The following is a 284,178-nucleotide window of genomic DNA, read 5'->3' as shown; positions in this document are numbered from 1 at the left end:
TGACTCCACGGACAAGGCGGTTTTCTTTTTCGCACTTAAGTCCAAGCATTACATACTCTCGTATAGTGTAGCCTTACACGGGATTACTTGAGGCCACAATTGTTTAGTATGAATCAATGTATTTCTAACTACTGTCGTCCCTCTATTACTTAAGGAAAGAATGTCGTTCTTTCAGTATAATATCCTTATCTACAAATCTTCATTTTCGTCTTCCGACATATGGGAAATCTTTTTTTCTTTCTTAAACAAATCTCCTGTCCTGATAATAAAATATTTGTGGACATTCATCAGTGGTTCCTAGCCAATTCTCTGTCACTAAACTTCGAAAAAACACACTACATGCAGTTCAGAACTTGTAAGGGGTGTCCCACGAGTATATGCCTAACATACGATGACAAGTAGATAGAAGAAGTGGACAGTGTTAAATTCTTGGGATTACAGCTTGACAATAAATTCAACTGGGAGGAGCACACCACAGAACTGCTGAAGCGTCCAAACAAATCTCTATTTGCAATGCGAATTGTGTCATACATAGGGGATATAAAAATAAAAAAGCTGGCATACTATGCTTACTTTCATTCCATAATGTCATATGGGATTATTTCTGGGGTAATTCATCAAGTCAAGCTGAAGTTTTCCAGGCACAAAAACGTGCAATACGAGTTATATGTGGTGTGAACTGAAGAACATCCTGCAGAAGCCTGTTTAGGGAACTTGAGATACTAACTACTGCTTCCCAATATATTTATTCCTTAATGAAATTTGTCATTAAAAATATATCACTTTTTCAAACCAACAGCTCAATTCATGGAATCAATACTAGAAATAAGAATAATCTTCACAAGGATTTAAAGTCACTTCTGTACAAAAAGGTGTGCAGTATTCAGGAACACACATTTTCAATCACTTGCCTGCCGCCATAAAAAGTTTAACAACCAATGAAATTCAGTTTAAGACAAGCCTAAAGGATTTATTGGTGGCCAACTCTCTCTACTCCATTGATGTATTTCTCAGTAGAACCAAAACCAACTGCTTTGTGTGTGTGTGTAAATACAATCTAACTTCTGCACCATTTCAGTGCAGTAATGTATTCGTTGTAATTAAGTATTATAGTAGTTCTATTACATGTTTATTACCTTATAAATAAATTTAAAAAATTATTTTAAATTCAGTGCATTAGTGTTTGTAAAATGATTCTTTCATATCATGTTCATTAAAGAAAATGACAATCATTCCACATGAGACCTGTGGAAGGTACATTAGCTTATTTGTTTCAGTTGTAAATATTTGTCATGTATTATTATTTTTCTGACATGTTCTACATCCTGGGGGACCTCCTCACTACGTATCAATTGGAATGAAAGTAAATCTAATCTAATCTAAAGGTGCTTCCTACCATTACGTTACGTGAATTTCTAGGAATTTTGCTAGTGTGCTTCGTTCTCTAATTCCATTCTTCCCGCTTCTTGCATTGAAAACCTCGTTCTTATCACTGTTTTCGTAAACTGCATAGCGTTTTTAACTTCTGTGGAATTCAGTTATGCATACCGCATGATCACTGTCATTACTTGTGCGTATCAAGTTACATGCGGCAGTTTACTAAGATTACAGGGGATACGTAGAATAATGTGAACAGTGGTAGCACTGGGATGGTTGTGTTTGACGGTCGACAACGCAGGTAAGGCATGTGTCGCGCTGGACTGTGCGCGATCAGTACGGACTACGCATCAGTGCAGGTTGTTTACGAGTAGTGCGCACTTCGTATCTACATGTAGAGGCCGAGGTCGACGTGCAATGGAAGACCTAATGGAGTTCCAAAGAGGGCAGATTATGGGAGCACGATTAGCTACAGCATCACTAACCAAGACAGCCAACTTACCGAATGTTTGAAGCGCAACTGTTTCAACAGTCACGACAACGTACACAAAAAAGGAAAGACATCATCGTGTAAACATAATAGTGGGCGCAAATCAAAACTACACTCCTGCAAATTGAAATAAGAACACCGTGAATTCATTGTCCCAGGAAGGGGAAACTTTATTGACACATTCCTGGGGTCAGATACATCACATGATCACACTGACAGAACCACAGGCACATAGACAGAGGCAACAGAGCACGCACAATGTCGGCACTAGTACAGTGTATATCCACCTTTCGCAGCAATGCAGGCTGCTATTCTCCCATGGAAACTATCGTAGAGATGCTGGATGTAGTCCTGTGGAACGACTTGCCATGCCATTTCCACCTGGCGCCTCAGTTGGACCAGCGTTCGTGCTGGACGTGCAGACCGCGTGAGACGACGCTTCATCCAGTCCCAAACATGCTCAATGGGGGACACATCCGGAGATCTTGCTGGCCAGGGTAGTTGACTTACACCTTCTAGAGCACGTTGGGTGGCACGGGATACATGCGGACGTGCATTGTCCTGTTGGAACAGCAAGTTCCCTTGCCGGTCTAGGAATGGTAGAACGATGGGTTCGATGACGGTTTCGATGTACTGTGCACTATTCAGTGTCCCCTCGACGATCACCAGAGGTGTACGGCCAGTGTAGGAGATCGCTCCCCACACCATGATGCCGGGTGTTGGCCCTGTGTGCCTCGGTCGTATGCAGTCCTGATTGTGGCGCTCACCTGCACGGCGCCAAACACGCATACGACCATCATTGGCACCAAGGCAGAAGCGACTCTCATCGCTGAAGACGACACGTCTCCATTCGTCCCTCCATTCACGCCTGTCGCGACACCACTGGAGGCGGGCTGCACGATGTTGGGGCGTGAGCGGAAGACGGCCTAACGGTGTGCGGGACCGTAGCCCAGCTTCATGGAGACGGTTGCGAATGGTCCTCGCCGATACCCCAGGAGCAACAGTGTCCCTAATTTGCTGGGAAGTGGCGGTGCGGTCCCCTACGGCACTGCGTAGGATCCTACGGTCTTGGCGTGCATCCGTGCGTCGCTGCGGTCCGGTCCCAGGTCGACGGGCACGTGCACCTTTCGCCGACCACTGGCGACAACATCGATGTACTGTGGAGACCTCACGCCCCACGTGTTGAGCAATTCGGCGGTACGTCCACCCGGCCTCCCACATGCCCACTATACGCCCTCGCTCAAAGTCCGTCAACTGCACATACGGTTCACGTCCACGCTGTCGCGTCATGCTACCAGTGTTAAAGACTGCGATGGAGCTCCGTATGCCACGGCAAACTGGCTGACACTGACGGCGGCGGTGCACAAATGCTGCGCAGCTAGCGCCATTCGACGGCCAACACCGCGGTTCCTGGTGTGTCCGCTGTGCCGTGCGTGTGATCATTGCTTGTACAGCCCTCTCGCAGTGTCCGGAGCAAGTATGGTGGGTCTGACACACCGGTGTCAATATGTGCTTTTTTCCACTTCCAGGAGTGTACATGTAGAGGCCGAGGTCGACGTGCAATGGAAGACCTAATAGAGTTCCAAAGAGGGCAGATTATGGGAGCCCGATTAGCTAGAGCATCAGTAACCAAGACAACCAACTTACCGAATGTTTCAAGCGCAACTGTTTCAACAGTCACGACAACATACACAAAAAAAGGAAAGACTTCATCGTGTAAACATAATAGTGGGCGCAAATCAAAACTAAATGATTGTCGTACGCTAACACGAATTGTGCCAAAACGACACAAAACTATGGCCGCTAAAGTCTCTGCAGAGCTCAATAGCCATCTTCGAGACCCCGTATCTATCGTCGCTGACCGCCGAGATATCCATGAAGCGAATATTCACGGACGAGCTGCTATACCGAAGCCATTAGTGGCAACAATCAACGCGAAGATGCGTAAAACGTGGTGTCAGGAGCATAAATCCTGGACGGCTGATCAGTGGAAACACCTCATATGGCCCGACAAGTCTACGTTTTCGATATTTCCAACATCGGGCCCGGTTTACCTCTGCAGAACACCAAAAGAGGCCTACAATCCTGATTACTTGATTCCAATGGTTAAGCATGGAGCTGGAAGTGAGATGGTAAGGGCAGCCATATCATGGTATTCTGCTGGTCCCATCATTCCTCTCAAAGGCCGTGTTACAGCCAACGACTATGTGAATATTTTAGGTGATCAGGTGTATCTCATGATTAAAATGTTGTTCCCCAACAGTGATGCCATATTTCAGGACGATAATGCACCCATCCACACAACCAGGACAGAACAAGCGCGGTATGAGGAGCATGCAACTGGACTGCAGCGCCTTCCCTGGCCAGCACAGTCTCCGCACTTCAGCATTATCGAACCCTTGTGGCTGGTATTGCAGCACAGGCTCCAGAGCAGATTTCCGCCTCCCCGCACTCTACAGAAGTTCAGGGTGTTTCAAAAATGACCGGTATATTTGGAACGGCAATAAAAACTAAACGAGCAGCGATAGAAATACACCGTTTGTTGCAATATGCTTGGGACAACAGTACATTTTCAGGCGGACAAACGTTTGAAATTACAGTAGTTACAATTTTCAACAACAGATGGCGCTGCAAGTGATGTGAAAGATATAGAAGACAACGCAGTCTGTGGGTGCGCCATTCTGTACGTCGTCTTTCTGCTGTAAGCGTGTGCTGTTCACAACGTGCAAGTGTGCTGTGGACAACATGGTTTATTCCTTAGAACAGAGGATTTTTCTGGTGTTGGAATTCCACCGCCTAGAACACAGTGTTGTTGCAACAAGACGAAGTTTTCAACGGAGGTTTAATGTAACCAAAGGACAGAAAAGCGATACAATAAAGGATCTGTTTGAAAAATTTCAACGGACTGGGAACGTGACGGATGAACGTGCTGGAAAGGTAGGGCGACCGCGTACGGCAACCAGAGAGGGCAACGCGCAGCTAGTGTAGCAGGTGATCCAACAGCGGCCTCGGGTTTCCGCCGTTCGCCGTGTTACAGCTGCGGTCCAAATGACGCCAACGTCCACGTATCGTCTCATGCGCCAGAGTTTACACCTCTATCCAAACAAAATTCAAACGCGGCAACCCCTCTGCGCCGCTACCATTGCTGCACGAGAGACATTCGCTAACGATATAGTGCACAGGATTGATGACGGCGATATACATGTGGGCAGCATTTGGTTTACTGACGAAGCTTATTTTTACCTGGACGGCTTCGTCAATAAACAGAACTGGCGCATATGGGGAACCGACAAGCCCTATGTTGCAGTCCCATCGTCCCTGCATCCTCAAAAAGTACTGGTCTGGGCCGCCATTTCTTCCAAAGGAATCATTGGCCCATTTTTCAGATCCGAAACGATTACTGCATCACGCTATCTGGACATTCTTCGTGAATTTGTGGCGGTACAAACTGTCTTAGACGACACTGCGAACACCTCGTGGTTTATGCAAGATGGTGCCCGGCCACATCGCACGGCCTACGTCTTTAATTTCCTGAATGAATATTTCGATGACCGTGTGATTGCTTTGGGCTATCCGAAACATACAGGAGGCGGCGTGGATTGGCCTCCCTATTCGCCAGACATGAACCCCTGTGCCTTCTTTCTGTGGGGACACTTGAAAGACCAGGTGTACCGCCAGAATCCAGAAACAATTGAACAGCTGAAGCAGTACGTCTCATCTGCATGTGAAGCCATTCCGCCAGACACGTTGTCAAAGGTTTCGGGTAATTTCATTCAGAGACTACGCCATATTATTGCTACGCATGGTCGATATGTTGAAAATATCGTACTATAGAGTTTCCCAGACCGCAGCGCCATCTGTTGTTGACAATTGTAACTACTGTAATTTCCAAAGTTTGTCTGCCTGAAAATGTACTGTTGTCCCAAGCATATGTATATTCGACGACATTCCATTATCCTCGTTTTGCTTTTATTGATGTTCATCTTATATTCTCCTTTCAAGACACTGTCCATTCCGTTCAACTGCTCTTCCAAGTCCTTTGCTAGCTGTGATAGAATTACAATGTCATCGGCGAACCTCAAAGTTTTTAATTCTTCTCCATGGATTTTAATACCTGCTCCGAATTTTTCTTTTGTTTCCTTTACTCCTTGCTCAATACACAGATTGAAGAACATCGGGGAGAGGCTACAACCCTGTCTAACTACCTTCCCAACCACTGATTCCCTTTCATACTCCTCGACTCTTATAACTGCCATCTGGTTTCTGTGCAAATTGTAAATAGCCTTTCGCTCCCTGTATTTTAACCCTGCCACCTTTAGAATTTGAAAGAGAGTATTCCAGTCAACATTGTCAAAAGCATTCTCTAAGTGTACAAATGCTAGAAACTTAGGTTTGCCTTTCCTTAGTCTTTCTTCTAAGATGAGTCGTAACGTCAGTATTGCCTCACGTCTTCCAATATTTCTAAGGAATCCAAACTGATCTTCCCCGAGGTCGGCTTTTACCAGTTTTTCCATTCGTCTGTAAAGAATTCGCGTTAGTATTTTGCAGCTGTGACTTATTAAACTGATAGTTCGGTAATTTTCACATGTGTCAACACCTGCTTTGTTTGGGATTGGAATTATTATATTCTTCTTGAAGTTTGAGGGTATTTCGCCTGTCTCATACATCTTGCTCACCAGATGGTAGGGTTTTGTCAGGACTGGCTCTCCCAAGGCCATCAGTAGTTCCAATGGAATGTTGTCTACTCCGGGGGCCTTGTTTCGACTCAGGTCTTTCAGTGCTCTGTCAAACTCTTCACGCAGTATAGTACCTCCCATTTCATCTCCATCTACATCCTCTTCCAATTCCATAATATAGTCCTCAAGTACATCGCACTTGTATAGACCATTTATATACTCCTTCCACCTTTCTGCTTTCCCTTCTTTGCTTAGAACTGGGTTTCCATCTGAGCTCTTGATGTTCATACAAGTTGTTCTCTTTTCTCCAAGGGTCTCTTTAATTTTCCTGTAGGCAGCATCTATCTTACCCCTGGTGAGACAAGCCTCTACATCCTTACATTTGTCCTCTAGCCAACCCTGCTTAACCACTTTGTACTTCCTCTCAATCTCATTTTTGAGACATCTGTATTCCTTTTTGCCTGCTTCGTTTACTGCATTTTTACATTTTCTCATTTCATCAATTAAGTACAATATTTCTTCTGTTACCCAAGGATTTCTACTAGCCCTCGTCTTTTTACCTACTTTATCCTCTGCTGCCTTCACTACTTCATCCCTCAAAGGTACCCATTCTTCTTCTACTGTGCCTCTTTCCCCATTCCTGTCAATTGTTCCCGTCTGCTCTCCCTGAAACTCAGTACAACCTCTGGTTCTTTCAGTTTATGCAGGTCTCATGTTCTTAAATTCCCACCTTTTTGCAGTTTCTTCAGTTTTCATCTACAGGTCATAACCAATAGATTATGGTCAGAGTCCACATCTGCCCCTGGAAATGTCTTACAATTTAAAACCTGGATCCTAAATGTCTGTCTTACAATTATTTATTCTATCTGATACCTTTTAGTATCTCCAGGGTTCTTCCATGTATACAACCTTCTTTCATGATTCTTAAACCAAGTGTTAGCTATGATTAAGTTATGCTCTGTGCAAAATTCTACCAGGCTGCTTCCTCTTTCATTTCTTAGCCCCAATCCATATTCATCTACTACGTTTCCTTCTCTCCTTTTTCCTACACTCGAATTCCAGTCACCCATGACTATTAAATTTTCGTCTCCCTTCACTATCTGAATAATTTCTTTTATTTCATCATACATTTCTTCAATTTCTTCGTCATCTGCAGAGCTAGTTGGCATATAAACTTGTACTACTGTAGTAGGTGTGGGCTTCGTATCTATCTTGGCCATAATAATGCGTTCACCCTGCTGTTTGTAGTAGCTTACCCGCATTCCTATTTTCCTATTCATTATTAAACCTACTCCTGCATTACCCCTATTTGATTTTGTGTTTATAACCGTGTAGTCACCTGAACAGAAGTCTTGTTGCTCCTACCACCGAACTTCACTAATTCCCACTATATCTAACTTTAACCTATCCATTTCCCTTTTTAAGTTTTCTGACCTACCTGCCCGATTAAGGGATCTGATATTCCACGTTCCGATCCGTAGAATGCCAGTTTTCTTTCTCCTGATAACGACATCCTCTTGAGTAGTCCCCGCCCGGAGATCCGAATTGGGGACTATTTTACCTCCGGAATATTTTACCCAAGAGGACGCCATCATCATTTAATCGTACAGTAAAGCTGCATGCCTTCGGGAAAAATTATGGCCGTAGTTTCCCCTTGCTTTCAGGTGTGGATATAAGATGAACATCAACAAAAGCAAAACGAGGATAATGGAATGCAGTCGAATTAAGTCGGGTGATGGTGCCAGAATAAGATTAGGAAATGGGACACTTAAAGTAGTAAAGGAGTTTTGATATTTGGGGAACAAAGTAACTGATGATGGTTTAAGTAGAGAGGATATAAAATGTAGACTGGCAATGGCAAGGAAAGCGTGTCTGAAGAAGAGAAATTTGTTAACATCGAGTATAGATTTAAGTGTCAGGAAGCCGTTTCTGAAAGGATTCGTATGGAGTGTAGCCATGTATGGAAGTGAAACATGGACGATAAATAGTTTGGACAAGAAGAGAATAGAAGCTTTCGAAATGTGGTACTACAGAAGAATGCTGAAGATTAGAGGGGTAGATCACATAACTAATGAGGAGGTATTGAATAGAATTGGGGAGAAGTTTGTGGTGCAACTTTACTAGAAGAAGGGATCGGTTGGTAGGGCATATTCTGAGACATCAAGGGATTACCACTTTAGTACTGGAGGGCAGCGTGGAGGGTAAAAATCGTAGATGGAGACCATGAGATGAATACATTAAACAGATTCAGAGGGATGTACTCTGCAATAGGTACTGGGATATGAAGAAACTTGCACAGGATAGAGTAGCATGGAGAGCTGCATCAAACCAGTCTCTGGACTGAAGACCACAACAACAACAACATCCCTAGGAGACCTTCATACACTCCCACAGTGCAACGATTTTGTCGAGCGATATCGTAATACTCACAATGTTATTCCTTGGAAATCTTAAGTGCAAGGTAAACAGCAAATTCTGTCACCTTTATTGTTCACTAAAAGGCAGAATGCGAACATCAAATGTACGTTCGTGGTTTGAAATCCAGGTTTGTAGCCGGAGAACAAATCCACATAACAGCTCATGTGACATCAAACGTAAAGTTGCTCTCCAAAATAAACGTTCGACGACGAAACTTCGTTGTTGATTATTGATTGAAACATCAGCAGACATGGAAAATATTTTGCAGCACAATAGCATACATGCATGCCGCAGTATGATGCCCTGTTAGAATCAGAATTTTAATTATTTGTTCCGCACCACTCCTGCTTTTTTCGTAAAAGAAAACAGTCCTTTCTGTCTTGGTTGTGCAGTTTAACTTTCTCAGACTGTTCGTGCTCTTCCTTAATGTATGTTTTTTTTATTATCCTAATGGTTTGGTATGGCTTTTCTGTACGGTGAGTTTGTGACTCGTTGTTTCGAACACTTATTACCGGAGCTGACAGGGCCACCTAGTGTGCGGCCCTGGTTTCCCAGACTCGAAATTAGCCTGCTTTCTTATTGTTGCGACGTCTCGTAGAACTGTCGGAGAGTCTGTTTTATACGGAGCTAATCATGAGGATGTCCGTTTCTTCATGGAAGGTCGTAGTCTCGTGGAAGGTGCAAGGTTAATTGCAGGGGCTCCACCTTTCATGTCATGGAGCAAACGTATTCTACAGCGTGTACAGAAAGGGTTCATAGCAAATGATGTATTTGGTAAAGAGAATGAAATGACCAAAACTAGTAATGGTAAAAACTCTATAATAATATATTTTTTAAAAAAACTATCTTGTATGAATTTCAACAATTTGATGTACAGTAAAAGAAATCATCTAAAGGGAATATATTAATAAAATCTCAGTGAGCTTTAGAACGTGTAGAATGTGCGTTTGTATCTAGGCTACGTACGCAGCAATCTTATTAACCTCCTATGCGTACTATGATATACAACTATATTCGGAGTATTCTTATATGAATGACAATTTTACGATTTTCTAATTGTTACTCTTTTACCCAAGATTTTTTATGTAATATTTAAAAAACAAAACAAAAAACAGTTATTCGAAACAAAATGTACGTCTTTAATCAATTCTTTTACCTTTCATGTCTTTGCTCTCGGTAAACTTCGTCTATTACAAATGCAGTGTCACAGTGGTCTTGGTGTTAATCAGTGTTTATTTTCAACTTTCAAGCTGAGAATTCTGTGTGACAGAAGCCTCCTGCATCCCAAAGATCTGAAGATGTTCATAAAATTGGAACTGTAACTGCCTGAGCATATACTGGTACCACAGATAGCAGAACAATGAAATGCTGCGCGTGTAGGAATACACGTCCATGGTGTTACGGATATGAAGTAATTAGACTATCAGCATACCGGTACGAGAAGATATTGTTGACTGCAAAATATCAGTTGTTGTAGCTTGTTTATTAAGCTCCCGAAAGATATGTAAGCGAAAGAAAAAAAAATGGTTCTTCGAGAAGCATAATATGTCTTCAGAATATTTGATAAGCAAGTTTGTTACCAGATGTTGCAATTTCGTTGTCAAACTGCTACAGGCATTAAAGAACCAACTGTTCTTACAAATTTTAGGTAATCGCTGGGTATACATTTGAAGCGTCATATCCTTCAAATAATCGATTCTGTTCCATAAGACATGAATAATTAAGTGTCCTTTCAAGACGGTTATCGAGGGAAGATATGTTAAGCCAAAACTTCGAATATTCGGAAAACTTAAGCCCTCGTTCAGATATTTAGATAAGTTGAAAGTAAACACGCACTTCTGCCATCTAAATGTAGTTTAATATACATTACTTAGATTAACATAGGAAACCATAGGAAATATTTACTTACCGCTGGTCATAGAGAAAAGAGGAACCGATTTTTAAATGTGACAGTGTCTATACCACGTGCCTCGTTTTTTTAAATTCAGTGATTCACGTCACGTATAGTCACATTAGCAATCAGAGGAGAGTTGTGGCAGTTGGTCGACATCATCTGACTTTTCAGACACTTTTAGCAGCGTTTTCGGTAAGTTCTCCATTTTCTCATCAGCCGCAAACGTTAACATCAAACTGAATCACACAGACGGAAATATCACGTTTCACACTATGGCAGGGATACAGTGTAATTTAAACTAGGAGAATCTAACGGCAGGTACTCGCCTGTCAGAGCTAGAAATGGCACTCTTCTACTGCTAACGATCATGAAAGAATGTCTGCATTACATAAGCAGACGGGTGAATGTGCAGTAGCCTACCATCGGTTTGCTGTGTACTGGCAAATCATCGTTGCTTGCTGTAGTGGAAAGTTACTCCCAAAGACGATAAAATGCAGCTCACCTCACCAGACTAAAGGTAGCAAAACAAGGTCGCAAACTTCCTGCCCGAGTCGACGACCCTCACGCCTTGGAGAAACTCGCTGTATAGAACGCGCAATTCGTATAGAGCCGGGAGTGCTTTGCTGGGAATATATTACGAGAAAAAATATTTTACACAATATTTAATTAATTTTCTCTGCCTCTCGCTATCTTATTGCTTACGCTCCACACAAATAGCACCATTCATCATTATAAAAATAGTTACAACAGGAATGACGAAATGGACAGCCATAATGCTTGACTCAGCTATATGACGCAGTGTTTAGCACAAGGGACTCGCAGTTGGAAGGACAACGATTCAGATCTGTGTCCGATCATGCAGATTTGAAGACCTCAGCTGTAAACAGCGCAGAGCAATACTCGATGGGTTCAAAAAATGGTACAAATGGCTCGGAGCACTATGGGACTCAACTTCTGTGATCATCAGGCCCCTAGAACTTAGAACTGCTTAAACCTAACTAACCTAAGGACATCACACACACCCATGCCCGAGGCAGGATTCGAACCTGCGACCGTAGTGGTCTCGAGGTTCCAGATTGTAGCGCCTAGAACCGCACGCGGCCACTGCGACCGGCTACTAGATGGGAAACTGAGTTATTGCATCCAAAACATAGAAAGTGATGTGTTGTAGTACTTGAAGTTCCACAATAATTCGAGGGACAGCAGTTTCATCTCTAAATTCAAATTTTAGCTAGTGGAGATTTTGGAAGGGTGTAAGCAGTGGTAAGTGCAACAAAAATGACTGTCTGTAGTCGTAACGAGTGCAATGGTCGTGCGAATAAATGCTTTCCAAGAAAGAGCTGTACGAATCGCAGGATGATGTAGATACATATAACTCCGGTTAAGATCCTGCATATGTTCCTGAACGGAAATGCGCATCAACAAGTGTTACGGATCAGATAAATGCGCATAATTCGTAAAGCAAGCAATGGTAAGCTGCGTCGCTTACCACAGTTAACGTGCATTTAGGTGACAATGCGATGGCAGGCATATTAAGCGCCACCCGTAACATTGTTGACGTGGTGTGGTAAGGTGCTTGCATTGGTTTATTATAAAGCATTTTCTACAATTGCGCCAGTTCATTGAAAACCGTTCAGTCAAAATCGGTTATGTATTTACCTGCTGACGAACATTATGACTGCATTTATATATTCTATAAGGCCTGTGTTGCGTGCATATTTATGTTTGGCGTATACTACAAATCATCTATGGATGTATTTTACTTTTAAGCATGAAATTATTCTGAGATATATGTATGGTGTTAAGCTTATAGCTCTGAATTTTTATGGATTTGGAAATTTATACTTCCGAAGATGCACCAGGTCCTGACACACTGCAAATAGATAACTTGATGTGAATGATCAGCGGAGGCGACAGACAGGTTGAAAGAGGATAAAACATGGAGGTATCCACGAACAAATGAAGAAATTGAGGAAAGGAGTGTGGAACATACAGGGGCAAGGGGCGTGTTGTATGAAAACACATACCCCTCCATATGAATGCTGTAAAAATTGTTTGGAGCGCGTTAGTTAAGACGACAAGCAACGCGCATTCAGGACTTTCTGGCAGCTGTACTGTTATGATACGGAAAATGCATACCTACAAGGTTCTTTACGGTCAAAACGTGTTATCTATAAACGGACCTTTAAATTCACGTTTTGGAGAGGTTTCACAATAATGTTCTGTTAACTCGCCTCGCAGGTAAACAGTGGTAGTTCTATGGTAACTGATGTTAAATGCACCCAATGACAAAATTTGAAGAAGTGCGGGTAGAATTTACCATTTAAAAATATGTCGTTAAGGTAGGTATATGTGAAAACAAAGGCGTAATTGGATTTAAAAAATCACATTGGATGTGCATGAAATTTGTTTATAGCCGAGGTCTTCATTCAGGTTTTCCGTGATTTCCCTGAATCGCTACTGGCAAATGTCGCTATATCTCTCTTGAAAGGGCAAGACCGATTCCCTTTCGCATCCTTGAAACAATCCGAGCTTGGCTCCGTCTTTAATGACCTCGAAGTCAACAGAACGTTAAAAACTAATCATCCTTCCTTCATAATACTGTATACACAGGTAAACGGCACCACGTACAAGAAATGGATGTAATTTGACGTTTGTATGAACTTTAGTTATTGCCTAACATAGATAAATTATAGTGTGTTAGATACGCACAACAACACAGATTGTTTGTTATAATATTATATTATATTATAATATCTTTGAATCGTTCGCCTCGGTAGCTGCGGTGTCAGCGCGACAGATTACTAACCGAAGGCACGCGCGTTTGATTCCCGGTCGGGTCGAGGATGTTCCTTGCTCGGGAAGCGGGTGTTGTGTTGTCCTCACAATCGTATCGTTACTACTGACAGGAAAGTCGCCTCAAACACAGTGTTGTATCGTGTTTTCACTGCCTGGACATGAACCGAAATCCAATAAACTGAAATAAAAAAGTTTTAAAATTCTCTAATGGGGAATTGCGAGAAAATAGCCCATGTAATTTGAAGCTTCTCGCGTAGTTCCCACAGATTTCTAGAATGGCACGGACGTTGATGGCAATCTACGACAATGGGCATTCGTATGGATGGTAAGAGTAAACGGGAGGGGGCATTTGCCACCCTACATCCCCTGTAATCTGTAGTGCAGACTTCTTGTTCATTACAGAATTCTCATACACTTTTACAATTGATTGCCTTTGACTGCGCTGAAGTGCAGATTCATGGCATTCTAGAGTAATGCGAGTAGTAAGGAGATGGGGTCATCAGTGCAATTTTGATGTCAGATTGATACGCAAATTAATTAAATTGATCGATTAATCCCCACCCACCCCCGACCACGTCCATCCCCGCCCCCGTGCACGCCAGCCTCCCACCACCGGATGATGTCACATGTTTTTCTCAGCCTGCACCAGGGCCCCAGCCCCCTCCCTCCTCTCCACCCTTTGGGCTGAACAGTGAAACATTTACTTGCAAACAGAGATGTCTAGAAGACAAAGGTATTTATTATATTATTTTAATTAGTGCGCTTTATCTCGGAGCGATACAATGAGTTCGTCCGATTCCAACGAAAGTAATAACAGTCTTTCATTATTGAGCGATGAATCGTTTCCTCCGAGACAGTACATTAATAACCAAGCTGTACGTCGTTTAATTTATGAAAGTGATAGTGATGGCGACGAAAAACTATCTCAAATTCGTGGTAGAGAATCTGATGACCAATTTAATCGTCGTTGTGCAGACTGGGCCGCATGTATTGACGAAAAAGTTTCTGTATCTACAAGAGACTTGCAGTACGGGGGACAAACAATAGTATTAAAAGGTTTGGGATGGCTAAGCTGCTTATATGACAACGCAGTTATGAAAACTGTACCAAATACAACTTATAAATTACTTACTAGAAATGAAGAATTTGAAAGACATTTTAATTGGAGTGCTATCGCTTTTAGAAGATATGATCATTTTACGCGAATTTGTTCATTAAAAGATAAAGATTTGTGGGCACCTTTGAGCCACTTTTTAGACTCACACGCCGCAATAGGAAATAATTATGGGGTTTCAAAAAAATGAACCTTTAATTGTGTTGCGCAGAGCAGGTCGCGCGACACCATCAACTCTACTGAAAGTTGAACGTTAATATTTGTTTGGAATGTTGGCCACTGATTGTGGTTTGGTATGCATACGCAAACTCTGGGTCTGAGATATTGTTGTCGTAAGTGGTAGCGAGCGAACAGTTAATTGAGAGTAGTCGGACGCAGCCTGCGGTGGAGAGAAAGAGAGCGACAGATCAGGTCGCTAGTAGAGCTAGAGGAGAGTTTTGTATTAAGTGTGAATTTTTGGTAATCCTTATTGCTGCACGCAGTTGTTGCTTTCTTGTTCAGTGGAGGGATTTGGTCAGATTTGTGTATGCATACGTCGCAGAGTAACAATCCTATCTTTGTTGTGACCAGATACGTGATTATTGACTATAAATGTGGAATAATTAAAGTTGTTGCTACTAAATCTGTCGAAGAAAAGGAAAAGATCGAGTAAAGTTTGTCAATGTATAAATTGTCAATTTTCAGAATAAAGTACATTAAAAGTCCTTATTGCTTTCTTTCATTTTTAGACAGCTTAAGCCTTGTTGATCAAACCTCTGCTCATCATTCAATTTCTAAAAGGTTCTGCATCAGTTGCTGGATGCAGAATATCCCCGCAGTTGCAGCGGCAAGACGAGGTAAGTTGTCCCTTGCGTGCAGGAGTGTTACTGAATTAATTGTTAGGAGATGTTACAAAATGTTTTTCTAATCGCAGGCAAATGCAAGAGAATTTGATTTTTCATGATTTATAGGAAACGTAATAGATTTCTGTTTTTTTATTCTCAATAAGAATACTAGATAATATTGTCAGATACTGAGCTTCACACATCTCCGTATGACTTTCACAAGATTATATATATATATATATATATATATATATATATATATATATATACTTGTTGTGGTCTTCAGTCCTGAGACTGGTTTGATGCAGCTCTCCATGCTATTCTATTCTGTGCAAGCTTCTTCATCTCCCAGTACCTACTGCAACCTACATCCTTCTGAATCTGCTTAGTGTATTAATCTATTGGTCTCCCTCTACGATTTTTACCCTCCACGCTGCCCCCCAATACTAAATTGGTGATCCCTTGATGCCTCAGAACATGTCCTAATAACCGATCCCTGCTTCTGGCCAAGTTGTGCCACAAACTTCTCTTCCCCCCAATCCTATTCAATATTTCATCATTAGTTATGTGATCTACCCATCTAATCTTCAGCATTCTTCTGTAGCACCACATTTCGAAAGCTTCTATTCTATTCTTGTCCAAACTATTTATCGTCCATGTTTCAATTCCATACATGGCTACACTCCATACAACTACTTTCAGAAATGACTTCCTGACACTTAAACCTATACTCGATGTTAACAAATTTCTCTTCTTCAGAAACACTTTCTTTGCCATTGCCAGTCTACATTTTACATCCTCTCTACTTTGATCTTCATCGGTTATTTTGCTCCCCAAATATCAAAACTCCTTTACTACTTTAGGTGTCTCATATCCTAATCTAATTCCCACAGCATCACCCGATTTAATTCGACTACATTCCATTATCCTCGTTTTGATTTTGTTGATGTTCATCTTATATCCTCCTTTAAAGACACTGTCCATTCCATTCAACTGCTCTTCCAAGTCCTTTGCTGTCTCTGACAGAATTACAATGACATCGGCGAACCTCAAAGTTTTTAACTCTTCTCCATGGATTTTAATACCTACTCCGAATTTTTCTTTTGTTTCCTTTACTGCTTGCTCAATATACAGATTGAATAACATCGAGGACAGGCTAAAACCCTGTCTTACTCCCTTCCCAACCACTGCTTCCCATTCATGTCCCTCGACTCTTATAAATGCCATCTGGTTTCTGTACAAATTGTAAATAGCCTTTCGCTCCCTGTATTTTACCCCTGCCACCTTTAGAATTTGAAAGAGAGTATTCCAGTCAACATTGTCAAAAGCATTCTCTAACTCTATAAATGCTAGGAACGTAGATTTGCTTTTCCTTAATCTTTCTACTAAGATAAGTTGTAAGGTCAGTATTGCCTCACGTGTTCCAGTATTTCTACGGAATCTAAACTGATCTTCCCCGAGGTCGGCATCTACTAGTTTTTCCATTCGTCTGTAAAGAATTTGCGTTAGTATTTTGCAGCTATGGCTTATTAAACTTATTGTTCGGTAGTTTTCACATCTGTCAACACCTGCTTTCTGTATCGTATCTCCCATTTCATCTTCATCTACATCCTCTTCCATTTCCATAATATTGTCCTCAAGTACATCGCCCTTGTATAGACCCTTATATACTCCTTCCACCTTTCTGCTTTCCCTTCTTTGGTTAGAACTGGGTTTCCATCTGAGCTCTTGATGTACATACAAGTGGTTCTCTTATCTCCAAAGGTCTCTTTAATTTTCCTGTAGGCAGTATCTATCTTACCCCTAGTGAGATATGCTTCTACATCCTTACATTTGTCCTCTATCCATGCTTGCTTAGCCATTTTCACTTCCTGTCGATCTCATTTTTGAGACGTTTGTATTCCTTTTTGCCTGCTTCATTTACTGCATTTTCATGTTTTCTCCTTTCATCAATTAAATTCAATATTTCTTCTGTTACCCAAGGATTTCTACTAGTCCTCGTCTTTTGACCTACTTGATCCTCTACTGCCTTCACTGCTTCATCCCTCAGAGCTACCCATTCTGCTTCTATTGTATTTCTTTCCCCCATTGCTGTCAGTTGTTCCCTTATGTTCTCCCTGAAACTCTGTTCAGCCTCTGGTTCTTTCAGTTTATCCACGTTCCATCTCCGTAAATTCACACCTTTTTGCAGTTTCTTCAGTTTTAATCTACAGGTCATAACCAATAGATTATGGTCAGAGTCCACATCTGCCCCTGGAAATGTCTTACAATTTAAAACCTGGTTCCTAAATCTCTGTCTTATCATTATATTGTCTATCTGATAGCTTTTAGTATCTCCAGGGTTCTTGCATGTATACAACCTTCTTTCATGATTCTTAAACCAAGTGTTAACTACGGGTAAGTTGTGCTCTGTGCAAAATTCTACCATGCGGCTTCCTCTTTCATTTCTTAGCCCCAATCCACATTCACCTACTACGTTTCCTTCTCTCCTTTTTCCTACACTCGAATTCCAGTCACCCATGACTATTAAATTTTCGTCACTCTTCACTATCTGAATAATTTCTTTTATTTGATCATACATTTCTTCAATTTATTCGTCATCTGCAGAGCTAGTTGGCATATAAACCAGTAGTACATACTGTGGTAGGCATGGGCTTCGTGTCTATCTTGGCCACAATAATGCGTTCACCCTGCTGTTTGTAGTCGCTTACCCGCATTCCTATTTTCCCATTCATTATTAAACTTACTCCTGCCTTACCCCTATTTGATTTTGTGTTTATAACCCTGTAGTCACCTGAACAGAAGTCTTGTTGCTCCTACCACCGAACTTCACTAATTCCCACTATATCTAACTTTAACCTATCCATTTCCCTTTTTAAGTTTTCTGACCTACCTGCCCGATTAAGGGATCTGACATTCCACGTTCCGATCCGTAGAATGCCAGTTTTCTTTCTCCTGATAACGACATCCTCTTGAGTAGTCCCCGCCCGGAGATCCGAATGGCGGACTATTTTAACTCCGGAATATTTTACCCATGAGGACGCCATCATCATTTAATCGTACAGTAAAGTTGCATGCCTTCGGGAAAAATTATGGCCGTAGTTTCCCCTTGCTTTCAGGTGTGGATATAAGATGAACATCAACAAAAGCAAATATATATATATATATATATATATATATATATATATATATATATATATATGTGTGTGTGTGTGTGTGTGTGTGTGTGTGTGAACTAAGAAGCTTTCAACACTTATTGCTTGTCCACAAATTATATTCTTCATACTTAGAGCCAATAGTGAACAAACACCATTATACTGACATGGAGCTCCACTCAATCTACAGGTACGCCAACACTGGTCTGCTAGCCAAGTTTCAAAAGCAGAGAGAAAGCACTGGCGAATTCAGTAAGAGAAGTAAGGGACTTGACTTAGATATAGAAATCGCAAAATTGGCTGGAAGGCAGACACACAGATGCAATGTGAACGTCCGGTGCTCATAGCCCGAAGACTATTTCAAAGTGGTGTGATTTTATAATCATGTAACGTACCACAACCCGTGAAAAAGATAATGTTATTCCTTTCAAAGGTGGATTTGTTAACCCACATTCAATGAAAATGTTTGCAAAAGTTTTATCAAACCGATAACTTGGTAGCAGAAACCAGATTATGTTACGACGTCTGGACACATAAGGAGTGTTTGGAAAAAACATAGCTCTATGATACATTTGCAGAAACTATATTTTACCTAGCTGTAAGGAAACTACTTACATTCAGCCAAACCATGCCGCCGCCCCCCCCCCCCCCCCCGCATACACACACAATTTACATTTACAGTTTTCATTTTTCAGGTAAATGTTACTGTCCAAATCCATAAACTACCCTACGCATACTCATTTACCTTTTCAGTTTCCTTTTTATATTACTACCAGTGTAAGATCTTACGGGGGGCGCATTTTCATTTTGTTTTCTGTATTAAAGGAGAAAGACTTGCCTCCTGCATTTGAGTAGCTAAATATTCAGTGACTTCAAAAAAGACGTTAAAATAACATGTTATCCTTTGTGTAGAGTAAGAGTACTGTCGACTAGTACTTTAGTAACAGGATAAAATTTTTAACAAGGTTGGAACTGAAACTTTTTTCGGCTGCTTACAAGTCGCCATTCGTCTCCCAAAATACTAAAACTATTGACGACCCCAGTTCTGCCCCCTCCCCCTCCCTCCAATTTACAAATAAATCATAACATTGGCGGCGAACATTGTGTTGTCAGTAGAGTAGCTCGATCTAAGCTCAGTGACTTCGAATGTAGACTAATGATCAAGGATGTGTCATGAGTAATAAATCGATCAGGAAAATTTCAACCAGTCTAAAGCTTCCTAAGTCGGCTGTTGGTGATGTGATTGTGAAGTCAAAACACGAAGGAAAAGCCACAGCTATATCAAGACCGAGCAGATAAGACCAAGCAATGCTCACGTGCTGACAGATCCGGGCACATAGAGCACTGTGAAGAGTGATTGTAAAAAACTGCATGAAATCAGCGAATGGATTGGCTCGTGTGTTCCTAACTACACTACTGGCCAATAAAATTCATACACCACGAAGATGACGTGCTACAGACGCGAAATTTAACCAACAAGAACAAGATGCTGTGATATGCAAATGATTAGCTTTCCAGAGTATTCACACAAGGTTGGTGCCGGTGGCGACACCTACAACGTGCTGACATAAGGAATGTATCCAACCGAGTTCTCATACACAAAGAACAGTTGACCGGCGTTGCCTGGTGAAACGTTGTTGTGATGCCTCGTCTAAGGAGGAGAAATGCGTACCATCACGTTTCCGACTTTGATAAAGGCCGGATTGTAGCCTATCGCTATTGCGGTTTATCGTATCCCGACATTGCAACTCGCGTTCGTCGAGATCCAATGACTGTTAGCACACTATGGAATCGGTGGGTTCAGGAGGGTATTACGGAACGCCGTGCTGGATCCCAACGGCCTCGTATCACTAGCAGTCGAGACATCTTATCCGCATGGCTGTAACGGATCGTGCAGCCACCTCTCGATCCCTGAGTCAACAGATGGGGACGTTTGCAACACAACAACCATCTGCACGAACAGTTCGACGACGTTTTCAGCAGAATGTACTACCAGCTCGGAGACCATAGTTGCGGTTACCCCTGACGCTGCATCACAGACAGACGTCTGCGATGGTGTACTCAGCTACGAACCTGGGTGCACGAATGGCAAAACGTCATTTTTTCGGATGAATCCAGGTTCTGTACAGCATCATAATGGCCCCATCCGTGTTCGGCGACATTGCGGTGAACGCACATTGGAAGAGTGTATTCGTCATCGGCATACTGCCGTATCACCCAGCGTGATGGTATGGGGTGCCATTGGTTACACGTCTCGGTCACCTCTTGTTCGCATTGACGGCAGATGTGTTACGTCCCCTGGCTCTGCCCTTCATTCGATCCCTGCGAAACCCTACATTTCAGCAGGATAATGCACGACCGCATGTTGCAGGTCCTGTACGGGCCTTTCTGGATACAGAAAATGTTCGACTGCTGTCCTGGCCAGCACATTCTCCAAATCTCTCACCAATTGAAAACGTCTGGTCAATAGTGGCCGAGCAACTGGCTCGTCACAATACGCCAGTCACTACTCTTGATGAACTGAGGCATCGTGTAGAAGCTGGATAGGCAGCTGTAACTGTACACGCCATCCAAGCTCTGTTTGGCTCAATGCCCAGGCGTATAAAGGCCGTTATTACGACCTGAGGTGGTTGTTCTGGGTGCTGGTTTCTCAGGATCTATGCACCCAAATTGCGTGAAAATGTAATCACATGTCAGTTATAGTATAATATATTTGTCCAATGAATACCCGTTTATCATCTGCATTTCTTCTTGGTGTAGCAATTTTTCAGTGTATTACCAGAGGTCCAGCTAGCAGAATAACTGTGCTTAAGAAACTAAACATAATCTGGTGATATGTTCGAGCAGCTCCTCATATACGACGCTTTTGTCTGTTGTGGTTTATGTTAAGAGACGCTCCAGTGGTGTAAAGAGTGACGTCACTGGACGCTGGATACTGGAAATAAGGAACTTGCAGTGTTGTATCAGGCCACACCATTTGGTATGCCGATGGAAGGGCCTGGGTGTGGCGAATGTCTGGAGACCGTAACCTGACATCATGTCTAGCGTCAGCAGTGAAGAATGGAGGAGGTGGGGTTATTGTATGGGAGTGTTTTCCGAGGTTGGGGTGTAGTTCCCTTATTCCGTTTCAGAAAACTCTAAATCCGGAGTGACAGGAACACATTTTACAGCATTGTTTGTTGCGTACAGTAAATAGCTCGAAAACAGTGATAGCCGTAAAGCAGTATATATGAGCCAATGGTTTCTTGCAATGGATTGGCCGGCCCGGGGTCCCGATCTGAGCACAATGGCACGCCTTTTGGATGGGTTAGAAGGTTGACTTCTCTCCAGACCCCGGCGTCCAACGCAACTACCTTCTCTGGGGTCGACTCTTGGGGAAGAATGGACTGCTGTTCTTCCACAGACATTCGGACACCTCACTGAAAGCGTCCCAGCTGTCATAAAGACGAAGGGTGGACATACTCCACATCAACTTCCACTAACAGTTGTCCGGATATTTTATAATGTACATCATCAACTGCCATTTCACATCCACATCATCAACTGCCATTTCACATCCACTGCCGAATATAGGCCTTCTCTAGACTTTCCCGTATATTATGTTCAGTACTATCATTATTACTCCTCCTGCGTGTTTTCTAATGTCATCTCTCCACGTTGAAGTCGGGCATCGCATTGGTCTTACAATGGTCCTCGGCCCACCTACTATGAAATCAACTATCTCCCACGTTCCCCTTTGTCATTTTCATAACAGCCATAATTACGTCTTTACTTAACTCTCTTATCAGTTTAATGTATTTATTATCGTGCCTCCCTTAATAATTTCAAACAAAAAGTCCATGTCTCAGTGCCATAAGACAAAACTGGTAACGCAGTATATAAAGGCACATTTGCATGCCGTGCGTGAGTTTCCTCGGAAACGCGAAATCTTAGTTAAATAATTAATCTCTGACAAATAAATAAAGCCTATGGCACAGAACTGCAGCGCTATGCCACTGGTAAAACAAAATAGAATTACGACTCTCTTATGTTTCTTCAAGAAGAAGGGGGTCGAGCAGAAGAACTAGTGCGGGAAGAACGTATATTTTATTAACTGGCACACCGCCATATTTGATGTTATATAAGGACACTGCGAGTTGCAATCTTACTAGGCACTCGATTCTGTAAAGAATTTATATTTATGAAAGTAAGTTGAATTATGTAACTGTAGTCTTATTCGCTGAATATATCTGATTTAACTAACTGTGTAAACTTTTTTATGTTTAGTAGGCAGTCACCTCTGTACGACGTATTGACATGGCTGGCAAATTATTATAATATTAAGATTTAGATTTTGAGTCCGCACCTACCGCAGCAGTCTTTGGAAACGATTTAAATACGAAGTCCGATTATTTGAGTCTTATTTCACGGTCAACTACGAATAACCTTGCATTTACGAAAAAGCCATTGTCAAGCGTCTGATGCCAAATAATTAAACGTCCACGTTCCAGATAAGCAAATATTAATTACAACCAATCACTATAATACATAAGTAATAATTAATATTTTATTTTATTTATTTTATAAGTACTTATAGTGAACTTTCTCTGTCACACACAACAGCCTATTTCTGTAAAGCACGCTTGGCTTACTAAAAGCACTCCAATCTATTTTTATTTTCTATTTATGTCTCTCCCCGTCCATCCACTTATTGTGTCCAATTGACCTTCATTCAAAAAGTAATCAGCTGTTCCTATATCTCCATTGTTGATAAGTACTACATTTTTTTTTAGATATTTTAATTTCGGAAACGTTGAGAGTTGCATCAATTTAGTCTTCACACTGAATGTCACAACAACAACAAGTTAATTAAACAGTGAATGATGAATTCTTCTCGGGTTATCAGCCGAGTGGTGGCGTCGTCTTCCTACGCCGTTTCAGAGGCATACATGACAGCATCAAATTCACCGTGCAGGTATAAGAGAATGGCTGCCTTCTCTTCTTGGATATTTCGATCAAGAAAATTCCGGACGGTACGTTGGGACACACTGTCTACAGGAAGAAGACGAACACGGACTTATATCTCAGTGCTCGGAGCTGCCACCATCCAGCACAACGTAGCTCAGTACTGAACACCTTAGTACAAAGTACCAGGTCGATCTATGACAGCGAGAGTTTGCTGCCTGAGTTAGCAAATGGTTAAAATGGCTCTGAGCACTATGGGACTTAACTTCTGAGGTCATCAGTCCCCTAGAAGTTAGAACTACTTAAACCTAACTAACCTAAGGACATCACACACCTCCATGCCCGAGGCAGGATTCGAACCTGCGACCACAGCGGTCGTGCGATTCCAGACCGAAGCGCCTAGAACCGCTCGGCCTTACGGGCAGAGTGGCAGCCAGGGTGAGTTGGCGCGAGGAGACGGCTGGTTGCTCTTGAGTACGGTGAGTGCGGATTGCGTGTGAATTGGTCTTGCTGAAGGCACTCAGTGGACCTTGGGAGAGCTCAGTATTTATCCAGATTTCACGGTCGGGTATGGAGGTGTCGTGCAGCTGTGACCTGAGGCTGAGATCGCTGGATTTTGTACGACAATAGCTTGCTGCAGGATTAAGAGCATACTTGCAGAGAATTAAGAAGATACACTACTGACCATTAAAATTGCTACACCACGAAGATGACGTGCTACAGACGTGAAATGTAACCGACACAAAGAAGATGCTGTGATATGAAAATGATTAGCTTTTCAGAGCATTCACACAAGGTAGGCGCCGGTGGCGACACCTACAACGTGCTGACGTGATGGAAGTTTCCAACCGAGTTCTCATACACAAACAGCAGTTGACCGGCGTTGCCTAGTGAAACGTTGTTGTGATGCCTCGTGTAAGGAGGAGAAATGCGTACGATCACGTTTCCGACTTTGATAAAGGTCGGATTGTAGCCTATCGCGATTGCGATTTATCGTATCGCGACATTGCTGCTCGCGCTGGTCAAGATCCAATGACTGTTAGCAGAATATGGAATTGGTGGGTTCAGGAGGGTAACACGGAACGCTGTGCTGGATCCCAACGGCCCCGTATCACTAGCAGTCGAGATTGCAGGCATCTTATCCGCATGGCTGTAACGGATCGTGCAGCCACCTCTCGATCCCTGAGCCAACAGATGGGGACGTTTGCAAGACAAAAATCATCTCCACCGACAGTTCGACGACGTTTGCAGCAGCATGGACTATCAGCTCGGAGACCATGGCTGCGGTTACCCTTGACGCTGCATCACAGACAGGAGCGCCTGCAATAGTGTACTCAAAGACGACCCTGGGTACACGAATGGCAAAACGTCATTTTTTCGGATGAATTCACGTTCTGTTTACAGCATCATGATGGTCGCATCCGTGTTTGGCGACATCGCGGTGAACGCACATTGGAAGCGTGTCTGGCGTATCATCCGCCGTGATGGCATGGAGTGTCGTCGGTTACACTTCTCGGTCACCTCTTGTTCGTATTGACAGCGCTTTGAACAGTGGACTTTACATTTCAGATGTGTTACGACCTGTGGCTCTACCCTTCATTCGATCCCTGCGAAACCCTACATTTCAGCAGGATAATGCACGACCGCATGTTGCAGGTCCTGTACGGGCCTTTCTGTTCATATGGGCAGGTCGCGAGATGTAAGTTAACGATATTGCTAAATGCCACAAATTATAAACAACTAAAGCAGCATAAATTTCGTAGTAAAGTAAGTAAGTAGAGAGCTGTTCAGAATACGGATCGTGCTACCACAATTGTGAAACATTTTTCCAAAGTCAGCAAGCCATGCATCAAATGGCGACCGGGAGATGAGCGACCCTCACGGCATGTGGTGATTAGATGTCCACGAAATATAGATCTCTCTCCACAACTCTCTACCTTCAAAGAAACCCTGTATGGAGGGGATGGCCTAATGCTGTTGTCAATGTGATGGATGAGAGTTCTCTTATGGCATGAAAAAAAGGGGAAATGCTGCAGAAATTTTCCACTCTTGGCACACAAAATGCTCCTAAACAATTAGAGGCTCGTAGACAGATAGAGCATTGTCCCATCGATTAGTCAGCTACTTCATGCCAAGCACGGTGGAAGGACGACTCAATTCGATTCGATACACCAAATCTCGAGTGAAAACACAGACTTTTCCATGTTGGCCGTGCGGCGTCTCGTCCTTTAATGTCCAAACAGAATAGGCAAAAATGTCATGCTCAGTTATTGTCTGGGAATGGTAGTGCCGGCACGTCGCCTTTCACCTGGGGTTAGGAAAGGCGCCGGCTCTGCCAACAAAAGCAGGAAGCAAGCCGCACCCACTTCCACGAAAGCTGCCCAGCTTCCAGCGGACTTTCACCCTTCCTAATGATACTGACTGATCACCTCCTGTCAACAAACAGTATCCAGAGAACACACAGGGAGAACACCTTCCCAGTGAGGAAAATGCAAACCTTGCCTTCTAGCAAATATGCCCAGTACACTCTACATAAAATTAAACCTTAAATGGTGGCAAAAATAAACCAATATCGCATAGCGATTTGTGAGTGTAATGTCACACTTCCTCAGAATCTGTACATCTTAGATGCAGTGATAATTCATACTCATGGCTCTTTCGTGTAATTTCATTTAAGATTTTCAAATGGTTCATTGCGTTACATCGACTTCTGAAGGTCTGTAGTTTTTTGTCTCTCTTCTTTTTTTGTGAACTATAAGAACTACAACACTGCTCAAGTTTTGAGCAATTGCCATCCTCTATACAAAGACCTATTCTGCAAAAAGATTGCAGAGACTGTCAGGCTGCCCTTCCGAATAAACAAATAAACTCGCCCAGCACTGTGGACAAAAATTGGCCAGTGTGCATTGGCCACCGTATCCTGTGCAGGTTGTACCACTCTACTTGTCGACTTCGGAGCCAACGTCTTCCTAAATCAACAAGTTACCAACCATCCACGTACTCCCTCCCGTTGACTGCAGCCTTCATTGGGCCAGTCAGGTGGGAGTCCGGAGTTCCGAGATTCAGGCTGTAGGGTAAATGAGGACGAACAGTCCATTAAAGGTTTGTGAGCTCTTCCCGAGTGCACAGACGTGTATTAGGCCTTGCGTTCTCACGGAGAATGAGAAGTTCGTCTGCATATTTGCGTCGACAGACACACTGAAATGGTTTTTTCAATTTCCTGACGGTAGCACAATACACTTCAGAGTTTATCGTGCACCGTGAGGAAGGACATCAGAAAGGCTAGCCCCTTCAGTTGCCCAGGAGACTGTCGCCATGACTTGATCGGCTGAGGGTGGAGCTTTGAACTTTTTCTTTGGAGGAGCGGTGGAGGTGAGCCACTCCATGCATTGCCTTTTTGTTTCCGGTTCGCAGTGATGAACACACGTTTCATTGCCTGTGACGATGTTCGACAACAAATTGTCGGTATCAGCCTCGCTAACGTGCAAAGGAATTCCGCAAAGATGGTCCTTTATTGCTTGAAATGGTCTTCCGTTAGGTGGTGAGGAACTTAGAGGGCTCACTTTTTTGAATAACCCAGCTGGTGGACGAGTGTATCGGCACTACCAACAGAGAGGTCCAATTGACCAGCGAGGCGTTTAGTTACTGTCCGCACGTTCTAACATTACAGGAGTCGCAACTGTGTGCGTCCTGCCGGCACGCGGGAGATCTGACATGGTGACAGATGCCTCGCGCAGCGACTCGACGCCCTTTTGTTCACTCCCACGACTCCGTGGACATTCCGCAGGCACCTATGGATATCTGTGATGCTGTAGATTTCCGCCAAAAGAAACTTAATTACAGCTCTCTGTTTGAACGCACCTTCGTTACGGATGCGAATGCTGCGTATACTGCCGGCACCTATGGGAACTTTATGAAACTGTAAGAGCTGAAGCGTAAAAATTCCACGATAGTATCTGAAAGTACATTGTTAGTGAGTAATTCGTATTGTGTCCTATGTAAGAAAAGAGAAGCATCACTTGTGCTTTGTACAGGTGGAAATTAAGACATTGCTAACGTTTAAGGTGGGTAGTAATGCCCATATTCGAGGTCCAGGTGACCCAACCCTTCAACAAGGAAACACAAGATCGCTTGTTGCCCAAATCATTTCGATAAGGATTTAAAAATAAAAATAAATTAATGAACCTTCAACATTCTGCATGTGTAGCTATTCTATTCTATCGCTTGCGCCTTGTCCCGTGGTGATGCAGGGTCGGCCATGGTTACCGGATTTGGCATGTTAATTTTAAGGGGTGGCCGGATGCCCTTCCTGCCGCCACCCCGTACCACCCCCCCCCCCCCCCCCCCACCCACCCAGTACAGAATTAGTGTACCCCAGCTGTTTGCGTCGAGTGTAAATCGTGAAATAGTGTGAATGTGCTTCAGATGTCTGTGAGACGTGTAACCGAGGCGGAACATGGGGAACAGCACAGTATTCACCTAGTAGGATGTGGAAAACCGCCTAAAAACCACATGCAGGCTGGCTGGCACACCAGCTGTCGTCGTTAATCTGCCGGGCGGATTCGATACGGGGCCGGCACACCTGCCCCACGCCAGGAAGCAGTGCGTTAGCGCTCTCGGCTAACCTGGCGGGTCATGGGTAGCTATTATCCAATCCATTATATCACGTAACCACAGCATGTCAAGCAAATTTTTTAACCGCATTGTCATACAAAATTCAGAAAATTTTCTTTCGTCGGTTTCTCTCAAATGAGGGCTCACCAGGGACAACAGCTGATACTGGGATCTAAGTCTACATAATCGTACAACTGGCTTCAAAAAGTCGATCCCACTGCTGGCGACCTCTACTTGCAAGCTCATTAAACCATGGGTGCTGCCAGAGGTGGCAGCTGTGTATGCAAAATTTCGCACCCTTTATATCCCCATACCACCTACAAATTTAATTTAAAACGTGTGTTCTTCACACTAGACCTACATCCGTAGATGCACAATAAGTAACATTTAATTATTTTCTGTTCTCCATTGTGTTTCATTTTTAACGGCCAGCACCGCATCTCATTAAGTAGACTAATAATTTCCAGATGTAAAAGTATAACTTTCTATTTTTAGAATGGAAATGAAGTCCCATACTCTTGGACAGAGCGTAGAGGAGCGATACGGAAGACCTGCACCGCCGTACTAGGCAAGGTCCTAGTGGAGGTGATTTGCCATTGCCTTCCTCCTACCGTAATGGTGATGAATGATGATGATGATAAAGACGACACAACAACACCCAGTCATCTCGAGGCAGGAAAAATCCCTGACCCCGCCGTGAATCGAACCCGGGACACCGTGCTTGTGAAGCGAGAACGCTAGCGCGAGACCACGAGCTGCGGACATTTTTAGAATACAATACGTAATTAAGTTCTAGAATACAATAATTAATTACGTTCTTTAATTTTAGTCGAGTATGATCCTAGTTTTACTCTTATAGATTTTTTTAAAACTGCTTCTACAGGATGTATACGCGGACAAGCTAAAGAAAATTCCCAGATTTCTCGGTTAAAAATACAGTTTCCTGGGTGAAAATACACTTTTGCCGTGTTAAGTGACAGTACTTTCCCTCGGAACTGTAAACTTACCAATTAACTTCCCAGCACTTTTTAAGCAAAAGGAGGGGGGGGGGGGGGGGAGAGAGAGAGAGAGAGAGAGAGAAGCGCGGTTTGGAAAGGTTTTTGTTGTACAGCAACATGTACGCTGTATATTTTTGTATTACGGTACGCTGCATATTTTCTTATTACGAAAGCATATATTCTAATCCCACCAAACACAGCACGTTAACTTCCGAGGCACTGAAATCAAGTTTGCGATGCGCTTTTGTAAGCAGATATTCACAGCATGCGACACGTGATGTAGTCCGCCAACAGCAATATGGCTGTTAAGTACAGCGAACACACAAATAGGAAAAGTTAATAGTTTAAATTAATATACATAGTGTAGCTACAAGAAAAGCTAAGCTTCCACATGTAATAATGGTTTTTTTTTTTTTTGCCTGTGTTACACTTTAAGATAAATCACACAAAAATGCCAGGAATATTTTAAATAAAGACATAATTATCTGGTAATTGTGTGGTCTTCTGGACTCGAAATTCTTCTAAGTGGCTGGCCCTCAAAGTTTTAAGCTTCAAATGAGAGCAAAACACTTTGTGATTAAAAAAATTCTAAACACCTTCTCACACGTGACATAATTCACCTTGCGTAAATAGAAATTTACTTTGTAAGTAATGTTTTCAAACGACCATCCGCAATATTTTCCAGTGACCTGTTAGAATTCGTTTCAGCAGTTCTCAGAGTGCACCAGAAAACAGAAGTTCTTGAGCGTGCACAGCTACGATGGACGCAGGAAACCCGTATGCTCGTCGTACCTATACAGCAGTAGATCTTACATTACGTCATAAGCGAAACAGAATATCAGAGGATACTAAAATAGCACAGGAATTTCGCAAACAGTACTAAAATGCACAATTCCCTTAAAGCGCACATTTGTATCTCCAGATTCACAAAGAAGTAGGCACCAACCTGATATTAAGCTTTTCAGTGTGGTTTTCGGGATGCAAATTTTCTTGGAGTACCAGTACTGTAGTATCTTATGGTATGTTATAGCATAAAACCATACTTGCTAAATGATGAAACCGTGCACCTGAAATACAACAAACTGTTGACTAGCTAATAGTCTGGCATGAAACTCTTCGTTACAAACAAATTGACTGCCTCCGCGGAAAAGATAATAAAAGGCACATTTATTCAATGTTCTGCAAGGCGATTAATGATGGACTACCAGAAAAGTGGAAATAAAATCAGAAAACTGAAACTAGTAACATGTTTTAGCCTCCCGTAACTGTGTGACTGTATTTTAATTACTTGATGGTTCCTAGCCACAGAAATCAGTTTTGTTTTCATTTGACGTTTGAGCTGTAAACGACAACACGGTGCACGTGGAGGCTACCGTCCTCCCCACTGCAACTCAGACTGCACTGCGCATGCGAGAATCTGGCAGCTTGGGCGATCCAGAAAAATCTTTCCTGTACTATCCGGCTACCTGTTGCCACTGTTGACAGATAACAGCCACATTTCAAGTACAGTAGAACCCCTCTAATCCATCACCTTCAGGACCGGGACCATGGTCGGAACGAGAAAAAGGTCGGATTATCCGAAAAATTTAATATTTATTGCAAAAAATATAAAAAGACATTTAGTACAAAAAATTAAACTATTTAAGAACTAAAAGATGTCTACAGTGATATAAAAAGATGCTTTTTACTCAGTGTTAAACAGTATATTACCTAATAAACGTCTACACACACGCTAAAATGGTAGATATCGAAATAGACGACAGAGGGATAGAGAAACAATTAAAATCGCTCAAAAGAGGAAAGGCCGCTGTCCTGATGGGATCCCAGTCCGATTTTACACAGAGTACGCGAAGGAACTTGCCCCCCTTCTTGCAGCGGTGTACCGTAGGTCTCTAGAAGAGCGAAGCGTTCCAAAGGATTGGAAAAGGGCACAGGTCATCCCCGTTTTCAAGAAGGGACGTCGAACAGATGTGCAGAACTATAGACCTATATCTCTAACGTCGATCAGTTGTAGAATTTTGGAACACGTACTATGTTCGAGTATAATGTCTTTTCTGGAGACTAGAAATCTACTCTGTAGGAATCAGCATGGGTTTCGAAAAAGACGGTCGTGTGAAACCCAGCTCTCGCTATTCGTCCACGAGACTCAGAGGGCCTTAGACACGGGTTCACAGGTAGATGCCGTGTTTCTTGACTTCCGCAAGGCGTTTGACACAGTTCCCCACAGTCGTTTAATGAACAAAGTAAGAGCATACGGACTATCAGATCAATTGTGTGATTGGATTGAGGAGTTCCTAGATAACAGAACGCAGCATGTCATTCTCAATGGAGAGAAGTCTTCCGAAGTAAGAGTGATTTCAGGTGTGCCGCAGGGGAGTGTCATAGGACCGTTGCTATTCACAATATACATAAATGACCTGGTGGATGACATCGGAAGTTCACTGAGGCTTTTTGCACATGATGATGTGGTGTATCGAGAGGTTGCAACAATGGAAAATTGTACAGGAGGATCTGCAGCGAATTGACACAGGGTGCAGGGAATGGCAATTGAATCTCAATGCAACTGGAAGCAGTTAATTCCATAAATTATCTGGGAGTACACATTAGGAGTGATTTAAAATGGAATGATCATATAAAGTTGATCGTCGGTAAAGCAGATGCCAGACTGAGATTCATTGGAAGAATCCTAAGGAAATGCAATCCGACAACAAAGGAAGTAGGTTACAGTACGCTTGTTCGCCCACTGCTTGAATACTGCTCAGCAGTGTGGGATCCGCACCAGATAGGGTTGATAGAAGAGATAAAGAAGATCCAACGGAGAGCAGCGCGCTTCGTTACAGGATCATTTAGTAATCGCGAAAGCATTACGGAGATGATAGATAAACTCCAGTGGAAGATTCTGCAGGAGAGACGCTCAGAAGCCCGGTACGGGCTTTCGTTAAAAGTTTCGAGAACATACCTTCACCGAATAGCCAAGCAGTATATTGCTCCCTCCTACGTATATCGCGCGAAGAGACCATGAGGATAAAGTCAGAGAGATTAGAGCCCACACAGAAGCATACCGACAATCCTTCTTTCCACGTACAATACGAGACTGGAATAGAAGGGAGAACCGATAGAAGTTCTCAGGGTACCCTCCGCCACACACCGTCAGGTGGCTTGCGGAGTATGGATGTAGATGCAGATGTAGAATATGTATTGGTTTTAAAAAGAAAAACGACTAACAAATTACAGTACTGTACTGTACATAATAACGTATAAACGAAATATACTGTAAACTAAAAAATGTTTATAGCACTGTATATAAAAAAGAATTTTTTTTACAAAGAAATAAACTACTGTATGTATAAACTAAGATATGATTATACTGTATGCATTGTTTTTACAGTAAGAACGAAAACAAATTACTTGGAAAAAAAGTCAGGGATACATTTTTGACGAGTTTTGCAAGGATCAATCGAGCCATCACTGGCAGCAAAATTCACTTTCGGCTTCCAGTTTTTTGTGCAAAACTATTGATTTTTCTTTGAGAATTGGCCCGGATATTGAAGTTCCTTTCCTTCTTTCTTGTCAAAACCACATCCACAATGCGTTATCAAGAAGTTCAAGTTTAGGCTTTTTTAATGGCCTGCGATTCTTCAGAGTGTTGTCACCATCAATCGTAACTGTAGAGGAGTCAATGTCTTTCCGATTCTTCCTCCAATCCTTAATTGTTGTAACGCCTACATTCAGTTTCTTTGGAATTTTTTTGCAGCGAATCTCCTTCGTCCAGTCTTTGTTTTGTAGCACTGCTAATTTTTCATTTAGTGAAAGAGTTACGTGTTAACGTTCGAATCCAGACACGTTGAAAAATAGACAACTGTACACGTAGTGGATCTACAGTAATAGGTACTGTAGATAACACGGAATAAAGCAAACAACGCCGTTTTTTTAATAATCCCAACAAAGGATAAAACTGCACAATAACGTACAGTATAACAATATGCACAACGATAGACACTGCAACAATGGCCCGACACGCGTCGAGCCAGTGACAAGTCGGCACAGGCTCCCGAACCTCAGCATGGTCGGGCTAACCGGAGTGACGGACCATCCAAGGTCGCATTAGAGGGGTTATGCTGTAGCCAGAACTGCGAGAAGGTGCTGATCACATGCGACCCAACTGCGCCTGCGCATGAGCCCGCTGCCAAGCGCTCAAACGAACCTAATGCAACAGTTGTGACGTCACGCGCACAGTCTTCGTCCTAAAACCTTTGACACATTTTGCTGTTGGCGGAACTTGTGTGTACACTGTGTTTTGCAACTTAAGTTTTATTTTGTTTATTTTTTTCTTTCGTTTACGTTTTATTGCTGCAGTTTTATTCTGTAGTAGCGGATAGAGTGAAATTCTTTGCTAGAGAATCAGTTTTTATAAATAATAGATTTCAACTATCAGTCGTCCTTTTTCAATTTTATTGGAAGATCTAGTTTTCAGCTAGAAACTAGCCATTCTCAATGCATTATCATTTTCGATCAATTCATGTAACGTCTGTGGGTCGGGCTTTATCCACAGTTCATTGAATACTACTGTTTTTACTACAGTGAAATGGAAAGGGCATACGTCATGGATGTAGTCTTTCACCCCAACTGCTCAATCTGTACATCGAAGAAGCAGTGATGGAAATAAAAGAAAGATTCAGACAGGGATTAAAATCCATGGTGAAAGAATACCAGTGATATGATTCACTGATGCTGATGACATTGCTATACTGAGTGAAAGTGAAGAAGAATAATTACATGATCTGCTGAATGGAATGAATAGACTGATAAGTACATAATATGGATTGAGAGTAAACTAAAGGAAGACAAAAGTAATGAGAAGTAGCAGAAATGAGAACAGTGAGAAACTTAACATCAAGATTGATTGATGATCACGAAGTAGATGAAGAAGTTTAAGGAATTCTTCTACCTAGGCAGCAAAATAACCAATGATGGACAAAGCCAGAAACACATCAAAAACAGACTAGCAATGGGAAAAAGGGCATTCGTGGCCAAGAGAAATCTACTAGAATCAAACATAGGCCTTAATTTGAGGAAGAAATTTCTGAGGAAGTGTGTTTGGAGCAGAGCATTGTAAGGCAGTGAAACATAGACAGTGGGAAAACCATGAAGATATTCAAAACATTTGAGATGTGATGCTACAGACGAATGTTGAAAATTGTGGGGACCAGAAGATATTCGAAGCATTTTAGATATGGTGCTACAGACGAATGTTGAAAATTAGGTGGACTGGTAAGGCAAGGAATGAGGAGGTTCTGGGCAGAATCAGAGGAAAGGAATGAGTGCAAAACGCTGACAAGGAGAAGGGACAGTATGACAGGACATCTGCTAAGACATCAGGGAATGACTTCTATAGTACTAGAGGGAGCAGAAAGGGCAAAAACTGTAAAGGAAGAGAGATTGGAATACATCTAGCAAATAATTGAGGACTTAGGGTGAAAGTGCTAGTCTGAGGAGAAGAGGTTGCCACAGGGGATGAACTCGTGGTGGGCCACATCAAACCATTGGAGGTCAGTTGGTGGTTGGTTTCCTTCATATGAATGGACTTATTTATGAAGCCAAGAAGAAAAGGTGAAGCAGATTTGGTAGTGAATGTTGAGGTTACGGAGAAAAGCGCCAAGGTTGTACTTGCCACAAGTCCAGATCATGAAAATGCTGTTGTGTTGGCAGAAGAGCCAACACCATGTTACTAGAGGAGGCCAAAATGCACACGTTTTAGCTCACACAGGCTGGCGTGAGGAAGGAAGGACTATACTGACGTGACGTCTGGAACATGACAAGGAATGTAATTAGTTTCATACTTAACTTTAATCCATTAATGATGATCATTGCTCTTGACGGTACATGATTCACAATATTATCTGTTCAGAATTCATTCTAATTACTGAATATAGCGCCTTTCTAGGTCGTAGCAAATCACGTAGCTGAAGGCTATGCTAAACTGCCGTCTCGGCAAATGAGAGCGTATGTAGTCAGTGAACCAACGCTAGCAAAGTCGGCTGTACAACTGGGGCGAGTGCTAGGAAATCTCTCTAGACCTACCGTGTGGCAGCGCTCGGTCTGCAATCACTGGTAGTGGCGACACGCGGGTCCGACATTTACTACCGGACCGCGGTCGATTTAAAGGCTACCACCTAGCAAGTGTGGGGCCTGGCGGTGACACCACAAATGCCATCAATGAATCTGACCCAGACAAGGGGTTCTAGATGTTTAGTGGATAGTATACATTCTTCCAGGAGGCTCAAAATAAGTTGACATGGTATGGTGCCATGTGAATACCCATGGAAGGAGGATTTGTTTATAGATTTGGCCTTCAAAAGTGAAATAATTGTGGGTCAGGATATGATTGGCTAGGAGAAAGTGGTGAGTTTGATATCAGGATGACAGTGTGAAATGTAGTGTTCTATGGCCACAAGATGATGGGAATGGGGAATGTCAGTGTATGTGGACATCACTTCTAAAGTGACCAAAAACGAGTCCGGAGGTAATGGGACAGTAACTGAAAAAGAGTGGCAAAGGAAGTGAGCAATGCCTTCCACGTAGAATGGGAAGTTATGAACAATAGTTTGGATGTGTTGTCAACAAAGGCAGAGGGTGGGATAGCTGCGCAATCCATAGCAGTGATGATGGACTCACTGGTAGGGTATTTACGAAAGGTAGGGAGAGACCAGGTTAGAAGTGAGGAATTCCTTAAACATTATCAATTGATTGCTATGTGGGAGGGGGAGGAGGATCACAGTTGGAGGGAGGTTGGAATCTTTCTAACAAGGTTCTATGAGAATTCGGCTAGCTGTTGTCATTGGGGTGTGCAGCAAGGAAAGGCTTCCACTGTAGAGAAAAAGGTCCGTTTCAAGTCCAGCGTGATTTAACTTGGGTTTTGGGCTAAAGATGAGGCCAATGCTCCCACAGTATGAACCTCTGCCATTGTTTAACAACACCTCCAAACTATTGTCCAGAAATCCCATCCCATTAGTTGACCACAATATTATTGTACCTGGGAGTTAGGCTTCTTTGGATGTCTTATTGAGACACAGTGTATAATCGAGTTGACAGCTTATTCACAACTGACCTGGAAACATTGACATAGTGTTGTGTTTTTCTTAGTCACCACTGTACTTGTTTACTGCAGTGCCACTGTGCATTTCCAACAATGGCCACATGGAATAATATCATGGTTGACTAGTACGTTTACGACACTGCTCCCTTTTTACACCTCCTTTCCACAGTAACCGTGGAAGCAATGTCCATGTACACTAGCATCCCCCAATTCCCATCATCCTTCTGATATGAAAAGCACACCACCTCTTTCCTCATTCTTCAAGCCACTCAAGCCTGACCCACAATTATTTCACTTCCAAAGGCCAAATCTACAAACAAATCCATGGTACTGCCATGTTGTACTTGCCTGGCATCATCTCATGCCAACTCATTTATGTACTACCTGGAGGAATCCTTCCTATCTAACACCATCTAAATCCCATTGTCTGGTTCGGATTCACTGATGACATTTTCATGATCTGGACTCATGCATGGCATCATCCCACGCTCTTTCCTCCATAAACTCAACATTTGCTTCCAGATCTACTGGTCGTCCTTGAGTCAATGAGCCACTTGCTAAATATTAACCTCCACCTCTCAGATGGCTCCATAAATACGTCCATTCATATCAAGCACAACGAATCACCTGTACCTCCACTTCGCAGCTGTTACCCGTTCCAAGCAACCTTACAGCATTGCCACTCATGGACACTGCATCTACAGTGGGAAGCAGGAATTGTCAAAATATACAGATAACCCTAAAATAGCCTTTATTGACAGACAGTATCCTGTTCGGCTCATCCATAACCAGATCCCAGTATCATATCTTTCTCCAACACAAATAAACCCATTAACCAATTGTCTCTGATAACCCAGTATCACACTGGCCTTGAAAGACTCGCTGCATCATTCAGTAGGTCTCTGGTTACCTTTTGCTGTGCCCTTAGATACAGGTATATACCACCACAAATCTTACCCACTTTATCCAAAGTTGAGAGTCACTGCCCACCCACCCTACAGAATATCCTTGTCCATCCCCATTTCATTTTTGCTCCCAATCATACCTCCCATGGGTCATTCCCCTGTGGTTGATGCAGGTGCAAGTCCTGTCCCATACATCCACTCGCCATCTCCTAGCACAATACAGTCACAGGCATTTCCTACCCTAGAAAAGGCTTTCTTGTGGGCATGACAAGTAACCAACTGTCTACTCCCATGAACGGCCACTGTCAAACAGTTGCAAACTGCAAACTTGACCATCCAGTTGCCGAATATACTTCACACGACACAAATAACTTTAATAGCAGCTGCGTTATGTGTCCATGTGGATACTCCCTTCTGTTTTCTCCGGACTAAGCAGGTGGGAATTCTCTCTCTCCAGCATATCCTACTCTCTTGCAGTTCTCCTCCTAAACCGCAGTCTGGTACCAAGCACCATGGGTTTCGAATCTGTTTCAGACAGCAGGGACCTTTATTAGCACTACAGCTCCCTCCAGCTATCGCGCCATAAACTGTGGCTGCGCGTGCGTGCTCCTTGCCCGCGTATAATGTGAGGGCGCCACAGTGGAGCACATGGTCCCAGTGGCCAATAGCAACGTTCTCTATCAGGTATTTAAGCGCCTGCCTCTCACTCAGCAGACAGTCTGATATTCACGTAAGTCTATCGACATCTCGCCTACAGGCAGTGTGTTTACTTGATTTCCGTGTATGAGTGAACGTTGTGGATTAGTGAGGTTTTGCTTGTGACCCAGTTGCTATTTGCGTGTTGTTGTTTGTTAGGTCTTGCTTGGTCGTCTGTTGTTGTTCATGTCTGTCTTTCCCTGTTGTTTGATCGCGGGCCGTTCCTGTTTGGTACCACCATGCTTTCGTTCTCAGCAACCCCGCGACTGTTACGGTCATGGTTACAACACATAGCTAACCTGTTTCTCACTGCCTCTCCCAACCTTTCCCATTCTCTCTTCTCTCCATGTCACCTCTTCCCTGTCCAGATCATGCCCTGACTTCTCTTGCCTCTCTTCATGCCCCTCCCCTCTCATGTGGACATTCTCTCTCTCTCTCTCTCTCTCTCTCTCTCTCTCTCTCTCTCTCTCCACCCCCTCCCCCACGTTTTAGTCCCCCCACCCCCCTCATTCCTCCCTGTCTGCTCCTTCATACCTTCCTCCCTTTGCCCCTCCCACTCTATGTCACTGATATGTTCTGCCCTCTGAACTCTCGTCTTGTTGTGCAACTAATGAGACATCTGTTAAATACTTGCCTCATATTATCCTGCTACCCCCTCCTTTCCTTCTGAGTCCTTCTGTACCGTCTCCTCACATCCATTACCTTCTCCCCAACTCTATTACTCCTCCTCCACCTCCACCTAGCCAGGCAATTGCAATTATAGACAATCAACAGTCTCGTTATAGCTGTGGCTGTGTATGTTTGAGTGTCTATGTGGTTCTGTGTGTGTGAATGTGTGTGCATTTGTTAGGCAAAGCACAAGAAATTGAAAGGTAGTGTGAATACTCTTTTCCATTGCACGTTTCAATGTAACTCGTATCAATCAGTCGTAGGTGAGGGCCTCTCCTTTGTTTTACCTATTATTCCACCCTGGTAATTCCATTGTTGCTAAACATGTGGTCAAATATTCTGCCTTATATTTATCTATCAGACACCATTTGCACCACCAGCACACATTAAAGGGGAAGGAAAAGAGATTATAAAAACTGTAGAGATACAGTTTACAGGTTTTCTAGTACGAAATGGAATCTTGAGTTAGTCTGACAGGACTATCCTGGAGTTACCTTTGTAATCCACAGAAAGGCAGGATATGTACCCCAGCAAACTTAAATATTCCATAGTAATATTGAAGTATAAAAATATAGATAAGAAAAATCATTATAGACATTTTTGGCTCATGTTGGTCCTTTCAAGAATGTGGCTTATGTTTGAATGTGCACGAATTTTAATGAGCAGAGCTTGTCAGTTATGTTTTGATTTTGTAATCATATATGACATTTTGAATTAAATCAATGTAAAAGAAGATAAATTACACTGACTGTAATTCTGTGGCCTTGTTAAGGCTTTTAATTAAATGGGCAATAGAATTCTGTGTGGATAACCTACATGAACTGAGTCTTATCTTTATGAGAAAAAACACAGTGCCATCTTGACAAATCTTGTTCCTAAGAACAAAACTAAATTCAGAGCAAAGACTTGTGGTGCTTGCCTACTTTATTTCTTTATTTGTTGTCCTCGGTGTCAACGTACTGCATTGTTATACTGGCTGAAAAATGGGAGGTGAAAGTTCAACACTGACTACTTTAAATGATGTAGCTGACAGGTGCACAGCTGCATTTCACAGTTCTTCACTTTCACTGTTCACAACCCCCCAATAATACATAGCTATATGTCCAGAGGACTATTGTTTAACTTTCGATAAGCCTCATTAATAGGCTGCAGGCAAACATCCACGTCCTGTTACAGTAGTTTCCTGTTGAATATCTATGAGAAGTAAAATCCTAACCCCACATTTCGCAGTTCTTGTAGAATAAGAAGGTATGTATAATCGTGTTACACTTATTTGACAGTTAAGTTTAGGCATTGTTGTTGTTCTAACCAACGCAGGTTTCTTGTCTGAAAATTGGCCATAGACTGACTGTCACGGAGTCAAAAATTGAGTTGCTGAAACTACATATTATTCGATGTTTAATTTACAGATATTACAATTAAAACTTAACTCATTAAATTAACTGAATACATGGAAAACTTCCTTCATTTTAAGTTTCTCCTACTATAACGGTTAAGCCGAATTATTTGTTTAAATAATGAAATTAACATACACAGTTACGCAAACAATAATTTTGACAAAACTTTTAGTTACTTTGGAATTAATGAAGGGCTGGCTTTGCTAACTTGTTACTGATTAGAGCCAAATAGATACTTTAAGAATACTATTAGTTGTTCTTCCAAATGTTTATAATTTGTACAGAATTTATGTTTGTTTATAAGTCAACAATAGAATTTAAGTTACGAAACAATTACTGATTTCACCCCATAATGAAAGATACTAACTAGCAATAGTCAAAATAAATTAGAAAATCAATTACAAACATGAAACTAAGCACAAAATTAGAACTGGAGATATATTCTTTAAAACTGAGGGCCAATCTTTCTCTTTTGTGAAAATGCAGATTATACTCACTTATATTAATTGTAATAAGTTAAAAGTGAAAAGGTGAATTTTAAGGAGGCAGGTGGCAAAACAAGAGGGGAAGTAAAAATATACCACATTGCTTTGTCACAGACTGCCTCATATGAAGAGCATGTGTAAACAAATTAAAAAACAGCCTAATTGTTAGTACTACCTACAGAATTGGTTATCTATTTTAATATGTAGTTTGGCTTACTTTGAAATTAATTCACTACCTGTGAATTATTTTACATCTAGTGTATTAGGTACAAATTTACTACCCAGCAGTGATATGAAAATTTATGCCATACCGAAACTTTAATCCAGATTTCCTGCTTATTGTGAGTGCTCCCCATAACCGCTTTAGCTATTCATGCACACTCCTTGGACCAGCCCAAACTTCCATGCCTAATACAGCTGATGTCAAGCAATTCACAGTCAGTGAATTAGTTCGAAGTATTTCACACAGCTGTGGATAATCAACAGTGTCTTTCAGACGTGAATTTAGGTATTACAAGCCTAGGCCGGCATGTGATGATAACAACATTGGTCTCTATTTCTCAGTGTCTCATTCTCCCTGCTGTGGAAATCCAAGTAATGTTGCATGCCTTAGGCGATGAATTTAGAGGACTATGATATAAGGATGTAGATGGTGTGATATATGGAAGTTTGGATCTGTCCAGGAAGCATGCATGGATAGCCAGAGTCATTAAGATGACTTTTCACAATAAGCGGGAGTCCCAATCCGGCACATTTTTCATGTTTCACTATTGGGTAGTAAATATGTACCTTATATAGCTGATGTCAAACAATTTGCAGTCATTGAATTAATTTTGAACCATTTTGTACAGCTATGGACCGCAAAAGATGTGCATGTTAGTTTGGCTTGTTTCTCATCCTGTATATTTTCCATCCTTTTGGGACCTATGGGGCTTGATGAATGGATGACAATGTTGTCATTTAAATTATCTTACACCTTGCAGTTTTTCTTTCTTATTCACCATTAACTAAATGCCTCCAAACTAAAACCAGTCACTAGTTGAGGAATTGGTTAGTATAACTACACACATGTCCCTCCCTGTCTGTTGTGGTCTGAGAGAAGTATTTGATGTTAAATGAGGTGCCTGGACAAATATATTATCCTATGTGTTTTTTATCTGCAGCTGTAAGATAAGTGCATGAACACCACTGCCCTGAATGAAGTAATTTCTTTCAGAGCAATTGAAGAAGAAGTAGAAATGAATTCACCCATTCAAAACTTTTGATCTCTAAACATTTAAAAACAGTGAATGTTGGCCACAAAAATATTTTAAATAAGTCACAGAGTTTTAACAGATGTTTAAACCTTTTTATTTGAAATTTGCATTCTCCACTGCAAAAAAAGAAGATTCTAGTTATTGTACATAACAGGCATCCTAATTATTTAGCATTTTTAAAACGACATGTACAGTAGGCTTTTTGTAATACAGAAAGTGTTAATCACTTATTTTAAGTACAGTACAGTAGCAAAACATGCTTCCTTAATAAAATGACACTGTCCTCAAAGTTAATACTACAGGAAGTAATTAACTGTCAGTACTAGCCGCACCAACAGCATTATTATTTTTAGTCTGTGTGATTGTATTTGAACCAACAAAATGGAAGAACATTGCAATTTATATTTTATATACGCCACTGCTTTGAGGCACACCAACTGGACGTGAAAAAATGTTCTATTTTGATAACTGCATTAAACTACAAACATGCATCACAAATGATCATTCTCAGATCATCTCTCATTTTATAATGCTCACTGTCATTTATTACTTCTCTAAAGTAACTTCTTTCTGCAGTGAAGCAACTACTGTCATCAGCCCTCTATATCCACAACAAGTACAAAATAATGAATTTAAATACACAAATTGTTAAACTTACAAAAGCAAAAGGCACAAAGTACAAATAAAAAATTAAAATCTGTATAAAACATCCTTTGTTAAGTCACTCTAAAGCCGTTCTTCAGCATCACAGAAAATTTGTAAGTACATCTGAAGCTTAGACTGGCACTTTTTCAAATGACTGCACTACATGACTGTGCAGTGTAAATTATGTTACATAATTACCACAAGACATACAGTTGAATTCAAAATAAAATGCTTAAAATATGTAGATAACACTGGAACACTGTCCAAAAACACTTAGAATATTGACAAACATACTCTTGTACTGTATCCTGATTGTTGATCTGTTTTTAATCATTTACTTTCACGACACCTGAAACATTCACTTTATGAAGACCCTTTAGCTCCTACAATAATCCGTAGGGGTAATAATGTATAACATTGACACTTTTAATTAGTACAACTCAATAATCATGCCACAGAAAAATATTTTGTGTCATTATACAAAATATCAGTCTTTTAGATAACAGTTGTAATTCCCTCTGCCTTACTGTCTTGTTATTTTACACAACAATAAATATTACACTCTGATATTCCCATCTCAAAATAATGGAAATAATTTTCAGTAGCAAATGACGTGCACTTTTAACAATTCAAATACTATTACTTTTATTACAGCCTTTGTACAATTCCACAAAATACAAAATAAGTGTAGAAATAATCAAGTTATATACACAAGAAACATTTCAGTATTACATAACTTGAATAAAAGTCTCATGTCCCTTGCTTGCACTGCAAGCATTAATGTAAGCGAGATGCAATTTGATCAATAAGTGCATCAATTCTCTCTGAAGTGCCACGGAATTTTGTTGGCTCAGGACCAATCATTTGGATGAGCTGTGGCACATCTTGGCTTGCAATGTGACAGAAACGGGCAAGAGCTTTCATGCAACGGAATAAATGCTCTTCTGGAGGGCTGCTGTTGAAGAACTGCAGGAGTGCCATTGTCAACTCGACAGCTACATCATCAAACACCTAAAAAATTAACACAATGATGTTTTCATCAGTAAATACTTCAATAGGTTTTTAGGCTATCAATCAACAGTCATAGCGTCGTTTTGAATCATAGTCCAGTAACTCATACTGATGTTTAGGCAAGTTTAACTGACTGAACTAAGAAAACACTCCATTACCACACTTCATTTCCACTATAGGCTCATTCAGATAGGAAATGTAGGAAAAACACTTCTGTTGAGTAATATTAATTTGTAACAAATCTTTCAGGCTGGTGTCCATTTAGGTAAAATTCTTCAGCATATGTGACCATACATTTATCATTTGACTTTGTCACATACACAGAAGAATTTTATTGAAACTAACACCAATAGATTTTTAGCCAATACAAACACACACCCCGACACCCATATTGAGAAAGAGAGATAGATCGATAGATGGATTGTCCACATGCACATGGATGTGATGGAAGAGAGTATAAGGGAAAGAAAGAGACTTTCTTTAATTAGAATTTAAAGTCCCACTTACATCAGAACTTAGATGGAGCAATATGTAAAATGTGCAAGAATATAGGAAGAACTGCCAACAGTCTTCTTGAAGGAAATAACATTTTAATATTCAGCTTATGCACTCCATGGAAAGGTTACAAGTGTATAGCAGGAGTAAGTTTCAAACCTGATTTCTATTGCAAAGTTTGTCACACTTTAAGACTGGTTGACTAGCTTGGAATATTCGCAGTTCAGAATTTCAAACAAAGTAACTCATATTTCGAAAGACAGGTAAACTTCTCGGAAAATCTGGTGGACAAAGCTTGATCCTCAAAAGATACATTGTTATTTTGACACTTTCCTTGTTTTTGTGGAACACATAGGAATGAAGTATCTACAGCTCACTAATAATGCTACTGATGTACGGATCACAGAAGAAATGATTCCTATATACTTTTACATGCATTTGAACTAATTTAATTTCTTCTCCATAATCCTACTCGACTGGTATGCAGGAGGACACAAAACAGTTTAAATTCACTGAGTACTGTTTTCTGATTTTTGTACAGTAATTTCACAGCTAATTAAGATTTCACAAGGTGCAAGGTAAGTGACACCCAGTAATAGTATTATTTCACCCTCTTCCACTCCCCACAAAAATACCGAGTGAAGAACTCACTTCTTGCAACACTCCTAGCACCACATGTATCAAACTTATGTTAATACAGGTACCCAAGATTTTAATAGAAACCCTTTACATGTTGTTGTTAAAGGTTTTTTCCTTGGTGGTAGCACTGGAAAGGGGTACATTTAGCCAGTTGAGGAGCTAACTAAATAAGAAGTAGTGGCTCCAAGGTCTGGTATGTTGGCAACATGGCCGGGAGAGTGGTGTACATGGCGCACGGCGAAGGACGACACAGCATCTGGTCAACAACCCTTTTGCTTTCAGACCCTGAAAGAGGTGCTTTTTTTATGACATTAAGGACCTTCTTGAAGATTTCACTGGATATTGTTTAACATTCAGCCTCTAAAGTCAACAGGATAGAGGTCTTATGAATCATAAGTTCTTAGAGCTTTTTCTGTTTTTGCATTCAATCAGTAAGCGACTCAAATGCACAAGCAAACAAGCAAAATAAATGCTGAACTACAGAAAGTCCTGTAAGCTGTTTCCTTTGTATAAAATTGGTAGTTCTACACAATCGTTGCAGTGCATTCCACATCACTGTAATACATTCCGTACTAAAATTTCATTACAGTACTATTTCAATAGATCCACACAATACAAAACAATATGTTGAAAAACCTTTTTTTTTTTTCGTTCACATCCTTCTAAGAAACATAGAATTTCTAGTTTTCTGATGCACATTTGTTTTCATCTCATGACTCATATGTATGTATCACTCCCAATTTATTTCTTAAAGTGTGGTACCTTACTCTATGTAGGCCTTTGGCCCTACTATGTTATATGTTTCACCTCCTTTGTCTCAAGAGGCAGTGAATTTCTTCATTAATATTTTTAGAAATTTACAAGCTTATGTAATTTTTCACCATTGTCATAGAGTTACCAAAAATAATCGAGTGACGAGTTGCAACAGAACTCTCCATGACATCACCTTGAAACAAGTGGATGTGACGCTCATACTTGGGACCACATAAATAAAAGTTGATTTAAATTGAAAATAGTTTCGTCTTAACATTAATTAATTTGGACCACTGCTGTGAACAAATGAGAAACTTCAATACCAGCCCACCTAGTGCACAAGTTGTAAAAGTGGTATTTGACTGCAGGTCACTGATCTGCTAATATCCTATTCTGAAAATTGATTATAATAAACTGAGAAGAAAGCAGTGCTTTTATCATTTTGTAATCAATACCTCATCATACTAAAGCACAGAAAATAATTTCTTTTATCTACTGATGATGTCAAACTTTTACTACACAAAGGACGGAAAGACTTCACTAAAGGAAGTCTACCACAAGAGAGACATATTTATGTCTACCCTTAATGGCACTGAAACTCATCGGAGTATCTTTTTTAGGCTAAGATCAGTGTTCAGTGATCTGACATTGAATGAAATTAAGCTTAATGAGAAGTTCAGACAGGCAGGTACTAGAAATGCTAAAATATAGCAAGATTCTCATAAAAGTACAGTGAAAAATACTGTTAGTAAGTCAAAAGATTCTCATAAAAACACAGTAAAAATAGTGTTAGTATACTGCATCAGAATATCAGAGGGTTTAAAAAACAAAGTAGATGAGATTCTTGTTTGTGTAGAAGATTTAGGAACTGTGTGTGCAAGAGATGTGCTATGCTTGTCTGAACATCGTACAGTCACACATATGGAAAAGGTAAATGCAGGTGGATATAAGTTTCAGCAGTAAGTAGGGACACTACAGAGAGAGAGAAGGACTTGCCATATATATAAAAATTTATCTTGGTGTGGAAAAATTTAGGAACTGAAAAATTTTGAGAAGCATATGTATGTGAGCTCAAACTAAATGATGGTACGTTTATAATAGCATCTGTGTATAGGTCCCCACTGGGAAATTTTCAGCTTTTTTGAAAAACTTGCATTCTTTGTTGTGCTGTCAGTCAGACAGAGGGAAGCAAATTATTGTTTGTTGGGATTTCAATGTAGATTTTCTGAAAGAGTCCGATAGAAAGCTTGGCCTTGATGTTTTACTTGGTTCTTTCAATTTGATGTCAGTTACAGATACTCGGGTAGTGCAGGAAAGTAGCACACTGATAGATAATGTTTTTATAGATCAAGATAAATTTTATCAAATAAAAACTTTTCCTGTTAAGTATATGACATGGTTAGCTACAGTATAAGACTTATCTCCATACAGTAATGCAAAAAAGTCCTAAAAAGTAGTGTGTTCAGTTAACAATTTAAGAATTGCAAATTTCTGGAAAGCTTACAACAATTAGACTGGGATAAAGTGTACAGGGAACCTGATGCTAATTTAAAATTTAATCCATTACATGATATCTTTGTGAGTATATATGAAGACAGTTTCCCCTAAGAAAACAGCGATAAACAACTGTTAGCAACCATCTAAAAATTCATGGCTTACTGAAGGTATAAAAGTACCTCACAAAAAGGGAAATGTATCTTATAGCTAGAAGGAGTAATGATCCAGAAACAGTCCAAAATTACAAAAACTACTGCACCATTTTAACAAAAGTTATTAAGTCCAGAAGTATGTGCATTATGTTTGGGATTAGCACCTCTGATAATAAAATTAAAACAATTTGGAATTAACAATTATTTGTATATAACAATCATTTGTATCAAATATTCCACAAAAGTGTGTTATCAGCATAATAGCTGCAGTCCACCCTACTGGAATATTATAAAAAGGAAACAGGGCAACCGAGAGCACAAAAATATGGTATTGTTATCAAGCTCAATTAAAAGTTTGTCAACAAAAAGAAGTGGAAATATTTTTAATAATGATTTTTAAGTGTTGTAGAGAAAACAGAATCCACCTACTTATTAGAAAATGCAAGGCTGTAGATGGAAGAGGCAATACCTATGCAATTTGGTAAAACTGAAATTCAAACTACCTTTCCTACTGAAATTACGAAAATAATAAATTCACTCCAAAGTAAAAGCTTGCATGGAACTGATGGCATTTCCAACAGAAGACTGAAAGCTTGTTCAGAACAGATAAGTAGGACCCTCAGTCACATGTGTAGCAGCTCACTAAAACAGGGCACTTTTCCAGGTAGATTGAAATATGCTACTGTTAAAACATTGCTTAAAAAGGATGATCGGTCTGATGCTAACAACTACCACCAAATCTTATTTCTGACAGCTATATCCGCAATTCTTGAGAAAGTGATGTATTCAAGAGTAGCTTCACATATTTGTAAAAAAGAAGTACTAAAAAAATGTCAGTTTAGTTTTCAGAAAGGCTTGTCAACAGAAAATATTGTATCTGATTTCACTGATCAAATATGAAATGTATTGAATAACCGAACATCCCCCACTGGGATATTTTGTGATCTCTCACAGGCTTTTGACTCTGTGAATAATGAAATTCTTCTACATAATTTTAAGTATTGTGGTATGAGTGGGACAGTGCACAAATGGTTTAATTCATATTTAACTGGAAGAATGCAGACGGTTGAAATTAACAGTGCAGATGGCCTGGAAAAATCAGCAGAATCCTCTAACTGGGTATCAAGAATGGTGTCCCACAGGGTTCACTCTTATTGTTCTTAATATATATTAATTACTTGCCATTCTATATTCATGAAGATGCAAAGCTAGTTCTTTTTGGTGATAATACAAGTACAGTAATCACACCCAACAAACAAGAATCAGCTGAGGAAATTGTACATAATGTCTTTCAGAAAATTGTCACGTGGTTATCTGCAAATGGACTTTCACTAAATTTTGAGAAAACACAGAGTATACAGTTCTGCGCAGTACATGGTATAACACCATCAATACATAGCATTGAAAGTCTGACAGATAACCAACCAGCATTTAAAAACAAACTAAAAGAATTTCTGGATGACAACTCCTTCTGCTCAATAGATGAAGTTTTGGGTATGAAGTGTGTAAAGGAAACTTATGTTGAAGTGACACATTCCACATCATTAAAAACATATTCATGACCTAGGAATAAGTATTAATGTAATGTAATGTGACAATCAGAGAGTTTGCCATTCAAATCTTTTCATTAACACATATTTCCTATTCCTTGATTCTTGGCAAGAAAATTCATCAAACCTATCTGGAAATCAAAGAACCAAGGGTATCTGATGTTTTGGATATTTGTAACTTTCTTTTGTCGTTGACAGTGATAATGATACAGATTATTCACATCTGTTACACCAATAAAAAATATGTTGGGGTTATTTGTTCTAGTTGGGGTAGGTAACTGCACCAATCTCACTGCTTTAAAAGCAAATAGATATTTAAAAAATAGATATTTAAAAAATCCACTCAAAATGCAAGTAAAATTTGCAGTGTAGGGTAAGATAAATGCTTTGCTTCTCCTGGATGTCCCCCAACTTTTTATTTTATAGGACATCCATGTCAATAACAATTATTTGTATCTAGTATTTGCATTTGTTGTCTACACAGAGAGTTTTGCATTGGCCTTTCAAACACAATCTTTATAAAACATTTACATTACTACAGACGAGAAAAGCACATTGTATAATAGTCAAGTATTAAGTGTCATACCAAAGCTGAATTTTAAAGTTATGCAAAAAACAGCATTTCATTATCTAATCATGCACCTAAATGTTAATTAATGTCTTCATTACAATAATTTCAGATAGAACTACATTACTCCTACTGGTTATTTTGTATATTTATTAAAAAATACACTGCCTCAGAGTATTCACAAAATTCTCGCTTAAGCATCACTACTGCATAGATACATACACACATTCCAGGTTATGTTCATATTCGAAACAGGCAAGCAATGCTTAATGTTTCATAACAAAAACAGAAAACTGTCATTTCCCCCAATGAGGCCAACAAAATTACAGCAGAATGTAATTTATACTATTACAGTTTATTGGTAAATAAAATTTAAGCTCACCACATTAAAAACTAACATCTCATATTAGCTTTGAACACAGGTATCAAAGAATCGCCATCTTAAATCAAGAATTTAAAGTGATGCAATTGACCATTTACTAAAACCAGGACACTTATGGAACAATTATTAAATTACTGCCAGAATTGACAGTTTTACAGACACTGAAAACTTAAATACTTGATTGAAGTATTAAAGTGGTGGTATTTTGATGAAACTCAGAAAACCAAAAACAGAGATGTAAATGATTGGGCATTAAGAAAAATGTAATTGCTATTAATTCACACTGTTGACTATTTACAATTTCTTAACTGGTAATGCATTTCAAGGTGATAATAAACAGAAACATGTACTCACTGAGTGTTACTTGTGTAAAAAGACAAAAGAAGAAACCATGAGCTTTTCAAGCATTGTTCAGTATGTACTTTTTCCAAATTAAAAGATAATCTCATGATACTACGTGGTAGCTGTCACATGTTTTGAACATTACTTGCTGACCTTCTTGTTATGGGATAATGTTCCAATTTAAATGTTAAAGTAGTATCTAGTAAAATATTAAAACACATTCATTGCGTCCTCAGCTGACTGACTTCTCTTCCTCGGCAGAAATGATGGAAACCTTTCTACAAGAAATTCTACAGAAGAAAACTTGCCATTCTCAATTCTGGAAACTTCTGCTTTGCATGCTTCAGTACTTCATTACTGAGGGGAAGCTTGTTTACGATATAATCACACGCTGAGCATTCATGGAGCTGATGATGTTCCTAAATACGATAAATTATCCACGCTAATACTTTCTGTTTTGACTCTGATGCACAGCGGTGCTGAGTGTGAGCATGTGTTCAGCTTGGCAAAGAAGAATCGGAATCAGTTTAGGACCCCCATGTCGAATGAAACTCTAGGATCAATTTCTGTTTTGAAAACAAGAAGCAGTGGTTCATGTTACGTGATTACTTTTCCCTCAGAATATCTGAAGAAAGTGAAGAAAGCTATTCATCTTCATCTTTCCTCTGCAACTTGAGTTGGAATATAGGCAGTGTTCTGTGAACTGAGAAAATTTTGTAAATAAGCGTAAATAAATGTTCACTTAAGTAGCTTTGACAGTGTCATTCATATTGTGGTTTGCAAGATCAAGTGCAAAAAAGCTCATTTTTGTGTAGTGTGTGAACTGTTCCCACTGTTAAGTGACAACAAATGAACACTCATCAGCAAGTAACTTGTGTAAGTACCTAACTTCAGAGGTCGAAAATAGTTGTCTTAAAATGCTGTCAACATTACATGTGTTAACATTATTTGTAATCTCTTTCTGTGTCATCTTTACTTGGTATGTCCGCCCCATTAGCTGAACGGTCAGCGCGCTGGATTGCCACGCACAGGGGCCTGAGTTCGATTGCCAGCTGGAAAGGGATATTTTCTCCCCTCATGGATGTGTTGTCATCATCATCATTTCATCCCCATTGTCAACATGCAGGTTGCCCAAAGTGGTGTCATATTCAATAAGGCCTGCACTTGGAAGCCCAACTTCCCAACTGGGAACTCTCGGCCACTGACACCTTACGCTCATTTCCATTTTCTCGCTATGTTTGAACACCCTGCGATGCATGCATGCATTAAGTTTTTGTGATTTGGGATCATCTGGATTTATGTTTTTGAAAGTTGGCAGGTATGGCCACGTGTTGGAGAGATATACTGAAGCATGTGCACTTGCACCAATGATGATCCAGCAGCTATCAGCCACACTGGTAGAGGAATGGAACACCTTACCAACTTTTTGGTCAGCATGGTACATCACTGTAGAGCAACCAATGCAGTCCTTGGTGATCACACCTTTTGTAATGTCCACAGGACCATCAAGAATCACAGTGATTTCAGTGTAATACCTGTCTTTGAAGAAAAGTGTCAATTCTGTTAATCTTATTGCATATTTCTTTCAGTTACTTTCTGTACTAGACTGAAAAGCTCTTCCTATAAATAGAAGTGTCATCAAGCTATTTTGCTTGGCTGCAATACATCATGTGAAATTTAGTTTCATCCCTGAGTTTTGCATACTAGTGTAGAAACAATGTAAAGCCACAGTCCTATACACCTTAACCACTGCATGCCATAGAGACTTAGTATGTATTCTAGTGGTTGTATTTATACCTTCTCAATGCAAATATGTTTCATAAATTTAACCAGACAAGAAACATAAGATATGTCTTGATTTTTGTATGCATTGAGTTAATGCTTTGAGGAAGCAATAGTGATAATTCACCAAGTAACTCAAGAAACCAAAAATAAAACTTAAGGGATAAAAATGCTTACTATTAGTGTAATTTTCATATAATAAGCAAGTCCGAAGAGAATGATTGAAGTTATGCAAAAACTAAGAGAACTTTTATTATTTGCAGGGAAAGTACGCCAAACAGTAAAAGCGGCTAGATAAACGAATTGTGTTAGAAAGTTTTGTTACTGATGTGATAATGACATCCAGCTGAATACCTTTGACTTGCATCCACGGGGTAAAAGTCTTCTAAGATTTTTGTTTATGCTCATTCTCTGAAAAATGGAATTGAAATAATCCTAAGAATGTCAATCCCAGGTTTACCTCAAATAATATAGAATCACACCACAAAAGTTAAATCTGTTTTAATTACAATTTATTTTCAGTGATAATGTTGGTTAGACCTTGTGTACCTTGAATGACTTTCCTGTCAACAGAGAAAGCGTGTTGACTGATATACATACAGCAATTATTAACAGGTGCAACATTCCACTTGCATCAGATCCAGCATAAAGCTACAGGTATGATTCAGAACACTACTTAGTCAATGCATAAGTGGAAGCAATGGAGCAAAACTGAGATGTTAAGTGGTGGCATGCCTACATGTGGGGCAGATACCGACCACAGTCTTTACCTCCTTGCAGGCCAAGTTGTGGATTATGGCAGAGCCCCGTTCTTGCAGCAATGGAATATCTGAGAGGAGAGAATGAACAGCCACCTTCGTTGTAACACGTATGTTACTAATAGTTCGCCCACAGTATTCCCACTCTGAGATGTACAAAAGCCACTCTGAACTGCTCAAGTTTTCAAACATGTTACAAATCTGAAAAAAAAGGGAAAAAAATCACATACATTTAAAATCTAATGGTTCAAGAAGACATTTTCACAACATTAAGAGGAAACATATTTATGGATACTTTCTTCATTCACTCATTTTTGAGATATAATGTGCATGAGAATTAATTACAATATTAGTATGTAACAAACAGTTGCAAAATGATTACAGATATAGTAAAATCTCTGAATGTGGAATCAAACTGGACTTATCTTTTACAAGGGAGCCTTTCTGGCACTTGTCTTAAGCAATTTAGCGAAAGGACAAAAACCTAAATCTGGATGGAGATTGCATTCCCAATCATTTCCAAATGTTGGTCCAGTGTCTTAAACACTGCGCCCACCCCAGTTGATATCAGAGTTGGCAGTAATTATGACACCTTATATTTGACAATCATAAATTGTTTGTTGATAATAAATCCTTTTCTTTTTGTTAAACACTTATTTTGTGTGTCATTCAAACAACACTTCAGTTTGTAGAAGAGAATTAAATCAGTGCATGTGCGAACGTAAAACAGAATAGCATATTTCTAGCTTTGCATGGAATCAGCCATTAAGTAATGAAAATTTAATAGTTAGCAGTACACAGCAATTGAACGTAAATCAAGATACTCACAAAGAGTGCAAGGGATTCCTGTTCTGCCTGTGTTAGTCTGTCCACGTCATGTGCATAATTCATTAGAACATGCTCTCGGCGGTCTTGGTGCAAGAGAAGTATGACGTCATCTTTGAGTGCAGCTGCTGCTAGTAAGTTTAACAAATGTACTCGTACTTCTGGATTGAGAGATGTATCATGAAGTACACGACCTGAAACAATAAATGAATGCACTTTATTAATAGTATACACTAATCAATAAAAATTATTCTGTGACTTTAGATAGAAACCATTAAATAATATGTAATTTTAGTTACATTCTTATGATTCAGTGTTAATGTTGCACTAGCACTGCATGAAACTCAAAGATACCATGATTTAAAGAGTCCAGGTAACAAAACACTGATTAAATGAATGGCAAAGTTATTGTCAGGCTTGTAGAAAAGACTGATAATGTTCCAAGCTCTTGGACAAACCCTTTTCAAGAGCTACAGAGTATACACACACAGACATATAGATGTGTGGCTACAGTGCCCCATTTATTGCACTGTGCTGACATTGCATTTAGACTGGGGTGAAGGAACGAATACAGAAGATTCAGGTTTAACGTTCCATCGACATCAAGGTCATTAGAGATGAACTTGTGCCATCTTGGACCTTCTCCCATCAACATCAGTTTCTCTGTATTACACAATGAGGGTTTTCTTTGTGGTACATCCTTCTATCCTATAACCCTCCTGGCTTCAGTCTCCATTAGCCACTGCGCCACACACACCTCCCTCTACCCTATCCCACTCTCCCAATCCACTCCTACACATCATTGCATGCTGCACAGAACTCCCTTGTCAGTGACTGGAACAAGGTCACCAGTACCACATTTCTCTCCTGTGCATTTGCTGTCTCCCCATCCTACGTGCCGATCTCCCTTCCTCAACCATCCTTCCCACTTTCCATCTCACTTCTACCCTCACTCTCTCCACTCAACATAACCCCCCTTCCCAGTCAAGCTTTTCTGCTCACAAAGTCAGCTGGGAAAACATAGTTCTACAAATGTGTGTCTGATGTACACTATAGCTCTGAAGAAGGAGTCATCTCCTCAAAGCTAGCAATGTTCTCAGTCTGTCAGTGATTCAGCACATGAACTATTTGGCAAGTTGTTGCATCTACTCCATATATGTATATATAACTTTAAATTACACCAGTCATATTCCATACAGCCCACAGTGTTATCTCTGAGATGGGGAATTAAAGCACTGTAATAAAATAGCTTGGCAATGAATTATTACTGTGGTAGTACAACTCCTATTTTAATAATTATTTAAGAATAAAAGAGATGACTCACCAAAAGGCAGAAGCACTATATTGTTGGCAGGCAAACAAACAAAAGGTACAGAGCTTGGCTAGCTTTCGGAATGTACTTCCTTTTACTAGCTGTAGGAACTCTCTCTCTCTCTCTCTCTCTCTCTCTCTCTCTCTCTCTCTCTCTGCATATTGTGCCACTGGGTGATCCATCTTATTTTTGGCAACAGTTTGGTGCTGACCATTCATTCTAGTTGACTGCTGGTTGGTTGTCAAACCAATGTGAAACGCTATGCAGTGGTCGTAGCAGAGCTAGTATATAACATGGCTGCTTTCAAAGGTGGCCCGGCCTCTGATGAGGTAGGATTAGCCTGTGATGGAACTGGGGTACAACATATGAGATTTCAGTGTCTGCTTCACAACCCATGCCATTTGGATCCTTCCCACCACCACCTTTTCTGAGCTGCACTATTTTTTTTTTTTTTTTTTGTGTGTGTGTGTGTGTGTGTGTGTGTGTGTGTGTGTGTGTGTGTGTGTGTGTGTGTGTGTGTGTGTGGGCGGGGGAGTGCACTCACTTGTGTGTGTTTTTCCTACAGCTATAAAAATGAAATGCATTCCAAAAGCTAGCCTAGCTCCGTACCTTTTGTCTGTTTGCCTGTTGACGACACAGCACTTCTGCCTTTCAGTGAGTTGTCTCCTTTATTCCTAAATAATTCATAATTTTCAACCAGAACTTTCTGTACATTATCATATTAGTGTGTGTGTGGGGGGGGGGGGGGGGGGGGGGGGAGCTTATGGGCGCTCAACGTTGAGGTCATCAGCGCCCTGACACACATTAAAGGGAACGAATGTGGGCAGACCGAATAAAACTGAAGCACACACACAAAGAAAGCAGAAGAAAGCAGGAAAATGCTACATAAGAAAGTAAAACGTAAGGAAAGGGAAAACGTAGCAACAAGAATGACACAGTAAATTGTCATTGGCTGGCCACTTACATAAAATATGGGAGAGCTTGTCACACAGTGAGCAAATTAAGATCCTCTCCCCAAAATCTTCGTAAAAACATTTGACATGGCACAGAACTTTAAAACTTTAACCACATTCGTCCGAGTGTTGCCTAAAAGTGATGGCAGGTCTGCTGGCAAGTCAGCCGCGGCCCGCTGGTCAGAAAATAAAATGCAATCCAATAAAACGTGGCACACAGTGACCTGGACACCACAAGCACCACACATTGGAGAGTCCTCTTGCCGGAGCAGGAAGCCATGCACCATAGGGCTATGGCCTATCCAAAGCCGAATGAGGAGAACCTCGTCCTGTCAACGGGGCTGAAAGGAAGTACACCACACACGCGTCGTGGGCTTGACTATACGGAGCTTACTGTCAGTCACTTCCAGCCAGTCATCCTCCCACCGACGCATGACTCGTGAGCTCAACAGCGAGGTGAGTGCGTGCAGGGGGATAGCACACTGAGATACTTGTGGATCGAGACACGCCTCCTTGGCTGTGAGATCTGCCCTTTCATTCCCAGCAATGCCGACATGCCCCGGAACCCAGCAGAAAACCACCACTTCCCCAGTCCCTGTAGTTGGAGGAGGGCATCCTGGATGGTCTGGACTATTTTATCTGCTGGATACAAACGTTGCAATGAGTGAAGGGCACTTAGTGAATCGGAACAGACATATGAGATTCCATCGGACTGTCAATACGCACTAGCAGATGGCTGAGTCTAAATATACTTTGTATGTGATGCATACCTGTTCTAATAATAAACTCTTCAATTCTTCTTAGAGATTGTTTCTTGACCAAGCAATAGTTCTGTGTACTCTTCCTAAGGCAAGTGAATACTGGTAATGGCAGTGGACATTAATAATGTAATTATGCATTTTGAATGACTATGAAGTATTATAAGAAAAATAATGATACATGAAGCTGATAGATTTCAGGAAGGTCACAGTACGCAACAAGAAAGCAAAAAAATACAATAAGGACCAGAGGATTAAGAGATGGCACTGCCCCATTACACATGGAATATGAATTGACAAAAAAAGAAGCCCTTATTACAAAAAAAGTTTAAAATTTTTAGTGATGGTAGATCTCAAATTTGATGCCTTCTTCTTCCCATGCATCACTGACAGGATTACAACTCTATTTATTTTTATTTCATTTTACACATCCAGTTCCATAGGACTAAATTGAGGAGCAAATCTCCATGGTTATGGAATTAGTCAGCATATGAATCATAAAGGAATAACAGAAGAAATCCTTTTGCAACTCTAATCATCCATGTAATAACCAATCACACTCTTTATTTCAAATTAATCATTTATTTCCTGGCTGGAGGTTTTTTATCTTACTGCTCTGTTTAATACCTTTCTTTCAACTAAGAAAGAATACACCTTGCTTAACTCAAATAAAATTCAGTACCCACTATCAATTATTCAACTGTACAGGTTAAAAGCTAATCTGGTTTAAAACATATACAGTCTTCTGCTTAAATACATGAAGATATTTATGTTAATTACTTTGAAGTAACCATACCAACAAAGTTAAGGAATCCATCGCCGAGCGCCCATGATCCTTCATCTTCTAACATATACTGGTGAAGTTCCTCCAAGGATTGCCGCTCTTCAGCATTTAAAATGTTTTCCACTTTGTCCACAAGAGAATCAAACTCTGCAGGTACCTATAACATTTAGCTCAATTAGAAACTGCACCAAAGCAAGTTAAGTGAACCATTTATGTTGCTCGTACCGGTAACTGCAATTCAGTTGGGTTGACCTATTACAAAAAGTTTATTCTGCATCTTATCAATGAAAGATATTACAATTAAATTACATTTATTTTTCACTACCTGTCTTTCAAATATGTTCTATAATAATTATTATTACACACTTCAGCTCCATACTTCAAGCCATCAGAAACAATGATATTAAATGATATTAGCACCACGCAAATACTGTCATCTCCCCTTATATACAGTAACTGCTGCAGTTGAGACAGTGCCACAGAAAAATCAGCAAAAGTCTTATGTAAAAAAGCAATGTTCTGAACTCTTACCACATTATTTTTTAAGTCCACTTTTTCAGCCTATGGGTCTGATACATGTAGGACTGGTAACTATACCAAATCTGCTAACTTACAGTGGAAACTCCCCATTGCACCCCCCTCAGATTTTGTGGTAAGAGGGCCCAGTGGATAGCCCAACAAAAACAGGGCAAAGGTAAAGCATGAAAACACGAAGAATATGTGGTAGACTGTGGAAAAAAAAAGTAATGAGAAATAGAAACAGTGAATGGTCCAAGAGCAAGAAGTGCACAGTAGAGCACGCGATAAGACAAATGGTGCCACGGTTACGTGGTTATGGTGTTGGACTGTTAAGCAGGTGAGCCATGATCAATCCCCCCTTGTGCCGTTCTTTTTTTCAGCTGTTCACTTTATTCAAATTTGTATCTGTGTTGTGGTGTAAAGTCAGCTTGCAACAGCGAGGTGTAAGGTAGGGTTCTATAATAACAGTTGATTCTGCACAGCTGCTCTATTAGCAGTTGAAAAGAAGTGGCTTTCAAACGGGAACCACAAACGTTTGATGAAAAGGTGACAACTCAACCAAATCCTCCACTGGAAAACATGTCTGGCGTGTCATACTTAGTACTAGTAACATAATTTGTGTCATATAATAGGAATCTCTTATCAATGCACCTAATTTGTATGCACGGTAACTGAGTGAGATAAGCCTCCTTGCCTGATATATGTGTTTGTATTAATGTGATCACTCCTAAGGTAATTATGAAAACATAATAGTTTGTCACAGAAGCTACAACAAATGAACACATCAGTTTCATGATCACACAGTTTCTCTGTGCTCTGTCAAAATATATGTTTTTAATGTTTTTGAAGCTGTGTCCCGTTTTAGAAGTCTTGACTCTTGAATTCCTTTGTTGTGTCATAGTTCGCACCCATTTATTTGTTGTTTTCATTTCTGTGAGACATCTACATGGTATCTCACCTGCTCTTCTTCACATTTACTTGTGATGGTAACGTACTCTTACCACAAGAATCATATTCTATAACCAACATATAGTATGACAACTGCCAAGTCTACAGAAAGAGAAAAACTGATGGCTGGACAGACAGTTCATAATGGTGTGAGCAATAAAAAAGGAAAAGAAAGAAAAAGTGGCATAAAGAAGATATGAACCCGATTCGCCTGCATGGCTGTCCAACACCATGATCACTTACTCACAACACAATTGCTTGCAGATTGCTCTTTATTGAATGTCTTGTCTATGGACAATTCACTGTTTCTATTTTGCTTTTTTTTCACCTACTTCTTATTTTAAGGCTTGATCTGTGTTCAGTTTTTGTCGGGCTATCCACTAGGCCATCTTACCACTAAAGCTGAGGGAGTTCAGTGGGGAGTTTCCCTTGTGTGACTATTTCAAATTGGGGCATGAAAACTAAACATTATCAAATTCTTACTAGCTAAAATATGTTTTTTCAGTACTAGGATTTTGCAGAATCATCTGTCTGATATGTAAAACATCACTTCCAAAACTATGACACATAGCATCACCCCACATATAATTATTAGAAGTAAATATTATAGTGTGTAAAATGTTATTGGTGAATTTGTTTTGTACATTTGAGAAAACACTTTAAGCTTTTGATAGTTTTCTCCATATTTATTTACTCCTCTTAGGGGCCGAAAGTCTGAGAAAACTCCTGCTTTCACAGCTACTGAAGGACTGCAAAAACTCCTCTTTACAAGGCAGTTTTGAAATTTAATATTTACTTGCATGCATTCAAATATATTGGCCAACTTCTCAAACTGTTAGAAATATCGATTATGCAGCCAACTTACGAGTCACAACAAAAAGCCAACATACAAGCACTGATTCAGCCCAGGACGCCTCAATGAGAGACAAATTCAATATCAAGAACCTGCTCAATGTGAATTACTGACCTAATTAACAGTGTCCCATCAACTTGAGAAACATGCACACAAAGTTAATGTATGTAGAAAAAAAAAAGGCTCAATACAGAAAACATTTTCTTAAAACACACTATCTAAGACAATAATAAAAAAATATTTTTCGTAAGTGATTACAAATAAGAACTAACAGTTTCTAATGCATTTGTGTCTCCATCAGATGCTTAATAAAAAAATTCATATTATCTTTGACCATTGATCTACATACCATTTCTTAAATATTTTTAATTGTTAATATGACCGGCTTTAGCAATATGAAATTAGTTGTACCTTCTACAATGCTTTACACAGTATCACATATTTATGATCTTGAAAAAAGTGATCAAAAGAACTGTATTTTTAAATTTAAACTATCTAGGATGTAGTTTTGTTTTACTCACCACTTTATTTTATAAATAACAATAAATGTAATATTATTTGTTCTATGTTTCAAAACTCTTGAAAACATTAACAGACAAAAAACTGATGTTACTATTAAAAATTAAATTTAAAACATCTATATATTTTATTTATGTTCTCCCTGCCTGACCCCCTTTGTCTTCTTTCTTCTTTATTTTTGGCATTTGGCTGTCAAAACATAATTAGGCATTGTTTAAAACAGTTTATGGATGTACTAACTCTGGTGGGCAACCTCAGTAGCTAAGTGGTCATTATGTTTGCATACCAGTCACAAGCTCCAGTTCAATTTCTGAAACTGATAAGGATTTAACTTAATGGAAAGCTAAGAAGAGGACACCTGAGTAGCCCCCTGAATGAAAATGAAGCTACACACCCAAAGTCGCCAAAGAAACAATGCTATAACTACCTCTTTCCACAATTTTATAACCACCAACACTTTCACGCAGAGTATGATACAGCCATCAAGTATAACATACATCAGAATTAAATCTAATGAAACTGTATGTACATGACTGCAGTGCAACTTACACTGACAACATCTTTAAACACAATGGGTGGCTCACGTTGCTTCTTTCTCTCTTCACGCTCCTTCCTCTCCTCGGCCTCTATTTCAGCCACCACATCTGCAGCAGACTGCTGTGGCCTTTTCTCTTCCTCATCTTGCTGCTGCTGCTGCTGCTCCTCAGGTGCTTCAATGACACTGTCAGCCATGTTTGTTCGACTTGGACTTGAACTAGCACTGTCGGGAGTGAACTCGGCTGAACTACTTCCACACTCCTGATCTATCCTCTTCTTTTCACGCTTCTTTTTCTTCTTCTTTTTGCGGTCTTTCTTTGCTAGTTTCTCATTAATAACATTTCGTCGTTCTTCAAGTGCTACAGAATTACGTCTACGAAAATAAAACAAAAAGCTTTTAATAATCATAGTGAACATTATCAGGCACCAGGTCTACACAGCAACAGTAATATGAACCCATCAATAGCAAGGACCAGTTTATGATACTGTGATAGACATGTACTACATTACAGATTTTTCCAGCAGAACAGTTGCATTTATGTCTGACATACAATACAAATTCACACATTTAGTCCATTATTTAAACTATCTTTTATGTTTAAGACAAAGATACATCAATTTAAAAATCATTTTTAATTACCTGACTTCTTCGATAGCTGAATTTAATTCGGCAAATTCTGGTGATTCCTGACGGCTTCGGCGTGAATCTTGTGGTGTGTAATTTCTGAGATCACTACCAGTGTTTATTCCAACACCTCTTGAAACTTGATTCAGGCTATCAATAACAGGACGAAGACTCTGCCCTAGGGGCCTGCAAAATATTTTCCATACATTTTTATTTTCATATGACATATACATATACACAAATTTGTTGTTAAGTATCTAAAATAGATCACTTTATAACAATGTGAAGTGTTCTGGACAATTAGCAAAACAGTACTATTATAAAGTGCTCAGAATAATTCCATAACAGGTGTTACTTACGTGGAAAGAATTTCTTCTGGCAGATCAAGTATGTATTTGGGAATCCCCTTTCCACAGAGGAATTGTCCTACTTCATGAGAGAAGTTATTACAGTTGTGTGAGAATATGTCATATGATATTGGACTGAATGTTGATTCACCTAATCCAAGAATATATTCCAGAAAGACAGGGTATGGTATGTATGTCTCACCAAGATCTATTACTCTGTCAGGATCTCCCAAAACAGTGCCACCCTGTAAACACAGACAGAAAAATGATGTACTCTTTTGATGAAAAGCTAAACTCATCAGTCAAAAAAGACTGCGTATTGGAGACAAACATTGCTAATGTAATGTTGTTACATAAACATTAGCTACCTGTGAATAATTGAAACTTATATTAATAAACAATGCCTGAGAAGTCAGAAGTGAAGAAACCACAAAGTAATTAACACTTCTGACTTTATTATTTCTTTTTTCACAGACTGTTTCTACACTATTGTAGCTTTCGCATATAAGTGCTGTAAGATTGATTGGTGCTACACATATGAACAAAAAGAACTTTGATCAATACTGATCTCCTAGTACATACATCCAGGAAGTAAGAACAATCACATTAGGGATACTATTATATTTCTAAATGGTTATGGATTATTAGAATCATAATGTTTTCTTTAGTGAGTAACATCTGAAAATTGCATGTCTTTTATCTACAAAATATTACAAGTACTTATGAAAAAAATCCTCCCTTATTTAGTTTCTATCTCAGTTTTGCTGCAGATTAATGCAGTGAGTACTAGCACACTTAGTGTGTAGGTGAGAAGTCTCTCACAGATTCTGATATTATTCGTATTGAGAAACTGTTGAGTAATAGCTGCTGGTGAGTCTTCTGGGTTGAATAGGCTTTGTCCATAACGCTTTTCTGTTCCTAACATTCTGCATCTACATCCAACATATTGTCCAGATCTGTGCTGGGTGTATTCAGAAATGCTGCTGGTTCTGGTAAGTCTTGCTGTCTGAGTAGGCAAGAATCAGTGAACAGGAGCATCTCTGGAGATGTCCAGTGCAGATCTGGACAATATGTTAGAAACAGGAAAGTTTTACAGATCAATGCCATACAACCCAAAACACTCACCAGTAGCTAAGACATCCAGTTGTGAAAACCTTCACTGTATGCTGAATAATATACTTCCATTATCATTTCTCCAGTTTTTCGCAGATATGTTCCAGACTATAAGAGAATAATGACACAGCAGTAATTTCTTTGTTGCTTTCTAGAAAATATCATATCTACTTTCCTCCCAAGAGAAATCTTACTTGTTTGCTATTTTGATTTATTAGCATTCAACGTGTTTGATATTTAAATTAGCAATGTTTCACATCAGAAAGATGAAAACATAAATAATAATATGTGCACATAGGCACACATCGTACAGTTTTAGTTTCGGAGTAATTTAGAGGACAGTGTGGAATGTTATTCAGAGTTCCATTGAACATATTGTAGATTTCAGATTACATATATTCCATTAGAACTATAAATATAACTGTTTTACCATATTTGGTATGTATGCAATAATTACAATTGCAAGCAAAAATTACTGGTAGTGTGATACTGTGTAGAGCAAACATGTTATTCAGTTTGAGGGACATAAGGGTTGAAATGTAAAGTCACCATAAATAAATCAGTATTTCCTGCAACAAATGTCAATCATATTTAGTTATATGGAACCAGAGAAACGTAATATAACTGCCGTGAGCATAGCGACACAATAATTATTGATGGCCTGCAACTAGAAGTAGGACTATTTAATGAAGTGATAGAAGCTATGGTTAGCAATGGCACAAACATATATGGCTGTTTTATTATTATTACTATTATTATTTGAAATAGGGTTTATCACATTCAGAAGCACTGGTTGAGAGTTTCTTGTTGCTGATTGCTACAAGTATGCTTGTATCTGTTTCAAAGGCTGTCAACGAATTTCAATAACTATAGGGCTTCCGCATTGAATTGGACTTTTGCCAACTTCCTAGTACTGAATGCCAACAAGTATACTGGATCACACAAGGCTTGACAACAGCAGTCACACAATATTTTATCGGTTCAGTATTATAATTAGAGCTAATATAAAGAATTAATTTAATTTTTGTCTACTGAAGTAATACTGAGACTATTGCCTGTTTCTCACAGGCAGTTACCATGTGTAAAACCTACATTGCAACTGACATGGAGTCCAACAGACCTGGTAAAGTTCACTATCAGTAAAAATTCCACTGTTAAAACCTGATTCTTTCATCCAATGTTGTTATAATTACCTATATATTGCCTCTACAGTTCATGGTAAATGTTGTACCTGAAGGTCGGAGAACGCTCCCTGTCTCTAATGCCAGCGACAAAATCGAGAAAAAAAAATGCGGTGAAATATCAGTATAATGCTTGTCAATAGCTTTCGTAGCTTGTCGGAATAGGTCGTTATAACGTAAAAACGGCGCGTAGTCGCGTGTACCAGAGGACAAAGCGTGCGTAACGTCGTATCGGAAGCAGGCTTTTAACATCGAGCGTCTAGAGCGAGGAGGCGCCCAGAGAAAAGCGACCGGAAACGAGCGCCCGCGCTGGCCGGCGAGCCGGGAGTGCGGGGTCAGCGATGCTCCTCTCACCTGTGCCCGGCGGTCCGCACCCGCGCCACGCTGGAACAGCCACTGCGGCCGGCGCGCCCGCAGCCACCGCCGCCGGCCGCCGCCCCGGACACTAATCTTAGACGCGGCCGACGCCAAATTTAGCAGCGCGTCTCACGCTCCCCGACCGCCGCGCGTACCCTCACCCCGGCCCACGGCTGCTGCCCGCCAACACGGCGCGGCAGAGCTGCCGCGGCCACCAATTTTCCAATAACCGCCAAACATCGCTGCGACTGTGAGGCTCTTCGACGCGTCCCTCTCTGCGTTACTATCGTTTACTGTACCGCCAACAAGGCAGTGCACACTCGTGGGGCTGTTACCGAACAGGTGGCGATGGGAAACATCTGATACTGTTATGAACTGTAGATTAAAACTGAAGAAACTGCAAAAAGGTGCGACTTTAAGGAGATGGGACCTGGATAAACTGACAAATCCAGAGGTTGTACAGAGTTTCAGGGAGAGCATAAGGGAACAATTGACAGGAATGTGGGAAAGAAATACAGTAGAAGAAGAATGGGTAGCTTCGAGGAATGAAGTAATGAAGGCGAGGGATCAAGTAGGTAAAACGACGAGGGCTAATAGAAATTCTTGGGTAACAAAAGAAATATTGAATTTAATTGATGAAAGGAGAAAATATAAAAATGCAGTAAATGAAGCAGGCAAAGAGGAATACAAACGTCTCAAAAATGAGATCGACAGTAAGTGCAAAATGGCTAAGCATGGATGGATAGAAGACAAATGTAAGGATGTAGAAGCTTATCTCACTAGGGGTAAGATAGATACTGCCTACAGGAAAATTAAACAGACCTTTGGAGAGAAGAGAACCACGTGTATGAATATCAAGAGCTCAGATGGCAACCCAGTTCTAAGCAAAGAAGGGAAGGCAGAAAGGTGGAAGGAGTATATAAAAGGTTTATACAAGGGCGATGTACTTGAGGACAATATTATGGAAATGGAAGAGGATGTAGATGAAGACGAAATGGGAGATACGATACTGCGTGAAGAGTTTGACAGAGCACTGAAAGACCTGAGTCGAAACAAGGCCCCCGGAGTAGACAACATTCCATTAGAACTACTGACGGCTTTGAGAGAGCCAGTCATGACAAAAACTCTACCATCTGGTGAGCAAGATGTATGAGAGGGGCGAAATACCCTCAGACTTCAAGAGGAATACAATAATTCCAATCCCAAAGAAAGCAGGTGTTGAGAGATGTGAAAATTACCGAACTATCAGTTTAATAAGTCACAGCTGCAAAATGCTAACACTAATTCTTTACAGACGAATGGAAAAACTGGTAAAAGCCGACCTCGGGGAAGATCAGTTTGGATTCCGTAGAAATATTGGAACACGTGACGCAATACTGACCTTACGACTTACCTTGGAAGAAAGATTAAGGTAAGGCAAACCTACGTTTCTAGCATTTGTAGACTTAGAGAACGCTTTTGACAATGTTGACTGGAATACTCTCTTTCAAATTCTGAAGGTGGCAGAGGTAAAATACATGCAGCGAAAGGTTATTTACAATTTCTACAGAAACCACATGGCAGTTATAAGAGTCGAGGGACATGAAAGGGAAGCAGTGGTTGGGAAGGGAGTGAGAAAGGGTTGTAGCCTCTCCCCGATGTTATTCAATCTGCATATTGAGCAAGCAGTAAAGGAAATAAAAGAAAAATTCGGAGTAGGTATTAAAATACATGGAGAAGAAATAAAAATGAGCCTCGCCGATGACATTGTAATTCTGTCACAGACAACAAAGGACCTGCAAGAGCAGCTTAATGGAATGGACAGTGACTTGAAAGGAGGATATAAGATGAACAACAACAAAAGCAAAACGAGGATAATGGAATGTAGTCGAATTAAGTCTTGTGATGCTGAGGGAATTAGATTAGGAAATGAGACACTTAAAGTAGTAAGGGAGTTTTGTTATTTGGGGAGCAAAATAACTGATGATGGTCGAAAGCACCGAGGATATAAAATGTAGACTGGCAATGGCAAGGAAAGCGTTTATGAAGAAGAGAACTTTGTTGACATCGAGTATACGTTTAAATGTGAGGAAGTCGTTTCTGAAAGTATTTGAATGCAGTGTAGCCATTTATGGAAGTGAAACATGGACGATGAACAGTTTAGACAAGAAGAGAATAGAAGCTTTCGAGATGTAGTGCTAGAGAAGAAAGCTGAAGATTAGATGGGTAGATCACATTACTAATGAGGCGGTATTGAATAGAATTGAGGAGACGAGGAGTTTGTGGCACAACTTGACTAGAAGAAGGGGTCGGTTGGTAGGGCATGTTCTAAGGCATCAAGGGATCACCAATTTAGTATTCGAGGGCAGCGTGGAGGGTAAAAATCGTAGGGGGAGACCAAGAGATGAATACACTAAGCAGATTCAGAAGGATGTAGGCTGCAGTACGTACTTGGAGATGATGAAGCTTGCACAGGATAGAGTAGCATGGAGAGCTGCATCAAACCAGTCTCAGGACTGAAGACCACAACAACAACAACAACAACAACAACATACAGCAGATCCCTTAAACAAGAAAGAGTTCAGCCTCACGACTGGAAGAAACCACATTCCCAACAGTCCACAAAGAGGGTAACAGAAGAAATCCACGCAACTATCTGCCAGTCTCACTGACGCCCATCTTTTGCACAACCCTAGAATATTCTGAACTCAAACATAATGATCTGTGTCGAACAGAATGATCAATAAAGGCGATCAGGTTCACGCAGTATTGGTTGATTTTGGAAAAGAATTTGGCTCCGGAACCACACCAACGATTGTAAAACAAAATTACGATTATATGCGGTATCAAACAAAATATGCGACGGAATTGAGGGTATATTTAGTGGGACGATGTAGGTATTATTTTGCATGGAGAGCCATCGACGATGTAGGAGTAACTTAAGCCGTATCCCAGGAAAGTGTATTGGGACCATTCTTGTTCATATTCTGTACCAGCTGTGTGAACCTGGGATATTGACGGCTGCAGAATATCGAATACACGATCCGTACGTGGGGTACGTGCACGGAACACCCGTACAAGATCAGAGCTCAGCGCTTAGCGAATAGTCAGCACGAGAGAGAGATAGAGAGAGATAGAGAGAGAGAGAGAGAGAGAGAGAGAGAGAGAGAGAGAGAGAGAGAGAGAGGGGGGGGGGGAGTCACCAGTCGCTCTCACTGGTCAGTGATGCTGTCGTTGTGGTCTACAGTCACTACACAACCTCCCTTCCCCTCTCCTCCGGCAGTGCGGAACACAGCAGAGGAAATGAAGGAGCAGCACCGAGGTCAATGGGGCGACCTGGCGATCGGGCGGCGTCGGGTGTGGTAAGTTTGCCTGATCAGCCGCATCGTGGCTGGCCCGGAAAGTGGGCGGACTACACCGTCTACCATTTGTAGAGTAATACCACTTCACTGTAGACAATGTACGCGGGACATCCACACAAGAGCAGAGCACGGCTCTTACTAAGCAGTCAAGAGTCCACCGGCCGCCGCCCTCGCTGGTCAGTGATGCTGTTGTGGTCTATAGCCTCCGGTAATGCTTCGAAGTTCCCAAAGATGTACGGGAATTGGATGTACGTCCTAATCTCCTTCTTTCCCCCTATCTGTCCATCCCCTCCTCAGCGCTCCCCTCGTCCAGTGACACTATTTCGTTTAGTTTTAATCTGTAACCGGGGAGGGTTGCAAAGTTTTGGAAGATTCGGATTCCCGAGTACTGTTACATTCACAAGCACAAGTTTCTCAATATACAGGTTTCCTGTTATACTCGTCTGCGAGGAAGAACACAAAACATCACATAGTCTTGTTTGTAATTTTTGTTTAAAAATACACATACAGAGAAGCGACATATTTTGGAGAAACAATTTGTCTTCTGGTTTAAATGCTCTCCTATGGCAGTTATAACTAACTGCTACAAACAAAAATAAATCGCATATTTCAGGACAGCACAGCATTTTCTCTCTCGCAGTCAGTTTTAATACAAAACCTGTAAACTGTTGTTTAAAAAATATATATAGCCTACGGCCCTCTGAATGTTTATTAGCGTATCGTATACTAGCGTATCGTATACTAACTTTAAGTAAATCTGTAGAGAACTTATCGAGATATTTTTTTTTCTAACAATGCTTCCATACGACGCATTTATCATCCATGAAGAAAAATGCTACACCAATGGTAGTCAACCTGGTCCCTACCCTAAATACATTTTCATTAGGTTTTAAAAATTATTACAAAAATTTGGTAAGTATTATTATATGCTTCAACGTGCTGGTACGCTGGTTTATACATTTTATGAAGTCATTACTGTATAATCGGTGAGCGGTCAGAAAATTTTACTACTAATGGAGATACGACAATGGGCAATAAGTAGAGGAAAAAAAAAAGGTTGAGTACCCATGATCCACACTAGTACCCTGTCAGATCTTGATAACATTTCACTGTTGTGTAAAGAGTGGTATGTTGTTTTAAATATTCAGAGATAAACTGTGCACTTCACAAAGCGTAGAAAAGTATTATCCTATGACTGCAACATCATGAAGTCACAACTGGTCGATTCGTAAAAATATCTGGGTTTATCAACCTGTGAGGATATAATGCTGAATGATCACGAAGCATCAGTCGTACATAAGAGAGGGTGTAGCTCTCAGTTAACTGAAAGGACACTGGGCAAATGCAGTCAGTTTACAAAGTATATTGCCTACAAATCACTTCTGTGTCCCTTCTTAGAATATTGCGCAATTATGTAGGACCCACACCAAGCAGAAAGAAAAGAGGATATTAAAAGCTTATAAAGGAGGTCACCACCAATGGTCACATTTTGTTTGACTAAAGAGACCATCACGTAAAAACCTGAAATGGCTTTAAAACACTTTATTATCCCGCGAAAGTCAACTTACAAAGTTTCAAGAACGAGCAGTACATGGGTTGCACGTGTTCATCGGGAGTGATTTGTCATTGGTGAACTGAGTTCCTCCTGTGACGTGCTTGGCCCATGACTGCCATTTTTATTTGTCCACCACCATTCATGGGCACGCAGTTGGTGTAATAGATGTTTTATATGTTCTTTCAACTGTTCGACGAGCCAGCGTGACACCTTTTCTTATGAGTGGAAAGTGTTCTTATTGTATTGGTGGCATGTATGTATGTTAATACAAATTTTCCGAAGATCTGATGTTGACAGCAAGTTTCTGTCAAAACTGGGCATTGTGAAATTCAGTGAGGTGACAAAAGTCATGCGATACTTCGCAATATCGTGTCAGATCTCTTTTTGCCTGCCGTAGTGCAGAAATTGGGCACGTCATGGTCTCAACAAGTTGTTGGAAGCCCCTGCAGAAATATTGAGGTATGCTGCCTTTACAGCCGTCCTTAGTAGCGAAAGTGTTGTCGGTGCAGGATTTTGTGCATTAACTGACGTCTCGATTACGTCCCATAAATGTTCGACGGAATCATGTCGGGCGGTCTGGGTGGCCAAATCATTCGCTCGGATTGTCCAGAAAGATCTTCAAACCATTCGCGAACAACTGTGGCCTGGTGACATGGCACATTATCATCCATGAAAATAAAGTCCATGAACGGCTGCAAATGGTCTCCAACTACCCGAACACAACCATTTCCGGTCAAAGATCGGTTCAGTTGGAAGAGAGTATCCAGTCCATTCTATGTGAACAGCCCCCCACCATTATGGAGCCACCAGCAGCTTGCACAGTGCATTGTTGACAACTTGGGTCCATGGCTTCGTGGGATCTGCAACACATTCGAACCTTAGCATCAGCTCTTACCAACTGAAATCGGGACACTCATACCCGGCCACGGTTTTCCAGTCGTTTAGCGTCCAGCCGATATGGTCACGAGCCCGGGAGAGGTGCTGCAGGCGACGTCGTGCAGTTAGCAAAGGCACCCACATGGGTCGTCTGCTGCCATAGATCATTAACGCCAAATTTCGCCGCACTTTCCAAGCGGATACTGATTTCTGTGGTTATTTCACGCAGTGTTGCTTGTCTGTTATCACTAACATTTCCACGCACTTGGCGCTATGCTCGGTCGTTAAGTGAAGGCCGCTGGCCACCGCGCCGTTCGTGGTGAGAGGTAATGCCTGACATTTGGTGTTTTAGGCACACTCTTGACACTGTGGAGCTCAGAATAATGAATTCCCTAACGATTTCCGAATTGGAATGTCCCATGCGTCTAGCTCTATCATTCTGCGTTTAAAATCTGCCTTGGCGGCCATGATCACGTCGGAAAGCTTTTTACATGATTCACCTAAGTACAAGTGACAGCTCCGCAAATGCATTGCCCTATTATACCGTCAGTACGTGATAGTACACGCCATCCGTATATGTGCATATCATTATGCCATGAATTCAAATCAAATGTTCAAATGTGTGTGAAATCTTATGGGACTTAACTGCTAAGATCATTAGTCCCTAAGCTTACACACTACTTAACCTACATTATCCTAAGGACAAACACACACCCATGCCCGAGGGAGGACTCGAACCTCCGCCGGAACCAGCCGCACAGTCCATGACTGCAGCACCATGAATCTGGTCACCTCAGTGAAAAATGAAAATACCAAGCGATCTTGGCAGCAGAAAATTTTCCTGTTAACCAGTATTGAGTGAAAGAACTTCGCCTCCTACGTGTCGGTCAGCTAGGAACAGTGAAGACAAAATTAGAGAACGGAATATTTAAGCAGACATTCTTTCCGCTATCCATACGCCTTTGGAGTAGGAAGAAACCTTACGTACCTCTGCCATGTACTTCACAGTAACTTTCATTATATGTAAGTATGAATGTATGTAAATGCAGTTGTAGATACCTAGTAAGGCCGGTATTACACTAACAAATTTATTTGTCCAATATCTCTGTCGAATATCTTTGATAGTGTAATAGGGAACTTTGTCAAATGTCGTCAAATATTTGATCAAATATAGCGCCTCGCTGTAGATTTGATCAAAGAAGTCGCTTGTCTTCTGTTCACGGCAATGTGAGATGTTACCACGTGGAGTGTTGGCATCGCTGCAGCGTTCTGTCATCTGTAGTGTTTTTATAAAAGTTGCCGGTAAATACAATTGGTGTGTACCGATGTAAATTAATAGACATGTATGAAGCTGATGAGGCGAAGCTGATGAGGCGCTTTACAGCGTGAGGCACTCTGAATACAAAACTAGATTAAGAAGGTTGGAGACCTAACCTAACCCTCTCCTGTAACAAGGAATCGGAATGATACCGTGAGCCTGTCTTCTGCAGATATAGCTGTACTTAAGTGAGTATTGTGCTTTGTGATACGAGGATACACTTCACTGAGCACATACAGAAATGTGTGCTCATCCATTCTTAAGTAATTGATGTACGACTTGACGTCCTCCACTATAAGCTCGCGTAACAAGTTTTTTGATTGCTTTTATCGTGTCGTCGTAAAACACACGGCTTCGCCCTGGTACGTTTCCTTCTTTCCCCCGCTTCTCTTCCGCATGTGCACACAGTGCAATTGTGGTACATCCAACTGATGCGGTTAATAACAAGTTGTTGTTGTCAGCCATCTTGAACTTTGACAAAAAATATGATGACAGTGTAATACCCCTTCTTAGCACCACGTCAAAGATCTTTGTCAAATATATTTGACGAATATTTTATCAAATCTTTGATCAACTCTTTGACAAACAAATTTGATAGTGTAATACCGGCCTAAGGAAAAAGTTTTGCTCAAAAGTAGAACAACAGATATTTAGCTACACATTCAAGAAATCACACACAAGATACACCCTCGTACACTGATGGTGAAAAAAACCAAAGCTTAATTATTGTAGAGTAATGAAATTTCAGAAATACATTAGTTGAGGTAACATATTTAAGTTATTAACGTTGCAAGGCAACGGGCTAGTGTAAGCGTGACATAAGAAATTGCAAATGCGAAATACTGGTACATTAATAACCTGTTTAACAGGCTAAATGTTGAATGCAAGCATGCAAAAGCGCATGCATTGTGTTGAGGACGTGAGTTATGGGACTGCCTATTGCACTTGGTCGGTCAATACAGGGGCGGTTCATGCTGTTTGTGGATGACGCTGGAGTTGTCGTCCGACGATGTTACAAATGTGCTCGACTGGGGACAGATATTGTAAGCGAGCAGGCCAAGGCGACATGTCGAACATGTAGACCATGTTGCCTTCGAACAGCGGTATGTGGGTGAGCGTATCCCTGGAACACCGTTCACAAATGTCGGCTCAACAGGTCGAATCGCCAGACTGACGTACAAATCTGCAGTCAGGTTGCGTGGGATAACCTTGAGAGTGCTCCTGCTATCATACGAAATCACAACCCAGATAATAACTCCGGGTGTAGGTCCTGTGTGCCTAGCAAGTAGACAGGTTGGTTGCGGGCCCTCAACTGACCTCCTCCTAACCAACAAACGACCATCACTGGCACCGGGACAGAACCATCTTTCATCAACAGACCTTCACCCTGCCCTCCAATGAGTTCTCGCTTGACACCAGTGACGTAACAAATGGTGGTGATTTGGAGTCAGTGGAATGCGCGCTACAGGGTGTCTGGCTCGTAACTGTTCTTGAAGTAACAGATTTGAACAAGTTCGTTGTGTCACTGTGGTGCCAACTGCTGCTCAAATTGTTTTTGTCGTCTTAAATGCATTCTTTACTAAGATCGAAGGTAACGAACGCTCACGACCGTTACAGCATTCATTTACAGCAAACCGAATTTCCATCCTCAAAATAGCGCTACCGCACTTATGCGGCTGGCGCTAAATCTGAATACGTATCATATTCTGGATGTAGAAACATACCTACCAACTTTCGTTTATGCTGCAGAACTACTCCTTGGTGTTGCGATTTTTTTCGTCAGTGTTTACTAGAAAATGCAACATTGAAGTAGTAGATGTATTTTCGTATTTAGACAGCAAAGTAACTGACGAAGCCCGAAGCAGAAAGATATAAAATGCAGACTAACTATAGCAAGGAAAGTATTTCTGAACATGAGAAATTTGTTAGCATCGAAAATAAATTTAAATGTAAGAAGTCTAATGTGTAGGTACATGTTTGTGGTGTAGCCACGTACGAAAAAAAACGTGGACCAACAACACTTCCGACAGAAGACAGAAGCTTTTGAAATTCTGTGTGACAGAAGAACGCTAAAGATTAAATGAGTAGAACGAATAACTAATGAGGAGGTATTGAACACAATCGAAGAAAAAAGAAACATCTGGCACACCTTGACTAGAAAACGGATCGGTTGATAAGACACATTCTGAGACATCATTATCAACAACAACACGGTATTCAAGTGGGATGGTAAATAATTTAGGAGACAAGTGCATGGGTAATTGTGCGATATCTATTGACGACACGCTAAAAACTTCTCGAACCTACAGTGAAACACATTTTTAGGTAAAAGATACACATTTTTCTGTGTCCCTTTTAGCTTAATGCAATTTGTCCAATATTTCTCAGTGAGTAGGTTTCGTATCTGAAGAGTGTATCTCTAAGAATTGCAAAATACTCAAGCATAGCTGCTACAACCTGTCGAAGGTCTCTAAATATTTTCCAGCCCCATGTGGTAAGAAGTGGAATCCAGAAGCTTCAAATTCTGGCGAATGAGGGTGATGTTCCAACGATTTATATTACAAATCCTGTAGTTTTCCCACCGTCAAAGCACCTTCACAAACAGGTATTCTTTCCAGAAGAAAGATGATTTATTTTGTTTTTCAGTCCATACACCTTTCCAATTTTTTTTCGCAGTTCGTCCACGAGACTTTCATAGTACTCATACAATATTACCTTATTTGTCAACGTTTCATGTTTCATTTGATTTAAAAGCACCTATGCCTAGAATTCAGGCAGGACAGCCCCCCCCCCCCCCCCCCCCCCCACATTTCGTTCGATGCTAAAATGCTATTCCAACACAGTTGGAGCAGCTCTGCAATGTTGTCCGAGTTTAGGGGGAATATGTAGTGTGACGAGGCGTGAACGGGGAGTTTGGTCTGAGGATAGGCGTAATAGTGTAATCCGGCAGTTGTGCAAAGCCACTGTGCGAGAGTAACATAGTGGTTAGCGCATCTGACTAATGAGCAGGAGACCTGGGTTCGAATCCGGGCCTTCGTACACATTTTCATTCGTTGCTTCAGTCTGGATTATACATCATAGATGTTTGAGAACTGAGAAGGCCTCTGGTATCATACAGTTTCATATTATTAATTCTCTAACTAAAGTGTAACGTAGTCTTTCTTCGGATACGCTTGTGCCGATATCTCATCTTTCAGTACCATATCGTGCAAATTTCTTTCATGCTGAGTGGCAGCCAGAACAATATGTCAAATGGGCAATCATTGGACATCACCACATGTACACCGGATATCATTTTCCTGGTTGAAGTTAACCTCCATTTCAGTAAACTATCCTTGCAACGATCTAATCCTCCAATAAGCGTCTTTTCAGATGGATCAAAGCTCTTAGTTGCCAAGAGGTACAGTCTCTTCTCGAATTATAAATTTTTGCCAAGCAACCCGGTTTTTTTCGCATTGCAACACATATTTGCCTCAAAACTGTAGATCAGAGGTGTTTCTTACTGCACTTCAGGCACGCATCAGTTTGTAAGACTGCCGCGGTACGGCTAACGTTGATCATACTGGTTATGAAAATTCCTGGCAGATTAAAAAGGTAAGCCGATCCGGGACTCTAACATCGAACCTTTACCTTTCGCGGGCAAGTGCTCTTACCGACTGATCTATACAGGCACGACTCACGACTCACCGTCATAGCTCTGCTTCCGACATTACCTTCTCTCCGCTTACCAATGACAGCTTCTGTGAAGTTTGGAAGTTACGAGGGGATGTAATTGCGGAAGTATAGCTGTGAGTGCGAGTCGTGCTTCTGTAGCTGTGTTGCGTGATCTATGCATAGACATCTGGTACCACACGCCACTGCAAACCTTGCACGGCTTGTCAAATCCATGACATGTATGATGACTGTTATTTTGCGTGCTGAAGGAGGACGAACACGGTACTAAAATGGTGAACGTAATGTTTTGGCTCCTAGGTGTAAATGCAGGGTGTAAGAATGGAACGTACCCTACTACAGTGTAATCTGTGTGTTGTTGAGAATTATAATTGAACTGAGAGGGAGGGAGTGAGGGAGGGGGAGGGAGGGAGGGGAGGGAGAGAGAGAGAGAGAGAGAGAGAGAGAGAGAGAGAGAGAGAGAGAGAGAGAGAGTTGGAACAGCGCCAATGGAGATCAACGTCCCCGTCTGATGGACGGAACATCAACAGCCCACGCAGCGTCAGGCACTTTGGAGAGCTTTGGCATTTGTGTGCAGTGTCTTGATTATGAAATGCATGTCATCACTTCCTCTTCGTCGTTGGTCAGAAACTGGTAGTGAACATTTCCTCCTCCCCCAGAAAACGAAGTAGCTCCTATCTTAGGGTTTAACGTCACGACACTACTTGAAGTAGACAACATATGAACATTTGTTCACCTAATGTCACTCATGGGTATTATCCACATGTTTAGCTCACAAGTAGACCTAGTGATAATACTTGCGTATGGTACAATACCCATCGACGCAAGCCTGCGAAGTTCAAAAGATCAGTAGGTTATAAAACCAAAGCAACTGTCGCAGACCGTGTCCAGAAATGCTATCGAATAAAGGGAAAAACAGCAGTGCCTTACAGATGTGTCACATTACTAGAACAACAAAAGAGACATCAGTAACATATCCTTTATAACATTTCATTCAATCCTGTAACTATTGCTATTTAAATAAAGGAATGTATTAAGTGAATACAGCTGTCAGTACACTTTTTCCTTTCGTCAACACATTCAACAAGTTAACAGAGTTAACAAGTTAAGTACCTGTTCAGCAGAAGTGTCATGTTTCGAGTATTTCCCCGTGACCGCTATGAAAATTTTGCTTCTAGTTGGATCTGGAAAAACTTAAAGTGACCTACATTTACATCAAAGCTACCTGACGGTGTGTGGTGCAGGGTACTTCTGGTCCCACTAACTGATTCCTCTTCATTGGTAAGTCTCTGTATTTCTGTATTAGCTCTAATTTCTCGAATTTTCTCGTCGTGGTCATTTATCGACACGCATGTGGGAGGAAGTAATTGTTTCCGCCTCTTCCGGGGAATACTCTGAAATGTCATTTCACACATTTCTGAACAACAAAAAGGGATTTTATTACAAGGAAGGAATAAACCGAGTCATAAAAACGAAACAAGCGACTTTGAAAGTCGTCTTTCGAAAGACACTATTCTAATTGGCATCCTAAAGTGCAAACTGATAATCTGATTCATGGGAGCTTGCACCAATATAGCAACTTAAAAGGAATTGGTGAGAGTGAAAAACTGTGTTACTGGAGAAATTTTACTTTGCGAGTTCGGACGTAATCTCATTGCTCAAATTGCGTGAACACTAGGATAATGGACGCGCGTAGTATAAACGTTCTAGCACTGTAAGAAACGCGATATCTGGGTTTTAGTATAACTGACATCTGTCAAGGAATGAAACCAGTGAAAATAGATACAAAATATTGGTATATTTAGCACGGACATCGTTGTTATGAAGAAGATTATCAATGAGTGATAATTTTCTCTAGCTCTTCAGAGAGACATTCGCCTCTGACTTTCCGTTGAGGTAACAGAAGCTACAACTTATTATGCTACTGCTTCCACTAGACACCCAACTGTTTCTAATTCCTTTTATCTAGGGATAATAAACAGCAGAAACAGAGACTCCAAAGATAGACAAGAGTTAGAAAAGGAGTTAATAAAGATCAAGTGGGACTTTGTAGTGTAATAGACCGAACAGAATTTAAATCAGATCATGCGTTTTATTTCATGAGCATGGAGAAAATGCAGGTATATGCTTTACTGGAAACCAATAAATTAAAAACAGTATTACAAACACTGAAAGAATCTCAGAAGTAATAGCAACACTGGTTTTAACAATAAACAAACAACGTTCAATGACAATCGTTCATGTCTATGCACCAACTTGCTCAAATTCTGATGACGTGGTAGAAAACCTCCACGAAGAGACAGAGAAGCTAAGAAATCAAATCCCAGCAGAAAAAAGTAATGGAAGACTATGACGAGAAATTAAGACTAAAATTAATAAACGATTCTTCGGCGGGGAACTTTGGTTATAGCACCAGAATGACAGAGCTCATAAAATTATTATAATCTGCTGAGAAGAACAAGTTCCTGCTTAACACATTTTTCCACAGGGAAATATATAGAAACTGGAACTAGAAACGAAAATCACAATTTAGCAAATGATAAATTGTATAGGAAGTGACACTTCTAACAGTTTTCCAATTGCAAGTATCATAGATAGGTAATATGCAGAGTAAAAATACTGCAGGTACAAAGCTACGAAGAAATATACTTATTAGGCAGGAAGTCAGACGTCAGAAATTTAGATTGAGAGTTTACAGGGAAGTGTACCACAATAAATTATGCAGCACGTTCAGCATTTTTGAAAACGAAGGCTGTACAGGTATTGACAGAAGAGGCGAAAATGTGTAATAAATGCATTCATGCACACAGCAAAGGGTGTGAAGATATGACGACAGCAAAAAAAATTCGAATGGATCAAGGAGGATACTAAAAAGGTAAGAATTTTAAGCAAAAGGAAATACATCACGCCGGCCAGGATATGCTGAATGAAGTTAATGTTCGGAAATGTAAGAACATACAATGAAAATCACGTAAAAGAAGCAATTGAAAATAACAAATATGTGAGAAAAACAGCTATAATAAAATAATCTACTGCAATAAAAGCAAAATTATGTGCAATGAAGACATCGCAAAGAAAATTGTACCAGTTGACAAGGTAGTCAAAAAACACGTTGATGAGTTTTTACATTTACCATACAGAGTTGATGATGACTGGATGGAAATCAAAAGAAGTAAGCAAAAAATAAAAATGGTCTAGATCACTTTAGTTAACAGCGTTTATAAACTACGAAATAGATATGTTTAAAAATGCAAGTTTATAATCTGTGTGTATTACCAATTTTGAGTTCCAGCAGTGAGAGAAACTTTTAACATGAAAATAAAAATACTGAAGGTTGGTGAGCGAGCGAAGGAAAGATGCATGTTGTAAATCACTAGGAGGGATACGAAAACGAATGGACCAGGGAACAGAATCGGCTGGAAGTCGTAATTCTTACCACAGTGATAACAAACTGAATACTGACAGACATGCGGCCAGACGAATGTATGATAGATGGATCAAGGAAGTTTTTTTTTTTTTTTTTTTTTTTTGCAGAATTTCAAGAGATGAAAAAAGAACGAGTCGACGACCTAATGGAGGTGCATAAGTTATATCTGACTTGCACGAGCAACACGAATGCTTAAAACTGTCAACCATAGCGCGTGGGAAAATATAACGGATGCTGAAACTCTAATGAAATTAATGGGGGGTCCATTAATGGAACAACAGACGAAACCAAAAGAAGAGAGATCAAATATGGTATCTTCTGGAAGAAAAGATGGAGAATATAGCATACGAACATCAATATACAGTAGTGGAAATCATGTACGGGCATGGACATTTGCAGGAAAATTAACATTGTCGGTTGGAATAGTTGGGCACAATGTATAGACAATACTATGAAATCCAGTACATCAACAGATGCAGTCAAATGGTATTGCATTTGACGTCAGTTGTACATCATATAACAAGACATCACAGATTGGGGTGGCACAGCGTGGAACTAGGTATAAAGGCGGCTCTGTGCGATGTTGGTGTTTACGGGGACTGCCAAGAAGTTGAAGTACAGTGATTGATAATTTCGTTGGACTGGGCGCACGATATGGACAGAACGGAAAATATGGGCAAAGTTGAAGATTATCTGACGCGTAGAAAGGGGTACTTTTGCGCAAAGTTGCCAGTACCTGCCAGACGAGTTCGACAAAATTTGTCATAAGACGAAGGTCTTGCATTCACGAAACGACTACAGAAACCAGCTCTAACACCCAAAAATAAACAGGCTACATTGGGGTTTGCTGAGAAACGTTATGCCATGGACTTCAGAATGGGATGATTTGACCCTCAGCGATGCGAAGAAGTTTAATTTAGATAGGCAGGATGGATATCAATATTATTAGCATGATCTGAGATAGAGCAACAGGTAAGAATGAGCAGGTTTGGGCATCCTTCTGCGCTAAAAGTAAATCACACACCGTTTGGATGAACACTAGAATGAACAACATATACATTCACATGCTAGAAACTGAGTTGATTAGAATGTACGAGGACCTAGGGGACGAAAGTACTCGTGTACTGTTTCAACAACATTACGCATCTGTACAAGTTTCTGCTGCAATTCAAATAAACATACTGTTAAAATATTCTGATATAATTCAACGTCAAGTTAAACATTCGCGTGCTAATACTCAGATTGCGTCAGTATTTATACAAAGACCTAACTCCAGCACAGGGCACTTTAGCCAGAGTACATAGTAAACCAGTGTCGCAAATATAAAGATTAAAAAGCGGTATGCATTGTCTTCAGTTAAAAAAAAAATTCCCCCTTGGCTAAACGAGCGTCTGTCATTAAAAACATATACTGATATACTGTATGTCAAATTAAGACACATACTTCAAATCCATAAAAAGTACAAATAATACACCATACAGCCCTTAGTCTGGTTAGGTAACATACAACTTTTATGAACCCCAGTATAAAAAGTGTAAAATATAAAATAAAAATAAAAAATCACAAAATCTTCTATCTTAAGATCAGTTAACAGTGAACGAAATCTTAAAACAATTAATAAATTAGTGACCCTTAATTAAAAATAGAAAATTGATAATCTATATTATATTATAATATTTATATTTTATATTTCATGCATCACTAAGATTTGCATAGATTTAATCTTAACTAATCAAACCTGGTCGCTTACACAATATTTATATTTACGGCAGATCTGAAGATGGCGATAAACCGAATCCGGTCCTAAAATGCAATAAAATCTATGTGATCAAGATGGACTTGTGAAAATAAAAGTATCTTTACAATTCTCAATTCTTGTTCTAAACAGACCTGTTTGGCTTCGTTTGATTTCAACAGCCTTAGATGGGTTGGGAGCGAAGTTTCGTCAAATAAGTATTTTATTGAAACACCACAGTTTGATAACAACATAATATCTGAATGATACTTTTTACATATAAGAATTTTAAGAACTGTACTTCACTTCACCTCATTTTCTAGTTACATAACTTCCTCACTGATACCGTTTGTCATCCAACGCGAATTTTTTTCTCGACAAATAACTGTAAGATCTGGTAATTTGCATGACCTTACATAACGCTCTTGGTGTGACATCCCAGTTGTACAATGGAACTGACGAAAAATTACAGTTTCCAGGTCCATGTAAGTTTTGTGAGGGAAAAACTCTTATCTTTGTGAACACGGGGAAATTATCCACATAACGGCTTCACTGTATATTCTTAAACCATAGGAGCTCTGTAGAATAAGCGAAACAGAGTTTGGCAAAGATTCTCGAAAATCGCGCCAGGTGTATGGAAGATCTAATTTTGTACGCTTGAGACACTAAATTATTGCGTGCAGATGCAGCGTCATTCAAGATTAACCCGTTCCGTGAACGTTAAAGGTCTCTTTCACGTGTGGTAAACAACTGCAGCAGATATACGGGCGCGTTAGATGCCTGTTCTCTCCTTTTGATTAATTGAGGCAAACAACGGAAAACAATTGCGGAAACGAAAACAGAAATAGAGTCTACGACCTACGTGAGGCAGGAAATAACTTCTATTCTGATGTTCAGTGGTTACTCTGACTGTAAAAGAGAGGCCGAAATCATCACGAACACACACGATTAGAATTGCATCCTTGCATTAAACGTTGTTGTAGAATAATAGATGGACAACGTAGCTCCGTTGCTAATACCATAAACCTATTTAGATGCAGATCATCTTTCTTGGTGCTGTCATTCCTATTTCTGTTTCTCTGTGGCGGTCCAGGTGATTGGTAGAAGGGCTCTTTCAATACATCTGTATAAAATGCACTTTTATTGATTTATTGGAACACTGGAGAAGACTTCTTGTATTTTATACTTAAGTACATAAGAGTACGAGACAATACAAAAAGGGATTTCTAATGACTCAGAAGTAAAGACTGAAGTACCGTTGTTTCCATGTGTGATCCATCAGTTATTTTTTAAGGTAAGGAAATATGTTACTTCTGTAATATTGCAAAAAAGTTTATTCCACAGCCCTGTGCTTGGAGCACACTAAATTGGTGAAAGATGCTTAGGGTGTAAGTGAATAGTGAAAGTAATTCGGTAGGTACTGATGAAGTGTCTCATTGTTGTTTGTCATCTAGAAATACTATATTTTACGGCATATAGGGTATTGTTATTACTGGGGAGAATGTGGAGTGAAATGTATTGTGTGGTAATCAGGGTTCGAAATGTACACAGTCGAGATATTCTCCACTGAACAGTAATAAAAGGTAATCATGGATAGGTGTGTTGGTTATGCATCAGACACACAACTTCGGAGCATGGTACAACCGCTTCGTAATTAATGACTTACATGTTGAAGAAATATGTGACCAAAGGAAAAGGAGAGTAATTCATTTCAAACAGTGGATTATTAAATCGACGAAATTTTGCCATCCAGAAAAATGTTTACTTTTAGTACTCGAGGAATTCGTCTTGGCGTCGGTAACAGTAACAAACTTTATGACGGTGTCATGATACACGCGGAAAAAGTGAAAATAGCAACTGTTTTAGTGGAAGCATGGAACGATAACCTATGTATATATGTTTCTGAAAATACTCAAAAGTTTAAAACAACTTCTAGCGACTGTAAGAGAGTTCAAAGCTGAATTAAAATGTATATTCTTCTAGACAATCGCAGATATTCATTACAACGACAACACATTTTCGGAATCAAACGGTTCATTAGGATGAGGTTTAATAGCTCGTTCGAAAATTAGAAAATGCTACTCTAGCATATATTTCCAAACCAGTAAGGGCAAGTTGTCAGGAGATACCGAACCGTGTGGAAGATGACGCACTCCCAACGTTCGCAAACTTGGATATACGGGATGGATTTTTCTCGAGTTCGAACTAAGTGAGATCTGGGGAAAAGCCCTCAAAAAAACTGAATACTTTGAGTTTTGTGGCTATCCTTTGATTCAACTGAAACTTTCCTGGTCATTAGCTTGTCAACGTAGGTTACAAAGAGGTTCTGCCAGGTGGCAGCACCAAACATATTTTAGATGTATAGGAGGCTGAACCAATAATGTTGCCAGTGTGGGAGAAACAAGCCAATCATTCTGCTACCACAGTAATGAACGGCTCAAATGAATCGAACTTTCATACTCAGAAAGTTTCTCTGAACTCGGAAAAAAAACGAATTGTTTGTCGTGGACACTCGTGGAGGGAAGAGAGCAGGTGTAGAGGTATAACGTGCGGAGTATCACCGTCAGTTCTGAGTTCCCCATACGAATGTTGTGATTTTAACTCAGGTCTGAATTATTTTACGGCTACTGTTTTAGTCTTGTGGTGAACGATCCATCTTTGTGACTCCAAAATCGAGATTTGGCACAAGCGGGTATTCTTATTTGCCGGCAGCCTAGTATTAAATTGGGGAATTAAGAGTTAACTGCAGAGGTATTGGTAGAAAACTAGTTTGATACAGTTTGTTAAGGCTGGAAATGAACTTATTGTTTGGGAACTGAAGTGTTTAATTTTCATGTGGCTTTCTGAAGTTAATATCTTTGGACTGTTATTCAGGGACTTTCCAAATAACAGTTCAAAGATATGAAGTTCAGAATGCCACTTGAGAACTAAAGAATTTTGCTTAGATTGACGAGGACACTATTCGCATTGTGTTCTTTCAGCTTAGTGGTAGGACCTAAGAATTTTTTGAGTGCAGATAGCTTGTGACAGACGATAATCAGTAGTGACCGAGTTGCAGTAGTTTATCTTTGTCTCGTTGACAGCGAGGATGGCGAGACTTACCAAAAACTGTTGCATAATACTGTAGTGGAGCGAGTTGATCCGGTTCGTCAATTAAGTTTTTTTTCACGACAGGATCGCAATTGCGTTGCGTAGTAGGATAGCGTACCCCGCTGAAACCTGGGGCATGTTGACAGTGGCAGGATGTGCATCTTCAGCCAGCACGAGAAGACGTGCTTTGCTGGAGACCTGGGGGTTGAGAGAATCGGTGCGACGCGTACCGGTTGTCACTGTCAGAGCTGATGTTCGTTGCCTCTCCAGAAGATCTCCACCGATCGGTTACAATCTCTGATATTCTGTTGTTAATATTGTAACAACTAACATGCGACATCAAACCAATCAGGAGAGTGTAAGTTCAGGGACGAGAAGTAAAATCTTGGCAGTTTGCCAATAATGTTGTAATTCTGCCAGAGACAGCAAAGAACTTGGAAGAGCAGTTGAACGGAATTGTCACTGTCTTGAAAGGAGGACAGAAGATGCACATGAATGAAAGCAAAGCATAGGTACTGTAATGTAGTCAAATTAAATCAGGCGATGCTGAAGGAAATTGTACACTAAAAGTAACAGACGAGTTTTGCTATATGGGCAGTAAAATAAATGATGATGCCGAAGTAAAGGGGATATAAAGTATAGACAAGCAAATGCAAGAAAAGCATTTATGAAGAAGAGAAATTTGTTAATACAGAATATAAATTTAAGTGTTAGGAAGTCTTTTCTGAAGGTATGGTCTATGGTGAAAAGTAGACTTTATGCAATTCAAACAAGAGGAGAGTAGAAGCCTTTGAAACGTGCCGCAGAAGGATGCTGAAGATTAGATGGATAGATCACGTAACTAATGAGAAGATACTGAATAGAGCTGGCGAGAAAAGAAATTTGTGGCACAATCTGACTAGAAATTTGTGGCACAATCTGACTACAAGAAGGGATCGGCTGATAGGACAAACTAATTAAATTTTGGAAGGAAATATGGGAGAGGGGAGGGGGGTAAATATTGTAGAGGGAGACCAAAAGGTGAACACAGTAAGCAGGCCCTAATGGGTGTGGGTTGCAATAGTCGCCTTTCGCTTATTTTGGTGTAATTTCGTATTTAACGCATTTCTACATTGCAGATTTACATAGTGATTAACTGCTAATTTGCATTTTGACCTTGCTTTCATCATGTCGAGGAAATTTTTTTTGTAACCTATAGCTTGTACGGAACCCTGATTCCCTTCATAAAATTATATTTTCAATGCCTTGAGCGCTCCATTTTAAACATAACTTATTTTTCCTGTATGCCATTTCCATCCTTACATCTGTGTGCGAGTTCATGTCACATTTCGGATTGAGATAAATCCCGCATTATTCTTCATTTTCGTTAAATTCCACCTCTTAGCAATAGTATGAATCTGTTTTTTTATGTCCATCACTATGTAGATGCAATCTGAATTTGTGTCAGGTCTAACTCATTTTTTAACATTTTGTGTTTGTTCATTGTATCTGTTTCTCAGTTACATGTTATACAGCTGGTAACAGCTACCATCGCCTGGCATATACTGTAGTCCGAAAGTATCGTGTTTAAGGATTCTTGAAAAATGTGTTAATTACAACAAAATTACAGGCTCAACGAAACTATAGAAGTATGTGTTCTCGAAAACGTAACATTACTTATAACGGTCTCTACACAATGAGTATCCCATGTACTGAGCAGGAATATATTAGGAATTTCGCCCATCATGATACAATAATTGAAGTAACTTTATAGGAAGCGTGATTCATATGGGCAGACAATTCGTTTCCTTTGTTTCTCATCAGTTCACAATGTTTCTGTATCCTTTAGGGTACTCTACTATTCGGCACCAACGAATTACGAGATCTGACTGAAAGAAGAAGACTTACATAAAACGGCTCTCCAACTTTATGGTACAAATAAAGTAGTTTTTGTTTCAGTTTAAATGGAGCAAACCATACCAATATAGTACCAGTGCTGTAATTCTATTTATCTGACTCAGTGACTGTCTTATCTGCTTGCTTAATTTCGGAACGTGGTGAAAGTAGACCTCTCTGGTGAGTCCTCATTAGTGTTGCAATTTATGCGAACATCTCGGCTCAAATGGCTCTGAACACTATGGGACTTAACATCTGTGGTCATGAGTCCGCTAGAACTTAGAACTACTTAAACCTAACCAACATAAGGACAACACACACATCGATGCCCGAGGCAGGATTCGAACCTGTGACCATAGTGGTCGCGCGGTTCCAGACTAGCGCCTAGAAGCGCTCGGCCACCCCGGCCGGCTCTGCACAAATGATCCAGAATAATGATTTGTATCAATGTCATCTGCATTTACGCACCCATTAAGTACGAAGACGCGACATGCTTGAATTTATTATGAATCTGGATGACACCAAGTAGAGGCGGACGAAACATCCCATGGGTAGCGTATACGTTCTAGTCGCGAACCATGTCCAAAATAATGAACGACATAAATGAATATACGCAATGAATAACTAATTTATTGTATAGATTGTTAATTAATTTTTGCCACATAAATGTAAATAAAGGAAACAGTATAACTCCTAAATCTGGAAAGTAAACAGATGGGGGATGAATGTGACTCATAGTTGACGGAAACATAACCCACAGTACATCCAAGCACAAGACCTACCCTATCATAAAATTACAACTCCATACGTCTTTGCGGCTATACCGTACTGGGAAACAATTATGCTCTTTCCATAGTTAGTCGCTCTTGATCGTCCTTGTCCAGGTTATACATTTCCATCCTGCACAAACTGCTGCTACAATAGGATCACAACCGAACGACTTACATCCAACCACTTGACAACATGTGATTCACAGTTCCATGACTCAATATAATATTTTCGTTATCACAGAGAGGCGCTGAAATGTCACTGTAGTTGTAAAACAGTTTCGTATACACAACTCGAGAGCTGTAGTAAAAGAGATGACAGTAAGTACGATTTGGCACACCGTCCGATATAGGTGACGCAATCACCGTCAAATTTTGGTGGAATATCCGATCCAATATTCCCGTCTTCCTCAAACTCACAATCTGCTAATATTTAGAAAAAGTAAAAACAAATACAATTATAAGAATTAGACAACATTATACAGCGTGACTCAAAAGTCGGTTAACATTTGAAAATTCAATATAGAGGGGTAAAAATTAGCACACATGCTTGAAATGATATGAGGTTTTATTGGAACCAAGAAAGTGCACACAATGATCAACAGATGGCGCTTCATATGATACAAAAGCAATAATTATCATAATTGATTATTAGCAAAGATGGTGTTCTTTATGATAAATGCGCAGCACATCGGCCGCCATTTATCAACAATACCTGTAGTCTAGAGACAATGTTGCGAATAGAGATAGGTCGAACTCGTTCACTCCCGTGAACTACTTCATCCATTTCACTCTTTGCCGTGAAGCGTTCAAATTAAGTAGTTCATTCTTGAAGTACGGAAGCCTGGCGAAGTTGTCCAGTTCGCCGTTCTGCTGCGGTTACGCTCGCTTCGCCTCGTTCTTACAATAAAGCTTCGTAGTACTTCATAATTTTACCAACAGTTGGCCGAACTATGCAGTAACGTGCACGCAACGTTTTACGCTCTTACAGCGTCTGCGTTAACTTAAATAGAGCATGGTCGAAGGGGAGAAAGGAAAGATAAACAGAGAATCCTTTCACATATAAAGAAGGTATTACATTTAATCTTGCTCGGCATTTTCTCATGAAGCGCCCAAAAAAGTCTTTATCTGCCAAATGAAACATTATTTATTGTATTCACGGACTGAAAACTAGGGCTACCAACGAAATGCAGTCCAATTTTATGTTCCTTTTAAGATTTAATCCAAAATAGAATGAGTATGATTACCACTGTCACAAAGTCTATATACCTACATTAAGTAATTATTCAGAAATTTTCCTGTAGATTTTATTTGTGTTGAGAATAATAACCCTCCAGATTCAAAACGTAAACTGTCAACTGTAGTCACTGGTACGATTTCAGGTAAAATCCCTCTTTCAGTGTTGTTAACAAACCTTTTATTTTCATGTTGGCTGTGCGTGTTCACACAGCCAGCCACTTCGTTTGTATGTTTAATATTCATTTGTCTGCAAGCGCTGCCAACGGTAGGCTACCCGTAGACGCAAAGTTCAACTGCACAATTAGTCACGGGTAATGATGTCAGCACCGCAGGAAACAGCTGACGCTGCCTTCCCCTCGCCCCTCACCACTACACCCCTCGTAAACCTATCGTTCCCCACAAACACTGCGCGATTCGTCGACAGGCAGTAGAGGGAGGACTGAAGTGACGGGAGGATGAGTGACGTAGCGCCGATGAAGTGAGAGAGTGAGTGGAAGAGAATGAGTGAACTAGAAAATAGTGTGGAGTGTGCTATCTGTGAAGAGTCTGAAGCATCAGTTCATTGAAACTGAGTGGTTAGTTCACACTTCACTAGAGTGAAGCGTTCATTTGAACGACTCATTCACGAGCTCCCCATCACTAGTTGCGAACGGCACTGCACAGCATATCATTTGGTATTGTGAGAAATTACCGTCGGATGCTGCCGTTTAGAATCCCTAATGAGGTCGGACGATCGCGGTAGTCTTTCGACCTCAGGTAACCCCACAACAAATAATCACATGACCTGGGAGGCCAAGCGTAACGGACATGGCAGCTCAGCACGCTACCCTCACCATACGATGTGCACAAGAGATCAGTCACACGTGTAGCAATATGGGGGTGGAGCGCCTTCCTGCAGGAGTCATCTGTCACCCTCTTCAACTACAGTTCATTTTATACACGATGATCACGGGGCGTCACAGATGTGTCGCTGTCCAGTGCCATCTTCTCACCAGTTTTTCCACTTGTTTTTTGGTGTCAATAAAACCCCGTATCATTTCAGGCATATGTGACAATTTTTACCTGTCTACCTAAGTTATTCACTGAATTATGTTAACGGACTTTCGAGTCACCCTGTACACTAAGCTGGACCCGCATAAGGCCAGCAGTCTTTGCGGGATGTTGTCACGCAGAAGGCACCAGAGCGGTTACTGGCGCCAAGCTGACGACACAGGGACGCGTGGGTCTCTACGGCGGGGCTGACGACACATGTGATCGCGTGGGACACCACGACGACGCTGACTCAGTCGCTTCCCTGACTCAAAGCTTGGCCGGAGCGCCGACTGCGACGCTCGAACGTCGCATCTAAAATAAACTGTCGCTTGCGGTCTCCAGAACAAAGAACACGTCGTCCCGGCGACTAGTGCGTTTCGTAGTATTCTCGAAACGAATGTACTAACTCTGACTGCATGTCCGGGGCGCACCGAAGCGGAATAGTGCCGGTACGTGGCATAAAATGCCAGTATTATTACAAACAAATGCAAGCCACAAATGTGACCATAAAACTTCAAGCAAAGATAATAACAGCAAGCTGTTGGTGCATACCACAGTCTAACATAACAGACGCGACACTTCGCCTCGATTTTGTTGCATACAGCCCTAGCAGCGCCCCAAGCGGCCGGTAGGTTAAACTGTGAGTTCGGCGCGACCGTGAAAGCGAATAGTGATTGTTTATTTTGATTTATACAATGGTTTTTACCATCGGGAGCGTTTGTAGCGCAATAAATTTCAGCAACAACAGGAAGAAGACACCACAGCTGTCTTTTTTAGGTTTCCTAAGGATCCTGAAGGAGGCCGGCCGCGGTGGACTCGCGGTTCTAGCCGCGCAGTCCAGAACCGTGCGAGTTAGTTAGGTTTAAGTAGTTCTAAGTTCTAGAGGACTAATGACCACAGCAGTTGAGTCCCATAGTGCTCAGAGCCATTTTTTGATCATGAAGGGTATATACTATGATGTTACTAATAAATAAATAAATAAATAAAACTGTACCATCAGGATTCACTTGCAAACTGTATGTGTATAAATGATGAATGTTTCGTTTTAGGAGAAGAAATTGGCTAGTTAATAGCAGACGAGAAGTCCTTATGAAGAAAGACCCAGTTTCCGTGTATAATAATATTAGATTTTGTTCGCTACATTTCGAACAAAACCAGTTCATGAACGCAGATAATTCAGTTTTCGATGAACATTCTCACAAGAAAAACTGCGGTGAATTATATGTGGACTTATTGGCTATCCCAAGTTTTCCTCCTGCATGTTGTGAAGAAACAAAGCTGCTGTTGATCAAGATATTTGTTAAAGTGAGACTCGTTTACTGGCTCAAATTTTGGAATCAAGACTTAGTTTCTAACAACAAGAAAGCAAGTAAGAAACTGAAGAAGTTGGCTCATTTGGGCTGCTGATTTCTTTGATATGTATTTCATTCACTTCTGTTGTTAGTCACTTAATTTTCCTCGCTTCTTTGTGTGATGACATTATTTTGTTAGCACCTTGTTCACTGACAGATTGTTTTAAAATTATTCAAATACTTGGTTTTTCGTGAAATGTGATGTAATCAGCTTATTACAATGTTTTCAGCATATTTCTCCCACTATTTGGCAGTTGCTTGGCCCCCTTTAGAATAATATAAAGATGAAGGTACTTGTGGCAACATGCGACAATGACAAACACAGTAGGCCTACAGAACGATAAACGAGCTCCCGATCGCTTTTGCATGTAGAGGTACATGTCTGCGCTTCGTACAGGTGAATCTGTGCGTTTATATTCTTTCGATATCAACGTGGTAAGCTGCAATTCTGTCCAATGTCACAAATGTTTCTTCACGAATGTGTTGCAGCTTGCCACTGTATTCATGGTTTTTATCCATACTTGTGCTTATTTAAGAATCATTTTTAGAAACATGTATGCCTTCTGATACTACGCAAACCCTTGGAGGCAAGAAAATAACTCAAATAATTCAGAACTTCCGTAGGAAATTGATGCAAACAAACATTATGCTTCCGACGCGTCTGACGTTCACCTCACCTGCCGCTTAGAGCGCTAGTGTCGCTCCATCTGTCAAACGGCAACAACTTTTACAGCAGTGAGTGTCGCGACTGTTATGTTAGATCCCGGGTTCGATTCCCGGCGGGGTCAGGGATTTTCTCTGCCTCATGATGGCTGGGTGTTGTGTGCTGTCCTTAGGTTAGTTAGGTTTAAGTAGTTCTAAGTTCTAGGGGACTGGTGACCATAGATGGTAAGTCCCATAGTGCTCAGAGCCATTTGAACCACTTTTGTTATGTTAGACGATGGTGCATACAAAGTCATTTCGAAGAGAAGAGATGCTAGATAGAGCAACAGGTTAAAAATAAAAGAAATGATATGACTTCCACTTGGACTCTCTCTCTCTCTCTCTCTCTCTCTCTCTCTCTCTCTCTCACACACACACACACACACACACACACACACACACACACCATTCTCCTCCCTCAACCTATGGGTCATGAGAAAGTGCGTACGTGTTCGTGTGGTGCGGCTTAACATTGTGAATTATGGCTTTTCTGTGCCTACATCTATTAAACACAAATACTGGTTTGCAGCAGACATGTGATCAACATCAGACATACTCGAATACTTGTGCAATTATAGGCGTGAGATGTGCGTCGCAGCTTTCTAACACGTAGTAGCACCGGATGATGATACAACAGGCGACAAGTCAACAACCTACGTTGAAAATTACAGACGGTAGCTCACCTTAAACCTGTTCGATTCAAAGCAATTAAGCTCGCACATCATTACAATCTGATGTACAGGTGACTCCAGGTAAGATGTATCTCCATTTACTCCAAATTCTGAAAAAAAAACTCACACCTCGAGTTGAAATAACAGGTGGCAGATGTACAATACGCTGGAAACTTAGATACAACTAAATGTTGCATTCCAAATGTTGCGAGATACGAACTTTTCCACTTAACGAGAAGCAAAATCAAGAGAATCAGGCAGCTCTGTAGATAAAAATCCACGTAGCTACCAGAGAGTGCATAAACGAATGTTGAAATACACTGTATTTTTCGTTTAGCTTCGACATTTAAGATTGATTGCTTTTTGCAAATATGACTCATTATTACAGCTATGGCTTACGCTGGGGATTTCTGCAGTCTATCTTTAAGGGTTTTCTGTCTCTTCCTCGTCCACAATAGTTAATGGGATCATGGAGAAGACACAGTTTGTATAAATAGTACCGTGGACATGTTTAGGATAGTTACTATAATCGTATTGAGCTCTAATGACCTTTTGTAAGAGTTTATATCTTTGTGATCAGTGGCAGATGCTCTTGTTATAAACTCAACAGTTAAGTAACTGTCTATTTACTCCTACTTACATACAAGATGATCCTTGATATGGGAAACACACGTTACCACAGGGTGTAAGGGGTTTAGTACACATGATTGTGAGTCATATTTTGCTGAGTTTCTATTTATTCTACACCAGTCTTCATACTTCAAGGTATCCTCGCGACGCAAGCCACACGATGAGCAACAGTACTCGTGTGTGTAGTAACAGGAGCGTTAACAACTGTGTTATATGTATTTGTGACTCAGGGATATAAATACTAGACGACTGGGAAAGCATCTAGGATGGCACCTTCCATGTGTGGTGCCCCCTTGCCTATGCAGACTACAATACTGTGCTTGAGGGTCACGCATCGAGAAACATAAAACCATGTGGCTCAGGCCATGATTAATTGTTCATGGTAAAGTATGCCATTAGTGGACAAGCGCCCTCTAAAGGACATCAGTAATCCACATTGGCCATGTTACGGCTCCTGTCCTTCGGCCCCATGTATGTTATTTCAGTTCTAAGTCCAAAGAACAGCTTGATAACTATAGTCGCATGACGCTCTTGTGCTACAGGGACACCTCTCCCCAGGTCATAAGAGTGTGGTGTGCCGTTGGTATAAATCAGATGGAACACCGGTGCCGATATAACACAAGGTTTCATTCCTAAATATAGCAGTTCTCACAACAACTTAGGAGATACATTTACTGTGCAACATGGTCCTCTCAGTGCTGCTCTAGACAAGAATCCTGGCGGCTGCCACACTGGTTCGTTTCCACAGTATTAGGAGGGTTATAATAAGGCCCGTGGCTGCGTCCGTGAACAAACAGAAATTACTCTCTAAGTCACATGCGACTGAATGGTGAATACGACACTTCTTCACCCTTCCTAAGCCCACTTAACGGTAAGACAGCACATTGGCTAAGCAAGGCAAAGATTCTGTTTGACGGCATTGCATATGACGGGTCTCCGAACAGACGATATATCTTGAAATCTGACGTGACTTTTTTTTTCTTTTCTAGCATCTGGTGTACAGACCATAGAGCCAAATATATATTACAAGTTTTCGTTACAAGTACGTTTGTTTACCATTCAGACAAATGTAGCTAATATTTCTATAACCTCATTTGGTTCGCGGGTGACAAATAGTTGGCAACAGTTAGTAGCAGTTACCTAGATTTTACTAGAAAGTATACTAGTTGTTTTCGGTGGCTGTCGAGCCACCTGTAAGAGTGACTCGGTTACCATGAGGTCTCCAGCCAGGAGCTGTTCGTCGTGTTCGGATACTTAAATAAAGACACCCATTCTTGCGGTGGGTTGCAGCAAGCATTCGAACTTGCCTGCAGCACAGCTGAATGTTTTTTTCCCCTTCCCCGGAATCTTCTCTACAGCCATGAAATTACAGTTTGGGCGATATTCAATCCTAGCCCCATCACACGCTAACTGTAGCTGTAGCCTCTCATCTGTCAATGATCTGACCACAACCAATGTCATCCAGATGTGTTTTTATATTGCCCTGTTACTAGAAACTGTGTTCAAATGCATAAACACTCAGATAGAACCACTATGCCCAAGAACACTGCTCAAATTGTTGTATGCACACTCACGAGGTCTTCTAATGACTAAGTATTACACATCAATTCTTCCACGCGGCCACAGTTTAGTCTGCACGTTTCGTCATGCCGCAACGAGTTTTCTAATACACCTTAACTTTTGGAGTTGGTTATAGCTGTGTGATAGTTCTTCTACCATGACGTCCAAAAGGTAGCAGCAGACATTTATACATGTTAAGCAAATGTTCGGTTCAGAGAGTTCTTGCTTGAGCATATGATACGAAATTATGCAAGAAATGATGACGCGGAAGTAGACGGAAGCTCGCAAACAATGTAAGAAACTACCAATGTTTAAACAGTCTTTCTGTTTTTAGCGGTCCGATCGGATTATGTGGGTCTCACATATTAGTACTTGCGGAACATACGAAACAACATTGACTCGTTGTCGAACGTATGGTCAGTCGTGCAGGAAGGAAAATAACTGAGAAATGTATGCGTCCTTAGCGGCTTCTACGACAAGTTCCGCAAGCCGCGCGGTATTTTTACACTTACATTTTTACATTCTCAATGGCGTGTCCACGCCATCTGGGAATCCACGGTCGAACACACTAGTACAGCGACTCTCCGGCAGATGGCAGTAGCATACAGGAGTCTAACGTAGATATAAAAAAAACGAACGTGGAGCCTTCTGCTACAGTTTCTTCCGAAAATTATTTATGAAGGACTGAAAGGATGCTACGCATATTTTAAAGTAAAAAGATAAAGAGCCACACACCAACACAACATACGACGTATGACATAACAAAAATGGCTTCAGATTTCGTGACGAACACTGCAATTTTATTTAAGAATGTATATCCCTTGCAATGTTTGTCACGTTTGTACTATGTTAAAAACTAGAGACGACACCGCTCAAATTGTTTAAACGTTGAGTATGTTCATAGGGAAGCATTCGAGGTGTTTATGAACAATGCACTTAATGAAATGTGGAAGAGTCGTCTCTCGACAGGTATGAGGCTGAAACGTCATATCTGCGCCCATCCCGGTTCATAAGTAGAAATAAATGTGAGAACTATCAAAAACGGAAGAAATATTCCAATATGAGTAATTCTATTTTTTTTTCCTTTTTTTCATTTGTTGACTTATTAAAGTTTCCGTGAATATTAAGTACAGCAACAGACGAAAGTTTAACGTTTCTAATAAAATACGATCATATAGTATTACTTATACATAAACCAGTATGAAGTTCCACGTATAATGCTTATGTTGTCTTGTTCCTTATCGGTTCCCTTTATTGAAAGCAATAAAAAAGTTACTTCACTCTGAATATCGTTCAAGTGGGAGCAGGAACTGCATGAATGCCACAGTGGTATTACAGGTTCTGAGAAAACTATTGCTGACCTACGAGTACAAGGCGAGAAAGCTTTGTACTTTAGATTTTATCATAAGACTTCACGCAACATTTGACTAAAACTCGCATACGCATTCATTTGTGGGGAACAAGCACTCAGAACAATCAGTAGTAAGTGCAACAACTAACTCCGTCGACTATGTGCTTCTACTCGGACATATCTGATTTCATTATTCATTGTTTCTACTCCACTCCGTGAATGAGGGTTTTTTTTTCCCCTCTGCTCTGAAGTAAGAACGCAGGTCGCTGGTGACAAAGTTAAATGATTGATATAAACCTCTGACAAGCACATATCTAACTTGCATGTTGTTACCGACTGTTATTATTATTATTATTATTATTATTATTATTATTATTATTATTATTATTACTGCTGTTGTCATCTTCAGTCCGAAGACTGGTTTTATGCAGCTCTCCATACTACTATATCCTGTGCAAGCCTCTTCATCTCTGAGTGACTAATGCAACTTACATCCTCCTAAGCCTCCCCACTCTTGGTCTCCCTCTGCGACTTTTATCCCCCACCCTTCCCTCCAATACTAAACTAGTAATCCCTTGATGTCTCAGATTGTGTCCTATCAATCGATCCCTTCTTCTAGCTAGGTTATGTCACAAATTTCTTGTCTCCCTTCTTACTACTTACATGATCTACCCACCTAATCTTCAGAATTCTTCTGTAACATCACATTTGAAAAGCTTCGGTTCTCTCCTTGTCTAAACTGATTGTCATCCATGTTCCACTTCCATACATGGCTAGTATCCATACACATACTTTCAGAAAAGACTTTCTAACACTTAAATCTGTATTCCATGTTATCAGACTTCTCTTCTTTGGGAAAGCTTTCCTTGCCATTGCTGGTCTACATTTTACATCCCCTCTAATTCAACCATCATCAGTTATTTTTGGGCCAAAATAGCAAACCTCATCCACTACTTGAAGTGTCTCGTTTCCTAATCAATTCCCTCAGCCTCATCATTTAATTCGACTACATTCCATTATTTTTGTTTCGCTTTTATCCTCCTTTCAAGACACTGTCCATTTCGTCCAATTGCTCTTCCAAATCCTTTGCTGTCTCTGACAGAATCACAATGTCATCGAACCTGAAAGTTTTTATTTCTTCTTTATGCATTTTAACTCCTACTCCAAATCTGTCTTTGGTTTCCTTTACTACTTGCTCAATGTGCAGACTGTATAACATAGGAGATAGACAACAACTCCCTTTACAGCCCCTGCTTTCCTTTCTTGCCGCTCGACTCTTACGCCTGCCTTCTCTGTATAATTTGTAAACAGCATTTCGCTCTCTGTATTTTACCCCTGTACCTTCAAGATTTCAAGGAGAGTATTCCAGGCAACATTGCCAAAAGCTTCCTCTAATTCTGCAATTGCTATAAACAAAGATTCGCCTTTCATTAACCTTTCTTCTAAGGTAAGTCGTACGGCCAGTATTGTCTCGCGTGTTCCTACATTTCTCCGGATGCAAAACTGATTTTTCCAGAGTTCGGCTTCCAACAAATTTTCCATTCTTCTGTAAAGAACTCGTGCTAGTATTTTGCAAACATGCTTTATTAAACTGATAGTTCGGTAATGTTCACACCCGTCATCAACCGATTTCTTTGGAACTGTAATCATTACATTCCTTTTGAAGTCTGTGGATATTTCATCTGTCTCATACATCTTGCACACTAGAGAGATCTAACATGACTGGCTCTCCGAAGACTGTTGGTTGTTCAGACGGGATGCCGTCTTTTCTAAGAGTCTTGTTTCGACTTGCGCCTTCTACTGCTCTCTGAAACTCTTCTCTCAGTATTATATTTCCCATCTCATAAGTATCTACGTCCTCTTCCATTTCTACATTATTGACTTCCAGTTGATCTCCCTTGTACAGATCCTCTGCATACTCCTTCCACCTTTCCCTTCTTTTCTCGGGACTGGATTTCCATCTGATTCACACAACTGCTTCTCTTTTCTTAAAAGCCCTCTTTAATCTTGCTGTAGCCGGTATCTATCTTTCCCGTAGTGAAATATTGTTCTAAGTCCTTACATTTGTCCTCTACCTATTTCTGCTTAGCCATTTTGCACTTCTTTTCGATCTCATTTTTATACGTTTGTATTCCCTTTCGCCTGCTTCATTTGCTGTTTTTTATATCTTCTCCTTTCATCAGTTAAAAGCAATATATCGTGTGTTATCCAAACCTGTTTGATCGTCTGCCGCTTTCACTATTTCATCTCTCAAAGCAACCCATTCGTCTTTTACTGCACTCATTTCCCCTGTTCTAGTCAACCCTTGCCTAATGCTCCCTCTGAAACGCTCAACAGCCTCAGGTTCTTGCAACCCATCCAGGTCCCATCTCCTCAACATGCTACGTTTTTGCATTTTTCTTTTTTCAGTATTAATCTACGTTTCATAACCAATAAATCGCGGTCAGAGTCCACAACCGCCTCTGGAAATTTACTAAAATTTAAAATCACCTCTTAAATCTCTGTATTACCATTATGTAATCAATATGAAACCTTTCGGTGTCTCTAGGTCTCTTCCACGTATACAACCTTCTCTCATGATACTTAAACTGTTAGCGATGGTTAAATTATGTTTAGTCTGAAATTCTACCAGGCGGCTTCCTCTTTCATTCCTTTCCCCCAGCCATATTCACCTACTATTTTTCCTTCTCTTCCTTTTCCTACAATCGAATTCCAGTCCCCCGTCATAATTAAATGTTCATCTCCCTTAACTATCTGAATAATTTCTTTTATCTCATCATACATTTCTTCAATCTCCTCATCATCTGCGGGACCAGTTGGCATATAAACTTGTACTACTGTGGTGGATGTGGGCTTCGTGTCTTGGGTACGATAATGCGTTCATTATGTTGTTCACAGCAGCTTACTCGCATTCGTACTTTCTTATTCATTATTAACCCCACTCCTGGAAGACCCCTATTTGACTTTGTATTTACAACACTGTATTCTGTATTCACCTGACCAGATGTCCTGCTCCTCATATAATTCCCATTATATCTAACTTCAACCTATCCATTACCCTTTTTAAATTTTCAAATCAAACTGTCCGATTTAGGGATCTAACATTACGCGCTTCGATACGTACGAAGCCAGTTTTGTTCCTTGGGATAACGACATTCTTCTGAGCAGTCCCCGCCCAGAGATCCAAATGGGGGCTATTGTGCCTCCTGAATATTTTACCCAAGAGGATGCGATCACCATTTAACGAAACAGTAGAGTTGCAAGCCCTCGGGAAAATTACGGCTGTAATTTTTCCTTACTTTTAGCCGTTCGCAGTATCAGCACAGCAAGGCCGTTTTGGTTAATGTTACAAGGCCAGGTCAGTCGATCATCTAGACTGTTGCCCTCGCAACTACTGAAAAGGCTGCTGCCCCTCTTCGGGAACCACAAGCTTGTCTAGCCTCTCAACAGATACCCCTCCATTGTGGTTGCACCTGCGGTACGGCTATGTGTATCGCTGAGGCATGCAAGTCTCCCCACGAACGGATCAAGTCCATGGATCATGTGGTGGGTTATTGACAACAGTTGTAAATTTCAATATCTTGTGGCAATATTATACTACGTTTGTCATATTGTAAAATTAAAGTGTTGACTTTAAAAGACAGAAGGGAGCATTGGATGTTAAAACAAAATGTTGCATCAAAATTTCAAATGTGGTTCACCTGGAAGATGCGGGCGGCATCAACCTTAAGATTTCTGATCAAGACTATGAGATTCAAGAAGGTAGTGTACAGACTTCAAGCTCCATGGTTTCAAGCAGTTAGATATCTAACGACTGACTAAAGGTGAAAGAAAGGAAGTATGGATACTCTTACATCAATCGCGGATTTGTCGATTCTAACAGCTCACCTCTCTGCATGTTATATAGCAAGCTACTTCCGAATAGTTCCACGGTACCTGCTAAGATGTGCCGACTTTTAGAAACTATACACCCTGATTGCAAAAACAAGACCGAAGAACTTTTATGCGTAAGAAAGAACAATTATTAAGAAGTCAAAAAACTATGAAGTATGCGATCCAAAAAATGTGAAGGAAAAAGCCAAGGAGGCATCGTATCTGGTCAGCTATTACACTGCACAAGAGGGTGAAGCGCACACTATCGCTTAGAATTTAATAAAACCACGTGTGACAGATTTGACACAATGTATGCTCCATGAATAATCTGAAAACCAGCTTTCTAAAGTGCCGCTTTCAAACGAGACTGTTTCGCGTCGAATTAACGATCTCGCAGGCTTCAAAAAAAGAAACTGGCAGGTCTCCTTCAAAACAACAATTCGTCTTGCAAATAGATGAGTCGACTGATGCTGCTGGACTGACTATCTTGCTGATAACTGTACGATATCCATACCAACATTCACTCAAAGAAGACTTGTTTACGTGCACGTCGATGCCAACTAACACTAACGGGAAAGAAATTTTAACAGGATTAACAACTTTTTGAAGTCAACCATCTTGACTAGAATGATTACATCCATATTTGTACAAATAGGAACAACGCAATAACTGGTAAAATTGCAAGGGCGGTATCATTAATAAAAAAGTAAAGAACCAAAATGTAGTTCCAGCCATCGTATTCTGCAAAGACGATGCCGCCAAATCCAAAATGGCTTCTTGATGTAGCAGTAAAAATAATCACGCACGTCAAATCATGCCTGTTTAGTGCCGACTGCTTTCAGCTTTCAGTATTGCGTGAAGATTATGAGAGCAGACATAAACCACTTCTGCTCCGCACTGAGGCTATATGGATATCTTTGAGTAAGTCCTTAATGAGACCATCTGAACTAAGAGTTGAGTGACAACCTTTTGTGACTTATATTTCTTTTAAATTAAAAGACTGTTTGAACGACGTGTCTTGAATGTGCAGACAAGATTTTTTTTGGCAGACAACAACGAATTAAATCTACTTTTACAAGGAAAACACAAAAGTTTTCAATACAAATAAGAAACTAACTGCCTTAAAATATATATTAGATTTTTGGGTTTGTTAGCAATGGAGAATTAGAAAGATTTTTAACACTGAATATGTTCGTTCGCGAGACAGTAGAATTATCAAATGAAATATCTGAAGAATTGGTCCAATGTCTTCGTGATATACGTGCATCTTTAGAGTCGTATTTTCCCGAAGAGCAGAACACAGAACTGAAATTAATTTCATGGGTTCAGAATCCTCTTGTACCGAATTGGCAGGAGCCAGAAAATATGTAAGACTAAACCTACAAATTCCATTTAGAAATGACATCAGATTCAAGTATGGTATCACTGTTTCCTTGTATCCTGCAGTTCAACCGGAGCTTGACCTATACCCGAGCCTAAGTGATCAATTCCACTTCCCCTCTCTACACAGAGTTGCTCGCCGAATGACATTACTGACTCTATTGGTGACTCATTAATGCTGTTGTCCCGGGATACCACGCTGTATTTTACATTTCGTGACACAATTCTGCATTTCTTTACATTACGAGCTAGTTGACAGTCATTGCACTACACTGATATTTTTTCAGGATCTAACTTATAATTACTTCAGTTTTTACCGGACACATTTCATCACAGATAACTGCCTAATCGATAAGATTCTATTATTGTAAATAACATTATCCGTTTCGTTATTAATGCGAACAGAAACGATCGTACTACATACCCAAGAGACACACCGGATATTACTTCAATGTCTGTAGATGATTCTCCACGCAGAATAACATGCTGCATGCTGGCCGTCGAGAAACTTTCAGTTCAGTCGCAAAAATGTTAGAAATGGAATAGGAACGTATTCTCATTAGAATACGTGGTACTGAGCCAAAAACTTTTCAGAAGCCTAAAAAACCGAATCTGGTTTCCTCTATCCGTGGCACTGAGGTCACGGCGTGTAAAGAGCGAAAAGTGAGTTTCATATATGGTCGATGTTTTCAAAACCCATAGAAATTTTCATGGAGATTATTTTGTTGCAGGCAAGCCCCAATGTTTGAACTCAAACATGTTATAGGATTCCGCTACAAACAGCTACGAGTGATTAGAATCGTATTTCTGTGGATGAGTTCGATTTCCCTCTTTTGTAGTCTTTTCTAGCTACAGGCAATATATTTTCCCGTCCAGGGATCAGAGATAAACTGTGGTCAGGAGCGGAGCTAACTCAGTCGCAAATCCTGTATAAAACTTGACTGGCACTCACTCCAACGTGCCGTAGCTTTTGCGATTTAAGCTGCCTTCCAACGCCAATAGTACCATTTATGTCATTTTAGGAACGGTACAGTCACTGACTGACTGATGGCCTCATTCGTTGTTTTTCTCATTGTGAAAGAACATTTGAGACAGAATTCAACACATCGGGTTTGGTTATGCTATTTTCTACACAGTTTCCTCTCTCGTCCGGACGTAATTTTTGTGCCACTAACAGTCTTAATATTCCAGAATGAGATTTTCACTCTGCAGCGGAGTGTGCGCTGATATGAAACTTCCTGGCAGATTAAAACTGTGTGCCCGACCGAGACTCGAACTCGGGACCTTTGCCTTTCGCGGGCAAGTGCTCTACCAACTGAGCTACCGAAGCACGACTCCCGCCCGGTACTCACAGCTTTGGAAGGTAGGAGACGGATACTGGCAGAAGTAAAGCTGTGAGTACCGGGCGGGAGTCGTGCTTCGGTAGCTCAGTTGGTAGAGCACTTGCCCGCGAAAGGCAAAGGTCCCGAGTTCGAGTCTCGGTCGGGCACACAGTTTTAATCTGCCAGGAAGTTTCAGTCTTAATATTATTGTGTTTTGAGACATGTGTTGTGATAATATTTTCCTACGGCTGAAATTTAAAGCTTCACGTACTGTTCTGGTAGGCGAACGGTTTTAAATCATTATCTGCATGTTTGAGGCTTTTTCTCTGTATTTTGTATTCTGTATTTTGTATTTATGTGCAATAGCGGCTGATTCTTAGTTAGCTTCATGATGATGTGCGTATACCAAACGAGTTCCTAGTGTCTTTATCTTGCTTTGTACATATTTTTCTAGAGCTTGATGATGCATGTCTTTGAACCCGAGTCACGGTTCCTCTACATGTTCACTAAAACAACCGAAAATTTTAACTCCAGCCCCAGAAATGAAATAACACTCTCTTTGCATATTTTACTGAACATGTACACTCTCCTTCTTATTTTTGTAGTTCTTAGAACATTGTTGACCATCGGTGCTACAACTGAACCATGCTTACCGATCAAAAATGTTCAAATGTGTGTAAATCTTATGGGACTTAACTGCTAAGGTCATCAGTCCCTAAGCTTACACACTAAGTAACTTGAATTATCCTAACGACAAACACACACACACACACCCACACACACACACACACACACACACACACACACACACACACACACACACACACACACACACACACACACCTATGCCCGAGGGAGGATTCGAACCTCCGCCGGGACCAGCCTCACAGTCCATGACTGCAACGCCTTAGACCGCTCGGGTTACCGATCCCAGTGTCTGTGTGACAATCCTGAAAGATTGGGTCTGTCTGTTCCAACAAGTGTCGTATATTTCTACCACTGGTGGGTGGCGAGCAATTTGTTATAGGTAGTTTCCATATGAAGCCTTTAAAGCTGTTGCACACTAAGTTATCTCTCGACCGTCACTTATTAAGTTGGAGTTAAACGTTTCAAAGCCATGTATATTTTCAGTTCTCTCCATAAACGACTTTTAGGAAACATATCAGGTGTGGAACCAAATACAACAACCAAAAATTGTCTAATATCACTGAGAGGCAGCTGTCTATTGTGTGACCTGCCTGATAATGGAAGGAGAACGCCTGACCACGACAGAGATTTCCTAGTAGCACATTTTCCGAGCACGCTGGCTGTGGCAGTATCATTATTAACAGAATAACGAGTTTCAGTCATCTTCATCTGCTATAACCGGAACTACGAGTGTGTAGTATATATTTGCGTCTTGGAAGATGTCGCTGATACGACTAATATCTGGAGCTTTCTGCCACAAAAAATGGTATTAGCTATGTATCTTTCTAGAAAATGGTGACTGTTAAACGTTTACAGTAGTGGAATACTCTTCCGCATAGATACGACTATTGGCTAAAAATATACGCGCTGCAAGTACGGCGACCTTGAAACGACGTCTGAACGCTGTAGATTACCGCCCTCAAAACTCATAATCCGTTCAGAATGACGCAAATTGTTACATCACGTTTGCACAGGCAGGAATCCGTGCCTAGTGCCGGCTGTTTCAACGCACAGGTAAGATAAACACCAGACGTGAGAACCCTCATCAAGTTAGTCAACACAAATACTTCACGTTCGTCCTCTTGACGTCGAGAATTATTCCTAGAAGACCGAAACCGGATATCTTCAAGCCACGCGTTATTAAATTACGCCCATCACCATCACGGGGCGCTTAAATAAAACAATAGCTCCCACTTAAGAGGTAGCTCTGAGGCAAGTTTGTCTTCTTAAATCCGCGCAAACATCAATATAATAAGAAGTTGCTACGCTACGACGGAATTGGATTCAACACTGAAATTACTGGATTACATCCTTAGGCGTGAAGCGTACAACAACTACCGCCGTCACACCTTTGCAAAAGATCTGGGTGAGAACCTGAGAAAACTCTGGTCCTGTGTAAAATCGCTAAGCGGGTCTAAGGCTTCTATTCAATCACGCGTTGACCAGACTGGTGTGGTAGTTGAAGACAGCCCTATGCCAGTGATGCTAGACGAGACCAAAGCTCGGACTGCGCAAGTGTGGGACTTAACAAGTATTATACACTTTTCAAAGGAACACGTTAGGTATTCACCTAGAACGATTTACGGAAACTGCAGAAAAACTAAATCCGGATCGCCGAAGAAACTTCGAACTCGCCAATCACAAATGAGAGCTCACTGACGTAGTTCCTTTGTTTAGATTACTAAAGTCTACAAATGTCGTACTGTTATACAGGAGCGACAGATATGCGATTCCCTATATCCGCTTTCCTGTGATTGTTCCCATTCTTCCGAGGAATCGGAAAAACTAGAGACACTTAATGTTCAATGGAACAACAGCGTTCGAAGAGCAGTTGTGGACATTTTTACAGTAAGTTGTTTGGCGTTGTTCGAAGCACCATTTTAAATTAAGAGAGAAAGCTGTTTAGCTTTTATTATTGCGATAATTTATAAAGCTTCCTCAGCGAAGTTTGTGGGACAGTAATTTACGAAGGAAGAAGAACAACTGTGGAAGTAGCAGAATGCAAGGACCATAGGCAGCACACGTCTGTTTTTCCCCGCACTCTTGAGTCTATTAATGGACCTTCCACGAACCGAGAGCAAAGAACTGCTCTCCCGTAGAAGAATGTCGTTGCGCTGGACACATCTTGGCGAGTTTCCAGAAACGTTCGGAAAAATACGTGCAGCTTTAGATTTCGTTTGCGATGAGTAATGCGTACATTCCAAGCTAAAGAACAACCGCCTTCAGATACAAATCGTGATCTTATTCAAATGAACGACGCATTTCGAGCCCTAGAGGCTCATTTTCACGTGCTTTGACCATCTTTATCAACTTCATATTTCGTTTAACTCTGGGCCGTTTCTAGTAGGTTTATGGCGTTCCAAAAGGTGCTGTGTCAAAATATTTTGCAAATGCGCTGTTTAACAGAAAGTGTGTATTTGTAGATAAGCATTCTCCAGAGCCCTACACCTACTACTAGAAACAGCCCAGAATTAAATGAAATGTAAAGTTGATGTAGAATGTCAAAACCACCAGAAGATGAGTCCCAGGACTAGATGAGCATCGTGCATTTTAATCAAATCAGGATTTATGGCTGAAGGCGGCTGTTCTTTATTATAACGAAAGTAACACAGTCACGGAAGAAACATTGCAAATAATGGATAAAATTAAGGCTTTCCACACTATTTTGAGCGCGAAGCCTTTAGAATGCAAAATACTCTTCAGAGAATACGATAATTTTCCGCCCTAATCCTGTAACTACTCCGCATGGGAAGCTGTAACTGGAATTTGTCGAACATCATAACAAAGAAATTTTGTCTGTATCAATTAGAGAGAGAACGCGACAGAAAATGAAAGCACGTGTGTTACACAAACGATTCGTGAGGAGAAAAGAGGCAGAGAGGTTTTGCATTCATTCCATTAAAAGAAAAATACGACAGGTGGAACACGAAAACTTTTACATCTACATCTATGTCCTTGCTCTGCAATTCACAATTATGTGCCTGGCAGACGGTTCATCGAACCATCTTCAAGCTATTTCTCTACGTTCCATTCACGAACGGCGCGCGGGAAAAACAAACACTTAAATCTTTCCGTGCGAGCTGTGATTTATTTTGCTACTGGTGATCATTTCTCCCCATGTAGATAGGAGCCAACAAAATATTTTCACACACTAAGGAGAAGGTTGGCGACTGGTATTTCATGAGAAGACCCTGCCGCAATGAAAAACGTCTTTGTTGTAATGTTTGCCACCACAGTTCGCGTATCATATTCAACACTGTCTCTCCCTTATTTCGCGACAATACAAAACGAGCTGCGTTTCTTTGAACTTTTTCGAAGTCCTCCATCAACCATATATCATAAGACCCTATACCGTGCAGCAGTACTTCAGAAGATGACCGAAAAGCGTAGTGTAAGCTGTCTCTTTACTTTCTAAGTATTCCGCCAAAACATCGCAGCCTTACCCCACAATTTAAGTTATTCGTGATCGTAATTCCAAAATACTAAGATGAGTTTATAACCTTTAGATTTGCGTCAATTTAATGTAACTCAAATTCAGCAGTTTCTTTTTTAGTGCTCATGTGGGTGACTTCACATTTTGAATTATTTAGAGTCAACTGCAACTTTAACCAAAAGACTTAAAACTGAAGAGCGCATACAAAGATGATGTTATGCAAGCACCCCCCCCCCCCCCCCTAACTTTCAGGAGAAAACCCATGTAACTTGAGAGGAGGTAGTATGGACTATTCTGAAGGGAAAACGGTATCCCCAGTTTGCTCTTCTTCCGACAATTTCCGAGAAACAAATATTTCAAAGCCAGTTTCCATGCTGGTAAATTGAATGCGCACGCTGATAGATAGAAATGGACTGGCGCGTCTTACCATTCTGGCTTGCCAGAGTTACAAAGGCCGCAGGAATACACCAATGCAGCTTTTATTATGTGCCTTAATGCAGGTAACATTTATATATGCGGAGACGCCAGCATTTTCTAAATTTCCGGTCACTGAGGGCTTCTGCTGAAGAATATCAACGGCGGTGATAAAGTGTCAGGGACGTTCGACATGCTTCGAGAACGGAGCTCTCTTCTTGGATCGAACGGGTTAAATGAAGTGCATGTCATCCGAACATTTGAGTCCTCCCCTACGAAAAGTTGTAGAAAATATGCACAGCTGTAGTTTCCACAAACCACTCATGAACAAGTGGCAGAATTTTCGAGAATGGACAATAGCTAATGAGGAACTGACTACACTTGTTCCGTTAAATGATGAATTAACATTAACCCATAGGTCTCATTCATGAATAGACGTAAATTTCTTATATTACTGTGAGAAAATTTTCAGGATTATTTCTCAAGCATCGTGTGGTGCGACGTCACTGATAAGTAACCCATAGGTCCATTTACCGAAGAAAACAGTCATAACAGGATTTTGCGCAGTATCTGCAGAATCTTCTGACGGGAGTGTTACAGCGGGTGTGTATACACTTGCTAGTACGCAGACCGCAAATCCCTTACTGTGACTACGTACAAGGTGCAAGTTCAAAAATACTGTGCCGCAAGACAAGTTACTATTCCGAATTGGGATCCCCTTGCCCCAACTAGACTGGTCTCAAAAGAATTAAGATTTGCGAGGTCCCGCTATCACCATTTCTGGAGGGAATGAAAGATGCGTACCTCAACGAAAAAATTACAAGAAAGAACGATGAGTGGCGAGCCTCGTCTGTGCATCCCTGTGTTAGAGGATGCTCCTTTAGCATCAAAGAGTACAGCCTAATTTCAACATTCGCTGCGACGAAGAAGGGTGATTGATGTGCCTTTGACGTCAACGTCGTTAGAAATATGGCATAAACTGAGATTTGAGGATGATCGAAACCGTTAGTGAATAACATCTCGTCGACGACATGAAACAATGACAGCCATAGCATAAGATCGAATTCACCAACGGCGTGAAACATTGGCAGTGGGCCTCTTCAAGGGAACCATACAGTGTAGGCCTTATGGAGGGACAAATTCATTACAATCGTTTGTTCCAAAAACAAATTCTGACGAACATGACGCAGTACCATTTACAAACCTGTCAGAGTATTGGGTAGGTCGCAGCGGCGTTGTTACTTGGCAACCACGGCACCCAACCTTACTCCTTCCTGCATTTGGTTAAATACCTAAGTGTCAAAGCAGAAGGTGAAGACACAGAGAGAGCTGCCTGCTCGTATTTTAAATGGTTGTGAACATTATACTACATCGTTATGACACAGTATCAAAAACTTAATTGTAGTGTAGAAAGTTTATCTCGTCTGCCTCTTCAGTTACCTCACGGAATTTTCGTTTTTCTGTTGTTTTAAAATGCGAAGAACGATATACACCTGACTCTCGTTCTGCTTCCTGTTAGAGCTTCCAGATGAGAAAGCTCTGTATATTTGTTATTATAATTCTAATTTAACAATAACTAAATGCTTTAACGTGCATTGTATTTTATTTAAAGTAGAGTACTGAGCACCAATCTTTACTAATCCAAAAACGTTTATGTATTTTCAGCACGTTGATTAACTGAAAGGGGTCGGTTTGGCGACGGAACGATCGGGCGCAGTCGTTTTCTAATCATTCGACCCAGCAGTTTATCATGTTATTGAAGACAGATTATTATTATTATTATTATTATACAAATCTTTTTTTGTGTTGAAACCTAACATCAAAAGCGTTTCTGAGTTACCAAACTCTTCCGCTTTCCATCAACACCTTATGAGCCTTATGATTCTCTTTCATAAAGGTAATAGGTACTTAATCAATTCCATATACACTCCTGGAAATGGAAAAAAGAACACATTGACACCGATGTGTCATACCCACCATACTTGCTCCGGACACTGCGAGAGGGCTGTACAAGCAATGATCACACGCACGGCACAGCGGACACACCAGGAACCGCGGTGTTGGCCGTCGAATGGCGCTAGCTGCGCAGCATTTGTGCACCGCCGCCGTCAGTGTTAGCCAGTTTGCCGTGGCATACGGAGCTCCATCGCAGTCTTTAACACTGGTAGCATGCCGCGACAGCGTGGACGTGAACCGTATGTGCAGTTGACGGACTTTGAGCGAGGGCGTATAGTGGGCATGCGGGAGGCCGGGTGGACGTACCGCCGAATTGCTCAACACGTGGGGCGTGAGGTCTCCACAGTACATCGATGTTGTCGCCAGTGGTCGGCGGAAGGTGCACGTGCCCGTCGACCTGGGACAGGACCGCAGCGACGCACAGATGCACGCCAAGACCGTAGGATCCTACGCAGTGCCGTAGGGGACCGCACCGCCACTTCCCAGCAAATTAGGGACACTGTTGCTCCTGGGGTATCGGCGAGGACCATTCGCAACCGTCTCCATGAAGCTGGGCTACGGTCCCGCACACAGTTAGGCCGTCTTCCGCTCACGCCCCAACATCGTGCAGCCCGCCTCCAGTGGTGTCGCGACAGGCGTGAATGGAGGGACGAATGGAGACGTGTCGTCTTCAGCGATGAGAGTCGCTTCTGCCTTGGTGCCAGTGATGGTCGTATGCGTGTTTGGCGTCGTGCAGGTGAGCGCCACAATCAGGACTGCATACGACCGAGGCACACAGGGCCAACACCCGGCATCATGGTGTCTGGAGCGATCTCCTACACTGGCCGTACACTTCTGGTGATCGTCGAGGGGACACCGAATAGTGCACGGTACATCCAAACCGTCATCGAACCCATCGTTCTACCATTCCTAGACCGGCAAGGGAACTTGCTGTTCCAACAGGACAATGCACGTCCGCATGTATCCCGTGCCACCCAACGTGCTGTAGAAGGTGTAAGTCAACTACCCTGGCCAGCAAGATCTCCGGATCTGTCCCCCATTGAGCATGTTTGGGACTGGATGAAGCGTCGTCTCACGCGGTCTGCACGTCCAGCACGAACGCTGGTCCAACTGAGGCGCCAGGTGGAAATGGCATGGCAAGCCGTTCCACAGGACTACATCCAGCATCTCTACGATCGTCTCCAAGGGAGAATAGCAGCCTGCATTGCTGCGAAAGGTGGATATACACTGTACTAGTGCCGACATTGTGCATGCTCTGTTGCCTGTGTCTATGTGCCTGTGGTTCTGTCAGTGTGATCATGTGATGTATCTGACCCCAGGAATGTGTCAATAAAGTTTCCCCTTCCTGGGACAATGAATTCACGGTGTTCTTATTTCAATTTCCAGGAGTGTACATGACAAAGCACGAAATTTTTACTTCAACCCATCAATCCTAACGCTTCCATTTTCGTGATTTCATATTCTCTCGCTGTCGTCAGTGTGATGCGATTTTGTTTCGTGAACGTTTTACTTATTATTCTCAAACATTTGAGAAACCCACAATGGTCGCAACCAGGCAGCATTGCACGCGGCCTCCTAAATGCACTGAAACACACGGGGGCATTTTTAATTTAATCTGAAAACGGGAATTAACACCAACGTTTCCCTACCTGAGAGCCAAGATGGTTATGTTCTGGAATTTTTTGAAAATATAGCATAATATCAATTTTATACTAGAAGTAACTGACATAGAACCTGGGGAGTGCGAGTGTTACGGTCGCACTTGCAGTACACCTTTCTATAGCTTCTACTGATATCGAATAAGTCACACTCAGATATCTCGATTCTCACATGCACATCTAGTTGCAGTATATGATACAGCTCCATACAGTAATGCAGAGCAGCAGTCCTCCAAAATAGTGCGTTCCATTAACGATTTAACAGTTCAAAATTTTGGGGAAAGCTTGCAACAGTTAAACTGGGATGAGGTGTACAGGGAACATGATGCTAATTAAAAATTTAACCTATTTCATGATACCTTTGTGAGTATATTTGAAAACAGCTTCCCTAAGAAAACAGTGAAATATAAGAAAGGGATAAAAATATCTTGTAAACAGAAAATGGAAACGTATCTTAGAGCTAGGAGGAGTAATGATCCCAAAATAGTGAAACATTATAAAAAGTACTGCACTCTACCAAGAAAAGTTATTAAGAAGTCCAGACGTATGTGCATTATGTCTGAGATTAGCACATCTGACAATGAAATTCAAACAATTTGGAATATTGTGGAAAGGGAAATAGGGCAACTGAGAGTGCAGAAAGACAGTATTTCTAACACAATGGAATGTTTGTTCACAAGAAGTCAGAGGTAGCATTTTTAATAATAATTTTTAAGTGGATTAGGGAAAATAGGATCCAGCTATTCATTAGAAAATGCAAGGCAGTATATGGAAGAGGCAGTACCTATGCAATTTGATAACACTGAAATTCAACCCACCTCTCCTACTGAAATTAGGAAAATAAATTCACTCAGAAGTAAAAGCTCACTTGGAATTGATGGCATTTCCAACAGAGTTCTGAAAGCTTGTTTCCAACAAATAAGTAGGATTCTCAGCCATATAAGTAGTAGCAACTGAAACTGCGCATTTTTCCAGATAGACTGAAATGCGCTATTGTTAAACCATTGCATAAAAAGGGGATACGTTTGATGCTAACAACTCCCACCCAATTTAACTTTTGACAGCTTTATCTAACATTCTTGAAAAAGTAATATATTCAAAAGTACTATCACAATTTGTAAAAATGAAGTACTAACAAAATGTCAGTTTGGTCTTCAGAAATTATTTTTAACAGAAAATGCTATATATGCTTTCACTGATCAAATACGAAATGCATTGAATAACCGAACATCACCCATTGGGATATTTTGTGACCTGTCACTGGCTTTTGATTGTCTGAATCATGAAATTCTTCTAGATAAGCTTAAGTATTGTGTTTTGAGTGGTACAGTGCACAAATTATTTAATTCATACTGGAAGAATGCAGAAGGCTGAAATTAACAGTACAGTTAGTCTGCAAAAATCAGCAGAGTCCTCTAACTGGGAAGGTATCATGAATGGTGTCCCATAGGGTTCAGTCTTGGGTCACTTATTCTCAATATATATTAACAACTTGCCACTCTATATTCATGAGGATGCAAAGCTAGTTCTTTTTACTGATGATGCAAGTATAGTAATCACACCCAAGAAGCAAGAATTAGCTGAGGAAATCTCAAAAAATGTCTTTCAGAAAATTAATAAGTGGTTCTCTGCAAATGGACTCTCAATAAAGTTTGAGAAAACACCGTTTTTAAAATTCTGTACAGTAAATGGCAAAACACCATTGATAAATATAGACCGCGAACAGAGGTCTGTTGCTAAGGCAGAATACTAAAAATTTCTGGGTGTGTGCATTGATGAGAAATTAAATAGGAAGAAACACATCAATGATCTGCTGAAAGAGTTAGGTTCAGCTACTTATGCTATCAGGGTTATTGCAAACTTTGGTGATAAACATATCAGTAAATTAGCCTACTAAGCCCATTTTCATTCACTGCTTTCATATGGTAGCATGTTGGGACAATTCATCGTTAAGAGAGACAGTATTCATAAAGCATGTAATCAGAATAATAGCTGAAGCCCACCCAAGATCACCTTGCATACATTTATTTAAGGAACTCGGGATATTTACAGTGCCTTTGCAATTCATATATTTACTTACGAAAGTTATTATTAATAATCCATCCCAATTCAAAAATAACAGCGAAGTGCATAGCCACAACACTAGAAGAAAGGATTATATTAACTATTCTGGATTAAATCTCACTTTTTACACAGAAAAGGGTGACTTATGCTGCCACAAAAATCTTTGGTCATTTGCCAAATTGTATTAAAAGTCTGACAGATAGCCAACCAACATTTACAAGCGAATTAAAAGAATTTCTGAATGATAGCTCCTTCTGCTCAATAGATGAATTCTTATATAAGAAGTAGAAACTGTTTAATTAATTAATTAATTAGAGTGAAGAAAACTTGGGTTAAAGTGACACATTCCACATCATTATGAAATGTCGTCTTCATGATCTATGGAACAGGGATTTATTTATTTATTTATTTATTTATTTATTTATGGCTACAAAATGAACATTTTGGAATATTTTGAAATATGTGAACATTCTTACACAAAATCCAACTATTTGTTGGATGATTAGCTTGCATTGAAAGCATAGCGCCTCTTACAAAATAAAGAAAATAAGACAATTCTTTTTATATATTAGTGTCAGGAATAGCTTATGTGGAACTATGTGAAATGTCTTTCAAACGTATTATATGTAAATTCCTTTCTATACCTCAATTACAATTTTTATATGCTTTTATACATATATGTTTCGTACTTCACTGTGTACATAAACGTGATACATTTACTGTAAATTATCAATCTGTGGTTATAATTATAAGAAACAATATGTTCATTTTTGAACAAGTATTGCATTATGCTTCTGTGACGAATATATTGACATTTGCTAAAACAATATTAACTATATTTGAACACCTATTGTTTAGGGTTTTCCCCAGTATTCCCTCAACCTGATCACTACCCAGCAATTTACAAAATGAACTTCGAAGTACAGAGCCAGACTGCCCTGAGATTGGACTCTTATCATCTTAATTTCCCATTTTCTAACACGCCATTGGAACCTGTAAATCCACTTATATCTACCAACTATGTATAGCAAAAACCTGCAAATGTTATTTATAAAGCAGTAATTCAGTCTGTAAAACTCCTTATATCTACGAAGTGGACATGAACTCTAACAAACTTTCAGAGACTGTTCACGGATAAATGTTCAATGTTTAGCAATAAACAAACCATGATCTTCAAAGGACTCTTACCGAGTAAATTCTATCTCATTCGGTAACCTGTCGATTTCTTTAAAGGCGGGTACACACTAGACCAACGAAGGCGACCGAGCGATAACCAACTGCTTCGTCGACAAAAAATTTGCTTAGTGTGTACGGGCGGCAAATCGGGGCCAATGAAGCGGTTGGCCTAGGTTGCAGTTCGGAAGCCGGCGGTGACGTCAGAACGTTGTCGGTCAGTCGAGCTTGGGATCCACGTCCTAGGGTGGATGCCGGGTCGAATGCTCGTAGGTTCAGTAGCGATTTGCTGTGTCTGTTAAACGGGTATGTATTTATTGTGTCTAATAATACCGGAGTAATAAGTGGACTACGGAGACAAGCTTAAAGCTGATAGTTTTATCGCGAAAGGCAGTGTTTAAGGGACCTTCTGAACTGCTCTGTAAAAACAATTTGAAAAGATTAGGTACTTAAAGGGAAATAAGTGATCTTTTATAACATAAAGTGCACGATGTGAAAAATGAAATGGAATGTGTATGGGTGTCTTTTTACTGCACAACAGCACTCCTCAAAGAGGTACCATCTTTGGAATTTTAGGGCCTACTCAATTCAATAGCAATTCGAAATCTGTAGTTTTCATTCGCAAAAATTACGAAATAGACCATTTTCCAAATCAGCCTTAATGTCTGACAATTATGTCACATCCCAATGCTCGTCTACCAGTGTTGTTTCTTCTTTTATCTCTCTTTCTGACGATTAGCTTCTTGTAGTAAAATGCGGCGACTGCTAGATCCTTTTCTTCCCTGATAATATCGGCAGGTTAACCTATTAAAACGCTATATTATATCAATAACAAAGGAGACCAACATTCAGCCGAATCCATTAGCTGTTGTTCGTTTGCCTTCGTTGGGGCCATTGTGAAGGCGCCTTCAAATGAAGGTGTTTCAAGTTTCCAAAGTAAACGATCAATTCAGACGTGATCCCCGCTACCTACAATAGTGCCGAAACCGATATTGTTCGACTTTTCGTTCGGGGGTCACGTGACTAGGGCCAGTTTAGTTTACGTTCACCCAGTCTACACTGCCACCAACGTGGTTGCCAGAACAGTAGTAGCCCCTCGATTCCCCAATCACCTGAGATGCTACGGCGTATCGCTTTACACTCACTCATAATCAATGCGGTTGGCATTTTAAATTGATTTAAAGCAACAGTTTTGTAGAGCAACGCTTTGCCTTACGTTTCCTGCCAAACTTAAGTGATTTGATGTGAACTACAGTCGACTGGCCGACCACAAAAAGGAGTGGACTGGCGAATTTCTAATATAAAAAGTTCACATGGAGCGATCCCTTAGACCATTTGTGACCATACGTTCCTTACATTAAACCAACATTTGTGAACTACCTCTTAATAGTTATCCGGTAAAATTATCCAACAGTGCTTTTGTCATACTCCATGGATTCTTAATTGTGGTCTTAAGCGGAAGAAAATAGTTACCGTTAATAGATTAATTGTCTATCAACAAAACGAAACATCTGTTTAATAGTGTAGTGTACAGCAGATGATGACACCGTGCATTTTTAATGGAGTATGTAAAATATAAAAAACAGTCATTGAGAACATCATACGAAAAACTCAAAACTGTCGATATTCCACACTCCGATTACTTCTAAGTTACTTGGACCAAAAAATTCTATTCATAAATTCATTAGGCTGTGTAAAAGGGTATTTTAACAATACCCTAAATTATCGCCTAATGGATTCTTTAATTTGTTAGTCTGAGAAAAGCTGAACTTTGGATGTTACAACGTTCAGTGTCTTTATATTTATTTAAAGAAACTGTACAATACTGTTAATTTAAAACTTCCACTATAATCATGTCCTGTGTGTACAATACCCAAAACTTAATTTTGCCCCATGTTTCTGAATCTTGCCTTTGGCTGTATGGGGCATTACCCGAAGCCATTTAAAATGAAATATGCAAGAAATAGTAGATAAAGCCCAAAGTCCACCCTGTACTGTACCTAAGTCAATGGCACTCATGAACTTTAGCGGTGCGGGCAACACAAACTGCTCAGCGTGGTTTGCAGAAAATGCTTGGCTGTGCTGGAGAACAGAGACCGGTATTTTGTAAAATATACAATTTTCACTGTGTCTTTTTGTAATCGTTGCGATACTGCGAGTCAACAAATGAAATGTTAAGTTCCCGTATCTCGACCGTGGACTAACTACCTCCTCACATCAATGGCGTGAAAGAACACTCTTGCTCTGGCACAGGGAGAATGGCCTAATACCGTAACTTTCTGTTTGGAGGACGCTCAAGAATGCTAAATGTCGTAACAGTGGCGACTCAGCCTGCTTATAAAGCCAGCCTTACTATGGAACGGCAGCTATTCATAGCAGCTTCCTCACGTGGAACGCGTCACTGGCAGGAATTCTTTGGTGGGCCTGCTAATGTCATCCAGATATCGAGTCCATTCGCCACAAAGTTACTCTATTCGCGCGAGACGGCCTTGTTAGTGGGGAGCCCCTGGAATCGCGCCGCTGTAGAAATAGCCACGCCTCCGGCTGGCAGGGTCGCTGACCCTCGGAACTATCGGCGCCGCCCAACATCTGCTTCGCGTCTCCACCTCTGGCACGCACGATGACGAAACCTGCCGCGGAAGACGCTCCTGGCGCATCTTACCGCTCGCAGCGACGTCGGTGGATCTCTCTCCCCTTGCCAGTAGGGGAATTCTACACTACTGTCCATTAAAACTGTTACAACCAGAAGAAATGCAGATGATAAACGGGTATTTATTAGACAAATATATTATACTAGGAATGACATGTGATTACATTTTCACGCAATTTGGGTCCATAGATCCTTAGAAATCAGTACCCAGAACAACCACCTCTGGCCGTTAATAACGGCCTTGATACGCCTGGGCATTGAGTCAAACAGAGCTTGGATGGCGTGTACAGGTACAGCTGCCCATGCACCTTTAACACGATGCCACAGGTAATCAAGAGTAGTGACTGGCGTATTCTGAAGAGCCAGTTGATCGTCCACCATTGGCCAGACTTTTTCAGTTCGTGAGAGATCTGGAGAAGGCGCTGGCCAGGGCAGCAGTCGGAACATTTTCTGTATCCAGAAAGGCCCGTACAGGACCTGCAACATGCGGTCGTGCATTATCCTGCTGAAACGTAGGGTTTCACAGGGATCGAATGAAGGGTAGAGCCACGGGTCGTAACACATCTGAAATGTAACGTCCACTGTTCAGAGTGCGGTTAATGCGAACTAGAGGTGACCGAGATGTGTAACCAATGGCACCCCATACCATCACGCCAGGTGATACGCCAGCATGGCGATGACGAATACACGCTTCCAACGTGCGTTCACCGCGATGTCGCCAAACACGGATGCGACCATCATGAAGCTGTAAACAGAACCTGGATTCATCCGAAAAAATGACGTTTTGCCATTCGTGCAGCCAGGCTCGTCGTTGAGTAAACCATCGCAGGCGCTGCTGTCTGTGATGAAGCGTCAAGGGTAACCGCAGCCATGGTCTCCGAGCTGATAGTCCATGCTGCTGGAAACGTCGTCGAACTGATGGTGCAGATGGTTGTTGTCTTGCATACGTCCCCATCTGTTGACTCAGGGATCGAGACGTGGCTGCACTATCCGTTACAGCCATGCGGATAAGATGCCTGTCATCTCGACTGCTAGTGATACGAGGCCGTTGGGATCCAGCACGGCGTTCCATATTACCCTCCTGAACCCAACGATTCCATGTTTTGCTAACAGTCATAAAGTCCGAAACGAGATGGTACGCATTTCTCCTCCTTAGATGAGGCATCACAACAACGTTTCACCAGGCAACGCCGGCAAACTGCTGTTTGTGTATAAGAAATCGGTTGGAAACTATCCTCATGTGAGCACGTTCTAGGTGTCGCCACCGGCGCCAACGTTGTGTGAACGCTCTGAAAAGCTAATCATTTGCATATCACAGCATCTTCTTCCTGTCGGTTAAATTTCACGTCTGTATCACGTCATCTTCGTGGTGCAGCAATTTTAATGGGCAGTAGTGTATTTAACAAAACTGCAACAGGCAATCCCATGTCGTTACGGTGCCAGTACGATTTCGCAGGTCATCACTTCGCCGCCATCGCGCCCTATCACCCAGAAATATTCCAGAACAATCTGCAGTGGATATCGGCACCTTTGTGCTTTCCTCTTGCAACACGCTCTGATATTTGTATTGGTTCGTTCAGGTATTTCTGTCATCGGACGCTGAGTCTGACCCCAGATACGCTTCTGCAAGTTTTACATTGGTTTGGTAGCCGAGGCACGAAAAATACTTAACGGATAAACAAACTTTTTAATAATCCAGTACCGAGTTTTCACTCTGCAGCAGAGGGGTCGCTGATATGAAAGTTTCTGAGAGGTTAAAAGTATGCGTCGAACCGAGACTCGAACTCGGGACCTTCGCCTTTCGCGCGGAAGTGCTCTACCGACTAACCGACTAAGCTTGGCAAGCACGTCTCACGTCCCGTACCTACAGGTTTACTTCTGTCAGTATCTCATCTCCTACCCACCAAACTTCACACACGTTCTCCTGCAAAAGGAGGTAGGATACGAGGTACTGGCGGAAGTAAAGCTGTAAGGACGGAACGTGAGACGGCTTAGTCGCCAGAGCACTTACCCACGAAAGGCAAAGATCCCGAGATTTGGTCCGACAGACGGTTTTTATCTGCGAAGAATTTCATATCAGCGCACAGAGCGTTGCAAAGTGAAAGAGGCTGTAGCCGAGCCATGTCTCCGCAATCTCGTTTGTTCCAAGAGTGCTAGTCTTCCAAGGTTCGCAAAAGGATTTCCGGAAAGATTTTGACACCGTTCCTCACAAGCGACTTCTAATCAAGTTGCGGAGCTATGGGGTATCGTCTCAGTTGTGCGACTGGATTCGTGATTTCCTGTCAGGAAGGTCGCAGTTCGTAGTAATAGACGGCAAATCATCGACTAAAACTGAAGTGATATCAGGTGTTCCCCAGGGAAGCGTCCTGGGACCTCTACTGTTCCTGATCTATATAAATGACCTGGGTGACAATCTGAGCAGTTCTCTTAGACTGTTCGCAGATGATGCTGTAATTTACCGTCTAGTAAGGTCATCCGAAGACCAGTATCAGCTGCAAAGCGATTTAGAAAAGATTGCTGTATGGTGTGTCAGGTGGCAGTTGACGCTAAATAACGAAAAGTGTGAGATGATCCACATGAGTTCCAAAAGAACTCCGTTGGAATTCGATTACTCGATAAATAGTACAATTCTCAAGGCTGTCAATTCAACCTGGGTGTTAAAATTACGAACAACTTCAGTTGGAAGGACCACATAGATAATATTGTCGGGAAGGCGAGCCAAAGGTTGCGTTTCATTGGCAGGACACTTAGAAGATGCAACAAGTCCACTAAAGAGACAGCTTACACTACACTCGTTCGTCCTCTGTTAGAATATTGCTGCGCGGTGTGGGATCCTTACCAGGTGGGATTGACGGAGGACATCGAAAGGGTGCAAAAAAGGGCAGGTCGTTTTGTATTATCGCGTTATAGGGGAGAGAGTGTGGCAGATATGATACACGAGTTGGGATGGAAGTCATTACAGCATAGACGTTTTTTGTCGCGGCGAGACCTTTTTACGAAATTTCAGTCACCAACTTTCTCTTCCGAATGCGAAAATATTTTGTTGAGCCCAACCTACATAGGTAGGAATGATCATCAAAATAAAATAAGAGAAATCAGAGCTCGAACAGAAAGGTTTAGGTGTTCGTTTTTCCCGCTCGCTGTTCGGGAGTGGAATAGTAGAGAGATAGTATGATTGTGGTTCGATGAACCCTCTGCCAAGCACTTAAATGTGAATTGCAGAGTAGTGATGTAGATGTAGATGTAGGGCTTCTGTGAAGTTTGCAAATAGACTGGCGGAAGTAAAACTGTGAGGACGGGTCTTGAGTGTCACTGGGTAGCTCAGTCGGTGGAGCACCTGCCCGCGGAAGGCAAAGGTCTGCAGTTCGAATTTTAGTCGAGCTTTTAATTTGCAGGGATGTTTTATTTTAATAAAGTGATTAGTTACATTTTTATCTCTATCTCGAGGCAGTACCACTTTTTTCATCTCGTATGTGACACTGTAAAGTCAGTCTCTAGTGAACTTTCTGTGTGGAATTCTCGTGATATACCTAGTTTTTAATGCAACATCCCTTGCAGTAACCTTGAAGTAACTTTCGCCTAGATTATAATATGATCGCCATAAGGAAAGGGCAGAGATACTCTACAGAATCTCTGCTATAGACACACTTTTGTCACCAGTAAGGACAAGGAGGGCAGTAAGAGTGTCAGCTCTAAACAGATGGAACGTGGTAAGAAATACGTGTCTGCGGATCGTTAATTGAGATGGGACTTGGAGACCAGCCGGTATTCAAAAAGCGGAATGTGGGAAACCGCCTGAAAATCACATCCTGGCTGGTCGGGACACCGACCCTCGCCATTAGCCCGCCGGACGGATTCTATCTGGGGCCGGCGCATCTCCTCGTCAGGGAAGTGGCGCTTTAACACGCACGGCTGTCCGGGCGAGTTCACTTCATAATCATATTAATCACTGGAAAAACAGAAACGGAACGTACCTGCGTTACACGAAATGTTCAAAATATGTTCGGTTAGGGCGTACCGTACGTTTTAATTATTAGGTTCACCGTATGTGTTTGTTGTTCCAATTGTGGGAAGGTATCGTTGACATGCTTCTAACTTCATTGCTCTACCAGCATCAGACTTGTAGCATCAGCCATGTAGAGTAACTCACGGACTTGGTTTACAGCAACGTGCAGCGGAAGAGTACTCAATTGCGGAATTGGCAGATGCCTGTTTGTGGTAAGGAGTAGCAGATGGCAACGGCCGTGGCGCTCAACGTTTGTATCGGGAGGGATTTTCAGAACGAATGTGCCCCGACAGAGGACGTTGAATCAATTGACCCTCGGTCTTACGGAGAAAAGCACTTTCAAGCCTACTGGTCGCGACTGAGGGAGGGCTAGATCAAAGATAACACCTCATTGGAGAAGAAACTACTACTTGCAGTTGACTGCAAGCGTAATGTCAGCGAAAGACAACTAGCTGCTACAAGTAAGACTAATCGTATGACTGACTGGAGAGCGCTACAAGAGAACCTGCTGTGCCCGTATCATGTACACAGTACGTTGTATGACGGGTGCAGCACTGTCAGCAGCTGGTTTTCCTGCGCGGGTACACTTCTGCGACTAGTTTATTTAATATTGTGTCATCCCCCACGTTAGTGCGCCGCCTGCGTATCATGCAGAACAAGGTGCTACGAATCATTAGCAACGCTCCACGATACACACTCACCGTGGAGCTTCACGATGAATACCATTTTGAAACCCTCAAGGAAGTATTCAAAAAACACGCCACACGACTGTACAGGAACTCGAGACACTGGAAGAATCCTTTCATCCTTACTCTGGGAAACTACGATCACAACCATAGGTGGAAGCATCGGCGGCCAAAGACACTGCTAGCTAGGGCATAACCACCTATGGCAAGATAATTCACACCAACAAGCGACAAACGTCGGCAAGCCCCTGCATATCAGCAACGTTGACTAGAAATAAGAGCTGCTATTAAAGCCGACAAACAGGCTACATACAGCAGGGTAACCGTTGAGCTCACCCACTGACGCACAAACAAATCACCAACATCGCACTACACTGTGCATCTGATAAGTGACACAAAATGATGATGAAACTAACTGTTACAGATTTGTTGATGCTGACCGAGAGATCAACACCAGCACCCAGCGGCAGCCGCCGAATAACAGCACCGCACAACGTCAAAAGTATCGACATGCATGATACCTACTACCAACAAAGCCCACCCTTTCATGACCTGTCACAGACAACAAGACATCCGCTGCTGCTCTTACCACCTGACCCAACTACCGCAGAGGTTTTTTTCCCTTGGCTCTTGCCTTGGCACTTTCTTTCCTCTGCCCTTCTAACCGCTATCCTTCGTTCGACTTTCGACCCAATCTACCTCCAAATGAGCGCGTATTAATGGTTAACCATAACCAGACGTACGCAAACATCGCAGTACCCACATGCTGCGACACCTCACTATAGTGAAAACTAGCCCTTATCCAGAGATGGCAGTAGACCTTTTGAGTTGGCCATGATGCCGGTGTAGGCGTGGACGGGCTCCACCTCTTGTGGAAAAAAACCAGGTTAGTGCGAACGTGCCGTTCACAGATGAGGATTCATTTCAAAGTATATGATTAATGTGCTGAATGGAAATAAATCGTTTCACGACCTTGTCCATGTAACGTACTAGAGGACCCACCAATGCTTCGCAACTGCTACATGTCTATTGCAGTTGGATGTACGATCTAATCTCCTCCCCTCTCATCTGTTCATCCTTCGTTGGGACAGACACATGGAGGGCGGAATGTGCGAGGTCCAGGCTATAGAGTGGGTGAGGAAGAAAAGTCCCATGAAGTTTTGTGACCAACTCGCGGGTGCGCAGACTAGTTTGAGGCCTTAAGTTCTCATGGTGAAGGAGAAGTTTGTTTGCATTTTTTGGGGGACGAATGCACTGAAGTCGTTTCCTGAGAGTAGCACAATACACTTCAGGGTTGATCGTTGCACCATGAGGGACGACATCAAACAGAATAACCCCTTCAGAGTCCCAGAAGACCGTCGCTGTGAATTTAGAGTCTGAGGGTGCGGCTTTGAACATTTTCCTCGAAGAAGAGGTGATGTGGCGCCACTACATGGATTGCCGTTTTGTTTCGGTTCGAAGTGGCGAACCCATGTTTCGTAGCCTGTGACATTGTTCGACAAAAAATTGTCACGATCAACCTCGTAACGCGCAAGCAGTTCCGCACATATAGTCCTTCGTTGCTCTTCGCGGTCTTCTGTTAGCTAGAGAGGAACCCAGAGGCAACACGTGTTTGAGTAGCCCAATTGGTGGACGAGTGTGTCAGCACTACCAATAGAGACATCCAGCTGACCAGCGAGGTGTTTAACTCTGATCTGTGGATCACCTAGAATGAGAGTGTCCGCACGGTGCTACGAGTACACTGCAGGCGTCCCAGCTGTGTCCAGGCGGACGGGACAGGGGAGGTCGGACAGGTTTGATGATGACAGACGACTCACCGTGCTTTTGTTTACTGCCAGCTCTCCGTAGACATTCTGCAAATGCCTTTGAATATCTGCGATGTTCTGTTTTTCCGCCAAAAGAAACTCAATGATAGCTCTCTGCTTGGAACGCACCTGGGTTACAGTCACCATTTTGAAGGCTACGTATAGCGTCGCCTCTACCGGATTTAATGAAACTATAGGGGCTGAAGCGGAATTATTCCACGATGTTCCACAATAAATTCCGCATTTTTTTCAAACGAAACAGGCCGAAAAAAACGTGTTGCATTACTTATTAATCGCCCTTCGTAGTATTACCTAGTAATTGGGGTCTCTATTGGAAGAATGACTATGGGCCCATAATACACTTGCAGAAGCACTCAAAAACTGATATAAAATCCCATTGATCACCCTTCGTAATATTATATGCGACTATCTCCGGTAGGTTTTGGCCTGTTATGTTGCTGGTATTAAAAAACAATGAGGATTAACTGAAGCGAACAAAGCACTAGACCATGACGGAATAGATTTTACACTGAATACGCCGCGGAGTAAGCACAGCCGATGTCACGTGATTGACAGCGGCGCCCTCTGGATGGCTTATATATAGGCGCTCACTCGCGCTCTCGTTGCAGTTCGCCGATTGCCCTCTGAGGATGCCTTACGCAGTCGAAGACGAAACGTCAGGGAAGAGATCTATGTATGGACCATGACATCTCAGCCCGGAAGTGTTAAGTGATGGTAAACCTTACGGATAGCCATTCATTACTCCAAACCACTCGTTTCCAGCCATTTACTGTCTACTGGTGTCGCTCTTTGAACCTCAAGCGTCGTTAAAGTGTGGTTTATCAAGAGCTTCTCGACTGTTGTTCTCTCTCCCTCCCCTTTTTTTACTCCCTAAGCACAGTCATTTTGCTAGCTGGACTGCTACTGCTGGTAGCACTTTGGGAACTCACACGTGATTCCTTCCGCTGATTTCATGCGATTTTCTGCAGCCAGCATCCAAAATGCACGACGCTTCTTGCCCATCAGTACATCAGATCTCCCTGGTCTTGGTTTACCTGTGGTTGTTCCCTCGCGTTTTCACGTGACGATCATACCACCAGCAGTGGACTTAGGCAGCTTTTGAAGGGTTGAAATGTCACTGACGCATTTAATATCCAAGTGACTTCCAATGACAACGTCACTCCTGACATCAATGCCTCTTTTTTATACTGGCGAATCCGCTTCTCTGGGCATCGAGTGGTCAGCTCACATTCACTGTGAGGTGTTCTGATACCTTTGACCAGGTAGTCTGCGGAAGGGAAGTACCAGAGAAGTGTGCGGAAGTGCTGTACAACACGTGCTTTACATCGATGTCGACACATGCGTCGGAGACCTGTACAGCGACAAGAAAAAAGGAGGGTAGAATCCGAGACAGTGAAAGAAGTATGATAGGGAAAACGAGGAGCCACATAGTGGACAACGTAGACGTTAGGAAGGAAACTGGAGTAGAAAAGCTGAGTGAGAATTGAGAGGAGTAAGTAAAAATGGTTTGGCCATGTAAGGTGAATGGAATATGGAAGAATACCAAAACGAATGATGGAGGCCTAGTTTGAGGGCTAGAACGAGGTGGACTGTCTCGATCAAGACCAGTTTAAAGAGAAGGGATCTGGATTGGAACAAAACAGTTCTCGAAAAAGAATGGTGAAAATACGTGGGTAAATGGAGAAGTACCATAAATGTCCGAAGCCAGTCTCATGTTGGAATAAGGAGAAATAATGAAGACGATGACGACGACGACGACGACGACGACGACGACGACGACGACGACGACGACGAGTGTATGTCTAGTGTAGGGACCATGAGAATGAGATAAGGAAGATGACGGCACGTACAAAAGCAAACATTCATTTTTCCTTCGCTCAATAAGCGAATGGAAAACGAAAGTAAATCGGTAACACTGATAGACGTAACCTCCGCATCTACATCTACATCTACATTTATATTCCGCAAGCCACCCAACGGTGCTACTGTCATTACCTCCCTTTCCTGTTCCAGTCGCGTATGGTTCGCGGGAAGAACGACTGCTGGAAAGCCTCCGTGCGCGTTCGAATCTCTCTAATTTATATTAGTGATCTCCTCGGGAGGTGTAAGTAGGGGGAAGCAATATATTCGATACCTCATCCAGAAACGCGCCCTCTCGAAACCTGGACAGCAAGCTACACCACGATGCAGAGCGCCTCTCTTGCAGAGTCTGCCACTGGAGTTTGCTAAACGAAACGCGCCGCTCTTCTTTGGATCTTCTCTATCTCCTCCGTCAACCCGATCTGGTACGGATCCCACACTGATGAGCAATACTCAAGTATAGGTCGAACGAGTGTTTTGTAAGCCACCTCCTTTGTTGATGTACTACATTTTCTAAGGACTCTCCCAGTGAATCTCAACCTGGTACCCGCCTTACCAACAATTAATTTTATACGATCATTCCACTTCAAATCGCTCCGCACGCGTACTTCCAGATATTTTACAGAAGTAACTGCTACCAGTGTTTGTTCCGCTATCATATAATCATACAATAAAGGATCCTCCTATGTATTCGCAATACATTACATTTGCTTATGTGAAGGGTCAGTTGCCGCTCCCTGCACCAAGTGCCTGCAGATCTTCCTGCATTTCGCTGCAATTTCGTAATGCTGCAACTTCTCTGTATACTACAGCATCATCCGCGAAAATCCGCATGGAACTTCCGACACTATCTACTACGTCATTTGTATATATTGTGAAAAGCAATGGTCCCATAACACTCCCCTGTGACACGCTTTAACGTCTGTAGACGTCTCTCCATTGAGAACAACATGCTGTGTTCTGTTTGCTAAAAACTCTTCCATCCAGCCACACAGCTTGTCTGATATTCCGTAGGCTCTTACTTTGTTTATCAAGCGACAGTGCGGAACTGTGTCGAACGCCTTCCGGAAGTCAAGGAAAATGGCATCTACCTGGGAGCCTGTATCTAACATTTTCTGGGTCTCATGAACAAATAAAGCGAGTTGGGTCTCACACGATCGCTGTTTCCGGAATCCATGTAGATTCCTACAGAGTAGATTCTGGGTTTCCAGAAATGACATGGTGTTGTTGTTGTGGTCTTCAGTCCTGAGACTGGTTTGATGCAGTTCTCCACGCTACTCTATCCTGTGCAAGCTTCTTCATCTCATAGTACTTACTGAAACCTACATCCTTCTGAATCTGATTATTGTATTCAACTCTTGGTCTCCCTCTTCGATTTTTACCCTCCATGCTGCCCTCCAATACTAAATTCGTGATCCCTTAATGCCTCAGAACATGTCCTACCAACCGATCCCTTCTTCTGGTCAAGTTGTGCCACAAACTTCTCTTCTCCCCAATCCTATTCAATACTTCCTCATTAGCTAGGCGATCTACCCATCTAATCTTCAGCATTCTTCTGTAGAACCACATTTCGAAAGCTTCTATTCTCTTCTTGTCCAAACTATTTATCGTCCATGTTTCACTTGCATACATGGCTACACTCCATACAAATACTTTGAGAAAAGACTTCCTCACACTTAAATCAATACTCGATGCTAACAAATTTCTCTTCTTCAGAAACGCTTTCCTTGCCATTGCCAGTCTACATTTTATATCCTCTCTACTTTGACCATCATCAGTTATTTTGCTCCCCACATAGCAAAACTCCTTTACTACTTTAAGTGTCTCATTTCCTAATCTAATTCTCTCAGCATCACCCGACTTAATTCGACTACATTCCATTATCCTCGTTTTGCTTTTGTTGATGTTCATCTTATATACTGCTTTCAAGGCACTGTCCATTCCATTCAACTGCTCTTCGAAGTCCTTCGCTGTCTCTGACATAATTACAATGTCATCGGCGAACCTCATAGTTTTTATTTCTTCTCCATGGACTTTAATACCTACTCCGAAATTTTCTTATGTTTCCTTTACTGCTTGCTCAATATACAGATTGAATAACATCGGGGAAAGGCTACAACCCTGTCTCACTCCCTTCCAAACCATTGCTTCCCTTTCATGTCCTTCGACTCTTATAACTGCCATATGGTTTCTATACAAATTGTAAATAGCCTTTCGCTCCCTGTATTTTACCCCTGCCACCTTTAGAATTTGAAAGAGAGTATTTCAGTCAACATTGTCAAAAGCTTTGGTTGGTTGGTTGGTTTTGGGGAAGGAGACCAGACAGCGAGGTCACCGGTCTCATCAGATGGGGAAGGAAGTCGGCCGTGCCCTTTGAAAGGAACCATCCCGGCATTTGCCTGGAGCGATTTAGGGAAATCACGGAAAACCTAAATCACGATGGCCGGACGCGGGATTGAACCGTCGTCCTCCCGAATGCGAGTCCAGTGTCTAACCACTGCGCCACCTCGCTCGGTGTGTCAAAAGCTTTCTCTAAGTCTATAAATGCTAGAAACGTCGGTTTGCCTTTCCTTAATCTTTCTTCTAAGATAAGTCGTAAGGTCAGTATTGCCTCACGTGTTCCAGTATTTCTACGGAATCCAAACTGATCTTCCCCGAGGTCGGCTTCTACTAGTTTTTCCATTCTTCTGTAAAGAATTCGTGTTAGTATTTTGCAGCTGTGGCTTATTAAACTGATGATTCGGTAATTTTCACATCTGTCAACATCTGCTTTCTTTGGGATTGGAATTATTATACTCTTCTTGAAGTCTGAGGGTATTTCACCTGTTTCATACATCTTGCTCACCAGATGGTAGAGTTTTGTCAGGACTGGCTCTCCCAAGGCCGTCAGTAGTTCCAATGGAATGTTGTCTACTCCGGGGGCCTTGTTCCGACTCAGTTCTTTCAGTGCTCTGTCAAATTCTTCACGCAGTATCTTATCTCCCATTTCATCTTCATCTACATCCGCTTCCATTTCCATAATATTGTCCTCAAGTAGTGACATGATACTCGAGCAAAAAACATGTTCTAAAATTCTACAACAGATCGACGTCAGAGATATAGGTCTATAGTTTTGCGCATCTGCTCGACGACCCTTCTTGAAGACTGGGACTACCTGTGCTCTTTTCCAATCATTTGGAAGCTTCCGTGCCTCTAGAGACTTGCGGTACACGACTGTTAGAAGGGGGGGGGGGGGGGGCAAAGCTCTGTACAGTAGACTGCGGAATGTACGTGTAGATATACACGTTTCGTGTGAACCACGCTGTAGCACGCAGTGAGCGGCGGCGACTTACGACCAGAGGGCAGCAGGTACTGCGGAAATGTACGAAGTGGTGAGGTGCGCAACGCGCACGTGTGCTCTGCCAGCAGTCGCACGTCACGCGCTGGAGGGCCGCCCGTGTCGCAGAACGCTTTGGCAACTACCCTGTCCCAGTCGCGTCTGTCCAACCCACTCACACTAATCGTGGGATCTCCCGCTGCCAACCACCATACACGTTGTGTCTGAGGGTCTCATACTCACGAGGCTACACTGTCTGCCTCAATCAGTAGAGAACAGGCGTTCCTTCCCCACAAAAGGATTTTTAATTTTAAAGGGATCGGTTAGACGACCCGACAATATTACACCCTGCGTGTATATTTCTGTACGCTTGACAATCCACTGGTTCGCGGCCCTGGTAATTCTTGGGCTTGTGATGTGCAATTAGCATGGGACAGAAAGCAAGAAGGTAGCGAGACACGGAATAAGGCGGTGTTCCTTGGCTTTCGGAAACGATTCCATATGGTTACGCATTCCCACCTAGCTAATTTGATGTGAGGTTACGTAACATCTGGCCAACGGTGTTGGTTAATTACACACTTCCTATCAATTATAAATCACTACGTCGTTTTCAATGGCCCAACGTGGAACGAATTTCGAGTGCACATCAAAGGAATGCTATAAGACGATTACTCTAGAATTAAATTTTCACTCTACAGCGGAGTGTGCGCTGATATGAAACTTCCTGGCAGATTAAAACTGTGTGCCGGACCGAGACTGGAACTCGGGAACTTTGCCATTGGCGGGCAAGTGCTCTACCAACTGTGCTACCTAAGCACGACTCACGTCCCGTCCCCACAGCTTTAATTCCGCCAGTACCTGCGGAGAGTTTTTGTGAAGTTTGGTATGTAGGAGAAGAGGTAGTGGCGGAATAAAAGCTGTGGGGACGGGGCATGAGTCGTGCTTAGGTAGCTTAGTTCCAGTCTCGGTTCGGCACACAGTTTTAATTTGCCAGGAAGTTTCAGGACGATTACTGTTAACGACATACATAAATTACTTAACAGATTATAAACGAAAGTTCTATGATGCACCCACTGCTCAATGCTGTTGTATATAGGCAAGTCGTAACGACAAAATTGTAGCTAAATTACTTAGAATCTACACTTAGTGTAGGGATGACGCCTGATACTCAACACATGTAAAAACCTCGCGTAAACAGGTAGAAAGACAAACGGTTCAAATGGCTCTGAGCACTATGGGACTTAACATCTGAGGTCATAACTCCCCTAGAACTTAGAACTACTTAAATCTAACTAACTAAAGGACACCACACACATCCATGCCTGAGATTCCAACCGGTAGTGCGGTTCCAGACTGTAGCGCCTAGAACCATTCGGCCACCCCGGCAGACAGATTACAGTTCATAACACTATTCAGAACAATGACTGGAAACATTCAGTGTCTTCAGAGCGATTTAAGATAAAACAGGCACTTAAAACTACTTGCGAGAAAGGCAGATGTAAACTGGGATTCAGTGGGATAATGCTAAGGAGACGTATGTCATCCACGTAACTTACAAAACCCCCGTTCAACCGATTTTTGACAATTATTCACCAATTTGAAGACTTCACCAATTACGATTAATAGAAGAGGAGAACCTCGTTTCTAGTCCCAATTTCTCGAGAGAGTCAAGGGGATGCTTAAAAAAAAAAAAAAAAGGTGGCAAACGTGAAGAAACGTTGTGCATAACAGATATCCTTACTGTTAAAATTCTGAAAAAGTACGATCCGAGAAGATTGATTCACCAAATTACTTTCCTGCACAATTATTTCACGAAATAGCCATGTTGGTAACATCAGAGAAAATTGACCCTATACAGATCCAAGTGACAATCGTCCTTTCACCTTCTTACGTACCATTTGATTCGCGAAAGGGACAAAGAAATCTACGGGACGGTGCGAAAGATAAGGGTGGTACAGGTGAGCATTCAGCCCCACGATCAGCTGGCTTGTGGAGTATAAACGTACGGTAACCTCATATGCGATGCTGGCATCCGTAACCTATAGCAGCGAAACAGGATGTCAATTCCGGGCGGTACCGATGCTCGCTTGCTGTGCGTCTTCGATCAATGCTGAGACGACCCATGATCTGTTATAATGGGGGCTATCTATCACTTTGTTACAATCCTAACTACAGTGACTCCTGTCATCCATACGAAGGTGCAACAACTTCTGACTCTAGTGGTTTTAGTTTCAAATGGTTCAAGTGGCTCTGAGTACTATGGGGCTTAACATCTGAGGTCATCAGTCCCCTAGAACTTAGAACTACCTAAACCTAACTAACCTATGGACATCAAACAACACCCAGTCATCACGAGTCAGAGAAAAATACCTGACCCCGACGGGAATCGAACCCGGGAGCGGGAAGCGAGAACGCTACCGGACGACCACGAGCTGCGGACTTTCACTAACTCTGAGAAACTACATTAGATTTGTTGTAAATATTTACAGGTCGGTGAAACTCCAAATTTATACTCCCCTTTGTCATCTGAAATTACTTAATTGGTCTTTTCTTTGCAGCGCAGTGTATACGTCCAGCTGATATGTTTTTATCTGTAGAAAGAGAATTTGAGGTATTAGAAACCTGGTTCTCAGGGGTCATATGACGATGTATTAAGAAAACACCGCTGGAAGTTCAGCGGCCAGTGTTTCTCAAAGTTCCGGATGCAACGGGAGCCAGCGGGTGATGGGTGCCTGGATTAACGAATCTCTAAACCGCTTTGCAAGGACCCACAATTTGGGAGTAGGCCGTACATTGGGGCCACACGAAAGACGAAGGTCTACAAACGCGAAGTGCGGCGTGTATTTATACCTGACCTACTGAATCTCAAACACCTGCGTGCATTCGTTGCCACGCAGTCACCGTCTACCTGGCCTTCTGCCACAGCTCTCTGTAGTTACAGGTGCTGGCCTCTGCACTTTCCGCCTGCCTGTTAAATAATTAAAAATAAACAACGTCTTGTCGGAAAAATATCTGTTTTTGGCTTTTTCTGTACGTTGAAGGGAAATGGAGGCAATATTAACATTTCTGTTTTGAAGCAGTATATAAGACGTTGGACCGTAATGTGCTCTAATCTTCAGCTACGATACGATGGCAAGATTCCTTAATTCGGAGGGTGTTTCATTAGTCCACGATATCTTGCGCCCCGGGTTGAATATTTTCGTCACCGTACGTTGTTCCATGGACATCAGTAATTCTGAGGGACTGTCATGTACATCAGGTGCCGTATTTTGACTTAGGTCTTTCAGCGCTCTGTCAAATTCTTGTCATAATATCACATCTCCCATCTCGTCTTCAAACTTCCTCTTCACTTTCCGTGATTTTGGCTTCAATTTTTGTTTCCTTTGTGTAATGGTTCATACGCTCAAATGGTTCAAATGGCTCTGAGCACTAGGGGGCTTATCATCTGAGATCATCACTCCCCTAGAACTTAGAACTACTTAAACCTAACTAACCTGAGGACATCAAACACATCCATGCCCGAGGCAGGATTCGAACCTGCGACCGTAGCGATCGCGCGGTTCCAGACTGAAGCGCCTAGAACCGCTCGGCCACACGGGTCGGTGTCCATACACTCTTTCCATCTTCTAGTCTTCCCTTCTCTGCTTAATACTGGCTTTCCACCTGACATTGAGCTCTTGGTATACATACAACTGCTTCGCTTTTCTCCAATGGTTTCTTGAACTTTTTATAACAGCTGTCTTTTTTCCCTATACTCATGCACCCTTCCAAAGCCTTCCTCTAGCCATACCTGCCTAGCCATTTTGCACTTTTCATCAATCTTATATTTTAGACGACTAATGAGTAGTTACCTCACACATTTATTCCACAGGAAGTGTTACCTTTCTGACGTATGCATCCCTAAGCTGTCAAACTTCCTTACGACAAACTCAGCTGAAGCTATATATATCATCACGTCTAATTATGGAATTACCTGTTAAGCTTTGCGTTGTCCTCTAGCTATTCCTGCTTTGCCATTTTGCACTTCCATTTTTCAGAGTTCCTTATTTTCCAACGACAACCTCCACCTGAACAGTCCACGCCCGGAGATTCGAATGGTAGAATGGAGGCCTATTATACTTCCAGAATATCTTAGCCGAGATGATGTCTTTATCATTAAAAGATGTAGCAGAGATACATGTCCTTGGGAAATATTACAGGCCGCCCGTTGTGAACGATTGGTTCTAGCCGCTTCAGTCTGGAACCACGCGAGCGCTACGGTCGCAGGTTCGACTTCTGCCTCGGGCATGGATGTGTGTGATGTCCTTAGGTTAGTTAGGTTTAAGTAGTTCTAAGTTCTAGGGGACTGATGACCTCATATGTTAAGTCCCATAGTGCTCAGAGCCATTTGAACCATTTTTTTTAAATATTAGAGCTTTCATCCTTCTCGCAGTATTAGCATCGCAAGACCATATTGGCAGATGTTGTAAGGCCAGATCCGTCAATTATCCACTAAGTGACTTTATGGGTGGCGGCGGGGGGGGGGGGGGGGGGGTGGAGGCGAGGGGGGGGGGGGGAAATGGAGGGAGAAGCTTTTAGTCTTATCTCAATAAAATAAATTCGTTTAGCTTATTTGCTACTTTATGATATACTACATTTACGTGAATTGAGTAAATCTTGGTGACTGTGTTCGTGAATTTTTTTGTGTGATCACTTAAGGAACTTGCAATGTACACTGACCGGGTTACAGCTCTGCACACCGTTAGATCCGAAGAAGTATTCGCGGCCGTACGTAACGACCCCTGAATGCCAGATGCCTTCCACGTGGCGACCTGCAACAAAGTGAAACTGAATTAATTTCTGAACTTCGTCCTCTTACTCACGTACATCTACATCTACGTAAATACTCCGCGAGCCACTGTACGGTGCATGGGGGATGGGACGCTGTATTACTACTTGCCATTTCCTTTCCTGTTCCATTCGCAAATAGAGCGAGGGAAAAACGACTATTTATACGCTTCCGTTTGAGCGTTTGAGTCCTGATTTCTCGTATCTTCAGAATGAGATTTTCACTCTGCAGCGGAGTGTGCGCTGATATGAATCTTCCTGGCAGATTGAAACTGCGTGCCCGACCGGGACTCGAACTCGGGACCTTTGCCTTTCGCGGGCAAGCGCTCTACCCCCAGGCTGTGGCTAAGCCATGTCTCCGCAATATCCTTTCTTTCAGGAGTGCTAGTTCTGCAAGGTTCGCAGGAGAGCTTCTGTAAAGTTTGGAAGGTAGGAGACGAGATACTGGCAGAAGTAAAGCTGCCAGGACTGGGCGTGAGTCGTGCTTCGGTGGCTCTGTTGGTAAAGCACTTGCCCGCGAAAGGCAAAGGTCCCGAGTTCGAGTCTCGGTCGGGCACACAGTTTTAATCTGCCAGGAAGTTTCTCGTATCTCATCTTCGTGGTCCTTAAGCGCAATGTGTGTTGGCGGCAGTAGAATCGCTCGGCACTCAGCTTCAAATGCCGGTTCTCTAAGTTTTCTCGACGGTGTTTCTCGAAAAGTATATCGCCTTCCCTACAGGGATTCCCTTTGAGTTCCCGAAGCATGCCCGTAACACTTACGTTTCGTTCGTACCAACCGGTAACAAATCTAGCATCCAGCCTCTGAATTGCTTCGATGTCTTCCTTCAATCAGATCTAATACGTATGCGGCAAGTAGCGAAACTTGGGAATAAAGTTGCATGAGACCTGTGTTAGAGGCAACAAATATTTCCAGAATCTATTCTGATGTAGCTGAACGTGATGCAACGTCTCAGATAAAATGTATATTTTCTGGCTTTTGAGTTCTGGGAGGCTGCAAGCATCCTACTAGCATCATTATGCTAAGTATCTTGATACGACAATAATACGATTAATATGGGACTTTAGTCGAAAAAGAACCGTCTTCCGTTAGTAGCTGCACAGTGGAGGCACAGTAACTGTAACGCAGGTCTTGATAATCAGATTAGTTGTGCAATACGTACTGAACACCTTCCAATAAGTTCTGATGCCGCACTATTCGTGAAAAAAAAAACTGCGGTTAATAACTGACGACAGTATAAAACGCGATTAAACGAAGAAAACTCTGCTCTCTTGGTTGTGTATAATAGCAGTTCCCTTGCCACTGGCTTTCAGTGTACATCGCTAATACCACCATGAACACCCTCAAAAACTGACAGTGTTATTTACTACAGTATATTTGTAAACTGTTCCTTGCGTGTGCCCTGACTTCACATTTCCTTTCACAAACTAAAAATCTTGAACACACAGTCCATGAAGAACCACGGTCTGACAGCACAACGCTGATGCATTTTCCACCATAAAGTCGACAGTGTCAATAGGCTTTCGAAATCGGAGAGTCCGCTTCCCCCGCGAGTGGCTCGTCAGCTTTCCTGACATAGCTCTGCGGGTCCTGTTTTCCGTCCTCTCAGCAAAGAAACGCTTTTGATATTGTAACAGATCAAAGTCTTGTCTAGATGCATTTTAATTCCACACACCGAGCGCATATTTTTGGTATGCTCTTTGGCTACACTTTGTTTTATAAACGTATTTTCCCACGTTTACCGGCAAGCTTCTGTGCGGTGTTTTGTTGCTCTTATCAGTGGCTGCACTCCTATTATCACCTTAAAGCAACCGTTTTCAGTCGAATGCAGTTCTTTTACTTCGCCTGTGTTCAAGCTATTCGGGAATTTCACGTCCCGAAACCGTATCAAAACACAAATTTCAGTGTATAATTTTATCCACTTTTTTAATTTTAAATGTATGATTAATTACAATGCGTTTGCTGTGCATAATACCAGAGCTAATGTTCGACTGGTCTACAGTGTAATTTTTGCCAAGTATATTTTTCTACTTTAATAATATTGCATTATTTCTAATTTCCTCTCATTGGGCTAAGGCGCTTATGAAGTGAGATGCTCCCTGCTTTTCGCTTTTGAAGTACGGAGCTAGTTACAAATAAAACAGTTTGTGAGTCGGTTACCTGTTGCCACTCTGCGTTTCGATAGTTTACACCATCATCTTCAGGTGGAGAATTGTTTATTTACATAGCTGGTGTTTGTGAAGAATACAGACGTCTTTCCACAGTAGGGGACCAAGGGAAGCGTACGTTATTTTGCCTCCTTAGCTGATGATAAAAACTGTTGATTTACAAAAGGCACTTTGAGGTTAAAAAGCATGAACTTTTGACAGTGGTTTTTACTTACAGGGACGATAGTGTTGTAAAATGTCTGCATAGCGCTGCCCGCTATATGTCCTCTCCACTGCACATTACGTTTACACTATCGCTTCAAAGATGTTGTACATGTCAGAGATATATTTGTTTACACTGAATTCATGTTGAAGATTTGATAAGCAGATGCCGGACGTGTAAGTGAAGGTACAATAATTCATCCTTTCTATGAGTATTGTCTCGCGGGCAGCGGATACTGCCACCATCACAACCAGTTGTGCTAAACTGCGTTTAGCTAAGTTTCTCTTCCTTGAACTCAACGGTCAGCAAAGTTTTTAATTAATCACTTGCCCAATATCGTGTAAGGCTCCTGCGGGCACGCAGAAGTGCCGCAACACGGCGTAGCATGGATTTTCACCGACTAAGACGGCCGCTGTGGCCGAGTGGTTCTAGGTGCTTCAGTACGGAACCGCGCTGCTGCTACGGTCGCAGGTTCGAATCCTGCCTCGGGCATGAATGTGTGTGACGTCCTTAGGTTAGTTAGGTTTAAGTAGTTCTAAGTCTAGGGGACTGATGGCCTCAGATGTTAAGTCCTATAGAGCTCAGAGCCATCTGAACCATTTTTACCGACTAAGGTACGAAATCCTAAACATTGCCTCACCAGTGGGGAAGAAATTACCGAGTACCACAAATATGGGTGGGGATGATGTAGTACATCTACCAAAACACACTACAACAGGGCAATGTCAGTAGGTCTGCATTCGCAAAAGCAGCAGTTATCCGTTCTGCGTTTGTGCTTCTTCACTGTCTGATTATTTGCAGACCTGCTGAAACAGATTATTGTTGTTTACTGCGAAACGCCTAACCCCCTCTCTCGCTGCACAACACGCGCCGGCGCCCAAACACACACACACACACACACACACACACACACACACACACCTATATGTATTTGTGTATGCACGTTTTGGCCTCTACTTTTACGACAGTGACACCCAACGTTTCCCAATAGAGTGGGAAATGTGCCAGCTGCGTTGTTAGAGCGCACACCTGTTTTCCTTCCTGCCAGCCACATGCGTCTACTATTTTTCCTAGATACTCTGGGGCGAAGAGCCAACATCAGCGGCTGTGCTAATTGTGGACCAATGGATCGGACACGTGGTATGTGCATTTTATCTCCATTCTGGGAAACTCAAGCTGTTCTGAAGCATTTTGATTAAGCAGCAAACGATCACGCTTCCACGATCCTTAATCGACTTTTGGAATCACAGCCATTTGTCTGTATTTTTTTCCCCTCATCTTTCATTCCCTATTCCGAGAAGTTGGACTGGGTGTTGTAGAACATACTTTGTTCTTTTCAATCAAGTACCCCAGTAGGCTGCAATGGGGCAGGTGGAATCCCAACTGGGAATCTCTGTGAGTGAATTTGCAGTGTCGGCCTTCTTCTGAGACCCAAAAACTTGGTCAGACTGGGAGTTGGAACTATTCTAATTTATTTTTGTCCCAGGCAAAAATTAAATGTCCTCTCTCTCTCTCTCTCTCTCTCTCTCTCTCTCTCTCTCTGTCTCTGTGTGTGTGTGTGTGTGTGTGTGTGTGTGTGTGTGTGTGTGTGTGTGTGTGTGTTGAAGTACGACACGGCACAATAAAACTCGTTTATATTCTTTTTTATGTGATGAAATACCTACAAGTTTACCAGTGCCAGCCGTAAAGGAAATAAGCAGCACGTGGAATTACACAGAATTCCACTCGCGTTTCAATTTATTTTAAAAGTACCTCGTCGCACAGGAGTTGCTACGGCTCTCTTTCACAAATCGTTGTTTCTTGAAGGCAGTGTGGTGATGGGGATTGAAGAACAACAAGAATACATACAGGAGTTGGAGAAAAATATGGAAACACAGCGAGGGATGCATGCTTGAACATAAATGGAGTTGCTACGCAAGCCTGAGCTGCTTTACACTCTAGGGGAAGGGAGAGGAGGGGGTGGGGTGGGGGGCGGACCACGAAGGAATTATCCGAATGGGACGGAAATTATTAAAATTTCAGAAAAATTGGATGATTTATTCTACAAAAAGAGCTTCACAAACTGAGAAAGTCAATAACGCGTTGGTCCACCTCTGGCCCTTATGCAAGTTGTTATTGGACTTGACATTGATTGACAGAGTTATTGGATCTCCTTCACAGTGATATCGTGCCAACGTTTGTCCAACTGGCGCACCAGATCGTTAAAATCCAGAGATGGTTGGAGGCTCCTGTCCACAATTCCCCAGACGTTTTCAATTGGGGAGAGATCCGGCGACCTTCCTTGCCAAGTTGGGTTTTGGCAAGCACGAAGACAAACAACTGAAACTCTCGCCGTGCATAATCTCATGCACTCTCGTTTACAACATTTTTCATACTTTCCCTCATCATCTTCATCATCCTCATAATAATGTACAGCTTTTCACCACTACGAGGTTCTGCTTGGAACGTAACTCTCTCCTTGTCCTACAGTCTTTCCAGTAGATCTCTGTTGACACTCTGGCCCAGACTGCTACTCCCTTCCAAACTCTTTCTTCCATTCGTTTTACCCACTTGGCCTTCCCTTGGTCTCTTGACCTCCGCCTTCATCTTATACCTCTTCCCAGTTATCATCTTATCATATATTCTCTTTACACAACCGTACCACTTTAATCTTTTTTTGCTCACTCTTCTCTTGTTATCTCCCGAACACTTCCATACCTCATATCATCCATTGTTGTTATAACTATCCTAAATTTCAATAACTTCATTTCATTTGCTCCCACTTTACTTTTTTCTCTTTCTTTCATGACCTAGGTTTCTACAGCGTACAACAAAATTGATCAGTGTTTCGTATAGTACATACCTTTTCGGCGGTTTCTTTGTTCGTTATCATCCCTCTGACACTTCTCATAAAGCTGTTAGCTTGCTTTGCACGTTCTCTTACAACTTGATTATTTCTGCCATTTCCTTGTATTATACTCCTCAGACACTCGAAACTTTACGACGTTTTAAGCTGCACTCCACCCAGCGCAATACTTAGCATAGGTCTATCCTGTTCTCTTGGCCACCAGCTCACTTTTCTTTGCATTCAACTTCGGGCCATAATATTGCAAATCTTCAACCCAGACATCTAACTGTGTGTTTACTCCCTTTTCGTTGTTCCCTCACACTATCAAATTATGAGAGCTTGTACCGTGTCTCGTTGTTGCCATAATAACGAAGTATGACATTTGAATTATAAACACTCTTTGTATTATTTACTTCTGACGTCAGAGTGGGAGCCATCGCATATGATGTCAGGTAACGGTTCAAATGGCTCTGAGCACTATGGGACTTAACATCTACGGTCATCAGTCCCCTAGAACTTAGAACTAATTAAACCTAACTAACCTTAGGACATCACACAACACCTAGTCATCACGAGGCAGAGAAACTCCCTAGCCCCGCCGGGAATCGAACCCGGGAACCCAGTGTCAGGTAACGGCTGGTAGTAACTGAGGGAACTCTGACGGTACAACGGTACATCATGGACATCCTGCGTCCTCACATGTTACCTCTCATCCGACTGTATCGTGGTGCCATTTTTCAACAGTACAATGCTCATACACACATGGCAAGTGTGTTTATGTACTGTCTCACGTGATGCTGAATTACTCCCGTGGCGAGCAAGATCCCCCAGATCTGTCCCCGACAGAACAGCTGTAGGACCAGCTCAGACCTCAATTCTGTCGCAGAGCCAGTTTCTAGGAAGCACTTACAAAAGTTGTGGCCCAGCTTGACTTCTTTGCAACAATCAGATTGTATTACATTTTCATACAAGCAAACAGCGACCAACAGAAGGTGTAACGCGTTTCTCTGTTTGCCTTGTGGCTTGTCGCAATGCGAAACGGCGAGAGAGACGATGTAATATTCCGGAGGGAGGTAGTAATAGTAACCGCGGGCAGTAAAGGAACCGGTGGCCGATCCAACGATCGCGGAGCTGGGCGCGAAAGCAGGAGACGGTCTGCGTAAATCTCTGCCCACGCGCGACCTTCAGCAGTGTTATTCGTATTTCACACCGAAATAGCTCTGTGCATTCTGGAGACCTGCCCCGCGCCACCGCCATCGCCCCACATTGTGCCTCGCGGCCACCTCAGATACAGGCACAGGTGCGAGTGTCTTGGAAACCCCGAGAGCGACCTATCCATCCAGCAACGAGTAAGTGGGTGAAATCACAAGCAAGTCTATGTATCACAACACTTGCACTAAACGTGGAACTGTAGATGATATGCATCGTGGGTGCAACGAAACTTCACATATGCAGTATGACTAGTATGTGGCAAGAAAAGCAGGTGGCCTGCGTGCTTAGAGCTGTTTCTATTAGGTTAGTGCATAGATTTGTATCGTTTTGTTTTGCATTCCTCTTCCTATGGTATATTTATCGATTGTCATTTGTGGTTCACTGTTGCTATTTGAGTTCACATACTGTCATTTTGTCATTTGGAGATAGTGTGTGGAGCTGTGGATGCAACAAAATGCACTGCCAAGCCGAGAAATCGGAACATTTCCGACAGATTTTTCTCTTTGAGTTCAGTAGTGAGGTCACAGCAGCGGAGGCGGCCAGAAACATTTGCGCAGTGTACGACGATAATGCCACTGAACAGAGCATAGCAAGAAAATGGTTTTCTTATTTTAAGGATAATCGTTTTGACATTAGTGACTCTACTTGTTCAGGAAGGCTTGCTGGGTTTGATGAAGATCTTTGAAACGCTTTAATGCACAATGATCCACGTGAGAGTACTCGAGAACTGGCATATGTGGTAAACTGTGATTATTCCACCATCGTACGATATTTGCATGCATTGGACAAGATTCAAAATCCGGGTATTTGGATGGGTACCGCACGCTCTAAGCCAAAATCACACAAATCAGCGGGTGGCAGCATGTGCATTTCTGCTTGCTCGTCATCAATTGCCTCGTGAACAGCATCGACCATTCTTAGCCCGTATCGTTACTGGCGACGAGAACTGGCATCTTTACGACGACATAAGGAAAAGACAGGAATGGTTAAAGCCCAAAAAAAAGGAACTACTTCCAGTTCAAAGACTGCATCCACAAAAAGTAACGTTAGGCAATTGGTGAAACAGCGATTGTGTGGGGTATTACGAGTTCCTTCCCCGTGCCCCAACCGTCGCTGCTGACAATATTGTCAACAAGTGAGACACCTACCAGACGCAATACAAGAACAACGACCAAGAAGACTGCGTGAAGTGACGCTACTCAACGGTAACGCCCGCCCGCATTCTGCTACACTAACAAAAAATTCTATACAGGAGTTTGCTTGGGATGTTATTCCGCACCCTCATTACACACATGATCTTGCGCCCTCAGAATTTCACCTTTTCTGCTAACTACAGAACATCCCGTCAAGGAACTTTCATTCCGGATGAAAACGCGCTCCGAACATGGCTTCACGAGTTCTTCGCCACAAAGCCTCGTAAATTTATACAGTCGCGGAGTAGAAAAGTTACTCCAGCGTTGGCAGACTGTTGTAAATATTGAAGGAGAATATATTATTAATGACTGAAGTCTCTTTTATGTGTATCTGTTGTGTTTATTAAACTTACGGAAAAACGCCACGGACTTATGCACCAACCCAATATATCCACTGATTATAACAAATTACGAAAAATAACGGATACGGCAGTAACATGCAAAACCTTGGCGACGGACAGCAGAGCTGCACGCAACTACCAAATACAAATTCACAGTGCTGGAATCCACTTGGGCCATCTTGCAACGTTTCCAATCACGTCAGTTATTTGTTCAAAATTTATTTACGTTTATTCAGTCAATAAAATACGAGCCATATGTGCCTCTCGTCCGCAGCTCGTGGTCTTGCGGCAGCGTTCTCGCTTCCCGCGAACGGGGTCCCGGGTTCGACTCCCGGCGGGGTCAGGGATTTTTCCTGACTCGATATGACTGGATGTTCTTGTGTCGTCTTCTTCATCATCATCATCATCATCCACCCCCATTACGGTCGGAGGAAGGCAATGCCAAACCACCTCCACTAGGACCTTGCCTAGTACGGCGGTGAGGGCTCCCGCATCGTCCCCTACGTTCCTCGAAGTATCGGACCTCATCATCATCATTATGTGCTTCTATTACACTACCGCCGAGTAGGACGGAGTACTGCACTAAAGCCGCGCCCGTTTCCGCAATATCAGAGCGACCACCTTACGCTGCTGATTTAAACACCTCTGCTAAAGCTGGTTCGTGAGCTAGGTTGTAATAAGGGCGAGGATGGGGGGATGTGTTGACAGCGAGTAATTTAAGTGCGATGTCAAGGACGTTTTTGTTTACATCTCACTTTTGTTTACATCTCAGTTCGAGTGCAAAATCAGAATGACCAGAAACGAAAATATATCTACATCTACATCCATACTCCGCAAGCCACCTGACGGTGTGTGGCGGAGGGTACCTTGAGTACCTCTATCGGTTCTCCCTTCTATTCCAGTCTCGTATTGTTCGTGGAAAGAAGGATTGTCGGTATGCCTCTGTGTGGGCTCTAATCTCTCTGACTTTATCCTCATGGTCTCTTGGCGATATATACATAGGAGGGAGCAATATACTGCCTGACTCCTCGGTGAAGGTATGTTCTCGAAACTTCAACAAAAGCTACTGAGCGTCTCTACTGCAAAGTCTTCCACTGGAGTTTATCTATCATCTCCGTAACGTTTCCGCGATTACTAAATGATACTGTAACGAAGCGCGCAGCTCTCCGTTGGATCTTGTCTATCTCTTCTATCAACCCTATCCGGTACGGATCCCACACTGGTGAGCAGTATTCAAGAAATTAAACATATAACAAGGTGTTTTGCATCAAGGCGGACGCAACTTCTGATATTGTTGTTTTAGTATTCAAGCAGTGGGCGAACAGGCGTACTGTAACCTACTTCCTTTGTTTTCGGATTGCATTTCCTTAGGATTCTTCCAATGAATCTCAGTCTGGCATCTGCTTTACCGACGATCAACTTTATATGATCATTCCATTTTAAATCACTCCTAATGCGTACTCCGAGATAATTTATGGAATTAACTGCTTCCAGTTGCTGACCTGCTATATTGTAGCTAAATGATAAGGGATCTTTCTTTCTATGTATTCACAGCACATTACACTTGTCTACATTGAGAATCAATGTATGGGAGAGTCTCTGAATGCCAGGGCGGTCTACGACCTATAGTTTTAGAACAGTTAATCAAATAAATTTATGCTATCCGAGGGTTGCAGAGCACAGTCGAGGAAGCATGACTGAATCAAACGGTATCTCGCACGCTAAAGCAACTCTGTTAGCACTCGGATGCACGGAAAGCCACTCCTCCGTGGCATTGTTCCTCACGATATTACCGAAATTGGTACTGCGTTTAAATTTCACGTTGACAGGCACTTATTGAAAAGTTATTGAAAAGGCTGTGTATGTAAGGACAATTGATCATTTTATATCTCATGACCTATCAAATGTACAGTTCGGCTTTAGAAGTTGTTTAACAACTGGAAGTGCTATTTTCTCTTTGAGGTACTAGACGGGTTAAACAAATGGTTTCGACGCATGGCATATTTTTGTATTTATTTAGCTAAGGCGTTTGATTGTGTTGATAAAAAAATATTGCTGCTCCAGAAGTTGGACAATTATGGAATACGGGGAGTAGCCCACAATTGATTCACCTCTTACTATAACAACAGACTGCAAAAGATCATTATTCACAATGTTGAGGATGACTGTGATGTAGGGTCAGCGTGGGGTACGGTGAAGTAGGGGTGGGGGGGTGGGGGTGGGGGGGGGGGGGAGGGCGGCTCAGGAATCAGTGTTGGAGCCACTCATGTTCCTTATTTTATGTAAATGATATGTCCTCTAGTATTACGGGTAGCTCTAAAATATTTCTGTTGGCTGATGACACGAGCCTGGTGGTAAAGATGGTTGTGTGCAACAATGGCTCGATTTCAAATAGTGCGGTTCATGACTTAAGTTCATGGCTTGTAGAAAATATACTAACGCTAAATCACAGTACGACTCAGTTTTTTTTTTCAGTTTCTTAGACACAATTCAACAAAACTTAGCGTTTTAATTTCACAGAACGGGCATATGATTAGTGAAACTGAACATTTCAAATGTCTAGGTGTGCACATAGATAGTAAATTGTCGTGGAAAGCCTACGTTCAAGATCTTGTTCAAAGACTTAATGCTGCCATTTTTACTGTTCGAACGGTTTCAGAAGTTCGACACGTAAATTAGTCTACTTTGCTTATTTTCATTCGCTTATGTCGTATGGTGGTATATTTCGGGGCAAATCTTCCTATTCTAAAAGTATATATTTGGCTCACAAACGGGCGGTTCGGGCAGTAAGTGGTGTAAGTTCATGAACCTCTTGTCGACCCCTGTTCACGAGTCTGGGGATTTTGACGTTGGAGTTTTCACTCAGTTAATACTCGGACTTCCTTAACTCCTGTGCAGAAAGGTGTGTAGTATACTGATGCATCCATTTTCAATAAGCTACCACTAGAATTCAAAAATCTTAGCAGTAAGCCACCCCCTTTTAAATCGAATCTGAAGAGTTTCCTCATGGGTCACTCCTCCTATTCTGTCGAGGAGTTCATTGAAAAATTAAGCTGATTCTTGTTTTATTCTTGATTACCTTTACCTAGACTTATGGCTTCACTTTTTTCGGGTTTATAAACAATTTATTTTTATCCTTTGTTACTTTTATATGGTAATTTCACGCACTGACATGTTCCATGACCTTGGAGATTTGCTCCTCAATTTGATCCTACGGAACTGGACGTGTAAATAATTTAAAAAAAGTACGCCTAACTACTTGAACATTACACTTTCCTAATAAACTGTTAAAAGAGTCCAAAGTTTGAAGTAAATCCGTGATCCGAACGTCATGGCCTCCCATTCCTTTCTTTTTTCTTTTGAGAGAGAGAGAGAGAGAGAGAGAGAGAGAGAGAGAGAGAGAGAGAGAGAGAGAGAGAGAGAGATGATAATAGGTTTACTTACGTCATCTCGAACTTGGTCCCCCATTTTTCTATGGAATAAGCGAACTGTTTTCGCACAGTTGTAGTTCCGCTATTTTATCGAAAGTAGTGTCATCAAATGACTGCAGTCCCGTCCAAAGAGACGTTATTTGTGTAGGAAATCGAACTACGACCCACAGCATGCACAGCACTACTGTTCAAGTCCATATATTTCTAACGTGCAAATAGAATCACCATGCAAACTCTAGTCACCAGCTGATAGCAGATGAAAAACTACGTGAGGGAACTCAGTAGTACAACAGCTGCAGCATATTCATGAACCCAAGACAGGTGTGATGTGCTTATTTCAAAATCTTTATTTCTATAATTCTCCCTGGTTTTCAAAGATAGACCACAATCGATTACCTTCGGCACCCTTGCTTAAGGCGACTTTGTGATCCGTCTCTTAATGTTTTCGTCTGCAGCAGGAGGTTAAATTCCGAAAAAAAAGGTCAAATGGCTCTGAGCACTATGGGACTTAACATCTGAGATCATCGGTCCCCTAGAACTTAGAACTACTTAAACCTAACTAACCTAAGGACATCAGACACATCCATGCCCGAGGCAGGATTCGAACCTGCGACCGTAGCAGTCGCGCGCTTCCGGACTGGTGCGCCTAGAACCGCTCGGCCACCACGGCCAGACGGTTAAATTCCGATTTTCTAATCTTTCCGAAGCAATGAAGTCTAAAACTCTGTGCCTCCAAACGAAAGTATTACTTTGTCGGGTGCTTTTGTCGACTGCAATCACAAAAATGTATGCAGAACACAAAAACTACATAAGAATTATTAGTGAACGCTGTGCGTTTATAATATACTTAGCTTGCCAGTCTTGTGGATATATTTCGGTCCCTGATTTATGCTATTTTTTATGGAACTAAAAAATATTTTCTTGTGGCAGAGATCTGTATAAACCACACTAGACTTTAGTTCCTCTTTATAAACAGTTGACTGCACCGCTTCAGATGTTCGAGGAAGGCAGGTCACACAAGCTCCATCGAGAACCTTAATTACGAACCTACGAAATTTTCTTTCTTAGTACAGACAGAGAGCAGCTCCTGCCACCTAGTGGCGCTGAAAAGAAGGAAAGACACTAGCTACTTGGCAACTCAAAAGATTAGCTCGTCTGTTTCCCAGCTGCTGAAGTGTAACGTTCTTATCTGATACTGTGGGCTAAAGGGAGAACTGTTCTCACATTGCTCACATTTTGTGCTCCAAAAAAGCTAGACCCAGAGCTAATTTAAGCTGGTGGTCCTACGCGTATTAGTAAAATACGGTTTATTTAAAAATTGTAGGGTAAGGGTGAATTCCCGAGGGTCGTTAAATATCCGGAGTTCAATATCAGGTGCTATTTTATTCTTCGTTCAACTGTGTTGACACTGAAAGCGGAAAATAAGCTCACATGGAGACGTTTTGGTAGAAAATGTACCGCAGGGTAATATGGGAACATTCTGTAATCCTCCTGAAGAAATTTATGATGTGCCGATACAGAAATTTATGATGTGCCGATACCAATACCAGGTTCACCGTTAGTAGTATTACGGAATCAAACTACTACCAACGTCTACTAAAATCACAGCGGTCCCTCCACCTCTGCCCGGCTCGCAAAAAATACCAAGAAAAAATCCCGTGGCATACTTAAAATTAAATAGTAACTGCCAATATTTCTGAATGACTATGTTAAACACTTTCCGAAATTAATGCTAACTCCAAACGCAAAAAGAGCATAAAAGATAAGCGTTTGAAATCCCACCGATAAAGATGCAAGACGAGAACAAGCACGAATTCGATTGCACAATGATATAAATGCAAACTGAGCATCGGCTGTTCGAAGGCACATCTCAGCATTCGACTTGAGTGATTTACTTTTTTTTATTTAGCGATTGGCTCACAGTATTATAGTTTACACATACCCAAATTAAATTATTAAATGAGACAAGATAATAAGTAAAAGTGTATGTGAAACCTGAGCTGCTTCTGGCATGTACAATGCTGAAATAACTTAAAGGGAATGCAGCCGAGTGACGTCTTCGACATACACCAATATCGATGATCGTTTAAGACGTCACTTGCTGCATTCCCGAACGTTATCTAAATAGTAAAAAAAGTAAATACAAAGGTAATAATGACAGCTGGAGTACTGTTGGCAGCTAAAAGACGTTCACGTAGTCATTTCCCATCATAGTTGGACATCCAAAGATTCCAGCCACCCGACTGCTGCAGGTGTTGCGTCTGCAAAGTCTTCGCAGAAAGTCACGAATTTTCTTATTGGGCAATAGCGCAAAATGTGGTCCAGTGTTTGTTCCAATGTTCCGCAGGTGCCCTCCGTCATAGTCGGCCGTTCCTCACGATTCAGTCTTGCTTTGACTCCAAGGCATGGCCACTTCTCACACGGTCGAGGAAGCGCGGTATGTATCCTAGTCGGTTCGCTTCGGGTGGCTGAATGGTCGGATCTGTTTTACCTATTTTCTCATGAGCATGGAAGGACATCCACTGATGCCTTCATTCTTCTCTTAGACCATAGTTTTCTGTGGCTAGTTGGTCACTGTTCACCCACTACGGCTGTAGATTTAGTCGGGTAAACAGTGAACTGTACATGGATCATGAATTTGTGTGAAGTGTAGACAACCGCACCCTGGGCGATGTTCTGTTTACTCAAAGCGACAAATGTTCTATACACATGGCAGCTCAATGAAACGTAATCATGGCCGTAAGAATCAGAAATATACAACTTTGCTTCCGCTATTTGCCGATAGGTGGCGACAATGGTAAGTAGCGGTCGAAAGAAACAGATCGCAGACGTCAGGCAATTAGCTGGGACTTCGGTCAGCATAACCTCATTCAAGCATAAGTCAATCTGTGTCTGCATTATACAGTTGTTCTTCATTGAAAATGTCAGTTTACGAGCCTAATTCTCGTCATTTGCGGGAGGTGTTACTGTTTTGTTTAAATATGAACAAAACAGCGGCTGAGTCTCATCGAATGCTCTCAAGTACGTATGGTAAGGAAGCTATTAGTGGAAGAAGGTGTCATGAGTGGTTTCAACGCTTCAAGAACGATGATTTTAACGTCGTAGACCGGCATAGTGGTGGAAGAGAGAATGTTTTCGAAGATGCAGAATTGGAGACATTGCTAAGTGAACACTCGCGTCCAACTCAAGAAGAATTGGCACAATTAGTTGGGGTGACACAGCAAGCTATTTCAAAACGTCTCAAGCCTATGGACATGATTCAGAAAGAAGAAACTTGGGTCCCGTGTTAGCTGAAACCAAGAGACGCTGAACGGCGTTTGTGTGTTTGTGAAAAGTTGCTTCAGAGGCAAAAACGGAAGAGATCTCTGCATCGCACTGTGACCAGGGACTAAAAATGGGTTCAGTACGATAACCCTAAAAGAATAAAATCATTGGGATATCCCGACCATGCTTCCACTTCGACGGCCAAAACGAATATTCACGTCTCCAAGATCATGCTCTGCATTTGGTGGGACCAACTCGGCGCCGTGTACTATGAGGTGTTAAAACCAAGTGAAACAATCACAGGTGCTCGTTATCGAACGCAATTAATGCGTTTGAGCAGAGTATTAAAAGACAAACGGCCGCAATACAGCGAAAGGCACGATAAAGTGATTTTGAAGCACGACAACGCTCGACCCCACGTTGCAAAAAGAGGTCAAAACATACTTGGAAACGTTAAAAAGGGAAGTCCTACCCCACCCGCCGTATTCTCCAGACATTGCTCCCTCTGACCAACACCTGTTTAGATCAGTGGCACAAGGCCAGGCTGAGCAATACTTCCGATCTCATGAAGAGTCACAAATTGGATCGATTCGTGGATCGCTTCAAAAGATGAACAATTCGACGTGGGATTCGTACACTGTCCAAAAGATGAGAGAAAGTAGTGGCCAGCGACGGAAAATACTTTGAATGATATATATGTAACGAATTGGTTTCATTGAAGCCTCAAATTTTGGGGAAAAAAAGGCGGTAGCCAAGTTGAACACCTTGACAAAACAATTTAATTAGGTCTTAGAACACCAAGTCGCTGTGACACCCGCGTACAAGTCCACCAACACCGTACCACCTCGCTCGGTGTCGTTCAACGGCACTCGAAAGGACGACAGTAGCATTAGAACAAAAATGAGAATGTAGTGTTGAGACCAGGCTGCGAACAAACCGACAGCGAAACACAAAGTTTAAGTAATGCGTAATAGGTAAATGTAGAATCTTTATACACTTCTGGCCATTAAAATTGCTACACCACGAAGATGGTGCTACAGACGCTAAATTTATTCGACAGGAAGAAGATGCTGTGATATGCAAATGATTAGCTTTTCAGAGCATTCACACAAGGTTGGCGCCGGTGGAGACACCTATAACGTGTTGACGTGAGGAAAGTTTTCAACAGATTTCTCATACACAAACAGCAGTTGACCGGCGTTGCCTGGTGAAACGTTGTTGTGATGCCTCGTGTAAGGAGGAGAAATGCGTACCATCACGTTTCTGACTTTCATAAAGGTCGGATTGTAGCTTATCGCATGTGCGGTTTATTATCGCAACATTGCTGCTCGCGTTGGTCGAGATCCAATGACAGAATATCGAATCGGTGGGTTCAAGAGAGTAATACGGGACGCTGTGCTGGATCGCAACGGCCTCGTATCACTAGCAGTCGAGATGACAGGCATCTTATCCTGCATGGCTGTTACGGATCTTGCAGCCACGTCTGGATCCCTGAGTCAACAGATGGGGACGTTTCCAAGACAACAACCATCTCCACGAACAGTTCGACGATTTTTGCAGCAGCATGGACTATCAGCTTGGAGAACATGGTTGCGGTTACCCTTGACGCTGCATCACCGACAGGAGCGCCTGCGATGGTGTACTCAACGACGAACCTGGGTGCACGAATGGCAAAACGTCATTTTTTCGGGTGAATCCAGGTTCTGTTTACAGCATCATGATGGTCGCATCCGTGTTTGGCGACATCGCGGTGAACGCATAATGGAAGCGTGTATTCGTCATTACCATACTGGCGTATCACCCGGCGTGATGGTATGGGGTGCCATTGGTTACACGTCTCGGTCAGCTCTTGCTCGCATTGATGGCACTTTGAACAGTGGACGTTACATTTCATCTCAGATGTGTTACGACCCGTGGCTCTATCCTTCATTCGATCCTTGCGAAACCCTACATTTCAGCAGGATAATGCACGACCGCATGTTGCAAGTCCTGTACGGGCCTTTCTGGATACAGAAAATGTTCGACTGCTGCCCTGGCCAGCACATTCTCTAGATCTCTCACCAACTGAAAACGTCTAGTCAATGGTGGCCGAGTAACTGGCCCGTCGCAAGACTCTTGATGAACTGTGGTATCGCGTTGAAGCTGCGTGGGCACCGGTACCTGTACATGCTATCCAAGCTCTGCTTGACTCAATGCTCAGGCGTATCAAGGCCTTTATTACGGCCAGAGGTGGTTGTCTTGGGAACTGATTTCTCAGGATCTATGCACCCAAATTGCGTGAAAATGTAATCACATGTCAGTTCTAGTATAATATATTTGTCCAATGAATACCCGTTTATCATCTCCATTTCTTCTTGGTGTAGCAATTTTAATGGCCAGTAGTGTATGGTGTCTTGTGTACTCTGAGTGTCACACGAAATGATTATGCCAGACTCATTGCAGATTTAGCAGGAGTACGACCACAGACTTTGCGATTACGTGAGAAAAGTCTTCATATCAGGCCAGATGCAGACTGGAAGCGTGTATTCGTCAGCGCCATACTGGCGTATCAGCTCATTCCTGGGAAAATAATATCCGCAAGGACTTTGTACAGAGGCATCAGGGTGTAATATGACACATACTCAGGGGTTGCAGTGTTGGTGATTCACTTGTTACCGTCATCGGCGATCAGACGGCGCTCAAGAGGCCTGTGTGTGCGCTCTCTGTTGCGTCGCTGCAGGCACTAACTGCGCTGAGTTTAGAGGTGAACAGTGTTAGTGACATTCATTATAGGGTTCAACAATGCCCCCCAACGAGAGCGTATTATTGTTGAGCAATTTCAGCTATTTGAACGAGGTCGCCCTGTGGGCCTGCCGCAAGCTGGATGGAAGTGTCGACGGATTGCTCGACAGATTGGGTACAGCGTATCGCTGGTGCGTATTTGCTTTCAGCAATGACCTGTGGAACATTCCGACACTTGCGGACCACTTTCTGGATGTCCGTATAGAGCAGGCGCGCGCCATGATCGAAAATGGTGCGAGGAAAGAAATCCAGGCACATGTTTCAACTGCACTTTCATCAAGGACCATTGGTAACTGTCTGCTTGCACCAGGACTAAGTTCACATGTGTCAGGCTATCACTGCCACTACGACATCGCCAAGCATGGCTACTCTGATGCCGTGAATGAGTCAGCTGGAGAGTGGAACGGTGCTCTGTTTTCAGAGATGAGATTAGGTTCTGTGTCTATACGAGTGATGAGCATACTGACCGGTGTACGGCGCAGACGCGGTGAGCGGCCTATTCCGGAGTGCATTCGCCTGCGACACACAGGTCTCAACCCAGACCTCGTGGTGTGAAAGGGGCGGGGGGCACCAGTTGCAACTCGCAGTCATATTTGGTGTTTCGGCAGGGTAAAGTACTCAGTACATTGCACAGGTTGTTATCCCTGTGCTACTACTAATAATGATCTTATCGCTTTTCCAACAGGACAGTTTACGCCCACAAACAGCTGCTGCGATGCAATAGGCTCCTCGTGGTGTACAACAACTGCCCTGACCAGCAAGGTGATCAGACCTCTCACCAACTGAACACGTATGGGACATGAGGAAGCCATTGCCCAACTTTACAAAAAGATTGGGACATCTATCACAGGATCCCATTCGGCGCCTTTACGATCGTTTGTGTGCGAAAATACACGTCTACGTTGCCGCCGGAAGGGGGGGGGGGGGGGATGCGACAGTGACACGTGTGTTTCATTTGGTCTGAATTTGTTCTCACACGCCCCCACAATGATATACTACCTGTCATATTACTTATCAAGAAAATTACCTTGTCCTAGAGGGTGTGGAATTTCTGGCAGAGTATATTTCTGGTTCAGAATGTAGAGCAACACTGAACGCCGCTTGTACGTATTACGCATAATATCGAATAATATCATTATCGTTTTATGCTCCAATTCAGCAGTCACCTGCACTAAAGTAAGTTCATTTTAAGCAGCAGTTTCACAAATGAAATGTTGGGAAAACAGACACTGTTCGACAATCTCGTACGAGGGTCGTCCACAAAGTTAGTTCCGTTTCTATCAGCAGCAGCGCTACGATCGCAGTTCCGAACATGCGCGGCAGTCACTCTGACTCAAGGAGAAGACATGTACGCCATTTTCAGATAGCTGCTGCCGACGTGTGCTTTGTAGTGCTTCTTTATAATGTCAGCCGTAATCGAAAATACCGCTGCGTGTGAAATCAGATTTGTGATTCGTTTTCTAAATGCAAAGAAAGTTAAACCAAAGGAAATTCATCGGCAAATCTGCGAGGTTTACGGACAAAATGTTATGAATGATTCAATGGTCAGAAGATGGGTCAGACTGTTCAATGAAGGACGTGATTAAGTGCACGATGAAGAACGAAGTGTACGCCCGTCTGTGGTTACTGATGAACTGTTTCACACAACTGAAGAGCAGATTACGCACAACCGTAAGTTTACACTTAGTGCCCTTGCTCTGGAAGTTCCGCACATCTCACGATCACTAATTCATGAAATTGTTACTGAAAAACTGAAATTTCGAAAACTTTGGTCACGCCAGGTACCAAAAATTCTTACTGAACAACACAAAAAACAACGGATGGGCAGTGCACTTCAGTTTTTGGCACGCTACAATGAAGGCGATGGTTTTCTTTCTCGGATAGTCACGGGGGATGAAACTTGGGTACTGTACGACACCCCTTACAAACAAAACGGCTTTCATCAGCTAAGCAAATCGTGACATCTCGAAAAGTCATGTGAACTGGTTTTGGGGGCAGAAAAGGCATTTTCGTGATTGATTTCTTACCACGAGACCAAAAAATTAATGCACATGGTTGCTGCGAGACCATTAAGAGATTGCGCCGCGCAATACATAACAAGCACCGAAAATTACTGTCAAAAGGTGTTGTTTATTTTTCCACAATAATGCCCGACCTCACACGGCGAATGTGAGGGAATTTCACTGGGACACGTTTGATCATCCTCCGTACACACCAGACGTCGCTCCTACCGACTTTCATCTCTTCTTGCACCTAAAATCTGTCCTCGGTGGTCAACAATTCAACGATGATGAGAAGCTGAAAGAACATGTCACCACATTGTTGAATAGACAGGCGGCAACCTTCTATGAAGAAGGCATACAAAAACCTGTGCCACAATATGACAAGTGGCTACAAAATTTCGGAAGCTATGTAGAAAAGTAGTTTAGCAGTTGTAGATTTTTGTACAATAAATATTTTTTCTGTATCTGTACACGTTTGTTTTGTATAACCAAACGGAACTTACTTTGTATATTTATTATTTGCAAGCTACTGGGAACCGCAATACAATAATTGTATTACTCGCTTTTTTATGTGCTTTGGTTCCCCAAATTTTGGTATTCTCGAATGTTGTGCACACTGAGGGCACCAGAATGTTTTTCTCATCGTACAAGGGTCCCAACAACATTAGGAGAAGGTTCCCGGAATTACACAGACGCTTATTACATATTTAGTTCGTGTGTACTTCTGTGGGCCTTATACGCTGATCAGCCAGAACATTATGACCAACTGCCTAATATCCGCTAAGTCCACCTTTGGCACGGATAACGGCGACGCATCGTAGCATGGAGGGAGTGAGGCCTTCGTAGGTTTCCGGAGTTGACACCACATCTGGAAACACAAGTCACCCAATTCCCGTAACCTCCGGGGAGGGGGGCGAAGAGCTCTGACGCCACGTCTAGTCACATTCCAGATGTGTTCGATCGGGTTCAGATCTGGCGAGTTGGGGCACCACATCAGTTGGAACTCGCCTCTGTGTTCCTCGAAACAATCACATTTCCTGGCCTTGTGACGTGGCGCGTTATCTTGTTCAAAAATACCACTCCCGTCGGGAAACGTCGTCATCATCATGAAGAGGCTTACGGGTCTGCAACCAGTGTACGATACTCCTTGGCCGTCATGGTGCCTTGCACGAGCTCCACTGGATCCATTTACGCCCACGTGAGTGTTCCCCAGAGCATGATGGAGCCGCCGCCAGCCTGTCTCTGTCCTGCAGTACAGGGTTCGAGGAGCTGTTCCCCTGGAAGACGACGGATCCGCGCCTTCCCACTGGCAAGATGAAGGAGGTTTCTGGAGTCATCAGTCCATGCAACACTCTGTCACTGCGCCGACGTCCAGTGCCGATGGTCACGTGCCCATTTCAGCCATAGTCGACGATATCATTGTGTTAACATTGTCACATGCATGGGTCATCGACTGTGGAGGCCCATCGTTAGGAGTGTTCGGTGCACTGTGTGTTCAGACACACTTGTTCCCTCACCAGCATTAAAGTCTGATGTTAGTTGCGCCACAGTTCGCCGCCTGCCCTGTTTTACCAGTCCGGCCAGCTTACGAGGTCCGACGTCTATAATGATGGATGGCCGCCCAAGCCACGACACCTGGACGTGGTTTCACCTGGGATACGCCACAAGTTCAAGACAGTCACCACAGCACTCTTCGAACACCCGACGAGTCAAGCAGTTTGCGAAATGTCCGTGCCGAGTCTCCAGGCCATCACAATCTGCCCTCGGTCAAACTCAGATAGATCGCGTGCCTTCGCCATTCTACAGTCTGGCTAACAGCTCATTCCTCGCGCGGTGACGCTGCTATCGCCTGGATGGGTTTATATCGATAGTAGGTCCGTGGTCAGAATGTACAGATGGCTCAGTGTGTATCCTACCAGCACTGAATAAAACTCTGTATCCGTAGTTTACAAGTAATTTCTTTCACAGATGTACGATCGAATACGGTAGGATGGAAACACCGCTCAACATGGAATTACAGAGTTGAGTACTCTGCAACACAGTGGCAAGTCTTCAAGATAAAAGCGTCGAACTGATGAGATGACAGCAGTCTCCGTTTTAATGTAGGCTGTTAACAATCAGTCTTTACGGACGATATGAATGTGTTTTAATAGGTTTCCCAAAATCTATACACATGCTGCGTCCGGGTTACAGTTTACACAAGCAACACAAAAAACGTTGCGATTGATAAATATTTCTTCAATTTCATCCGTGCCAGTCAATGTTAAGAAAGAGGAAACAGGAAACTGATTCAATACAGCCATTAACATGATGAATCGTGAATTTTCGTAAACATTCAAACAATTTTTACAGTTTATTTTCTGCTTCTTCTCTTTTGATGATTACTAGTAAAAGGCAATTGTGGACTGGTTACTCCTGCCGATTTTCAACCAGACTTTTTCATTCGTCGTGATTTTTCTATTTCAAAATATTAATTATTGCTTGTGGATAAAAAATCTTCAATAAATATTCTCACGCTTTATGACTACAATGTTGACTATTTATTTAAACAACGCGCAAGTGTTACGGACGTGCTTCAAGAACTCAAATGGGAATCTCTGGGGGGGAAGGCGACATTCTTTTCGAGGAACACTACTGAGAAAAAATTTAGAGACGCAGCATTTAAAGCTTAGTGCAAAACAATTCTACTCTCTCAACAGATATTGCACGCAAGAACCACGAAGATAATACACGAGATATTAAGGTCATACGAAGGCATATAGACAGTCGTTTTTCCCTCGCTCTGTTCGCGAATGGAACAGGAAAGGAAATAACCAGTAGTGGTACGGGGTACCCCTCTGTAAAGCGCAGTATGGTGGATTGTGGAGTATCTGTGTTGATGTAAATGGTACTTTGGATGAGTGTTTCATTGAGTCGTATGTAGATATAATTTCAGATCACGTTCAAAATCATGATGGTTAATAAGTATATAATAAAAGGACCTTGTTTACCTAAAAATACTTTTTGGATACCTGTCACTCTATTCAGACGTAAGATTTATATTTCTCCTCTTTCCTGGGGTGACACACCGTAATACTCATCAAAACAGTTATATAAAAGTCGGCAGTGTTGGCATCTTGCTTTCTCTGCTGGATAACTCTTGTTAACCAATGTGCATGATTACAGTGTGAATGAAATTGTTATCCATTATTTTGGCGACTCAGAAAACTCCAGAAAAGAGATGTTTACTGCTTAATTTTATGTTATTGTATGATTCGATTGAATATCTAGTCGTTTGTAGACATGTGACAAAATTGCTGATCCCTTTACATGAGTGGTGTTCTTCCTGTCACACTTTTTGTGTCTGAAACAAGTGCGAGTGTTAATTTTTATTGCACCAAGTGGCTTATGATCATTTTAACTGGCTGTCATTGACATCTTGGCCCAACCGGACTCTTTATTTTGGCCACGGCGTTATAGGGCAGTTGTGTTAATTTAACAAGTTCCGTTTGTTACGTTCATATTTATTTTGTCACTCTTTGACAGATAATAAACACTTTTGGGGACTTGAGACGCGCCAAGTGATTAAAATCCCACTACAATTTGAAATATCGAACTGTGCTGAAAATCAAGATTAGCAAAGTGATAGCAACTAAGAGACAAGCAAGAAAATACCATAAAGATTGGTGAAAGCACATACCATATCATGAAGAACAACTCCATACAGGCAATAGGGCCTATAGGGTCAAGTGAGTATGACATTCCAAAATATAAATGAGTGCAAAAGGCCTGACATAACGCAGAAGATAACAAAGTGGCCATTATGTGCCGGTGTGGTAACATATCTTAGCTAAACGCATAAGTAAAATATGATTTAAAATACAGGGAAGACGTAAGGAATGGTTCTACGTATGCTGAAACGCATCAACACAAAATGTAAAAATATACAAAAAATTACGTTTCATCTATAATGTTCCTAAACCAGTACAGAACAAGTAACTGAAAGTGTGTGTGTGTGTGTGTGTGTGTGTGTGTGTGTGTGTGTGTGTGTGTGTGTGTAGGGAGGGGGGGGGGGGGAAATCACTGAAGAAGGATAAATTTATTTTATTACAGAGGTGATAACAACGAAGAAGAAATGTATAAAACTTATTTGAAAAACAAAATTATGTAGCACATAAAATGCAATAGTTCTAATAAGACTAAACAAGACATCATCAAAATTACATGGAAATGACATTGTTACATTTGGCGATGGGTGCCGCTCTTATCATATTTTGTAATATGTTTGTCTATTTCGTCAGGTACTTTACGGCACAATGTCACCGCTACTGACACTTCTGCACATATACAATGGTTTTTAGTTTCTGCTGCTATTTAAGTTACTTTGCTCTTATTCGGCGGCTATCGCCCTTGGCGTGTCGAACCTGTCTCCGTACTCCCTTCCACGAGACACGATCAGTGGATTAGTTTGAAAGCACGTTCCTTCACGCTTTACCTACATTACAACAAAAAAATAATACTGTTGTATTTGTTTGTAAGCATGCTACAGGCACCCAAAGAAAGACCTCAAACATTCATTGTAATTTCCATGTAGTTTTGATGATACCACATTTCAGTCTTATTAGAACTATTACTTCTTATATACAACATTGTTACATTGTTACATTTGGCGATGGGTGCCGCTCTTATCATATTTTGTAATATGTTTGTCTATTTCGTCAGGTACTTTACGGCACAATGTCACCGCTACTGACACTTCTGCACATATACAATGGTTTTTAGTTTCTGCTGCTATTTAAGTTACTTTGCTCTTATTCGGCGGCTATCGCCCTTGGCGTGTCGAACTTGTCTCCGTACTCCCTTCCACGAGACACGATCAGTGAATTAGTTTGAAAGCACGTTCCTTCACGCTTTACCTACATTACAAAAAAAATACTGTTGTATTTGTTTGTTAGCATGCTACGGGCACCCAAAGAAAGACCTCAAACATTCAATGTAATTTCCATGTAGTTTTGATGATACCACATTTTAGTCTTATTAGAACTATTACTTCTTATATACAACATAATTTTGTTTTTCCAATATGTTTGATACCTTTTTACTTTCTTGTTAACACCTCTGTAATAAAATAAATTTATCCTTCTTAACCCATGTCTCGACGAGCCCCCCCCCCCCCTTCCACACGCACACACACCTACTTTCAGTTACATGATGTACAGTATTGGTTTAGAAACATTATAGGTGAAACGTAATTTTTGGTATATTTTTACACTTCATTTGTGTTGCTACGGCTCAACACATGTAGCACCACTGCTAACATCTTCCCTGTATTTTGTATTGTACTTTTCTTGAGCGTTCAAGCTAAGATATGACACTACTAGTGCCACGTATCTCCGGCGTTACGCTATGCCTTGTGGACTCTGTTACGTTTTGTTATGTGTCATATTCACATGACTCCATACTGCCTCTATGAATTTCTTCTTCATGATTTCGTATGTATTTTCACCAATCTGTATTGTATTTCTTTCTTGTCTTTTATTTACTATCACTGTGCCTTTTCCAGATATTCTGACGATAAATGCATTCGAAACGCATCAGCAAAGCAGTTGCGTTGCATCTGGTGAATATTAAATATTTATTCAGAATCCATTTCAGCTCTCTTCAATACTTTAAGTCTCATAAAATGGGCGCATACCTCTTCCGCAGCTACATATCACATCTTGAAAATCTCATAGACCGACTCAGCGGAAGTAAGGCAGAAATATTGCCTTGATTGGCAGTAAACTGAGCATCGGTGACGTCGCAGCCGGCAGCACAACTATACATGGTGCCCCTTTTCTATACAATTGCAGGCGAAATTTCCTCTTCCATTTTTTCGTTTGGCCAACAGTTTAGTCAATAACTAACGCCAAAGATGTTTGTGTTTTGTAAAAAAAAATATCGGATACAGGCCGTAGTTGGAGCAAGCAGTCGCGCGTCAGAACAAGCAATCGCGTGGGAGTCTTTGAGGTTCGTGTTGACAATACACGCCGGGCTTGTAAACAGAAACGTATGCTATTAATACATTCGCTCGGAGTCATTGGCCAACTTGCGTTGTCAGCCAACGTCAGAGGAAGTACAGTGTCTTGAAAGTTAGCACCGTCTTTCGCTTGGTTCACTTCAGAAACTTGGATTCAAAGTGCTTCGTTTAGATGAGCCGGCTCCATGAAATATCTTTAAGTGCTCTTTTTTACTTATAAATTAGTTAGTTTTCTGTTCTTCCGACTTGTCGTTTTGCTCTGCCGACTTGTCGCTACATAAAGGTATCAATAGCATTTGAGCGAGAAAAGATCAAAAAGTCACCCTGTATATGGATGAAGCCACCGTCAACACTCCAGTCGACACTTGAAAATGGTGGAGGACAATTCCGCCGAAAGCTCTTGAGAGTTTAATCATTTGACGCGGCTAGAAGCCTGAGAAAATTTTATAAATTCAGATACGGGCGAACATGCATTTGTCCATTGAAGATGACGTGTGATAACGAGTAACGGAGATTTTTCGCTTGGAGAGCGGTGCTCATTGGAAGGAAATTTCAGCTCCGCTGGTCCCGAAGTGGGTACTCACATACAGCGGTACTGTGGTGGCAGTAGTTACAAATTCCGCGTCGCTCGCTTTATGTTTCTCCGCATTATTGCTGCTTTTTTTATTTTCTTTAACTTATGTAAACAAGTGTGTAGTTAAGAACTGCACTATATAATACACAGGTGTACAAGTTATTCTACTTTTGACTATAGCTTTCGGTCAATCTAGGACCATCCATGGGTCATCTGTATCAACGGAGTGATAAAAAAAAATCATATGAATACAATGATTACAGCTAGTGCCTCTTAAAAGATTCATACACACATTATACATCTACACTCCTGGAAATGGAAAAAAGAACACATTGACACTGGTGTGTCACACCCACCATACTTGCTCCGGACACTGCGAGAGGGCTGTACAAGCTATGATCACACGCACGGCACAGCGGACACACCAGGTACCGCGGTGTTGGCCGTCGAATGGCGCTAGCTGCGCAGCATTTGTGCACCGCCGCCGTCAGTGTCAGCCAGTTTGCCGTGGCATACGGAGCTCCATCGCAGTCCTTAACACTAGTAGCATGCCGCGACAGCGTGGACGTGAACCGTATGTGCAGCTGACGGACTTTGAGCGAGGGCGTATAGTGGGCATGCGGGAGGCCGGGTGGACGTACCGCCGAATTGCTCAACACGTGGGGCGTGAGGTCTCCACAGTACATCGATGTTGTCGCCAGTGGTCGGCGGAAGGTGCACGTGCCCGTCGACCTGGGACCGGACCGCAGCGACGCACGGATGCACGCCAAGACCGTAGGATCCTACGCAGTGCCGTAGGGGACCGCACCGCCACTTCCCAGCAAATTAGCGACACTGTTGCTCCTGGGGTATCGGCGAGGACCATTCGCAACCGTCTCCATGAAGCTGGGCTACGGTCCCTCACACCGTTAGGCCGTCTTCCGCTCACGCCCCAACATCGTGCAGCCCGCCTCCAGTGGTGTCGCGACAGGCGTGAATGGAGGGACGAATGGAGACGTGTCGTCTTCAGCGATGAGAGTCGCTTCTGCCTTGGTGCCAATGATGGTCGTATGCGTGTTTGGCGCCGTGCAGGTGAGCGCCACAATCAGGACTGCATACGACCGAGGCACACAGGGCCAACACCCGGCATCATGGTGTGGGGAGCGATCTCCTACACTGGCCGTACACCTCTGGTGATCGTCGAGGGACATTGAATAGTGCACGGTACATCCAAACCGTCATCAAACCCATCGTTCTACCATTCCTAGACCGGCAAGGGAACTTGCTGTTCCAACACTACAATGCACGTCCGCATGTATCCCGTGCCACCCAACGTGCTCTAGAAGGTGTAAGTCAACTACCCTGGCCAGCAAGATCTCCGGATCTGTCCCCCATTGAGCATGTTTGGGACTGGATGAAGCGTCGTCTCACGCGGTCTGCACGTCCAGCACGAACGCTGGTCCAACTGGGGCGCCAGGTGGAAATGGCATGGCAAGCCGTTCCACAGGACTACATCCAGCATCTCTACGATCGTCTCCATGGGAGAATAGCAGCCTGCATTGCTGCGAAAGGTGGATATACACTGTACTAGTGCCGACATTGTGCATGCTCTGTTGCCTGTGTCTATGTGCCTGTGGTTCTGTCAGTGTGAATATGTGATGTATCTGACCCCAGGAATGTGTCAATAAAGTTTCCCCTTTCTGGGACAATGAATTCACGTTGTTCTTATTTCAATTTCCAGGAGTGTATTTTGCGGAGACTGCCACGAAAACATATAACTGATGTATAAGGAGCAGTCAAACGAATACGAGGCAAATGGAAAAAGGAAGTGAACTGTTGGTTATTTCATAAGTTATCGCCATTACTATTAATGCATTTAAGTAATGGCCGTAACTATCAGCACATGCATGCCACTGCGCGAGAACATGGTCAGTGCACTCACGGAAAAATGTATGCAATAGCCTACGGAACCACGAGTAAACACAGGCGCACGTCTCTTCGTCTGAAGCAAATCGATGGCCGCGATTGTTGTTCTTCCCCCCCCCCCGGGACTCCAGAAATATGGAAATCGGACGGGGAGAGATCGATACTGTACGGAGGATTTGTAAGGGCTTCCTAGCGAAACTTCTGCAGCGTATTCGAAACAATCTTTGCAAAATGTGGTCGGGCATTATCCAGCAACAGAAAGAAGCCATCACTCGGCATTTCTCCGCGATGTTCTTATCAAGCGCCCTCGTGCGCCCAGTAACTCGCCCACTGGCAGGCGCAAGTTCTGTAGGCAACCCGTTGGCGAACTTGTTGCACTACAGTGCGTGTTCTGCAGGGTGCATACCTGACGATGGGCATCATAGAATTCATTAATGCTTTCGCACTTTGTGGTGCATGTAGCAGTTGTAGCTATAGCGACGATGTCTCGAAATAACCCGTTGCCCTTTTCCCTTTGTTGGTAAGAACAATCCTTATTTGTTGAACAAGATGGGTTGTCTCAGCGTCTGGTATGCCATAAGATGCTTACTACAATGAAGAAATCCAATAACCAGAGACATTACGCGTCCCTTCAAGCCACGCATATTGATCAGGTTGACGGCGATGTTGGAAAGAAACTTGTTGCCTCGCTGAGGGGCGAATTACAGCAACACCTAATTTTGAAGCAGAATACAGTCATACCGTAAACTTTCTGCGTGTTCTTCATAGGCGTCAATTTCAATTTTTACATGCTTTTCATGCAGTTAATTTTAGATAGCTGACGAGGAGGTGCATTCAAATTCTGCATCTTTACTAGCAAGTTACAAAGTTGCACACATCACAAAATTGCACACATCCAAAAAAGTGGCGTGCCTTTTTCAGTTGGGCCCCTGTTCAAACCTCGTTTGCTGGTCGTCGCAGAGTGCTTAATGCCGGGAAAGGTAAAAAGAACTGAAGGAGTTTGCCTTTCCAAGCAAACACTTTCTCTTCGGATCCGAGACATGGAGCGTAATTGGAAAACCAACTGAAGGGGGGAGTTCAGACTTTCGTTGTCCTTAGCACTTGATGAAACCACCGATGTAACAAGACTACGCACAGATTATACAATATTTGTGCGGGGTGACTCTGTACCACAGGTTTTCGAGGGACTGTTAGCTGTTATACCTATGCATTACACAAACGCGGTTCGCGGTATATTTGAGGCGTTATGTGAATCCTCTGAAAACAAGTGTTTGTCATGGGACAGGCTGTAAAAGTCAAAGCCAGTTGAAAGGATTTTTGGAGGCCTGGAAGGAACATACTGTGAGGTACCCTATCATGGTGCGGAACGATAGCTTAGTAGAGTCAAAGTTCTCAATGTATTTTTTGCTATCCGGAAGAAAATTGTCCTATGTATGGAAGAGAAAGGAGAGACGCAGTTAGTAGTCAGTGACGACAAATGGGTTGCAGACTTGGCCCTTCTCACTGATATCACTAGACAGTTAAATCCCTTAAATTCGTCAGTTCAAGAAAAGGATCTGCTTAGATCTAGCTTGCATGACAAACTAAATGCATTCCTAGACACATTAAGTCTTTTTGGAAGGCATCTCGCTATGCGAAATCAAACGTTTTTCGAAAGCCTTTCATCGCTACTATTACCTGCAGACTCGCATTTCGCGGCTTATCAACATAATATTGTTCAACTCCATTAGTCTTTCACGGCCAGGTTTAAAGATCAACGTGAACTAGAAAACCAATTCAAATTATTTAGCACGCCATCTTCCGATGCCGTGCTTTCGGAAATGCGGTTAAGAGGCATTGATTTGCAAAACTGCAATCCACTCACGCAAAGAGATTACATCACAACCAGTGTGTTAAGAATGTACCGTGATCTTGATTCCGGAGAGTTTCCAAAGCTGCAAAAAAATGTAGCTAACATTATGTCTATGGTTGGCTCTACATATTGTTGTGAACAACTGTTTTCCGTTATGAACAGGTTAAAAACTGCAGAAAGGTCCCGCTGTCACGAACCAACACTGAAGAGCTTTCCTGAGTCTTGCAGCAGCATGGTGTCTCACTTCAAATCTTTCGTCTCTTGTAATAAAAAGAAACATCTTGTTTCAGAAATATAATAACTATTACTATTATCCATTTAGACTGAATTTTTCTGTTAACACAAATATTCCGCTGCAGTGCATTACTTGGTCCTAGTCTCCTCATAACCGGTTTTATTATACACAGTGTTGACTATACACACGCGACCCGTTTTCCCATCTCAAGAAGCGTGCGCAGTTTGTGCAGCCAGCTTCCCGCCGGCGGGCACTCCGTTGGAACAGCCTGGATTATACACAACACTCTGCGCATAATACATGTGTAAGGTATGTATGAATAACCTTCTACGAAGCAATAGCTGTAGTCATTGTATACACTTTATATATTGCTTGTTTTTTTTTTTTTTTTGGACACAAGTGATCCCTTAGATGCTCCGAAATTGACGGAAATCGATAGTAAAAAATAAAATAACTAGTACAGCTGTCTATTGCACATGATGATTTTACTAAATATTGACACACAGCAGAGAACGATCGCCGAGAGCAGAAAAGATCGACAGACCCATTGCCTAAGATGCACTTCTAGAGAGATAACATCCACTTGAACATAAAATGTTCAATTGTGTGTGAAATCTTATGGGACTTAACTGCTAAGGTCATCAGTCCCTAAGCTTACACACTACTTAACCTAAAGTATCCTAAGGACAAGCACACATACCCATGCCCGAGGGAGGACTCGAACCTCCGCCGGGTCCAGCCGCACAGTCCACGACTGCAGCGCCTTAGACCGCTCGGCTAATCCTGCGCGGCTCTTAAAGAGATACAAGTTATTTGACGGTGAACCCGCTATTAGCACCTAGAAGGTAGCCTGCCAGTACGGAGTAAACCAGAAGACCGCGTGAAAGGTTCTCCACGAAAACTATCACTGTCTGTATAGCTTATAATTCGTGTATGTCTAAGGTTTTGCCGCTGGCTCCTCGCAACGGCCAAGGCGACGCTGATCCTACCTCCAGGAGGGCCAGTATCGTCAACATCCACAACGCTGTGTGCTCTGGAGGATCCCCATGGCATGGTAGAAGCGAACCATCAGCACCGTACAGATGGAAAAAACCGACCCGTTAAAATCTATACCAATAGTTTAGTTCTGAATAACCAGTATTTTTCGATATTTGTTTGGTCTCGGTTATAACAGGTGCTTTTATTTTATACTAATAACCGAGTATAAAAAAGGTACATCGACTAGCCATAGCAGCAGTCACAAAGTTTTTCGTTTTTAATTAAACCTTTGTTTTAGAATATCAGTAACTTTCATTCGTAAAATCTGCATTGGTTTGACGTATTACGTTATTACAGAAAATGGGAGCGCGATCACTGCTATTTTATTAACAATGCCAAAAGAAATGGGCAACAAACACATGCCATAAGAATTGGAACAGCACTGCTGAGGCAATAATGTCGTTGTTGTGAGTGTCGAGGCTATAGTTAAAAACACAATAATTCAGTATACAATAAAAATAAAATGTAGCTGAACTGCAGCATGTATCTACATAACATGTCTTTCTCTGCTTGTAGCCCTTGAAAACTGGCAGATGAACACAAGAAACAAAGTTCTCCGACCTCAGTTTAGTACTGACTATACGTAATCGACAAACAATGGTATGATCCCCGCTTACAACCCGATTTTGCCATTCGTGCACCCAGGTTCGTCGTCGGGTACACCATCGCAGGCGCTCCTGTTTGTCATGCAGCGTCAAGTACAACCGCAACCATGGTCTCCGAGCTCATAGTCCATGGTGCTGCAAACGTCGTCGAACTGTTCGTGCAGATGATTGTTGTCTTGGAAACGTCCCCATCTGTTGACTCAGGGATCGAGACGTGGCTGCGCGACCCGTTGCAGGCATAAGGATAAGATGCCTGTCATCTCGACTGCTAGTGATACGAGGCCGTTGGGATCTAGCACGGCGTTCGGTATTACCCTCCTGAACCCACCGATTCCATATTCTGCTAACAGTCATTGGATCTCGACCAACGCGAGTAGCAATGTCGCGATGCGATAAACCGCAACAGCGATAGGCCACAGTGCGACCTTTATCACAGTCGGAAACGTGATGGTACGCATTTCTCCTCCTTACACCAGGCATCGCAACGCGTTTCACCAGGCAACGCCGGTCAACTGCTGTTTGTGTATGAGAAATCGGTTGCAAACGTTCTTCATGTCAGCACGATGTAGGTGTCACCACCGGCGCCAACCTTGTGTGAATGCTCTGAAAAGCTAATAGTTTGCATATCACAGTATCTTCTTCCTGTCGGTTAAATTTCGCGTCTGTAGCACGTCATCTTCGTGGTGCAGCAATTTCAATGGCCAATAGTGTAATAAAATAAGAAACCAGAAATCGGTTATTTAATAAATCAGTTATTTTAATCGGTTTTAAGAACCCGGTTAAACTGCATGGAAAAGCGACATCCCTACAGCACCGGTTCATTCTCAGTTTGTGGACAGGGATTATTGGCGACCGCTCCGCGGGACGTCATCCTTCCACAAAGCCTCGTATCTGCACTTTCTACAGGCGTGACCCCGTCACTTCTGCTAGATGACGTGCTTTTGTTGGTATGGAGAGTAATGAGGCTACTGCATGATGGTGCTCAATCTAACTCTCTTCTAGACTGTGGACCTAGTACAGACAGAACATTCCCGCTTGTCTGGTGTGTTCTCATGTGCCCTTCACATCACTGAAACCTCCCCGACTTAAAGAGGGTATACCTCCCTTGAAACACATTTACGACTGTGTATTGTCATCAAACCAGCAACGCCTTCAAAAACAATAGAGGAGATTTTCATAGTCTCTCGCTGACTACTAGAAAGGAAATTGAAATGAAGTGCCATGCTTCTTGACAGAGCGTAGTGAAACGATGCGGGAGAACCGCACCGCTGTACTACGCAACTTCCTAATGGAGGTGGTTTCCCATTGCCTTCCTCCGACCGTAATGGGGATGAGTGATGATGATGACGTCACAACACCACCCAGTCAGCTCAGGGCAGGTGAAAATCCCTGACCCTGCCGGGACTCGAAACCGGGACCCCGTGCTCGGGAAGCGAGAACGCTACCATGAGTCCACGAGCTGCGGACTTTACTACAAAGATAGGCTATTACTCCTACAGAACACATGAACACAATATTTTTGTACGAAATTTAATGTAGTGGGACACATATTCGCAAGCGCCACGGTTTTCGAGAATACATAAAAAAAGCATTTCCAGGTACCTTTTATTAAGTTTTTATTCAATAATTCGAAAATTATGGCCTCTAGGGAAAACTTATTGCAGTACAAAATTTATCTACATTTAATTTATTACAAGAAGGCGCTATTCATTTTTTTCTGTAGGACTAATACTTTGCGTATAGCAACAAAAGAATATGAAAATCTTGCACATAGTATTTGAAAGCGTTACGGGTTGCATAAAACCCATGAGTAGGGGCATCGGACTCACTGTGTCCATACGACCATTTTTTTATTGTGAACTGTGGCTTCCGCGGCGTATATGCTGTTTGGAAGGTTCTCGGGTGTCCAGCCGGGTACGATCGTCGAATGGCCACGATATTTCGGCGGATAACTGTTCCGACATCATGGGGTGCTGCTGGTGCAATTGCCTGTCCGCTCTCTGTCGCTAGAATTTAAATACTGGCGACAGAGAATGGACAGGTCATTGCATCAGCACCACCTGACGATGTCGGAACGGTTATCCGCCGAAATATCGTGGGCATTCGACGATCGTACCCGGCTGGACACCCGAGAACCTTCCAAACACCATTTTTACTCATTATCCTCTAAGCGACCGTTTGCTCCAGTTTGTCCTCTAGTAAAAGCGACCTGTATAATTCAATCCTGAACACTCACGACAGTTTCACAACACCGCCTATGCAAAATACCTAATGTTTACGATGTTTGTCCGGAAAATACGTATAAAAGTTGAATAATAACTTTATTTTACAACTATTCAGGTATTACAATACGGTCTCCTTCAAAGTACTCGCCCTGAGACGCAATACACTTCTGCTAACGCCGTTTCCACTATTGATAACATTGCTGAAAGTCTTCAGTTGTGATGTTGTTCAGTTGCCGTGTCGTTTCCGCCTTGATGGATACCACATCTCCCAAGTGCCGCCTCCGAAGCACATTTTGCATTTCGGGAACATGAAGAAGTCACACGGGGCTAAATCGGGTGAATAGCGCGGGTGGAGTGTCACGGTGATTGAGCTTCGGGCCAAAAACTTGCGCACAACGAGCGACTTGTGAGCGGGCGCATTGTCGTGATGAAGGATCCACCTGCCCCACTTTTGCTAACTCCGGCCGAACTCGGGCCACACGAGCTCTGAGACGTGTCAGAACTTCAACGTAAAAATTTCCGTCCACTCTCTGGCCGGGAGGGACAAATTCCTTGTGAACAATGCCCCTAGAATCAAAGAAAACAATCAACATTATCTTCACACTGGACCTTGATTTTCGCGACTTTTTTGTTCTCGGTTCTCCTGCTAGATTCCATTCCTTGCTTTGAGATTTGAGCTCCACATCCAATTCGTAAAAACCAGGACTCGTCTCCAGTGATGACTCGGTTCAGAAATTCTCCTCGTTCCTCTGCTTCCAACCAATCCTCACACCACTCAACCCTCTTTGCTTTCTGTTCTGGCGTCAAGAGTTTCGGTACGATTTTCGCACACAATTTCTTCATTTCAAGTTTTTGTGTCAGGATTTCGTGAACGATTGTTTTGGGGATTGACAGCTCGTCAGCAACCATTCTGTAAGTCAGTCTACGGTCTTTAAGAACACAAGCCCGATTTCGTTCAACATTTTCATCGAAACTCGGTGTCGACGGGCGTCCTGGGCGAGGGTTATCGTTCACTTCTTCTCGCCCATTCCGGAACCTTTTTAACCGGTTGTTCACGGTCGATTCCTTCAGATAATCGTCTCCGTAAACCGGTTTCAAACACTCAAAAATCTCACGGCCATTCTTGCCTAGCTTTGCAAGAAACTTGATGTTGACGCGCTGTTCCTCAGTCAGAGAGAGCTCCATACCGGCGGCAGGTGAAAAAGGGTAACTGCCAACAAGCTGCCGCACACTCCCACCTTCACGCAGAGTGCTCTGGTTCGAACTAAGCGTTGATGGGATTGATTAGAGCACTAGTCGCACCTGGCGGTGACTGCAACTTGTAACATAAAGACATTATTCAACTGTTATTCGTATTTTCCGGACAAACCTCGTATGCTTGGCAAGCAGCAGAGCAGCCGGGGTACTGACCGAGTAGCATGTGCGACATGACGGCGGCCATGCCCCTCGTCAGGTCATACACGTACAGCTGGACGGGCGCGCCCACGTCGGGCACGGGAGGATCTTCGGCGCGACGGCGCTCCATTTCCTCGCCGCTGTCGCTGCCGCTTCCGCTGCTGCCGCTGTCGCTCTCCTCCCCCTCCTCCTCCTCTTCCTTCTTGTCGCCGCTGGCAACCGAGCTGCGCTTCTCAGCGTCTCCGCCGACTCCTGCCTGCAATCGCAAACCGCGACGCATTTATTTATACATCGTAGCCACTGGAAGTTCGAGGATGACAAGATAAAGAATGCTAGAAAAAAACGGGTATCTAAGCGGATTTAGACTTCCTAGGCGAATCTCGACGATGAAATCGTCTCATATTATCTGCCGAGTCGAGGCGTCGTTCTGCTGCAACGTTTCAACAAGTTTCCTACTGGTCATCTTCATGTCAAGATGACACTTCGCCTGAAGATGACGAGTAGGAAACTTGTTGAAACGTTGCAGCAGAACGACGCCTTGACTCGGATGATAACCCGAGAAGACTGCATCATGGATATGTACTCTGCTGGTTATTAAAATTACAACACTAGGAAGGAAAGTAATTAAAGAAATTTTATTTATTGTGAGTATACATTGAACCCAATTGGGTTTTACGTAGAGTACTCCACGGCAAGGCCCCTTACTTACCTTGTATTTATCGCGAATCTTTCGCAAAGCGCAAAGTAGCAAGCGACAGGAAAAAAGCGCAGGTGACTCCTGTATGTAAGAAGGGTGAAAGAACGAAACCGCAAAATTACAGACCAACATCCTCCACGAAAGCATCGCTCGTGCGAAACTCAGCTTGCCCTTTTCTCAAATAATATACTGTGAACTAGGAAAGATCCATATTCCTAGATTTCCAAAAAGCATTTGACTTGGTACCCCACTGTAGACTGCTAACGAAGGTACGGGCATATGGAATAGGTTCTCAGATACCAGAGTGGCACGAAGACTTCGTAAGAAAGAGAGCCCAATAGTTTGTGTCTATGATACACAAGGGTATCGTAGGAGTGCCTCGGGGACGTGTGTTAGCACCGCTATTATCTTCTATACACATAAGTGATTTGGAGGACAGGGTGGGCAGCAATCTGCAGTTGATTGTTGCTGATGATGAGTGTACAGTAAGGCCGGCTGGAGTGTCCGTGCGGTTCTAGGCGTTACAGTCTGGAACCGAGCGACCGCTACGGTCGCAGGTTCGCATCCTGCCTCGGGGGTGGATGTGTGTGCTGTCCTTAGGTTAGTTAGGTTTAATTGGTTCTACGTTCTAGGCGACTGATGACCTCAGAAGTTAAGTCGTACAGAGCTCAGAGCCATTTTTTTGCACAGTAGGTGTCAAAGTTCTGTGGCTGTGGGAGGACACAAAACGACTCGAACAAAATTTGTAGCTGATGTGATGAATGGCAGCTACGTCGAAATGTAAAAAAAGTAAGTCAATGCGAATGAGTAGGAAAAACAAACCCGTTATGTTCGGGAAGAGCATTAGTAGTGTCCTGCTTGAAAGGGTCACGTCGTTTAAATATCTCGGAGTTACGTTCCAAAGCGATATGAAATGGAACGAGCATGTGAGTTTTGTTGTAGGGAAGGAGAATGGTCGACTTGGGTTTAATGGGAGAATTTTAGAAAACCCTGGTTCATCTGTAAAGGAAAACGGATATAGGATGCTAGTGTAACATATACTTTACTACTGCTCGAATGTTTGAGATCCGCACCACGTCGCATTACACGAAACATCGAAGCAATTCGGAGCCAGGCTACTAGGTTCCTTAACAGTAGGACCAAGATTACGTTCGAAAAACACGCAGGTGTTACAGAGAACCTTCGGAAACTAAAAGGGGTATCCCTGGAGGGAAGACAACGTTCTTTTCGAGTAATAATACTGGGAAAATTTACTCAATTGGCATTTAAATCTGCCTGCAGAACGATCCTACTGCTGGTGACATACATTCTCGTTAAGCACCACGAAAATAAGATATGAGAAATTAGGGCTTACGCGGAGACATATAAACAGCCGTTTTTCTGTTGCTCTACCTGCGAGTGGAACAGGATATGAAACAACTAGTAGTGGTACAGGATACCTTCCGCCACGCACGGTTCAATGGTTTGTAAAGTATGTATGTATGTATGTATGTAGATGTACACGTAGATGTAGTAGAACGAATCTACAATAAAATTTGTACACTACTGGCCATTAAAATTCCTACAGCAACAAGAAATGCAGATGATGAACGGGTATTCATTGGGCAAATTTATTATACTAGAACTGAAATGTGATTACATTTTCATACAATTTGGGTGCATATATACTGACAAATCAGTGCCCAGAAAAACCACCTCTAGCCGTAATAACGGCCATGATACGCCTGGGCATTGAGTCAAACGCAGCTTGGATGGCGTCTACAGGTACAGCTGCCCATGCAGCTAAAACACGATACCATAGTTCATCAAGAGTAGTGATCGGCGTATTGTGACGAGCCAGCTGCTCGGCCTCCACTGACCACACGTTTTCAATTGGTGAGAGATTTGGAGAATGTGCTGGCCAGGGCAGCAGTCGAACATTTTCTGTATCCAGAAAGGCCCGTACAGGACCTGCAACATGCGGTCGTGCATTGTCCTACTGAAATGTACGGTTTCGCACGGATCGAATGAAGGGCAGAGCCACGAATCTTAACACATCTGCAATGTAAAGTCCACTGTTCAAAGTGCCGTCAATGCAAACAAGAGATGACCGACACGTGTAACCAATGGCACCCCATACCATCACGCCAAGTAATACGCCAGTATGGCGATGACGAATACACGCTTCCAATGTGCGTTCACCACGATGTCGCCAAACACGGATGCGACCATCATGATGCTGTAACCAGAACCTGGATTCATCCAAAAAAATGACGTTTTGCCATTCGTGCACACAGGTTCGTCGTTGAGTACACCATCGCACGCGCTCCTGCTATAGTCTGGAATCGCGCGACTGCTATTGTCGCAGGTTCGAATCCTACCTTGGGCATGGATGTGTGTGATGTCCTTGGGTTCGTTAGGTTTAATTAGTTCTAAGTTCTAGGGGACTCATCGCCTCAGAAATTGAGTCCCATACTGCAGATGGTTGTTGTCTTGCAAACGTCCCCATCTGTTGACTCTGGGATCGAGACGTGACTCCACGAGCCGTTACAGCGATGCGGATAAGATGCCTGTCATCTCGACTTCTAGTGATACGAGGTCGTTGGGATCCAGCGCGGCGTTCCGTATTATCCTCCTGAACCCACCGATCCCATATTGTACTAACAGTCATTGGATCTCGACCAACGCAATCAGCAATGTCGCAATACGATAAACCGCAATCGCAATAGGCTACAATCAGACCTTTATAAAAGTCAGAAATGGGATGGTACGCATTTCTCCTCGTTACACGATGCATCACAACAGCGTTTCACCAGGCAACGCCGGTCAACTGCTGTTTGTGCATGAGAAATCGGTTGGAGACTTTCTTCACGTCAGCACGTTGTAGGTGTCACCACCGGCGCTAACCTTGTGTGAATGCTCTGAAAAGCTTATCATTTGCGTATCACAGTATCTTCTTCCTGTCGGTTAAATTTCGCGTCTTTAGCACGTTCTTCGTGGTGTAGCAATTTTAATTGCCAGTAGTGTAGGTGATTTGGTAGTACGCAGGGTGTACATGGAGCTGCCACATGTAGCTGGGAACAGCTACTCTTAAATAGGGATGGGAAAAACCATCCGGTTAAGAGGTATTTTTATCCTTTACTGATAACTGAGTATGAAAACTATGTACAACATGCCAAACGACTGGTGCTAAAATTTTTGGTTTTATATCAAAGGCTTCTGAAAGATTCATATTCTCTTTGAATGATGATGATTCTGATGAAAGGAGTCAACTTACAGGGCAACATATTACAGAACAAGTATTTATGATTATAGTGTACAATAAATATTCGCCACTGAATTAATTATTGAAATTTAAAATGTTGTCGAGTAATTCTTCCTGGTTCATTGTCCATTTTGCCCACTATTCAAATTGTTTTGTCAGCAAAAAATCAGTTGTGGATCAAACTCTCGTTATAAAGTAGCTAAAGTTATATTCGCTTTCCACTTTCGCTTGTGCCTGTATCCCACAGTTTCAAAGGGTCGGCATGGTGAGATACAGAGTTGGCAATGTTAATATTAAGGGGTGGTGAGATGCCCTTCCTCCCCCCCCCCCCACCACCATACTCCCCTCCAGGACGGGATTAGTGTACCGCAGCTGTCTGCGACTAGTGTAATCCATCGAATAGTGTTAACATGTTCAGATGTCTGCGAGTTGTGTAACTGAGTCGGGACGTGGGCGATCAGCCCAGTATTCACCTAGTGGGGTATGGAAAACCGCCTAAAAACCACATGCAGGCCGGCCGGTACACCAGCCTGCGTCGTTAATCCGCTGGGGGGATTCGATCTGGGGCCGGCGCGCCTACTCGAGACCAGGAAGCAGCGCAATAGCGCTCTCGGCTAACCTGGCGGATTAAAAAAAGTAAAGTTATATATATGACTAAAAAAACGGCAGTCTCATTGGAAGTAGTTAGGAAAAAAAGGAATGCTAAAAATGTTACACAAAAGCTTGTTCTGTGTGCCTTTTTTACGAAACAATAAACAAAGGAAGTAAGGGCAAGAGTAATAAATTAAAAATTAAACAATTCACACATAATTTATAATAAAATCATAAATTGGTTATCTGCTCAGATTGTATATAATATGCCTTTATCTGCTTCCAGCCCTTAGAAACAGACCACATAATACGAAAAATAGTGTTCTCCAACTTCGGTCTTCAACATTGCCACTGACTATTCGTAATGACCGATCAGCGCCTGTAAGCAGCTAATGGTCTGGATTTCATTGTAATTTCAGAGGTATGATCCCCTATTACAACGTGACTTTCTTAACAGAGATTTAAAAAATAAGAATCAGTAGGAAAATAATGGTGAATTTTTTGTAGTATTCGAAGTCTCATTATTTTCGAGATAAGCGGCGAACAGTGGATGGACTAAGTTCTCATTTATTTACCAGTTTTATTTGGTATTTTGATTCTATGTATCTTGAAACGTATAACACAAAAGACTGGGGGAATAGTAGAATTTTTCAACTTTTGTTCGATGTCTACGTTTACTGTTGGAAATAAAAGCAATAAAAAACCGAAAATCGGTAATTTCAGAGCCTGGTTATTCTGAGCAGTTGGATCCGTCAAGTTGAAATGGATGTGCAAAAAAAAAAACCGGTTGTTTTAGCGTAACCGCTATTCTCAGCGCCTACCTGGCTCCGTATCGAGTCTGAATGAGCTTCGATGTAAGATACGATCGCTGCGATCCTTGCTGCTCCAGCACTAATGACACACTTCATCAATCGAAGTGGCTGACAGGTAATGGCGTTCTGGTCTCTCAGCAACCTATGAACAGATATTACCAGTGGGTGACGGAGCTGTAGAACTGACGCGCCAGGGCCACTATCGAACGCCTGTATCGTGATAGGTCAGACTAAGACGGGTAACTTGCGGTGTAGCATTGTACTGTTGAAAGATAATGCCACGGAGATGTCGAAGATAGAATATAGATACCGGTCTTTATAACGCTGTAACACGGCTACATGAAACAGCAGTGACCGTGTTGAGCCAGGGCCGCTTGTGTATCCTGTGCTATACATACATACATACATAAATCCTTGTTCCATATATCATGGATACGACATGTGGAACGTTTCGCTTTAACGTAAGTTTTTTTCACAAAATCATTAATTTTTTTACAGTTACTACTCCATATTTAAAAAATCATCTATTGAGTAGAAGGAGTTGTCATTCAGAAATTCTTTCAGTTTTCTTTTAAATGTTGGTTGGCCATCTGTCAGACGTTTAATGCTATTTGTCAAATGACCAAAGATTTTTGTGGCAGCATAATTCACTCCTTTCTGTGCCAAAGTCAGAATTAATCCAGAATATTGAAGATCATCCTTTCTTCTAGTGTTGTAGCTATGCACTTCGCTGTTATTTTTGAATTGGGATGGGTTATTAATGACAAATTTCGTAAGTGAATATATTTATCGCGGCGGTACTATGAACTACCAGAGTTCGTTAAATAAATGTCTGCAAGGTGATCGTGGGTGGGCTGCAGCTATTATTCTGATTACACGCTTTTGTATAATGAATACTTCTCTTAATGATGAATTGCCCCAAAATATGCTGCCATATGAAAGGAGTGAATAATAATAGCCATAGTAGGCTAATTTACTGATATGTTTCTCACCAAAATTCGCAATAACCTTAATAGCATTAGAACCCGAAACTAACCGTTTCAGTAGATCATCTATGTGTTTCTTCCAGTTCAATTTCTCATCAATGCACACACCCAGAAATTTTGAATATTCTGCCTTAGCAACAGACTTCTGTTCATAGTCTACATTAATCAATGATTTTATGCCATTTACTATACAGAATTGTATAAACTATGTTTTCTCCAAATTTAGTGAGAGTCCATTTGCAGAGAACAATTTTCTGAAAGATATTATTTGCAATTTCCACAGCGGAGTCTTGCTTTTTGGGTGTGACTACTACACGTGTATCATCAACAAAAAGAACTAGCTTTGCAACTTCATGACTACATAGTGGCAGGTCATTAATACATATTAAGAACAATAAGAGACCCAAGACTGAACCCTGTGTGACACCATTCTTGATACATCCCCAGTTAGAGGACTCTGCTGAATTTTGTAGACTATCTGTACTGTTAATTTAAACCTTCTGCATTCTTCCAGTTAAATATGACTAAAAACATTTGTGCACTATCTCACTCATACCACAATACTTAAGCTTATCTGAAAATTTCATGATTCACACAATCAAAAGCCTTTGAGAGATCACTAAATATCCCAATGGGTGTTGTTCGGTTATTCAATACATTTAATATTTGATCAGTGAAAGCATATATAGCATTTTCCGTTGAAAAGCCTTTCTGAAAACCAAACTGATATTTTGTTAGTACTATATTTTTACAAATACATGATGCTACTTTTGAATACATTACTTTTTCAAGAATTTTAGATAAATCTGTCAGAAGCAAGATTGAGCGGCAGTTGTTAGCATCAGAACTATCCCTTTTTTTATGCAATGGTTTAACACTAGGGTATTTCAGTTTAATTGGAAAAAAGGTCCTGTTTCAGTAAGTTACTACACATGTGGCTAAGAATTTTATCAAACTGCACAGGTATTGCTTCTTCTATACACTGCCTGTCGTCGATCGTCCCGCCTCTCGGTGCTCTTGCGTCAAGGGAAGATGCAACAGTGGCCACTTTGCGGACAGTCCGTGGTGCTCCAGCTTGTCGCACTCTGTGCACATTTTTCTTCTTGCAAACAAGCCTAATTCATGACTCAAGATAAATAACGTAGCAGTTCGATCCTGTATGACCTAGTGAACAATGTGTTTGTCCTCTCAAGCACTAGTTGCTCGAGACCGATTATATCATGCGCGGAACATGTCCACCATGAACCCATCCATTAGACTGTCAAATAACAGTCATGGGATCACGACTAACGGGAGGATCACTACCACGAAACGACAAACTGCAGTATCAATAGGCCACGACCCTACCACCGTCGAATCCCTACACGTGCTCGTGGACGTTTATCTTTCTTACACGTGGCACAACACGATATGCGCAAATAACAAACATAAATCAGTTGCCATTTCTGAATGAGAAACCTGCTGGATATTTTATTTGATAGTACCGTCTTGGAGATGGCTGCTAAACAGCAATTGTGACCACCTTCAATTGATAAAATAACAGTTGGCACAAGTGTGTTTATTTAGAACTGTTCGATACAGTTCCCCACAGTTGTTTAATGAACAAAGTAAGAGCATATGGACTATCAGACCAATTGTGTGATTGGATTGAAGAGTACCTAGATAACAGAACGCAGCATGTCATTCTTAATGGAGAGAAGTCTTCCGAAGTAAGGGTGATTTCAGGTGTGCCGCAGGGGAGTGTCGTAGGACCGTTGCTATTCATAATATACATAAATGCACTTGTGGATGACATCGGAAGTTCACTGAGGCTTTTTTCGGATGATGCTGTGGTATATCGAGAGGTTGTAACCAAATTGTACTGAAATGCAGGAGGATCTGCAGCGAATTGACGCATGGTGCAGGGAATAGCAATTGAATCTCAATGTAGACAAGTGTAATGTGCTGCGAATACATAGAAAGAAAGATCCCTTATCATTTAGCTACAATATAGCAGGTCAGCAACTGGAAGCAGTTAATGCCATAAATTATCTCGGAGTACGCATTAGGAGTGATTTAAAATGGAATGATCACATAAAGTTGATCGTCGGTAAAGCAGATGCGAGACTGAAATACATTGGAAGAATCCTAAGGAAATGCAATCCGAAAACAAAGGAAGTAGGTTACAGTACGCTTGTTCGCCCACTGCTTGATTAGTGCTCAACAATGTGGGTTCCGCACCAGGCAGGGTTGATAGAAGAGAGAGAGAGAGAGAGAGAGAGAGAGAGAGAGAGAGAGAGAGAGAGAGAGAGAGAGAAGATCCAACGGAGAGCAGCGCGCTTCGTTTGAGGATCATTTAGTAATCGCGAAATCGTTACGGAGGTGATAGATAAACTCCAGTGGAAGACTCTGCAGGAGAGACGCTCAGTAGCTCGGTACGGGCTTTTGTTGAAGTTTCGAGAACATACCTTCACCGAAGAGTCAAGCAGTATATTGCTCCCTCCTACGTATATTTCATGAAGAGACCATGAGGATAAAATCAGAGAGATTAGAGCCCACACAGAGGCATACCGACAATCCTGCTTTCCACGAACAATACGAGACTGGAATAGAAGGGAGAACAGATAGAGGTACTCAAGGTACCCTCCGCCACACACCGTCAAGTAGCTTGCGGAGTGTGGATGTAGATGTAGAACGCGACCTAGGTTTCGATACTACTATGAGCATCTTCTTCAGAAGTACCTGCTATTAGATTGGGTACATGAAAACTGATAGGTGAATCGCTAGCCAACCAGCTCAAGTCACATGTAACTACAGTTAATACATTTGACTCGAGCTGCTTCCCCTAGTGATTCACTTGACATGTAACAGCAGGTACCTCTGAAGAATTTGCTCATAGTAGTTCCGAAACCTGGGTCAAGTTGCAAATAAACTTCTGGGAAATGGTTATCCGGTTATTTCATTAACTGTCTAGCTGTCAAACCTGCTATTTCCTCACTGTATGACTGACTCGACACAGCTAAAGCACACCAGTAGACCCAGAAAAGGCCACTGTAGTCGTGGCCGAAACTTTGCTTTCTCTCTCTCTCTTTTTTGTTTTCTTTTTTTCATCATGACGCGGTACGATACTCAAAACGTAACTCATGGTAACTGAATCTGGCCGGGGAAGCCTACCCTATTATAGAATCGTACGTTGATAAACTGCCATCACTCACAATGAAGACGTCTATGGTTTGTAGACGGAAGACTGCGGCTAGGCCACAAAATAAACAACGGCAAAGTATCTGTTTCGAAGCGTGAACGCCGCGGGCCAAGTGTGTTCTGGCGCGCAGCCTGGCGCTTCCTCGGATGGGCTCGTCCCCTTGGCCCACTCCAATGCCGCCTTGGTCACCAGCAACCTTGAGGACGGCCTTTCCAAGGCTTCCGCCTCTCTTCTGCCGCGTCCGCTGTCTACCAAAATGTAACACTCCAAAATTCTTCGTCGCTGACTTTCGCAAGTTCAGGAATGGATGAATATCAATTTCAGGCGCCTTGGTAGCCGCACGGTCAGCACAACGGATTGCTAAGCGAATGGTCCCGGTTCGATTCCCTGCCTTTTCGGCAATTTTCTCCGCTCGTATCGTCATACTTGACATTCTACTATTGAGATGGCTGAATAGGTACGTTCCAAAAGACAATTAATTTAGAAAAATATCAGTTTAAGTATTGTGCAATCCTCTCTTCTCCGTTAAGTTGCACTTTACCTTATAGAAGGAGTAGTACTTCATAAATATGGAATGAAACGTCTCAGTTTCAGATCGATGTACTCGCATTCTCAGTGCTAATCCGACTACCTAACTCATGTTGCGTGCAGTTTTCCCAAATTAAAATGGACGCCACACTGATTTTTAAACAATATACTGGTGGTTACCGTCCCTGTAGTTGCCTCATACGAGCAGTTGCTTCGTCTGTAACACGTCATCAGTGGGATAAAACGTGATGGTATAACATTGATATTTTTCTTTTTTGTTTAGGGCGCTCAACTACTAAGGTCATTAGCACCCAGTCACAAACGTTAGTGCACTAACAAGTCCGTCAATATAATAAAACTAAGGACACGAGCAGCTGCTCGAGAGTAAAAAATAAAAAAAAATGGTTCAAATGGCTCTGAGCGCTGTGGGACTTAAACATCTGTGGTCATCAGTCCCCTACGACTTAGAGCTACTTAAACCTAACTAACCTAAGGACATCACACACTTCCATGCCCGAGGCAAGATTCGAACCTGCGACCGTAGCAGTCGCACGGTTCCGGACTGAGCGCCTAGAACCGCGAGACCACCGCGACTGGCTGCTCGAGAGTCATCACCTAAAAGTTCCTGTACGGTAGACGGCAGTCACAGGACAACACGAGAGTGAATAAAACGGGGACAGGACAATAAAACATGGCGCACCGTCAATGGATGACCACAGGGGCACTGCGGGGCGGGCTCAGCGGACAACAGGTAGCGGTGGCTAAATCGGAAATGCCCAATCCGCAACCTGGCAAAATGGCCACCTCTCGCCGGGAAGGGCGTGCGGAAGTCGTCCAAGCCGTCGGGATCGGTTAGATGGCCCTAAGCGTGTAACACTGATGGCCGAGATAACCGTGGATAGTGTCGTTCCACCACGTGCTGCAAATCTTTCTATGTGACGCCATTTCGGCGAATTGCACGGCGATGAAGAGGAGCTGACAGGATTAGTGCAACACAAACACCCAGTCCCCGAGCGAAGAAAATCTCCAGCCTGGCCGGGAATCGAACCATAGGCTCCACGATCTAGAGCAGTGGTACCTGGGGGTATTACCCCCCTGAAGGGTAAAATGAAATGTTCACAAGGAAAAAGAAGGGTTCAATTCTGTTTCGGCCACGAAAATAACCCATTTTTATACGGTTACTAATATTATCCCTATTTCGTAAGACTGTAATGCCGATTCCATAAATTAGAAATAATCACATATTTTTTAAAATAACAGCATTAGCACGTGAGAAAATGACTTGGAAATTACAGCCTGTGAAACGAATGTATGACCACATGCATCAGATAATCCACAACACATCAACTGTCGTGACAGAACTAGTGGGATGGCGATGTGCTTATATACAGTTAGCGTTAGTGTCGCGTACACAAGTTATAAAACGGCAGTGCATTGACAGAACTGTCATTTGTTCTCAGATGATTCATCTGACAAGGTGACCGCACGACGGGAATTAACAACCTTTAAACGCGGAATGGTAGCTGGAGATAGACGCATGGGGCATTCAATTTCGCAGATCGTTCGGGAATTCAATATTCCAAGATACAAAGCGTCAATCGTGTGCCCAGAATACCAATTTTCAGGCACTACTTCTCACTATGTACAACGGCAGTGGCCGACGGCCTTCACTTAACGACTGAGAGCAGCAGCGTTTGCACAGAGTTGTCAGTGCTAACAGACATGCAACACTGAGTTGAATAACCGCAAAAATCAATGTTGGACATACGATGACCGTATCAGTTACGACAGTGCGTCCAAATTTGGCATTATGGGCCTATGGCAGCAGATGACCGACGCCATTGCCTTTGCTGACGACACCATCGCCTGAAACACCTCTTCTGGTCTCGTGGCCATATCGACTGGAAACCCGGCCCTAGTCAGATGAGACCCGATTTCAGTTGGTAAGAGTTGATGGTACAGTTCGAGAGTGGAGCAGATCCACGAAGCCATGGACCACATTGCACTGTGTAAACTGGTAGTGGCTCCTTAATGGTGTGGGCTGTGTTTACATGTAATAGACTGGGTCCTCTGGCCAAACTGAAGTGATCGTTGACTGGAAATGATTATGTTCGACAACTCGGAAATCATCTGCAGTCATTCATGGACTTCACGTCCTGAAATAACGATGGAATTTTTATGGATGACAGTGTCCCATGTTTTCATACCACGTGCCATCGTGACTGGTTTGAAGAACATACTGGACAGTTCGGTGGGAATGATTTAGCCACCCAGATCACCTGACAGGAATCCCGTCGAATATTTATGGGGCGTAATCGGGAGGTCAGTCAGTGTAAAAAATCCTGGACGGGCAATACTTCCACAGTTATGGACGGCTGGAGAGGAACCATGGCTCAGTATTTCTGTGAGGGCTTCCAACGGCTTGTTGAGTCCATGTCACGTCGAGATGCTGCACTACGGCAGGCAAAAGAAAGACCGGCACGATATTAGGAGGTGTTGTTGTTGTTGTTGTTGTTGTTGTCTTCAGTCCTGAGACTGGTTTGATGCAGCTCTCCATGTTACTCTATCGTGTGCAAGCTTCATCTCCCAGTACCTACTGCAACCTACATCCTTCTGAATCTGCTTAGTGTATTCATCTCTTGGTCTCCCCCTACGATTTTTACCATCCACGCTACCCTCCAATACTAAATTGGTGATCCCTTGATGCCTCAACACATATCCTACCAACCGATCCCTTCTTTTAGTCAAGATGTGCCACAAACTTCTCTTCTCCCCAATCCTATTCAATACTTCCTCATCAGTTATGTGATCTACCCATCTAATCTTCACCATTCTTCTGTAGCACCACATTTCAAAAGCTTCTATTCTCTTCTTGTCCAAACTATTTATTGTCCATGTTTCACTTCCATACATGGCTACACTCCATACAAATACTTTCAGAAATGACTTCCTGACACTTAAATCAATACTCGATGTTAACAAATTTCTCTTCTTCAGAAACGCTTTCCTTGCCATTGGCAGTCTACATTTTATATCCTCTCTACTTCGACCATCATCAGTTATTTTTCTCCCCAAATAGCAAAATTCCTTTACTACTTTAAGTGTCATTTCCTAATCTAATTCCGCCAGCATCACCCGATTTAATTCGACTACATTCCATTATCCTTGTTTTGCTTTTGTTGATGTTCATCTTATACCCTCCTTTCAAGACACTATCCATTCCATTCAACGGTTCTTCCAAGTCCTTTGCTGTCTCTGACAGAATTACAATGTCATCAGCGAACCTCAAAGTTTTTATTTCTTCTCCATGGATTTTAATACCTTCTCCGAATTTTTCTTTTGTTTCCTTCACTGCTTGCTCAATGTACAGATTGAATAACATCGGGGAGAGACTACAACCCTGTCTCACTCCCTTCCCAACCACTGCTTCCCTTTCATGTCCCTCGGCTCTTATAACTGCCATCTGGTTTCTGTGCAAATTGTAAATAGCCTTTGCTCCCCGTATTGTACCCCTGCTACCTTCATAATTTGAAAGAGCGTATTCCAGTCAACATTGTCAAAAGCTTTCTCCACGTCTATAAATGCTAGAAACGTAGGTTTGCCTTTCCTTAATCTAGCTTCTAAGATAAGTCGTAGGGACAGTATTGCCTCACGTGTTCCAACATTTCTACGGAATCCAAACTGATCTTCCCCAATGTAGGCTTTACTAGTTTTTCCTTTCGTCTGTAAAGAATCCGCGTGAGTATTTTGGAACCGTGACTTATTAAACTGATAGTTCGGTAATTTTCACATTTGTCATTACCTGCTTTCTTTGGGATTGGAATTATTATATTCTTCTCGAAGTCTGAGGGTATTTCGCCTGTTTCATATATTTTGCTCACCAGATTGTAGAGTTTCGTCAGGACTGGCTCTCCCAAGGCCGTCAGTAGTTCTAATGGAATGTTGTCTACTCCCGGGGCCTTGTTTCGACACAAGTCTTTCAGTGCTCTGTCAAACTCTTCACGCAGTATTATATCTCACATTTCATCTTCATCTACATCCTCTTCCATTTCCATAATACTGTCCTCAAGTACATCGCCCCTATATAGACCCTCTATATACTCCTTCCACCTTTCTGCTTTCCCTTCTTTGCTTAGAACTGGGTCTCCATCTGAGCTTTTGATATTCAAACAAGTGGTTCTCTTTTCTCTGAAGGTCTCTCTAATTTTCCTGTAGGCTGTATCTATCTTACCCCTAGAAGTCTTCAAAGTGTTGACCCTTCACGTTTATTTCAGCACTTTGTCATTCTGCAGCAGGTTTGTATAGGTAACACCAAGTCACGTCACCTCCGCGTCTTACATTTCAATCGGAATGCGGTAAGCGTTCCTACGATGTTGTTTCTGTTCGGGAGTCTAGATGTGCGGGGCAAGCTTTATGCACACTTTTCTCCTCTTCAAAACATTTTGGAAAACGTCTTGATCACTGGACTTAGAGACGTTTCATTGCGATCCGTACACATCAACGGTGACACACTGCGGCCGCTCATCCGCTACCTAATACCGCCTGCTGAGAACTGACCACCCTTCTTATGTGAAACAAGATGCTGAACTGACACTGTTTGCTTATGATACAAGTAAAATTACTAATCCAGTAAAAGAAATTCCGACAGAAAATGATACAAATAACGTCTTTGGAAAAGTTATTAATTGGTTTACTGCGAAGGAGTTTGTTCTGAACTTTGAAGGAAAAAAACCAACAGTATATCCAATTTTCTGCTGCAAAAAGTGTAATTCCTTCAATAAACATAACACAACAGAAGAAGTCAGTAGCCAGGGTAGAGCATACTAAGTTTTTGGGTGTACATACTGGTCCCGCTGGAGGTTCGGGTCCTCCCTCGGGCGTGTGTGTGTGTGTGTGTGTGTGTGTGTGTGTGTGTGTGTGTGTGTGTGTTTGTCGTTACGATAATTTAGGTTAAGCAGTGTGTAAGCTTAGGGACTGATGACCTTAGCAATTAAGCCCCATAAGATTTCACACACATTTGTACAACATTTAGTGTAGATACAGATGAGAATCTTAAATGGGACATTCATATTTTGGATCTCCTAAAGAGACTAGGTTCAGCAACTTTTGCAATCAGAATAATTGCCAATTTTGAGGATGTAGAAATTAGGAAGCTAACATACTTTGCATACTTCCACTCTCTGATGTCATAAGAAATAATATTCTGGGGCAACTCAACACTTAGGCAAAAGGTATTCACTGCTCAAAAGAAAGTAATTAGAACAGTGTGTGGGGTTCATAGTCGCACATCTTGTAGGCATCTGTTTAAAAGGTTAGGAATTCTTACCACTGCTTGACAGTACATTTACTCAGTAATGAAATTTTTTCTCAACAACATCGACCAGTTTAAAATCAACAGCGACTATTCCTGATAACAATACCAGAAAAAAAGAAAGACCTACACTATCGTTTACTTAGCCTATCTTTGGCACAGAAAGGGGTAAAATGTGCTGCTATAAAGCTTTCTGATAAATTATCAGATGAAATAAAATGTCTGACAAAGAGCAGTAATAGTTTCAAAAACAAATTGAAATCATAGCTCCTTGACAACTCCTTCTATATCGTAGATGAATTCTTAAATATGAGTCAATAAATCTGGATGTTTAATTTATGCACTTTGTGCCATTTAAGGGAATGGGATAGATAATAGAAATATTTAGGTATAACACTATAATGTAAATAAAAAAACTTGTTTCCTGTGCGCATTTCTAGTGCGTTTGGCACGTTCCACATCATAACGGTTTTTCCGTGTTATTGATCAATGGAACACGTAACTGACTGGTCGAAAGCACAACTGCTGTTTACAGTTGTTAGTTGAAGCTACTGCTGCAATTACTCCGACGACGTCGGTTACATGCCAGCAATAAAGTAGCTCTCGGAGCTTTTAGAAAGGACGGTGTATCTCACATACGCTTAAATATCTCCGAACTATGGGTGTGTCTCGCAGTGAGCCCCCATGACCAACGAAGACGTGTGCTCATGCATACAGGGCAGTTGTATGCTAGAGACAGTTCAACTTATGAAAACACACACACACACACACACACACACACACACACACACACACACACACACACACACAAAGAGTGCTAAGTGTATGCTACAACTCCGGCTGTTGACTGATGCTCGCTCTGGAGGCCATACACACTGACAAAAACACGCAGAAGGGGAACAGGAAACGAACTGCAGTTTCACAGGTTGAGAGAGTATGTAATGTTATTTCAGTGATTACAGTACCGAGTCAAATTTACCAATAACTTACCAGTAAGATATTACACTGTAACTGGTTTGTATACGTGCACTGGCTACGGGAGTACCTCAGCATCATGTAGACATTCCATAGAAACGCGTGGTACGTGTGGACGTGCATTGTGCTGTTGAAAAATAGCACCACTGTATTGTCACTTAAGAGGTAACATATAAGGACGCAGGATGTCTCAATCATTACTAGCCGTGACCTGAAGCCATACCCAACATGACGCCAAGAGCAACACTGCCGTGCGTCTCCAAAACACTGGATGGAAGAAAAGGACCTCTCCTCCAGGACACGACCATACTCTCCCACTATGGTCATCCAGGGTAGTGCCGAACCACAGTTCATCCACGAACACGATGTCGACGTTATTCATCACCAGTCCATATTTCTCGGTAACGCCACCACTCCAAACGCAGCCGTTTGTGCTGTGGTTTGGTATTAAAGGCGGCCTGCGCATGGGAGGACAATTCTCAACTTGTCTCTGACCAGTGGTGTGGGATGGCACAGTATGTTGGAGGGAATCCATTACTTTCTGGGAAGCAGTGCAAATGTGAAGGGGTACTGCATTTCACCTGTCTGAAATACCTTGCATATCGGATGGAACAGTGTACACATTGTTTTTTTTTTTAAAAAAAAGGTGTGTTCACTAACGCTAATCATGTACACACATCCTGCAAACTTACACGTTCTACATCGCTTCGATAAAAGAATCGTTCAGATGACCTGTGGAACATGTAATTAAATAACTACGACACGCTTGTTGCACAGTACACCGATCCTTCCTTGTGGTGGTCAGACGGTGCCTTGACGACGCGTATGGCTAACCCCACGTTCCCATGCGATCCAACATCGGGTCACTGTGACACCAGAATATCCCACAAATCTGCATATTGTACGATTCGACCAGTCAGCCAAAGAGAGAGCCACAATGTGACCTCTATCAAACTCTGTCACTGCTGATAATGCTGTCTCACACGTGTACTTGACACCCCCTTGTCTTTCAAGCCTAGTTTACACGACGACACTAGGTTGCAGGAAACTGTACCGGTTACTGCGCATGCGCGCCGCACGTTTGCGCAACTCGTTGGTGAAACTTTCGGGGTGTTCCAACTTTTGCGACACTAGATCCATGAGTTTTGAGGTTGTGTGTGTTCGTAGAGTGTACACAAACTGAAACATGAAATGGGGAACGGAGAATAGTGTTCGCTTTTTTATGTCTATGCTCTGCATGGGTGTTAGTGGGATTTCAGTGAAGCTGATTACAAAAATAAGCAACATATTGCCGCCGCTGAGACCGTCATGTGCGATCATAACATAAATAGTTTGACAGTATATGAGCTGAAGGGCAAAATTTATTGAGTTAGGTGCAGATATACAACTGAATTAAGAAAGAGACAAGCAAGTGTAATTCTAGCTGTGGCAATGCTCTCGTCTACAAAACTAAAATCCCATCGTTCGAGTTGACCAACTCTTTGTTAACGAATATTGTTGAGAGGAGGGAAGGCTATACAAATTCAAGAAGCTGCATTATTTATTCAATATTCGTCTATTCAAAGCGTCGCTGCAGTGCTTCCCATTCACACATGTTAGAATTTTTAAATATTGCCACTGTACGGATCTATCTTCAAGAGAGTAGTTTGGAAACCATCCCCTTCTTAATGCGGCCTGCCTCGAATAATTACTGTCGCTAACGTTAATAGTTATTACTGTTAATGTTAATAATTATTGGTGTTAATGAAAAACCGTCATCACCAACTAAAACCGTATCTTATAGCATGCCGAGTGTTCTTGTAATGCACGCAATTTGATATATAATTTCAGTTCTGGCAACAGTGCTTCATGTATTAGGGTACCTTTATTCCTTTTCGCATAACTAACACCATTTAGGAAAAAAAAGAAAGAAAAAAAAACCTGAACAGCTCTGGTGACATTCTAAGATAATTAAAAGAACTTCTTGGATCTTCCGTTATAAATTATTTCAGCAAGGATGCTGAGCAACCGAGCTGACGTCTTTTCTTCATCCAGTCACGAATCGAAACACGATTCTTATTTTTTCTTATGCAGCGATTCCACGCAACAAGCTTTAACTCCATCACAACTCGTGCGACGTGCAGCTGCCAAAAGTTTTACTTCAGACACGACTCAGTGACCTACAAAACGACGAAACGGAAGTGTATAGTGGTGCCACCGTGTCTATAGTCATGTATGAAACCACTTGCGAGCAACTCATTCCACGCAACGAGTGGCGCAACCCAATGTAGTTGTGTAAACTTGGCTTTAGAATCATTCCTCAACAGATGATACCGTTCACGGCTCTTACATACCTGCAAGACCTGGTAACAACACTTATCACGAACAACACTAACGCGTTCTCGTGACCGTTCTATCTGTCACAGAATTGCAGCTCTAATCACTTACGTACCCGCCGATAGTGTGTACGTGTACAAAGTCACTCTGGTAGCCGACTATTTCTTTGGATGATTAACTTTTTTTGTTAGGCAGTGTAATAAAATGTCTGATTCGAAGTATAATTTTTCTTGATACACGGTCAACTGACTGAGTGAAATGCAATAGCCCTTTCCACCAACTGTCGAACTGTCACATAACCAGCACTCGTGTATATCTTGTTATTGTGACATAGTGCTCGCTGCAAGGAATTTACCGAGACACATACGTCTACCTCTAAATACTTACATAGTTCTTTAATTTTCAGTCAGAAACAAGGAATATTAATTGAACTAAAGACACAGAGACGAAATGAATGGCCTCAATAGCGATGAAATCAACGAAAAAGAATGATTTGAAATTATAAAGGGGGAACTATCTCAGCATATTATTATATTGCTTTAAAGCCAATGAAAATGTGTCACAACATTGAAGTGCTAACTGATGACTATATAGGCACATCATTAGGATCACAAGAGCATGAGAGAGAGAGAAGAACTGAGTACTCAGAGTTCAATTTGCGTTTTAACATAATGATGATGAGGAAGTCCCAAACTCCTTGACAGAGCGTGGGGGACGATGCGGGATACCCGCATCGCTGTACTAGGCAAGGTCCTAATGGAGGTGGTTTGCCATTGCCTTCCTCCGACCGTTCAAATGGCTCTGAGCACTATGGGACTTAACATCTGAGGTCATCAGTCCCCTAGACTTATAACTACTTAAACCCAAGGACATCACACGCATCCATGACCGAGACAGGATTCGAACTTGCAACCGTAGCGGTCGCGCGGTTCCAGACTGCAGCGCCTAGAACCGCTCGGCCACCCCGGCCGGTCCTCCGGCCATAATGGGGATGAATGATGATGGCAACGTCAACACAACAACACCCAGTCATCTGGAGGCAGATGAAAATCCCTGACCACGCCGGGAATCGAACCCGGGACCTCGTGCCCGGGAAGCGAGAACGCTACTTTAAACATATTGCGCAGCCTTAATTCTCGTGTTCGTTTCATTGTAGTTACACTGCCTCGTACAACTCAGGAAGGCACTAGGACGTAACTGCTGCTTCAGGAGTGTAAACAGGAGGTGCGTTGTTTACGAAGGACCAAGGGTCAAGCACGACCAACTTCCGTGAGTGGAGTGACGTCGAACGGGCGTCGAACCCGGTGCTAGCTTGTGGCGCTGCAGCGCGGCGGTTCGTGTCGCCGCTATTAATATCGACAGAGCGGGACTATTTCGGCTAAGCAACGATGCGGCTAGCCGAGCGCCGGCTCCTCTGAGGCGTGCCGGACATACAAAGCACACCGGAGAGGGACCGCGGCTGCGGCCAGGCTGTTCCACCTGGCGGGAGTCGCCTTCCACAGGGGAGGGCGCCGCTTCTGCAGCACCGCAGGGTCTAGACATGTTGAGACGGCCATTCTGAAGGGAAAGTACCGTACTTAAATCAGTGTTTAGGGGGATTCTCGACTGGTTTCCTGCAAACGTTTGCTAACGAAGTGCTATATACACTCCTGGAAATTGAAATAAGAACAACGTGAATTCGTTGTCCCAGGAAGGAGAAACTTTATTGACACATTCCTGGGGTCAGATACATCACATGATCACACTGACAGAACCACAGGCACATAGACACAGGCAACAGAGCATGCACAATGTCGGCACTAGTACAGTGTATATCCACCTTTCGCAGCAATCCAGGCTGCTATTCTCCCATGGAGACGATCGTAGAGATGCTGGATGTAGTCCTGTGGAACGGCTTGCCATGTCATTTCCACCTGGCGCCTCAGTTGGACCAGCGTTCGTGCTGGACGTGCAGACCGCGTGAGACGACGCTTCATCCAGTCCCAAACATGCTCAATGGGGGACAGATCCGGAGAGCTTGCTGGCCAGGGTAGTTGACTTACACCTTCTAGAGCACGTTGGGTGGCACGGGATACATGCGGACGTGCATTGTCCTGTTGGAATAGCAAGTTCTCTTGCCGGTCTAGGAATGGTAGAACGATGGGTTCGATGACAGTTTGGATGTACCGTGCACTATTCAGTGTCCCCTCGACGATCACCAGAGGTGTACGGCCAGTGTAGGAGATCGCTCCCCACACCATGATGCCGGGTGTTGGCCCTGTGTGCCTCGGTCGTATGCAGTCCTGATTGTGGCGCTCACCTGCACGGCGCCAAACACGCATACGACCATCATTGGCACCAAGGCAGAAGCGACTCTCATCGCTGAAGACGACACGTCTCCATTCGTCCCTCCATTCACGCCTGTCGCGACACCACTGGAGGCGGGCTGCCACGATGTTGGGGCGTGAGCGGAAGACGGCCTAACGGTGTGCGGGACCGTAGCCCAGCTTCATGGAGACGGTTGCGAATGGTCCTCGCCGATACCCCAGGAGCAACAGTGTCCCTAATTTGCTGGGAAGTGGCGGTGCGGTCCCCTACGGCGCTGCGTAGGATCCTACGGTCTTGGCGTGCATCCGTGCGTCGCTGCGGTCCGGTCCCAGGTCGACGGGCACGTGCACCTTCCGCCGACCACTGGCGACAACATCGATGTACTGTGGAGACCTCACGCCCCACGTGTTGAGCAATTCGGCGGTACGTCCACCCGGCCTCCCGCATGCCCACTATACGCCCTCGCTCAAAGTCCGTCAACTGCACATACGGTTCACGTCCACGCTGTCGCGGCATGCTACCAGTGTTAAAGACTGCGATGGAGCTCCGTATGCCACGGCAAACTGGCTGACACTGACGGCGGCGGTGCACAAATGCTGCGCAGCTAGCGCCAATCGACGGCCAACACCGCGGTTCCTGGTGTGTCCGCTGTGCCGTGCGTGTGATCATTGCTTGTACAGTCCTCTCGCAGTGTCCGGAGCAAGTATGGTGGGTGTGACACACTGGTGTAAATGTGTTCTTTTTTCCATTTCCAGGAGTGTATTCGATTCTGCACTCAAAGGATGCAACACCGTTGATAAATTTAAAACAAGTCCATGATCAAATCTTAAAAATTATAAAGGGTGATTCAGATAAACTGTATCCCTCTGCAACTTAAAGAAACAACAGATGGCAGGAATATATTTATTGGGGGCTATTGATCTCCAGTTAAAATTTCCGCGCTGCGAGGCAGTGATCGAGGCATGAAACTGCTTCCTGATGTTTAGACTCCAACTGCTGGAGACATTTTCCGAGGTAAAACGGTTACTGCCACTATGGGTCGAGGGGCTCTCGCATTAGTAGAGAGCATTGAGGGCACCACCATTCGTCACGTTGTAACAGACCAGCCCCCCCCCTCCCCCAGCTTTACTATAATAGTCGTACCCGGAATGTGTAGCCTGGTATCGATCATTTCAGTTATTAAATATATTAAATTTAAGACACTGTGGAAGAGTGATTTATGATGTAATGATATTATTTTGAGCAAAGACCGATATTTAAATACAACGACTAACAATTATATAATACGTAAATGTGTAACATAATAATAACTATGAACCATCAATTGTTAATCACGAATATAATAATTAGTATGTAATTCATTGAACAATAAACAAACATAAATATTAGTATAGTTATTACTTTCGTTAATGAATTGTAAATTGATCACGAAATTTCTATTTGGAAAAGTTATTGTAACTCAATCAAAACAGGTAGAACCAAAGCTAAAATTACGTAATTTCTAGCAATATGTAACTTCAAACCCAAATTTGTAAACCAGAGCTAATATCATCACCAAAACAAGTATCTGATCATTGTCAGCACTCGTAATTAACTACATTATTTACGTTTGGACGCAAATTTCGAAATTTTAGTGTTGTAGAAAAATCAAACAGCTTGTGCATACCTAATGCAAATGTTAGGAACATTTTCTGTGCGGTAATTAATTTGTATGTTTAAAATTAACAAAACGCATTATTGTAAATAATTCATATTTACTATTAAAGATTACATTGTACGATTTCTAACCTGAAATTTTACGTAAAAGAAGGATATTTTATTTTGTACATACTCTCATTGTTAACCTTTTGTATATTTGTAAATTTTAATTGTAACTATTAATTTCACGATACTGTAATTATGAATATCAGAAACGCTCATTGTTTGTGAGGTATAAATAGGGAATGCTGCCATGCAGCGCCAGTTCAGTTCAGTTCAGTGCTGTGAGTCTGTCAGTTGGTACTTGTGTGATCGCTTTTGTTCGGAAAAGTTCTCTCTGTTACCTGTTGCATTATCAAAGAGAAATATGTATCAAATTGGATGTATCAAGGACTTTGGAATGACAAATAAACGTGAATATAATTAACGAGACCTGGAATGTTATTAGAAGAAAACCCCGGACACCAGAGCCAGGCAAGATACGTAAAATTAAAAAATAGTATTCATAGTCACTACTTACCTCTACCCAAGGTGTAATAGAGGTTTTTTTAAACATATATACACCGTCATATAATTAATAAATTAGTGGACATACGATAACGTGATGCTGACTGAGTGACTATCTCTGGTTGGCGTCATCATTCCCGATTAAGAATAATCAATTCTCATTGTTCTGGAGCAAAGACGACATCCATATTTTATCTAACTTATAATCCTCTTACTTTTTATTAAAATTATGACGGTGTTTATGAATCTCTATTGCTTCTCTATACACGTGTGCATGATAATATGTTGTCCTTGCTAAAACGCTCGTCTCACTGAATTTTATTTCTTTGTTCACATCTCGAAAAACATGTTTTGCTATGGTCGGTTTTTCGGTTAAGTCCCGGACGACTGTTTCGTATGTTTTCGGCTGATGTTGACACTTCTTTTCGTGGTTCCAATATACAATACTCATAGCAAAACTTGGAACTGCACGGAATTTTATATACCCCAGGTGTTGCTAAGAGGTTTCGTGCATCTTTTGCCCTTTTTAAGTATTCATTCATCTCCTTGGTGGATCTACAGATCATTTCGACCCTATACTTGGGCAAATCTTTCCCGATGCGATCCGTAATTTTATTAATGAACGGGAGAAAAACTTTTCCAAACGGCGGCCGTACTTTCAGCTGCTTCTTTTCTTTGACACAGTGCTCGATTAATCTCCTTAATAGCACATCCAGCCGGCCGCGGTGGTCTCGCGGTTCTAGGCGCGCAGTCCGGATCCGTGCAGCTGCTACGGTCGCAGGTTCGAATCCTGCCTCGGGCATGGATGTGTGTGATGTCCTTAGGTTAGTTAGGTTTAAGTAGTTCTAAGTTCTAGGGGACTGATGACCTCAGATGTTAAGTCCCATAGTGCTCAGAGCCATTTGAACACTCCTTGATTTTGTGCAAACAGCTGATGTCGGACACACCGCTTCTCATCTCAGGGTACATAGGCAGTGGGACTCGGGCTGACCTATAATTCCATGTTATATTCCTCACATTCAACTGCATCATGCGTGGCGGACGATGGAACTATGAGGCAGCAAGTGGCTGCGCACAGATCTCTTATTTACACACCGTCTCCAGGTATTTATTTGCCATGGAAGGTGAGCCGCTTCGCCGAATTAAACTCGGTGCTATTTCTGATGCTGGAGTCTCTGCCAATAGCAACAGTTCTGACGCTCGAGCCCCTCTGCTTCCAAAACGAAAAAGGGCCTAACACTCTGTCCATGTCGTCTACGTTAACTAAACCGTACAGGCAAGAATCTGTGTTTCACTAGCAGTAACTAATCAAATAACATCTCGTATCAGGAACAGTGTAACGCACACATCGATTTCTTTGATTAACCATTAAGTAACGTCCTTGTTGAGTGAACTGTAGCTGAATGGTCATTAGATTCGAATACCAATTTAGCTACGAGTGCAATTTCCATTTAAAAGGTTGTAATATACAACTAATAAAATAACAGGAACTGGGTTAGGGAGGGATGTATTGAAAGCATAAATCTAAAAATCTAAGGAATATTGGGGTTACTTCCCGCCGACATCGAGTAATTACAGACGGAGTGCAAGCTCGAGTTGCTTCACGGATGGGCAAAGGAATCGCCGGTGCCCTTTCAAAGAAACCATCCTGACATTTGTCAAAAGCGTTTTAGGAAAAACACGGAATACCTAAATCAGGTTGGCTGGACGCAGATCTGAAGTGTTGTCGTCCCAAATAGGAGTCCAGTGTGTAAGCACTGCGCCACCTCGGTCGGTAGAACGACTTTAAACGCACCATCTTATGTGAGATAACGATTATACAATTTTCGAAGCAAAATGAATTTATGGGAAGGCCATCTCCAACTATAGCTGATGATCCAGTAATACACAACAATAACAACAGTTGGGGGTTTGAGCTGCTACAACTACAACTACAACTACTACTACTACTACTACTACTACTAATAATAATAATAATAATAATAATAATAATAATAATAATAGTAATAATAAATCTGTCCTAGAGAATAACTCCACGTATATAATTAAGGCGATGCTGACCAATGACCCTTCAGTGCGGATGTACACCACGCTCGAACTCTTACAACTGGCGAAACATCGCGAGTTATGAGGATAATCGGTAGGGGTACTACGTCAGTAGTGTGTGGATAAGTCGAGAATTTGGATCTGACTGGAGGCGTGCCAAGGTTCCTCATACAGTTGCACTGCCCACTGTGTCTGGACGGCTTAGTGGTCAGCGCATCTGCTTAGTAAGCTGAAGACCCCATTTATGTAAATTGATGCCTATTATACAGCTAAATGTCGTTCATTCATTTGTGTCTTGATTTATGATGTCTGTAGGATCCAAATGGTGTCTGTTCTTTCGGATATGCGCCAGCAAGATTGTGAGGGATGGAAGAGACTCTCATCTTTATGAAGAACAGCAGGGATTCCTCATTTCTTCATTCACTAGTTCATCGTTTATTTTTGGGAATTCCGTTTCTAAAAAGATATCGCAGAAGCAACAGTTTTCCTAATGTTCCCATATTGGTGCAAATTAGGTGAACGTAGCGTGAACAGATATCCAAGTCCTCTGCAAGTAGTGAAGCTGTGTGTTGTGTGTTCGACCCATTATATTTATAAGATTTCGTCTAAAAATAAAGCGAGTCTCTTAGTGATTAAAATAATGTGTTCTAATTATAAGCTGCACTATTTTAAGGCATTTGGATAGATGTTTGGCTACAGTTTCCCCCACTGATTTTGGGAATTGCGATGGAATATTATCTATCCCTTCTGCTTTATTTGATCTCAATTGTCAAGGGCCCTTTTAAATTCTGACTGTAACATTGGATCCCCTATGTCTTCCTCATCGACTCCAGTTTCTTTTTCTATCAAGCCATCAAAGAAGTACTCCCCCTCAAAGACCCCTTCAATGAACTCTTTCCACCTACCCGCTCTTCCCTCTGCGCTTAACAGTGGAATTTCCATTTCACTCTTAATGTTATCAACCTTGCTTTTAATTTCACCCAAGGGTGTTTTGAGTTTTCTATATGGTGAGTCAGCCGTTCAGACGTTCATTTCTCTTCCGATTTCTTCCCCTGCACACATTTCGCCTTGGCTGCATTGCAATTCCTAATTACTTCATTCCTGTCATTTATATTGCTGTATTCCCGTTTTACCTCAAAATTTTTGTACAACTTCCTTTCGTCAAACAGTTTGTGTGTTTCTTCTGCTTCTGCGGAGGTAGCTTCTTCGTATTTATGTCGGACTGTCCAACATCTGTGATTGTCATTTTTAGAGATGTCCACTTATATTTCACTGAACCGCCTACAATGATATTCCTCATCGAAGTATCTTCATCCTCAACAAACTTCCAACGTATCTCATCATTCCTCAGTACTTCAGTGTTCCACTCCTTTCCGTAAGGATTCTTCCGGACAATTCCCTTAAACTTCTGTCTACTCTTCATCATTACTACATAATGATCTGAATATGTCTGCTCCTGGGAACGCCTCAAAATCCAATATCTGATTTCGGAATCTCTACCTCTACCTGACCATGATGTAATCAAGCTGGAATCTTCCGATTCTCTGTGGCTTTTCCAAGTAAACCTCCTCCCCTTGTGATTCTTGAACAGACTACTCGCTGCTACAATCTGTAATATATTGCAAAACTCAATTAGTCTCTCTCCTCTCTTCTACCGCCTAGCCCGTATTCTCCTCTAATCCTTTGACAAGACCGTTCGTAGACAGAGAGCGACTTCTTACGCCGGAAGTCTTCGTGCCCCATTGCTTAAGTTTTTTTATTCAAAATTTAAGCGGTGGCTGGGTTGGATTCCGGGAGCGATGACGTTTTGATTACCAAGCAAAGACGCTGTCTCTAGACCACGGCAATTACTCCCACAAAAGATGCTAGAGTATGCGAATGGAGCGATCTGAACTGGAACGACCACACAAAATTAATCGCGGGTAAGGCACATGTCACACTGAAGTTTATTGGAAGAATCCTCAGCAAATGTATTCTATCAATAAAGGCAGTGGTCTGCAAATCACTCTTCGATCAATACTTGAATACTGTTTGTCAGTTTGGGATTCGTATCAGATAGGACCAATAGAGGAAATAGATAAGATCCAAAGAACAGCATCACGGAGATGCTTAGTCAACTCCAGTGGCGAACGCCGTAAGTAAGGCGTTCTGCATCACGGGATGGTCTGCTGTTAAAATTCAGAGAGTGTACGCTTCTAGAAAAGTCAGCTGATATACTGCTTCCTTCTACGTACACCTAGCGAAAGGAGCGTGAAGATAAAGTTAGAAAGAGGCTTACCGTCAACCATCCTCCCCTCGGGACTGATACAGGAGAAGGTGAAGGTGACTGTAGCGCACTAAGCACCCTCCGCAACTCACCGTAAGGAGGGTTGCGGACGTTGATGATGTAGTGCAATGGTAGGTATAATCAACATAAATCAGTCCCTTTACGCATAGAGGCTCAAATAATTCAACTCATATTCTACATAAGTACCCGAAACATCTCTTAAGTGCCACATCGTTTCCGTTAGACACGGACCGCGGGACGATTCACCAGCGCATTTGGACGAGATATGGAATGGAATTCACCGGTGGACTATCAAAATGGTTCATCATGCAAACAGAGATCATTCAAAACAATGATCATTCGTCCGACGTTATGTAGGCACACCGTGAAAATCCAAAGAAAGGATGGATAAACATAAGTTAGTTGTTGGTTGTTTTGGGGGGAGGAGACCAGACAGCGAGGTCATCGGTCTCATTGCATTAGGGAAGGAAGAGGAAGGAAGTCGGCCGTGCCCTTTCAAAGGAACCATCCCGGTATTTGCCTGGAGCGATTTAGGGAAATCACGGAAAACCTAAATCAGGATGGCCGGACGCGGGATTGAACCGTCGTCCTCCCGAATGCGAGTCCAGTGTGCTAGCCACACCGCCACCGCGCTCGGTGAACAGAGGCTAATCCCTATCCTTCAGTCTCTGAACTACTGCGATATTTCGTTCTGTCGAGAAGTAAGAGTGATTTAAAAACATATTTATAGTATTTGATTGGCAGTGTCAAAGTCATTCCTTTTTTAATCCCACCTGTTTTTTCGTCCTTCACACTTATTCTTGGCTACATTCCCTTCACTTGTTGCATATGTTGATGTAAGTAAAAGCGTATCGATAGCTGAAACCCTTTTCAGCTGCGTTGCTGTTCGTTTTGGAAAGTTCAGCTCTATAAGCGCCTAACAGATCGGGCTATGAGAACAGGTGTAACAGAAGTTTCCTGTCAAGCGTATCGATATTGATGTCGCGATGGTAGAGGCAAAAGGCTGGTGTCTGCGATGATAAGCTTTGAACTCCCCGTCAAGAAATTCTGATTTAGAGTTCATTTCAAGCGAATGCCTAGACTGTTCCGTCTCGACGTGGATTCAGCATGACAAATTCGAACATGCCCTGCTCCTGGCAAGTACTGTTTGAACTTATGTCCCAAGTTTGGTATACCCCAAACACTAATGAATCACACATCCCCTTAATTCACCAGGAACAAATATTTGGCTGTATTAATTCTCGATATTTTCGATAAATATTACAAATATACTTTTTGGAACAACTGCCTGAAGAATTATCAGTTCATGTCTAATAACAAGTGAAGTAATAATAGGTATTATAGTGCTTAGAGTAGTCGTAGATTTCCGCTCATTACAGCATGAAACAAATAGAAAAAAAAGACACACATATAAGCTGGTCCTGTCAATAGATTGCCACTGAATTGCTATAATAATAATTATAAAAGGTGGCAATTTTATTCACGCACTGTCGTTTAAATAGCTATGATGGTATCTGATACTCTAGTACTAATGCAAAGAAATTCTTGCTATGATTTAATCTTTAAAATTTGATAATTCTCTTCCTGTTGATAATTAATTAATTAACTTACGTCTTTCAAATTTCGTAACGCTGACGGCGTTAAAATTTAAAGTTGTTCAGTCTCTTATTTGTTTTCTTTCAATTGTTGCGAGCCAGCGATGGTGCAATGCTGTTCGCTTTCAAGTCTACACATTTACAAAAATCAGGTCCAGGAAACACTTTTGTGATCACGGTTGCGATTTAGACGGTATTCGCGTAATTGTACTGATTAAGAGTTATCGTTTCCGAAAGATGCAGGTTCGATCAAAGCTGTGTGCACTTTTGCGCGTATAATGAAAATATTCCTAACACGTCGCGTAACAAAAAGTAACATGCGAATCACAACCGTGGTCAAACGAAGAAAATATATGATGACATAAATGTTCTTCGCTGTAATTCAGGACAGGTTTAGATTAAAGACAGCAATTTTCAGTCTTTAGAAATCACAAGACGATACACTTTAGAGATATTTGTTTTGAATAATTTGTATTTACCTTTTCTTATACCATATGGTGACTGTCCGCAAGGATTATCTCTCCTTTTTATAGCTTTTATACAATCACGTTACATACACCGATTAAGAAACTTTTCTTTCTCTACCGACCAGTACGAGAACAAAATCGGCCCAGACAAAATGTCTTACATAGAATCAGTCCTCACTTAACAATCATATATAGTTTCGTAGTACAAACAATGCTAGTTTATTCCGTGCAACAGGAAGTCTTTGATTCACTGAGCTCATAAATTAAAATAATATGATTATAATTACATTTTTAATATCGTCAATTCTTCTTTATATCACGAAAATAAGGTTTGACATCGTCGTAATATTTTTCATCGTTGTAGCACTATAGTGTGCTTCACTGGAGCACATGCTTCATGTTTTCACAAGTTAAAAACAAGCGATTTGTAAGAACAACAAGAAAAAAATTTGCAATTCCGTCTTGTTCTGGAATCGATGCCACCATTCGGTCGACAGTCGTTTCTTTAGCAGCCAGCCCGAAATCCTGACCGAAGGAGCGCAAAATCGGACGACGACCTTAACATTGCTCCACTTGGTTTTTTTATATCACTTTGCCGGCGGGCGTTTGCGGCGAGAGGAATCGGGCCACGCCAGGGAAAGTAAACGGCCAGGAGAAAGCAAACGTACTTAGCAGAAACTGGGTCATCTGTTGAGTGATCGGCGGACGGGGGCAACAAGGGGAGGAGCGCTCTATAAATACGGTGGCGCAGGCTGCAGGGACAAAGGCGGCGGAGCGCGTCCCTGCTCCACAGAAATAACGCCGGCCGCGGAGACGGGCGAGCGGAGCTGGTCCCGCCACCTCGGTACGGCCGCGCCTTTAGTGTCGACGCGAGACCGAGCCAGGTGGTTAACACAACAGACTTGCGTTTGGGTGGGGCGGAATTCATATCTCCGACCAACCAACTTAATTTTGATTCCCCGTGGTTTCCTTCAATCCCTTAATATCGCGGCCGATTTCCTTCCTCAAGCCTGGCCACCCCGAGCATGCATTCTGCCCCTAGTGACCTCGTCGTCGACGGGACACTGAACTCGAATGTTCCTTCTTTCTCTTGCTTCCAAGGAGTGCGCCACTTCTGCGAGCTCAGTCTGCACATTCTGCTTCAACACCCGAATCTGGTTTCTTTTCTTTTTCGTGTAGTACCTGGGTGTTAAAATTACGAACAACATCAGTTGGAAGGACCACATAGATAATATTGTCGGGAAGGCGAGCCAAAGGTTGCGTTTCATTGGCAGGACACTTAGAAGATGCAACAAGTCCACTAAAGAGACAGCTTACACTACACTCGTTCGTCCTCTGTTAGAATATTGCTGCGCGGTGTGGGATCCTTACCAGGTGGGATTGACGGAGGACATCGAAAGGGTGCAAAAAAGGGCAGCTCGTTTTGTATTATCGCGTTATAGGGGAGAGAGTGTGGCAGATATGATACACGAGTTGGGATGGAAATCATTACAGTATAGACGTTTTTCGTCGCGGCGAGACCTTTTTACGAAATTTCAGTCACCAACTTTCTCTTCCGAATGCGAAAATATTTTGTTGAGCCCAACCTACATAGGTAGGAATGATCATCAAAATAAAATAAGAGAAATCAGAGCTCGAACAGAAAGGTTTAGGTGTTCGTTTTTCCCGCTCGCTGTTCGGGAGTGGAATAGTAGAGAGATAGTATGATTGTGGTTCGATGAACCCTCTGCCAAGCACTTAAATGTAAATTGCAGAGTAGTGATGTAGATGTAGATGTAGATGTAGTGCACTGGACATTCTCTGTTTTTGGTGATAATCGGAGGGGTATTGAATATATTGCTTCCCCCTACTTATACCTCCCGAGGAGAACACGAATGTAAAATTAGAGAGATTCGAGCGCGCACGAAGGCTTTCCGGCACTCGTTCTTCCCGCGTACCATACGCGAGGAAAGGGAGGTAATGACAGTGGCACGTAAAGTGCCCTCCGCCACACACCGTTGCCTTGCGGAGTATAAGTGTAGATGTAGATGTAGGTTTATTTCGCAAATCTGCCGACTGCCGGCGAGCCCCTCCGCGTATTGGTATGCGCACAAAAGCGTACCTAATATTCCAGAACGCCGTCAACAAAAACGTGATTTTCAGTGCCCATACGTTGGGTTCTATAGATGATAAAAAGGTATGGTCAGGAGTGCTGGAGAGCCCCTGGGCTAGGGACCATTTGTACACTCAACATAAGGATAGTCTTAGTGTCACAATCCTACAGTAAGGGGTTCAACTGCCTCACTTTACCTCCCTCAGCACTTTAACCCTTTCAGACCCTCTGCCTACAAATGCGTACATTAATTTTTACTGTGTCTCAGCTGCAACAGAAGTATTTTATCCGTATACATACCTGAGGTGCACGTTTGTGAATGTCCAGCCTTTTCACCGAGCGAGGTGGCGCAGTGGTTAGTAGACTGGTCTCGCATTCAGGAGAACGCCGGTTCAAACCCGCGTCCGGCCACCCTGCTTTAGGTGTTCTATTGATTTACCTAAATCGCTTCACGAAAATGCTGGGATGGTTCCTTTGAAAGAGCACGGCCGATTTCCTTCTCCATCCTTCCCTAATCCGCTGGCACCGATGTGACCTCATTGTCTGGTCCCCTCCGGCAAATCAACCTTTTCGTCATGAGAAAGTGCTGCTGACGGTTGGACATCACTATAAAAATATCAGCAAGTCAGTGTAGCAGTCGCAGCAGCTCTAGATCATAGGAATACATGGATGAGGCTAGGTTCGCTATACTCCACAATACAGGGTGATTCAAAAATGCATGTAAATATTTTAAGGGTGTATTTGTGAGGTAAATATAAGACAAAAATGTTCTATACAATTTTTGCTATACTTGGCTTATTACAGAGTTATGAACAAAACATGATAATACATTCAATACAACGTAAAGTATTTACTTCCCAGAGTTCACAGTTTAATTACAGTGCATTTGGACTAAAAACGCAAACTGGTAAATAAACGTGACGTAACAAACTAAAACAATTCCTCGCGAATACTGTATTACTTTAGTTCCTGTTGATTGAACTAAATCAATGCAAAATAACTAAGGAAAATACGTGAAGAATTTACAGACTGTACTGTACTGTATTTGCACAAATCTTAATGCAATGCATGTTCAAAATGCTGTCCCTGAACTTGCAGACAGACCCGTGCTCGTCGCCGCAATGATCTCTGCACATTACACAGTCCGTTCAACTCTCCACGAATAATTTCACAACCACCTTCAATTCTTTGTTGTAGCACTTCTCTGTTCGGTACTGCAGAAGAATACACCAATGTCTTTAGTCGGCCCCATTAATAAAAGTCTAAAGGGTTCAGGTCAGGTGATCTGGCTGGCCAAGCAATTGGTCCTCCGCGACCTATCCATCGATGTGGATACGCATCATTGAGGTACGCCCTTACGTTGCGGCTGTAATGGGCAGGAGCACCATCGTGCATAAACCACAAGGTGGCTCGTGTTGCAAGAGGGACATCCTGTAACAATCCAGGCAATTCCCCCTCCAAAAATTCGCGGTAAGCGTGCCCAGTCAGCCTTGGAGGTAGAACATGAGGTCCGAGTAAGTCATTCCCCACAATACCACACCAAATGTTTATGGAGAATTGATGTTGATATCCACGCACAATTCTCGCGCCAGGATTCTCGACAGCCCACTGGTGCATATTATGCGAATTGATTACACCCGCACGAGTAAACATGGCCTCATCTGTGAATAATATCCGCCGAATGAACATTGGATCATTCAAATGACGCTCTTGTAACCACTGGCAGAATTGCTGACGACGAGGATAGTCTGCAGGTGTCAATTCGTGCACTTTGTGCAGGTGAAATGGATGCAACTGTTGTCTCCGAAGCAGCCGCCATACAGTAGATTGTGGAAGTCGTACAGCTGCACTAATTTGTCTCGTACTGATGGCTGGATCTTGGTCTACCAGGTCCAAAACATGTTCCTCGACGTTCACTGCATGCTCAAGTGGTCGACCTGAATGTGGCCCAGGACGAATGCCATACTCCCGTATACGTCTGTCCACAGATACAAACGTCTGATGACTTGGTAACCGTCGTCTTGGAAACAGCTCACTGTACCTTCGTCTTGCTGCAAGTGCGTTTCCATCTGCTGCACCATGCACAAGGTGCATATCAGCATACTCACTGTTTGAGTACATCATGTGCACGAAACCTGTAGCCTTCCGACGATGAATGAACGACAGGAAGTACGTTTCCGTTACCAACAACATCAGCGCCATCTTCTGTACAGTAGGAGTAAACAGCAATTGCAAACACAAACAAACACTATTCATGCAGTTTCGAATCAACTGTTGGGAGATACGTATGTGCATTACGTACCAGAATATGGCATCCTGCTGCTTGCACTGACGTCGTTTTGATACGGACATGACTTTCGTATTTTAACAATAACTCTGGAATTAAACGTTTATGGAAAAACATTTATAGAACATTTTTGTCTTATATTTACCTCACAAATACACCCTTAAAATATTTACATGCATTTCTGAATCACCCTGTATAATCGAATACTGTTGTTATTTTCCATGGTAATTATTGACTAATCAGTGTACTATTATTATAGTAGAGAAAATTTCGTAATTAGTGACTTTCTTTCATAAAATGGATCCTGGTGTACAAAGTATGTTTTGAAAACGGCTACATATTTTTGTATAAAGCTTGCATCTAAACTCATTTAAAAAATAACCTGAGAGCATCATCACATAAAGGAAAATTTTCCATCCTCCATAATATATTCAGGTCTGAAAGGGTTAAAAAACTTCCTCAAACATTTCGGCATGCGAACATATTCGTGCTTTTTTTTATTATGACGAGAGAGCCGAAGAAAGTGACAGCGAAAAAGATACAGAAAAGTAATAAATAGTGGAAACTAGTAGCCGGTGATCGTGGTACAGAATGAGTGAAGGAGCCAATGGCAGTGTGAGAGAAAGAAAGGGACGCATTGGCAGTGGAACATAGTTGACAGTGACAGAAAAGTGCTAGGAAAAAAGTGCAGGAGACAGAGCCAGGTGGGGAACAATAAAGAGAAAGAGAAAATGGAAGTGGGTAAGAGTCATTGATAATGAGAGACAAAGTGAATGACAATAACAACGAGGAAGAGTGAGACAGTGACAGTGCAAGAAGGGGACTGTAGTAGTTGGAAAGAACGATGACTACTGTGATTCTGACGCAACAGACAATGACAGAGACACAAAGAGATAATTACAATGAGTTGGGCTTAGTGAGTGAGTGAGTGAGTGAGAAAGGGCAAGTGGGGGTGGCTGGGTATGAGCGACGTACAGCGATGGATAGTGGATGTGAATTACAGTTAGGAGAGCCCGTGGAAGCATTTGATAAAAAAGGGCGAATATGTTCGCATGCTAAAATTTTGGGAAAATTTTTGAATGGTGCTGAGGAAGTTAGGATGAGGCAGCTGGTTTCCCACTTTTCAGTCAGAGTCTTCTAAATAAACAGGAGCAATTCCGCACTTCTTTGTTCTCAGATAGGAGCATTTTTCCGCTATTTTCATAAATCAGCATAATTCGGAAAAAATTAAACCGTGGCAGCTAATACGGAGTGCGATTGTTTCCAAAAATGGGAACTCTCGTAAGATACTTTCAAACTTTGTGCGCCAACTTTTCTGTTCTTTATCTGTCACTCATCCCAATTACGACTGCATCTGCTACATGATAGAGTACTGGCTATTTACGATCGGTTTTCATTATATTAATATTAATTTTGTGGACGGATTAGCTTCTTACGTACACAAACGCCTGACGGGAAGGTCGTGAGCGCCGTACATTTTCGTATCAGCAGTATTCTGTGTATAATCGAATTTTAGTATGTCATGTTACTGACGTGGATTTGAAAAATCAGCCTGGCTTTCGCCTGTAATAATTTGAAAAATAACCTGTAGTCCATATTCACGCTGGCCGGCTTCTAGATAAACAGTCGTTAATCCGATGCGCCGATTTGATCCGGTTTTAGTTCGGTTCCCTGTCAGGTATGACCGCGCTGTGGGTTAATCTTGCAAATTAACTCACAGCGCCTACGCCTGGGGTGTTGTATATTGTTTTGCAGTTGCAAACATTATCAGACCTACGTCCTTTTGCAATGCAACTTTCTAAAAAGGTGTGATCTTAATCAAATAGGCAATTCTCGCACTAGTGCGAAGGTTAGTATATAGATATTAGAGTCAATGGTGTTGATAATCTGAAATCAATAAAATTGAACAAAGCTCCAAGGACCAGATGGAATGCCTGTCATATTCTATACCTAGTTTGCGCCAAGTTCGCCCCTCTTTTAACTGTAAGGCGCCTAGATTCCTCGAACAAAAAACCTTGCCCAGTAGTTGGAAGAACGCACAGGTCACACCGCTTTACAAGAAGGGTAGCAGAAGTGGTGTACAAGACTACCGTCCAATATCCTTGACATCCATTTCCTGTAGAATCTTAGAACATACTCTTGAGCTTAGTTATAATAAAATATATTTTCCAATTCAGTCGTCGTCTATCCTGTAAACATCGAAGGTGTGAAAGCAAAATCGCCTTTTCTCCCATGGCATCCTGAAAGGCACGGATCAAGGAAGTCAGGTAGATACAATATTTCTAGATTTCCGAAAAGCATTTGACACTGTACAACATCTACGCTTATTATCAAAAGTACGATCATGTGGTGTATCCAACGAAATTCGTGACCGTATTGACGTTTTTTGACAGCCAGACCGCAGCATGTTATTTTGGTTGGTTCAAATGGTTCAAATGGCTCTGAGCACTATGGGACTCAACTGCTGTGGTCATCAGTCCCCTAGAACTTAGAACTACTTAAACCTAACTAACCTAAGGACATCACACACATCCATGTCCGAGGCAGGATTCGAACCTGCGACCGTAGCAGTCGCACGGTTCCGGACTGCGCGCCTAGAACCGCGAGACCACCGCGGCTGGCTGTTATTTTGGATGGAATGTCTTCGACACATGTAGAAGTAACGTAAGGTGTGCCCACGGAAGTCTGTTGGCACCCTTTTTGTTCGTGTTGTGTATTAGTGACCGTTCAGATAATAGTAACCTCGTAGGTGATACAGCTACTATAATAAAGTACTGACTGGAAAAAGCTGCACAAATATTCAACCATAGCTTAAAAGGATTTCAAAGTGTTTCAAAGATTGGCAGCTTGCTTTAAACGTTCAAAACGTAAAACTGTGCACTTTACAAAACGATAAAGCTGCAGCTGAGGTAATCAGGACCACAACCTAAACGAGTCACAGCTGGAATAGGTCGATTCATACAGATACTTGTGTTTAACTCTCTTTACGGATACGAAATGGAACGATCACGTAGACTCAATCGTAGGTAAAGCACGTGGCAGACTTCGGTTTATTACTAGAACACTAGGCAAAGGACCTCTGCGATCCATCCTAGAATGTTGCTCATGTGAGTGGGTGCCCATGCCAAATAGAAGTAATGAGAGATATTGAACGAATTTCCAGAAGTTCTGCATCCCCTCGTTCCGAAAGTTCCGGAACCTGTACAGAAAATTGGATGTGAGATCAACATAAAAATCATTTCCACTTTTTTTTTTCTCATGAAAACCACACATTGCATGCTGTACCACCATAGAGCGAGACCTTCACAAGTGGTGATCCAGATTGCTGTTCACACCGGTATCTCTAATACCCCGTAGCACGTCCTCTTCCATTGATCAATGCCTGTATTGATCGTGGCATACTATCCACATGTTCATCAAGGCACTGTTGGTCCAGATTGTCCCACACCTCAACGGCCATTCCGTGTAAATCCCTCAGTGTGGTTTGTGGGTCACGTCGTCCATAAACAGCCCTTTTCAATCTATCTCAGGAATGTTCGATAGGGTTCATGTCTGGAGAACATGCTGGCCACTCTAGTCGAGCGATGCTTTTATCCTGAAGGAATTCATCCACAAGATGTGCACGATGGGGGCGCCAGTTTTCGTCCATGAAGACAAATGTCTCGCCAACATGCTGCCGATATGGTTGCACTATCGGTCGGAGGATGGCATTCATGTATCGTACAGCCGTTACGGCGCCTCCCATGACCACCAGCGGCGTACGTCGGCTCCACACAATACCACCCCAAAACAGCAGGGAACCTCCACCTTGCTGCACTATCTCGACAGTGTGTCTAAGGCGTTCAGCCTGACCGGGTTGCCTCCAAACACGTCTCCGACAATTGTCTGGTTGAAGGCATGTGCGACACTTACCGGTGAAGAGAACGTGATGCCAATCTCGAGCGGTCCAATCGGCATGTTGTTGGGCCCATCTGTATCGCGCTGCATCGTGTCGTGGTTGCAGAGATGGACCTCACCATGGACGCCGGGAGTGAAGTTGCGCATCATGCAGCCTATTGCGCACTGCCTGAGTCTTAACACGACGTCCTGTGGCTGCACGAAAAGCGTTATTCAGAATTGTGGCATTGCCGTCAGGGTTCCTCCGAGCCATAATCCATACGTAACCGTACTAGCCCCTAGGCAGCCTGAGCGAGGCATGTCATCGACAGTTCCTGTCTCCATGCCCGAACAACAACGCTTTGGTTCGCTCCGAGACGCCTGGGCACTTCCCTTTTTGAGAGCCCTTCCTGGCACAAAGTAACAATGCAGACGCAGTCGAACCGCGGTACTGACCATCTAGGCATGGTTGAACTACAGACAACCCGAGCTGTGTACCTCCTTTCCGATGGAATGGCTGGAACTGATCTGCTGTCGGACCCCCTCTGTCTAATAGGCGCTGCGCATGCATGGTTGTTTACATCTTTGGCCAGGTTCAGTGACAGCTCTGAACAGTCAAAGGGACTGTGTCTGTGATACAATATCCACAGTCAACGTCTGTCTTCAGAAGTTCTGGGAACCGGGGTGATGTAAAACTTTTTTTTGATATGTGTGTGTGTGTGTGTGTGTGTGTGTGTGTGTAAAAGCAATCCTATTTAATTTCCTCCTTCCTGTACCATTAGGTTTAATTTTTCTCCAGAAATTGTGTTTTCTCATGAACGATTTATAATGTCATGGCACTGGATACAGTCCAAATCACCAGCGTTAGACGTCTGCAGTATTAAACATCATAAGTTGACACAGCACTGCAACTAACACACAGTGGCGGTAGCGAAGATCACTGGGCGTCTTGAATACAAGTTGTTGGAACACAATTCATGCAAAATACAATGTAAATGCGTTTACCTAAAAAATTCGGTGTTTTTATTAGAGCGATCATATTTTACTAACTTCGATATTTAGCGAAGGTAGGACACAAGAAATTGGGCGAGAAAATAAATGGATCCTCTCAATTTTTGTTCGTCTAAGAACTTCCGTAGCAACTTCTAGCAACTGTTCTTTTCTCGAGTATAAAAAAAAAGAAGGGAGGCAAGACGGAGGAAGGCAAGATGGCGATATTCGAGTAATTAAAGTAGAATCATTAGTTGAAGTGGGGAGAAATGAGTAGTCAGCCGGAACCTTAAAAAAGATCTGTCTTGAAAAACTTAGATAAGATGGTCGTGCAGAGATTTGAAATAGACTCCTTTTGACTATCATAAACAACGGAACGGTTGAAGTTCGGTTCAATGTCACTTGCCAGAGGTCAGTGGAAAAAAATTTAGCTTATTGACTATGATCACCTTACGTCTACGTATGTAGCTAGAAACTCGCAGTCACAACTTGATTTTCCGTTTCCATGACATGTAGAAGATTGATGCTTCTGTACCTGCACGTTCATAAATTGTAAAGGTACCCAACAACGCCTCTCTGAATGATGTGTAGGTGATATTACGAAAGCTTCAAGGGATTTTTTTTTTTCTTCTCAGCAACAGTTTATTACTGAATTTTGTAATCACCCAATATATAATCGATTACTTACTTCAAAAGTCCAGCAATTCACTTTGTTTCACACATGTAACAGTCTCATGAATTACAAACTTATACTCACACGTGGCCTTCTATACACATTTATAAGCTTTCAGTCATCTTACATAATATCTATGCAGAATAGAAAATAAACGAGCAACAGGATGAGACTGATGGACAGAGACTGGATGGGTGGCATACACAGCGTGTTTAACTTCAGACAATTAAGTATCTCGAAAACGACGCATCGTACAAAAATAACATCCTCGTGAAAGTTATAAAAATATATAATAATGTCGTGTGACGAGGGCCTCCCGTCGGGTAGACGTTCGCCTGGTGCAAGTCTTTCGGTAAAGAGGACATCTGTCTGCGCTACAAATGGACGCCTTCCATCTACCCCTCGTGTGTGTGTGTGTGTGTGTGTGTGTGTGTGTGTGTGTGTGTGTGTGTGTGTGTGTGTGTGTGTGGTTTGGGGGGGGGGTCAAAATTGTATTTTCAATTGGGAACACCCCACCCCATTTTTATTGAATATTCGGATTCTACGCCATAAAGTACGTACTGTTTACACAAACCATTGTTTCCCATTCGTGGTAGATGACGCTGTAATCTACAAATATTAAGAACCGACGCGTTTGATTCTACATTTAATTTACGATATAAACGTAACATTTTGTGTTCTAACTGTTGATAATGATGTTCAAATGTTACTTGAGTGCTGCAAATGTGATTGTACAGTACAAATAATGTCTTGACACTTATTTCTGATAAACTACTTGTGCGATAACGTAGTTTTCTGTTCCCTATGAGATAGATTGTGGTCATTCTCCAACCATCGAAATGCTTAATTTAGGTGGCCGCCCTCGAACACCCCCCCCCCCCCCCCCCCAACAATGTGTCTGATTTCGGCGTGTGTTTCCATTGAACCGCTGTTAACTCTCGTGCTGGCCGCTACGCAGATACTGACGGAATACAAACCACAACCATTGTAATAAGGTAAAATGTCCATGAAGCGATTGTGACACGCGCACGTTCCATAGATAACCACCGAAATCAAGCCCCTCAATGGTGAGAGGCAAGGCGACTCTCAGATATCTGGCATCCGGTGGAAACAGAAACTACTGCATCCATGTCGCTGTTCCTGGATCAAACTGAACGTAGGTTCTAAGCAGACACTGAAACGGCTAATCATATGGTATTGTACAAACAAATTGGCAACACCACAGTAAATTTCGAATATAAATATCAATCGTTAGTAAACACAAAGGTTTACATCGTAAACGAAATATAGAAGCAAATGCGTCGGGTTCTTAATTGCAAAAACAGGCACGCTTAATATTTGTTGACTGTCGTGGCTACAACCACGAATAGAAAACAATTTTTTGGCGTAGAATCCATATATGCAATAAAAATAGGGGTGTTTCCATTTGTAAATACAAAGTCGAACCTGCGCACACACGAGGGTGGTTAGAAGATGGCTATCTGTCGTACAGACATATGTCTCTTTTACTAGTATTTACTTTTCACCTAGAACTATTTTTTCGTACGATGTGTCGTTTACGAGATATTCAATTTTGTCAAGTTAAAACAAACGCACTGTATAGTGCGTGAATGTTCCGTCTACGCAGTTAGCGCCCTACGAACCAGAGAATAATGAACAGACGTCAAGGTCAACAAATATATAGGTGGAAAGTCGGTTGCATTAGAAAAAGTAAACATAACGATGGAATATGTTTCTGTAGAGCGTCAGACAGTCTTTGCCAGAGGGCTGTGACTTCATAGCAATGGAGTAAATAAAATAACATATTACATAATGACGTATAAACACACTATATTATGCATAAGTACTGTATTATACATATTAACGTAAGTTATGTCTGTGTTGTTGAGGGTTTTATGGTGTTCCTTATTAAACTGTTATTAGAGGACTGGCTCCATGTGGTAGGGACGGTTGAGCGTGGTAGTTCTCTCACACAGTCAACCTAGATTCCGGAAATATTCACATGACTGGTATTAATGAATGAGGGCCATATGTTCGTTCATTCACGGAAGACACTGTTTTAAACCTGCTTCTGATGTGTACAACATACTCGTATTACGTAATTCACAGTGCATATCAAGCATGTATGGGCATGGTTTCGGTACCTGCTGTTTTTCTCGGGGCGTTTCAGCAACAGTCTTACCTACATTTTAAGGTTGTTCAGCATCGTGCCACAACGCAAATGGAGTCACCTGTCTTCGTGTGTTTTACTAAAACAGGAGCCGTGATCGTCTACACTAGGCGAGATGCATTAAGTACAATATCATGCTAGAACCTTACAAAATAGGGACATAATTGCGTCGTTTATTATGAAAAAGCCGACTAAAAGTGGACAAGTTTAATAGTGTGCACTGGAAAGTTAGCTGCACAACAGCTAACAGAAATAAACAAAAATCTTCCTCACTATACTACAATACCAGCAGCAAATAATTACAAAGAAAATATTTTATTCCCCGCAGAGATAATTCACCTGAAAGACAGATCTTATATCAATAAAGGTTCCTGGCATCTCCGATCGCGCTCGACATTTGCCAAGAGATGTTCTGACCTACCGCAACGACTTCTGCTTTCCCCAGCAGACCGTCTACACGCCTGCTTTACGATGTCACAGTTTCCCCTCAGCATTGTCACTGGACGCAAACATCGTAGATTTTGTGAATAAATAATAACATCTATATTAAGGATATAGTCAGCATTCTGTTCTATAGTTTCACACTGAAAAATATTCCGTGAAGTGAAGTGCAAGGAAGTATTCAGTAATGTAAACTAAGTGATCAACTAGAAGTTTGGTATACGCTCAACAGTGATTTGGTAGGCACTGAATGTGACATGCCCTTACCTTCCTCATGCCCATGAATCAGCTCACCCACGCACTTACACGAGACCTACAAATAGGAGCTAAAATCGCCGTTCTTATATAACATTTGTGCGCTTTGTATTCTATGAATAGCATGTGCTGACGGTATGTTCTATGTTAACATGATTTTCGTAAGTGTCGATTGTGAAACCAAAGGGTAATTAAGTAACAGGTCAAGGATCACAATTTCGAACGCATACTAATAGATCTACTAGAAATAAAGTACATGGGACAGAACAGAGTAATAAATATGTAGTTTGTCCTCTTTTAGTGGAACTCGGTTTGTCACAGCAGTTTCCGTCGAACACATCTTCCCTCCTCGACAAATTGATTTTGTGTGTCCTTTTGATTGCACCTTCCACAGCGGCCGCACGTATAACAAGTTGTAGCTGATGTTTCATTTCCAACTTCGAATCTGACTTTTTCACACTGACGGTGATCCTTGGTTACCCTTAGTTTCTATTAAGGTTTACAGGGCAGATCGAGAAACGTCACGTGCTCCGCGGGGGCCGAAGTTAAAAGTAGGTCTAGCTCATTAGAGAAAAATGTTGCCAATCGACGGAGACTAATTGTTCTTTATCTGTGAGTCATTATTCTGGTGAAACATCAGTGTTTTTCAGTATCAAATGGGCTGCAAACTGGACAAAATTTCCGATTAATTTTGAGCTTTATTTTGCCTATTCATGTTTTTAAACTAATTATTCTTGCAAAACGAGCTTAATATTCTCGCTTTCTAAACCTTAAGACTCAAATGTTGCGAATACAACGGAAAAAGACAGCTTGACAGAACTATCACAAATGTGAGAAAAGAATTTCTGAAAACATGGAGTAACAATCAATTCCTTTTCGAGAGCTTAGTGGTAGAATTTTAAAGAGACAGACCGTTCTAGTATTAATGAGGCGTTTATCAGCGCGGATAGAACTGCTGCCAACGAACTGACTCTACCACAGGAATCAGATTAAATTTAAATTACTGCATTTTAAAAACGTTCATTAGCAATAATGAGTGTCACTCAATGGAGAGCGAATCACTCGTAAGTACAGAAGGCAACCAGCCATGTCATTTTCAAATGGGTCATTGTATCCGTTCCGTAATTCGCCTTAATCGATTTAGGGAAATCCCGGCAAAACTACAAACGATGCTTGCACGGGACTTGAACCCTGTTCCTCTGCAATGCGAGTCTAGTGTGCAAACCGCTGCGCCATCTAGCTCGTTACAGCGGACTACTGCGAAGGAGAGGTGATTTAAATTTCGTCAATACCATAAGAAAAGCTTACTTTAATGTGTCTAAATGTCATACTAATTTCAGCTGAGAATTTTTTCTGCCTGACAAACGTTTCCCAAGTATGTCTTTTGACAACTCACTTGTTCATTCCTGGACACCTGGTTCATTTCCAGAAAATTAGATACATCGGGTCGTTGTTTATGTTTCCAATTCAGAGAATGAGATGCACTCGCCTTGTTAGCAATAATGCTTCGCAATGTATGTCAGATGAATGAGCTAAAAGCTCGCATATAGAAAAAAAAATCAAGTTTTCAAACAGATCGTACATAACTCATATTACCGCTATCTTAGCGAAACTTTCACAGTTTACCACCCGGAACACTACGCGAAACCCAACGACCAGATGAGAGTCCATAAAACCACTACGGTACCACACAGTACTGCACATAACAATAAGAAAGCCGGCCACCAGGGTGGCCGAGCGGTTCTAGGCGCTACAGTCTGGAACCGCGCTACCTCTACGGTCGCAGGTTCGGATTCTGCCTCGGGCTGGATGTGTGTGATGTCCTTAGGTTAGTTAGGTTTAAGTAGTTCTTAGTTCTAGGGGACTGATGACCTCAGCAGTTAAGTCCCATAATGCTCAGAGCCGTTTTGAACGAATAATAAGAAAATTTTCTTCTCGCCTCCCTCTCCAGCACAAACGAAAACCGACGAATGGTGCAAAGGATGAAAATATGAGGCGCATAGGATGGGAGTAATTATTTAACTCATATGTGTCTGTTACAGCTTGTCAGCTGGACTTTACGTAGGTACAGGAATCGTTTGCTCGTCTTACAGCACCGAATACGTGACCGCCACCCGATGATTCACCTTACAGTCTTGGCACATACACTGGGTTTGTTTGGCTCCATAGCGAAAGGTGGTGTGCACTATGCACGGCCGCTAGCACAGGGACGTCAAGAGCGCCTTTGCATATATTAGTGAGGTTCCTGTTCGCGGCTACTCAGATTCAATGCGATTGTAAAAAAAAAAATCACGGCAGTCTTATAAGGAACGTAAATATTTGAGAAAACAAAGAACATTCCGTTCGATAAATCCTCTCTGCTATGAGGAAATCTGTCTGTTCTTACGACCTTTCGACATGTCATGACCGAACAGGAAAGTCACTGCCTAGTAATTGTGTCTAAGAATGACAAGCGGAGCACAGTTTTGTTTAAACTATTTGTTTACCGCTGTTGGGGCGGAACTTGCACCCTAAATCCAACTAAAATTAGTTGTTCTACCTAATTAACAGCTACGATTTGCTCCTGAGGCAAATCTATTTCCTCTTCGGTGACTGGGTTTCGCTGTTTTCCGCCCGAGACGCGGCTCGCGTGAAGGGATGCGCGGTAGGTCGGCCACCCACCTGCTAGGGAGACGGGCGCGGACCCTGCTTGCGCTGCTGGCCGGAAACCGCCGCCTCGCCGGCTGTCTGTGTGTGTCGGCTGCTGCTGCTGCTGCGGCTGCCGCCACACTGGCGGTGGGTGGGTCGCGCCGAGGTCGGCTCCGCGCAGCGCGCCCGCCAACCCCTCCCCAAAACGCGCCTGCGCATCTTTGCCGCCCTACGCGCGTCTCTCTTACGTGGGGGGCGGGTTTCACAACTCCGCGCCGCCGTGCCTCGCACCAGCGTCCTGCCTGCCGAGTCGTTGCCACTACCTTGCTTTCTTATCGCTATCTTTCCGTACAGCGTCGATAAAATGAAAAAATACACTGATGGAAAAAATCGCAACACCAAAAAGGAGTTGTACGACATAAACCAAAGTCCGCAGACGTATTTCTACATTTGAAACGTGATGTCTGCTCAAATTCCGCGCCAGTCACATAAGAGCGGCGGTAGTGGCGTCACTGTTGTTGTTGTTGTTGTTGTTGTTGTTGTGGTCTTCAGTCCTGAGACTGGTTTGATGCAGCTCTCCATGCTACTTCTCCATGCTGCTTCATCTCCCAGTACCTACTGCAACCTATATCCTTCTGAATCTGCTTAGTGTATTCATCTCTTGGTCTCCCTCTACAATTTTTACCCTCCACGCTGCCCTCCAATGCTAAATTGGTGATCCCTTGATGCCTCAGAACATGTCCTACCAACCGATCCCTTCTTCTGGTCAAGTTGTGCCACAAACTTCTCTTCTCCCCAATTCTGTTCAATACCTCCTCATTAGTTACGTGATCTACTCATCTAATCTTCAGCACTCTTCAGTAGCCCCACATTTAGAAAGCTTCTGTTCTCTTCTTGTCTAAACTATTTCTTGTCCATGTTTCACTTACTTACATGGCTACACTCCATACAAATACTTTCAGAAACGACTTCCTGACACTCAAATCTATACTCGATGTTAACAAATCTCTCTTCTTCAGAAACGCTTTCCTTGCCATTGCCAGTCTACATGTTATATCCTCTCTACTTCGACCATCATCAGTTATTTTGCTCCAAAAATAGCAAAACTCCTTTACTACTTTAATTGTCTCATTTCCTAATCTAATTCCCTCAGCATCATCCGACTTAATTCGACTGCATTCCATTATCCTCGTTTTGCTTTTGTTGATTTTCATCTTATATCCTCCTTTCAAGACACTCTCCATTCCGTGCAACGGCTCTTCCAAGTCCTTTGCTGTCGCTGACAGAATTACAATGTCATCAGCGAACCTCAAAGTTTTTATTTATTCTCCATGGATTTTAATACCAACTTCGAATTTTTCTTTTGTTTCCTTTACTGCTTGCTCAATATACAGATTGAATAACATCGGGGAGAGGCTACAACCCTGTCTCACTCCCCAATCACTGCTTCCCTTTCATGCCCCTCAACTCTTACAACTGCCATCTGGTTTCTGTACAAATTGTAAATAGCCGTTCGTTCCCTGTATTTGACCCCTGCCACCTTCAGAATTTGAAAGAGTATTCTAGTCAACATTGTCAAAAGCTTTCTCTAAGTCTACAAATGCTAGAAACGTAGGTTTGCCTTTTCTTAATCTATCTTCTAAGATAAGTCGTAAGGTCAGTATTGCCTCACGTGTTCCAACATTTCTACGGAATCCAAACTGATCTTCCCCGAGGTCGGCTTCTACCAGTTTTTCCATTCCTCTGCAAATAATTCGCGTTAGTATTTCGCAGCTGTGACTTATTAAACTGATAGTTCGGTAATTTTCACATCTGTGAACACCTGCTTTCTTTGGGATTAGAATTATTATATTCTTCTTGAAGTCTGAGGGTACTTCGCCTGTCTCATACATCTTGCTCACCAGATGGTAGAGTTTTGTCAAGACTGGCTCTCCCAAGGCCGTCAGTAGTTCTAATGGAATGTTGTCCACTCCCGGGTCCTTGTTTCGTCTCACGTCTATCAGTGCTCTGTCAAACTCTTCAAGCAGTATCGTATCTCCCATTTCATCTTCATCTACATCCTCTTCCATTTCCATAATATTGTCCTCAAGTACATCGCCGTTGTATAGACCCTCTACATACTCCTTCCACCTTTCTGCTTTCCCCTCTTTGCTGAGAACTGGGTTTCCATCTGAGCTCTCGATATTCATACAAGTGGCTCTCTTTTCTCCAGAGGTCTCTTTAATCACTATGACGATGAAAGCCATGATTGCTTTAAGTACACGCTTTAACGGGCGTGAGCGTTAGTTACCTTTGAAACTGGACGTGGTGAGTTGATGTTAATCAAGAATGTCTTTAGGGTGACGAAGACGGCATTGTCAACACATCACTGTTTTTTGTATGTGAGGTGCGCCAGTTATGCAAAGCACCGTTTTTATCAGTGTAATCAGTCAATTATAACTGAGACATTTCCTGACTGGCTAAAATATGCAGATGGTAAGCCTCTATTCGAGAAATGGGATAAAGAGATATCATCAAACTACAGACCGATTTCACTTTTGCCAGCATTCTCAAAAATTTTAGAAAAAAGTAATGTACAGGCAGCTTCTCAACCATCTGACCACAAATAACATAGTATCAAGAAAACAGTTTTGGTTTTCTGAAGAGTTCTGATATCGAAAAAAAAAATGGTTCAAATGGCTCTGAGCACTATAGGACTTCTGAGGTCATCAGTCCCCTAGAACTTAGAACTACTTAAACCTAACTAATCTAAAGACATCACACACACCCATGCCCGAGGCAGGATTCGAACCTGCGACCGTAGCGGTCGCGCGGTTCCAGACTGTAGTGCCTAGAACCGCTCGGCCACCTCGGCTGGCTTTGTTATCGAGAAGGCTATTTACACTTACAGTGAAAAACGTACTTAATGCATCAAATAACCAGTTACAAGCAGCAGGTAATTTCTGTGATTTGTGAAAGGCATTCGATTGTGCGAACCACAACGTCTTTTTAAATAAATTAGAATTCTATGGTGTCGCGGGCAGTGCTGCAAAATGGTTGAAGTCACACATCGCTAACAGGAAAAAAGGGTGTCAGTGCAAAGCACTAGCGAATTAAGTCATCAGTCATCATCAGAATGGGAAGAAATTACATGTGGTGTCCCACAAGGATCCATCATGGAGCCATTGCTCTTTCTTGTGTACATTAATGATCTCTCATCAGTTACACTGCCAGAAGCAGAATTCGTTCTGTTTGCAGATGACACAAGTATTGCAATAAATAGTATGTCGAGTGTAGTTCTAGAAAGATCTGCTAATGATATTTTCATGGATATTAGTAAATGGTTTAAAGCCAACTCACTGACATTAAACTTCGAAAAGACTCACTATATGCAATTCAGAACCTGTAAGAGGTTTCCACATACCATATGCATGAAGTATGAAGCAGAGCAGATAGAAGAGGTTGACAGTCTTAAATTCCTGGGATTACAACTTCATAATACTCGTAAATTCAGTTGGGAGGAGCACACCGCATAACTGCAGAAACGCCTTAACAAATCTGTATTTGCAATTCGAGTGTTAGCAGACATACGCGACAAAAAATGAAAAAGCATGCATACTTTGCCTACTTTCATTCGATAATGTCATATGGTATAATATTTTGGGGTAACTCTTCAAGTCAAACAATAGATTTCAGAGTCCAAAAGCGCGTAATACGTATTATTTGTGGAGTAAATTCACGAACGTCCCGTAGAAACCCCTTCAAAGAACTGGGTATACTAACTATTGCCTCTCAGTATATTTACTCCTTAATGAAATTTGTCGTAAATAATCTCTCTCTTTTTCCAACAAACAGCTCAGTTCATACATACAGTATCAGGAACAAAAAATGATCTGCACAAGGACTTAAAAGCACTTACTTACAGTTCAAAAAGGGACCACTAATCAGGAACACTCATCTTCAATAATTTACTAGCAAACATAAAAAATTTATGTTAGACATAAAAATCAGTAAAAGGAGCGTGGAAGACTTACTAGTGGCCAACTCCTCCTACTCCATTGGCGAATTTTTTAATAGGAGCAAATGATGTATATACTCATACTATTAGTATTGTTATTTCAGCTGAAAAAAAATTAACATGTTCCACATCCACGAGGATCTCCTGAGCACGGATCTGTGGAACGAAAAAATAATCTAATTCCAAACATGTTTCGGCACCACTGTGCCATCATCAGTGGGTTTTCTTTTTTTATTTATTCTGCAATGTGAACATTTTGTTAAATGATTACAAAATTATGTGCATTTTTACTTCAAACAACAGATCATTTCTTTTTGTAAATACCTTTATATTTGTTGTGCATGAACTTTCTGTATCACTTTTGTGTCGTATACTACAGGTAGCTGGTCATCTGCAAACCAAACGATGTTGATGAAAAAGTTTTTTGCTGGGAGTTAACCTATCTTCTAGAATGTGATTTAGTTTTTCGCGATGTTTTCGCGCCTATTTTCGTATTTACTTACGTTTTCGTGTGGCAAGTGCTTCCATTCTCCACATCATGCTGAGATGTGACGCAAACGCAACTGTAAAAAGTATTTTCCACGAATAACGTAGTAAAATACTTTTTGACTACACCAGAACACAGTGTGATTGTGGTTTGTTGTGTGTCTCACCAGAGAGTTCAGCGATTCCTTGTGTGTGTAAATGGTGCGTCTTTGGAGATTTTAGTGTATTTTTCGTGTGTGTGTGTGTGTGTGTGTGTGTGTGTGTGTGTGTGTGTGTGTGTGTGGACTTCATCCCTTTGTGCTGTTTTTATTTGTAAAGTGTCTGGGGTTGTGTAGCGGGGCTACGAGGAGCCAGATGTTCCTTCTGCGGTACTGCGCAAGACTTGGCAGGAGTGTTGCCCCTCTACACGACTGCTGGCAGTCATGGTCACGAGAATATACGGTCGCGAGAAGACAGGCCTCTCGACTATCACGTGGCACCACCGGCGTATGGCTGTCGCATATCGTACTGTATTTACAGCAACAATTTGAGCAGCAGTTGGCACCACAGTGACATAATGAACTATTAGATATTGGTTACTCAAGGACAACTCCGAACAAGACGCCCTGTAGCCTGCATTCCACTAACCCCAAACCACCGCCAAATCAGGCTTCAGTGGCGTCACGTGACAGCTAACTGGAGAGCAGGTTGGAGGTCTGTTTTGTTTTCAAATGGAAGCTGGTTCTGCCTCGGTGCTAGTGATGGCCGTGTGTCTAGGAGTTAAGAACCTGCACCCAACCTCCCTGTGTTCTAGACACACTGGACCTGCATCTGGAGTTGTGTTCTGCTGTGCAAGTTTGTATGACAGCAGAAGCACTCTAGTCGTTTTTCCACGCACTCTGACTGAAAATTTGTATGTCTGTCTCGTGATTCGACCTGTTGTGCTGCCATTCATGAACAGCATTCCAGGGGATGGTTACCAACTGGATAACGTTCGCCCACATATCGCTGTTGCAACCCAACACGCTCTACAGTGTGTCGACATGTTGCTTGGCCTGCTCGGTAACATATGGGACATCACTGGATGACAACTCCGGCGTCATCATAAACAGCATTAACCGTCTCTGTATTTACCGACCACCTGCAATAGACAGGGAACGCCATCCCACAAACTGACATCTGGCACCCGTACAACACAATGCATGGACGTTTGTATGCTTGCATTCAACACTATGGCGGTTACACTGGCTATTTATGTAAGAGCATTTCACATTTGCAATGCCTTATCTCATGGTTACAGTAACCTATGACCTTGCAATGTTAATCATTTAAATATGTTTCCTAGAAAAAATTTATTCCCGAAATTTCATTACTCTGCATTAATTATTTCATCGTGTTTCGATTATTTTCGATCAGTGTATTTTCTATTTGATAAGTTTATGCTCAGCAGGGCAGAATGATGTGACTATATGAGACATATAATGATGAAAGAATACCTCGGAGAGTGTACGTGTCTCGCATACATGGGAAGGAGGAGGGGCGGGGTCAGGTTTCACAGCTCTTCACTCCAGGAAGGTGGAAACGAGATAGACCTAAGCAGAACCAGAATGCAGGAGTTGGATAGACCATACTGACAAGGCACCGGTTTCTTTTTAATACAGCTGACAACACTTCAGGAATCGAATGAGGGAATCGAATGGACTTCGTTCTTTCCAAATTATTTAGTTCACTATCAGTGTACCGTGACTTTTATAATTGGTGTTCCAGGAAGAATGGTCAATGTTCAGGCGTATAACAGGAGCGATCATTTGAAGCAGAAAAGGTAGTAAACATGGGCTCTAAGTACATACCGTAAGAACTATGACCAATTCTTCGATACTGTGAAACAAATCGCTTCTATTGTAAGATCATTGCTTTTCCCTATTCTGAGAAGTGGTAGTATGGACCAAAACAGGAGAATAACGTTTCTTAAACAAGGGATCTAAAGTGAATAACGTAAGAGCTCTTACTCTACATCAATATATGAGGCATATTCAGAAAGTACGTGTACTAGATTTTTACATTTTTTAAGAAAACATGTATCTTAAAATATTACAGGATATTGTTGATACTTCTGTTGACAATTTTTCCACATAACTGCCATCCCGTTCAAGGCATGTGGTGAGCTATGTTCTTTATGCCCTCCTCGAAGAGCTCACCCACCAACTTCTTCCTCCACTTCAGAATCTCTTCCTGCACCTGCTCGTCAGTTGAAAATGTGATTCCACTTAATGTGTGCCATCAGGCGGGTCAAAAAGCGGATGACCTTAAGACGCCAAGTCACGGCAATATGGAGGGGTGGTTCAAAACATCCCTACCAAATGAGTCCAAAAGCGCCTTGGTGGCTAAGGCTGTATGAGGATGGGTGTTGTCGTGCAGCAAGCACCTCCTCTCATAGTATGCCACTCCTTTTGAGTTTTTTTAGGCTCTCACAATATCGTTTTGCACTGATGGTGCCCCCTGATGCAGAAATTCGACCAAAATAATGCCTTTTTGGCCCAAAAACACTGAGGCTATAATTTTTCCCCGAAATTGTGGTTTTAAATTTTCTAGCAGATGCGGCGTTGGTACGATGCCACTGTAACTACTGTCTTTTTGTCTCAGGCGTGTAAAGAGCCACCCGAGTTTATTTCCAGACACAATAGGCTCATAAAATCCACACCTCCCAACTCAAATTGCTCAAGAAATTCGTGGGCGCTACTGGCCAGATTTTTCTTGTGCCACTCTGTCAGCTGTTTTGGGATCCACCTTGCGCACAGTTTCTTCCATTCCAACGTTTCTGCGGCTGTCTCGTATAACAGAGTTCTGGAGAGTTGTCAAATTGTAAGTAGGCTGTTTAGGTTTTCTTACTGGTAACGCCACGTAGCGCTCTGTATGAAAATCGCTGGCTGTGCTGTGTGCAGTCTGTGGCTGGTTTGCATTGTTGTCTGCCATTGTAGTGTTGGGCAGCGGCAGCTGGCTGTTAGCGGCGCGTAGCGTTGCGCAGTTGGAGGTGGGCCGCCAGCAGTGGTGGACGTGGGGAGAGAGATGGCGGAGTTTTGAAATTTGTAAGACTGGATGTCATGAACTGCTATATATATTTTGACTATTAAGGTAAATACATTGTTTGTTCTGTATTAAAATCTTTCATTTGTTAACTATGCCTATCAGTAGTTAGTGCCTTCAGTAGTTTGAATCTTTTATTTAGCTGGCAGTAGTGGCGCTCGCTGTATTGCAGTAGTTCGAGTAACGAAGATTTTTGTGGGGTAAGTGATTTGTGAAACATATAGGTTAATGTTAGTCAGGGCCATTCTCTTGTAGGGATTACTGAAAGTCAGATTGCGTTGCGCTAAAAACTATTGTGTGTCAGTTTAAGCACAGTCGTGTACAGTTTTTCTAAGGGGACGTTTCATATGTCGACGCTTAGCCAAGGATACCTCACTGGAATCTTCTGATTTTTTCTTGTAGTTAGTGTAGCCTCTGTTTATTGCTAGCGCGTAATCATAGAGAGAATTTCCTTTGTAGTTGCAGTCTTTCATTGTTGTACAGTAAAACAGTTGTGGCATGGATGTAGATTTGCACAAAGTATTTCGCAGCTTCGCTTGTAATTAACTAGATATTATTTTCAGTGCTATGTTTATGTGTTCTCTTATTATTGCTCTTCAAATTGTGCTTTTATGTGTTATCGTGTGAAATATTGTGACAATAAGGGCGTGTGAAAAACGTAACACTAGGCTCCAAAGTAAACTGAGAAATAATAGTGACGACGAGCGTCGCTTATCAGCACCACTGTGTAGTGAATTAACAGACATTCGAAGTAGTAATTTGGTAATTGTGCATAGGGAAATGGAGCGGGCGGCAAATAATGGTGAAGACAATGAAACAAGTAGTGAACAGGGAACAATTATCGATCGATCAGTCGGCAACAGCTCGCCTCAGGAATCCGAAATGACAGAACACAATATTGCAAATACTGTAGACTTAGGTTATGGGTCCTCACCGTTTTCTCAAATGAGTCAAGACACATTTTCTGCCTGTCAAAATGTAAATGTTGCCGGTGAAAATGCACTGCCAAAAAGCATTGAAAAACAGATTCCAGACACAAATACATTATTATTGCAATTAATGCAACAAATGGAACAAAGTCAGAAACAAATGGGACAAAATCTTCAAAAGTTAAACACAATGGAACAAAATCAGAGACAAACACAGCAAAAGCTTCAAAAGTTAGACACCACACTTGAACAAACACGTGAAGATTTAACTACTGAGTTACATAACATTGAATCGAAATGTCAAAAAATCTGTAATGACGTAAAAACACAAATTTGTGAGCATTTTCAACCTATTTTTTCGCGGCATGAAAACGCATTACAGAATCACGAAACAGCCATAAAAGAACTGCAAACAACTGTTCATGAAAATCATGAGACCTTGCAAGCTAAAATTGACTCAGTTGCATCTACTGATTCGGTTACGCAACTTGCAAAAACTCAAGAAAACTTAAAGGACACAGTAGATACTCTGAAAATTGGTTCAGAAAGACACATGGAGGACATTACTTCATTATCAGAGAAAGTAGTTGAACTTTCGGATCAGCTAAATAATTTATCTACGAAGGTAGATGATAATCTGAATGACACAAAACCAGTAGTCTTTAATGACACAGAAGAGTTCGAACAAATTAGGAAATTCAAACAAAATCAAAATCAAATTAATACGCAACACCAAAGAGAAATCCGGGAAGTACAAGATCAGCTGACACAGGTAATACAAGAATTACGTATTTCAGAGGACTCTCGCACACCAATACGGGAAGAGGGACATAAAAATACGGAACTGCCACAAAATAATAACACAGGGCACTTTGGAGATTATGAAAGAAATTGGCAGAGTACACCGAATTTTGAGATGGAACCGCCGAAACGACGTAACAATGACCGACATGCAACCCGCCGACACGATGATTTTGACTATAAGCTGTTCATTACTACACGTAAATTCAAAACATTCAGGAATTCTGGCAACGACATTCATCCACAAACGTGGCTTCATCAATTCTCTCATTGTTCCCCCCCCCCCCCCCCCAACTGGTCATTAGAGCACAGATTAGAATTTATGTGTGGCTATTTAGAGAATGAACCAGCTGTAAGAATGCAATCGTTCATTCACGATTGCCACAGTGAAGGAGAATTTTATCATGCCTTCCTCTCAGCGTATTGGTCTCAAGCTACACAAGACCGAGTAAAACATAGCATCATGATGATGAAACACTTTGAACAATCTGAATTTTCCAGTCTCGTCAAATATTTTGAAGACATGTTACATAAGAATCAATATCTTTCAAACCCATATAGCCCTTCAGAACTCATCCGCATTTGCATAATGAAATTGCCTGAACATTTAAGGAATATTATTTTGGCAGGGCGTTGCAAAGACGACATTGAAGCTTTTCAGGGACTCTTACAAGAATTAGAAATTGACACAGACAGTCGCGGGATGCGAAAACAGGAAAACAATCACTACAGTTCACATCTGTCACAATTCCGTGACGACAGAAACAATAACTGGACACGACAAGTCTATTCTCACAACACAAATCGTGACCAAAACAGACACCACCCATATGACAACCACTGGCAGAGTAATAGTTACAGAGAAAGATCGCATTTCCGTAGTAATGAATATAACAGAGACAATCAGAGAAACAGACAATATGGGAACCAAAATAATTATTATCAAGGGAGACGGAATAACTTCAGACGCAACGGTCCAGCGCGCAGTTACGATTCAGGGAGAAATTCTCCACCACGTGACCGACAAGAAATTAATTACAGAAATTACCGACATGACGACAGACGATATGATCGTAACGACAGACCTGAATTGCATCAGAACTGGCGGGATTCAAACAGAGCAGGGCCCTCTCAGCAAGGTGAATTGGTAGAAGTTAGGTCTCCTAATCCCAATAACGACGCGCGCCAACAAAGACACAGACAATGACTCGCGCCGCAGGCAGCCGCGTGCGCCGGCTGGCTCAGAGAAAAATAACATAGACGCTACTAATGAGTGACAATTTACAATGTTGCTTTTGCGGTTTATCTGTTTTATATCTGCACAGTTTTTCTGAATTATTCTGGAAAGGAAAACATGTTCTAGTAGTAACTTTTGTGGTATAGCTACAATGAGGCAGCCTTTTCTGTAGCACAACAATACGTTACAGCGCAGTACTTTCTTCATCACGGCAATAAGCATAATAATATCTATACGCAAAGCATTTCACTTTCGTTTATGATGTGGTAAGTACATTGACTTCAGCAGAACTTTGCTTACAGAAGATGATAACTACGACAGTTCCACAGAGATTATCTTACAACTAGAAACTAAGTTTAGCGCTACAGTACACGTATTTGAGTGCCTAATTTTGTACTTAAAACATTTATTTTTAAAGATATTTTAAATACAATGATACAAAGGTTTTCCGTGATACATTTCATTCCATTGCTGTAATCTGTAACATCTGAGGATATAATTACATTTATCCTCAGGGGGGTACACGCCTACTTTGTGTACCATGTGTGTGGCAAGCACAAGGAGCCCTACCTAATATGGTATTTGCTAATACAACTTTACACATCGGTACCATATTTCTCTAACACATAAATTACACAGCTATCTGATCATTTAACTGAGAGACAAACATTTTTTTATTACGTCAGTGACACATGTTTACGCAATTACATAGTTGGATAATTTCACACTTATGAAATTTCAATTTTGTCTGTACTTTGTGAAATGTTCATATTTTTTCGGAACCATTGTGATACTATGAGAGCTTTGAATGACATATTTGGTATGGGATCATGATTTTTAAAGTACGTTTGAGGTAGATGACACATTTGACATGAGCAGAGAATTTTTTTAGGTTTTGAAATTATTGGAGGAAGCTACGACGACTTTGAGAATTTGACTGAGGTTTATGATGTCATTATTACGATGACTATGTGTATTATGCTGTTGCGGTATGTTTATGATCAATAAGCTGATGCTATATGAGTTATTTGGTTATGCTACGTATTTGTTATGATGAAATATTGAAGAAGTGTCGACGAATATATATATATATATATATGTGTAATAAGGTAAGAAATAATGAGTAGTGGTTAGGGACTCTGATTTGTGAAAAAGGATGTTGGAAATCGAGAATCGTACTTTACGAGTTATGAAATGAGTGTATATGCGTGAATGTATCACTATGCTGGCGAAAAGTTTTTGGACACTATTATATTTAAATGATTTTATATCTACAGATTTGTAACGCAAATTCTTGGCCTGTGAATTTTTTTATATGAGACTGCCACTGTAGCGGAAACTGGTGTCGTAAATATTTCGATAAGACAGTGAAGTGACCACCTGCACGTAATGCGTCGTGGGCACCCAGCTGCGCGACAACCACCTGACAAAAGAAAGGCATTAGTGTGTGCCTTTCAGAGATAGGTAAAAAAAGAGGCCATTATTCACGCTATTGACATTCATTCCTTTGTAGAAAGCATCGCAAATACGACACGCTCAAACTTGAAAACATATGATTATACTGTGGAGCTCTTAATTGATGATATTTATTAAAATGCCTAATGAAACGACTAGAAACATTTCACGTCTATTGTCTTGCTAGTTGAAAGACTGTTTACTGCATTATGAAAAGCCATATGGCTAGTGAATGACGTTTCACGCCTTGCTTTGCCTATTTTGTTAAATACCTAGTTTCTAGCTGCACTGCAGCATTGGTTACTATAAAATTTAATGGATATACTAATATAAATATTTTATGCCTACAGATCCAGTAAACAATAGCTTTATGATGTACTTTAAAAAAAAAAAAAAAAACGAAGGAGCTCAAAAAGACATTTCCCTTCACAGGAATTGCACACAGAATTTTCTTTTCAAGTACATGGTAATATTTTTGTTACAATAAGTTTTCATGGGCACCACTTTAATTATATAGACATTAAGATGTGAATATACATTTCCCTTATCTGCATTGTTGTCTTTAGTATACTATTTTTTCTGCTTGAGGTTTGTCATGTTTAGTTATAAGCTATTGCATTTGCTGCTGCTGTGTGCCAGGCATAATGTTACTGAATTTGACTTTGTATTACTCTGTTAAGCCAGTTTTACTACGGATTTATTTTTCTTGTTTGCTGCGCATTGCCTTATATTAGTTTTAATATTGCTGCTTGCTTTAACAACTTCAATTTTTTCATTGTTGTTTGTGTTAATTTGTTTTGTGCTGCTGCATTGCCTGGTCCCTTAGTTTAGCATCTGAGCTCAGTAGATTTTAAGTTAGCTTAAGAGGGGGTAGACTATATAAGAAAATAACTATGATGAATTGGAAGAAATGCATTGAGAAGCTATAAGAAAATGGTTTGGCCAAAAAAGTAGTGTACAGTGGAGAAAAACTATTTTTGCAAGAGGATGTGAACAAAATACAGAAAGCATGCTTGGATAGGATATTAAGGTGGAAACAAATGTTGAGATAAGACGAAAGATCTACAGAATGACGTTTTGGGTTGGACTGCAGTACCAAATGTTACACTGAAAACAAACCCTGTCCTTTCCTTGTGTTATCCCGCTGTGTGTTTGTGTACCCTTGTGTATTTATTTTCTTCCTGTCTCTCTGTACTGTTTCATAGAATTTTTTCTGTTCTAATACTAAGCTACATTCACTATGATGAGGAATACTGTTATCCTCAAATATAATTTGCATCAATAATATGTTATTTACTTTGTAAAGATGTTTAGACATTATTTATGCAATTTTGTTTTAATGCTCATGTGTGAAGTTGACGTTTCAAAATTTATTTTGATTTTTTATGTATGTGCTCCTGTCATAATTCCTGTAACACTGATGTATATGTTATTTTGATTCTTTTGTAAAGCCTGTATTACTTCAAATGTTATTTGTACTAGTATGTTCTTTAATGATATATTTTGTACCTTTGTTATTGTATTCTCATGTTATAAAATTGTAATTGACACCTGTTCATCAAATTAAGTAACGTGTAAGTTACATTTCACTGCACACATTTTTGTTGGTCATAGTATATGGACAATCTGTGAGAAGTAGGGACTGATAGTGTTTGCACGTGTGTTAATAATTCAGTAAGGGACTGGATAACAGCATTTCTGGTTCTAAGGACATTTCAAAAACAATTTTTGTGAGTGCACAAGTGGTGGTTATGGACTTGCTATATTATCCGCAAGACTCTTCAATGGTGATTGTGCGCCAGCACAGTCAAACAGATGGCTGCTGGCCATCTCTACAAGGACTGCAGTGGGTCTGCACCTATAGTGGCCCACCAATAGTAATCTCTACCAGGACTACAGTGGGTCTGCTCTGTGATGACCTACCTACCGATAGTCTTCAACATCGACTGACTCTGCTGTGGCCCATTACCTGTCTGCATGTCAAGAGTCAGAACTGTCTTTCTGTTGGAAGGACAACACTACTTCTTCAAGACTGCAAGGAAATCCGCTACTTCCGTGTGCATTTTCTTTTACTACTCAGACTTTGAGAAAAAAACTGCAATTTTACTTTGATGAATGATCAGGACTATCTTTATGGACTGTGAGAAAATTTTAGCTTTTGACCAACATTGTATTGATAAGCGTGTGCATTTCATTTCTGTGTTATTGTAATTATGAAAAAAAAAAAATTCAAATCTCTATTGGCCACTGCCCAAGACAATTTGTAAATTGTTTTGTGGGGAGCATGGGGGCTATGTAAGTAGGCTGTTTAGGTTTTCTTATTGGTAACGCCACGTAGCGCTCTGTATGAAAATCGCTGGCTGTGCTGTGTGCAGTCTGTGGCTGGTTTGCATTGTTGTCTGCCATTGTAGTGTTGGGCAGCGGCAGCTGGCTGTTAGCGGCGCGTAGCGTTGCGCAGTTGGAGGTGGGCCGCCAGCAGTGGTGGACGTGGGGAGAGAGATGGTGGAGTTTTGAAATTTGTAAGACTGGATGTCATGAACTTCTATATATATTTTGACTATTAAGGTAAATACATTGTTCTGTATTAAAATCTTTCATTTGTTAACTAAGCCTATCAGTAGTTAGTGCCTTCAGTAGTTTGAATCTTTTATTTAGCTGGCAGTAGTGGCGTTCGCTGTATTGCAGTAGTTCGAGTAACGAAGATTTTTGTGGGGTAAGTGATTTGTGAAACATATAGGTTAATGTTAGTCAGGGCCATTCTCTTGTAGGGATTACTGAAAGTCAGATTGCGTTGCGCTAAAAATAATATGTGTCAGTTTAAGCACACAGGCTTGTATAATTTTTCAAAGGGGACGTTTCAAAATCATTGCAGAAATTTCATGCACTGTCAATCGGCGGTCTTCACTAACAGTTTCCTTGATATTCTGCAATAGCTCATCAGTCTAAATGGGTGATCTTACACGCCTCTGTTCGTTATAAACATTTGTTCTACCTCCACTGAACTCCTTACACCACTTAATTACACTCGTTCTGTTCTTAACACCTTCTCCGTGAAGCGTTTTGACTCGTGAAAAAAAATTGGTAGGTTTTATACCTTCCGCGAATTGGAAGCGGCTAACAGCACGTGGCTCGCACTTGGCGGGACTTCTAACCGACTCGTTTCCTGTAACTTGACGTTACACCCTGAGTTTACGTAATGCCGTGTTTCTGCGATGCTCACTCTGGTCAGCGGAACTCCCTTTACCACTCAGTGTTGCCAACCCTCAAGAAACAAAAAACCACAGCCTCTTACGATCAGAATACACTTTCTGAGCATGCGTCGTACATGCTGCGCAAGCCATTGTACGGTGCGTGGCGGGTGGCGGTGGGTACCTTGCACCACTCACTACTAGTCATTTCTTTTCCTGTCCCAATCGCAAATATGTGCAGCGAGAGAAAAACCACTATTCATATACCTCCATTTGAGCCCTAGTATCTCTCATGTTATCTTCGTGGTCCTTATGGGACAGTATAATCATTCTACAGTCAGCTTCAAACGCTGTTTCTCTAAATGTTTCCATAATGTTCCACGAGAAGGTCATCCCCTTCCCTCCAAGGATTCCCATTGTAGTTCGTGAAGCTGCCACTCATCACACCAACTAGAAACCTTGTCCAAGTCATCTTGCATCCTCCTACAGTCACTCAACAACGACACCTTCCCGTACACCAAAGCATCATGAGCAAACAACCGCAGATTGCCGCTCACTCTGACCGTCATATCATTTATGTTCTCCTGACGATACCCTTGTGTCTGATGAACCCTCGCCGTCGAGGACAACGTCCTGGGTTCTTTTATTCAAGAAGTCTTCGAGCCACTTACATATCTGGGAACCTACTCCATTACGTATGAATTTTAAAGCTCAGGTTCAGAAGACTTTTTTTGTTTCCTGTCATCCGTGGACACTGACCATTCCTCCTGGGACACTCCCTACCAAGAGCTGCCTGTCCAGTACGGTCTCTCCAACTCAAGCATTCTTATCCTCTTTTCCGCCTTGCTGGAGGTGTCCACACTTTGGGGTATTCTGTTACCGCCTATACGTCTCACATAGCCGTACAATTCTACAATGCTGGCCACTAAAAACTGCAAAGGCCATCGAACTCTTGTAAAGTTTGTTACTTGCTTGTTTATGCAAATCATTAGCATTACACCAACAACGCACTAAGAATGAAGGAGTAAAGCCAGCTGCATTCTTCTGTTTGTAAGCAAATTACGTAAGCACCTGGCGTTGCCTGGATAAGTATTTATTCCAGTTCCATCCTCTCTCTGTTCACCCCCCCCCCCCCCCACACACACACACTCACTCGCTCGCTCGCTCACTCACTCACTCACTCACTCACTCACTCACTCTCCCTCCCCTTTTCCTCTTACTCGTTCTGTTCATTTCCTCCTCCCCCTCTCTCTCTGTCACCTTCTCCTCTTCCCTTCGTCTGTCCATAGGCTTCTCTCCCCCCCCCCCCTCAGTCCACATCCTCCTCTTCCCTATATCTGTCCATTTCCCCCTACCCTCACTGTGTTCACCTTCCTCCCTCATATCTATGTCCATGTCCTCTTCACCCTCCTTTGTCTGTACATCTCTTCCTCTCCCTTCTCAGTCCACATTATCACCACCAGCGCAATAAGAAATCTCTGGTTCTTACCCTCACAACAATTCTCTCCAGACAGTAACGTTTGGTTGAAATCGATGACTTCAGGACAAGCTTTTTGGAGTGGCTTTGCCTGAGTACAAGAATGTCACATACACCTTCACATAATTCACACATGTTTGTACACACATTTTCCCCTGTATCTGTAGCGGATTTCGTCCTGCAGTCTCGATTTCACGCAGTTCACGGCGTCACATCCTCTGAACAACATGTCGCACAATGATATAATTTTGCAGGCAGATTCAGCAATATATTTCTATACTGCCTGCGAAATGCGTTTCGAATATAGGTATTAGTAAAGAGGTAATAAATTAAAATGTGATGCGTGATGCGGCAGTTTACCATGCATCACAGTGTTTTGACGTCGTATTTCCTGAACTATGGGTCATACGGTGACATAATTTTGCAGGGATATTCAGTGGCATATGTGAGCACTGTCTACAAAATGTGTCGTGAACACAGTTAATAGTAAAGAAGAAATAAATTTAAACCTCATACCTGTTACGACAGATTTACTGCTTGAACAGCGAAAAATGTCGTAAGTGATAAACTTTTTTTTCCTTTCGTCATTTTGTGTGTGTGTGTGTGTGTGTGTGTGTGTGTGTGTGTGTGTGTGTGTGTGTGTGTGTGTGAGGTTTACGGGCGCTAAACAGTGTGGCCATCAGCGCCCATATTTTGTGTAGGTATCAACAAGAAAAAGTTTCGCAAAGGTTTGAAATTATGTGTAAAGTCTGTTGCAAGTGACTAGGCGACCTCATTCTCAAACACTGGATGAACACAATATGCGAATTCGCGCAAGTCGTCAGCCACACTACTTTTTGAACCCCACCCCCCGGGACTTTGACAGGTATGTGGTTCTTAACCATACAGTGATTTTCTCCAGACAGTAAGTGATATGTGGACCACGTTAGCTTGAGATCGGTCCAGTGGTTTAGCAGGACATGTGAAACATACAGACATACGTACGTACGTACGTACGTACGTACGTACGTACGTACGTACGTACGTACATACATAAATACATACATACATACATAAATACATACATACAGGGTGTTTCAAAAATGACCGGTATATTTGAAACGGCAATAAAAACTAAACGAGCAGCGATAGAAATACACCGTTTGTTGCAATATGCTTGGGAAAACAGTACATTTTCAGGCGGACAAACTTTCGAAATTACAGTAGTTACAATTTTCAACAACAGATGGCGCTGCAAGTGATGTGAAAGATATAGAAGACAACGCAGTCTGTGGGTGCGCCATTCTGTACGTCGTCTTTCTGCTGTAAGCGTGTGCTGTTCACAATGTGCAAGTGTGCTGTGGACAACATGGTTTATTCCTTAGAACAGAGGATTTTTCTGGTGTTGGAATTCTACCGCCTAGAACACAGTGTTGTTGCAACAAGACGAAGTTTTCAACGGAGGTTTAATGTAACCAAAGGACCGAAAAGCGATACAATAAAGGATCTGATTGAAAAATTTCAACGGACTGGGAACGTGACGGATGAACGTGCTGGAAAGGTAGGGCGACCGCGTACGGCAACCACAGAGGGCAACGCGCAGCTATTGCAGCAGGTGATCCAACAGCGGCCTCGGGTTTCCGTTCGCCGTGTTGCAGCTGCGGTCCAAATGATGCCAGCGTCCACGTATCGTCTCATGCGCCAGAATTTACACCTCTATCCATACAAAATTCAAACGCGGCAACCCCTCAGCGCCGCTACCATTGCTGCACGAGAGACATTCGCTAACGATATAGTGCACAGGATTGATGACGGCGATATACATGTGGGCAGCATTTGGTTTACTGACGAAGCTTATTTTTACCTGGACGGCTTCGTCAATAAACAGAACTGGCGCATATGGGGAACCGAAAAGCCCCATGTTGCAGTCCCATCGTCCCCGCATCCTCAAAAAGTACTGGTCTGGGCCGCCATTTCTTCCAAAGGAATCATTGGCCCATTCTTCATATCCGAAACGATTACTGCATCACGCTATCTGGACATTCTTCGTGAATTTGTGTCGATACAAACTGCCTTAGACGACACTGCGAACACCTCGTGGTTTATGCAAGATGGTGCCCGGCCACATCGCACGGCCTACGTCTTTAATTTCCTGAATGAATATTTCGATGATCGTGTGATTGCTTTGGGCTATCCGAAACATACAGGAGGCGGCGTGGATTGGCCTCCCTATTCGCCAGACATGAACCCCTGTGACTTCTTTCTGTGGGGACACTTGAAAGACCAGGTGTACCTCCAGAATCCAGAAACAATTGAACAGCTGAAGCAGTACATCTCATCTGCATGTGAAGCCATTCCGCCAGACACGTTGTCAAAGGTTTCGGGTAATTTCATTCAGAGACTACGCCCTATTATTGCTACGCATGGTGGATATGGGGAAAATATCGTACTATAGAGTTTCCCAGACCGCAGCGCCATCTGTTGTTAACAATTGTAACTACTGTAATTTCGAAAGTTTGTCTGCCTGAAAATGTACTGTTGTCCCAAGCATATTGCAACAAACGGTGTATTTCTATCGCTGCTCGTTTAGTTTGTATTGCCGTTTCAAATATACCGGTCATTTTTGAAACGCCCTGTACATATATCTGTACATCATTTTTATAATATGTATGGATTATGCAGCGGGTTTCTCCCTCAGAAATCGAACATAGACGTTGACGGTTTGTCAGAAGACGGCGTTATGCTCCTAATAAGATAGAAAAGCGTCTACCAGCATATATCGTGATTTGAAAGCCGCAGGACACTGACCTGTCAAGACAGCTGTTCATCGTTCTGCCATTTTGCTGTTCTCGTCTGTCGAGCTCCTAAGACTGTCGTATGAATACGGAAACGACGGCTTAGCTTCAGTGAGGAAACAAGCTTTTTTTGCGGAAGTATAAGTAAGTATCCCCACGTACAGAGTGACGGCGTCTGCGGCACAACTTACTGACAGCATGGCGACCATTGTTGCGGCTTCCCTTGCGGCAGTAGAGAGCGACGCGCCGACAGCTGTGCGCCCACGAACTTAACTCAGGAGCGTACCAAGTCGTCGTTTCACATGAGTCCTGTTATTCGCCATTCGACGTTCTGGGAACAACGAACGTTTCCAAACTGCTTCTCATCGTCATATCCAACGCTAGGAACACAGTACTATCCGATCACCTCTGGTTCGCGAAGCCGGTAATGTGGACACCAGCCGCCACATTTCAGCGATGTTGCGACCAGTAGATGTGCCAAATGTCTGCGGTCTCTATGGTGTCATCTTTCTATAAGATGGCTCAAGACCACATGTTGCCAGCCGTGTGCTCACCCGTCTCAATGCAACATATGTATGAAAGTTGCGATTGCCAGATCTCACACCCATTGAAAACACATCATGGGAAGCCGAGTCAATGACCTATCACCAGTTACCAGTCCCTGCTATTAATGTTGTCTGGCACAGAGGGGAAGCAGCGAGGAATGACGAGTACGTGCTAGTATCTGTCATACAATTTCACTCTCACTCTATGCACACTGTCAGCCTCGTGACAGCCAGGGTTGCTTCCACCGATGGCAGATGTGTGAGCTGAACTGCGTATCCTATATACTCCCAATCTCCTACAGATTTAATCATACATTCTGCTTGCTATATTGTATACATACAACAAGTAAAATTTCATCATTTTATATCCTTCCGAGAGTGTTGCAATTTTAATGAGCAACCGTGTAGCTGTGTCCTGTCTAGCCCCTGTACGGTGAGTCCAGGGGTCTGAGTGCCTCTCTGATGATTGCTAGGTCCTCGCGTTCTGTCGTATCTCTAGATCGTCCGCTTTCTTCTCGCCCCTGTGTTCGATCATGGTTCACCCATTCCTTCCAAGGTCGAATCGCTCCTATTAAAATGTCGCCCCATACGCTGGCAACTCCAACCGGCTTCTTTGAGCACAATTATACGTCCTCTCTCAAATGCTGAGATCTGCGTGTATTATTCACGCGCCTGTGTGCGAGGCGTAGTTACTGTCCAGCTGAGTAAACGGAACGAATTTCGCGAAGACTTTATACCACGGCATCGACATGTCCCCTGTTACACCGTTGCCAGCTGCCGTGTGAAATTGCGCTGCAGCATCTCACATTCATGCATCGGCCACCAAAGTATACAATTTTGCGTTTTCCGTCGACACCTGTATTTCATTTTTTGAGTACTTTGCGCAACTCCTCCGCAGTGTGTCTTTTTTTTCACAAAATGTAATTATAGCAAATTGTACCTAGTGCATAGCATAAATTATTACTTCTTTTTCAATGACACTTTGAGCAGTAGAACTGTCATTATAGGGCATAAAAAGGGCATTTTATAGTTACTTTGTATTTAACATAACACTGGAGATCTAATAACTGCAATTAACTAGTGCATACCCTACAAATTACGCGTCACTTTGAACAAAATCTGGAGTAGTATAATTTACGATGACTTACTAGCAATGTAACATTTTTCTCCCTTTAGTGCCCTAGTGTTAAACTTTTTCACTTGAAGGAAAACCAACTGCGCAAGTTAAAACCGAACCGGTAAAAAATTTATGTCAAGTCTTCTGCAGCATCAGAAAAGAACATATATTTCTGAATTATTTAGTGTAAATGGAAAGAAAACATAGAAGCACCAGAGCACTTCACAGCCCATCCGTTGAGGATGAGAGCAGAATAAAAAGAGAAGATGGATGATGTTTTAAGTGCCGGAATGTCCTACAAGAAATAACGGACAAGAAAAAGCTGAGTGCTGCGGTTGCTGACTTCCGGTAAAAAAAATGCAGTATCTGGGAATGTTTCGAAACAATCTATAGGACCTTCAGCACAAATTCCTGACCGCAAATGAAACTATGATCAGAATTAATCTTTCACTCTGCGGCGAAGCATACGCGGTAGTAAAACATCCTGTCAGATTAAAACTGTGTGCCGTACAGGGAACGTAAACCCGAATCTTGTTGCCTTTCGCACTTTCGCAGGTAATGCTCTTTCTTAAGACTGAGCACGACCAGGCACAAGACCAGCGCGCGACCCACGACCAGCCCTCTCAGATGGGAACAGTCCGCTAGGCTGTGGCAGATCTAATCCTCCGAATGCCCTTCCGTACGGGAGTTCTAGCGCCGCAAGAGATGCGGGAGACCTACGTAATAGAAGAGAGCTACTGCCGGAAATAAGTTTTGAAACCAGAATCCATTACCATACTGTGATGTCCAGGCAAGAATTAAAGCAATGGACGTCGGCTGACGACAGTTTACTTACGAACTGATCCCTCAAACCGCTTATTTTCCTTGTGTAGCCCAACGCGAATTCTGTGTGAAAATAAATTTATATCAACGGTGCAACTGATCGTTTCAACAATCATGTGTGTTTTTCAGAATCAGACGAAACCTACTTCTCATGTAACTTAAAAAACGGAAAATCGTGGATCAAGTGCGTAATCATTGAAGAAAACTGTATTGAGATTTTTTTTACCAGATACATTAATACACATTCGCACAACAAGCTAATTTTCACTGTCTTTTTCGCGTTCCGTATTGTTTCTCCTAATATAATGACTCATAACCTAAAATATCCCATTTAATATCAACAGCGCATTTGTACACATTACTTTAAATAATGTTTTCTTTCTTCTCCACCTTAAAGGATTTAAAGCTTTTAACGCACTGCTAACAACAATGTTGACAGTTTCAGCGTTCACGCAGCTGTGCAATGACGGAGCAAACAACTGACATTCATCTGGATTCAAAAAGTACATTAAGGAAGTCTGGAGGTGATTTGGCCCACAGTGTAACTATCTACGAAGCTTCGTCTCAGCGGCATTAAACTAATCCGCAGCTCGTGGTCTTGCGGTAGTGTTCTCGCTTCCAGCGCACGGGGTCCCGGGTTCGATTCCCGGCGGCGGCAGTGATTTTCTTTGCATCGTGATGACTGGGTGTTGTGTGTTCTTCATCATCATTGACTCGCAAGTCGCCGAAGTGGCGTCAACTTTAGGACTTGCAATACGGCGGCCGAACTTCCCCGCATGGGGCCTCCCGGCCAACAATGCCATACGATCATTTCATTTCAATGCTACAGAAGCGCGATTTAGCTACGACGTGGTCTGTATACAAAACGTCCGCGTTGCTTGATCTTGTATGCTGTTTTTATTTGGTCAATGGTTTTAAACGCGCCTCAAGGCGGAAACTGAACTAAAATGGTTCAAATGGGTCTGAGCACTATAGGACTTAACTCTTGTGGTCATCAGTCCCCTAGAACTTAGAACTACTTAAACCTAACTAACCTAAGGACTTCACACACATCCATGCCCGAGGCAGGATTCGAACCTGCGACATTAGCAGTCCCGCGATTCCGGGCTGTGCGCCTAGAACCACTAGACCACCGCAGCCGGCGGAAACTGAACTGACCCTCGCTAAATATACTGAGTAAAACTGCAAACCCACTGATCAGCATTCGAATACGCTTTTGTACGATGCGACACTAAATCAACTAGACACAGTAAACCTACGAACATGGAAACTGGCTGTGCCCAATGATAGGTACACAATATTGTTTGCAGCGTCTTGGATGAAACTGGAAAAAAAAAGAAACATCGAAAGACACTACATGATTTGCTTAACATTCATCTGTCTAAGAGACATGTACGGCTTATGCTCTTACCCTTAATAAAGAAAGGTTATGCAGATAGTATTGAAAACTACGGATCTATTACGAAGGATAGACTAACGAGTTACATGAATAGATGCACAGTTTGGTTTCCGAAGTGAGAAAGTACAATAAGTGCCATTACTAAGTTCACGAAAGTGATACTTGATCTTTTGACAGGGATAACTGTGTTTCAGGAATATTCTTGGGCTTGTCCATGGCTTTTGACCCTGTTAACCATAACATACTGCTAAACTAGCGACAAGCGCTAGGTGTAAGGGAAATGGGGCACAAGTGGCTCCAGTAGTACCTGGAAAACAGGGCTGATTGTAACTTTTAATTACATAAGTTGTCAGACAAAAGAACGCATAAACGCAGATGTTCCTCAGGGTATTCTATTGGGTCCAGTTCTGTTCTTAATATATATTAATGACTCCCCAGAGAGTATAAGACATGGAGAAAAGTTCTCTTCGCTGATGACAGCAACATTACAGCCACTAATAAAACACCAGATCTCGTATTAGAGAAAGAAAATGAAACCTTCACGGATGTTGGGCAGTACGTAATCAACTGGCACTGAACATACCAAAAACGAACGGCATGCACTTGAGCATAAAGAGGAAAAACAGATGTCACATTAGGAATAGATGATAAAAACTATAGTCCGTGTAAAAAGCACAAACTTTTTAGGGTGTAGAATTGATAATCAGTTAACGAGGAATGAGCACTCAATCATACTGGCAAAAAGAATGTCATCAGCATGTTATGCTCTGACGGTTCGTAAAAGCCAGTGTCTGGTGGTGACACACTATACCACCTTTCACTCAGTTCTTAGCTACGGCATTCTGCTCGGATGTAGATTGCAGGAAACGATGACACAATCTTTAAACTATAGAAAAGGGCCATGAGGTTAATAAAGAAGTAATAGTCGGGCTCATTGTAAAAGAGCTGTTTAGAAAACTCGGCGTCTTCAGTGCACCAAGCGAGTACATATATCAATTGTGGTGCGTATCAGAGGTAACACTTCCAAGTTTATCACTAATAGTTCTATACGTAATCATGGAGCAAGGAAAAACAAACAAAACCTCAAAATAGTATTTTCTATTAGGGATAAAACTGTTTAATAAACTTCCAAAGGAAATTAAAGACATCACTAAAAGAAATCTGTTCAAGAAAGCAACTAAAATTTCTTCGTAACTAATGCATACTAAAGTTAAAATCTTCTGGGTTATTAGGCCACGTCATGTTTCTTCTAAAATGATCAATGTTTCCACCCCTCTGCTGGGAACTTCCTTAGGATCTTCTGGTGTCAACTACTGCTAGAACACTGTCAGAGACGAGTGTCGCGTCCTCTTATAAAAGTGAAGTTTTCACGCGTTAGTGTTGAAGAAGTAATAGTATTGATTAAAATTCATATTGCTACCATTGGTGGTCCATAGTCATAGGCTGATATTCCCGCTCTGATGCAGAAGAGTGGGCGTTGTTAGCTCATCTCCTGTGGATACCATTGGCAGCCCATCGTCATTGGATAGACTATTCCTCACTTACGCTGGAGAAGGGTTATTTGTTGAAATTCCTGCTACCGCTATTGGTTGGTCGTCAACATTGGCTAGATTCGAAACGGACAGAGCAAGAGAGGGTGACTTGCAGCTTAAGTAGTGCTCCTTTGAAGCCTTCTTGTTGGCTCCGCTATGTGGACGATACATTTGTTACATGGCCACATGGCGAAGAAGAACTTCATGCGTTCCACAACTCCTTAAATGTAATTCACCATAAAATCAAATTTACCTTGGAGGTTGAGAGTGAGGTCGGTCTCCCGTTCCTAGATACGTTGGTATACAGAAGAATTACAAGCTTCTGCCAGTAAGAGAGGCACTATTCGCCTTCTACCTTTTGTCACTTCTCTTCTAGCAGCAGCGTAACACGTAAACATCCTTGTAATTAACTTAAGAAGTTCAGTAATAATAATAGTAATCACTGATTTTGTCCCTGTTCCATTTGTGGATCATTGTTGTTACCTCTTCTCCACCCTGTATACAGATTTTATCTTCTCCACGACGACGATTCGGAGCCTGATAACCAGCAAAGCATGCAGCTAAATTAATCATAACAGACCATTCGCGGTGGAAAAAAAAATGGTTCAAATGGCTCTGAGCACTATGGGACTTAACATCTTAGGTCATCGGTCCCCTAGAACTTAGAACTACTTAAACCCAACTAACCTAAGGACATCACACACATCCATGCCCGAGGCAGGATTCGAACCTGCGACCGTAGCAGTCCCGCGGTACCGGACTGAAGCGCCTAGAACCGCACGTCCACTACAGCCGACATTCGCAGTAGAAGTTGTTGTATGTCTACATTACTCGGTTCAATTATTGTTTTGATATTTAATATCTAAGGTTGTCACTGAGACTCATCCCGCCTTTCGAATAATTAAGGTTCGGAAGAATGCTGCATCAACAATTTTTTTATATTTCTTAAAAAATTCAGGAATCTTTTTAGCTTCTGCAGCTCTTTCTTATAGGATGCGTTGCAATGCGAAAGAAACTCTGTTACGTTTTCACCACTAAAGCGCTAAATCGATTTCGATGAAATCTGATGAGTAGCTTGAACCCTCAGGAAGAACATAGACTACTTTAGAAATAAAGAAAATTGACCGCTAAGTGGATGAAGTACAGAATGGAACTTTTTTCTTTACATCAGTGAAACAATGTTGAAAAATCATCAGATTTGTTGCATAATGTACACGTTGTATAATGCATTGGGACAGTTGGCAGGGAGTAGGGGAGGGGAAGGGGGAGGGGAAGGGGGAGGGGGGAGGAGGAGGAGGAGGAGGAGGTGGTGGTGGTGCGGGGCACAGCTCAAACAGGCAGACATGTGATGGGTGCTGATGTTACAGCACGTATAATAGCCTACTTACAATTATTCATCAAAACAAAAGATATGCGAGTGCCTTGGACATAGCTTCCAGGAGAGAGAAAAGCATGCCGCGTTATTGCTCTTCTCTCAATAAAATGCGTAACGAGTCCGGGGAAACCGACGCCATGTCCCAGAGTTTCTGTGGGCGTGCCATGTTGCCCAAGAGCAAAAATATAGGAAAAAATAAGAGGAAGTTACAAAATGTGAATATCCAACTAACAAAACTTGCAATGTTTACTTAGCCTTACCGTCCCGTGGACCTACCTAATGCGAACCAAATGTTGTACCCAATGCGTCCCCTAGTTTGTACAACACATGCAGAAGCAGGATAAGATAAAGCTTTTTCGTATGATACAGCCAGTCGAACGTTGTGAATCTGAAGACATTTCATCGCGCACTACAGAAAAGCATAAATATCAAGTTCTATGCGGTACACTTTTTATTTTAGGCGCAACCATGCAATATGATAACAATCTTAACCAATTTGCCCATAAGATTCCCATCTTCTGACTCTATAACGTCACACCCAGCATTAGTTGAACGAAGCGTAAACGACATCTGAGACCTATAAAATCTGAAAATGACTATCATATTATGTGATTGTTTCGAACATAAACTGAAGTGTGTAATACACTCCTGGAAATTGAAATAAGAACACCGTGAATTCATTGTCCCAGGAAGGGGACACATTCCTGGGGTCAGATACATCACATGATCACACTGACAGAACCACAGGCACATAGACACAGGCAACAGAGCATGCACAATGTCGGCACTAGTACAGTGTATATCCACCTTTCGCAGCAATGCAGGCTGCTATTCTCCCTTGGAGACGATCGTAGAGATGCTGGATGTAGTCCTGTGGAACGGCTTGCCATGCCATTTCCACCTGGCGCCTCAGTTGGACCAGCGTTCGTGCTGGACGTGCAGACCGCGTGAGACGACGCTTCATCCAGTCCCAAACATGCTCAATGGGGGACAGATCCGGAGATCTTGCTGGCCAGGGTAGTTGACTTACACCTTCTAGAGCACGTTGGGTGGCACGGGATACATGCGGACGTGCATTGTCCTGTTGGAATAGCAAGTTCTCTTGCCGGTCTAGGAATGGTAGAACGATGGGTTCGATGACAGTTTGGATGTACCGTGCACTATTCAGTGTCCCCTCGACGATCACCAGAGGTGTACGGCCAGTGTAGGAGATCGCTCCCCACACCATGATGCCGGGTGTTGGCCCTGTGTGCCTCGGTCGTATGCAGTCCTGATTGTGGCGCTCACCTGCACGGCGCCAAACACGCATACGACCATCATTGGCACCAAGGCAGAAGCGACTCTCATCGCTGAAGACGACACGTCTCCATTCGTCCCTCCATTCACGCCTGTCGCGACACCACTGGAAGCGGGCTGCACGATGTTGGGGCGTGAGCGAAAGACGGCCTAACGGTATGCGGGACCGTAGCCCAGCTTCATGCAGACGGTTGCGAACGGTCCTCGCCGATACCCCAGGAGCAACAGTGACCCTAATATGCTGGGAAGTGGCGGTGCGGTCCCCTACGGCACTGCGTAGGATCCTACGGTCTTGGCGTGCATCCGTGCGTCGCTGCGGTCCGGTCGCAGGTCGACGGGCACGTGCACCTTCCGCCGACCACTGGCGACAACATCGATGTACTGTGGAGACCTCACGCCCCACGTGTTGAGCAATTCGGCGGTACGTCCACCCGGCCTCCCGCATGCATACTATACACCCTCGCTCAAAGTCCGTCAACTGCACATACGGTTCACGTCTACGCTGTCGCGTCATGCTACCAGTGTTAAAGACTGCGATGGAGCTCCGTATGCCACGGCAAACTGGCTGACACTGACGGCGGCGGTGCACAAATGCTGCGCAGCTAGCGCCATTCGACGGCCAACACCGCGGTTCCTGGTGTGTCCGCTGTGCCGTGCTTGTGATCATTGCTTGTACAGCCCTCTCGCAGTGTCCGGAGCAAATATGGTGGGTCTGACACACCGGTGTCAATGTGTTCTTTTTTTTCCATTTCCAGGAGTGTATGTCACTCTTCTTCACAGACAGAAAGTTGCTTTTTCTCATTATTTTCTGCTATAAACTTCGGTGAACGATGCCGGATATGCATGTGATGTTGGAACAAGTGCGCAGAGCACAAGCCTACATCAGAAGACATGTTTATCTCCCTGATTCAAATGAGTTAGCCATTTCTTGGCTAAGCGCCGCGTTACTGTTCTTGAACATCCACTGTACTACCCGGATCTGGCGCCTGTAAACTTCTTTTTGTTGCTGATCAGCGGCACACAAACTTTGCAGTCTTACCACGCTTCTAAACAGATGTGACGTCAATGTTTCGACTGATTCGAAAATGAACCTTCTCTGACAGTTTCTACCAGCTTTAGGAACGTTGCCAATGTTGTCGCCAATTGATGTAATGTAGATGGTGAATAACACGTTTTCTTTTTGGCAGGAGCAGGCGTTGTCTGCCGTGGAAATAGATACTGTTGAAATTAGTGAAGCGGTGATTCAGGTTTAAATTTGTATTTTCTATGATAGTTATTAAAAGTATTTCGTAGCAAATGGCAGTTATTTATTATAGACTGATAAAGGTGAGGTAAATGTATGACACTGGTTGCATGTGACGTGAGTTCAGTTCTACTTATCCATATATGACTCAAAAAATGATATCTTTGGTTGCACATGACCAAAGCGTCACAAATACTGTCATACATGCTACTTAATCTCTGACATCTGCAACAAAATCAGCCAGCTATTTTGAATGTAAGTTGTTATAATGTAAATTGACTATGTCCTTTTAGGTCAATTCAAGTTTCGATATTATAATGCTTTGTAAATTCCACAGTATAAATTCCTGTTTCTGACAATTCTCTTACAAAAATTGAGCGAAATTGGCCATTAAAAAAATAATGAACATGACTTGTGGCTTTCTTACAAATTTATTTTGTTTGTATTTTCGGCTCTATTTATCCTGTGGAAACAACCATCTACATTTTTAGACGCACCTTATAGAATGAATGGGACGACAAGTTTAACCCATTTTGAAATATTAGGTACTATGTTATAATATAAAAGGATGCCTAGCAACGAAAACCAAAATAATCATATAGTGGCGTAGTGTCATCTGTCACCTCTTAAAACTAAATTAAACGCGTACATTAAAAATCGTTTAGGGCTCTCAACTGAGTATCTAGGAAATCCATCACAGACGCAGGGCAAGAGCTGTGTAATTTTAAAGTATTGACAGATTGCTACTCAATGGGCACATACAAACGACGGATCATTCTACTCTAAACCGCATTGTCGCAAACATATAGAAGATGAAATTAAAGCTAACTCCTCGCAAATGCTTTAAGATTTGAGAACTGGTTTACAACTTTTTAATGGTTGCCTAAATGCAGAATTATAATTATGAGGAAAACTGGGAGAATGTAAGGTGGAGGAAAGGTAGTACCAGTTCTTCCCAATGTCGACTGGAATAGTTTACGTTAACAGTTTATGTTAACATGCTTGCTTGCTGAGGAAGCAAGGCATACAAGAAGCCAGACACGAAAGGAAAAAAAAATCCTGCGCTCCTAGCGTGAGATCGTGCACCTATGCCGTTTAGACGCCAGGAATTTTTATGGAATTTTACTTTGTGGCATACCTCCTAACAAGCACATCAATTTCCTCCAACTTCTAAGAGAACTACGGAAGAATTTTGGACCTTTGATATTTTTGGAAATTATTATGTACAAAATCATGAGTTCTGCTGTTTGCTGTATCTTCTTTACTTCGTACAAGTTGTTCTATTTAATGGCAGTGAAAAAGCGATGGGGGTTCCTCACTGGTAACATAATAATTCTTTGTTTTGCGTCACAGCCATCACTATAGCAAAACATGGCACATGAGAATAGCGTCGACATTGATTACATCTATGAAAGGGGCCTATCTGTCGCCTTTTACCTGAGAGGATTTTTTTTTATTGCACCTTTCATGGCTTCCTCGGATATTTCATTTTGAGAAAGAGAGATCAAATATCACTTCTATTGACTTGCCTCCTATCTCTCACAACTTTTCTCCCAAGCATCTGCTTCTATGTTGATTAGAAGTGGCAAAAAACTTACAGTGTATAAATTATCCAAATTATGGCACAAACTATATACCTCTAGATTTGGACAGTTTGATTAAATAGGCGGTGGTAATAATTCAGACACACATGACGTGGAATGATTATATAAAACTGTACGAAACAAGTCGAAAAAGAACGGTTTGACATTCACTTCGTGCAGTATTCTCATCAGAAACAACACACTTCGGTGTTCATAACACAAGAATTATACATCGTAAGAAACGTATGTGATGTCATGTTCCAATGTGAAGCGTGGTTTGAACATCCGTTAGTACCCTAAATTAATCAGTAACACGCTATCATGGTAGCAACAAAGTATAACAGAATATTAGCTTTATATAAGAGTAAGTACAAAAGCTTGGTGCAACAAAATGTTTCCCATGAGTACGGTGAGACACTGTAAATATCTCCGCAACAGGCACTTCACAATCATGAACCTCTGTCACTGTTCGTGAAGCAATGTATTTTTCATTACTATACTGTGTTACACTTATAAAATGAATCGTAATCATGCTAAGAAAATAATTTAATCCTCTGACATCTACAGAAATGACTACACGAGCGATTTAAAAATAATCTCACTGTTACATTTAATACCACTTGAGTTTATATTATCGCGCCAGAATATTATTTTCAGCATCTGAGCTATTCAGGTATCTTGCTGTGTGTGCCAAGAAACGGCTTCGAAATCGCCAGCTACACACATCATTTCGAAGACCTTACCGGAAAAAAAAAATTGGATAAATCGAGAAAAATAGGGTTAGCTTTTGATAAGCATAAGAGTGCCTACAGATAGTTGAAAAAACAGCAACGTCAACGTCGAAGTAGAAAACAGATGTCGATGCCAAAGGAGAAACTTGCGCAAGCCGTTCAGTTAAGTTCTTGGAGTGTGAAAAGCCTGTGATGCGAGACTTGGAAACAACGCCGCCAGTGTGTGCAAATAACTGGAGTCACTAAAATAGACCTGGCCGCCCGGTACCGAAGAGATCGCCACTAAAATTCTTGAAGGGTTATGTCGACCAGCCAGCATCGTTAAAACGAAACGACCTTTGATAAAGCTCCCTCAGACAACTCAGTGCTTTCATTCACTGTCTCGCTTGAATTATTATTTACACGGCGTGTGTTTCTCCGTGCTGAAATTACTCGTAAATAAAAGGTGAATTTGAAAACGTTCAAAAAACCGTCAGTTTTTTGGGTCGATTTTACGCCATGCTAAGCATTTACAGAGATACGTAATTTACGTAAGCATGTCCTACAAGCACTGTCAAATCGTCAGAATCCTTGGCAGTGCCTTCAACACACATCCTTTAACCATGATGCATATATGACTCACTAGACGTAACAACAGTCGCCACGAACACGGCACTTGATTCCCGGTGTTTAGCATTTACGTGTGTTCCATTCTGACACATACTGCCCAAAACAAAATACAGTTTGTGCTCTGCTACATACTTCATAAATCTTATGCTGTAACAAATGCACCTAATAAATGAAACACGAAAATATTTAACTGTTAAAAAACTTGCCGTAATAACCCCACACAGCATCAAAACAAAAGACATGTATCGTCACATCATCAATGTTACAGTTGTGCGTACTTTATTCTTCTCTGCATCACTACCAAATACCTGAGAGAATATCAGGAAAGTCACCGCAAAGCAACTTATTATTATTATTATTATTATTATTATTATTATTATTTCTTTCCTTTCTCAGACCTTATGTCTGGTTAAAAATGGAAAGTGACCGGGCCTTGATCCAGCGTGACTTCCTTTAAACTGTGCGGTATATGTTACATTGCATTTAGGAACTTTCGAGTAATTTAACATGTATCAATAATTAAATATTTCTGTAGTTGTATATATACGTTTGGATGTAGCTGTATTCCGTTGATGTACTGGTGGATATTGTGTGGTATGACTCCTGTAGTTGATGGTATAAATGGTATAATGTCAACATTATACTGATGCCACATCTCCTTGACTTCTTCAGCCAGTTGGATGTGTTTTTCAATTTTTTCTAGTGTTATCTTCTGTATATTTGTTGTATTGGGTATGGATATTTCGATTAGCTGTGTTAATTTCTTCTTTTTATTGCTATGATGTCAGGTTTGTTACATGGTGTTGTTTTATCTGTTATAATAATTCTGTTCCAGTATAATTTGTATTCATCATTCTCCAGTACATTTTGTGCGTACTTGTATGTGGGAACGTGTTGTTTTATTAGTTTATGTTGTGTGGCAAGTTGTTGATGTATTATTTTTGCTACACTGTCATGTCTTCTGGTGTATTCTGTATTTGCTAGTATTGTACATCCGCTTGTGATGTGATCTACTGTTTCTATTTGTTGTTTGCAAAGTCTACATTTATCTGTTGTGGTACTGGAATCTTTAATAATATGCTTGCTGTAATATCTGGTGTTTATTGTTTGAGCGTGTATTGGAATCATGAATCCTTCCGTCTCACTGTATATATTGCCTTTTCTTAGCCATCTGTTGGATGCGTCTTGATCGACGTGTGGCTGTGTTAGATGATACGGGTGCTTGCCATGTAGTGTTTTCTTTTTTAAGTTTACTTACTTTCTTCATATCAGTTGATGTTATGTAATCTAAAGGGTTGTAGAGGTGGTTATGAAATTGCAATGGTGTAGCCGACGTATTTACATGAGTGACTGCTTTGTGTATATTGCTAGTTTCTGCTAGTTCTATAAAGAATTTTCTTGAATTGTCTACCTGTCCATAATGTAGGTTTTTTTAAGTCGATAAATCCCCTTCCTCCTTTCTTTCTGCTTAATGTGAATCTTTCTGTTGCTGAATGTATGTGATGTATTCTATATTTGTGGCACTGCGATCGTGTAAGTGTGTTGAGTGCTTCTAGGTCCGTGTTACTCCATTTCACTACTCCCAAATGAGTAGGTCAATATTGGTATAGCATAAGTATTTATAGCATTTCTCTCGTTTCTTGCTGTCAATTCTGTTTTCAGTATTATTATTATTATTATTATTATTATTATTATTATTATTATTAGTGCTATGAGTATGTACCTTTTGGTACAATATTATAAAGATATGCAACATACAAACAAAAACAAGTTTAAGGTTCCCTCACAACAGACAAATCTCTATTGTCAGTCCTTCAACACGACAGCTACAGTCGAGACGACGTAAGGTCCCTGACAGCTTTTAGCCCTGTAACCAGATTTCAACTGCGAAGCGCCCACAACTGCAGCCGGGAGTAGTAACCATTTACAGAATTGTGACAACGCTGATACGTTACGATAGGCACGTTTACAAAATCGTGTTACGTTATTAGTCGTGCCAAACCGGCATAGCTGCCACGTCCAGCCCACTGCAACTGTCGGAGGGATGAACTTCAGCGGGCTGAACTATACGACCACTAAATTACTTTTCTTGGGGCTGGTGCCCTGCAGTTTCTATACACACAGAATGGTTTTTCAGAGAACATATCTGTCCTATTACTGGTTATTTCTACAGGGTGTGCCCTGCAGTTTCTATACACACAGAATGGTTTTTCAGAGAACATATCTGTCCTATTACTGGTTATTTCTACAGGGTGTTTCAAAAATGACCGGTATATTTGAAACGGCAATACAAACTAAACGAGCAGTGATAGAAATACACCGTTTGTTGCAATATGCTTGGGACAACAGTACATTTTCAGGCGGACAAACTTTCGAAATTACAGTAGTTACAATTGTCAACAACAGATGGCGCTGCGGTCTGGGAAACTCTATAGTACGATATTTTCCACATATCCACCATGCGTAGCAATAATATAGCGTAGTCTCTGAATGAAATTACCCGAAACCTTTGACAACGTGTCCGGCGGAATGGCTTCACATGTAGATGAGATGTACTGCTTCAGCTGTTCAATTGTTTCTGGATTCTGGCGGTACACCTGGTCTTTCAAGTGTCCCCACAGAAAGAAGTCATAGGGGTTCATGTCTGGCGAATAGGGAGGCCAATCCACGCCGCCTCCTGTATGTTTCGGATAGCCCAAAGCAATCACACAATCATCGAAATATTCATTCAGGAAATTAAAGACGTCGGCCGTGCGATGTGGCCGGGCACCATCTTGCATAAACCACGAGGTGTTCGCAGTGTCGTCTAAGGCAGTTTGTATCGCCACAAATTCACGAAGAATGTCCAGATAGCGTGATGCAGTAATAGTTTTGGATCTGAAAAATGGGCCAATGATTCCTTTGGAAGAAATGGCGGCCCAGACCAGTACTTTTTGAGGATGTGGGGACGATGGGACTGCAACATGGGGCTTTTCGGTTCCCCATATGCGCCAGTTCTGTTTATTGACGAAGCTGTCCACGTAAAAATAAGCTTCGTCAGTAAACCAAATGCATATCGCCGTCATCAGTCCTGTGCACTATATCGTTAGCGAATGTCTCTCGTGCAGCAATGGTGTCCACAGCACACTTGCACGTTATGAACAGCACACGCTTACAGCAGAAAGACGACGTACAGAATGGCGCACCCACAGACTGCGTTGTCTTCTATATCTTTCACATCACTTGCAGCGCCATCTGTTGTTGAAAATTGTAACTACTGTAATTTCGGAAGTTTGTCCGCCTGAAAATGTACTGTTGTCCCAAGCATATTGCAACAAACGGTGTATTTCTATCGCTGCTCGTTTAGTTTTTATTGCCGTTTCAAATATACCGGTCATTTTTGAAACACCCTGTAACAATTTCAAAATGGCGTTTTGTATCTTTCAAAAATACGTCGTCATTTATCGTCATTAGAATCGGTTAGATTAGGTAGACACATACATCATCTTGTGGTGCAATATATATGAAACGAAGTCTACCAATTAAATCAGACTAACGCATGTTAACAACGTAGAAATTTAGGGAGTAGGACTAAGTTATGCGGCATTGGTGGTTGTTGCACGTCCATGATCTTAGGTCAGGGTTTCTTTATTTGAACCACGTATTCTTTGTAGACTGCAAATAGTTTTTGATGGCGTTGGGCCAGTCATGCCATATTTTTTTAGAAGAGCAAATCGCCATTTGACTGTGTATCAGTAGAAGACTATCTAGATTTCGGCTTTTAAACTATTATCAAGAACAATGCTAAAAATTGCAGACCATTATTATGTCATACCTGTTGAGACAGTCCAAAAATTGTTGCATCTTAAAGACATGTGTTAGTCTTTTTTACCTACTTTGTACTGTCATAACATATGACATAGTAATGGTCTAATTTCTAGCATTGTCCTTGATAATAACATAAAAGTCGAACTCCAGATAGTAAAGAAGTAAATATAGTAATAGGAATCAAATGAACTGTAAATGTTGCGTTTTGAGTGGAAAGACTCGTTTAGATCACTGTGATGAGCGCCTGTACAGTGTAATGTACTTTTTCTTTATTGATGACTATGATTAAAGAGAAAAGCACATACAGATTATGCCTCTCAATCGAGGAAGATCATGCAGTGGTTAAAGCACTGGATTTTCGTTTTGTTTTTTTCTTATTTTCCGTAATCAGTTAAAACAGTAGTTAGAACGGAAAGGACACGACCGATTTCGTGCCCAGTCTCTTTCCAATACGAAATTTGACTCTTTCTCGAGCGAGCTCATTGTCGAGGGTACATTCAACCCCATTCCTCGTTTCATTCCTCTTGAATAGCATAAAGAGGCCTGCTGGTACTGAACTCCCAATGCAATGAATGAATAAATGATTATCAACAGTGACACATAGCGTCTGATAACGGAGGTGACAACAGGTACTGCGCTACCTCAGAATACAACCCTTCACGGCATTCAGTCAAATTGCTTTGATACATCCCAACATGTTTCTCTCTCATATATTCATCTCTTACTATATTATATATATACAGTAGAGGGAAAAGTCACATTAATGTGTCCAACTGTCAAAAGCCTGTATAACCACCTTTTGCTGAGCATACATGAAGAAGAGTCAGTGAGATTCTGGAAGATAGCGATCGGTATATGGGGCCATTACGATCCTAGTGTTGTCACCAGATGCACTAGGTTTCTTGATTGAGGATCCAAGTGCGAACAGCCTGATAGACGTGGTCTCTCAGTTTCTCGATTGGGTTCATATCAGGGAGGTTTGATGGCCAGAGGAGTAAGGTAAACTCATCCTGGTGCTCTTCAAACCATGCACGTATACTGCGTGCTGTGTGACACGTTGCAGTGTCATGCTGGTAGATGCTAACATCCCAAAAAAAACAACAAACTGCATGTAGGAGAGGACATGGTTCCCAGGAGTAGATGCATACTTGTATTGATCCACTGTGCCTTCCAGAATGAAGAGATTACCCAGGGTATGCCGGGAAGATATTCCCCAGACCATAATGCTCCCTCCTCTGTCCTAGAGCCTTCCATCGATTGTTGCAGAGCCATACACTCCAACGAGCCACCTGTCTGATGGAGCATAAAACGTAATCCGTCTGAAAAGGTCACCTGTCACCACTCAATGGACGTCAAGTTGCGGTATTGGCGTGCGAATTCCAGTCGTAGTCGCCGATGTACAGCAGTCAGCATAGGTGCATAATCAGGCATGTGGGCTTCAAAAGCAACGTTTGCTGAACGGTCGTTGAGGAGACGCTGTTGTTAGCCCGCTGGTTTATCTGGATGGTCAGTTGCTCGACAGTTGCACGTCATTCGCCAGTACACATCTCCGCAGCCATTGTACACTCCTGTTATCTATGGTCTATGGTCCACCAAACATTTGCTTTGGCGCTGTTTCTGGATATCGCCATTTTGCCGTGCATGGTATACTTTAATCACAGTGACACGCTACCAAACTTTGCCATTTCGGAAATTCTTCCACCCTTGGCCCAAAGGCAAGTGATTATGCCCTTTTGAACGTCAGATAGATCACTCCATTTCCACATTAACAACGACTGCACTGTTATCCGCATCTCCCCCCCCCCCCCTCCCCATCACACACGCTTTACATATCCTTCACTGCTAGTGCTGCCACCTGCCGTTGGGGAGTGGTTATTGCACTTCGACATCGAACACAGGCGGCGGTCATATTAATGTAACTGGACAGTGTATTACAATATCTATCTACCCCTATAATTTTTCCCTGTACTATTAACACTAGTTCCATGGAAGTTATTCTCTTAATGTCTTATGTCATTGCACCCTATCCTCTGTAATTAGGGTTTTTCTCACTTCCTTTCCTCGCACAGAACTGCATTTCTTAACTTTCAGTTAACGTAATTTCCAGCACCCTTCCACAACACCACAGGTCAAATGGTTCGATTCCCCTCTTTTCTTGTATCCTGCAGTCCATGTTTTGCTTATGAAAGTGAAGAGCTTCACATTTCCATTTTCAGAAATTTCTTTCTCAAATTTAGATCTCTATTTGATATTAGTAGCCCTCTTTGGCGAGGAATACTTTCTCTGCCTGTGCTCCTCTGCTTTAAGTCCTCCTTTCTTCATCTGCCATTTGTTATTTTGCTTCCAAAGAATGTAATTCCTTCATTTCTTCTACTACTGACCCCAATTTTGATGTTAAGTCTAAAATTAATCGCATTTCTTTTGCTCATCAGTATCTTCTTTTCAGAAAATAAGTTCCACTCACGAGCTAAGTGTGCTCTGTATTGAAGCTTCCTGGCTGATGAAAAACGTGTGCTGGACCAAGACTAGTTCTGAGCTATGCCTTTCACAAGCAGTGCTCTTACTGCAGCTGCATCCCTGTCCTGTGACCTTTTAGTCGAAGGACTTCTCACTTGGTCTTAAAGTCCTATTGCTCTCTCTTCATTTCTGAAAGAAAATGAAAGTAAATAGGTCATCAACCTGACGGTTGGTTTGAACGTGCCAGTGTTTTATTATGCATGGTCCTATTGGAGGTGGTGTTCTGTTGCCTTCTTCTAACCTCTGATCTGACATACCAAAACATAGGGGGACCTACAGTTTAGCTTGGACTCGGAACCACGGCTAGCCTCACTTATTTCCTGTTAACAACTCACTGCATGAGGCAAAACAAGCGGCAAGTGACAGAAAAAACAGATTAAAACCGATTGGAGACTGAACCTCAAACCTGTGAGTTTGTAATCAGATATTTTGTCACTGACCATCTGAGCCAAAAGGTGTATCTTGTAAAAACTCCGTATGACTTGTCTTTCACTGTAATGTACACCTCTGTTTGTGAGGATTTTAAATACTTTGCACCACTTTATATAGTCAAATATTTCTTCTAGGTCGACAAATCTCGTGAAAATGCTTTGTGTTCCTAATGTTTTCTTCAGTTATCAAGTGGAACACCTGAACTTTCTCCCTCGTGCCTTTCCTAAAGCTAAAAAAAAAGTCTTGTAACAGATCGTCTATATACTTTCCAATTCTTGTGTATACGATTTTGATCAGCATCTTGGCTATACGATAGCATTTGCATTTCTCTGGTCTTGTTACCTTCGACATTTTGTGTCTGGTATAGTTCTACAAGTCTGATAGTACGTATCCAGTCTTACAGACACTATAACTAACTCTAACAATAGTTTGGTTGCACTTCCCATTTGGTTGTATAAACTCCGACAGAATGTTATCTATATCATCTACCTTGTTTGATCGAAAGCCTTCCGATGCTCTATCAAATTCTGACACTAATACTGGGTCCGCTATGTTCTCTAAATCATCAGCCATACCTTCTACTATCTTTTCAAGACAGTTCCATCGCCTTGCAGAGTGCATCCATTTCGGTTTAGCTTCCTTGAACTTCCTATTAATTACATTTCGCTGTGAAGTACGTTGTATTATTGTATTCCTCTCTTTTTTTGAATATTTTTATATTTCCTCCTTTAGTCAATTAACTGAACTAGTTCTGCTGTTACCCACGATTTCTTCACCTTCATTTGTCAGTCCAAATTCTGTCATTGACCTTTTTACAGAGATCCATTCCCTCAGTCCAACTTTTACTGTAATATTCACTACCGAAATATCTCCGGACTCAGATAGCTTCGAATGCACATATTGCTTTTATGTTGATTGTTCCTGGTAGATTTTTTAAACTTCCATCTGCTTTTACATAAGGATTAACAGATGAATTCCCTTGTATACCTTGTCATTACATTCGTGACATACCTGAACTTCAGTTGTTGGCACAGATTTTGTTCAGAATCTCACGAAAACAGTGCTAGCACTGAACTGTTCACAGAAACTCATTCTCTGGCCAACCTTCCTGTCCATAACAAATCCTGCACGTACTCTACATTTTTTTTTTTCTGGCGTCATAGATATTACACTGTATTCATCTGACCAGAAATCGTTCTTCCCATTACACTTCACGGACCTCAACACCTAGTTTTAGCCTTTACATTTCCTTTTTCCAATTTTATAGCTTCCCTATTACAATACAAGACACTCCACATTCCGATTTATGTCAGCCATTCGTGTTTCTTTTTTCCCCTCTCATGCTAACTTCCTTTTGGCAGCACCCTCTTGGAACTCCAAATGGGAAATTATAATACTGGCAGACGATATGCATGATGTGCACTTTCGACCAATGGCAGCGGCGTTGGTTGTTGTGGTCTTCAGTTCAAAGACCGGTTTGACGCAGCTTTGCGTACTGCTCTATCCTGTGCAAGCCTCCTCATCTCAAATAACTACTGCAATCTACATCCTTTCGAACCTTCTTACTGTATTCATCTCCTGGTCTTCCTCTACGAGTTTTACCCCACACACCTCCCTCCAGTATTAAACTGGTGACCTACTGACGTCTCATAACGTGTGCTATCAACCAGTCCCTTCTTTTACTCAAGTTACGCCACAATTATCTTTTCTCCTCAGTTCCATCCATTACCTCCTCAATTGTTACGTTAACCATCTTCCAATTCTTCAGCATTCTTCTGCAGCGCCACGTTTCAGATGCTTCTATATATTCTTGTAGAATACACTTTTCTGAACTGTTCATTGTCCACATTTCAGTTCCACACAATGCTATAATCCAGACAAATACCTCCAGAAAAGATTTCCTAACAAATATGTATTCGATATTATAAAATTTATCTACATCAGAAACACTTTTCTTCCCGTTGCTAATCTCTACTTCTGCCATCGATTATTTCGCTGTCTCAATAGCAAAACTTAACTACCTTTAGTGTATCATTTACTGATCTTTCCTCAGCATTTCCTGATTTAATACAACTACATTCCATTACCCTTGTTTTGGTGGTTTTAATGTTCATTTTATATCCTCTTTTCAAGACACTGTCCATTTCCTTCAACTGCTCTCACGTCCTTTCGTGCATCTGAGATAATTACAATGTCGTCAGCAAGCCTCGAAGTTTTTATTTCTTCTCCCTGAACTTCAATTCCTTCACAAGTTTGTCTTTGGTTTCCTTTACTGCTTACTCAATGTACAGATTGAATAAGATCGGTGTTAGATTAGGACCTATTCTCATTCCCTTCTCAAACACTGCTTCCCTTTCATTTCCTTGTCACTTGTAACTGCCACCTGGTTTCTTTACAAGTTGTGTATAGCCTTTTGTTCCCTGTATTTTACCCTTGCTACTTCCAGAAATTCAAAGAGTGTGTTCCCATCGGCTCTGTCAAAAGCTTTCACCACAACTACAAAAGCTATAAATGTAGGTTTGCCTTTTCGCAACTATTCAAGGTAAGTCGCAGGGTCAGTATTGCCCCATGTATTCCTACATTTCTCCAGAATCCAAACCTACCTTTCAAAAAACGTGGCTTCTACCAGTTTTTCCTTTCTTCTTTAAATTAATTCGTGTTAGCATTTTGCAACCACGACTTATTAAACTAATACGATAATAGTCATAACTACCAGTGCCTACTTTCTTTGAAATTGTAATTATTGCCTTCCGATCCTTTCTTTTGTATAGCCCAACTATAAACTACTTCCCTTTTGGTTTTCCCTTCGTTCTTCAGTACTGGTTTTCCATCTGACCACCTCATACTCGTACAGGCTGCTTTTCTTTCCTCCAAATGTGTCTTTCGTTTTCTTGTAGGCGGTATATCTACCTGTACCTTGCTATATATGTTTCTATAATCCTTGCATCTGTCCTCTAGCCATTTTTGCTTAGCCATTTTACCCTTCCTGTCAATCTCATTTTTTAGACTTTTGTTGTTCCTTTCGCCCGCTGCATTTGCTTTTTTCATATTTTCCCCTTTCATCAGTTAAATTCAATATCACCTGTGGTATCGAGGGATTTCTACTAGGCTTTGTCTTTTATGTTAGGTCCTCTGCTGCATTCACTATTTCACAACTCGAACTTACACATTTGGCTTCTACTGTACTCCTTTCCCGTGTTTCAGTCAATCAGTGCCGAACACTCCCTCTGAAAAACTCAACAATCTCGGGTTCATTCAAGTTATCCAGGTTCCATCGCTTTAATTTCCAACTGTTTTGCAATTTCTCCAGCTTTAATTTGTAGTTCTCAGCCAATAAATTGTGGTCAAAGTCCACATCTGCCCCTGGAAATATATACAGTTCAAAATATTCTTCCAAAATCTCTGTCTCACCGTTATACAATCAATCTGAAACCTCCCGGTATCTGCAGGTGTCGTGAATACAGCCTTTTTCCGTAGTTCTTAATATGAACCAAGTGTTAGTGGTAATTAAATTCTTTCATTCATTCTGCCCATTCTATATTCACCTATTATTTTTCTTTCTCTTATTCTTCCTCTTCCTACTACTGAGTTCCAGTCTCCATCACAAATTTTCCACTCCCTTTAACTATCTGAATAATTTCTTGTATGTAATCACACAGTCTTTCAATCTCTTCAACATCTGTGGAGGTAGCTGGCATATAAACTTCTATTATGAGCTGTAAGCAGTACCAGCAGAACGAAGCCATGATGGTTGATGTAACAAAGCCAAATCACTCAGTCATCCAGACTGTTGGCCCCTGAAGCTATCGAGAGACTCCTGCCCCTATTCAATAACCACACATTTTTCTGACACAACAGATACAGTGTCTCTCCATCGTGGTTGAACCCGTGGTACAGCTATCTGTATCACTGAGACACACAAGTCACACCACCACAGCAAGGTCCAAAGTTCATGCAGAGGGGGGGCGGAGGGAGGTGACTAATGGTTACTTAATTAAAATTTAGTCTTGTTAATGTGGTAAGATGAGAAAACTGTGTGCTGACAGGCAGCAAAATTTTTTCTGGAGAAGTGGAGCGGGTCACGAAATTACACGAAGATGAGTAGTTAATAATGCATTACTGTAACTCCTGGTAAACATTATTCCATAAATCCTCAATGGGATTAAAGCAGTTGTCCAGCGGAAACACCTCAAATGGGTTTTATAAACACTGTTCTTATATACAACATTTTTCAGTGCCCTTAGCACATTATTACTGTGTCAAGCTTTGTACTTCGCCCCTTTCTGAGACGAAGCCAGATGCTTATGAAATGACTGTGAGAAATCTGTAACTGTTACTCTTATTCACAAACAGATGTGAATTCTAAGCTGTTTTTGTAAACTAAAATGTATGGAGTTATTGGAAAACCTTTTTGTAATGATGACTTTGGATTGTGACACAGTTTTCTTCATTCTGATTTTCCAAAATTGTGAAAATGCAATATTGTTCACTGGAACAGACTGTAGTCATCATCTTACCCATTGTTAGTAAATAGGAATGAATATCTTCAACAGTCATTCAGTACTTTTACTATTATTGTTCTATGTTTTAATTATAATTACAATACAGTGACATGTTCTGTGACAGTGTTACAATTGTCTTTTCCAACACAAAATGAAAATAAAAAATAGATAAAAGCTATAATGAAGCCTACTGTAAAGTTGTAAGTAATGTGATGGTTAATTTGGATACAACACCATTGTACTAAAAGTGATTCAAGCAGAAGTAGCAATGCTTTGACCCTTTTTTATATGAAAATCATGTCTCTTGTATCATTATAAATCTAAAAGATATCTTTGGCCATCACAATCAGTTTATGGTAAACCCACAAAAATGTAACTGAGTTCCATAATGACTGATATTATAAACTTCATGTAGTGTTACGTATAGTGTCAAACAATGGAAAATTCAGGGTGGAATGTAACAATATTATGAAAAAGGTAGTCAAAAAGTTCAAAAAGAAACATTTCATAGTACATAATAACTGGCAGAGATGCTATACCAGAAATATAACTTAAAAGCTCTATTCATCCTGCTTACGAGCACTCTATTGCCTTATGGATCAAACTATTTGTAATTATGAAGACAAAGTGAAGTAAAATGCTCATCTAGGCCAGTAAACATTAACATTTGTACAAATTGCACCAAGAAAGAATGGATCAAATGAATCACGCTGAAAGGATGTACAGAACACTGTCAAACGTGGCATAGTTTTTCCATACCAAACCCAATACCAGTGGGGGTCTTAATCTTTTCAGTAGGTAATTTGAAGGTTTCCCACATGTTCTGGTGTGTGTGTGTGTGTGTGTGTGTGTGTGTGTGTGTGTGTGTGTGTGTGTGTGTGTGTTTTGCAATAAGTCGTATTTGCCTGTCTAATGAGGCTCGCTATGGAAGTTTCTATTTTCTCATGTTTCTTCTTAATAGTCTTCTGTGTGTGGTGTTGTCCTGTGTTTGTGTTAGATGTTAAAGATTCCTCCTGATCATTTTGTAATTTCTGTAGTAGTCTGTATGCCCTGTAATCTCTGATTCCACTAATACTATTTAATTTGTATGTTTCTTATTCCATTCTGCTCTTACTGTGGTTTCATGTATAATGGTGTACTTTGTGTCAATTCAAAAGTTATTAACTGAGGGTCCCTCACCATCATGTTGTCGCATGCTGCCCAATTAGTTACATATGTAAGTGATTTGTTATTTTCGTGTGTCATGTCTGTTACTTTGTGATCCCTTTCATGCAGAATGTTTATTATGTGAAAGTTATGCCTTTTGTACTGTTATTTATTGTGTCCTCTCCAGTCCATCTAGTCAGAATGCTTTAGGGTGGATCTCGAGTTTATGTCAGATCAGATGATTAGTTTCTTATTTCTAGAATAATCCCTGTATCTCTCATGTTTCTAGAAGGTTCAATCCTATGGCTGTACTAGGCATATACCATGGCGATTGCTTTTTGTCCCTGCAGTAATTAATTGTGATTATAACTGGGTGACTGCTACATAGTTGTCATATTTTAACTACATACTACTCTGGAAATATCCGTCTGCTCTAACCTACTTGACTTTAAAAGTCTAGATGTTGTTGACTGGAATGGTTGCTGCATCTGCATTGTTTTCCGAGAGAGAGAGAGAGAGAGAGAGAGAGAGAGAGAGAGAGAGAGAGAGAGAGAGAGAGAGAGAGAGAGAGAGAGAGAGAGAGAGAGAGGTGGGGGGGGGGGGGGGTGCAGCTATTGCTTTTTCCTTCGTCATTTGCGCTATGTATCCAGGTTATACAGTTTGGTAGCATTCATCATTGCCACTTTCTGCTGCACTGACATCCAACCAATATTTATGCTCTTACCTGTCATGTTGTTTAGTGGTATGTCTTGTTTTGGAAAGCACGCATTTTGTGTTATTCTTGAATTGTAAGTGCCTGGATCATATATAATTTCACGGGTTTAGTATACTTTTCATGTTTCTAGTATTGTTTTTTTTTTTTTTCTAGGATGGTTTAATACATGTGTGTGGTTTGTGTTTTGATGATGTGTTTCTGTTGAGTGAGTGGTATTGGGTTAATTGTCTGTAATGTTTTGTAAATTAATTTTCTTTAAAGTTCTTCAGTCCTGTGCTGTAGGATATTTTGCAAGTTTGTCCAGTAGCAGAGCTATTTCTTTAATTGTTTGAAAACTTTGAATGTGATTACACTATACGTATTCAGTTGTGTTTACATAACTGTCCTGAAAGACTTCTACATTTATTATTCGTGGTAATTTGTCTTCATGTGTGAAGTTACCATCCTGGACTGGAACAACTAAACCATGTTGTTCACCAGAGATTCGCCTATTTATCGTCACCTCCAAAAATGAAGACATCCTACCTACTATTCCTAAGGTGGTATTCCGCCATCTGCCCAACCTACCCAATTTCCTTCTCCATCCCTGTGATGCTCCCACTCCCAACCTCCCACCAACGGGGTCATATTGCTGTGAAAGACCCATGTACGAGTTCTGATGGATTCACCCATTCAGCACAACCTGCGGTCTAGTCCTGTTACATGCTTATCCTATCCCATCAGAGGCTAGGCCACATGTGAAAGTGGCCCCATCTCATATACCATCTCCGCTGCAATATCTGCATGGCATTTTATATGGACATGACCACCAACCACCTTCCACTAGACTGAATGACCACATCCAACCATCTTAAATCATTCTCTCCACTCCATGAGGTCACTGGGTCCAATGCCTGTATGTTACATACTCTTCTCCTGTGCACCTCCTGTCTCTCCTTCCTGCAATCCTACTCCACACACCTACTGCCTCTCTACCTCCCACATTCCTATCTCATTCACCTGCTGCCTCTCAGTCCCAATTCTTATCCGGTACACCAGCTGCCTCCATGCAAGCTGATAGCTATTCCTCATCAAACCCACTTCCTGCTTCCCATCTCTTTCTCCCTCTATCCAGTCCACCTGCTGAACTGCAATCCTGCCACTGTGAGTTCGCCAGCACAATGTAGTTGCAAACGTGTGTGTGTGTGTGTGTGTGTGTGTGTGTGTGTGTGTGTGTGTGTGTGTGTGTGTGTGTGTGTGTGTGTGTAACTCATTAAAGGAATCACCCTGCATCTAATATATTTTTCATTCTTTTTTGTGTGTTTTATCACTAACTTGGCACTTCTTCTATTTCAAGAGTGGTTCCTTTATTGCTCAATTATTTGTATAATATCAGGACATACCTCACCTTAACATAAAGAACTTACACAGATATTACGTACCATCCCCTGATAACCTACTTAAAAATAAAATTTTCTTCTCATTTTTCCAGAGCTTTCAGAAGTAGTGAAGCCTTAGGAGGTAGCTATAGCTATGTTCCCCCTTCTTATTTATTCTCTTTACTGAGAGACTGGAATAGGTAGTGATTTCAGCAACCCTCCCAAGCATATTTTTAATGAGATTATTTCTTCCTCATTTGCCTTTCCAACAAAAATGTAATGGCATTGCGTATAATCACACATGCCTTATGATGATGAACTTTTCCTGCACATAGGGTGCACAAAGAATGCAGAGCCATGCTACGTAATACAGAGATAGCAACGAGAACACTCAAAATGTGAAGTGTACAGATCGGTAAATGACAGTCAACTGAGGAACTATCCCTTTGGAACAACAGGACAGAATCATGCAACACTCACGATGAACGTGGATTTACTGTGCCCAGTGCCACATTATTTTGTGCAAGCTGTATCTAGTAGTGACTAGTGAACTAAATTTAAATGATAAGCACCTCAGTTCATTCAATGCATAGTTCACAGGAAATACATTTTTATTGCATACAACAGATGACAGCTCTTACACATGGAGCGAATTGTACATTTATTAGATTATCATAACAATATGACTAATCATATAAATTTAATGTTGTTATATAATCAAATTGTTGGAAGAAACTGGTATCACTGATGAAACTAGAAGTCTAAATTGGCTAATAACAGAAACAAAATGCTAGAAACTCGTACTTATAAAGTGTTTGTATAACTGCATGACTTTTAATTGGTTCTAAGAAAATATATCACTGTGAGAGCCATACAATTTGCCCACCATGACAACGTTGCTGTGCACATGCAAGTTTTATGTTCTTGTTAATAATCTCTGAGGAAGGGCAGTGAACGAAGCTTTAGCAATGATTTCAATCTTGTTTAGGCACCTGTTGACCTCTCAATGTTTCAACTATATTTTCTCACTCCTTACAATATAGCATAAAATCAGTTTTTGAATACATGTTCCACTATTGGCTAATCAACAGAAAACTGTGTCTTGTGTGCTTTCCATGTGCATGGGAAATCATTTTTTCAGATGTACATTTGGTTTAGTTGGTGTCCAGACAGAGCCTATCTAAGACAATCACATGCACTATCAAAAATCTATCTCCAGGAAAGCTCTCAAAACAATTACAACAAAACAGAATTATCAAACTGGCTGGAGAACTGAAATATATCTTCCAAGAAAGCTTAGTTTATTTAGAGCTCTACGGTATTATCCTTAACATTGTGGATACGATACAGGGACACAAGTTTGCACAGATAAAGTCTAATGGTGTATGGGGGAAGACTTGCCAATGGAGAACACACGATTCTAAAATGAAAATAAGTCAAAGTGACATTAGAGCTGTATCATCGACATGCGAAAAATCCATATAAACAATGTCTGACATGGAAATAAAACTATTCTCATTTTTTCTATCAAAAGAGAGGAAGTGTGCAGTGGCAATAAAAAAAGAATTTTATCCATTAAATTTTGGTAATTCAGCTGTAGCCATACATTGTTAGTTGCTAATATTTCAGCAGCAAGCCAACCGGCCACCTCCGGTACTAGTCACATCGACTCATGGTAAAATGAGACAGTGTAGCTATTGTCATGAATTTTTCACTTGAGTCATTAAGAGTGGGTAGCCGGGGTTATAACATTCCACAATGTGAGTAAAACAGCAACAATGTCACCAGCAACATTAGGAAGCAGGAGAGATTGTGTTTTTATGTAGTGTGGGCTTTGTGAACAATTATTGAGAAGCTACTGCACGAAACAGAAGTCATGAGGACAGTGTATGATTGCATGGGAGATGCGTCGTGTGAGCCTTTATAAGCAGCAACACCAGCACTGCTGAAAGGTTCTGTACTCGGTCTGCCTCTAACACTGAACCAGCATCATTCTACCTGTGGGGCAGGACACAGTTTCTTGTGACACATAGCTGCACAGGGTACATGCAGGACTACAGCAACACACAGTCTGTGTGATAGTGCCTAGTGAGATTTGAGAGTAGTATCCTATCCTACATAGTTGTTCAGTCTCCATAACAATCATCAGAGTGCCTCATCCTTTTCCCCCAAGCATCCTTGTCTGCACATATTTCCAATTTGCATTATCAGGCTTCAAGGTAACGAGATGGACAAGCCATTTCACAACTGATAACAGTATTAACTCCCATCTTGATCTGCTCACGGGATACTACAAAAACAACATACAATTATTTTGGCTAAAAACAGGCAACCCTGTCCTCTGGGTTTCACACAAATTAGGCATTCCTATTCGCAGGTGTTGGCTATCGAGAGGCCACAGCCTTACTGTGTCTCTTACACAGTGCTGGGATTGGTCAGGCCACGGGCTTGAGAAATAGGTTCAGGATGTTATTAACTTGGGATGATACTCAGCTCAAAGTAAGGAAAGGAATGACTGCCACGATAGTTAAGACTTGGACAAGGTGTAGTAGGCATCTTGAGGTGAAGAAAAAACAATGACTCTTACAGGCTGAGGAGGTCTGTTATTGTGCAGGTTCAATTATGTGGGAAGTGGTTTGACAACAAGATGTGACAGCATTGCCAATCCAGGTAGAAGGCTGTGTAAGATATTCTGATAGGTCCAGAAGATCCACCAAAAGCACTGTTTTGACTACATGAAAGGTGTGTCAGCAGATAGGTGCAAGAGCTCACTGTTTTTGAGGGAGATAGAGACATCAGTCTACGAACAGGCCAGAGGCCAGCCAGCTGCGAGGAAGCATATAATGTAGTTTAAGGTGCATGGCTGCTAGGCTGGCAGACAGCATGGGCTGCACAGAGACTTAAATATGGTGAAAAAATGTGTTGGTACAGCATGCTGCAAAATGAGCAGGGAGAAGTTAGTGATAGTGATGTGCAATCACGACCAATCAGACAATACTTAGTTTAAGAGATGCATTACAGTTATTGGCACAAGCTTTTGACAGGGGGGGGGGGGAGGGGGGCGGCAGTTAAATAAGTTTTTGGGTAACTGTGATAGTGCAGGCGAGTTTGTGGCCTCAGATCAGCATGATGTTTTGCTCAAGTCTCTTAAGGCTTGAACTTTAGGAGCTGTCAGGAGTAAATCATCAGTCAGGGATTTGAAAAACACCTTGTCTGCTGTACATGATATTTTAATCGAAAATTATGCTTGTCAACAGACACTTGTAAAATGTTCGCAAGAAGACAAGAGCACAGTGAAAGCATTGCACAAAGAGATTCACACAATGATGCCTTACAGTATCATTTTGGAGAAATACGTGGGGATGTAATGACAGGAGCTGAGTTAGCTGGAAGCATTGCTCTGGTTCTGGAACTGGGCAGAGCAGTATTCGTGCATAGTCTTTATGATGACTGCATTAAAACACTAGTAAGGGCCACAGGAAGACAGTACCAATTTCTTGCATCAGCAAAAGGAAAGCCAATAGTGGGAAATGTAGTTACAATGCCAAGGACGGACGGACAGAGAGACAGATCTAAAAGCCTAGCATGCTACAAATGCGATAAGGCATGGCACATTGTGAAGGATTGTCGTTGCAAAGACATGTACAAGTGTTTGAGACATAACTGAAAAGAAAGCTCAAGGGCACTGCAGAGAAATGGAATGGTTAAAGCTAGTAAAGAATTCCCAGTTTAAGTTATGCAGAGTCAAGTGACATACTAGAACGAAATTTTCACTCTGCAGCAGAGAGAGTGCTAATATGAAACTTCCTGGTAGATAAAAACTGTGTGACAGACTGACACTCAAACTCGGGATTCAAGTTTGAGTCTTGGTCCAGCACTCAATCTTAATCTGCCAAGAAGTTTCAGGTGACATAATTTATTAAAGTGTAATTAGAGATACCACTATGCAAAGGCAAGTCATGAATGCTCATGTATAGAGAGAAGAATGAGTAAGAGACTGGCAAACTACAAAGATGTATAATAAAACAGTCGCAATGTGCCTTATCAGATGAAATATTTAATGTTGTCTACACAAATAGGAATGATTTTATAGAATTGTCATGTAAAAATGGGAAATGGAATCTGATGATGTTTTTGATAGATACTGATGCAGAAATAAGTTTAGTTAAAAAAAGTTTCTGGAATGCCGGAATGTATGATCCATGTGAAAGCAGTGGGAACAGAGGGATCGCTAATACTTTTGCTAAGACATTAGGTGTTATATATATTGAACTGTGAGTCACAAGGGAAAGTGAGCCAATCAGTTCATATCATTTTGGGCACAGATAGATCTGACGTTCGATGGTCTGTTAGGAAGAGATTTACTAATAAAACAGAATGGTGGGATAGATAACAGAGTAAAAAACATCAGAAATTGTGGGAAGCAAATATAGTTCCAAACAATGTGAGAACATCAGCTCCCAAAGAGGAAAGTTTATGGATTATACCTTAACAGCAGAGCTGTACAAGCTGTGGGAACAGTTATGTTAGTGCAAGTGCGATAGCAGCTGCGAGACAGAAACGTATTGGTTCGGTATCGGAAGAAGCTGTGAAATAGTAAAGTGGTTGTTTGTTTGTGGCTGGAGCCATAAATGAGAGACAGTTATTTTGAACATGGTAAGAGATAGTTCGATGGCAGTTGGAGGCTTTGGTTCCATTGTAGGCAGAACCACAACAACAGGGAAAGTTGTGTGCCCACTGGCACAAGGGCCAATTGGCACTCAATTGGACTCAACTCATGTCTCGTCCCCTGCGTACATCATGTACGAACTATGCAATCTAAATGATGTCCATTCACACACGAGTCAAATGACACTCACTGTGGGCGCACTTTTCCTTCAGTCAGTTTGCAACTTAAAGCACAGAACTAAAAAACTTTGTTGGTTACTTCTTTCAATAAATACCTGTATAAAGAACAGTTCTAGTAACGAGGGGGATGCTGCACGGTTCTGATATCATCTGAATGTTAGGTGTGCACCCGTACACAAAATCGAATTTTCATCAACGGTTGTTTGTTCGTGCTAGAGAAATGCAAGAGAATACCTCAAAATATTTAACATTCTACAGAATGTCAAAGGAATGTTACTATTATCCTATTGAAAATTGTAGCTATGGCTATTCAGCACATGACAAATATGAGGGGATGTCAGAGTGCAGAAGAAGAGCTTAAGGCAATCCTTTTAATCTACATTTGTAACACAATATAAAAGCATGAAAAGAGGTTACGTTTATCTATGTAAATTTTTGTGACGGTGTTGTGGTTGTGGTCTTCATTCCTGAAACTGGTTTGATGCAGCTCTCCATGCTACTCTATCTTGTGCAAGCTGCTTCATCTCCCAGTACCTATTGCAACCTACATCCTTCTAAATCTGCTTAGTGTATTCATCTCTTGGTCTCCCTCTACAAATTTTACCCTCCACGCTGCCCTCTAATACTAAATTGGTGATCCCTTGATGCCTCAGAACATGTCCTACCAACCGATCCCTTCCACTGGTCAAGTTGTGCCACAAACTTCTCTTCTCTCCAATGCTATTCAATACTTCCTCATTAGTTAGGTGATCTACCCATCTAATCTTCAGCATTCTTCTGTAGCACCACATTTCGAAAGCTCCTATTTTCTTCTTGTCCAAACTAGTTATGGTCCATGTTTCACTTCCATACATGGCTACACTCCATACAAATACTTTCAGAAATGACTTCCTGACACTTAAATCTACACTCGATGTTAACAAATTTCTCTTCTTCATAATCGCTTTCCTTGCCATTGCCAGTCTACATGTTATATCCTCTCTACTTCGACCATCACCGGTTATTTTGCTCCCCAAATAGCAAAACTCCTTTACTACTTTAATTGTCTCATTTCCTAATCTAATTCCCTCAGCATCACCCGACTTTATTCGACTATATTCCATTATCCTCATTTTGCTTTTGTTGATGTTCATCTTATATCCTCCTTTCAAGACACTATCCATTCCGTTCAACTGCTCATCCAAGTCCTTTGCTGTCTCTGACAGAATTACGATGTCATTGGCGAACCTCAACATTTTTATTTCTTCTCCATGGATTTTAATACCTACCCCGAATTTTTCTTTTGTTTCCTTTACTGCTTGCTCAATATACAGATTGAATAACATCGGGGAGAGGCTACAACCCTATCTCACTCCATTCCCAACCATTGCTTCCCTTTCATGCCCCTCGACTCTTATAACTGACATCTGGTTTTTGTACAAATTGTAAATAGCCTTTTGCTCCCGGTATTTTACCCCTGCTACCTTCAGAATTTGAAAGAGAGTATTCCAATCAACATTGTCAAAAGCTTTCTCCAAGTCTACAAATGCTAGAAACGTAGGTTTGCCCTTCCTTAATCTAGCTTCTAAGATAAGTCGTAGGGACAGTATTGCCTCACGTGTTCCAACATTTCTACGGAATCCAAACTGATCTTCCCCGAAGTCAGCTTCTACTAGTTTTTCCATTTGTCTGTAAAGAATTCGCGTTAGTATTTTGCAGCTGTGACTTATTAAACTGATAGTTCGGTAATTTTCACATCTGTCAACACCCGCTTTCTTTGGGATTGGAATAATTATATTCTTCTTGAAGTCTGAGGGTATTTCGCCTGTCTCGTACATCTTGTTCACCAGTGGTAGAGTTTTGTCAGGACTGGCTCTCCCAAGGCTGTCAGTAGCTCTAATGGAATGTTGTCTACTCCCGGGGCATTGTTTCGACTCAAGTCTTTCAGTGCTCTGTCAAACTTTTCATGCAGTATCATATCTCCCATTTCATCTTCATCTACATCCTCTTCCATTTCCATAATATTGTCTTCAAGTACATCGCCCTTGTATAGACCCTCTATATACTCCTTCCACCTTTCTGCTTTCCCTTCTTTGCTTAGAACTGGGTTTCCATCTGAGCTCTTGATATTCATACAAGCTGTTCTCTTTTCTCCAAAGGTCTCTTTAATTTTCCTGTAGGCAGTATCTATCTTACCCCTAGTGAGATAAGCCTCTACATCCTTACATTTGTCCTCTAGCCATCCCTGCTTAGCCATTTTGCACTTCCTGTCGATTTCATTTTTGAGACATTTGTTTTCCTTTTTGCCTGCTTCATTTAGTGCCTTTTTATATTTTCTCCTTTCATCAATTAAATTCAATATTTCTTCTGTTACCCAAGGATTTCTACTAGCCCTTGTCTTTTTACCTACTTGATCCTCTGCTGCCTTCACTACTTCATCCCTCAAAGCTACCCACATTCTTCTTCTACCGTATTTCTTTCCCCCATTCCTGTCTATTGCTCCCTTATGCTCTCCCTGAAACTCTGTACAACCTCTGGTTCTTTTAGTTTATCCAGGTCCCATCTCCTTAAATGCCCACCTTTTTGCAGTTTCTTTAGTTTTAATCTACAGGTCATAACCAATAGATTGTGGCCAGAGTCCACATACGCCCCTGGAAATGTCTTACAATTTAAAACCTGGTTCCTAAACTTCTGTCTTAACATTATATAATCTATCTGAAACCTGCCAGTATCTCCAGGCTTCTTCCATGTATATAGCCTTCTTTTATGGTTCTTGAACCAAGTGTTAGCTATGATTAAGTTGTGCTCTGTGCAAAATTCTACCAGGCGCCTTCCTCTTTCATTTCTTTGCCCCAGTCCATATTCACCTACTACGTTTCCTTCTCTCCCTTTTCCTACTACCGAATTCCAGTAACCCATTACTATTAAATTTTCATCACCCTTCACTATCTGAATAATTTCTTTTATTTGATCATACATTTCTTCAATTTCTTCGTCATCTGCAGAACTAGTTGGCATATAAACTTTTACTACTGTAGCAGGTGTGGGCTTTGTGTCTTATCTTGGCCACAATAATGCGTTCACTATGCTGTTTGTAGTAGCTTACCCACATTCCTATTTTCCTACTCCTGCATTACCCTTATTTGATTTTGTGTTTATAACCCTGTAGTCACCTGACCAAAAGTCTTGTTCCTCCTGCCACCACACTTCACCAATTCCCACTATATTTAACTTTAACCTATCCATTTCTCTTTTTAAATTTTCTAACCTACCTGCCCGATTAAGGGACCTGACATTCCACGCTCTGATCCATAGAACGCCAGTTTTCTTTCTCCTGATAATGACATCCTCCTGAGTAGTCCCCGCCCGGAGATCCGAATGGGGGACTATTTTACCTCCGGAATATTTTACCCAAGAGGACGCCATCATGATTTAATCATACAGTAAAGCTGCATGCCCTCGAGAAAGATTACGGCCGTAGTTTCCCCTTGCTTTCAGCCGTTCGCAGTACCAGCACAGCAAGGTTTTGGTTATTGTTACAAGGCCAGATCAGTCAATCATCCAGACTGTTGCCCCTGCAACTACTGAAAAGGCTGCTGCCCCTCTTCAGGAACCACACGTTTGTCTGGCCTCTCAACAGATACCCCTCCGTTGTGGTTGCACCTACGGTACGGCTATCTGTATCGCTGAGGCACGCAAGCCTCCCCACCAACGGCAAGGTCCTTGGCTCATGGGGGGAGGTTTGTGAAGGTAATTATTATAAAGTAAAAGAACGTGAAAGTATACAAAACATTTCACAAATTGTGGAAAATTGCTTCGCTCAATCCTGAAAGGAGGGAGGGTTCAGGGTGACGTGCTGGCTCTGTCAACATGGAAAAATCACTTCCCATTGGCCTTTCTTCAGTTGAGGAACATTCCTGAAACTGGTTGTGATGGTGCTGAATCCTGCCATGCCCTAGCAGAATGGCACCACTCTTCTACTGGAATACTTCAAGATTTCCAGAGAGGTCCCTGTAATCTCATCTATGAGGAGCAATTTCTTTCTTTTATAACACCTCAACCAAATGAGGTTTGGGACAGGGCTAACCACAAAATTTATATGCTGGGTTCTCTCCCATTTTTTGCAGTGGAGATGTTTGAAATCTTTACCACAATTGCTTAAATATACTCAGCAAAGGCTTTGTCTGCATCACTTTCAAAGTTTGAATGTTTTCCCTTCCAGACTCGTCATCTTTTCGAACACATGGGATCAGTTGATGTCACCCTGCCCTCCTGAATTGCTGAAGGTGGTCCCGATATCATGGTCAGGAGACAACTCAGGTGCTGCTGCCGTAGGTGTGGGTTGGTGTAATGGTGTGGAGGAGGGTAGGTGGTGGTTGCTGGTCAACTGTGGTAACTTCAAGCTCAGATGAAATGTTTTCTGAGAAAAGGGTTACTTTGTTGAGATTTTCCATTTAGGAAACATTTAGTTTTGGTGAGATATGACGGGTTGTAGGTAAATTACCAGTAGGGATGGCAACTACTTTTATGAAAGGCATCGCATCCATCACTTAATAAGGTTTCTTCTTTGTTGTTCCACCACCACTCAGTTTGAGCTTGAGATTCTCCATACACGTAACCTGCAGAGTTCTTCATTTTCCTTGAATTCAGTCACTGTAACCAAAAAACTAAATACATAGTTTCTGACTGATAAGGAAATAACTGTTTACAAATAAATATTTTTTCTCACTGTATTTTGAAGGCGATAATCTTTTCGCTTAACTGTACGCTTCATTTAAGATATTTCGCTACTGAGTGTACATTCATTTTGTTGGGACTATTTTTATCAGGCAGAGACTACAGTTGGGTCAACATTTGAAACCATGCAGATCATATGTAACTACTTTAAAGACACCTACATAACATGCCCTACTCAAGAACCTTGGAAAATAATTGCTGAGTGTTTTCAGACCCTATGGGACCTTCCAAACTGTATAGGCCAACAGATGGGAAACATGTTCACACAGAGAAAATCCCTAATACTGGTTAAACTAATTTTAATTATACATCATACCACACTATCATACTACTCGGATACTGTGATTCTAATGGTATTTTGATGGTAATTGAAACTGAGTTTGCTGCCAGAAACAGTACAGGAGGTATTTTCAGAACCTCGGCAATTAAAAGCATGCCACCACTCTCTTGGCTTTCCTTAGATGGCTATGATGGCTGTGTTTTTCCTCATTACTTTCTAGTAGATGAAGCATTCCCATTATCCCAATATTTACTAAGACCTTGCCCAAACCAGACTCCTGACAATATAAAATGAATATTCAATTACCACTTAAGCGGAGGTAGAAAATCAATTGAATGCACATTTGATATGATGATTGAAAAATTCCAATTATTTAATAAAAGTGTTCCAGTTATTGTGAGTAGATCTCATAAGCTCTGAAGTGTTCTATGCACTCTAAATACAAAAAAATTTATAGGCAATTACAAGGTAAATTACCTACATGACATGTCACCTGCTCGTCTTGCTCTAACTTTCCCATGCACTCCAGGACGCAAAAGATGGGCGTTGTTTGCAATGACTTCAAGACTATTATAAGATGAGAGCAAGTCGACCCGCTGGCAGTCAGCCTTTCACTTACATGAGCAGATGAAGAGGACAAAATCGTGTTGCAAATGAGTTGCATCATCGACGTGGGCGAATCGATCCATATGCAGGTGGCCGAACATTGAAAGAAACTTATTCGATGGTGGTAGTCACAGCAGAAAAGCAAGATGTTAAGGTGGAATTAATACAGCACCCGCAAAAAAGTAATGTGTATTTTGTTGTGTTTCGAGCCATAAAACTGAAAAAAGATGTATCAAACAGTAGCACCAGTTCGATGGTGGTGGGAGCCATGAGACGAGGTGTTGGTTTAGTTGCAGTCAGAGATGCAAGACAGAGGAAAGTTAAATCTAATGTGGTCAGAGCCTGTTCAATGGCAACAGAAGCTGCAAAACTGTGTGCTAATTTGGTTTCAGTTGGAGACACGAAATCAGAGGAATGTCAGAGTGGGAGACAACCCACGACAGAAAGAGGTAAGAACAGAGCAAAGGTTGATCACGAGCCCAAGAGGAACGAATTTTTACAGTGAGTGTTGCTGACAAAGGCCTTAATGGCTGAAAGCTATAATTGTGTGAATCTTTTCGTTGTGCCTATCACGACTCAGCATCTCCGCTATATGGTGAGTAGCAACTTTCCTTCTCTAATGTTTTGTTACATTCCATCCTGGATTTTCCATTGTTTGATTTTCACAGTGAGTGCAGGCATAAGGAATGTGTAATAAGTGTTCATTCCTAAGGAAGAAGTAAGACCATGAGTTTATGTACTGGAAGCACTGGTAATGGTAGAAGACAGCACATTAGTAATGAGTATGCTTTATGTGACAGGGGAAAGTATATCAATGAAGTGTCAATGAAGTGTCTGGTAGTGGTAGCCAAGGAAATACCACCTGATGACAAGTTTGAAGTACAGAAAGTGAGAAGAATACAAACAAAGACACTCATAAAATTGAGGGCTATTAAATTAAAATCTCAGAACTGAACATTTGACTAGCAAATAAAGTAAAGCCATTACAGAAATATGTATGGCATACAATGACAAATCTCACTTTTCAGGCATCTAGTTGATGCATACTGATGATGTAAGACATAAAATCAAGTTCCTCCTGGAAGCACAAGGACAGGTAACATGTTCCAAGCCATATCAAATACCACAGGCACAAAAAGAGGTCTTGAAAGAGGAAACTGATAAAATATTGTGAGGTGATGACACAGTTCCAAGTATAGTGCATGGAACTTTCCCCTAAATATGATCCCAAAGAAAATGGATGCTAGTGGGGGAAATTGGCAAATTGTAGCATACTATGGGTGCCTAAATGAAAATATCTGTTAGCAATATATATACACTCCTGGAATAGATTAAATTTTGGATGTGCTAGGTAAAGCCAAGTATTTCTCTAAACAGTTTATTTAGCTGAGAGGTATTATCAAGTACTATTAGATAAGAAAGATCAAGCATTACGAGTATAAGAGAATGCTGATGAGTTTGAAGATAGCCCCAGTGAAATCCAAAAATTTCATTAATTCAGTTTTAATGGGAATGCAAGGAGAAAGACATTCATGTAGCTAAATAATGTGATATTTTTTTTTTTCTTATCAGAAGAGAATAATAGCAGGCTTGAGGTGGTCTTTGACAGACTTAGGGGCTAAAATTTGAAATTGCAAGTAGATAAATGAAAATTCCAGCACAAGGAGATTACCATTTTGGGGCATGTTCTTACAGCAACCCTCCCTCCCCAATGCTGTAAGACTATGCCCCCAAAATGTAACATCCTTGTGCTGGAATTTGCATTTGCTGGGGATAATGCCTGATCAAAGGAAGGTAGTGTCATATTGAAGGTGCAGTGCTATGGCTATGTGATGTCAAAGTCTTACCCCCTCTTCAATTTTCACATTGAAAACATTGTGAATTTTTCTATGTAATTTGCCTTACAGGACATTTTCCTTCTGTAACCTTTTATTACTGTTAATGTACACTGCAGTGTTTTTCTATTGGTTTAAAGCAGTTTGTAAATCGTGTAATTTTACACAATGGCACTGTAGACTGCAATGCCCACTCTTGTGATACCATCTATTGTTAAAAATTTGCTCAACCGTATAATGATCAATAACCTTGTATCACTCCACTCATGTCATTACCTTCACACCATGTGACCATGGCTTCCAGTGGTGCATACAACTAATAAATCTACTGGTTGTTAACAGCTCCATGGCAACTCTCTTCTTATGTTTTCAGTGGTTTTGTTATGTGTCTATGGGGTTTTGTAAACCATTTTTATTTCTGGTGTATTTAAGGGATTTATTTCATTTCAGCAGATATCTGAAGATGGCAAATGCCAAAACATTTAATACTGGACTAATGAAGTCATTTTGCACACAGTCACTGGCTTTTCCCTGAGCAACTTACTCATAGACTGCAGACTACATCTCTATGTATGGTTATGGCTGAATTTCCATAATTATGTGGTTCAATCAATATGTCAAGAGAACATGAAGATACACGCTATTTAAATTTAATTGCATTTATCAGTTACAACTATGGACTGAGTAAATTTTATGAACAATATATATCATGCTCAGTTATGGAATGCAGTCAGAAATTTTAAAAATTAAAGGAAAGGGAGGGAGAAAAAAGAAAGGAAATCTACAGGAAGTAAACTAGATGCAAAGTTTTTAAAGAGATACCCCCTCTCATATGCAAATATACTGTCTGCAGTAAGTGGAAATTTCAGGCACAAAACCATGCATGTTGACTTTGTTGCTTGTTGGTAAACGTGTAAAATTTGTAGCGAAGGCTGATGATAGACCAATATAATAAAATAAAATATTGATCAGCAGGCCTCCAAATGTATTTATACATACATTTCTTGGTCTAATGACTAAGAGTGTAAGAGAAGGAAGATACTGATAATTAAATTCCTTCCATTGGAATCATCTTGCATTTGGGGGGGGGGGGGGGAGGAAGATAAGGAAAATTAAATTCAGTAACAACAACAACTGCCATGGGTGTATATCATCAATATAATAATCTTCTATAGCTGTAAGTCATAAAGACACAGTGATATCTTCCCCAAGGGATTGAGAGATTCTCTACTCCAGATAGTATAAATGAGGTATCAACTGCATATCAATCACTGCCCTACTGTGAAGGGCACCAAGTGACATGGGAAACAAGGAATATCCTGAACATAATATGGTTGGTTGGTTGGTTGGTTGGTTTGTTGGTTTAAAAGGGGGGGGGGACCAAACTCTGAGATCATCGGTCCCTTGTTCCCAGTAAAAAAGAAGAAAACAAAGAAGATGTATGGTATAATAACAGTAGAAAGGAAGAACCAGAAGAACAACAGGACAAAAAACACTACAATGGACAAAACAGGACAAGAAAACCATAGAGACATGCAAGAAACAAGGAGACGAGATTAAAAACAAGAAAGCAGATTACCATCGCTAGCTGACCATGAGAATAAAAAAGAAGGCAGCCACTCTGCAACACATTGAAACGTCCACCCTAAAAGCCCTCGGGTGGAGGACACAGAGGGACAAAGGACATGCGCTAAACCTTAGATCAAATGATAGAACACACCCTCACGAATAATACGTAAAACTAAAGCTGCGTTGAGGCATTGTTGCCCAACACCACAGTTATGGAGCTGGGAAAGTTTAAAGTTCGCAGCAGAGCGGGCTAAAAGTGGGCAGTCCAGCAAGAGGTGGATGACTGTCATTTGCGAGCCACACCAACACTGACGTGGGTCCTTGTGACGGAGAAGGGTACCATGTGTGAGCCACATATGGCCAATGTGGAGCCAACAAAGGACAATTGATTCCCTGCGAGAAGCCCGCAGGAAAAACTTCCAAACATTTGCTGTCTTCGTAATGACATGCAGTTTGTTGTGCATACTGTTATACCAATCCGTCTCCCAAAGTCGAAAAATCTTGCTGCGTAAGACAGAGCGCCGGCCAGTTTCAGAGATGCCAATCTCCAGGAGAAGTTTACGCATAGCCTGTTTGACAGCCTGTCAGCAAGTTCGTTACCTGGGATTTCGATGTGTCCTGGGGTCCACACAACCACCACTGAACGACTGGGCCATTCCAGGGCAGAGATGGAGTCCTGGATGTTCGCTACCAAAGGATGGCGAGGGTAGCACTGGTCGACAGCTTGTAAGCTACTCAGGGAATCAGAACAGAGAAGAAATGACTCACCAGAACAGGAACGGATGTACTGAAGTGCACAAGATAGGGCCATGAGCTCTGCAGTGAATACACTGTAGCCAGCAGGCAAGGAATGGCAATCAGGTGTTGGCATACGGAAAAGGCTGTTCGGATGGCAGACTTGAGGGCACAAGATTATCAGTGGTACAGTGACCCTGGCAAAAGCCACCCTGACATGGAGCCAGTAGGCCATTTCAGTCCAGGACCCAACCCAACCACCAAAACACCATACATTCCTGCAGCTTACAGAGAATGTTGGTGAGGCTGATGGGCCAATAGATACACACATTAAGCGGATTTTTACCAGGTTTTAGCAGCAGAATGATGGTGCTCTCCTGCCATTACAATGGAAAGATGCCATCACACCAAATCCAGTTGAAGATGAGGAGATATCGCTTGTAGTCAGACAACAGATGTTTAATGTGGATCCAATCCGGCTCAGGAGCTGTGTGAGGGCAGTGCGCAAGGGTGCTGAGGAGCTCCCACTCTGTAAATGGGGCGTTATAGGGTTCACTGTGACGTGTAGTGAGCGAGAGTACTTCCTTTTCCATTAGCCGTTTGGGGGAGCGAAAGGCTGGGGGGTAGTTCTCCGATGCAAGATGCTCAAGCATATTGCTGAGCAAAGTGCTTGGCAATCGCGTTTACATTGTAGAGAGCATGCCATTGATGTTAACACAAGGGACACCTGTTGGGGTCTGGTAGCCAAAAAGACATCTCATCTTCATCCAGACTTGGGAAGGTGACACAGGGCACCCAATGGTCGACACAAACCACTCCCAACACTCCTGTTTCTATCGTTTTATAAGCACGCGAACACGGGCACTGAGCCACTTAAAAGCTATTAGGTTCTCTAGGGAAGGGTGCCATTTATGTCACTGTAGAGCTTGCCGACACACTAATTGCCTCAGCAGCTTCTGGCGACCACCTAGGGAATGTCTTTTGGGCACCCTAGAGAACACGGGATCGCATTTTCCATCGCAAAAATTATAGTTGTAGTGACCTGCTCAATCACAATATCGATGGCATCATGTGGGGGAGATTCAACGGTGACAGCAGCACACGTGAAGGCTACCCAGTCTATGTTGTTTAAAGGCATCCTTGGGCATCCGGGGGAGTGACAGGAATATGGGAAAGTGGTCACTACCACACAGGTTGTCATGTGCTCTCCAGTGGATAGATGGGAGGAGTCCTGGGCTGCAAACTGATAAATCAATGGCTGAGTAACTACCATAAGCCACACTGAACTGTGTGGCAGCCCCAGTATTTAAGAGGCAGAGGTCGAGTTGGGCCAGCAAATTTTCGACATCTCTGCCATGGCCAATAAGCATGATGCTACCCCTCAAGGGGCTATGGACGTTAAAATATCTCGAAAGTAGGAAAGCTTCAGGGAGTTGATCAATCAGTGCAGCCAACACATTCAGGGGTACCGCACCATCTGGAGGAAGATATACATTGCAGACACTTATTTCCTGCATCATCCATATGAGTTTGAAGTGGCACAGGTTCACTACATACCGAGTTCAGAACATAAATGCAAACTTCACCTGACACTATTATATTCGCTATGGTTCTTGTACTATCCCCTGTAGCAGCAAAGGGCAGGTGTCGACATTGCAGGAACCAGGTTTCCTGGTTTAATAGTTGTTGTAGCTCAGCCAGGTGGTGGAAAAAACCGCCGCAATTCCACTGGAGGATGGCGTGATCACGATGCTGGCAAGGCATGGAACACTCAATGAGGCAGTCTATGCCTCAGGGTCACCTGCTGCAACTGACATTTCCTGAACAGTCTATATCAATTGTGTCTGAGGGTCTGGTGAGATCTAGATCCTCAGCAGACACCACATTCTTCACATCATCAGATGCAGAGCTTGTAGGGGTGTGGTTGCCACTGCAGTTCCCCTGGTCTTGGGGGTCTTCTTTCTGGTTTTCTCTTGGTGATATATGGGTTTCTCTGACAGGGAGGGCTTCACTGATTCAGTCTCTGGGACTGAAGATGATTATAAAGCCCTATGACCAGCTGCTTTTGGGCTTTTCAGCCACTGTTGGGTGTTATCTTTCCCACTAGCAGGAACCTGGGAAGGGAGTGACCCAAGGGACCCCTTCCTAGCGAGAGGAGCCAAAGAAGACTTACACTTCTACGGCTGAAAAGTGGGGATTAGTGTCTCCGGCAGTCGAGGGGGGGGGGGGGGGGGGGGGGACGACAGTGCTCCCAAGGTATGTGGTGCGGGAACAACAGGGAGGGAAGTGGCCCCCCACTATCAAGGGGCAGGTGTAATCGTCCGGCTCTGACAGCCAACGAAATACGCGGAACTGATGGGGCTACTATTGTTTTCGTAGTGGCGGCATAAGCAGAGGTCATAGCCACAGGAAGTAGGTGCTCAAATTTCTTCTTGGCCTCAATGTAGGTCAGTCGGTCCAGGGTCATGTATTCCATGATTTTCCTTTCTCACTGTAAAATCCTGCAGTCTGGTGAGCAAGGGGAATGATGCTCTCCGCAGTTGACAGAGATGGGAGGTGGGGCACATGGAGTATTGGGATGGGATGGATATCCACAATCTCGACATGTGATGCTGAAAGTACAGAGGGAAAGACATATGCCTGAACTTCCAGCACTTAAAGCACCGCCTTGGGGGAGGGATATATGGCTTGACATCACAGCAATAGACAATCACCCTGACCTTCCCCGGTAATGTTTCACCCTCGAAGGCCAAGATGAAGGCACCAGTGGCAACCTGATTATCCCTCTGACCCCGATGGACGTGTCAGGTGAAATGAAGTCCTCGTTGCTATAAATTGGTGCGCAGCTCGTCGTCAGACCGCAAAAGAAGGCTCCTTCAGAATATAATATCCTGGATGACATTTAAGCTCTTATGAGGCATGATGGTAACAGAAACATCCCCCAGCTTTTCACAAGCCAGTAATGCCAGTAACTGGGCAGAGGATTCTGTTTTTATCAGACTGACCCTGATCGCATTTTGGACAAGCCCCCCATCTCCCCAAACTTTCCCTCTAAAAGCTCTAGAAGAAACTGAGGCTTCACTGATACAAAGGAGTCCCCGTCAGCTCTGGTACATACAAGGTACTGGGGCGAATAAGGTTCGCTGCCATCCTTAGCCTGTCATTACTCCCACAGTGTGGCCACGGAGGGCAACGATTTAGGATCATACTTCTTTGCATTGTACTGAGACTTCGAATGCTTAGAGACTGCTGACGTTTGATCACCAGCAAGTGATGATGTGGTATGCTTCATTGTGCATCCTCCGCCCTGATGCCATCCACTCCGACCAGGGGCCCTGCGTGCCACCCTGCTGCAGCAAAGGCCACCTGGCAGGATGGCCATTGCTGGGAGTCCTGATGCCCCAAGGTGACGGCCATCTACTCCTTGGCATACATGTGGAGTTAACAGCGCAGGGATCAGCAAAGCAATCCCTGTGTAGTCACGGGGCTACCACCAACAGGTTACATGGTGGCCCCAACACGACTGGCTACCGTGCTGGATATGAGGTGCAAAGAATTCCATGGTCATCACGGGTGCAGGCAACGACACTACATAGTGGGTGGAGGAAATCGCACCCAGGAAGGTGTCCTCACTCAAGAGATGGAGGATGAGTGGGATTGCAATGCCACAATGAGAAAGTGGTTTAACGACCTATTTACATGATGCACCACGTAAGGCGCCCTTTCCCAATTGGGTCACTCTTCGGGAAAATTTGAAAAGTGGAGGTCAAACCCTACAGGGGACCACAACAAGAAGGCCGAAAGGTGAGAGACTCCTTTTAGTCGGCTCTTACAATAGGCAGGAATACCTCAGGCCTATTCTAACCCCTGGGCCTGCAGGGGTAACATAATATATTTTAACATGTTTTCATTTATTCACATATGGGTATTCTTCACATTCATATACTACTAACAAGCTATTTGCTTTTCATTAAATATCTCTTCCTAATCATGAGGTCACTGTCTGATATACAAGCATTATCAATGCTATTTTCTTCAATGTAATTTCTATTGATTTCCAATTGTTGAACGAATGAGAATGTGTGTTGGACTCAACACAGCAGCACAAATATGCACACACAATTGCAAAAATAATTTCTTTTGGAGACAATCATTTTGGGTTATGAATGCTTTTTTCTCAGATTTGTTCCCAGTAGCAGTTTCTCAAGCTGTAACAAATGTCAGATTTGGCATTATACATTATAAATACAAAACCATGAAGGAAATCAACAAAAGACTCATGAAAATAATGACAGACTTCCCATGACATGAGAAATCATGCTGCTCTATCTGACACAGGGGCAGCTATGTAATAAATTTCAGACTCTGCCTGTAGAAATTATGAGCATGTTGTGATTTCCCTAACAGTCTGCAACCAAAGCATCTCTGAGTCAGCTTTCTTGACTGTTATTTTAGTATGCAGCACATTACTGAGCAGTGACAGTTTGAAGTCAGTTATTCACTCTTGCTATACTTTGAAGAGCTGTTGTATGTGTGCGCCTGCTTCTACAACACGCTATGTGACTTGGAGAGAAAAAAAATTACAGACGTAATCAGTTTTTACAATTCTGTTGCTGCAATGTGCTTCCATAGTTGTCTTGGTTGCAAAAGTTTGTCATGAAATGGGTGACAATTTGACAGATGAAGAAATTATGAGCCCGCTTGAAGAATCTGGATCAGATATTGACAATTGTTTTGAAACTGATAACAGAATTTCTTACAGAGATGGTAAATATAATTATCAGCCAGTGTGAAATAGTATCACAATTCCATTCACAGTAGCTTTACTGACCCACATCTTGTATTTTGAATGTAATATTGAGTGATCTGAAAATGGAAATGAACCATCACATGAATTAGAAGTGAGCTCCCATTCAACAGGGCAGAACACAATGGCAGTAGTCTCAAAGCAACATCAGTGCCTGGGTAATTGATGATGAGATCCCAGTTGCTAGTTTTTGAAAATGGAAGTAACATTTTGGCTCCTATGACTGCTGAAAGCATCAAATTTGACTGTTGGTGCCTGTTTATTGACAGGAATATGATGAAATGTACAAAAACTGAAAGAAACCACTATGCAGGATAAGCTATTTGTAAGCTGCAGTGCAAAAGTAAAATAATACCCAAGTCACCTTATACCAATTGGTCTGCTGTTAAGCAACATACAATGTCTCAGTTTTTTATTGTAATTATTCGCATTCGTCTTTGTAGACCATCCAAATATTACAGACTACTGAAGTCATTAGGTATTATCGAATTCATCTTTAGCAGCAAAAATCATGTGAACAACACTGACAATTACATACACAGGGATAACCAAACCACAGTCCTTTGCAAAAAATCTGGCCTTTTTATTTCCACTTCATACTGAAAAGCAAGAGCAATTTTTATCCCAACAAGGAGTTGACAGCTGAAGGTTTATGTCCTTTTAGAGGAAACATTCAATTTAGTGTACATATCAAGAACAAGCGATAAACCTTCACAAAACACCATCAGGAAAATCTAAGACGCTGGAACAGCTGAATTGTTAATCAGTCTTTCATATGATTTGTTTTTTTAATTAAAGCATGGGGCTAGGGAGGTGGATGGCTGAAAGTAAGTGAGCAGTTTGTATTACCAAAAGTAATATCACTTTCACTCTTAATCATACACGCATAGGCATTGCAAACATCTGCACACGGGCAGCCCATTGTAAACTTTAACCAAACAAGCCAAATGGGTACAGTGCAAAGCTTTTCTTTTTTAGTTATTCTGCAACAGGCTATGTTTTGAAATGTGAACGTACACTAGTGCAAGGGAAAAACATAATATTGCAGATTCAGTAGTCCTCCATTAGGGCAACCATTATCTACATAAGGGTCATACATTGTACATGATCACTTTTATACTATCTGGAAGACAGACTGATGAGGGCACTGTTGACACAGTGATGAGGAATTCAAATAAAGCAAACTAAGAAGAGGTCAAATGGTATTCAAGAGAAATTCTGTGTAAGCACTTCGCTGGAAAAACACTACAAATGTGTGTGCCCGGTCTCAAAAATACAGCAAGACAAGTAGTGTCACCAACACAAAATCCAAAGATGGAATGGTAGAAAAGTTGAAGCCTGATCTCATACTTTATCATTGACTACAAGAAACTTAGGCCTGTCTCACAAACAAACTATCTTAATTAGATTTATGGTGAACATAGGAAAATAAAATTCCTGGGAAAGCAGCTAACTACTTTAGTGGAAATGAGAAGCAGTGCTCTACAGCAAGCAATCCCACATCTCATTGACAAACAGCAAGAAGTATGCTTCAAGATATTGTATTGTTTATTCTGAGAAAGGCACACACACTACTGGAAATGAATGGGAAGAGAAATCAGATGGTGGCGTGAAGAATACAAAGTACGGCCCTATCTATCCAACCGTTTCAAGCAGTGTCTCACACAATCAGATTTCACTCTGTGAAAACAGACAAATTCAATGAAATAATTTCATGCATTTCTTATGTAAAATTCTCACATACTGTACGTACACATTTTTTCTACCTCTTAATCTCCTAATGTTTGAAATATAATTATTCTGTAAACATGTAGTGAATTTCAAAACACCTCAAATAAATGTGGAGGTAAACGATGATGGTATATACATCAATAAAAAGGTTTTGTTTCACTACTTCACCTTGGTAGCAGAAGCTATACAAAGAAGTCGAAAAACTGTATGGTCTCTGGGGGAATGCAGCAGCCACCGTGGACTGGAATGTATTAAACATTACATGTGGAGCTCTGCCTACAGAGGCATTGAGATATATAATGGTTTATTGCCCCCACAATCTTGATTTTTGTGGGTTCTCCAAAAATACTCTTGATCTCTCCAGACAACTTGGCAAGTTACTAGGCACGCAATTTTCTAAATGTGAGTATAATTAACTGTAAGTTGCAGTCAACAACAATGAGGAAAAATCATAAGATTACGATGACATAAACCATACAACAAAATTGAGAAGTGCTATACTGCCACACACAACAAAGATACAATCAGAACTCTAAGACTGACAACGACAGTAGAAGAATTTGGGGCCTTTTTACAATAGAAATAGTCCAAATCAAAAAGAGGTACGTAAATTTAGAAGTGATTTCTTCCACAATGGTGAATAATTAGAATAACCCTCAAGGTTAACAGAAATTATGTATATCACAAATTAGTCATTTACATGAAGTTTTACAGAAAAACCTATGGTAAAAATGCCAAATCTACTAAATGATTTGTTAACATATGGAGTGTCAAAAGTTTAGTATGGTGTGTTTATGAGTAAACTGAAAATCAAATTAATAATATTTTTTGGATACATATTCCGGACTTCAAACAAACATTACACTGGACAGAAAAGACATGTCTACTTAGCAAGTGATAAAAAACTGAAATACAGTTGACATAGAAAGAAATTAGAAAACATACTGAATCTCCAGCTTTTACATTTTTCAGGCAGATACCCATAAGGTATTAAACCGCCAGAAAATTACAAAACTTCTAGACGCTGTTTGTTTAGGACTATCCATCCACATGCCTGTCAACCTAGCACTGCCTCATACAAGCAATGTACCTCAGCACTTAACTACAATACTGATGGGACTGTGTGTAACATTTTCTGCCTTTTCCTCTACACCAAGTACACAATGCATGAAGCGCCCATTAACATTAATCATATATATCATATTTTCTTGTTTGAATGGCTGTCCAGTACACATTTCTTTCCATATTTTCATTCATTTTTAAATTCTGAATTTAAATCAGATACAAATTGTGAATAATCAGCTCAAAGAATCAATGGTTATCTTTTTATCACGTCTACACTTGAAAGAGATTGTCTAGTGCAGACTATTTACGCTCTGACCTTTAACATACCAGCTACCATCCCAACATTAGTTGATAACCGAATCAACAACAATCAACATCATGGGTACAAAAAGAACAAAAAAACACAAGCCAGAGGCATAATTACAGAAACCAGTACCTGTATGTTAGAAGTATTGATCCTGGCTGTTGAGACACTTGGCCCACTGTGAGAAGGCTCTGAATGACTGTCTAAAAATTCCCAGGGCTGCGATGTTAAGCAGTTCCACAGGCACAGCTGGACGTTGCCCTCCACACGAATGCAGGAAAGGTTATGCTGACATTCCTCTTTGACCAAAATGGCCCCCTTCTGATTCGCTTCCTGGAGCATGGAACAGTGAATTCTCAGTGTTACTCGCAAACCTTGACCACTATTCGCCAAGGGATCAAATCAAGATAACCAAGCAATCTCATCCATGGAGTCATTCTTCTCCATGACAATGCAGAGCCTCATACTGCCAACAGTCATGGCACTCCTACACAAATTCAAATGGGGGGGGGGGGGGGGTCTTGCCCACCCTCCATACAGTCTAGACTTCTCTCACTGCAATTACGACATTTTTGGTACCCTTAAAAAGGCTCAAGGGGGCAGGGGGGGGGGGGGGGGGGGGCGCTAACGGGTCACCTTGGACGACGATGTCCAGCTGTACGTGTATGAGACAGCCATTCACCATCTTGTGTCACAGTGGGACAAGTGTCTCAACAGCCAGGATCAATACTTCTAACATACAGATACTGGTTTCTGTAATTAGCCTCTGGCTCGTTTCTTTTTCAATGCCCCTTACAACAAAATAGTCCTTAGGTGACAATCTTGAATCTTCCATAGTAAGAACATATGTGCAGTGCAGTGATCCTCGTTCACCTGATGTCTTCAGTATAACTGTACTCCATTCCAAAATAAAAATCCTCAGGTATCTTCTGTGTTTCTTCCACGAGTTTTGTTTATTTTTGTTCCTGTGTGGTTGTCAGATGAGACGTCATCTCTTTTTCTATTTTGTCTTGGATTTCCTGCAATCATTCAACAGTAGTGCTTCACACAATGAAGCAGAATAATTTGTGAATAACAATTCATGCAGTTATAAACCAAACTACATCAACTGTCCACTTTTAGCCAATGTTAAACAACACACACTGTTAGCGTCACCACATGCTGTGTGTTCATTAAATAATATATGTATGGTACCTAAACACGTTAATTTAACATTTCTGTAGATATTATGCTAATTGAAAGTTTACTTTTTCTTTTCTCTCAATCACACAGTGCAGAAGTTACATACAAAAAGTGTATCAACTGAGGCATTCAACACAACTACATGAACTCAACCAAACTGTCACATTCCAACCTAACCTAGATTTAAGGAGTGCTCCTGGAAGTGTGATAGGACAACTATTGTTCTCTATATACAGAAACGATGGGAAAAAAATCAGCAGTTGACTGCTTATGATATCTTGTTGTAAAGTAAGGTGTTGAAGTTGGGTGACTGTAGAAAGATATATTACGGTTTAGACAAAATTTCCAGTTGGTTTCATAAACAGCAGCTACCTCTAAATGTAGAAAAATGTAAGCTACTGTGGGTGAATAGGAAGATCAAATCTGTAATGCTCAGATACAGTATTATTCGTGTCCTACTTCATGCAGTCAAGTCATGTGAATATCTGGACATAATATTGCAAAGTGATACGAGATGGAACAAGCATGTGAGAACTGTAGCATGAAAGGCAAATGGTCAACCTTAGTTTATTGGGAGAATTTTAGGAAAAAGTGGTTCACCTGCAAAGGAGACTGCATAGAGGATGCTGGTGCGACCTATTCTTGAGTGCCACTCGAGTGTTTGGGACCATACCAGTTTGGACTGAAGGAAGACATTGAAGCATTTCAGAGGCAGACTGCTAGATTTGTTTCCGGCAGGTTTGAACAACATGTAAGTGTTAGGGGGATGCTTCGGACACTCAAATAGGGATCCCTGGATGGAAAGCTGTGTACGATTCAAGAAACACTGTTCAGAAAATTTAGAGAACCAGCATCTGAAGCTGACAATTCTACTGCCGCCAACTTACATTGTACTCAAGGATCATGAAAATATGATAAATTAGGGCTCATATGGAGGCATACCGACAGTAGTTTTCCCCTTGATCTATTCGAGAGTAGAAAAGGGAAGGAAACTACAAGTAATGGTACAGGGTACCCTCCGCCATGCACCACATGGCGCCTTGTAGAGTACCTATGTAAATGTAGACCTTGTGCTACACTACAGATCAGAATGTCACCCCATCCAAGAATTTTTATACACATCACCACATATAAGGTTTCGCATTCACATTTGCTGGATAACCCAGACTCTGGGCTACGTTGGTGACCAATCTGTCGACCTGACTTAAAATCCAAAAACTAATAAAAACGCATAAGAATTACCATCATTGCTCTGTTTTCGCCCTATGACGTCACATGTCATCTTTCTGTCACGAGACAAATCCGACATTCTGTATCGGTAGGTTCTGCTGATTCCAAAATGCTACCTGCAATAAACGTAATATTTTAGCATGTTTTAAAAGTTTCTTGCTTTCTGGTCGTCTCCATGAAGATATGTTAGGGCCTTTTGAGTGAATACGTCTTGTTCGTTTGGATTACGCTCACCTTCCAGACGGCGGATAACTGTGAAATGACTGCAAGATAGGTAGAGCACTTGCCCGCGAAAGGCAAAGGTCCCGAGTTCGAGTCTCGGTCGGGCACACAGTTTTAATCTGCCAGGAAGTTTCAACTGCAAGATAATCCGACAATGGTGTGGTCATTTTTTTCCATATGACGGCCTTCTCCTGACTAATATTTTACGAATATAGCACGAAGGAAAGATTATAAAGACAAATTTGGCGTGTACAGTGTTATGACGAAAATCGCGAAATATTTCGATTACCGTTGGTGTGAGAGATCCATTTTTGAGTAACTGACGTTGACACGCACATTTTCTTGAGCACGGAAGCGTTCGCAAGAGGATGGCACGGGCCACAACCCAGGTTTTAAACAAAATCGTTGGCAAAACTCAATACAAATTATTAGAGACACTATTAAGATTACAGGCCGTACTCAGCATTAGAAACGCAGAAGGAGAACAGCAGTATCACGTATGGCAATGCTTAACATAAATGTAGAAATTACTTAAACTGAGGGCATGCGAGTGGGCTCTGCCTTCGTGTGACGCTCATTAGAGATTTCGCTAAACAAATTCCGCGAAGTTGAAGCAGTAGTTTTCTGACAAATCACACCGTATACAAAAATCAACAATTAATTTGGCTGTAGAACTCACCATTTTTATAGCAGCAGCAAGAGACCTCTTTTTCAAGCAGCGAAAAACCTCTTTTTCAAAATCACACTGTCACTGTCTTTCAAAAATCAAAACACACCAAAGATGATACGATATACAAGTAGTTTACAGAATCAGCGATATAATCATGTAACATGTGAAACACGAAGAACTCTCAGTGCGTCAGTGTATCTAATTGTAAGTATGTATTGAAACAAATATTTCATCTGATATCTGAAATAGAGTAATTATATTTTTCTAAAAATCCGTTTGTCAAGGTCTTTCTGTCTCTACTGGCAATATGAATTTCAATCTAGTATCTACGGATACGCATATGAGTGTCTCGCGCCAGAAATGCCTCGTTGCTTTGACATTTGGGACCGGGAAATGGTATCACTTGATAAGCCACTGTACCGGGTTGTTATAATTAAACTTTCCCTATTTAACACATTGTGACACCTAAACTAATTATCTTAAGAGTACCAAACCTAGTAGAATTAATGTTCTGAGTATGGGATGCATAAATTCCATGGATCACAGCGCCACCGTCCAATTCCAACAATGGCGGAATAGGTTGGTTTTAGGGGAGGAGACCACACAGCGAGGTCATCAGTCTCATCGGATTATTGAAGGATGATTAAGGAAGTCGGCCGGGACCTTTCAAAGGAACCATCCCGACATTTGCCTGGAGCG

The 284,178-nt window shown here is 41.9% G+C and overlaps 1 protein-coding gene across 4 annotated transcripts; it reads right to left on the bottom strand.

Annotated features, from left to right (window-relative positions):
• Positions 1–41,877: 41,877 nt before the first annotated feature.
• Positions 41,878–283,608, bottom strand: LOC126335460 (uncharacterized). Of its 4 annotated transcripts, none has more exons than XM_049998759.1 (11): positions 283,489–283,608; positions 166,599–166,839; positions 131,229–131,320; positions 61,374–61,606; positions 61,030–61,200; positions 60,402–60,762; positions 57,026–57,170; positions 53,210–53,400; positions 52,394–52,582; positions 51,978–52,034; positions 41,878–43,463 (listed from the first exon to the last, which is right to left on the bottom strand). In XM_049998759.1, exons 1-11 carry the CDS (start codon positions 283,489–283,491, stop codon positions 43,230–43,232), a joined length of 1,917 nt encoding a protein of 638 aa, XP_049854716.1. In that variant the 5' UTR covers positions 283,492–283,608; the 3' UTR covers positions 41,878–43,229. The 4 variants fall into 4 exon arrangements, with proteins under 4 accessions (XP_049854716.1, XP_049854719.1, XP_049854718.1 ...); XM_049998762.1 differs by lacking the exon at positions 283,489–283,608 and adding an exon at positions 211,577–211,668; XM_049998761.1 differs by lacking the exon at positions 51,978–52,034.
• Positions 283,609–284,178: the final 570 nt, after the last annotated feature.

This window comes from Schistocerca gregaria, chromosome 2, assembly GCF_023897955.1.
Source record: "Schistocerca gregaria isolate iqSchGreg1 chromosome 2, iqSchGreg1.2, whole genome shotgun sequence".
Taxonomy (NCBI): domain Eukaryota; kingdom Metazoa; phylum Arthropoda; class Insecta; order Orthoptera; family Acrididae; genus Schistocerca; species Schistocerca gregaria.
The sequence above is the reverse complement of the archived record's forward strand: the minus strand, read 5'-3'. Positions and strand labels throughout refer to the sequence as shown.

Coding starts and splice junctions, on each gene's coding strand:
- LOC126335460 (XM_049998759.1), bottom strand. Junction 57,171..60,401: donor TGTTTAAAGATGTTGTCAGT/GTAAGTTGCACT, acceptor TAAATGTTATAG/GTACCTGCAGAGTTTGATTC. Junction 53,401..57,025: donor TGGATTCCTTAACTTTGTTG/GTATGGTTACTT, acceptor TTATTGTTTCAG/GTCGTGTACTTCATGATACA.